Raw genomic sequence first — 283,704 nt, forward strand, 5'->3', positions numbered from 1 at the left:
AATGTTACAAGTTAAAATCAAATATAACATTAAAACACATAAACAGAATTAAACAAGTAGAGCCAAAGTAATGCAGTACAAGGTCCAGATTATGAATGGGATGATCTATGGCGTTGCCTTAAGAGACACTCTTCAGTTACAGAAATCTCTAGGCGAGCTCTAAACTCTCCCAGAGAGACAGAAGCGTTCAACCTTAATGTGCTCTGAAGGTTGTTCCATGGACAAGGTGCAAAATAAGAGAACGCTGTTCTACCAAGTTCAGAAAAAATCCTGAATACTCTGAAGAGGAGCTAAGTAAAGGACCGCAAATCATAGCAGCTATTTGAAAGTTTTAAGAGTTTACACAGGCAAAAAGGGAATTTACTCACAATAGCTTTATACATTAAAATATACCAGTTCAGTTGTCTCCTTAAACTTGATGAAGGCCAAGAAATCAAATTATTAAGTACACAGTGATGTGTACTGGACAATGAATTTGATGTGAAACATAAAGAACTATTATAAACGGAGTCTAAACAATGAAGTGAAATGGAGGCAGCATTTATTTAGATAATGTCATCATAATCAAGAACATTTAAGAATGTAGCCGGTGCCCGTTTCTTCCTAACTGATAAATTCAAACAAGCTACATTTCAGTAGTAAAAATCCAATCTAACCTTTAGCTTTTTCACTAAGTGCTCAATATGCACTCTAAAGGAAAGTCTGTCATCCAGGTAAACACTCAAATTTTTGTAAGATGATACTCTTTCAATAAAATGAATGCCAGCATTATCTAAGATGTGGGTATGATTACTGGACAAACAAGGCACCCATGAGAAATACATACACACCCATACACCCACACACAGAGACATACAAATAATGCATAGGTAAAAAATTACATAAAATCCTGTGAAATGCAAACAGAGAAATATGAAAAAAGAAACAATCTTAGAACTAAGATATGCATATTGTTTGTATTTATCAGATTACTAAATGTGGCTGAACTCAACAGGTACAGCTGTACAGTGGTATTATTAAATGGAAGCACTAGTTAGATATCAGATTAAAAGGATCGCCTTTAAGAGTATATAGAAATTATCTATAGAGTTTGCCTGCCTAATCTTTTCTGGTAGGCTGTTCCAGAGTTGCAGAGAAAGCTGCATCCCTGATTTTTCTGAAGTGAGGAGTACTGGATATCTAACAGTTTAACACTGGCAGATTTAAGAGAGCAAATCAGGACATAGAGTGACAGACTTTCAGAAATATAAGAAGGTCCAAGACCATTAATGATTTTATATACAAGTAAAAGTGTTTTAAAATCAGTTCTGTAGGATACTGGAAGCCAGAGTAGCTCTGCTAAAACTGGAGTGAAGTGTTCTTGGTTATTTGTTTTAGTAAATAATCTGGCAGCAAAGTTCTGGATGAGCCGCAGCCTGCTGATAATCTTTTTGGGAAGTCCAGAAAAAACAGCACTGCAGAGTCATGGAAGAGTTTTGGCAATATTCCTGACATGTCTTTGTAATAAAATCAATGGGGGATTAAAGCGCAAATCAGAATCTAAAATAACCTCAAGACTTTTAACTTTTGGTTTTACTCTGTCAGCTAATGTCCCCAACTTATGAGTAAGTAGGTCATGTTTGATTTTGTCTTCATTAAGTTTTAAAAAGACTGTAGTCATCCATTTGTTAATGTCAGTTAGACACAGTGCTAGAGAATTCAACACATCATTGTCCTCTGGCTCTTCAGAAACATATAGCTGTGTACCATATGTGTAACATATGTTTGATAAGGTTGCCAAGTGACAGCATGTCTGAGGAGAAAACTAAAGGACCCAGACAGATACCCTGTGGAACTCCACAGGAAAAGTCATGAGTGGTTGATACCTGACTTCAACAGGTGATAAAAACTTTTCTGTTAGTGATATGTGGTCAACCCATTGCTTGAGAAGGTAAATGAGGATTTTATTATCTATCATGTCAAAGATCATGCTTAAATTAAAAAAAAAAAAAAAGGGCGACTGTAACCTTATTAGCATTGTAAGTTAGTCTGAGATCACTAACTCTTTTGGTGAGGGCAGTTTGATGATTTGCTCTACAACCAGGTAGGAATCTTATAAAGATTCATCATAAAGATTCATTATTTTCCATGAAGAAATTATTGATTTGTGTGAATATAGCTTTTTCTAATGCCCTGGATAAACTGAAGAAAATGGATGGATGGCAGGATGGTGTTAGCGGTATTCACTATGTGGCTATTATTTGGCCACTTAGGCTAAAATGCTTTTAGCTAACTTTTGTGTAAGACTGTCATATTTTATTCAAGTTTACACTTTTGACATTTATATAAGTTACATCTGTCCTGGCTTACATTTCTTTTCACTTTACTTTTATGACTTTTGTTATGTAGAATATATGTATTTTACTGGCTATTATTAAGTCACAGCTAAATGCGTAGTGAACAGCTGACTCATTTTTTAAGTGGCAGTAACTGAACAGTCCAGTAACAAAGGAAACAATGACATCGTTCCACCAGTAGGAGGAAGCAGTGCACTAAAATCCACCTACTCCGCTGAAAAACACAGGATTGGGTTTGAGCATGCGCAGTAGCCAACTTTCGGCAAAAACGCTGTTCCAGTCGATCTAAGATCCTGACCTCAAAGAGACAGAGCGATGGGATTTTGACCAAATTGTGGAAGCACATTTTCCTTTAATGGACCAATAAGGTAAGTTATAAAACTAGTAATAAGTTTGTTTCTCACTGCAGCTGACATTGTATATTGAAGTTAGCTTGCTAACGCTAACGACTGTTAATGATAAAATTGTACTGGTTGAATGTGTTGGCGGTAAAGAGAAGTTATCCTTACTACTGTCCCTTCAGTGGCGGAAAACATGCTTTAACTGCTCCAAAAGAAAGTGAAAAGTCCACAGATTTGAACTATAGCTTTGCTGAAGTTGGCACAGTGAATGCAGTTTGGTACTCCAGGTGTTTTACGGCAGGAAAACTGCTGTAGAGGCAGCTCTAAATGAAATTTGTTACTGTAAACACTTCAGCTGATTAATTAAAGGATGCATTTGATCTTAAGGTTTGAATCCTGATTTAAAATATAATTTTGTGCTTACATCTGCATGGCTGCGTCTGTAGGTGTCTGACTTAGTTTAATTTCCATATCCTTGTAAAATATGGAATGCAATAATAAGCTGTAGTCTTTTTTTTTCAGATTTTGTATGTATTGACCAAGATCCAAAAATCTAAAATACCGATAAATACAAGCAGAAACCCTAACTCTTGTAAAACTTGTGTAATAATAACCCTGTGGATTTTAAAAGTTGCTTTTCCAAGTAACTGTTAGCTGCGCTGTCATGTATGGTTATCTGTTTATTTATTTTAAGGATGTACCAATCCAGCTTTTCCATTTCTAATGACTGATATCTTGGCTGCTGATACTGATCCAATACCTGTGTTAAATCAGTGGGTGGTTCTTAAACTTTTTCTATCATTCCCCACTTAAATATTTTTACGCCCAAACTCAACAGGGGAGGCGCTCTTGGTGACAAAGCGACCCCCTTGGTGATTTATTATGAGAGCTCTATTTACACAAGACAGTGATGGTGGAGTATTTTGCAACTGTCACCAAAAATGGCTGAATTAACTGGAGAAAGTTGTTTGATTTGTCGCTAGTCGCTGTACTAACGTAACTGACGTGAATTTCTTTGTTTCGCCATAAAAATTATTCTGATGTTTAACATTACTTCCACATGACTTGTGCCCTACCTGTCATGACCCTGCACCCCCACCAGTGGGGTGCACCACACACTTTGAGAATCTGTGTTAAATTAATAAGCTGTAAAAAAGAGAATGGTAAATTTTTTATGTGTAAGATAGTGTCAGGCTCCACTTAAACAGCTTTCCAAACTTTATAAAATAAAATTTAAAAACGAAATTGATCCAAGAGTAGAGATTTATTACATTGTTGGGCTTTATTAGTTAAATAATATTATTAAATAATAAAGGACAACGGGCCCTGGGTAATTGATGACAGCTTCAGTGAAATACCTCCAAAGTGCGACTGCTTCCTGCTTTTTTGAGTCTAGTATTGGACTGATGGCTGATCCAAATATCAGATTGGTGCACCCCGAAACTTTAACAAACTTTGGCTTTGGAAGACATTTCTTTGTCTTGTACTCTGTTTTTTCATTGTTCAATTTTACAAACCAGATGTGGCAGCAGTGTACACCCTTGTACTGTGAGGCCTCCCTGGTGATGAGCCATCCTATCAATGTCTACACCACTGGTAATTTTTTAATGGCAGCACATTAAAAGAGCACACAGAGTGTGGGGAATTTTTGTTTAGATCTTAATGAGAGTTAGATGAAGAAATTAATGCAGATTATATATTATAGACACATGAGTTCAGTGTGAAAATGGACAGCGGCTGCATACTAACGTTTATACCTCTATTGTTTCTTTGATTTCTTTCTTTTTTTTTTGTAAAGCGTTTCAAGGTTTCCATCAGGAGGAGAGACGGGAAGGAGACACCAGGGAGTGTTTTTCCAATTAGCAGCACAAAGAGGAAGTGGGAAAGCACCAAAAGGATATAGACCAATTAATGATGCAGCCTACCTCAGTTACTGGACACAATTGGATGGATAACAACTGAACTGGTAAAAAAAAGTACTAAATCACAACATTTGCTTGGCTAATTAATTCTTTTTTTAATAATAACTGAGGATGGCTACCAACATCTCCCCGTTATAATGTTGTTTGTATTTGTTTTTAAGCAGGCTTCTGACAGTGATGAGGCCTGGGAGTGCTGATTGTCACCGATGAAGCTGCGCCCGTCTCTCTAAATCGTCTTCACCTTTGTCCAGTGTCTTCTGATATCATTATTGAGGGGGGTATTTTAATGGACTCAAGAAGCCAGCTGCTTGGGCTGCTTGACACTTGGACCACCATAAAGCCACGAAGAACACAGTCAGCTTCATTCGGGGACTAATGCTTGGCTTGGGTCAGAAAACAACAGATTTCTAAGTAATCTGCAAACTTTTAGAATTCAAAGGTTTGAGAGTTACATTGTAACTAATCTTGAAATGTTTTTAAGGCAGCGCATGTTAAACTAAATTGCGCTTGTGACTTTTTATATGTAAATAATAAATAAATATGTAAATAATGCCAGCTGTTTTCAGTCCAATGGGCTTCAGCTATAAATTGTGCTGCCCAAAAATATTTTCAAGGCAATCCGTCTGCGTGCTTATTTTTTTTCTAAAATTAACTGGCCAGTTTATTACTGATGTATAAATGATCCCATAGTATGAATGCAAGATTTAGCTGTGGCTAAGTTTAAATTTAGTAACAGCTGGTGTAGCCAGTGTTTGATTAAATTTGGCAAAGCGAGGACAAATGGGTTTGTGAAGCGTTTTCAAAGATACCTTATCTTTAAATAAGGTGTCTTTTCCAAACGCCTATTATAAAAACATTTCAGAAGAGCGCCTAAGGAGAGGTGTGTATTTGTGCTCAAGTCTCTTCTGTGTGGCAAAGTGAGAGAGTGTGTGTCAGCGAGGGGAAAGGGAAATATTGTTTGTGTTTTTTTATTTTGTTTATATCTCGCTGTATTTTTATGTCCTACACTTGAGCTTTGCGAGCAGCAGAGAGGGTAAAAAAGAGGGAGAGAAAGAGAGTATTCTCAATTTCCTTCTAAAAAGAAAATTCATTTGCAGTTGCTAATGTAATGTCATCGTTGTGTTTACTGAGCGTGGATGATGTATAGGGGATGTTGCATTGAGTGAGACTGCTTAATGATGCATAGAATTAAGTCTGTGGCTTTCAGCTGAGCTCCTCTCTCTCTCTCTCTCTCTCCCTCTCTCTCTCGCTCTCTCTCTCTCTCTCTTCCTCTCTCTCAGACACTCCTCTCCCTCTTCCCCCCTCCCTCCCCTTCTCTCACACACTCTCTGCTCGCTTCCTCTTTCCTTCCCTTCCTTTCACCTCTCTTTTCATTTAATCCCCACCCTCCTCCTCCTCCTCCTCCTCACCACCACACCAGCCTCTCTCTTTCCCTCTGATGCAGGCTGTCTTGGACTGTTGGCCACACGTTGCTCTGTGTACTGTTGCCTAACTCCATCAATCACTGCGAAGGGAGGGAAAGAGAGTGTGGAGGGAGGGCGATAAAAAGAATAAAAATAAGATATGGCTGGAAAAAAATGAGCGAGATGAAAACAGACATTGGGCATAGACATTGTACCGGATCAGCTTTAGAAACCTGGAGGGGAAGTGAGTAAACGAGTGGGAAGAACACATCTATACATTTAATGATCCACTGAGAACACTGCCAGTCCAAATAACTGCCTGAAAACTGTGAGAATATATGGATGTAATTGCGTTATTTCTGGCTCTCCCTGTGATGGTCCTCTGCTGGGATCTGGGGCAATAAAGAAAATGATGATTATGATGATCTCATTTCAGCGCTTATGTTTATTACCTGAGCCAGATGACTACCTGAGTGAGAAGACTGTCGCTGTGGCTGAGCTGCAAGAAAGGGAAATAAAGACAAACTATCAGATATGAATATTGCCTTCTTGGAAATAGCTTTAGTTGACGATTGCAGATTTAACATCTTGCATATTGATCCTGCAGACGTGTGGCATTTAGAGCTTTGCTCAGATGTGTAGATAACAGGGGTCAGCAGTAGTCAGAAAAGTCACCTTTAAGATAAAATGGTGAGCTTTTTTACAACAAACAGACATTTACAGTTAATTTGTCAGAATTTTTTGTGTTTTCATTAGTTTTACATGAAAGTGAGCAAAAATTTAGACTTAAGTCCTTGAGTTGGTGGTGGAGTGGGAGGTCAAAGAGTTAAAACAACAAAGCTATGTGTGAAGAACAATCAAAGGGTATTCAAAGCCCCCGATTCACTGGATATAATGCCAAGACCAATATATTCTACATAAGGAGCACACATTTTACTGCAGGATTAAGACTGTGTTTAATCTTAGTTTTTCACACATTGAGGCACCAAAAAAAGTGAGGTAGTTGTGGAGAAACATCATTTTGGTGATTGTAGCTCATTTGAGCTTTATTTACTGAATTATTTTGTAGTTTCAGGGAGTTACACTTCAACATTATATGAACTTTTTCCTTTTACTTGGCTGTGAAAAAATTTCTTCAGTCATTTCTTTTGATATCACTGTGGCATCACTAATTATTCAGTATGCCCTGTAAAAGTGTCACTACTTGTGATCAAGTTAAAAGGGAGACAGAGACAGAGATAATATTTTCTTGGTTGTTGAAACAAAAACTCAAGTGAGAACATGTAGTAGAATCACAATAGCAGATACCGCCAGTGCTGACTCTGAGCATAACAAAAAATGACATCCCAGGTAGGTGTCAGCACATTCAAACACTCGCTGCTACAAAAAAAAATCAAATGAAAGTTTTTCATACGTCCAAGAAGCTGTGAAAATGCTGTTTGTAAAGGAGTCTGCGTTTAAGAGAAAAACTCAAATCTTATGTAGTTGAGACTCCAGACACTTTTACATAGTCCACTCTGATTGAACCAGTTTTACTGTAGAAAACTCAGCATGTACAGAGATTGGCCCGAAAAAGAGAAAATATCCCATGAGCAAGAAGGCATTTTCATCCCTCTGGGTGAAAATGCCTTCTTGCTGCCAGAGGTCAGAGGAGAATGGGCAGACTGCCTTGAGCTGATGTGAAGGTAACAGTAACGCGAACGATCACTCATTACAACCAAGGTATGCAGAAAAGCATCACTGAGTGCACACTGCATCCAAACTTAAGGCAGATTGGCTACGGCAGCAGAAGATCGCACCAGGTGCCATCAGCTGAGAAACTAAAGCTACAATTCGCCCGAGATCACCAAAATTAGACAACAAAAGATTGGAAAAATGCTACTTGGTCTGATGAGTCTCGATTTCTGCTGTCATATTTGGATGGGTTCAGCACCCTTTGGACCCCTTAGTATCAATTGTGTATCAGTTGCCTACACGATTATTATTGCTGTCCATCCCTTTATGACCACAGTGTATCCATCTTCTGATGGCTGCTTCCAGCAGGATAATGATCCATGCCATAGAGACCTTTGGGATGTAGTGGAACAGGAGATTTGCATCGTGAACGTGCAGCAACTGAATGATGCCTTCATGTCAGTATGGACAAAAATCTCTAAGAAATATTTCCAGCACCTTGTTGAATCTGTACCACGAAGAATTAAAGGCAGTTCTGAAAGGGACCCAAGGTAGTTTGTTTTAATTTTCTATTTGTTAAATCTTTGTGGCAACTTTTTGAAAGTTCTGACACTGCAGAGTCAGGTAGGGAGAGGTTTTCCCACCTTCCCATCCAGCACCTTGGGGATGAATTGAAGCTGTGACGGAGTGACAAACCTTCTCTCACCAACATCAGTGAGCAGCCCCCTTACTTACTTACCCCCCTCCCCCCCCTTTGCAAATTCTCCCCAGGAGACTGAAGGCTGTTAGCAGCACAGTCCTGAAATGCGATGTCCAGTAATCATATATGGGTATGCTGTTTGGGTCAAATGAGAATGATCTCATTTCATGTCATGTCCAAAGTTAGCTTTTTACAAAACAAAGCCATTTCAATCTGATAGGCTTTTTTGTTTGTGTTTGCTCATTGATTTTATACTTTCTTACTCACATCCTACCACTTCATCTCTCTCTTTCTCTCTTCTCTCTCTCCCTCTCTCTTTCACTCACTCCATTGCTCTACTGTGATCCAGCTGTCCACCCCATTCATCATCCCGCCACTCTCCCCCACACAGAATTATTATTTCTTTGATGTGTTACCAGTTGAAAACAAATCCATTTTTCTGGCCATCAATTTATCATTTGGAATGGGGAGTCACACTTGAGTTGTAGGGGCAGCCACATTTTCCCAGTTCCAACTTGGATTGGAAACCTATGTGTGTGTGTGTGTGTGTGTGTGTTCATAAGTCAGTGTGTATATATATTTATATATGCACATGAAATGCATGTATCCTGTTGTAATCAGAGCTGAGATGCAGGATGGGTGAAATCAGAGGTAAATAGAAATGATAGGATGAAATCGAGGAAGTAGCTGTTTGGGGGGGAAAAAAGAGAGTTCGGATGAGAGAGAGAGAGAGAAAGAGGGGGCTTCCCTCTTCCTGTCGTCCTCCTTCACCTAACGTCTGTGATAATTTATCACTCCTCCTAGCTTGGCTGACAAACTATTTGCAGGAAAATGAGTTTTTCCGCCACGGATTTGTCCTCTGGGAATAGAAAGGGGAGCTGCTGTGGTTTTATTCCATCACACACACACACACACGCATCCAGATGTAGGGTTTTTCACATGCACACATACACACACACGCACTCTGAGGTCTCCAGTATTTATTGGGGGGAGGGGGGAGGTGGTTAAGATAAATGAGGTAAATTAATAGAGTCACTGAGGGAAAAGATCTGCTTCCACACCAGCAGATCTGCCACTGACACACAAGAGATGAGCACATACACCGCCACTATCCCACCCTCATTCGCCTTCTCTCTGTCCCCCCACCCCACCCCAAAACCAGCTCTCTCTCACTTGGCTTTCCACTCCTCGTGATCCCTCGTTTGCCCTCCCACAGATGACAAATGTAACACTCAGACAAACAGCGATCAGGGCCATACAGCATAATGTCAGCTTAGATCAACAGTGGGACAAAAGCAAATATCACAGCATCAACACTGCATTACAAGCACTGTGTATGGGTGTGTGCATGTGTGTGTGTGTGTGCGTGTGCTGTTATCACAACAGCTGGCCCGGGTCACTGGATTCCAATCTCACTTTCAACCTCATCAACCAAGATATCGACAGTGTGCTTGACGGAGAATTACACGACAGTAAAGGCCTAATTACATTGCTATTACCCTGGGCTATCCATAATCGTCAAACACGACGCATCAGTGGGACATCGCAGCAGTAAATCTACAGGCACACACTCTGTCTCTCTTAATGCCTGTTAGCGTTACAGCATTCATATTCCTTTCACTTTATTGTCTACCGACAACAGAGGATATACCAAAATATACATATATACAGTACCAGTCAAAAGTTTGGAGACACTCCAAACTTTTGACTGGTACTGTGTATACATACTTAAACTACTCTCCTGTATTCTTACCATGTCCCTCTGAACCTGTTTACCATTAACCCGTCATGCCACATGGGATTTCTGTCCACCTGCGCTGACAGCACAGTTAAACCTCTTATTTTAGCTGTTCACAATCTATTCAACATGCCAGACTTTACTTGGAGTGTAATAATCTGACCTGAAGCATCCAGTCAGCAAAAGCACACGTGAATAATAATGTCATAAATTATACATAGTTGAATTTCCTTTTAGGTGAGGCGGGTTGCTGTTATGTGTACCCACTCACTAGAGAGGATAGGAGCCATTTTTGGTGTTAAGTTTTTCCTGTCATGACAAGTCAAAAATGTCTGCAGTGGGGGAAGGGGGGGGGGGGGGGGGGGGGGGGCTGCTCTCATCATTCTGTTACAAGTCTGGATGCTGCCTTTGAGTTTGAGGCGATAAACCATTCCTGCTCCACATGCCGCTGGCCAGAAGGGGATTTAAACACTGACTATTGTCTGACTAAATGAGTGTGCGTTCAAAGGTTTCTCCAGTGACCGCTGGAGGCCGCTTTAGGTTCAAGTCCCCATAGACGCCCATGTTAAAATGAAGACATAAAAATGTTCACATCCTGGTACAAAACATGTTGCTTTGAGTGACAGATGGGAGCAATTTTGTCCTGTTCGGCATTTGACTCTATTCAAGTAAGGCAACCTTTTAGTTTTTTTCTGCTGAGCACTTTTTGTTACAGGCCTGTGTTTTTCACTGGTCACAATTTGCATAACATTTAATGTCATTATAAATATAGATGATCCTAAGCAAGCTGGCTATGACCAACCTTACACCCAAACGGCAGTCCAGAAACCCTGTGAGGCTGCCCTTCTGCACAGCATCCCTTTAGTCCAAATGCTAAAGGCAGCATGCTTACAATGTACTGCTAGAAGCCTGTTTACCATGTGCATCATTTTTAGTTTAGCTTGGTAACATGCTAGTGTTTCCTAATCAGCCATAAACATGAAATTCAGCTGAGGCTGGAAGAATTTGAAATTGACACCATGATGGATGGCACTGCATGAATGAAGGAGAACAGATCGCCAGAGTTATTACAATTCATGCTGAGAGGCAGCATCACGCCTGCATCAAATCTAGTGGCAACGTCTTCAACAGTTGTCGAGACATTTTATCAAAACACACACAAAAATGGAAACCCTAAACATTCCATATAACACCCCTTCGTAATACTGTAGTTTTTTTTTTTAGACCAAAGTGATGAACCACCCAGCAGGGACATTACTGCTGCCATCTCAGTACAAAGGCAGATGACATTTGTGGAAACCAGAACTTAACTTTGTGCTCATTGATCAGGATAATCCACAGGACATGCTGTGTGTAATTTTTTTTTTACTGGAGCTATATAAACACTTTGTAAAAATACCTCATAAGGATTCTTATTGGGTTAAAAAAAAAAGAAGCATGTCGGCTCATTTAGTTTAGTTAAACTTTGTGTCTTTGGCAGTTCTGCACAACAGAAGTTCTTCTCTTAACTGACCCCAATATGCTGTGTTCCCGTTGTCAGATCTCTTTAGCACGTTCATTAGTAGCAGGGAGTGAAAAGGCACTAATCCAGAGGATGACACAAAGTGATTTGTTTTTCTTGACTTTCATTTGCTCCACATCCTTTGATATTTTTTTCCACTACAGCTACAGACCGCTCTGAGGATAATGAGGCTCTTTTGCTTTCCATTCGATCAGCTCTGTGGTCTCACTCTCTTCTTGCAAGAGGGGCACCTGAGTTCCCCTGAGGACACTCAGCTCCACACCCCTTCAAACGCTACAGCCAGCTTTGTGAAGCACATCTCCTTGGTGATCTCTTCTGTGTGACAGGTATGAAGACAAGGTCCACCAGCTGCTCTGATCAAAGTCTCCTGCTTTTTACCAGAGTGTGTTGTTGTCGGTTTGTGGCCTGTATCGCCCACCCTCCTTCTTCATGTAAATTATTAAGGAAACGACTGCACATTTTAATAAGTTCCTCCACTTTATGTTGTTTTAAGAATAAGGGGGGGGGGGGGCGGGTTTGCAAAAGAGTTGAGAAAAGAGCACCAGTGACAGACCAGTCTGGCCAGGCTCAGAGGAAATTAAGAACTTGATGGTGGTCGGTCATAAAGTTAGAGTTCTTATCCGACCACCGGTCCAAGTTGCATGTGGACTAAACACAACTAAATACAACTAAACACAACTAAACGTCACAGCCATTAGCAGCCCCTCTGCTGCTAATGGCTGTTACTGCCAGCATCCCATTGTACATCTCACAATAGCAAGCATGCTGGGATTTTGTGTGGAGCTGGCTGGCAACAGTTATTAGCCCTCCAAAAGAAACTTAAAAGGGAAAGCAGTCAAGAGAAGAACAAGAAGATTTGGGGGTCCCGGTTGTGTGGGGTGGTGATGATGATGGTGTTGGTGGAGGGGGGTCAGCAGAGTGGAAGGGGGTGAGGTCAGAGGGTAACAGCAAAGCGGAAATGGAGGGAGGGGGGCAACAGCAGAGAACAATGGACTGGGCTGGACTAAGACAGACAAAGCTTAAGGGAGGGTGGACAGTGCACAAAACACAGGAAGATGAGGAGAAAAAGATGAGACAGAATGAAGGGGAGCTACAACAGATGGTAAAGGCTGGTTGGAGAGAAAGAGAGGAGGCAGTGAAAAGCTGCTGGCAACACATGCATCATGACAGTAACAGCAAGGAAGGAAGGCCTGACACCTAAACATGTCTGGATGCCATATGGTAACATATAGGCTACACTTTAGATCACTAGAGTTCACGTTTGCAGCTTTCTGGGCAACGTGTTAATCAAAACTCCCCTTATAAACCTCATCTGAGCTGGTATGGACCCTCTAAGGCCCCAGTGACACACCCCAAGATCTTCGGAAAAGCTTAGACAGTATAAGCAACCAATTAAGGCTGACTTTGGGTGAACAAAGCATTCATTATAACAGAAATACTTCTAGTAGTAAAATTGTCAATATTTTCCAAGTAATTATCGGTGTGGGGGTAAACCCTTGTAGCTAAGATTAGGGTAGAAAATGTATGTTTTAGAAGTTGTGCAGAAAAATCGTTGCCGTAATGGGATCATCAATACTGAGATGTTTCTCCAGCTATTATGACCTCATTATGTGGCTCATCTCGACTCGCTGACCACAAAGAGACAAGCGCCCGCGCGGCTAGATTTATTAAAGTTGTCATTAAGTGGCTGCTTTTTCCGCTGGGAAGCATTTATCTTTACGGGAGCGCGCACAGGCACGGGAGGCGATTTATCGGCCCGCCGCGGGAGAAACGAACACCCGCACACCCCTGCTCAGTGAGAGAGCTGTTAAACATTTATGGAAACTTTGTTGTCGTAGGCTGTTTCCGAAGAGTATGTTCTGATTTATGATGAAAACGTCTCCTTGTGATTCTCATCCAGCAGACGCACACTGTGACCTTGGGATTCCTGGCGGCTCTTTACTCACCTGATTTACTCCGTGCTGTACTTTTGATTTTATTGTTTGGATTCCATGTGCTCTCTATTATTGTTTTTTTTTTTTTTTTTTTGGCATGCCTGCTTTTAGGATAGTGCCCCCGCAATTACCCATCCACCCGCTTTCATAGCAGATTTTAGAGTTCAAATAACAGTTCAGACCAGGTGTATTACCTGAGATCTGCAGCAGATCTTTTCCAATTCCACTTTTAGTCATAAACTGTAGGATATAAACAGGAGCACATTTAGGCATGATTTCCTATCTCTGGAGTCGGAAATGCTTGCTCTGGCTGACCTTTTACCCTCAGCTCTTGTTGCCACCTGTAGCCGCAGGTTACCTGGTTTCTTACAGAGACACAAACTTTGCTCGAGGAAATCAGTCCGGAGACACACAACAAACATGACACACCCTGAGAAAAAATAGTTATGTAACTAGCATTTTTCTTTTTTTGTCCTGAGTGTGCGTCTTAATTTGAACCTACAGAACTCAAGCTGTTCTTGAGTTTGCGCCCCTTACATATGTCCCACTGAAAGTCTTCTGCACATTTCAGAGCCATAAGTGCATTTTTTTCTAAATTGGCCACCACAGCAATCACGAGGGCAAAAACCAGGTAGCAAAGAGTGCCTTAAAGTCTGCAAACATGCATTTAGCGAATCTTTCTAAGGAACCGTTTAACATTTGCTCACTTTGGGGTGTGAGGGGTGATGTAAAATTCATAAAACTGCACATCTTGTCTGGCGAGGATTATTGCTTGATAGTATTGGAACTAACCTTCACTCGAAATGAACATAGGAAATAGAGCCTAATGCGCCAGCCTGCAGAGTTTTAGCAGTGATTGTGCGTTTTGTTTTTTTTGTTTTTTTTTTTTGTCTGCAGCTTTTACAACATTTTTAATGAGCTGTTTGTGAAGTGGCCCCGTTTTCGTCTTATACAACCAGGTGCTTCCTGTTATATTTTTCAAACTTTCATGCGCAATAATGAAAATTAAGTTTATAATTTGAGAGAAAACGTTTAATTGTATTAGATTCTCTTGGATTGCAGGGAATTTAGATCATGGCCAGTATTCAGTCTCTCCTCTTACGTCTCCCATGGGAATTTTTTTTTTAAATAATTTATTTACTTAAGTAAAATGTAAACTTTTGTTTGTATTAAATAAGTTTTAATTCGATCTTGCAGCTTCCCGTCAGACATTTGACACCTGGGAAAAATTGGGGTTAGTAAACTCGAGGAGACACGAAGAAACTTTTGACATCTTTAACATGCAGTAACTTCTTCATATCGATCTTCGTGCGTTAGGCGAGTCCGGATTTGGGGCGTGTACGAATTTCGCCCCTTGGCAAATGGACCCGTGTAATTAAAGGCTATTTTAATTCAATGATCGCGATAGATACCAATCGGTGAGTTTTAATCCCTTGTTAAACTCTCGGTAACCTCTCTGTCTCTCGCTCTCTCTCTTTTCTGCCACCTCTCCCTCCAGGCACTTGTCATTTTCTCGGCGCTCTGCTCACTTTATAGAGGACTGTGTCTGTTTCCAGCTAATGTGATTCCCTTTAATGTTTGTATTTATTCTAAAACACTCTTCCCATTGTCCAACAACAGCTCTAAACTGACCATGTGCAGAGGCAGAGATTTTCAAAGACGAGGAATGAAGGATTTCAGTCTGACACTGACGCGGACTGGAGTTGATTGTAAAGCACATTGATTCTCTCACAGTGTCTTCTTGTTTCTTTTCTAATTTGAGAGCACAAAGTTTATTATTTCTTTATTTTTTTTCACCCCTTCCATAAAAAAAAAACCCTGATCGTTTTCTTTTAAGTCCATATGGCTGAATAAACCCACTTTAATATGAGACAGACGACACGGTGCCATAGACGTCTGCCATTAGTTAGAGGTGTTGTGTTTGTTTTACAGACTCATGAGAACAAGGTTTCACAGCGTCTTAAACTCACGGGGATCCTGACACCCTGCTGTCACATCACGCACACACAGGGGCCTGATTCAGGCACGGCGCAGAAAGTAAAATCAAGACGTACTTTTAAACTTTTCAAAACCACCAAGTGCAGTTCTCCACGGATGCGATCACGCTGACGGGCATATGCGTCATTTTGGGACTGAGATCAAAATGCAGAGTTTGAACAACATCAAGAGAGCAAATAAAAGCTGGAAATAAGTCTAAAGTGCAAAGAAGCCTTCAGTTTCTTGCAGCTTTTTCATAATCCCTCTGTTTTTACTTTTTATTTTATTTCACTGTATTTAGAGGTTTATTATTATTATCATTTTACTCTAGGGTTTTATGTAGTCAATAAAAGGTTCATCTTGTATAATTTTTAAACATATATAAGTTAATATTTGAAGCAACATTTGAAGGAAAAGAGCAAAATTTAAAAAGAAAATAAATCTGTAAAGTTGATGCAACAAAAAGTCGCCTGACCCATGATTTGTTGACTTACAGGTTTTTGGTTTTTTTTTTGTCCAAGAGGCATTTTATTTTGGTAAAGAGTATTTAGTTCTTGCTTCTTCTTTTTAAAAAACAAATATTTGGATTTAAATGACCTGAAACCTCACTTTGGTGCAAATATTTATTCCTTGACCAATTTCATTTGGACATCAAAAATCTCTTCTAGTGGCCCCAGAGTATTTTTCACCTTTCATTTTGTTCTCTTTGTTCAGTAAAAAAAGTTTTGAAAAATATTTGGCAGTCAGTGACTCAGTGGGATGCTCCGGAGTCGCCTGTCAGGGAGGCATCGCAGCAAATCAAGCACTAAATTGCGTGTGGAAGTCGGGCCCAGTGTCACATGCCGGTTCACCGTCTAATCAAAGCGGGGCTGTCGCTGGAGGTGAATGGAAACAAGCCGCCTCCTGACAAGTGTTTCCGTACAGTCACTCAGGGGGTGTGATGCCATCAAAACGCGGAGTCAATAATCCTGTCCGCCTTAAAAAAAAAAAAAAAAAAAACACCTCCTCCATCGTCCTCGTCCAATGGCTGCGGTGCTTCATCCTCTGCGCAGCCCCGGTGGATAAAACCTGAGTCAGTGCTGGCTGCGCACACACGACGCAACACATCAGCGGTCCAGTCTCCTCCAACGCAGCACGGACGCACACCACAAGATCATTTGGATAATATCAGAATATTTGCTGGGGAATCTTTTATATTATTATTTTTTCGAGCTCCAGAAGGTAAGCCCTCTTCTAAAGTGAAAATCTTTTTATCTCATCTGTTACGTCTGAATGAGAATGTGAGACATCCTGACAACTCAGGGACGAAATTAAACAGAAACACTGTGCAAAATGCCGCGAGACAGAGCTCAGGGTTTAATGTTGTTGTGGCGAAGGGCAAAAAATAAGGTGTATTCTAAGAGATGTAATTGAAGTTTAAAGATGTACACACAAAAAAATAAAAATAAATTAAAAACAAACACACACACACACAAAAGACCCCGCAAATTTCCTTTTGTTTTGTTTATTTAAATGACTTAATCCAGAGTAACTGCTGCACGAAAGCAAATGAATAATTTTTTATTAATTTTCTAAAGTGCATCGATTTAAAAAAAAAAAAATCCTTCCTCCTAAAATAAAATAGCACCCTGGGCCTGTTATAACAGTCTATAGCGCGTAATTTATTAACCGAAACTGTCTTAAGTTTATGTTAAATTTGCAATTGTGTGCAAAATGGCGAGGTCTTCAATTTCTGCTTTAAATCACGTTTTCCATTTAACGCTTATAAACGTTGTTAATACACCCGATCAACAACAGCAGACAACTTGTGAAACTGATAATTACAGTTTTATTCACGACACATTTACCTCTAAACGTACAAGTTAGCCCACTCCGTGTACCTGTTGTTACCGGCTCCTTATCTGGCCTGAAAAATCCGATCGAATAAAATCAGATAAAAAACAATTTAATTTTACAGGACATTCATTTCATATACGGTTAAATTTTAAGAAGCGCCCCTGTGCTTTTAAAATGTTTCTCACCAGCTACAGCTGCTTTTAATTTCCATTATTATTAATGACCTAGAACTCCCATTTATTCTATCAGATTGCTGCAATTTTTGCAAGTTTCAAATTGTGACTCACATGTTTCTAATTGCAAACAAAAGTGGTAAATGGACTAGTTCTTATATAGCGCTTTTCTACTCTAGCTGAGCTGCTTTAAACAACATGTAAATGTAAATAAGCAAGTAAAAGTAAGTTAACGCTTACTTACCTCCTCAAAAGTAGATATTTGTCATTGTTTTGTGCAACAACATTAAAACAGTGGTTTTCAGGAAATATAAATGTAGTAAGTGCAGGTAAATTGAGCATGGGAATGCGCTATAGGTATAGTTTCTAATACCTGGGATGTAAAAGTTTTTACAAGGAAATTTGAGTCTGAATCAGGCTGTAGCCTGTCAAAGTGTCCTGCGGTAACATGGGAGACATTGGCTTTAATGACTTTAAATCCCGTTCGGCCTTTTTCCTCATTTCATAGAAATTATCAAATGTTTTTGCTCTTTTTCATGTGAATTTCACGGAGCTGAAAGTCCTTCAGTGTGCAGCAGCTGAACAGATGGAGCCTGTAAACAAGGCATATACATATGGCCAACAACAACTGCCAGCCACCACATTTGCAACAGATCTAAGAGCTAATATCCCCTCATCATTATACAGACCTGCATCTCCTTAAACTGATGGCCCATTCTTTTTTTCCCCCCTCATCTTTCTAGTCCATCATTCGGTTGTTCTTTTTCCTTTTAGCCTTTAATTGCCCAATTACTTCAACAAATCCAAGATGAAGCCCTGTCATTTAAGTTCACTCGATGTCTCGTAGAGACTGCTGTCATGATATTGAACTCGGCTTCCATTCAGCAGTAACTGCATTAAAAAAAAAAAACACTAGCTACAGTAAGTCTGGAATAAAGTTCGTTAAAACACAAATCAAATACGCAATCTTCAGATGAATATTTTCTTAGTCTTCTGCAGCCTGCTGCGTTATCGCATATAAAAAATACAGACAGGTACAGGTGACTTAATTACGTGCGATAAAGACGCAAACAGGCAGCAGCTGAGCATTTGTTCAGTATGAGTTCAAAGGCATCGCGTATGACCAGCAGCCAGTTTCACAAACACCTTGATGTCCCGCAGCTTGTGATCGGCGGTGCACGCGGGAGCACACCCATGCCAGACAAGGCAGGGCGCGGAGTATAGACACACTTTAACCGGGTCAGCGTGGAGGAGGAGGAGGAGGTGGAGGAGGAGAGCGTCACGTTCAGCTGGTGGAGCAACGAGCACAAACTCAGGGATATGACCAGTAACACCGGAAGAGGTAAATACACAACGAGAGCTGGCCTTCTCCTCTGAGACTTCTTCATCTGCTGCTGTCCAGTTTGCAAATGTACATGTGTAGCTCCTCTATGGGCATCCGTGGAGTGGAGGATGCAGGAGATAAAACGCAGCTGTAGCTGTACTGTAAAATGCTTTAATCACAGAAGCGTTTTTTTTTAATCTATCTATCTATCTATCTATCTATCTATCTATCTATCTATCTATCTATCTATCTATCTATCTATCTATCTATGCTTTCCTGTGCGCGCGCGGTGTCAGTGCACCGTGCGCGCTCCCGCGGGTTCATCACCCCCCGCCTCGGGGCCGCTCCGCTTTAATATCCTGCAGGTTGATGAAGCTTGGCAGGGAGATTTTTTTCCACACTCGGCTGGCAGCGTTAATAGAGGCTGCCCTCCCTCCATCCCTCGGCCTCGTCCGGCTGCTGTTTGATGTGGAAATGAAAGCTGGGGCAAAAAGGCTGAGAGAAATGAGTGACTCAATGGGTTAAATTAAAAGCAATGGTGTTCTTGCAGAGTCACCACCGTGCAGTCTTTAGAGAAGACATGGAGGCTACTGGTACGAAGCGGGGAGCGCTTTTGTGCGTTTAAATGCACGCAGAAAATTAGCTTCATGGTGCATTTAAAAAAGATTCAAACTCGAATATCTAAATCACAAGATACTGTAGAACACCAATTGGAAAAAAAAGGCAAGAAAATAAATATAAAGAATATTTTTAAAATGTCCCAGAGAACAGGTATTAAACTTTAATAATTCATATGGAAACATACATAAAAAATAATGAATACAAAGCAGATAATCCCCTTTTATTTTTATTTTTACTTTTGAAATGTTTATAACACATGAGAGGAGCAACGTGCGAACTATTTTCTCTGTTAAGTGACATTTTCCTCTAGAGTCTCTGAAATGTAAAATAACATTAGTCACTGCCACTGAAGCCAACTGAGCCTCAAATTAGTGGCATATAAATGAGAACTGTGAGAAAAAAGCCTGGAGGTGTTATTTCTAAGGAGGCGATTAGACCGTGGAATCATCAAATAACCATTATTTTTTAAAGAATGTGCGTTTCTGTTTGTTGGTAATGTTACGTAGGAAAACCCCAGTGTGATTTCGCATCCAGCACTTTCTGAAAATGTTTTTATTAATATCAGTTTTTTTTTTAATTGTTGTTCGTATGACCCCACAAAAATCAGAAAAGACAGACACTAAGTAGATTTAAAAGGTCACAATAATCTGTTACTCACATCTGTTTTCGTTATTTTCTCTCCTCACCTCGGTGGTCTTTTCCTGTTTCCTTTAAATGTAAAACTTTGCTTCTTCAGTGCTGCTGTTTCCAAACATAAACCTCCAGCCTGTTAAAGAAAAATTTCTTGTTTTTTGTCAAGGATGCTGGTGGAAATTAGCTACATTTCTTCTGTGTGCTTTAGATAAATAAAACCCCCAATTCTGCAAAAAATATGACAAACATTTAGTCATTTCTTGCAGTATCGAGCATGCATTTGATCCAGACAGAGACTTTGGATTTTGGATGAATGCCCACAGACAGTGTGTCTGTTTCCAAAAGAAATGTGTGTGTGTGTGTGTGTGTGTGTGTGTGTGTGTGTGTGTGTGTGTGTGTGTGTGTGTGTGTGTGTGTGCGTGCGTGCGTGCGCAGACAGGTGTACGTGAATGGTCTCGTGTTCCATGACATTTATAAGTGTTCATCCCCCCTCCTCCCCCAGGTCATGGGGGTCTTAACCAACTAGGTGGAATGTTTGTTAATGGCCGCCCACTTCCGGAGGTGATCCGGCAACGCATTGTGGACATGGCCCATCAGGGGGTTCGGCCTTGTGACATCTCACGGCAGCTTCGAGTGAGCCACGGCTGTGTCAGCAAGATCCTGGGACGGTGAGTTCAACAGCTGCCACCTTGCTCAACTTCCCGTTGCTTTTAATGAGAGTCTTGGTATTTGGTGTTTACTTGCCAATAACTAAACTTTCCAATTACAAAAATAAAAATCATCTTTCCCTTCAGCTACTATGAGACAGGCAGCATCAAGCCTGGTGTGATCGGTGGCTCCAAGCCCAAAGTGGCCACCCCTAAGGTTGTGGAGAAGATCGCTGAGTACAAGAGGCAGAATCCCACTATGTTTGCCTGGGAAATCAGAGACCGACTGTTGGCGGAGGGAGTGTGTGACAGTGACACGGTGCCCAGCGTGAGCTCCATTAACAGGTGACAAACTGAATTATGAATGAAATCATGTAAGCTGGGGTTCAGGTGGCTAAGCAGCATGTAGCTGTCTGGCTTCCTGGGCATCAGGGAGAACGTGAATGACTGAGCCTGAATGTGCTGCCTTTCTTTTCCCTTTTTGGTATGATATTATTGTGGGAATGCTCAGATTTTTTTTTTTTTTTTTTTTTTTTACAGTGAAGGCATTGCTAAATTTAAACTCACTGTGTTTGTTCCAGAATAATTCGAACGAAGGTCCAGCAGCCATTCAACCTCCCTCTGGATGGAAAAGGCCTGAGTCCGGGACAAACCTTGAGTAAGTCTGCACCGTTTCTGGGCACATGTACAATAGAGGCTCATATCGGCCTCATATCAGCATTATCAAGAGATGCTGAAAAGGATTAGGATTAAGCTCGCGACCTCATGGCATCAGCAGCAAAGAGGTGTACCGTATTGTTTCTGGTCCCTGTCTCAAATCTGTCTTTGCTGTCCTCTCTCTCATTGTCAGTCCCCAGTTCTGCGGTCACCCCTCCAGAATCTCCACAATCAGACTCTCTGGGCTCAACCTACTCCATCAGCGGCTTGCTGGGTATTCCTCAACCCAATGGCGAGGGGAAAAGGACCCACGATGACAGTAAGAAATAGATCAATTAAACAAAACACTGTAACCTGAAGCTGGTTCATAAGAAAGATAGGGTTATCACCCCCCTATACTCACAAAAACTGAGAAAACAAAGGCAAATATGACTGAAAATCATGTTTTTAGGTATTCTGACTGTCTCTCTGTAGGCATTGACTCCAAAACATCACATCACTGAAAGATGAAAACAGCTATTAATCTGAACTTGTTTCCTTTAAGAATACTTTTTTCTTTTGCAAGGGAAAACAGGCCAAAAGTTGTCCGTTAAAGGGAAATTAAGTTTTACTTCATGAAATTTTGCAAGGCCCTGTGCACAACAGAGCAAGCTTAACACCAGTCACCTTGACATGAAGGCTTTTGTCCTGTTCTTCAGCATTTAGAGTGAATAATTTTAGGTTACAGACAGTTTTTTTTAAGGTTTTCCCTTCAGTAGCATAAAACTTGCTCTGATTCAACTGTATACATTTTTATATTTCAGAGACGCAGGCAATCAAGTTGTTGATAGAACTGTAATCATTTGTAAACAGTGATTTATGGCCTGCTTTAGCTTTGTAAACTACTGATGTGTTACATAAGAATATTAATATTTGGTAGCAATATAGAGACTTAAGTGAACTGAGCCTGGGCTTGAGTTCTGAGGGACACAAAGAACTGCAAACCAGTTAATTAAGATCAGACCCGCTTGAGAACTGTGCCAGAGAGACAACACCAGCATTTGGGTCTGTCCAGGACAGATTTTGAGGCCGAACTCCTCTCAGAGGACATTTAAAGGCCTTGAAACAACAGTTTGACATGTAGATTTCCTCCTCTTCCATCCTCCTTGGGGCCTCTCTCAGGTGATCAGGAGAGCTGTCGACACAGTGTGGACTCTCAGGGCAGCGGGGGTATCCCAAGGAAGCAGATGAGAGTGGACCACTTCCCTGGAGCCTCACAACATCTGGACTGTGGCTTTGATCGTCATCCCTATCCTCCGGACTCATTCAGCTCAGCAGCAGGCAGCAAGGGAGAGCAGGTGCCAACTATTTGGACTGTAAATCTTCCTTTAGTTTTTACATATGTGCTCTGCATCCCATTAAAGCAGCCTTTAATCTGTACTTATCATCCTCAGACGTTGTACCCACTGTCCCTGATCAACAGTAGCCTAGATGAAGCCAAGACCAGCCTCTCATCATCCAGCTCTGCCATAGGGCGAAACCTGTCAGCACACCAGAGCTACACCATGGTGGCTGGTAAGACTCTTGCTAGATTATGCCCTTTGACCTCCCACAGGGCCCAGGACCCTCTGCATGCTTGGATCTATGTTTCACAACAGTGCACCACTCACTGCTCATTCTTTGTTCAGTTTTGGCATCTCTCACAATTCTTTTGGTCCTAAGTTTTTCAGTTCCACCCATGTTCACCATTTGATTTTGTTTTGTTTTTTTTATTTCCTTACCCACGTGCTGCACACTGGCTCTCACCACCTCAGAGCCTGTACAGACCCTACCACTTTGTCTAAAACAGGAAATGTCCCCAGAAGTGACCAGCACGAGCCCCTCCCCAAACATGGCAGCCTCTAACCTGGCATTTGTGGAGCTGCAGGCGCTGCAGAAACCCATTTCTGTCAGCAGCAACAACTGCAGCGGCAGCAGCTCCAACCATTTCCCCAACGCCTTCAACTCATTCTCCCATCATGCACCAGTGTATGGGCAATTCAGCAGTCAGTCTGTCATCTCAGGTAATGCAGCCATCCATCTCATTCATGATTGCATAAGATGAAAACAGACGCATTCCTGTTTGTTTTTTGTTAATTTATTTATTGGTCTGTAAATACCAAAGAAAATCAGGAGGAGCAGCAAATGTTCACATCCAAGAAGCTAAAAATCACAAAATTGTTTGAGCAATTTTGGCTTTAAAAAGGTTTAAATGATAAACAGACTAATTATTCCGGCTTCATTTCAGTCTCTGCATCTTACAACTCTGGCCTACATAAAGAAGCAATTTGAACATCCACCTTGGTGTTAAAGATGTATGGGGGATTTTTTTGTGTTTGTGTGCTTTCAGGGCGCGACATGGTGAGCTCCACCCTCCCTGGCTACCCACCTCACATCCCGTCCCCTGCTCAGACAGGATACTCTTCCTCTGCCATCACGGGCATGGTAGCAGGTAAGGGACTGACTTTAAGGATTAAAATGAAAATGCAAATACAGGTGGAAAGAAAGAGAGAGGAGGAAGGGAAGGAAGGAAGTAAAGAGAAAGAGCGGGTGGGATGGCGGCTTGTAGATTAACAGGGAGACGGGCTGAGTTAATGAGTACCCTTGCCAGGGTGGTTGGTGAGCTGTGCGTGTACGCAGGGTTGAGCCAGTGCACTTGAGCCCAGTGGGGGGTGGGGGGTGTTCCACCCTGCTGCCCACACCCCTCACCCAGACACCTCTGACCACACATCGCCATGGGAACCAGGGGGCCCAGAAGGGAGATGCAGTGGTGGTGGGCGGAGGGGGCGTAAAGCTGGGAAGAGTAGGAGGTTTTTGCAGGGTGCGTGTGTGTGTGTGTGCGTGCATCTGTGTGTGTGCATGACAAGATGCCTGCATGTGACCAGAGAGAGCGAGAGAGTGAAAGTGTGTGTGTGCATGTATGTGTGTGATCTGCCTTTTTTTTTTTTATTTGAAGTCTGCCCTCCGAAGCGCGAAATGAGAGGGTCTGATTTATTATTTTTTCTGGTGGGCTCGCTGTGAGGAAGCGTTGATACACAATTACTGAGTAAGGGGGTGGGGGGTGGGGGGGTGGGGATGGGGGTGTGGGGGTGTGGGACAGGAGGAGGAGGTGGGGAGCTCAGTGATTCATTCCAGCCAACATAATTACCAATTAGATATTGGAATGTTAAAAAAAAGGAGAAGAAGAAAAGCAAAAAAAAAGAAAGAAGAAGAAGTGTCAGACAGGCTGAAGCAGGAAGTGCAGGACAGGAGAGAGGAGCAGCAGGAGGAGAAGGAGAAGGAGGGGGCATTTCAGAGGGCAGAGGCTGCATGATGGAAGGAGCCTACTGCTGGAGAAAGAGGGCGTGAAGGCTAGCTGTGTGCATGCACCACTGGGCCGAGGGATTTTACCCTCAGCCATCCACCTGCACCACAGATTAATGGTTTACAGGCTGCACTAACTGTTGGTGAATTATGAGCTAAGGCTGAACAGATGCTGGCACTCAGACAAACAACCTACCCAGCTCTTAGCAATGCCCCAGCTTTGCATTTTAATAACAATGTCTTCTTATATATTGTATCTCAGAGTATCGGACTGTTCGCTCAACTTTTTTTTTTTTTTTTTTTTCTGCAGCAGGTGCAGACTACTCGGGTCAGTCCTACAGCCATTCACCCTACACCTCCTACGGTGAAGCCTGGAGGTTCACCAACTCCAGTTTACTGGGTGAGTAACTGAACACACACTGAGTGGTTTCACTCAGTGCCTCACCTTTGAATATTTATTAATAAGGCGGGTAATATGACCTCCTCAAGTCATATGCTTTTCAGCGCTTAAAAGAATTCACAAATGTTTTATGAGAATTTTCCCTCTGACCTTATGGTTTAATAGAATTTAATAGACAGCCTACCAGGAAGTGGAGTGCAGGCCACCTTAGGCACATGACATATAATGTAGTTTATGACCCCTGCAGGCACTATTTCTTTACTGTTAGCAGTGAACACCAAATTGCTTTAATTTTTTCTTTAACATATTTATTTATGGTTGTTTAAATTTTTCCTGTACTAAAGGCACATTTGGGCCGCAGATAAAACAATACAACATGAGGCAAGTGGTAAAACAATACCAAAAAAAAAAGATGCAGAGAATGCACTTTATTTCTATTTAAATTGACATTTACAAAAACTAAAGCGCAAAGAGGCTTCATAAAAGAGAAACATTCAAAAACTTCAACAGTTCCTTTTCTCAGCAAATAAAATTATACTGAAATGTACTGTAAAGATGTACAATAGCTTGCAGTTAATATACTTTTGACCTCAAAGACATCAGCATATACAGTATTTAACTGTTTTCACATTGTCCTGCAGAATTTCCTGTATTTTTACAGCATTTTTGTAGAGCGCAGGTTTGCATCTTGCTGGAGAAACCCGCTTTATTTTTTTTTCATCTTATCACCAAATATAAATGCTTTATTATTTGAAATAGAGGTTCTTCCTAGGTGTGATTGCTGATTTTCTGCACAGTGCCATTGTTCAAAAACCCCTGCATCACTCATGCTTTTACACGAGGTCTTGAAGGAGGTTCAGACTCAAAACACTCACAGTCTAAGCTGTTCAAACCGTCTGCTGTCAAACCTTAACGCAAGTCTGATCCAAGACCACCACCAGCATTATCCAGCTTTGACACCCTCCATCTGTGTCTCCCCCCACAGGTTCCCCCTATTACTACAGCTCGGCCTCCCGCACGGGCCCGCCATCTGCAGCCGCCTACGACCACCTCTAGTCCTGGCAGCCTCAGATTTCCACGCCAGGATGAGAACTGGACAACTTAACATCAGCTGATCTGAACGTGGACCAAGGCATGGAGCTCTAAACTGGATGGGAACTTGAGACTCTGCTGATGACCTAGCAACACTTTCTTTTTTTCTCTCATCCTCTCATGGTCAACAACACCTGATTCTATTTATTTGTCATCACAGATAACATTTCCCGGGGTGGCTGTGACTCATGCACGTTTACACACTATTAACCGCGACCTCCTCCAGGGCTTATTTCCAGAGACTCAACCGGTGCATATTTTCAGTATGAATCTATTCAGCGTTGTTTCGGCCAAAGACTTTTTTTTCCTGGTACATCTGCAACTTGACTCCACTGATCCAGTGAATATGGATATGCAACTTCTTTATACTGAACTATGCCTGCTTTGTTTACAATCTTTATTTTTGTTTGTTTTTAAGAAAAATTGAATCCTGTCCTATCATCACAAATCAACTTCTATTCTTGATCTACTTGTATGCTTGCCTGCAAATTAAGTTTGTGATTTTTTTTTTTTTTGAAGTGTAAATTCAGATTTTCTTTTGGGGAAAATCACTATTACAACAAAATGCCCACATACGCCCCTCAAATTACATATCTGTCCAGCAATATGTATATAATGTAAATGAGGAATTACTTTATGCGGAAAGTGCAGTTTCACTGAGGGGGGTGATGCTGATTTGATTACAAAAACGAACAAGGCTTGAAATACTTTTGTTTTCGCTTCAGATAAATTTAGTTTGTTGTCATGCTGATGTTCTGATGTTTGGTAAAAACTGTGACTATTTTTTCTTATACTGTTATTAATATTATTGCAAATGTAAATAATGAATTTCTAAAGAATTATTTTAATTAAAGCATGACAAATTTAGTGCTGTTTATTTTTTTTCTTGTGCCTCTAATTCCCCCGAAGTTATATATATTAGGGATATTTTAAAGTGATATTACACTATTATTACTGGTGCTGTTATTGTTGTCATCACGGCCAGACTGGCACGATTGTGGTACGCTGCAAAAACCTGAAATGTCGCTTTTTAAAATTTATTTATTTTTGCAACTCAGCATTTTTAAAAGGACACGATCAACGATCCTGAAAAACACGCGCATCTGTTTAATTTCTTTTTTTATTTTCTGCATCATGTGCTTTTATTTGCAATTATTTCGACCCTCATTGCGGCCTCATTATAGCGGCGCCGTAACGAGGCCACGGTTCGGCGGAGCCGCGGCCCACCTGGTGCCACCACCACCACCACCACCACGCGGGACACCGCGCGATTGATGGAGAGAGCCGGGGACGCGCGCTTCCACCGCGCTCACGCCGACCTTTTTCTTTTTTTTTTTCTAATTTATTATTATTATTAACTGATATGTTGATGTATGAAAATCAATGTGATTAATATTATAGTTCGGAAATCTAAATATACCTTTTTGTTAATTTTTCCAAATAAATATCGAAGCATTTATTTGGAACCTGCACTTGAACTTGGTTGCGCTTCTGTGCTGGATCTTCTCAGCTGTTCTTTAGTCTCATTAGACCACCGGGATCGTTGCGGTCGTTTTCAGTTCACGAACTTCTGCTCAGTTCATGGCCTAATTCATCTTTAAAGAACCCCTCAAGCCTAATTATGGAACTCCTCAATCAGACTGTATGAAGGTTTTCTTGGAGCCTTTAAGACAATTACCTGAAGTCCTCAGTCAGAGTGATATCTGCTGATGAGGATCAGCCCTGACATCTTTCTGTTTACAGTATGCACTCCTCTTTCTTTTTCTGTCCCTCTTCAAGTCTCCCATCTCCTCACATTTCACCATTTTCCTGACTCACCTCTTTACACCCCTTCTTATTCTCTCTCCTCCAGCCACACCACTGTACACACACGCACGCGCACGCACACTGCTCTGTAAACTTTAAACAATAGCAACACTTTAGCCCATTGTTGTCCAAGTGGCCTGGCCCACTCCAGGCAGCCCATCAACTGCCAGGACACTCATTGGTTCCAGGTCCTTGCTCAGGCATGCAGAAACATGATACACATCCATATACATTTGTACATGGAGAGGAGCTTTCACGCCCGTGTGTCCTACAGGAATGAAGAAAATCTTTTAAGCGAAACCCTTTGTCAGGTTCTTCTGCCAGCTGACGACCAGCCAGAGAAATAACAGCAGCAAGCGTTAAACATTAACAGTCCTGCTGCCAAAAGAGTGAAAAAACAAAACAAAAACCAACAACAACACACAAGCCACAGCAGAATAACTCCTCTCTGTCTCTCACTGGACCTATTAGTGAGGAGGTTTCGGGCCACAGTGCTTCTGGTAATGAGCCCGGCAGCACAATACGGGCACCGGGCCGGAACAGCTGAGAGCAGACAAAGCTGGCAGGATGGGGCGACAGGGACTTACTACATTTAAAACAGAAGCCATGCTAACACTGTGCCTGTGTGTGTGTGTGTGTGTGTGTGTGTGTGTGTGTGTGTGTGTGTGTGTGTGTGTGTGTGTGTGTGTGTGTGTGTGTGTGTGTGCGAGATGGACAGACAGAGCAAGGGTGCCTTTGTGTTTGTGTGATATAACAGTGTGTGTGTGGCAGAGAAGGCATGTGTCCCATTACCATTATTGGGACAAACTGAAAGGCAGAACTGGGGGGGGGGCTGCAGAAATAGCTGCCAAAAAGGCAACAGAGGAGTGTGTGGCAAACAGTGGGATGACGGGTCGGGGTTGTCTTGCGCCAGTCATCTGGAAAGTTCTCCACTTATCTCTGGGCCTGAGATACTGGCCCACCAGTTCAGCCTGGCAAACAAGTATTATGCAGGCTGACAGAATTTGTCCATCCAAAGGAGCTGCAGAACACGCTGTTGTTCTTAGCTGTGAATGGTGGCTCTGCTGTGTGGGCCCTGCCGGGTTCAGGCTCTTTGTGACCCTCGATCAGAGCCAGATTGTGTAAGTGAACCCATCACCTTATCCTTAATTACTTTGAATGCATCACAGCTGATTATTCTGAGCTTACAGAGATACAAACTTTAGTTTTTCCTTTATAACACAGCTAAGGAGTGTGTGTGCTTCAGCAGAAGTGCTCCTCAAATTGTGAGACATCATCTGAACCCCCCCCCCCTCCTCAACACCTTCCCAAAATTGGAATCTAGAGGGTCCATGTCCCAACATTTCAAATTTCAAATTTTCAAGTGGCAGCTTTAAGCTTAATAAGGTAAGGTAAAAACATTCTGCAGCATCACAGAATCTGAAAAATTCAGAAATCTGTATCATGTCTGCAAGTGCCTCAGCTGGCTACAGTAGCTTGCTGACATCCGTTTTTTGCAGGTAACTAGATGCTGGGTGCTAAAAAAAAAAGAAAATCCTTTGAGATTAAAATTTTCAGCCAGCTAGTGTTAGCTCTCAATTGCATATTGTGTAGCTACTGTGTTTCCCCTCCAGTGTGTTTCAGATTATTGAGGCTAATGGATGAACTGAGATTTGATGTGATCATGGCTTTTGCTCCAAGTCACCCTATGGGGAGCACAAAAATTTGCTTCAGACACACCAAAACATTTAGTCATTTTTCCATCTTCTGATACATCTCATGCCACATCATTCCATGTAAAAATCAGTCAAACATTATGAAAGTCTGTAACAATTTTCATAATATAAAGGTAAATTTTGCATGGCTTATTTAAATTTAAAGCTAGTGTAGCAAAATAAATAAAAAATCAGCTGATTCTGAGGGAATAAGGTGGGAAGCACTCATTGATTTTCCATGTAATGACCCCCTCTTCTAATCTAATTAATTAAAACACTCTGAAGATATTTCTTTCAAACCCACAAATGGCAACGTCATGATGGCATTAGCTGCAAGGTTGAAGGGATACCAAAGTCAGAGGGATTCATTTGGAATTTGGGAAGCTTTTGATAATCCTTAAGAAATAGGGGGGCGGGGAATCCAGCATAGACCTCACACAGGACTGGAGAGATGCATCCGGCACTTCATTTGATCCATCTACTGTTCCCTAAAGCCTCAGAAATGGTCAGTGGAAGGGTGGCTGTCGGGAAGCCATTCGTAAAGAGAGGAAACAAGGAGAAAAGGCTGAGGTATGCCACATTATACAAGAACTGAACTGAAAATCAGTGGCAACGGGTCTGTTGGAGGGATGAATCCATCAGATTTTGATCCACTATGCAATACCATCTAGAAATCATCTGATTGGCAACAGTTCCATTGTTCAGCATGACAATGGTCCCAAACACAGTGCAGTAAAAGCATACCTGGAAAACTATCAGTCATTGGCCTCCCACAGAGCCTGGACCTCAACATTATTGAAGCAGTGTGGGATCATCTTGACAGAGAATGGAACAAAAGGAGCCAGCATCCAAGGAGCCTGGAGAATTATTCCTGAATATGTTTTTGCCTTTTCTGTGTTTCCATGTATGTTTACACACTTTTCAATAAATAGCTGCACCCATTTCCCATTTTCCTCAAAAAAATCTAAAGTAATTAGGGGGTGGCTCAAGACTTGGAGGACCAAACCACCTGCCACAATCATCATCCAAATTTTGCTATAAGTCAGTTTGTTATCACGGGGCAAAAAAAGAGCCCTCAGAACACCTGAGCAGACTTCAAATGATAGCACCTTTCTCAAATTTCAAGAAGTTATCTAATCTCCTCCATCTTTAACCATAATGCAGCTGGAACAAATGTGCCAGTCAAACAGAGCAAAGTGCTCAAACAGAGGGTGTTTCTGTGTTGGAGAAGGCAGAGGGAGGAAACACAGGTGCCCTGTGTCATACCGACCTATTAAACAACACACAGACCCTGAAGGCAGGAAGCTACTATTGACCAGGAGACATCAAGAAAAACGCACCTTTCAAAGCACACACACACACACATACTCACATCTAGCACTATACACACACACGATGAAGGTGGATAAAATCTTCCAGGTATCAGGTACTGCCCTGAGGGAGAGAGCTGACCTGCAGAGGCCAGTGCAGTCAAACATCCGGTCGACAAACACCTCATTCAACATCACACAGACATGTTGATTGTACTGATTTATCCTCGAACTGCACACAGAAGATCAAAGATTATTAGCGAAGGAAGAACAGATGGAAATATTCCTAGAATTTCGTGGAAAGATGAAATGAGATAAAGAAGTTAAACATTCCCGATCAGCTGCGCATGCCGCACTGACCCTCCTGTTTGTCCTGCATCTAAAAAACCACTAAGTCTGTGCCCGAGGAGTGTTGTCAGAGTGTGTGTGTGTGTGTGTGTGTGTGTGTGTGTGTGTGTGTGTGTGTGTGTGTGTGTGTGTGTGGACGGTGAAGGGTAAAAAAGAGGTCATGCATTAAAATGCCCTTAAGCAAGGCACTTGGCTTAACTCTTTCAATGAGAGGCTCCTTTGCTGCTAAAAGCAAAAGGAGCTCTGCTTGTTTGGACTGGGTCTGATTGGCAAATAAAAAGAAAACGTCTGGCCGCGAGAGAAGCTACACTAATGAGTGCTGTCTGGATTAAAAGAAAAAAAATAGGATAAAAAAAAAAGGTAGATGTCTTTCTACAGCGCCTCCTGTTTCTTGTAAAAACAGATTACAGCAATAAAAGAGCTTCACTTGACAATGAAAAAGATAAACTCATGTCAAAAAATATATTGAGTGTGGACGGTGGATAAGAGCATGAGAGGATAAGAGTGGAGTTAATGTATCGGTAAAAAAGGCAAATGAGGTCTGAGTGGAGAAACTAAACTCCTGAAAGGACTGCAGAGAGACTTCAAGGGTCCTGGACGGTGAAAGCCACAGCACAACAGTGACAGTCAAGAGCAAAGGATGAAGACAGAGACGTGGGGAGGGGAGAGACAAAGAAACATTTCAATGGCCAGAGTGGGAGAAATGAAGTGTTAGTGCAAATAAAAAGTAACAAGTAGAGCGTGCAAGGCGTCAGCAGCAGATGGAGAATGTGCATCAGGAGGAGCATTGAGGGCAGAAAATAAAGGTTTGGGATTGATGTGGGTGTGATGTTTATGTTTGCTGGCAGTGTTTCCCAGCGTTTGTGGCTCATATGTAATCCAGTGTGGAGGCTGAGCAATGTTTAAGCCACCTTGTGTATGCAGGGGAGGAGAAAAGCACAAAGAAACGAGCAGAAGACGAAGAAGGGACTTTATGTGTCGGGGGTCTATTTTGGAGTCCATGCTGGATTGGCCCCTAATGATCACAACTTGAGTTCTTGCCTTTTTAATTACCCATCCAGGCCTGACTGAGACGCACAAAGCTCGAGAATGGAGTGGTGCAGATGGAACAAAAACAGGCCAGTTCCTTGGGAAGGATGCCCTCTGAACCCAGCAGCTAATGCAGCCCCTGCTGCTCCAGCCGCTCATTATTGTTCTTGGAGAGGAGGAGAGAGATGGGACTCCAAAAACAAGGCCACCACCATCACCGCTGAAGTCATGGTCCACAGGCCATGTGAGAAGAGCGCCCGCTCGAGAGCTCCTCTGTGACGCCAGCCCCAAACGAGCACCTTCGGCACAGATTGTGGCCCAGAATGTAAACCATTATTAAACATTTCTATTTGAGCCGGAGAAACAAGAGACGCTAATGGCTGCCTCTTGCTGTAACATTTTGTCACAGACTCGAGAGCATCTAGGTTAACCGCGATGGCGTCAGCCCCTCCCACCCCTCTGGAGGTGCGGTGATGGCCCCGGGCCCCTGTCACTCACTTGGCCAATCAGTCACCCTCATCTGCAGAATCTGACTTTATCTTAATGAGCTGTTGTTATTCCTGTGAATGAATGGAGACAGCTTCCATTCAGAAGACAAGTTGGGCATTATCACATGACAGAGGATCCCAAGTTTCCCTAATGTCTGTCTGTCCAGGAGGGGAAAAAGATCTAAATTCACAAAGACCAACAAACAGCTTCAGGTGTAATGAAATGTCCATTTGTTCAGTGCGTTCATCCAATTCGGACCCTCAGACAGGACGGTGTGTCCTCATCCGCATTGTCTGTGCTCTTCATTGTGGTTCCTTTTGTCACATCACATTCCTCTGTGGGAAAAGTAGGTGTGTGTGTGTGTGTGTGTGTGTGTGTGTGTGTGTGTGTGTGTGTGTGTGTGTGTGTGTGTGTGTGTGTGTGTGTGTGTGTGTGTGTGTGTGTGTGTGTTTAGATGTGGGTGTGATGGTTCTAGGCATCCTGCTCTTTTGTTGGTCACACCAGGTTGGCCACTGCTCAACATATCAGCCTGAAAGATCACAAAATAGGACCCGTGCCACTGAGAGCGATCACACACACACACACGCGCACACACACACACACACATACACACACACACACACACACCTTTAATTATTTTATTGGTTAGATTGTCCTCTGATCAGTATTTAAAAACTCTTTCCTCAGTTTCAGCCAGTCACGTCAGAAAAAAAATCTAGGCATGTAACCATGATCAAGATGACCTGCTGAAGTTCAAACTGAGCATCAGAATGGGGGGGTGGGGGGGGTGACTCTGAATGTCGTGTGGTTGTTTGGTCAGAAAAAGAGAAAATACCCAGTGAGTGACAGCTGTCTGATGCGATCATGTCAGTGTGGTCCAGAATCTCTGAGGAATGTTTCCAGCACTTTGTTGAATCTGTGCCACGAAGAATTGATGCAGATCTGAAGGTAAAAGGGGGTTCAGCCTGATATTACCAAAATGTAACTAATGAAGTGGCTGGGGAGTGCATAATGTTTTTTCATGGAGTCAAAACATTGTGTAATTTAATCGTAATTTTTAAAAAATTGAGGAGCTAAAATCTGACACGTTTTGTTTGAGAAAGTACATCTTGTCATCAAACTAACAGAATAAAGGGGGCACACTTTAGTGATCAGTGACAGAAATCCAGCCAGCAAATACACACCAGGTGTCTAGCAATGTTTAACCGTTTTAGGAGGTTACTAATAAAAATCAATTATTATTTAGTGTTAAAATCAAAAATACATTTATGAGATCTATAAGATGGCACAAAACCAGCAAATTAAATATATTACAGTCAAAGATTATTAGATTCAATTTACAGGAAAAACAAACCTCCCACATTTTTCGTTAATCAAATACGTCTGTGTAGGTTCTCAGTCATCCAGGTCATGGTATTCTCTGGAGCTTGAAAAAAGCAACTGGACTTCTTTAGGTTTCTCAAAGATGTTTCACCTCTCATCCGAAAGTATTTCTTGCCTTCATCAGTGTGAAGAACTCAGAAGAACAAAACTGTTCAGAAAATTTTCTAAACATGACGATGAAAAACGGGAGCAGAAGCCAAAAGTGTCTCCAGAATACTGAATAATAAACGTAAGTTATATTTTATTTTGGAAAAAGGACCCTTCATTTGAACAAAATATCAACAACAAATCAACATGTCATACAAATTCTTAAAAAAAAAAAAGTGCAATGAGGATTCTTTAGAAAAACAAGTTCACAACAGACAGGACGACTTTCACAGAGCGATATCCTGTGTTACAGTACCCTCTTGTGGTGTAAAGCATGGTGAAAATATCTGTGCCATTCTGAGTACTGAAAAAAAAAAAGGAACCAGATATTCAAATAAAACTAAATAAATTAGGTCCAGGAGTTTAAGTCGCTCACAAACTAAATCAGGGTCTCCCCTCGGTCCTGAGAGAGTTTGACGGTTATGGATTACCTGAGGTTTATCTTCATAAAAAAGTGCACAAGAGCAATAAGTTGCTAAGGCAGTTTTCAGATGACATTTTGGTGTTTCTTTGTTCTCTGCTTGGTGCTTTGTATCAGTGTTCAGCAGACACGTATGAATTTAAACTTTCAGAGGATAGAAACTGGACGTATCGATCTCTGAGTGAAACCGTTCTCACACCTCTTTGTTAAATCGAGGAATGATGGCCTTGCGATACGTCCGTCTCTCTGAGATGTTTCGTCTGACTTTGACCACTGTCGGAGTCGCCACCTCCAGTTCCAGAGAAGGGCTGGAGTGGGACTTTTTAAGCATGCCTTCCTCATCTTCTTCCTCTCCCAGAGAATCAGCACACACAGCTTTATCAAACAAGTTCAGGTCTGCTGGGTTTAACTCGCCTGTCTTGTTCATGCTCCTCCAGGCCTCCAGCACTTGAATGTAGGTCTCATAGCGACATATCTGTGGAAGTTTGAACCACAGACACATGCTGATCAATGGCTCATAATCATATAAAATCCTGTGTCCATCACAGCCCTCTCCGTCTTACCTCGTGTTGCAGGTACTCTGCTCTGACACGATGCTCCTCCAGATCCCGGGATTTGGCCTTTCTGCCCTCCGGTGCGTTTTGCTCCTGGTACTCGAGGTCCGACTTGAAGGTCTCCAGCATTCTTGCGTGAGACTGCAGCTGACGTTCCTGCACAGGGAACAGACGAGAGGTTTCATGCAAATATAAGCAAACACTGAGGAACAAATCAAAACAACGACAGGGAAGTATTATCAGGTAATTCCCTTTAAAAGACGCCCTAGGCATTATATCTATTGAAATACATATCTGTATGCGAAATGTCTAAAATCCAGGTTCCTTTTAAATAAACGGACTTATATCATCTCATTTTGACATTTTCAATATTCAGATAATCAAAATATTACTGGCAACCTGCATTCTACCTGAAGGCCACCAGATGGCAATAGCTGTAGTTACAAAACACTATCCTGATGAGTTTGTGGGCTCAGCCACTCCTTTTGGATCATAATGAATAAAAAAATTAGGTCTATTTTGTAAGCCTTGGTTATATTATGTTTCAAAATGGAGGATTATCTGTGGTATGCTTATTGGCTAACGACTGAACGAGTGGTTTCATAGTCTCGTACCATCGGGTGTTTTGAAACCAAGATGACAAAGGTGAAAATGCTTATCTTGAAGCTTCAAAACGGAACTTAAGAAACAAGTGGATAACACTGTAGCTACATCCACCCTTTATGCCGGCTGTGGGAGCCACCGGGTCATCCATATTTTATAAATAATTCACTCAAATACACTTTTTCAAAGTTTTAGGTTTTAAAATCTATTTTTTCTAATATTGAAAGATTGCAAGAAGTAATACAGAAGGGTTGATTAAATAAAAAGTAATAATTAAAGGAAACACAAATATAGCCATTAAAAATATCTTAAAATAAATAAAAATATCTAAAAATAAAGTCCTAAATGGTCCTACTCTGTCATTTCTAGTGGCCAGTCTAGCTCAGTCCCATGAGGGTTAATGAAGCGTATCCACAGCAGAAAGCACAAAGTCGTGGTTTGTCGTTAGTAAAAGGAAGTCTGAGTGGACAGTAGAGCTCAGGTCAATGTGTGTACCAGAGTCTGAGCCGACTGCGAGGCGGGGAGAATCGGTCTGCAGAACTTCCTCTGAGAACCGACAGCAGCGGGGAACGGAGGCGACGAGTGAAGGGCCGAGACCAAGTTGATGCGGCTGATCCATGAATTCATCTCCACTTTGGACCTGAGCAGAAAAACAAATGAGTGTTCTGACACAGGCTGCTGGACTCTTTTGCACAAACGTGCATACGCGCACTGGGCTCCGGCCGTGCTGTGACTTACGCGGCCTGTAGGAGAAAAACCCTCCAGTCGGCCGTCTGCAAACGGAAGACGTGCGGCTTCTTGGTGTAATCAGCCGCTGGTTCAGCCAGAGAGTGATGCACGCTCACCACCTCCTCGTTAGTGTGCAAATCCCGTCGATAATCATCCTGCCACACACACAAGAAGGAAAATAAAGACATAAAGAATCATAAAACACAGGAAAATGGTACTCTATTCTGTATGATACACTCTAAAACTGGCATAACTGACCTTCTGTAAGTAAAGGACCATTCCCTTCAGCACTCCATCAAAAGTCTTCCAGCCTCTCTTCCCCCAAGGGGCTGCCACACAGAAACATCCAGTGGTTAGTACCACAACTCATGCAAAGGAGAAGTTAACTTCATTAGAAGTTGCCAAACAATTATTAAAACGTACAGTTCATCTGACCCTTCCTCCTGCAACATAAAAAACATCTGACTATATCACTGAATCACAGTTTAGTTAAACACTTTATTAGTGGCACTTTATTAGTTACACTTTGCTAGTAATGGGCTTGACCCGTTTTCCATTCAGACCTGCCTTAATTCTTTATGGCACAGATTCAACAAGTTTGCTGGAAATATTCCAGCAATTTGCTCCATTCTGAGATCACAGCATTACACAGCTGCTTCGTCATGCTTGCACATCCATGCTGTGACTCTCCCATTCCACCACATCCATCTGACCATTCTCCTCTGACCCCCTGACACAGATGAGGCATTTTCACATAGAGAACTGCTGATCACCAGAGATGGTTGTGGGGGAAAATCCCAGAAGATCAGCAGCTTCTGAAATACTCAGACCACGTTCAAAGTCACATAAATCAATGCTTGGTTTGAACTTCAGCACGTCGTCTTGACCATGTCTACATGTCTAAATGCATTGAGTTGCTGCCATGTGATTGGATGATTAGATATTTGCATTAGCAGTTAACCTGCGTACCTAATAAAGTGGCCAATGACTGTAAAATCTCTACATTGCCTGTATCACTCACTTTGAACTATGAAAGGTAAGAGTTCTGCCTCCTGAGGTTAAACGGTAATTTTGGGGAATGGACTGAAATAAAATCAAATGTTTACAAAATATTCTTAATAATTGAAAATAACTGTACTCATAACTGTGTACATTTATTTCTGTGTATATGTTTGAGTCGATCAGAGTAAAGTTCAGAATTTGTTTTTAGTAGTTCTTATTTTTATTTAGTTTTACGGTTAACTTCAAATTACTTTTAGTTTTAGTTGGTTTCCTGAGCACATTTAGTCATTTCAGTTTAATTTTTATTGTTTAAAATGTTCAGTTTAATTTTTAAGATAAGGCCAGCTGAGATAAGTGTCATGGCCCTGGGCCAGTGGCCCAGTGTTTTGTGTTCTCTTGGTTCTGTTTCAGTTATTTCTCTGATTATGTTTATTAGTTCTCTTTTGTATTCCTCAGTTTATTTCTAGTCCCTTGTGTTTCGCTGTGTCAGGTCTGCGTCTCTGTCCAGTGTCTGTGTGCCAGTTTCCTGTGTCAAGTCTGCATGTACCTTGTTTAGTCACTTCCTGTTTTATTTTGACAGTCTTGTGTTCCCCGTGCTTTGTGTTTAGATTTGCTTCCCCTGGTATTAGTTTCATTTGCTTCACCTGCTGTGCCCTGCTGTTTCCGCTTGCCCTGATTACCTAATGTGTATTTAAGCCCTCAGTTTTCTTCTGTTCTTGTCATTGTCTATGACTTCTGCTACTGTGTGCATGTGTGTGCGCGCATTTAGTTCTGGCACTCGTCCATCCCAGTATAGCCCTGATCTTTTGTTTGTCCTCAATAAACACCTTTTTAGTTAAGTTCAGCCTGTGAGTCCTGCATTTTGGGGTCTTCCTGCTCCTGCCGCACAGCTCGACATGACAATAAGATATACTTTTTTCATCCCAAAAATTTGGAAATTATTGTGTTGCTGCAGCCAAAATACGGGAAACAAACTTCCTCAGTAAACTAAATATATCACAAACCAAAACAGCTCAGAAAGAAATAGCAAAAAACTGCATATTTTTTTATGTTGTAAGTGTTTTATAAAAAAATAAAATTCTATTGTTTTCATTAGTTTTGATGTTAGTCTGGTGATAGACTCCTGCCCCTACAGTGTAATATGAGTGGTATTTGTCAAAGGCAGATTTTAGAAGTACAAAGCAGGGAGGAGTCACCGAGGTGCATAGTGTGTACAAGTCACCAACACTCTGCTCACTCAATAACTGCAAAGCTCCAAACCTCCTCTGGCATTAACATCAGCACAGAAGCTGTACACCAGGAGCTTCATGGCATGGGTTTCCATGGCCGAGCAGCTCCTGTAGGTGTAATGTGTAGGTGGCCCAGTACTTTTGTCCATATAGAGTATCTAATGTTGCAGTCTGAATCTAAGCTGTGCATCTGTGCCGCACTCACTGCGTTTGCCATCGATGTCAGCGTGGAGCTTCCTCTGGAGAAATCCCTGTTTGACCACAACAGCCTTTTTGTCATGAGGAACATCCAGGAAGGGGTTAGCTTTTAAACGCAGTGGCGCATCTTCGCCCTGATCTTCATTCACCACTTTCTTCAGCTCCTCCTCATCACTTTGACATACAATGGAAGAATATGACAGTGAGATCACGTATGAAAATTGAAGATGGCTTGTTGGACGACTGTGTTTATATCGCTTTACTTACACAGCCCATTCCAGCGGTTCGTTCTTTATGGAATTATAAAGACTCTGCAGCATACAAAAAGAGAAAAATCTTCATCATTCAGGATTCAACTTTCCTTGAGGAGCTCTGGAAAAAAACAAAACTGAAAATCAAGGACAGTATTACTTTCAAGAGATCCTTGCTGAAGTTTCCTCCATCATTCATTCCATCCAGGTTTGACACAAACTTCGAAGACGACATGGATTTTCCTACATGCTGTGAACACACAAACACACATGTTTGATTAGCTAACAGAAATCCCGCAGCTTTACAGCAATATGTGAAAACAAAATTAAAAAGAACATCAATCATCTCTTTTAATGCCACAGATCTCTCCTACCTGTCCATGCAAGTCGGTGTTGAGAAGCATTAGGGCACATGTCAGCGCCAACACAGCCCCTGAGGACATAAAAAAAAAAGTGATTGTTGTATTACTGAGCATGACACAACCGCTGCATCTCTGAGCATGACAGAACAGGCTCACCTGAGGAGGAAAAAGAGTTGGGGTTGCACTGATGGAAGCGGCAGGAGAAATGCTGCAGCACGCGCTCTCTCTCCTGCGTCTCTCCTATCAGTACCACCACTTTGAGAAAAGATCTGAGAAGGAAAAACAGAGAGGATATTAAAACGATCAGGAGACCTGCTCTGAACCGCTCAATGTGTTTTAAAGAAGACGTCGGTGCAGGCAATCCAAGCTTCTGCTTTGCTATTCTTACCTCAGGGAATGATCCAGAGTCTGGCTGGTGAAGTCAAAGAATTTCAGGTATTCCTCTCCGACAGCACGGCTGAAGTCATTACTAAACCAAGAAAACAAACAAACAAACAAAAAAAACCTGCATCAACGTTGTCGCCACTTTTTTCATCCGTCACATTCAACTTTAGTTTTATTTCATGGGGAAGGATGTGGTGTGAAAAATAAAATACCAACTTCTTCAGTATGATTGCAAAGCATTAGAACCCCCTCCCCTCCCCTCCACACACACACACACACACACACACACACACACACACACACACACACACACACACACACACAGAGCTGGTATGGCAAGTCAGGTCAATTTAACCCTGTCTAGTGTGGTGTCTGTCGTTGGGGCGTGGCAGTGTTGTGTTTGTCTGTTGCATCAAATTTGGTAGAGTTGCAGTTTATAATTTTTAGTACAGCTTCAGTGACATCAGCATTTAATGACCCACTGTTATTTAAAGGTCTGAACAGGAGAAAATTCAGACCTCACAGAGTGAGTTTAATTTTGTCTCCTCTTCCTTAGAGGCCCACGTTGGACCTTTTGGTCTTATAGTTGTGAAAATGGGCTCATTTATAAAACCATGAAATTTAAAGGGTTAATGTATAAAACCTTTAAACATTGTAAGGGAGAGGATAGAATAAATCAGAAGGTCCTGAGATGGGTTGGAATAAATGAGGCAGTTGTTTCTTTTGAAATTTAAGTGAAATAATTTCAAATATCCAAAATATTCAACAGAGAAATATAAACCAGAGTTCTCACTGACCATCACCAGTCACTCCATGACAAAAAAAAACTTAGATGAAAAGTAGCTTTCTTTTCTTTACATTTTTTTTGTATTAATCATTGTTGGAATTCTTTACATTCTCTAAAAATGTGAAACCTATATACTGAATTGAAAAAATAATTTTTAATATGTGCTTCAGTGTCTACACCTGTCACCAGGTGCCTTATTATCTTAATTTTGCTGGTAGCAAGCATAGATGCATACATATACACTAGTACTGAGTCCAAAATTGAGTTGAAAGTGGCCTTTTCTTTAACTTCACTATTCTTACAGCTATTAGGCTGTTTTCTTATAACAGTAAGCTACTATTAATTTGATGAATTTGCACAAACACAGGTAGGACTCAAAGTGGCCTTTGTGTAAATCTATAAGGTCCAGACATGTTTTGCGGCTCGTTACTGATTTTTTTTGGTTAAAACTGTCTCGTTTGATAATAACACTATACTATGCTATACTATGATTTTATAGTATAAAATCATAGCATAGTGTATTTTTTGTTTATAAAAATACAACAGTGAATGCTTTTGCTTTAAAAAGATGCAAAGATCTCTTTGTCAGAATCTCATTATCTGGATATTTTCTAGTATTTGAAAATGCATGTAGGTAACCTGCAAACAGATGCATCTTGGAGCTCCCTGCAGCAGCACAACAGTTCTCTTCTGCAGCTGCTGCGCTCATAACACCACCAGTTTTGAGTTATTCCAAAAGAAGATTAAAATAATTAAAATCTATAAGTATATATATACTTACTCTTTGTCTAAGTGCTTCACCACATCTCCAGGTTGAATCTCGTCCAGCTTGAACAGCTTTTCGGCGAGAATGCGGGCCTTTTCTCTGTCCACCTCACCACCATTCATAAGAATGGTGGGCTGCTTTCCATTTGCCACTACTGTTTGTAAATCTTCATCCTCAGTAGCCCTAACATCTCCTGCTGGATCTGATGTCTCACCCTGTTTGTCCTCCTGATTTAACTCTTCCTGAGATTCCGTTGCATTCACTGACTGCTTGTCTTCTGACGGCACCGTCTGTTCTTGCTCCTCTGGCTCTCCAGGATCTGCAGCTTCAGTGCAAACAGTCTGCTCCAACTGAGGCGACTCCTCTGGCTGCTCTGCATCTTCAGGTTGGGTTAGCTGGTCTGTCAGTTCCACCTCTGGTGACTCTTCCAGATGCTGTGGTGGTTCTAAGTGGTCCAAGTCCTCAGAGTGCTCCACCTCAGTTTCATGAGACCCCTCTGCTGGCATCTGCTCTGGGTTTTCAGTCACCTCAAGCTGCTCGGACTCAGAGTGTTCAGGCTGCAGTGAAGCCTCTGTGTCCTGCAAAGTTATTTGATCACAGTCTAGTTGCACTAAAGAATTTAAATCCTCCAGTTTTTCAACCATCTCTTGTGAGTTTTCTATTCTCTCTGCATTTTCTGCCTCCTGTAACACTGCTTCTTTGTTATTGTCCACAGCCTCTGGCTGTTCAGGGTCCACTTTTTCTTCTCCATCTTCACACATTTCTAACACTTCAGTCTGACTTGTGAGATCTTCATGTAACCGTTCCAGTATGTCGTCGTCCTCTTCAGCCCTGAACTGCAGGTTTTCCTCCAAAAGCTCTGACGGTGGCAGATCTAGTAGCTTATCTAGGTCTATGGATACTCCACCGTCATCAGTTGGAAGGAGCTCTGCAGGTACCTCCCTACAAAGTGTGGACAAATTTTGAAATGGAGTTAAACACAATAAAACACAATAAAATAAAAACTGCATAAATATTTGGTATGATTAACACGATGGAAGCATCCATAATAAGCAAGGTTTGGACACGTAAAGCAACATTTTTACACCATATTTACTGAATTTTGGTTTTCATGCTAATATTTAGTGTCTCTGTGTGAACGCCGCCAACATTCATACTTTAAATAAAGCTGTTCTTCACAGTGATCCATTTATCTTGATGACTAATGATTAAATGATACAAAACAGAAACATCTAAACGTGGCGGAAATACAGTGTTTTAGCAACCATTAAATGGTATATCACAAAAACCTGGAGGAGGAGACTTTCCATCTTAGAAATATATTTAGTTATCGCCTACGTGCTTTCCCCACTGATTAAAGGAATTATGAAGAAAAATCAAACCATTACATGCGATACCCCTGTTTGATATGAGACAGTCACAGAAATGCATATGTCAGAGCCATTATCTTTATAGTTTGACTACCTAATATTGTAAATTCCCCATTTACTATTAAAAGCAGCATTGAACTATTGATAGAAATTACCATGAACTATATCGCTTCAAACTACACCCACTACATGTTATGTTGCCATGCAACTCCCTGTTGTAGTGGTTAACACATTTGACTTAGAAACAATGGGTCAATAGTTTGAGACCAGAGGAGACACAACCCCAGCCTCAGGGGGTCACAAGCTAGCATACTCCTAGTGCTGGTCCCACTCCTGGACAAATGGGAAGGTTTATGCTTCTATGTCGACTCCTTGAGAAAGACGGAAAAGCTGAAAGTATGATTATGTCAGTTTTTGTTACCTAAATGAAATACAAATGCACGTGTGAATATCAAAAGGACAATAAGCATTTAAGTCCTTCAAAAAGCAAATGTTTTGTTTTGATAAGGATGTCAGAATCCACATGAGGCAAGCAAAACACTGTGTGGCTCCCATCAATGAACAAGGTGTATGACTACACCCTCCTCCGAGGAGACGCCAGAGGAGACCTACGAACCTTTCAAAGTTATTGTGCCAAAATTAAGTCTGTGATCCTTCCAGTATGGACCTAATGCCCCCCACGCCCATATTAAAAATAATGTGATATTTATACTTGAGCTGATATACTGCAACATTCACTGTTTATGACTATCAAAATAATTAAACAACATATATATATATTTTTTATATACTTGTTTTGTTCTGCTTGTTTGTTTTTGAACAAACTCAGTTAGTTGACTAATATATTACTCCTGTGGCAGCTTTTTCCTGATATTATAGTGGAATAGGTGCCAAGGGTGGGGATGGATTGGGGTTTTGTTTACAATGACTGTTTTCTCATATATTTGTTATTTCTCTGAATTCTGATTTGCTTTGATCTTCTGTAATTTGTTATAAAATCTAATAAATAGAATTTAAAAAATAAATAAACAGTATTTTTGATTTGCTACTTTTAATACTGACAAATTCTTCTTGAACTTTATTTACATGTTGTGAACAATGTCAAGTTTGAAATATCTTGTAGAATTACAAGAATTTTTTCTTAAGGTTTTCAGTAATTAGTGTAATAACCCTAAGCTACAGAGGCAGCTTTTTAGAAAGGAACTGCTGATTCAGAGTCAGTCATGATAAAACAATTCTGGCATGCATTCAGCTTCTTCAAATGTCTTTTTGGTTTCAGGGTCAGGCGACAGTATCGATTCAGAGTTTCTGCCTGACTGTATTTCACAGATGATTTATTCATGCTTTTCTCTCTGGGTTAAATGCTAGCACACGTTTCCTGTTCCCCTTTTTTTCAAGCTCATGATACTCACACATTCATCAGACGACTGACACTTTCTTCACAGCAGGATGCATTTGCCTCACTCTGCCCTTCTTCTACCTCGCCCCGCTCCTCGTTCTCTTCCTCAGTCTCTTCCTCAGTCTCATCACCATTTGCTGAAGTTTGCTTTTCCTCTGACTCTCCTGACTGCCCAGTCAGCAGAACACTAGCCTCTTTCTGTTCCTCTTCTAGCTTTAAATTTACAAAGCTGTCCACATCTTCTTCTAAGCCTTCAATCTCCTGAGCAATCTTGATTAGTTCCTCAGTTTCAGCAGGATGTGATGTCACTGAGCGACCCTCCTCTTCTTCCGATTCCGCTCTCGATGAGTCTTCTAGAAGTGTGTGAACATGTTGAAGTTAATTTATAGAAAATATTGTGGAAAGACAAACCAAAACTCATGAATGTTTAACCTCAAACTGAGCAACAAATGGAAAAACACTGGCTATTTAACTCTGAGTGATACATACCGTTATTACTGTCTACCAGCTCATCTTCCTTCCCCCGTGTCTCCAGCTCTTGCACATCTGCAGCATCACATGGCTGGAAATTGCAACACAGGCCACTGAACATTAGTTGTTTGAGAAAAACTTGTGATTGCCAGGGGCTTTAGGAGTAGGACGGTACATGCTGAGCCTCATCTGACCAACATTACATCTACTCTATTCCACCTACCTCTGCTCAACCTACAACAGTAACCCAAAGGCTGAGATGCTGAATCTATGCTCAATGAAGAAAGCGTTAATGACACAGGAAACTGTAGCTGAATGTGCGCACGTTCACTCAGAAAAACAGCTTAACAACCTCCCACCACCTTCTATATATCCTCACCTTAAAAATAAAACTCACCTCAGTGTCACTTCCTGTCCACTCAGGTTCTGAGTTCAGAAGAGGTGAATCAAGCTCATCTTGTTCCTCTCTGTCCCGTAGTTTGAAAGGCTCAGCACTGACATCCTCTTCAGACTCATGAAATGATGGGGAAGTGCTGCCTAAATTTGTCACAGCCCTGCCATCTGTGAAGTCCAGCTCATTGGCTGAGCTGCTGTCAGTCACGAGTGGAGGCTGCTCTGCAGTGGGATCGGGCATGTCCCACTGCACTGTAGCAAAGGAAAGCGGAGGGCTGGTACAGTTGACGTGACACACTGGCCATATCATTTGCTCCCACTGTTCCGCCTCCTCAGAAGTCTCATGTCCCTCTTTTGGGGTGAGACAGACTTGGTCTGACAATATCACAGCCTCCTCTTCTCCATTAATGGACTGTTGACCTAAAGAGTTACATGAGCCATGCAGAGGCTGCTGAAGCAGTGAATCTGTAACAACTGTCAGAGAGGTGCACACGTTTTCCTCCTCCATAAGCGCCTCTCAGTCGTTATCAGTATGTTTGTGGGTTGTGGTGAAAGGTGTTGAATCTGCAGATGTACAAAATGTCTTCTTTGGCCAAATGAAAAACAGTCCCTTTTTAAGGTCCCATCAATGCAAGATACTGAACGCCAGTGTTGCCTTTTGCAGATCTGGAACAAAAAAACAAATTGAAAAAAAATCAGTTACTTTTTAAACTGGGATCTCTTTAAATGCTGCATTTTTAAAAATAAATAAATAAAAAAAAGAAGACCCTCTCCCCCCAGAGGGTGGCTGATAAGCTGACAGACAAAAGAGCCATTCATAAAACTCTGCTATATTTACTTGTAGAGCAACCACCATGATTCAAATGCAAATATTCATTAGTGAAATTACACTCACCACTTGTATGACAACATAATCCAGTTTTTGTCTGTGTTTTTTTTTTTTGTTTTTATCCCATCATGTTCACTTGGCAAGGATCTCAACCGCTTGGTGTGTGTTTGCAGTTATGCAGTGCAACAAGCTTTAAGTGAAATGTCACAGAAGCACACTTGTACTTCCTGCCCACAGAAAATCAGCCAAGCAAGAGAGAGTCAGTGGTAGCGAGAATTGAGAATCGAGGCCTAGGGTGGGGTTGAGGGGTTGTATCTGGCGAGCAGTTTAACTGTCTGCGTCCTGCATTTATCGTTTTATCGCCACATCGCACTGTGACCCTGGCTTATGGATAAAGCTGCGTCTCGACTTTAATTCGATGCATGTTATCCACACAAACAAAGGGTGTCTCTCCTGTCAACACCAAGGCCAGCGGCAGTAAAACACCAACTGTCTTTGGACTGTTGGAGGAATAGTATTATTCAACTATTATAATGTAATCTATATCTATGTCTCCCTCTCTCGCTGAAAGATGCTTTTTTCTCAGAAAGTTTCTGTCTATCTTCATTATTTTATTCACGTCATGTAACCAACATCCGGGGATAGACATTGACCACATTTCCTGTGTGGGTGCTCACTTCTCAGTTCCTGTCAGCATGCAGCAAGCACTACATTAGAGGAGGTAACAAAGAGAATAATCTCTAAATGAATCACACTATGATTGAAAACAAAATGCATAAAATCCATTTTTTAAATTTCTCTGGGCAATAAGAAAAATGAATTTCACCCCTTGAACAACAACACAGTTAATTTCAATGTCTCACTGATCCTTGACAAACTACTGTTTCATACAACAACAGTTATGCACCAGATAATCTGCAGCAGCATTGTTGATGATAAAAACCTTACCAGTAATCCCCATATGACTGTGAAGCTTTGCAGAAAGACTCCTGACTCTAATAAAAAAGAAAACAAGAATAAAACAGGACCGTTTCAGCCAAAACATTTAGATATATTCTAAGATGACTGTGCTGTGATCACAAGCAACTGCTTAGAGTGCATGGGCATATACTCAGCACATTACATGCTGAGGAGATGGTTAACACAAATTAAAGGAGAAGTATAAATGGTAGCAAAAAAAATCATGCTGGAGAGAAAAAGAAGAACATAGCCACTCTGTGTAAAGTAAAAGTTGTGAGATGGTTTAATAATAGCACTCAGAGGCATAAATATGAAACCAATCTCATTATAGGAAGAATATTTTCAAATGTGAAGCATGACTTACCCCCCTCCAGGCTCTTTAAAGCGACATCATATGATCAGCCAGCTCGTTAGGTCTTAAGTCTTGTGGAAGGAAAGGCAAACTACTGTTATACCGGGTTTATACCACTCATTCACAGAAACTGTCACACTCCACACACAAAGAAGGCTGCAAGTAACCCTCAGATGACTGTGTACAAACCAGCTGTGTATAGCAAACAACCCTCATATCCACCTGGCAGCCTCTAAGTGTAGGTTACAAGTCCAGGTCTGGACTGGCTGCTTCTTCTTCATGTTTCCTGTCCATTTTGAATAGATCAAGCTGGTGATTATGTCTCTGTCTTTTCTTGCCTCTCAACAGCAAGTCAGAGGAGGGGAAGGAGGAAAAGAGGTGGTAAATGGGAGCAACAAAGAGGAAGAAAAGGTACATTGTGATTGGCAGATGACTCAGGAACTAAAAAGACACCTGAGAGGCCCGGCCCCCGCCCACTGGCCCAAAGGCATGCATGCAAACACACACACACACACACACACACACAGGTCAGATGACGGGAGCGGCCCAACTTCATTCCTGCAAGAACAATGTGGAAAAACCAGAAGGTCTCCAGATTCATCAGCTGTATCTCTTTTGCCAACTGTGGGCATAAAAGCCTTTTTAACACATAGGAGTCCTTAAAGGCATTCCTCTCTCTAATTATTCTATTCTATTCCCACAGTAATGAATGCACCTTTTATTTCACTGGTGGGAAACATTCAGAAATACCGGTTTCACAGTAACCTTTGGTGAGGAATGACATTTGGTGACAAGAAAATTGGTCTCCCCATGTCTCACTGTGAGGTTGTAGAATCACGTGGATTTCTCCCAGCCAATCAGCAAAGAGCTGGCTATGCAACAGACATTATTCTATCTGACCCATTATCGATGGCCTGCAGCATTTCAAACTTCAGTGTTTCTGTGGAATTCAGGAAATTGTGTTTTTGCCCCTATGCTCCCACACCAAAACTAACAGTGGTAAGTTGATGAAACCCTTACATAGTTAAACAGTTGTTTGAAATGTTGAGTTGGGTGTTGTTCATGTAGGATTTCGAGAAATGTGTGGCCTAAAAAATGGAAGCACCATATTTGATCATACACCTACATTTTTTTTTTTTTTTTTTTTTTTTTGCATCATGAGGAAGTGTTACATAAGCTGCAGCTTCAACCTACACCCTTTCAGTTTGTCATCTGATTTCTTTTTTATTTTTTTGGCCATTTAATTTTTGGGGAATATAAATGAGCTGAATAAAGTATAAAAAGCACCTATTATGAACACAGGGCAGCAATAATCAACAGTATATGTTGCCACAAGTTTCTATAACAATATACAGCGACCAAGTGAGAAATTTAACCTACTTATTTCAAGCTATAAATAGAGAAATAATGCAATTTTGTTTGTTTTATGATCTTACAGCAGTTTTTAGCATACTTAAATTGCATATATTGGTGTTTATTTTTACTGAGTTTTAAAATTCATTTAGTAAGACAATATTTGAGATTTATTTAGTTTTGATTGAAAATAAGTGGCACCACCAGTATTTACAATTTCTTTGTGAATATTTTTGGTGTTCAGTAGAAGCTGCATCTCACTATTACTGTTTTTCTTCAAAGTGGGCTCGATATTGGCTCAAAAATAAAAAATATAATTTTTTTTCTTTTGCAGCTCTTTTACAGAAGCCAGCCTTATTAGGTACCATGCCAGAGAATAGACCAACCTATATTTGGGTGTGTGTACATATACTCAAATGTTTAGCCACATCAAAGCTGCCACCTGCAGCAGTTTCACCAACTTCACTGACCTCAATTTGCAACATAAAATGAGAAAAAAACACTCTACAGGGTTAATGTTTGGTATCAGCTAGAGTAAAATAATTTTCAACTGTATTTTTTTTTTGAATATGTATTAGCATTTAATACAGATACTAATTTTAGCTCTGAATATTAAAATTAGCGTTAGCACTCTGTTAGCTTAATTAGCAATAATCTGTAGGATACTAGCATAGGCATAGCCAAAATATTAGCAGCAGATAACATCCAAACCTAAAAGCTTGCAAAACTAATAAGAGATGTTTTACTGAGCTGTTACATTTTTATACTGTTAATCTAATTCAGCATCACCAGGAAATGCACTGTTATACTCTATTAGCATAATTAGCATGAAGATAACCATTACTATCATAAATATTAGCATTATCTAATATTTTATGTGATGGTCCTTGCAGCTGGGGTAAGTTGGGGTTGCTGATTTAATAGCAGTGGTGCATAAAATATTATTGCAGCTCCTATAATGTTAGTTTTAAGTTATCCTGTTGCTGGTAAATAGGCTTTATCACTGTTGTTACTGGTGTAAACCAGGACTCTTCAGTTCCAGGACTCGAGAACCCCTGTCCTGCAGGTTTTAGATGGGTCTCTGCTTCAACACACCTGAGTCGAAGTCATTAGCAGGACTGGAAAACTAGACTGCATACTGAGGAGGTAATTCAGCCATTTGATTCAGGTGTGTTGGATCAGGGACACATCTAAAACCTGCAGGACAGGGGCTCTCGAGGCCTGGAGTTGAAGAGCCCGGTGCAAACAGTAATGGTTGCCCTCCGCACCACCAGGGGCGCTACAACCCTGCGAGCCGTCCTGCAAACAGAACCGGCGTCTCCTCGCTGTCACTTTGACTGTCTCTGCTTTGTTTGTTCCGCACACGGCAGCAGGGTCGCATACACCCACTTTTTTTCCCAGAGACTTTCAGCCTCGCATGAACACGTATCTGGTGAAGTGTATGCAGTTGCTAGCGCGCAGGCTGCGATGGCTAAAACCGGGGATCTGAAAACGCTCTTGGAGTCCTCTCTGAACGAGATTTTTAAAGCAACTGTCAGCGACATCCTGGACTCGGTGGACCGGACCCTGTCCGAGTACCAGGGAACAATACAAAGGATCGAGTCTGAAAACGAGGGCCTGAAGCGGCTGCTTTTTGCACAGAAGAACACAGAGTCTGCACCTGCAGGTACGCTGGCCTGCTGGCACTCATGACCTTTTAGTTAAAGCATGCCCTGCACCATCAGCACCTTCAGCTATATTTGTATGACTGTATGATAAGCAGATGTAAACAATGCATGTGTTTAAAAAAACATGGCTGTGCAAGATGTTTTACAGCTGCAGCTTGAGTCATACATAAACAGTAGTAAACTGGATATTTTTAGGCTTTGGCTGGAAACTCAATTTGAGCAGTTTTAGAGACAAAGTTAGAGGGGCAAGGCTGAGGTTTAGATATGTGCAGAGGAGGGATAGAGGATGTTGAAGATGGAACTGCCAATCAGGAGGAAAAGAGGGAGAGCTCAAATGAGATTCATGGATGTAGTGAAGGAGGACATGCAAAGGGTTGGTGCACAGAGGAGGATGGTAGGGGTAGGGTGGAGGCAGATGACCTGCTGTGGTGATTCCTAAAGGGAGCAGCCAAAAGAAAAAGAAGAAGCTGGATGGTCTTAAAACACCCCGTATGATGTAATATTTATAGTAGCAGCACAGTGGTGCATGTGGTAGCATGCATTGCTAATTAGTATAGAAATAGCAAAACTCATGTCTTTATATTTTGCCAAAAGATATAAAGTAGGTGCAGGGATTTATTGAAACATTTGCAAACATGAAAGAAAAGACAAAATATAAGGCAAAAACTGAGTTTGTATAATTCTAGCAAGCTTGACCACCTTTAATCTGGCTCGCAGCCTGAACTCTCTCAGGCAACTTTCTTGTCATTTCTTTAAGTAGTCTTCAGGAATAGCTCTCCAGGCTTCTTGAAAGACATTCAAAGCTCTTCTTTGGATGTTGGCTGCCTTTTGTTCTGTTCTCTGTCAAGATGATCCTACACTGCTCCAATAATGTTAAGGACCATGCTCTGGGGAGGCCAGTCCGTGTTTTTCTATCCAGGCATGTTTTCACTACATTGACAGTGTGTTTGAGATCGCTGTCCTGCTGAAAAATGAAACTTTAAGTTCTATTGCATGATGGATCCAAATCTGACAGTACTTTGATCATATTTGCCATTAGGACAGGAGAAATTAACAAAGCTGATATCAACTGTTCAGCTGATATATCTGTGCAGTCCTATAACTTGTCAGAAGGGAAGTTTCAGTGTTTTCTCAGGTATCTCTAATGTCAAAAACTCATAATAGATCAGTATAAAGTGACGTGCTCAATGAAAATTCAGTTAAAGCAACATTAGGTTATAATGTGCCTACAATAGATTCAGCTAAGTGCGTTCTTTCCATAGTTTCTAATGTAAACTAAACTGTAATAAACTGTTTTGCTCAGTATTTTTGCCTTGGATTTCACAGATCTACATGAACAAGAGACCACTGAAACATTTCCAGCTCCAGAATGGAGGAATCATCTGAATGGGTCCACCCAGGGTATGTTCAAAGTGTCCATATGCAGCAGTGACAAGAAGAGCTTCAGGAGGAAAAATAAAGAAAAGATGAGGGTGGATGTGTCATCTTCACCCTTTTTTCTGCAGACCAACCACACTGTACAACATCCATGCGTGAACACATCTGATATGAAAACTGGGATATCTGTAAAACCAGAGTCAGAGGCTATTGATCTCTCTCAGGCATCAACACTTCTGAATTTGACAATGAAACCAATTAAAAATGAGAGCACAGAGGTCAGTTGTGACAGTCGTGATGAATACACACGTCTGCAGCCATCCCCAGTGCCTGGACAAGACTGTAGGGGAAATGACAGTGATGTTAAAGTCAACATTGTTTCTGACCAGTACACGCAGGATGGACAGTTCATTGAGGCAGAGGAAGAGGGGCAGAATGGGGCATTGATGTATGCTAATGGCAACAGTTTCTCTCAGCATGAATTGAAGTATGAATTGAAATATTACCCAGAACCAGAAATGGGTCAAGAAGGAGAGAGCATACAGGTGGTGGAGCCAGAAGTAGTGATGCCTAAAGAAAATGATTCACCTGCTGTTCTCGCAGATGGGTTTTTAGAAGATCGTGACAACTTTTTGCGTTGTCCCACCTGTCCCAAAACCTTTAGTCGAGCGACCTCGCTCAACAACCACATAAAGACCCACAGCAGTGAGAAGACTCACAGCTGCAGCTATTGTGGTAAATGCTTCAGCCGGGTCGACCTTCTCAAAGCCCATAAGCGTACTCACACAGGAGAAAGACCCTACAGCTGTAATATGTGCAGTAAAACCTATGCCCATCCCAGTCAACTCAGGATACACAAACGCATCCACACTGGAGAGAAGCCGTATTGTTGCTCACATTGTGGGAAGCGCTTCAATGAGCACAACCAGCTCAAAGTCCACTTGAGGACTCACACTGGGGAAAGGCCGTACAGCTGCCAAGAGTGTGGCAAAACATTCAGCAACGCAGGAAACCTGCGCATACACGAGAGGATCCACACTGGTGAGAAGCCGTATTGCTGTGCCCAGTGTGGGAAAAGGTTCAACGGCTTGGGTGACCTTAAAACACATTATAGGATTCACACCGGTGAGAGGCCATACAGCTGTGAGCTGTGTAAGAAGACCTTCAGCCAGGCGGGCCATCTCACCATCCACATGCGGATGCACACAGGAGAAAGACCGTACAGCTGCAATGAGTGTGGCAAGAAATTTACAGTGGCCAGCAGCCTTAAACTGCACCAGAGGACTCACACAGGCGAGAAGGAGTACAGCTGCTCATACTGCAGCAAGAGCTTCAGCAGGTCTGGTCACCTGAAGAGACACGAGCTGGTCCACACCAAGGAGAAGGTATTCCTATGCAGCCAGTGCGGGAAGACCTACACAGACCAGTCCTCCCTAAAAAAGCACCTGAAGATACACGTAGCAAAGGAGCAAGAGGCTCAGAGCAAAGGAAGCACATGTGAGGCTGAAAGAAACTTAGACAGTGCGGCAGCCTCAGAGACACTTTCAGACACTGTTAGAAGTTAAAATCAAACCATAGGAGGTGAGTAATTTAAAAAATGACAATGAGTATTGTATGTGATTGTACTCAATGTGATAATGGTACACTTACTAGCTTTTTAAGAGCTTTTTAAACACATCTCCCTGCCTACTTCTGCAGACAGAGTTTGAGTGAATTTTATGGTAATGGGGTGCATGAGCCATCAGTTTTTATATCACAGCTTTGGGGAATTCCAGGGAAAGGATGGGAGACAAGAGCCTGAATCATCACCGGATTTCTGAGTAAAACTATTTGACCAGATATCAGAAAACTATACCTTTGTTTGTTTGCCACACAAAAAAGAATATTCACATTAGCAATGGAGCCAGCAACAGGTGCCAAAGTCGTCCAAGACATTTAAAAAAAAATGTACACACGTACAAATAGGTGCCCTGTTATTAATATTAATGCTTATAGAACAGTAATATTGTTGTAAAATTGTTTGCAGCCAACAGGAAAAAATAAAGGAATAAAGATGCTCTTAGTATCGTTGCAGGATCGATGACACTATTTTCCAGAGAGCTGATTGGTCAGTGGGTGTTGATTTCATAGGTGTTGATCTCCAATCTGCTCTGGAGCAGGCTTTGTCTGCAGCCTAAGTTACCATGGTGATATACCCCAGTAAGGAGGGAACCACCTTCATAATACTTAACCCTGAAGTAACCTGGGTAAACCCAAACCCTGCTTTATAGCACAGGCCTCTGATGCCTCATCTTCAGGAAAAATCAATTCTAGCATAATTATTTGACACATCTCAAGTCTCAAAGCCCGGTGAAGCGGCCATATCACCATGGCAGAAAAAAAATAAAGGTTTCTGTGGTTTGTTTGTTTGTTTGTTTGTTTGTTTGTAAATGCAGCTTTTACTGTGAGCTGTGGTTGAAAGCTCTAAAAAGCCTGTAAGTGGACCTGAAGTTAACATTAATTTGTGAAACTACTGTTGTTGAGGGCGGGAATGACATTTCAGATTGGATTGTGTGTGCGTGCGTGTGTGTGTGTGCGTGTGTGTGTGGGCGCGCTTGTGGTGCAGTGCAATACACTGTTGTTTAGTCTGTGCTGTGATTAATCTATTGTGAATGGAAAAAACTCTACAGTTTCCTTTGTTGTCCCCTCTGTCATAACACACTGTAAGAGATTCTGGCTTTTTTTTTTTTTTTTTTATAATTTAGCTCTATGTTACCATAATGGTGTTGTGTTTTTAAAAATGCTTTACTTTACTTAAAAAGACAAATTATTGACTTTAAGGCACCAAATCTCTGTTACACACTTATGTTCAGTAGCTGCTACTTTAAGATCCCTCCTCAAAATAAAATCTAAATTTAAAACAGGGGGTAGTGCAAGAACAGCACTATAATTGTTACATCATGTATACACTTAATAACAAACAGTGTAGTCAAAGTTGATTAATTTAATGCTGTACATAGCTTTAATTATAGAGTTGGTACTCTGATCCATTGACCTGAGAAGAATGTATCTGTGTAATAATATCAGTGGAACAGAATGTTTCTTTAAGTATTAAGGATTGAGTGATTTTAGATGTAAATTAGTGACTGTTTGGTAAGTCATGCTGATCTTAGAGGAGTTGCTCACGGTCAGGTACAGCTGACATGCACAGTAGTAAGGTCTTATGTTCTGTTTGTTGGGAACTGCTTGATGTATATGAATTCATGTGAGACATGTGGCCGCCTACGTGGTACTTAAATTCTGTTGTGACCTTTGTGTGATTTGTGTCCAAATTAAAGAGATGCATTAATCAAAACAAAGTTTTCATGTTTTATTGACCTTTAATGGGTATATTTTATTTGAAATGAAAGGCAGTTTGCTGGAAAAAAGAAATCTTATTAAAACACTAAATACAAAAACATTCAAACACATACAATGCACCATGAAAATAAAATACAATGCAGTAGACTCCAAGTATTCAAACCCTTTGGTTTGCTGTTTTTGAAAAGTTTTCAGGAATTGGTAGAATTCTGCAGGTATCTTATGCATTTCTTAAAATAAATGTTATACATAACTATTTGTGCAGAGCACCACTTAACATCACGTACTGAAAAACCTGCCAACACAGATTAGACCGTCAGAACTGAGGGAAAGGTGAATGCTGAAGAAGATAATGAGGAAGCCCAGCAGTGACTCAAAGCACTGAGTCGTTGATGCTGCAGGGGCTTCAGGACAAGTCTCTGACTGTGCCTGAGTGGCCAAACCCTAAAGCCAGACTAAAAACTCATAAAATTTGCTAGAATCCAGGTGTGCAACGCTTGTAGGAACATGAAGACTCTAGGCTATAATTGCTGCTAGAGTGGCTTCTACAAACTGAATACGAGAAAATTAGAGATTCATTTTTTGATTTCTTAATACATTTACAAAACAAAACAGCAGCCTAAACTGTGCAGAAAATAAGAGGGTTGGATGATTGAGCTTCTGTGCAATATGGTTACATGTATCCTGTCATCCAGGTTTGAGCTCTTTCAGGTTCAGGAAACCAAAACATTGACTCAACCTCTGAAGGGTCATGTGATGTTTTCATACTGCCACAAGTGTCAAGTATTTATTTATTTATTTTTTTTATTTAAAGATGAAAGAAAGTTCATCTTTATGAAAACAATTTATTACCAGTTAGCTCATCATGGTCAGCATGCAGGTGTGAGAGGTTTGAATATGTCACATATTGCTGAAAGGCAGCGGTAAAACAAAAAACAAACTCACCTGCACGTATTCATATCTGTCTGTGATTGTTTTTGATTGGTTTCTAAACATGAAATCTTATATTAGGTGTGCCTCGAATTCATCTGTTATCTGCCACCATGTGCAATAAACTCTGTGTAGTTTATGACTCAAACTGATTGTGGACTACAAACAAAGGCAAAAAGTGCATAAGCATTTATCAGATTTATAAATCAATGCATGTGTGTGGTTTTCTTTTGTGAATCTCATTCTCAGGGAATTTTGCACACATGAGCCTCATTTGCACTCCTATCTATAGCCGTTAATGAAAAAATAACAGTGGCTCAGCCAATGATGACGACAATGGCATAGATAGAGATAAATTACATAAAGTGTCAGACTATACCTATTTATAGGTGTTAACTAACCTATAAGATATACTTATTCATACAATAATAATTTTGTTTGAAGTCCATGTCACAATTTCCCAGAACCCTTAAAGATGTATTATTTCTGTGACTATCTGTAGATCTCATCTGTCTGTTAATTAATCTTGAAAAGGACTTTCAGGGTACTTAGATCTTTTACAACCACTGATTAGTACATGTTTTATTAATCATCATTTTCAATATGTAATCAGGCAGGAGCATATCTCATACTCTTACCTTTTACAGTAACAGTACATTGATTTGAAAACATCCAATACACATCTACCCTGACTGGATTTGAGTATTGCTGCTCTGGGAGTGTTTGATGCTCCATGGCAGCTTTTCCTTGGAAAGATAGAGAATAGGCTGAATGGTGCTGCTGAAGTCCATCAAGCCGAAGGCGATGTAGTGAATGTAGCAACGAAACACATCGGGGGAAAAGTAGTCTTGGAAGGGGAAGAGTGCAACAGGTGGGAAGTAGTTGAAGACTATGATGGCCAGGATAATGAGGACCATCTTGAAGGCTTTCTTCTTCACAGGATGCATCTCATCTCTGCCAGGCCGTGACTGCCTCAGCACCCAGAGAATCGCTGAATTGCAGAACACCATAAAGGCAAAAGCGCCAAGGATCATCACTGTGAAAACCTTGTTGAAGTTAACGATGTTCCCTGCACATTTAGCAGCCGCGTAGGCGAGAATGATTAGCCAGACTACAATGGCCAGGACTTCCCTGTGTTGACGGTCCTTGAGCTTAGTGAACATGATGGGGTGGACCACGGCCATGTAGCGATCCAGACAGATGCAGGAAAGGAACAGCGGCGAGGAGTCTTTGATGCCGTAGAAGAAGCGCAGGATGTACCAGTTGCTGCTGATGCTGAAGAAGACAAGGTTTACAAGCTCCAGGGGAGGGATGAGACAGAAGAGAATGTCTAAAATCGCCAGATGGAGGATGAAGATATCAGAGGTGGAGGAGTCATGCTTGTTTTTGTGCATGAGCCACAGTACCATGACGTTGGCTGGGATGCCTAGGAGCATGTTAGTAAACTGCAGGGTCAGATACCAGATAAGAACAGCTGGCATGTTTTTACAATGTTCATAGACTGTCTCTTCAACACCAGTGGAGTTGAGAGTTCTGTGAGAGATGAAGAGCAGAGAGGAGTTGACATACAAAACCGCCATGGCCTCTTAACCAGATCAGAAAGGGACGTGTTGAGAAGATGTGCAAAGATCTGTCAGATAAGAGGTCAAAAAAGCATGTTAGAATCACCAGTCAAGCAGTAACATCATTAAAATGTCTCAGGGAGACGGTTGGTAGAGTTGAGCTAACATAGAGTTATCTCTTTCTCACTGCTGCTGTAACAGTTTCACTTTTCTAGGTCCCTTTAAGTTATTTTATGTGTGGCTAATGGATGTTAGCTGGTATATTGGGAGTATTATTTGCTGATTCAGAGTAACAGTGTTGTGCTGCATTGTGCTGTAAATGATCTGCCTAAATTGTTTTCTTAATATGGACAGTCATGGTAACCAAAAAAGTACATAGAAAAAGGTTTTACATTTCAGGACATGATAATAAATAATCCAGTCTTTAGCAGGTCTTAAAATGAGGTAAAAACAACCCGCATCTTTGCATCTTTGGCCATAGCGGCTTTTATTGGTAGTGGAGGGAGACAGGAAATGGGGGAAGGATTCAGAGGAAGACATGCGGGCAAATTGACGACAGGCCGGGTCTCGAACTTGCGCCACCCGCACGGCAACATATGCATGTGGTTGAGCCACCTGGATGATTTTTTTTTAAACAAAAATTAAGAAAAATACAGAAGCCGTGTATGAAAAAAAGTCCACCCTTACTTCTTCAATAGGAATTGTTATCATATGTCAGACATATAACGAAATTGCGTTCCAGAACACCCATCCAAGAAAAGACAATCAACAAAACATGGGGAGACAGGTGACTGCGGTCGCGCTGCCCTCTAGAGGCACTGCCTTAAAAGATGGAAAACAAGAGCAAACACACACAGATGGAAGAGGAGAAAAAAATCATCTCATACTTTGTATACATACACAGTATAAGGTTACAAAAAAAACCTCTGCAATACCGTTAGCATGTTCTCTCTGTGTTTGGGTTTTTCTCCGGGTACTCCAGTTTCCTCCCTCAGTCCAAAGACATGCACTTAGTGGGGTTTTGTTATGATGTCTGTCTCTCTGTGTCCAGGGTGTACCCAACCTTTCCCCCAGAAGAAAATGGATGGATCAGCAAGTGTGAGCACCTCTATAAAAGCAGAACTTTTGGTAGTTTGTTGTTCTGGAGCATTCAAGTGTGTGGTAACAAAATCCAACAACATCAGCAGTGACTTAAGAAAAGCAATTGTTACTGCCCATCAATCTGGCACAGGCTATAAGGCCGGTTCCAAATTATCTGAAGTCTATCATTCTATAGAGAGAAAGATTACATGCAAGTTGAAAACATTCAAGTCAGTTGGGAGGATTTGCAGGAGAAAGCCTCTTCTCTCTGAAAAGAACATTGCAACCCTAGGTCATGCTGCTATGTTACATGTCCTTTGGCACACTTGGAGAAAACCACATAAAACAGCATATCAGCACAAACACCTCATACCAGCTGTGAAGCATGGTGGTAGAGAGGTGAGGATTTGGCTTTGTTTTGTAGCCACAGGACCTGAGCAGTCATTGAGTGGACCATGAACTCCTCTGTATACCAAAGTATTCTACAGGCAAATGTGAGGCTATCTGTCCCACAGCCAAAGCCTGACCAAAACTGGGCCATGCAACAGCACAATGATCCCAAGCACAGCAGCAACTCTACAACAGAATGGCTGAAAAAAGACAAAAATCAAGGTGTTGCAATGGCCCAGTCATGGTCCAGACCTCAACCTAATGTTATAGTGGGACCGTAAGAGAGCTGTGCATCAAGGATTCTCTACAAACCCCAATGAACTGAAGTAATATTATAAAAAAGAGTGGGCCAAAGTTCCTCTACAACAATATGACAGACTCATAAAGTCATACAGAAAATCATTGTGTCAAGCTGTTGATGTTAAAAGTGGTTCTGTGACCTACTGAATTATAGGACATACTTAGTTTTTCACACACTGCTTCTGTATTTTGGCTTAGTTTCTGTTTTATAAATAATGACACTGTGTAACATGTCATGTGTTGTTGTTGTATTTACCTAATTTTAATACCTGTTAAGCACCAGATGATTTTTTTTAATGATATCTCAATACCTGAAACCTTAGAACTGGCAAAGGGTGTATTTTGTTTTCCAGCATTATACAGTGGTATGCAAAAGTTTGGGCACCCCTGATAATTTTCATGATTTTCCATTATAAATCATTGACTGTTCAGATCAGCAATTTCAGTTAAATATATCATATAGCAGATGAACACAGTGATATTTGAGAAGTGAAATGAAGTTTATAGGATTCACAGAAAGTGTGCAATAATTATTTAAACAAAATTAGGCAGGTGCATAAATTTGGACACCCCAACAGAAAAATGATATCAGTATTAAGTAGATCCTCCTTTTGCAGAAATAACAGCCTCTAAATGCTTCCTATAGCTTCCAATGAGAGTCTGGATTCCGGTTGAAGGTATTTTGGACCATTATTCTTTACAAAACGTCAGTTGAGGCAGGTTTGATGGTTTCCGAGCATGGACAGCCCGCTTTCAATAATATTCAGGTCTGGGGACTGAGATGGCTGTTCCAGAACGTTGTACTTGTTCTTCTGCATGAATGCCTTAGTAGATTTTGAGCAGTGTTTAGGGTCATTGACTTGTTGAAGTATCCAGTCCCGGTGCAACTTCAACTTTGTCACTGATTCTTGAACATTGTTCTCAAGAATCTGCTGATATTGACTGGAATCCATGCGACCCTCAACTTTAACAAGATTCCCAGTACCTGCACTGGCCACACAGCCCCACAGCATGATGGAACCACCACCAAATTTTATTGTGGGTACCAAGTGTTTGTCTTGGAATGCTGTGTTCTTTTTCTACCATGCATACCGCCCATTGTTATATCCAAATAACTCAGTTTTAGTTTCATCAGTCCACAGCACCTTATTCCAAAATGAAGCTGGCTTATCCAAATGTGCTTTAGCGTACCTCAAACGACTCAGTTTGTGGCCTGTGCACAGAAAAGGCTTCTTCTGCATTACTCTCCCATACAGCCTCTCCTTGTGCAAAGTGCACAAGGAGATGCACAGTGACACCATCTGCAGCAAGATGATGTTGTAGGTCTTTGGAGCTGCTCTGTGGGTTGACTATGACTGTTCTCACCATCCTTCGCCTCTGCCTATCTGAGATTTTTCTTGGCCTGCCACTTCAGGCCTTAACTAGAACTGTGCCTGTGGTCTTCATTTTCCTCACTACGTTCCTCACAGTGGAAACTGACAGCTGAAGTCTCTGAGAGAGCTTTTTGGATCTTTCCCCTAAACCATGATGTTGAACAATCTTTGTTTTCAGGTCATTTAAGAGTTGTTTTGAGGCTCCCATGTTGCCACTCTTCAGAGAAGATGCAAAGAGGATAAACACTTGCAGTTGGCCACCTTAACCCTTTCTCATAATTGGATTCATCTGTGTATGTAGGTCAAGGGTCAATGAGCTTACAAAACAAATTTTGTGTTCCAATAATTAGTGCTAAAGGTATTCAAATCAATAAAACGACAAGGGTGCGCAAACTTATGCACCTGCCTAATTTTGTTTAAATAATTATTGCACACTTTTTGTAAATCCTATAAACTTCATTCCATTTCTCAAATATCACTGTGTTCGTCTGCTATATGGTATATTTAACTGGACTTGCTGATCCAAACAACCAATGATTTATAACCAGCACACTTTCTAGTCTTGACACTTGAGCCTGAGTGAGATGAACAAGTGAACATTACCTTGCTAAAATTAATCTTATCAGATTTCACACCTTTTTTTCTTTTTGGCAAAACATTATTCCCCTAACAACCAGCTCTTTAAAAAGCTCTTCAGTACTCAAGTGAACATCATGATGCTGCGAGTAAAAACTGAAGTCTTATTCATGCTATATTTAAAAAAAAATCAAACGGCAAACAAAGCTGTAGCTCATTTATTCAATAATCTCACGCATCCCACCCTCTTAAAAACACAGATAAATGAAAAGCCTCTCACCTCTCAGTCTTTTAAAACACTGATCTCCTTTGCCCTTAACTGTCGAAGTATGACAGCTGCGCTCACTTTGCAGACTCCTCAGCCCACAAAACTTTTACATACACTCTACAGAGTGTATTCATTGTACCTTCATTAAATAGCTGCTGGAATTTTTTGCATGGGTTCCTGCTTATTTCCATGAACTACATTTTTACCATCATCGTATCTAAAGGTAACATGTAAATGTGCAGCCTGAGGTAAACAGAGCTCCCTCTCATGCATAAAGTCTGGAGTGCTGGCATATTACCATTGTATAAAACACAACCATGTTACTTAACAGCTCACCCAGGATACAGACATTTATGCAAAACAGTTACTATTGTAATCTAGCAATCAGGAGTTAGCAGGTACTCACCTGCTCAACTGGCTATTCTCCTAAAGCAGCTGATGTCCAAACTCTCCACACTTAGTTCCTGTGTCTCCTGTAATATGTCTTTTCCAGTATGAGAAAATGCAATATGATTAGAAAACATCTTAAGGAACATGAGCCAACACTTCAGGGATCATCCAATCACAGCGCGGAGATGAGGTGTGGAGGCTGAGGATCTCCCTCTGGATGCCATGATGTCTTGTTTGGCCCGTGTGCAACGCCTTTAAAATTAATACTTACAAAAAAAACTAACATAAGTAATGAATTGCTCAAATGGGAGAAAGGTAGTTAAAAGAGCTTGAAATGTGAAACTAAACAACAGCTGAGTTAAAAAAAAAAAAAAATCAGAGATTACCGAGGATTACTCGTCATCTTTTCACAGCGATTGGCAATGATGCAACAAACTAATGGTGCCTGACGGAAAATTGGCAGTAAACAACTGATGCAACAGTCCAGAAAATCACTTCTGATCGGTGTAATATGTGTAATATGTTACATGAGACTGTCATGTTTTACGGTGTGATGTCTGCTGGGTGGGTTATCAAACACGCCGAACAGGGACTCGTGTCTATTTCTACAGAAAAACTACACATCACCTTGTGCCATGATTCACAATTACACCATGTATTTAGGCACGTCTTGATGATCTATGGACAGTTTTGATGTGGAGGGTTACACAATTACTTCTCAGGTGACCTCTGACCTTTTCATGACTAATCATAATTAGTTCAAAAGAGTGCAGATCATAGTCGTTCTGTAGGGTGCGGTGGCTAAGGCAGCGTTAACACAGTCAGTGTGTTACAGTCTGGTAATCATTCTGTCCCTCCCTTGATGGTGTCCCGCTGGTTTATAGCATTTCAGCGGTTCAGGTTGTTTGAACAGCTTTACAAGCTGGCTGCTGAGGTTTGTTTACCTTTGTATGTGTGTGTCTGTGTTGTTGTCAGGTATACAGGAGATGTTTCTCTGTCATGTAAGGTAGACGATTTCCACAGGTTTGCGCTTATGCTCTACAACAGAACAAAACACACTGCAACAACAGCCACGGCAACACATCCGCTGGGTTTTATTTTAATCACAAACACTTGTTGTGGTTTCACATAGAAGTATATTTGAAATGAACACTAGCATTTGTCATGAAGTTCAAAGACTCTTACCTCGGTCATACTGTAGAGAATAATCCTTTATACTTGAGTTGTTCCCAATTATCTTCACACTGATGTTAGTCATCAACAGTCCGTTCTTGATATAGACGAGTGTAAATTAGACTTGGCAAGCTTCCTCATGTGCAGACAGACCTGCCCATGAACAGAATGATTTTCCCCATCTGTTGCATCATATGACCATCTGGTGATGTGAGGTCTAATGGGCACAGCAATGCAACTTTGGCATCTTTCTTCAACAGGACAAATAGCTGATTTGACAATGCTGTGCCAGTTTAGTCTGTGTTTTGCTTGGACCTCCCAGGTGTCACAGTCCATGCCAGTAAACTTCAGGTGACATTTCATAACATCTTTCTACTTTGCGGAAGTCTTGAGCCACCCTTCATTTCTTTAAGATTTTCTAGGAAATTGGGGAATAGTTGCAGAAATGCATTGAAAACATATGCAAACATACATGAAAATGCAGCATATAAGGCAAAATTCTGATGAGCTTGAAAGTCAATATTTGGTGTGAGCACCTTTATTCTAAAGCAGAGCCTGAACTCTCTCAGGCAGCTTTCCCGTAATTTCTTTAAGTAGTCTTCAGGAATCGTTCTCCAGGCTTCTTGAAAGACAGTCAAAACTCTTCTTTGGATGTTGGCTGCCTTTTGTTCTGTTCTCTGTCAAGATGATCCCACACTGCTTCAATAATGGTGACGTCCAGGCTCTGGGGAGGCCAATCCATGACTAATACTGTTCAAATGTGTGTTTTTCTATCCAGGCATGCTTTTACTGCATTGGTAATGTGTTTGGGATATATTTGTCATGCTGTTGTCAATCAGATGCTTTCCAGATGGTATTGCATGGTGGATCAAAATCTGATGGTTAAAGGTAGCGCTGCAAGTCGGCTGCATGACCCGAGGACACATATCCCCGGATGGTGTTCTGTAACTGCAATTTCCAATGTGTGAACTTGTTCACCCACATGGCAATAAACTTCATTCATTCATTCATAATTCCACTGCCTGAAATACAGCTCCAAACCACGTACTTCTCTCCTGATCTCCTCCATACATAGACAGTGATGTTCAAATTTGTATTCATCACTCCATGAGACCTGTTTTCACTGATTTTCAGTCCAGTTCTTGTGTACTTTGGCATACCTCAGCCTTTTCTCCCTGTTTCCCCTCCTTAAGAATGGCTTCTTGACAATGAGACCATTTCTGACGACGCTTCAGTGAACAGTAATGAATCAACTGAAAGGCCAGATGCATTTCTTGGATCCTCTGTCAGCTTTTTGCTGAATTTGTTCCTATTTCAGTTCTTTAAGTTGTGTTCATCTGTTATAGTCCTCCACTTGTCCATTTTCTTCAGTTTTTTTTAAATGACAAGATGCACACCATGCAAAGTTATACCAAATTTTCCACTAACAGTTCTTTAGGAATCACCTTGTTGGTGCAGAAACACTATTTTATGGAAAATCTTTGTCAATCACCATAGTTTCAACTGAAGAAATTGGAACATTTTATGTGTTACAGCATGCTGCTGCTAATGAAAAACCTAAAAATATCATTTAAAATGGCTTCGTTCTAAGATATCTGTTATGCATCATTGCAACACCAGTTGAGCCCAGGTGATATTTCCAGGAATTATGACCACAAATGATATCAGAAGTGAACAGGACAGATTATGCCTGAATATCAGTTTGAGTTTTTCTTCCGTAAAGCTCGTATAAATTGCAATTGCAGTTAATGACTGGTAAACCGCACCCAAACGTGGAAGCAGAAAAAGAGAAGCAAGACCACAGGGTTGCTCACCTTGCCTTATATAAAGAGATTAGTTGTTAAAACTCCACCAACTTTTTAAAAATAAGTGTGTGTGTGTGTCCACACTGAAAGACAACAGATATGGGGAAAAAAAACATTTAAACAAATATCAGCAGTTTCTGTTATACTTATTCTTATTTGAATATAATTTTAAACCTTTTATACTTTTATGCACGTAGGTGTTTAAATTCCACACAGCTCATGGGAAAATGCATGTCAAAGAATCACAGAACTACTGTCCTCACTGTCTGGTCATGTTTATTTCTGACATTTAACCTGAAGTTCGAGTACTCTCAATAGAAAGCAGAAGGAAAAGAGTTTCACACATCATGTAGTTTGAGCAGCAAGAAACATACAATCAAACAAGTGGGGAAACAGACACCTACATGGCATAGAAACTGTGTTATATGCAGACATCCCAGCAGTACCATACAGTTTCTATTAAATTGTTTTGATTTATTTCTATTTCCACCCACAAACTAAAGAGGTCTCCTGTAAACTTGCAGACTGCTGGTAAAAGGGGACACATACAAGGGCACAAAAGGTTTCACATCCATCCTAAAGTTTAATCTCCGTGATTTGAACTGAAATCTCTTCAGAGAATACGCTGATCAGCCACGGCATTAGAGCCACCTGCTTACTATTGTGCAGTTCCCCCACATGACTCCTAAATCCTAAAATCTGATGCACCAGGTCATGGAGGACAGGTCCTCTGGGGGTCTCCTGTGGTGTCTGGCACCGGGACCTTGACAGAGGATCTTTTGGACCTCTGTGGCTCAAGCTTGTCCTGTGTCATCCCATGGATGCTCAACAGGGATGGGGATCCAGAGAGGCTTAAAGCCAAGTCCTTGTCATGTTCCTTGAGCATCCTCAGCGGTGTTTGCAGTGTGCCAGGCCACTGCTATCATGGAGTACTTGACCTGCAGCAGGGTTTAGGTGACTGTTATATATCAGAGTAACATCAACATGAATGCTAAGGCCATAATATTTCCCAACAGAGCATTCCATTGTATCAGGATGATCTGTATTTACTTTGTTTATTTTTTTCTGATATTCACCATCTACTACGTTCATGCTCCACAGCTTTCTTCCACATGCAAACTTCCAAATTTCCCTAATCCACCTCTGCCTCTACGTCTCATTGGCTTGTAGGCTATCCTCTGATATTTTTCCCATCCTAAAAAAAAAAAAACATTCAAAAACTGAGGAACATTTAACATGCTACTATGAAATACAAACTGCTCTTTCAGTAATTCATCTGTCAGTGTTTGAAATGAAATACTGTGAAACCAGGGAAACGTGCTATCAATGATTCATTTACATCAAAGGGGAGAAATACTGAAAGTCAGTGACAAAGTGTCTCTTATACAGATTGAAATAAAGTACCAAAAATGTAATTAGGTCACAGCAAGCGGATGCAGCTAATGATTTGTTTTCGTTTTGAAGAGTATGGCATTTTATTCCATGAGAAACATCCCCTCCCCCCACTTCCACTGTCCAGTAGCTTTTCAAACCACTACTAAGGAGCTGTGGCCAACTCCCGGTGAATGTAAACGTTCATGCTTGTCTGTTTGTTGTGCAGTGGAGCAAAAGAAGCACAGTCTTTTGGGAGTGAAGATCCCTGCAAGAAATGGAGTGATAGGATCAGGAGCCCCGACTGATTTCTTGAGCGTTCCAGTCTTTTTCTTTCTGTTTTTATTTTTTTGTTTGTTTGTTTTTTACCCTAACAGGAGTGTTTTTGTAGGACTCATGAAGGAGAAGTTTAAAAAAAGGATTTAGCACTCGGGTCAGGTCAGACATGCTCACATATAGCAGCAGTGCGTGGTTTGATTTAGAGTGGGAATGCTAATGTGTTATGGCTAAAGGTGCGTCACTGCCGTGAACGGGCAGCCGGGTAAACAAGAGTCAGTTTTACCAGTATGCTGACACGACATCATGATGTCTCCTAGCTGACATTTGGTGTCAGCTAGGACACCAAATTTGTTTTTCAGATAAAGGTGGAATCCAATGTGCTAGTGTCTTGCACGCTGCGGGCTCGGGCCTCAAAAAGCTGCTTTATCAGGGCTGATTTCTCCTGCTCCAGCTGGGTGATCCGCTCACTCTTCTCCGTCACCTCCTTAAAGAAAAGGCGGAAGAGAAGTGAGTGGGCAAAAAACAATCAAAAAAAAGAACAGTATTTTTGGTTGTTTATTGGGGACATATCGCATATGTAAACCTGGGTGAGGAGACGGTTCTGGTCCTTCAGTCTCTGGATGGCTTGTGGAGGTGCTGGAGCAGGAGGCTGGGAGTTAGCTGAGAGAGCTGCTGTCTGAGCTCCGCTGGAAGGAAATGACTGCTAAGGAACAAACAGGAACCTGTTATGTATTTGCTCTACCAGAGTTAAGAACTATAAAAATTTACATGTAGATTACTGTAAACCAGGTTCCCTTTAACTGCTTTGCCTATTTCGAGTTATTTAATCACTGTTATTACAAAGGTTCCTAGTTTGAGAAATATTTACTGCCTTCAACATTTCCAAGTAGCAAAAAAGGAAGATATGCTCTGAGTGGGACTAAATAATGTTTTAAAAACATTTCCAGCTGTTTTACTTTCATTTCTTTCTTTTCAAGCCAACTAAATGATTCTAAGCATACTATTGCTCATGGGTTTTTTTGTGAGTTTCAGGTATTTTATTCTAGAAAAACCAAATCAAAATTTGAGAATGAGTTCCTGACAGAATTCTGGTTAAAAATCACACAGATTTTTAACCAGAATTCTGTCATCTGAGTAGCAAAATATTCACACCCTGTAGCCTTATGGTTGGTTTATGACCTATCATTACACAATTAGTACAGGCTGACATTGCACTTCACTTACAGAAAATAGAACAAGAAATTAATGAAACCACACATGGGGCGTTCCTCTGGAGCTGGAGACAGCCATGCTAAGCAGTACAAACAAAATGCTCCATTTAAATCCACAATCCAGGACTGTAATTAGATTACATCTATAAATCCCAAATCATTAGTAATGCCTGACTTTGCTTAAATCCAAGAACAAAGTAAAACAAAAGACAAACTCACCATTCCTGTGCAGGAAATAAGCTCATTAAGGCAGCGGTTGGCTTCTTGTAATTTGGGAATGAGAACATTCATGCGGCTCTGACTGGCTTCTGTAAAAAAATCCTGAAGAGGAGAGAGCAGGAAAAACAATCAGGATGAAACAAGGAGGGACGATGCCTTGACAAAGCTTTTGTAAGCTTAGGTGAAAAATAGTGTCTAATCAGGTGAAAGTACTTGAGAAACAGTTGCAAAAATATTAATTAAAGCTTGTTATGTATTTTATTTTGATGAGGGTCACTGATTTCCTCTTAATCTGCCTGATCTGGTTGTTAAATTAAAAGTTTCCTGCATTTCCTGCTGACACTTTAAAAGCAGTGACTGGAAAGGGCAACAGAAAGTTGTATCTAAAAGATGGCGGTGGTGCCTTAAATCAGCATTCTTCCTAATTGCCAGCAGGGGGCGACCTCTCCAGTTGCAAAAAGGACCTATTGTATAGAACAGTGGTTCTCAAACTTCAGACTGCTGCGGTTCACCTGAACCGAAATCTGCAACTCTGTGGAAAATGAAGTATTTCCTTTGTGTTTTCATTAATTATTTCTGATGATTGTTGAATTTGGTTTTCCATCAACAGCTTTAGTTTCCAAATCAAAGTTCTTTCCAGCTAATGACAAAACATAAGACAAGTTCTGGAGTAAAAATAGAACGTAAATGAAGAATAATGCTAAGTACAGTAGGTCACTTTTAAATCACAAGGTTTTTGTTTCATTAGTTCAATTTCTTTTAAAAATATAAATATTTGGTGGAAACCTTAAACTATATTACAAAAAAAAAAAAAAAAAACCTCAAGGATTCCAAAAGAAAATGTTTGATGAAAAAATATATTTAATTTTGGAACCAATTTCAAAGGATTTTATCCTATAGAATTAAATATATAATATATATAATTTGATTCATCCTGTAAAGATGCATCTTATCCTGAGTCAGTCTTATAGGATCAACCTGTATAAATGTTTGAAAGCTGCAATTTAGAACATTACAAATTCCTATCTATTTATATTCTTTAAATCTTACAAGAATTAAGGATTTCAGTTAACTGAATTAAAATGTATTTTTCGAAAATGACCCCTCTCCTCACCTCCAGTACCATCACAGCCCACCAGAGGGCTACACCACTATGAAAGTGACCTTACTTTTCACTTGATTTATGCGCTCAGTAAATATTTTCTTTCACTACTAAATTAGTGACTTCAAAATAGGACTTCACAAGCCAAAGGGCGACATCATGCCGGCTACATCTGTCCCACTAAAAATGAATATTACTGTGACAGGAGTTGAGTAAAGTTAACTTGATCTGAACCAAAGCAGAATCATATCAAAGATGTAGTAGGCAGAAATAAATAAGAAAATGAAGAGCCCATCATCATCCTCCAGCTTACTCTGAACCACTTTAATCAGATGCACAGGCACATCTTTTATACAGGGCAAAAAAAATAAAAATAAAATAATCAATGCTGAATTTTGGCTTCACAGGGGATTCCAACCCATCTCTCCCAGGTGAAAGTCTCCTCCTTAATCAGCTGCAAAACCATACTGTTTTTTCCCTTGTACTTTTTATAATGCTTTATAATATTCACCATATCTGATCTGAGAAGACCTGTGATTCTCTAAAGTCTCCCATAACAGGCTAGATTTCCTAAAGCTTGAAAACAGACCCCAGAGGAGGAGCATGGCTGTAGTTCCTTATCAGGCAACTTACAAGATGCTGCCCCAGGGTTATTATTGAGTTTTTTGGGTTTTTTTTTTTTTGGTTTTTTTTAATAAAAACATGTGGCCTACTTCACATTTAATGAACAACCTCAGGAGAACACTCAAGCTGAGTGACCTCCACTTCATACTGAATGCAAGACCATGACAAATTCATGAGGCATTCATTCATTCATTTCAAACATAAATGATTTATAATTTCATGTTTTAAATGATTCGTCTGTATTGTAGATGTTTTAGAAGAGTCTTCTCATGATGTGATACTCTCTATATGAAGTTTATTTTTAATACATATCATACTTTTTAACTGTTTCAGAGCAACATTTGAACTGACCGTGCAGTGCGAGCTTTGGCCAACCTGCCGCTGTCTCTCTGTGACATTGTGGATTTGGTCCTGGTACCATTCTCGGGCCCGCTCCACCACTTCCAGGCCCGCCAGCAGGGAATCCTTCTCCTGTTCCAGTTCTTTCATTTGCTTCAACTGCATGAGTTCAAATTGAAAAGCAGAGGTAGGAGAGTGAAAAGAAGGGGAAGAGAAAAGCTTAGTTAAAAACCTAAAACAAACTCACCTGAAGTCAATTTCTGTGCAGACTTCCCACAGAGACCCCATTGAAAGAAAACATTACATTTTTATGACATCACAAATCGCTACCAAGATTTTTTTTTTTTTTTTTTAAGCTGCCAGCACTCTGCATGGTAGACAAACTCCCATTTTTTTCACAAGAGCATCCACAGCACGCTCTTTTGTGCTGGCCGAGACAATGGCGCCACATCAGTTGTGCGGGACTCTCTCCCATCCTGAACAATGTTTAGAGGAGCAATCAGTCCAGCACTATGGCAACCGCACAGCAACCTAAGAATGGGGTAAACAGCACTTCAACTATGGCCACCCCAGTGTTTGTGAAAGAGAGACAGAGAGGGAGAGATGTGTGAGAGAAAAAGCGCGTGTGTGTGTGTGTGTGTGTGTGTGTGTGTGTGTGTAAGGCTGCAATGAGTTGTGCTGACCAGGCTGTCCATGCAGCAAGCTGCCACAGTTCAAGCCTCATTGCTGGCATTCAGCCACCTGGTGTGTCATCTCTCTATCCACCCATTGCTCCATCCATCCAACCATTCCCGTGCAGCTCCCTACATTCCACAGATCATCGTCCATACACCAGTAAATATGCAGGAAAAAAAAAACAACTACACAAATGAAAGGTTGGGGAGGTCCATGTTTAGAATGAAGTATGGCCCGGTGTCAGTTCTCCCAAAGAAGGGAGCAAAGAAGAGAAAATATGCAGAGAGGAAGCAGAGCAGCAAAAGGCTTGAAACTGTATGGAAGCTTTCCGTGCTGTCAAGGATACCCACAAAAATTCAGATTTGACACCAAACTGACACAAAGAACACAACATGCTTTCAAGCTTGATCTACAAGGAACAGTCAGATATAGGACATTCGTTCAAAAGCTGTAAAAAATCAAATAAAATTTAGGTTATTTATGAATACTTTTTCCAATTACGTGATTAATCTTTTATTCTGTTAAGTGTCCATCAGACTTTTCCTGACATATTTGATTTACCTGAATATTAAAGAAACTAACGCAAGAAATCTATACATCAGGAAATAGCATTTTGATCTGAAGGTTAAAGCTTATCATTTAGTTACTTTTTTTAAAAATAAATCACATTTCCTAGAGCCTTTTTTTGTCACAATCTAACCCAAAAAAGCTAAACTTACACTCAAAACTGTAGCATATCCTCACACTGGAGACACTGTAACCACCAAATAATTGTTACTTTCAACTGAAAAATGACTTGAACCACTGTTCTAATTTAACTTTGTTACTGTTTTGAGCACAAGGACAAACCCCACAAGTGTGGATCGTTAATTTCTACTGTCCATTTCAACTCATACACTGAGCACCTACTGGAAAAACTTTCCACCTCACTGTCACAATTGAATACAAATGCAACATCTTCAAAGCTGTGACATTTTCACTACAAAACCATCTCACAGACAACCTCTAAATGCCTCTGTCCTCTATGACTATCTCTCCCTTTCCTTCCCCATCCCTCTCTCCCTCTCAACCTACTCACCCACAGGAAAAAGTGCAGGGCCTTGCTGCTGTAGAGGCTACTGCTGAGGGGGATGAAGACTGTAGTGTAGGCGGCCCACACAGCCGTCAAGGCTGGGGCAGGCCTGCCAAGCGAGTCCTCTACTTCTACCAGGCCCCTGGGCCCGACTCGGCTCACTACCATCAGGGCAGCAGAGGGCCAAGCCGGCCTGGGGTGGGAGGGACAGAGGGGAGGGGGAGGAGGAGGAGGAGGAAGAGGAGGAGAGGGGCTGGGACAGAGGGGGAATGAAGGGAGTTGGTCAGTGAACCTCTTCAGATACAGAGGCCGAGGGGAGAAGAAAGAGACGGAGACGCCGACACAAACACAGAAAAGGAAGAGGGAGAAGAGATGAGCTGGAAAGAGTGAAAAATGGTGAGGCAGGGGGAGAGAGGAAGAGCGAGAGGAGCTATGAGCTCTGGACCGGAGGGTGGGAGGGGCAAAGTGAGGGGGGAGGCATGAGGGCAGAGTGATGGGAGGGGGATGTGTGGACCAATAGGAGGAGAAAAAGAGGAGAGGCTGAACTGGAAATGTTTTCTCAGCTTGTCAAAATAGATATTTGTCTGTGTTTTATTAAGTTTCCACACAGGCCTCTGTCTCTTTATGACAATCCAGCACAAATATAACAAGGAAAAGGCTTGCCTTCTAAACTACAAGGTGTTATATGCCCTAAGGGTCGCTGCTTATTGTGAAGCTAAAATCCGCCACCCATCAGGTTTTGTTTCTTTCACCAGGTTTTCTTCCCAAACAGGCTTAAACGTAATATTTTCCAACTGGTCTATTTATTTCTGTTTGCATGGTAACTTCATAAAAATAGTGTCTTTAAACATTAAAGAGACGTGTCTGTGGATGTGTGCATCACCAACCATTCCGTAATCCACTCCATTGGAAATGGTGTGCCTCCTCTGCTCTTCCCGGCTCCGCCCGTGTCGCCTGGAGCCTCCGGTAAATCCTGTAGCTGATTCACTCTGAGATCTCGGCAAACCTGATTTCACAACACCTAGACAAACGTGAAACAGACAGTTTCAGGGCAGCAAAGCAGTCTGGGGTGCACTCAGTTAATGACAGTGGATTAAAAACAGAACACACTGCACAATCCCTTGTAAAAACATTTGAAAAAGTGACAGCCTACTTGCAAAGAAAATTAGAAATACTCATATTTTGTGATGGAATATATAGTTCAGGACCTGCCGATCAGGGATCAATATGACCAGTGGCTCCCTCAAGTAAAAAATTATGCTGGGCAGGTTGATTGGCCCACAGTCAATCAGCTGCTGTTTAACTGTAAAGCAAATGAACCCTCATTAATTAGTGGGTTTTCTTGTCAGTATTGCCAGTATTTTCACAATAAAAGCCAATAAACGTTTTTGATCAAACCACCTGTTTGGATATTGAAGCAAAACGTCTTTTTCAGCTGCTCTAATTCACCACCAAACAGGCGCTTTTGCACAGTAACCGCACAACTAAATTAAGAAGACACTAAAATGAAAAGCGTGCAGTATTCAGACCATTTGCTTAGTTTGCCACAAGCTTTAATTTTAGCAGATTTCTTTGCTGAAGGCACCCAGCAGACCACCTGTCTCTGTCAGACACCTTGAATCATTTCAGTCCACTACATGTATTCTTAAGCTTTAGCAGCTAAATATTTACCAGATATAGATTTATAATACATAATATTCTTATAGAAATATAGAATATAGAATATTTCAATATAGAAAGTAATTAAATATTTTGTGGGCTTCTAGAACTCTCCAAGGAGGCAGCAAAGAAAGTCTGCATATAGTCCAACAAATTAAAAAAAAATTCTTGCTAATGTTTCACACCCTCAGGTGGTCCTGTCAAATCTTTATGAGAATACATTTTATTCTAACAAGTAACAAAGAGTGAGAAAAAACTTGAATTGATGCATTTGGACTGCCAGTTTTTAACCACAGGAGGGGGCTGCACTCCATAAATGTGTTCCGTATCAGCAAAGCAGTGTTTTTATTACGTGCTGCATGCACTAATCTAGCAGTATTTCTAGTTTCTATTTTATTCCAAAGCATTCAGTCAGTGTCCCTTGTGTGAATACTTGAAGGTAATATGTAAACCATCTGAGCTGTTTCCAGAGCCTTGTTGGTGCTTCTAAAGTGAAATGTGTAGCTAGCAGTGTGTGGGCCTTTAGTGTTTAACAAGTGAAGGACTGGCAGAAGACATTTATTAGGATTATTTCCCTAAGACAGAGATGTGATCTTATTTACTAAAGAGGCAAACTTGGATTTCACACATTGCAGTCAAAGCAGGAGTAAATCTGGTTCCAATTACTCCATAGATGGCATATAACAAGGTTTCTCTGTTGGGATGTAGAACTGGTTCCAGATCATCTAATACGTTACAATCATTGGCTCCAGGCTTATCACGTCCTTTTAGCGATGCTTGAATGTTTGTCTAACAGTTGCACATTGCAAAACAGTGACGTCAAACTCAAGGCAGTCAAGCCCTGTTTCTACACTCCATTCAGACTCTGAGATAATAAAACTGTTGCATCACTGACAATAAGCTTAAAGCATATGCCTGTTTATTTTTCCCACTTGGATAATAATCAGGAATCAGTGAGAGAATCAGTAAAGGACCAGACCTGTAAACTGAATCAATAACAGCACTGGTATCAGTATAATCTAATCAAAATCATCTCTGTTCTTTTGCCCACATCTCCTTTAACTCTTCTTTCAGCTCCCTATAAGTGCGGGGTTAGAAAATGTTTTCCTTTTCCTGAGATCATCCCGTCACAGCTCAGGTGCACGTAGGTCTGATTAAGTGGAGGCTATCTCCAAGCTGTTCAAACTAAGCGTGTAAAGTCTGCATGTATCATATCTCAGCTGTATTTTTCTCCCCGGTATATTCTGTGGTATTTTATCATCATCAGATTTTTAGATTTGAGTGCACAACACCACCCCCGCTTTCCCTAAACCAGCAGACAGGGAAAGACAGAGCGAGTGTCTGGAATATGTGATGAAGTTCACGGCATTGGGGAGGATTTCACTGCTGCTGTGTGCTGTAATCTGAACTAATCCAACAGGGTTTGGATGCATGTGAGAGATTACAGCATGGGCGCTGCTGGCCAGTCTGTAATATGGCCAAAAGTGTGTGGACATAAGCTGCACACTCCTTCATGATGATTTAATATTTTGGCCAGTAATATGCTGTTATATCAGCCTGCAAACTTCTGCTGATTTTGGAATCTGGCTTATAGTCAGCACCTAATTCCAGTTTAGCCACAAAGCTGGAAGAACACCACTGTCTAAAATTAAAAGATTTCCCTTGATTAAAAAAACAAAACAAAACAAAAATGCCGACAAAAGCAAACAGAAGTATGTCAGCCTTTGTGTCTGAACATTAGTAAAAGTGAGAATTCACGCTGTTCTTACTGCAAATGGTATAAGCAGTTAAAGCCCAGAGGGCTCGAAAGAGAGACTGCTAGAGTGTCACTCTTATTATAGCTCCACACAGGCCTGACTGTAGAGAGATGAGGCAAATTCAGACAGGCTCTGGTTGAGTGTATGTGACTATGTGAAAGAGCAAAAAAGGAACTGTTGGTCCATATATGACAATCTGATATTAAAGAGATAATGCTGGCAAACATCACCAGCAGGTCCTCGGATACTTCCACCACAGCAGGGTGAAACCAGACATAAATACTTGAGAATCTGCAGTTTCTAACACAATCTGTGGCCTGGCTCGGGGTTAATAACAGCAATTATTCAACTAGCCCCTGTTTAAGCCATGACATAATACTAAGGAGAGTGCTATCAAAATCCAAAAGACTGTTATTTGACTCCCTTCAATGTTCCCTTTTTGAACCACTGGAAAACTTCAGCTGAATGACAAACAGTGATTTGCAAAAAAAAAAAGACAGAAGAAAACAAAACTGCTTCAATCGTGCACTTGTGTTCAGTGGCCCCAGTTAAATTATAATAGTGGAATGAAGAAGGTAGGACTGCAGTGGACCTATCACCTTAGCCCTGGTATCCTCAATTAGGAACTATTCAGATACAGATTAGATAATGGTTGTATCTTGCATGGGCTTGAAAAAACAGTAGCCTTCAAACAATAAAAATGTATTATTTAATCCCCCCAGAATATTTGACTATAATAATAATTCGGGTTAGGCAATGGCAAAAATCTCTGTTTTATATAACTTAGATCAATCTCTGACATTCAGATCATATTGGGGTTTGGTAATTATGATTGCCGATTATTACTATGTTATTAAAATTTTAAGGGCTAAATCATAATAAAGGCTTTCGGGGATGACTTTATATGGTTATAGAAGTTCATACAACTGCATGAAAGCAACATATTGCATAGACTGAGCTAATATACTGTTTGCATCTGTGTTTAATGTGTAGTAATGATTTTGCTGTTATAAATAATAACATAAGGAGTCCTAGATAAACTCTCTGACCCCCTTATACACTTGCAGGAACGAAGTTTTCTGTCAGTGAATGGCTATCATGATGTCACTTACTTGGTCGCTGGAGCTGCGGTGACTCCAGCGCCAGCGACTCAATGGACCTGCCCCTGCTCTGCTGGGGCTGTGCCGGTTTAGTAACATGGCCCGTCTCGGTACGGTAACACCCGCCCTCTGTAGGGACGGGAATCCGCTCCAAACTACGCCCGGATCTCTCGAAGCCCGCGCTGTACCGCACAGATCCACACGCCGGGTACCCAGACCCTTCCTCCGGCCTGGCCCGGTTCTGCTGGGAGGGTGCCCGGTGCTGCTGGGTGTTCGTCACGTTACTCGGCCCTAGCGGTCGGACCTTGTTCTCGACCCGAGTCCCGACGTTGCATGTGGACAGCGGGGCGAGTTTCTGGTGCTGCTTGGGAGCCTGCTGCGGGTGCACAGCAGCCTGGGCCTTGAAGTTGGCGCTGTTCTCCGGGTTGAGCATGGAGTACCGGAGCCCCGCAACAAAGCGCTCAAAAGTGAGACAGCCATGCGGTGGTGTGACCCTCCTGAGGCAGCCCAGCACTCCGCCCGGCAGGTCCCGAGTATCTGCGCCCTGCCAGCGGCTCTCGATCTCCGAGATGTGGACATAGCCGCGGCCACCGTCATCCAAAATGTCAAACAGGGTCCTTAAACTGTGCAGGAAGGCTTTGGGCAGGCCATCTGTTGAATACTCACTTTCTTTGGGCTGCATTGTGGCCGTTTTAAAGCCGCCTGCGGGTCCCTGAAACACCTCTTTCCTCGGCCCAACTCTGCCGTAAATCACTGAGGTCCCGTTCAGCTTGCAGCCCTGGTCAGTCGCTATCAAAGCCATGAAGGTAATGATACTCTCTACAAACTAATCAATAAAAAAACCACACTAACTGTATGTAAACACAAAAGCTGAAGATACAGAGTATAAAAGAAATTCCTGACTACTTACTGAACAACAAAAAAAACATATCCTTATTAACTTTTATCCTCCCAAAAATCCCCCCCTGTACATGTCTTGTGAGGATCTACCTCCTCCGCTCTGAGATCCATACTTTCCTTTTTGTGCCCTGGACCGCCCTTCAAACGGTTGTGCGCGAGCATCCCGGGATCAGCCATTGGCCGCGGTGTGCACGAGCTGAGCGCTCATTGGCTCTGAGCTGAGGTCGGCTCCAGTTTGAGTTGTGCTTTTGTTAATACTAAAGCTGCTGAGACGTTATTCATAAAGCCTGGATATTATTATGCCCAGGGCCCTTTTAATAAAGAAAAAGACGTGCAAACTTTTCACCTCACACCCATCATAGACGATACAGAAGCCCTTTTGTTTAATATTAAATACCTTAAAATTTTAAAGTTGAATTGAATAGGCTGCTGATATGTTTTATATATCCCACTTTTATGCTATTCATTCAGGAATTTAACCCTTTGTCTGTGTTAAACTGACTAACACATAGCGGCTGTGCATAATAAAAGACTTTAGTGCAGCATAAGGCACTCTAGCAGGCAAACTATCTTACTGTAAAACCTCATAAAGCATTTCACTGCAACATTTTTTTAATTCTAAAATGCAGTAGAAGGTTGCAGGTTGCTCAACTTATCCTCTCCTCTTCATTTTGGTACTTGCATGGGCTGCAAGATATTCACTGCAGACAGCAACACTAAGTTCAGTACTGCAAAAAAGTATTTGCCCCCTTCCTGATTTCTATTTGTCACACTTAAATGTTTCAGATCATCAAACAAATTTTGATATCAGACTAATATATCCCAAGAAAAATACAAAATGCAGTTTTTAAATGATGTTTTCATTTATTAAGGAAAAAAACTATCCAAACCTGACCCTGTGTGAAAAAGTAATTGCCCCCCCCTAAACCTAAAACTGGTTGTGCCACCCTTCACAGCCAGAACTGCAACCAGCAATGTCTTTCACATCGATGAGAAGGAATTTTGCTCCACTCTTCTTTGTATGGAGGGTTTTAAAGCATGAGCAGCTTGTTTAAGGTCCTACAAAACATTTCAGTGGGACTAGGCCACTCCAAAACCTCCATTTTATTTTCTTTTTTGTTCTTTTTGTTGTTGTTTTTTTGAGTCATTCAGAGGTGGTCTTGCTGGTTTGGTTTGGATCATTGTGCAGCTGCATGTCCAGCTTCAAGTGCTCTCGATCTTCAGTGCACGAACTGATGGTCGGACATTTTCCTTCAGGATTTTCTGGTAGAGAGCAGAATTCATAATTCCATCAATTACTGCAAGTCATCCAGGTCTTGAAGCAGCAAAACAGCCTCAGACCACCACCATGTTTGACTGCTCGTATGATGTTCTTTTCATGAAATGCTGATATTTTTATACCAGAGCTAACTGGATTCAAACCGTCCAAAAGTTTAACTTTTGTCTCATCAGTTCACAGAATATTTTCCCAAAAATCTTGGGGATCATAAAGACGTCTTTTGCAAAATGTGAGACAAGCCTTTGTGTTTTCTCTCCCATAGATCCCATTTTTGCCCAGTCTCTTTCTTATTGTTGAATCATGAACTCTGACCTTAACTGAGGCAAGTGAGGTCTGCAGTTCTTTTGATGTTCTCCTGGTTTCTTTTGTGACCTCCTGGATGAGTCATCGATGGACTATTGGAATAATTTTGGTAGGCCGGCCACTCCTGGTAGAGTTCACCACTGTTTCAGGTTTTCTCTATTTGTGGATAATGGTTCTCACTGTAGTTCACAGAAGTCCCAACGCCTTAGAAATGCTTTTGAAACCCAATGGCTTTGTTTCTTATCTGTTTCTTTAGATTGTAGCATATGTTGCTTTTTGACATCTTTTAGCCTACTTCACTTCGTCAGACAGGTTCTGTTTAAGTGATTTCTTGATTCAACAGGTCTGGCTATTAATCAGACATGGGTGTAAGCTAGTGAAATTGAACTCACCTTTCCAAAAAATGACAATAAACACAGTTAATTCATCATTTAACAAAGGGAAGGGGAAATACTTTTTCACATAGAGCCAGGTAGGTTTGAATAGCATATTTCCCTTAAAAAAAGAGCTGTAAAGTCAAATAAAAAAAATCAATAAAAATAAAACAGCTAAATTCTAACAATGGTAAAAACAGTCAAATAAAAGAGCAATAGAAAACATTTACAGTGAGCTTGACCAGAGCATGGGGGAATTCAGATTTGACTAAAAGCAAGTGAAAAGCAATTGAGTCTTTAGAGCTGATTCAAAATGGTTGAACAGGTTCTTATATGAGAAGGTAAACTATTCCAGAGCCTGGGGGCACTAACAGCAAAGGCTGTTGTGATATGTTGTGGAGCTAATCCATGGAGGGCTTTAAAAGCAAATAATACAATTTTTAAATTAATTAGAAATGTCACAGGTAGGCAGTGCAGCTGAGCTACAACAGGAGTGATGTGCTGTCTTTTCTTTGTAATAAAGCATTGAAGAGCTGCATTTTGAATGATCTGCAAATGAGAGAGAGCAGAAATGGGCAATCCTATGTACAGGGAGTTACAGTACAGCTGAGTTACAGCTGAGAGGTGAGAAAGGTGTGGACAACTGTTTCTAAATCCATTAGTGACGAAACTGGCTTTAATTTAGCCATGATTCTCAGTTTGTAAAAGCTGTCCTTCACACTATTCCAGATTTGATTGTTAAAAGTCAAAGTAATATCAATGAAAAAAAAACAACACGATTTTAACTACAGTTTGGACATACCTGGATAACATAACTGGATAACTTCAGTTTTGCTATTGTTTAACTGAAGTGCCATCTAGGATTTCAGATCATTAAATAAGTCAAAGATGTTCTTCATGGAGTGGTCACTGTTTGGCATGACGAGTAGATAAAACTGGGTGTCACCCCAGTTTTAAAAAGATGGAAAGATGGAGTCAAGGGTGTAGCATATATAATGAAAATGAAAGAGGACCTAAAATGGATCCTTGAGGGATGCTGCAGTTAATGGAAGCTGGAGACGAGGAAAAGTTTCCTATTCGGACATCAAAGATTCTGTCTTTCAGATATGAGGAAAACCAACCTCGTGCTCCAAATGTTTAAAAAAATGCCATGGTCAAATGCTGAATTAATCAACAGACAAAAGGATATCGTTATACACCTTTAACAGGGCAGATCTGAACTACAAAATCCAAACTTTCTCAAATATATTAAAAGTATTTAAGAAGGAAATGGTACTAACCTGATTTAAAGTTTGAGCTTTAAATCAGTTTATTACCAATTAGAACAATAGCTATAGGTAATACATTATGAATACAGGACATGCTATGTATCTTCATGACTCCCTTAATCATACATCAACTTTCATCAAAGATTTTCTCTCAGTGAGTTGTCTCTGTCTTTGTTCAACGTTCAGAAAGTCAAACCACATCACAACCTTTTTTGACACTTTTCCTCTTGGTCCTTCTTTAGCTATGAGTCACATGGAAAAACTGTTTGCACAGAAGTATGTTTATCTTTGACCTGCCCAGACTTGAACTGTCCTTCCCATTGTCATCTGCACAGGATGAACCAGTGATTTACCTGGAACCTGCCTTGTCAAGAGGAATGTGTTGTAATTACCACCTAATGCTTACTTTACAGTTATTTTTCCTGTCAGGCCAGATTTTTAAATTGCATGCTTTCCTTGCCTCCTGTACCAAATGCACAGTCAGGACACATAATCAATAACCCCCCCCTATGGGCACACCCCTCTCCCGGTGCCAGTCAGTCACACACCAGTTGTTCTCATTAACACATTAATTTATCTGGATTGATTAGCACTGCAGGCTACAAATAAGAGCCAAATAGCAGAAGAGGCTTCGATTTTTCCGCTGTGGGGCCGGGATCTTTTTTGTTTTAGGACTTTTTGCATTTCAGGCTCAATTTTTATATAACCAGTGAAAGACAGTGAAAGAAATAAGAGAGAGACACTGGACAGCTACAGCTCTGCTCAGTGCAATCGTTCAGCTCACAGGGTCAGACAACTGAGCGCTCACTCCTGCCCTCCCTATCTCCCCCACTCATGTTGTCATGCACGTGCACTGCTATAGCTGCTGCACAAGCCAGCCAAACCCTTACACACTCACACCAACACACATTGGGTTTTGAAAATCATGCCAGTGTTGTCAAGTGTGCCCGCAAGGCCAGTCTATACTGCCATTTGCTTTTTTTTTTTTTTCCTGGTCATGTACTGATACTCTTCTCCACTGGACAGTCAGTCCTCTCGTGGAACGCACTCTTTCCCCTCATTATCTCCTGTTTGCTCTGATTCTCAAAGTCTTCCCCTTCAGCAGTATCGGTGTTCATGTGACAAAGGATTTGAGAGCTTATTCAGTACATGAAGCCTGATTTTTTATTTTTTTTTTTTGGAGAGAGACTTCAAAACCTTCAAATGCTGGAGGTGTTAAATTAAATCTGAATTACTGTGGGAGGACAAGAGCGAGAGGAATTAAGAGTGGGGGTTGACTCAAGCTGAGCAGAGGAAAAAAGGAATCTCATACCAAAGCCAAAATCTTTCATTATTCAGAATGCATTTACTATGAGAATCTCCCACATTGTCTTATTTTCGCTCTCTCTCAAACATGCTTTCCACTTATCTGGTGTGAGTTTGTGTTTTTAGCTCTCCAAATCGTTCTCTGTGAATCGAAGGTTTGGACTTTGGTCATTTCATTCACTTAAGGTGCTAACACGTTTCCTTGAAAGACTCTATTGTTTCAATGCCCTGCACTGCATGGTGCAGAATTTATGCTACTTTTGCAATCCATCCATCCATTTACTTCTGCCTATCCAAGTTGAGGGGGTGGGGGGCTGGAGCCTATCCTAGCTGCCTTATTGTACAAATAAATCTAGAGAAAGCAGAATAGAGTGAATCACATTTTTTTTTCTGCTCATGTTTGCCTCCACTATGCAATTCCATATTGACAGGATTCTTAGACTGAAAAATTATGAAAGAAGTATTATTTTGTATGTTACACTGTCTTTCTTCAGGCTCTAGATTTGAGCCAGAAAAAAAGATTAAAGTTGATCAAATCTGTCTTTCGGTTCATAATTCTGTTTGTCTTTACGGTCTTCAGGATCCTGGTTTTGTCATAAGCTTAAGATATTCAAGTTGTTAATTTACAGTAATGCAAGAATTGGGAGTATTTTTCTCAGTGTTCCATAAATAGCTCGTTAAGTGTGAGTCTATTCACATTTTTGTTTGTTTTTATACAGCGTTCAGCATGCCGATGCAAAGCTTCTCGCCTCCAGCACAGCAGATGCAAGAAGATATTTGCTTGGTGTATTTAAAATTTTTAAATACATCCAAATACATCCTAACCTGGAAGTTAGAGGTATACACTTCACCAGCCACTTTGTTAGGTACACCTTGCTATTACTGGGTCCAATTTGACGACCGCATCACGCAGTTGCTGCAGATTTTGTTGGGTGCATGAACACAGCGTTCAAGAAGCCAGTTTGAGATGATCTGAGCTTTGTGACATGGTGTGTTGCCCTGCTGGAACCAACAATCAAAAGATGGGTACACTCTGGTCATAAAGTGATAGACATGATCAGCAACAATGCTCAAGTAGGCTGTGGTTTTTAAACGATGCGCAGTTGATACTAAGGGGCCCAAAGTGTGCCAAGAACACATCCTCACACCATTACACCGGGAGCAGCAGCCTGAACTGTTGCTTTCATGTTCTTTGCACCAAATTCTGACCCTACGATCTGAATAAGGAGTGATTATTTGACCTACCGTTCTAACAGCTTGAAGCAGTCTGGTCCTTCTCTTCTGGACTCTGGCATCAACAAGGCATTTCTGCACTGAAAACTCCCACTTAAATATCTTCTCTTAAACCCTGGAGAAGGTTGTGTGGGAAAATCCCAGTAGATCAGCAGTTTCTGAAATACTCAGAAAAGCCCTTCTGACACCAACAACTATGCCACCTTCAAAGTGACTAATCACCTTTCTTCCCCATTCTGATGCTCAGTTAGAACTTCAGCAGGACGTCTTGACCATGTCTACATGCCTAAATGCATTAAGTGGCAGCCATGTAATTGGCTAATGAGATATTGGTGTTACCAAGCAGTTGAATAGGTGTACCTAACAAAATGATCAGTGTATTTGATACTGATCCTGTGTATTTGGCTTTGAGACCTGCTCCACTCTAATAGCTGTACATTACTCATCTCTTGCCCTATTTTCAAAAAAGGCAATCATGTGGGCGTCTTTGGGTGAGAGGAGGATGGTAGACTGTGTTATTTCATTGTACTACACTGATAAAATATATTGCATTCACTCCCCACATGTTTTGACATATATAAAACCCAATTTATGAAATACAGCAGGAAAATGCTGTTTTTGTTTTGGTGCTATATATTTTAAGTAGTAACTGTATAATTTACATATTTGAAAAACGAATCAGTTTTGTTTTTAACACATTATTGAAGAAAATGCCAACCAGTGGCTGGTTTTGGAGATGCACTGTTAATTCTGTGGCACGACAACCCTGCACATCCAAATAATAATAATACTGGTTCACAAGCTTAAAATCTGATTCCTACAAAAAAAAATCCTCAACTAATTCCTGACATCTGAGTCAGGAAAACCACTTTTTTTTTTTTTTTAATCCACACATTGATGCTCTTATGAAATTCAAAAGCTCATGAGGGCCACACAAAGGTGCAAAGCATCACAAAGCTTTCTCTGTACATATTTACAGCTAAACAGTCATTATATTGTAGATTATAAAGTTTGTCTGAAACTGTTTTTCATTCCATCACATCGCCATATTTTGTCTTTTGAGGTTCTTTTGGTTCCTCTGGTTGGGGTACTGAAAGAAAATAAAGAGAAAGGTAGACGTGAAGCATACAGGCTTCATTTGGTGCATCGTAAGTGAAGAAATGAGGCTTCACATATCATACGTTTTCTGCACTGTGCTCACCTGCAGGTGGTGACCTGTCTGGGACGTTGCCCGTTTCTAGCAGCAACCACAGGTCTGAACATTTCTGCGTTTCCCAGCGAGTCACTGCATAACTGCCCACTGATGACGCCACTGAGAGCACAGAGGGGAAATTACACATGGGAGAGACAGAGGCTTCAGTGGCAGCGCTGATGCAACGTCTACATTTGAAAGTTAAACATCTCTTTATGTATTTTTATTGTACCAATCAAATATTTCACTCTTCACCTATCGAAATGAGCAGGTTCCATTGAAGGGGATAAGGAAGCCTCCTCTGTAGCGCCTTCTGAATTGCAAAGAAACCTGCAAAACCTGTGCAAACAACACAACTCAGTCACATCTAAAAACAAGGAGAAACACTCACACTTTTAGTTCCACTGATTTTCTCATTGCTACTTTTTCTTTTTTTTTTTTTTTAAATCAGACTTATTTCTAGATCAAACCTAAAATGGTGAGTGGTTAGGGTTCACACCACAAACAGGTAAATGCCATCAGCAGCGGGCACTGGATTTGATTCTCAGCTGACTGGACATTTGCTGCATGTCATTCCCATGCTTTCTGAATAAAGGTGAAAATGTCAAACTAGCTTTTGTTTGGAGGACTTTTGTTGTAGCCACTGCTCTTATACTTTGTGTGTGTGTGTGTGTGTGCGCAAGTGAGAGAGAGAGAGAGTGTTGGGGGTGGGGGAAAAGCAATGAATATGAAGCACTAAAAATGTATTTCCAAAAATAGGGTTAGGGTTAGGTACCAGGTTGTACCCCCTTTTAACTTCAGAACTGCTTTCATTCTTTATGGCATAGATTGAAACAGGTGCTGGAAACATTCTTCAGAGTCTGGTCATATTGACATGATGGCGTCACAGTTTCTGCAGATTTGTCAGCTGCATGCAGCTCCTGTTCCACATTCAACATGCTGCAGAAGTCTTAGTGAAATAACGATTGCTATTATTATGAATCTTTTTATAATACAATCATCATCCCTCTGTACTGATTTCAGTGTGATGTTTGTTGATACAGTACCACAAACCTTTACGGAACACAGCTCCCTCTTGTGGTGTATCCTCGCTGTAAATGTCACCGGTCCTTTGCAGTGCTTGTCCACATATTGCAAAACTCATTATACATTACAAAGGTTTTTGTTTGTTTGTTTTTTTTCGCTTGTTTGTCTTGACGTTCAGCAGAAATTTCAGCACAAGCCAGTAAAAAAATAATAAGTGGGGCTCAGAATTACACAAAAACGAAACGGAACACAGCCAACAAGGGTTTAGAGTTAAGCATTAGGAATTTGCAAATAGAAGAAACCCCATGACGTGAACTGGGAAAGTTTCTGACATGGACTGACCCATTACTTATTTAAAGCGACAGATCTGGAAATAAAACAAACACACACACAAAAGTATTACCCAGCACAAAGGTCCCAGTCCCCTTCATGAAAGCATGAGACTGACAGGCTGCGTAGCTCTCCAAACCCTGAGAGACAACAAACAAAAACAGCTCTCACTGCACGTCCGAGCCTATTAAACATTTCTATTCAGTCTATGGAAAAGGTGTCACTGTGTGCAGCAGCTGATTTACTCCAAATGTGCAGCTGTACAGTGTCCCCCAGATTCCAGAGGTAATAACAACACAAACAAACTAAAACCCACCGGGTGTTTGGCCGCCAACGCGTCGTCCACTTTGGTAAGGCCGAGATTAACCATGCTGAATCTGGAGGTTACAGTTTTATATGAAATAGCAACTCTAGCTGACTCCCTGCCTTCTCAGTCCACAGGCTGACTTAGCTGCACTGTTAAGAAACAACAACAAACACGGAAGAAGGGGAAAAGAGCAGACTGTATAAAACTGTAGTGACATCTAATGGGAGGAAAGCAGTACTGCAGCCTCTAGCGATTTCAACTCAAGGTGTTTGAGTGTGATGATCATGGGCAGAAGGCCCGGTGTCTTGTGTACTTTTGGTTATGTTTTGTTATATCTTTGATTATGTTTATTAATTTCCTTTTTGTGTAGATTATTAGTTTGCTATAGTTTTGAGTTTAGCTTGGTTTGTTTCCCATTCTTGTCTTCCCTGTGTTTTTGTGTTTCTGACGTCTGTGTCTTCCCCATGTTATCACATGTTTAGATTCCCTTTGTCCAGTCTTCTGTGTTGTCTTGTTTTCTTGTTTGGTTATTTCCTGTTTTAGTTTGACAGTCTGGTGCTCCCTATGTGTCGTGTTAATTTTGCTTCCCTTGTTTAATTAGTTAGATTCTGTTCACCTGTGCCCTGTGTGCCCCAGCTGTTTCCTTTCTCCCATTATTACCTCCTGTGTGTATTTAGGCCCCTGTGTTTGTTCTGTTCTCTGTTGCATCCTCCCTCATGGAGGTGTGGTTTTGTGCCAGTTTTGCTGTTGTTCAATCAACCTCAGTTTTGTTAAGTTTTCCTAGTTTTTGTGTGTTTTGGATTATTTTCTGTAAACAAACCAGCATCTACATTCAGTTTTGCTGTCAGAGTTCTGCTTTTGGGGCCACCCTGCTCACCACACTGCTCGTACATGACTTAGAGAAAAACACAACATATCACATGAATAAAATAAAAAGATGCACTCACCAATCACTTTACTAGATACACCTGTTCAACTGCTCAATGCAAATATCTAATCACCCAATCACATGTCAACAACTCAGTGCATTTAGGCTTGCTGACATGGTCAAGATGACCTGCTGAAGTTCAAGCCGAGTATCAGAATGGGGAAGAAAGGTGATTTAAATGACTCTGAATGTGGCAGGGTTGTTGGTACCAGCCAGGCTAGTCTGAGAATTTCTGAAACTGCTGATCTGCTTGGATTTTCCTACACAACCATGTAGGTTTACAGAGAATGGTCAGAAAAGAGAAAATATCCAGTGAGTGGCAGTTCCCTGGACGAAAGTGCCTGGTCGAGGACAGAGAGAAATGGCCAGACTGCTTTTAGCTGATAGGAAGGCAACAGCTACAGCAGTAGAAGACCACACTGGGTGCCACTCCTGTTAGCTAAGAAGGGGAAACTGAGGCAATACAATTCACACAGGCTCTCAGAAGATTTGAAAAAATGTTACCTGGTCTAATGAATCTCAGTTTCTCCTGTGATATTCAAATGGTAGAGTTCAAAGTTGCTCAGATCATCTCACACTGACTTCTTAAACATGACAATGAGTTCACTGTACTCAAATAGTCACCAGATCTCAATCCAAGAGAGCACCATTGATATATGGTGGAATGGGAGATTGGCGTGATTGGATGTGCAGCCAGTAAAGCTGGAGCAACTGTGTGAAGCTAAAAATCTGTGAGGAATGTTTTCAGCAACTTGTTGGATCTATGCCTCGAAGAACTGAGACAGTTCTGAGGGCAGAAAGGAGGTCTGACCCAATACCAGCAAGATGAACCTAATGAAGTGGCCAGAGAGTACAGATTGTGCTGTTTAAATAAAAAGAAAAAAAAATCCAAAATATTACATTATAATATAACTTCAAAAATAAATTCAACAATAAGAAAAAACATTACAAAGAGAGTGAATCTGAGTGTGGATGTTGTCTGTCTCTCTGTATTGGCCCTGCGACAGGCTGGCGACCTGTACAGGGTGTACCCTGCCCCCCCCCCCCCCGCAACCCTGTACAGGATAAGCAGAAGTGAATGGATGGATGGAAGAAAAAACATCAGATTATGAGAGACAACAGACAATCATTCAGAAAACTGTGGCAGTCCATTAAGTGCTATGAGGAAATTTATGTTCTTTATAAAATGCATTCTTATGGAAATGAATCTTCCTATTTCCATAAGAATACAGTTTTCTCCTTTTGTCTTGTGTATATGTGCCATAACCTGACCTCGGGGTAATTCAGATATTATCTTGTCATTTAAAAAAGATGCTTCAGATGGCTTATCCAGTGCTGCCCAAACTTCTTTGCCTAGCAGACACATAACAAAGGGCCCCCTAAAGCACTACATAGAGTGGTTTCAGCAGGAAAGCTAGAAATACTCAGACATAAAATTTATTCTTCCAAGTGCCAAAAAAAGTTATAAAATCTCAATAACCTGTAAATGTCCAGATTCTCTGCTATGGCCTGCTGCCCCATTCACTTTTATGACCCATCTGTTGAACTTTGACACTGCAGTGGCCTAAAAGATGTAGAGGGCTTGCTGAGGACCTGGGAGAAGAGTCTATGCATGAAGAAAAAGAAGAGGCAGATGGAAAGAATCCAACTGCTGAGACCCAAGTAACAACACAGGGGATAAAGTTACCAGACGGTCACAGCAGAGCATCTGAACATCTGTTACTTGTTACAGAGGAGAGAAAACAAAGAGACGACGGAGAAACAAGTGATAAAAACACAGAGCTTAACAAATGAATCTCTCAAGGTGAAGACTGTGATGATGCACTTAAGGTTTAATGTATTATTCATCATACTTTTGGCTCATAATTAATTTCATGTTGACTTTTTCAAGATTAAAAGAGATGTAACAGCCTTATAAATTACAGTACGCTGTAAAAGATTCAGTCAGTCAATGACCCTGGTGCTTTCACTCTCATAAGGATCAGAGTGCTTCTTCCACTGCAGGTGACAGACATGCTGACCTGTCTTAGTTTGTACCAGAATATAGGCCCCAACCCTCCTACTGTTCATTTTCAACAGGATGTGGAAGATAAATGTGAAATGTAATTATTAACCATGAAAAGAAAGTAAGAAAAGGTATTTAATGTAATTAAGGTATTAGAAGAGTCTGAAGAAGTGGATTAATTTGCTTATTTGTTCATTGAAGGATAAAAATACCACCAAGTTTTCTCAGAGTTTACGATGCCTTTGCGCTGCATTTTTTTTTTTTTTTTTTAACAGGGCAATACAATAGAAAAGCAGCAAATCTACTAGTATGACTGGCTGGAACTGGTGACTGTAGTAATTTTTGCTTTGCAGATGACAAAATTTATACAGATGAATCACTTCAACTCAAATAATTGTTCAAGTATTTGGTGGCATTTTCAACAAGGGTTGCAGAGCGTCAAATAAACACTTGCGAAATCACAGGATGTTCTGACTGTCCTGACTTCTTCTTCTTTCGCTACTCCCTTTAAGGGCTGCCACAGTGGATCATCTGCCTCCATCTCACTCTATCCCTAACATCCTCCTCTGTCACAGCAACCCTCTGCATTTCCTCTTTTGTTAGTGGCACCGTCTCCATCCCATACATCACAGCAGGCCTCACTACCATCTTGTAAACCTTCCCTTTCACTCTTGCTGCTCTCCCTCAGTCACAAATCACCCACTCCACCCTGCCTGCGCTCTCTTGCGTACTGTCTGTTGCTTTGGATGGTCCACCTCTGGTATTTACACTCATCCACGCACGTCTCCCTTTCATTCCTCTTCTCTCCAGACCATACCTCCACCTGCTCCCTACTCTCACTACAGATCCTTGATATAATCCACCTCACCACTGTTTCACCATCCTCACATACTCTTCTGCCACTCCAGACTTCCTCACACAGCAGTAGTTTGGTTGTACTACTTTTCTTAAATTTTACTACATCGGTGTTGTTTTAATTTGCTCTTCCTATTTATCTACTAGCAAACTACTACTAATGCATAATTACCCCCATCTACATGTGACCCCCGTATTCACATCAAGCCAAACAGCAACAAATCAGGTTCATTTTTATTTATTATCATTTTACATTGGAAAAGCAACTGTCGGTTATCCCAGCTGTACTTCCATTCACATATTGTAGCTCTTTATTTCTAGGTGAATAATGCTTATATTCTTACAAAAAACAAGATTTCAGACACAATCTGTACACTCTGTCCAAATCACAATCCCACCCTTCACCCCATCTATGACAAGTACGCTAACACGGGAGCCAAATTTTAGTGCAGTTTGAAAATCTGTTCTCACACACACACATACCCAAAAACAAACAAACAAAAAAAACAAAAAAAACAAGATGCATGTACATGTGTGAAATACATGCTTATTAAGTGTTGGGAATTCTCACCTAAGAAACAAGAGGGCACGTTAAGCAGGTGTGCATTGTAGGTAATACAAGGAAGGCAGGTGATTGTGGAGAAAAGTCGACACAGAACGAGCTGACTTGGACCGTCGTGTCTTTGAAAGCCCCGAGCAGGAAATGGTTCCGTTCATCAAACCACTCGCCAAAATAAAATTCACCCAAAGCGGTGTGGGAGGGATTCAAGTTTTACACTCCAACACGTCTCTCACATGGAAGATTTTTAGTGACAACTGTGTGCAGTATCACCATGGGGGGGACTGGAAAGGCAACAGCCAGGACTCAGTCATTCAAGGATCAGGAAAGTGAAATAAGAAATCAAGTAACAGGGATGAAATCTTTCAGTCCCCCCCCCTCAGAGAGATACAACAAAGGTCCCACAATGACCGCTTTTCATAACGACTGTTATGCCTTCAAATATCACCAGGACAAAAAAAAAAAAAAAAAAAAAAGTTTCACAATCAAATGTTTTTAAATAAATATAGCTCCATTGATAGATTTTCTTCAAAAAAATAACCCTTAGCGCAAACTCTCACGCAAGAAACCGAGCACTAGCTCCTTCCCCCAATCAACGCAAACGTACACCGTAACCCTGGAGATGCAAAAATACCATTTGAAAAGGCAGGTGTCCGTTTAAAAATTTAAAAAAAACAACAACAAAAAAAAAAACAGCAAACAGACTAACTGGAGGGATTTAAACCAGCTGACAGGAGTGTTAAGCTACGGAAGGTCAGAGAAGACTTTGGTAAAGATAATTCTTACAGTTTAAGACACTTTCTCTTAAGAACTTGAAATAATTACTTTCAGATTATGCCATCAGTGCTCACTTTTATTGGAAAGAAATAGTGTCTAAGAGGATCAAAAACACTGATCTCTATGGAAGCTTGTTTCCATCACTGTCAAAATGTCAATTTACTAAATCAAACTTCTGGAAAAATAACTGAGAACTGGCACAAACAAAAATATATATGTATATATATTTGCAGAAACAAGCTTCCATAGGGACCAGATATTTTTTAAATTTTAGCTGTAAAAATTTGAAAATCCACCTACTTCCAGCACTTGAAATTTCAGAGTCTTCAACAATTTAAAGAAAAAAAAATGTTCAAATCTAGTAAAAAAAAAAAAAAAAAAAAAAAGGAAGCCTTTATTTGGCAGCTACTTTACTTTAGAACAATGATAGTACTTTTAAACCACCAGTTTATAATTAAATAGGACATTTTAAATTATGCAATATGGCCCCTTTAAGTAGAGCAGACGCCCATTAACCCGACCCATTAGAGGTGGTGACCACTTCAATGTCCTTTTGTACACGTTGGCAGCACTTACACACACATACAAGCATACCCACACTCACACACTCAATACTGGTAGTGTGACTCGGTGAAATCTCTGGTAATCTGTGTTGTGGTTTGCTGTGTGGGGAATACGACAGACAGGGAGGCGGCTAAGGTGTCGATGACCATGAACACAGCAGCCGTGTGCACAAAAGAGGTCAGAAAGGGAGCGATACAGTGAAAAGGTCCGTGTCCCATTGTACCAGCTGAACGACAGGTACTGTAGCCCCCAGGTCCCCTGTTTGCACAGATGACGTGACACCCAGCGGATGACAGCGGCCTGTATTCCGACTGTGGTCTGAAGAAGCTTGTTCAGTTCATCAACAAGACAACTTGCCCCTCCTTACATACAAAACCATAGCAGCAGGTAGTGCTCGAGGTTCTCCCTCGAGAAAAAACAAAGACACCCCCACCCCACCCCACCCCCAAAAAAATAAAAAATAAAATAAAATAACCCTTCCCCGTCATCCACATGAAAAGCAAGCTATGGAGAATTACCAGTTCTGGGAAGTGGCAGATGTCTTTTTGCTTTATTCTCCTTGCCCTCCATCTTCTGAGCCCTGAACTCCTTCAAAACACTCAACCAGCCAACATTGTCCTCTATCATTAGTCTTTTGTCAGGAATTTTCCCCATTTCGCACTTCATCCCTCCCAAATGTAACCCTGTCCCCTCCCCGATCGTCCTCCTCCTGCTCCTCCTCTTCTCCCATGCGAGGATGAAGGCGGATCACCGCTCAGGCTCAGACTCCAGGGCCAGCGCCCGCTTACGCTCACGACACTGCTTCTTGTGGGCCGGCCAGTCCCTCTGCTGGCACTGGGAGCCACAGTAGCGCGCCACCTGGCAGCGACCGCATATGTTGAACTCCCTCAGCTGTGGAAAGACAAAGAAGATCATCATCTTTGGCTCTGAGTGCACAAAGCTTTAAAACAGGGAATACTTTGCCATCCAAGTTGCTATACATACCCTCCTTTCAATGAGCGAGCAAGGAGGGTAATGACACTCATAGTAGGTGCAGGAACACTCCTCTTCCTCCACCAGCTCCCCGTTAGCATTGTAGTAGCGCGTGCGGCTGAGCTCCAGATACTGCTCCTCTACGGGGTCAGCTGGTACCTGCTGGATGGCCAGCCAGTACAGAGACTGCTCCCTGAGCAAGAGAATACAGGAAGAAATGTTAGGCACTTGTTTAGCCTAAATCTGGAATAAGTCATGACAAATCACACAAGGATTTAAGACTCATTGTCCCTTAACATCTGTCCAGTGTCCTTTCTGCATTTTCACATGTACCGAAAACCAAGAAGTCACATCAGCTTTGAGGCACAGTCCAAATGTGGTCTTACCTCTGCTTGCTGGAAATCTCCTCTGGCTTAGGGCTCCAGCCCACTGGCACCAGTCGCAGGTTGTCTAGCCGGTTGTCCACTGTCACAGAGTTGATGTGGATGACTTGAAAACTGGGGGCAATACCTCCTCTGTGCTTCTCCCTGGGTAAAGACATTAAAAGTTAGCCGGTCTGCAACCAGTGGCACAAAATCTTGTTTCTCAAGACTAGTGATGAAACTGGAAAACTGATGGTTGATGGTTTAACTGACAACTGCGACATGGCTCGTCAAGCATTATTTTTGCAATTTTAGCAGTTTTTTTTCCATGTGCATCCATACACTTTATTCATCACCTTTGAGGCTGATTAAACTGTGATGACCCGATCAAGGACACTTTCTCAACAAGAATGCTTACACAGTCTTGACTCCAGATTCTCCAGCAGTAGAAAAATAACCACAAAACCAGCTACTTTCAGCAGGTAGCGCCACATGTTTGATTGGGCAGATTTTTTTTTACAAGCAAGATTTCCTTCAAGAGATTTGTGTGTTCTCCCGGGATCAAACGGAGACCTTTCACTTGTTAAGAGAATGCGAGGAAAAACAGCCTTGATATAGCTTAAAAAGACTTACCAGAGCAGCTCGTGCAGCGGCCTTCCTGCCCAGCGGCCTTTGCCAATGTCAAAAGCATAAGCAAAGATCTTAGCTCCATTGCCATCTGCATCTACTTCCATGCGTGCCTGGAAATGGAATAATATGGTTTTATATTGTCTCTCTTCACTGTATTGGATTCCAGAAAAGTGGTAAAGATGCAGAACTGCATTTTCAAAGCTTACCTCAAAGGCATAGTTCTCCACCAGCGGTATGTCCTGCTCATCAATCAGTGTGTACTTTGTCTGAAATTCGAAAAATTCAAAGAGGGGGTTATTTCTACATTTAAAAGTACAACTGGAACAGTGATAGGCATTATAGCAGCAGCATCTTCTCAGGGGAAGCTTTATTGTTTGTAAATTTGTCCTGCCACATAAACAGGGGGACCACTTCGAGGAATCACTGGTCTTTCCAGCCCGTTTCAACATTCCAAACTGGTGCATCTCAAACTTGCATAAACCTGTCTGGACCGTTTCAGAGACACCTGAGCTCTTTGTTATTACCAACACAGCAGCCAGGCGGCACAACAACATTAAATGGAGGAAACTTTTAAATGTGACTCATTCTGTTTGCCTCACTAGTGTGTATGTGAAGTTTACACGCGTGACATCATGGTTTATAGCTGAGTGACTGCTGACCGGAACCCTATAACTCAGCAGGTGGGTAGTCGACTGGCCACGGTTCAAATATGGTTTATTCCCAGTGTGTCCTGTGACACCAGCGGCAGTAGGAGCACCAGCAGCCAGGAGCGCTTTTTGACCCCCCTCCCAGCAGCTGGAAGCCAAAGTCGATAGCACAGATGTTAGGCAAAGTGTCGTCCTGCCGGTGCGCTTTGTCACACCGCACAAAAGAATCCGTTGATGGAGCGTGGCAATGGCTTCCTCATTAGCCGACACTTCAGGGTAATCCTAACAACACGGCTAGCGTGGCGCTGCTAATTGTACCGCCGAGTCTTTTGAGTATGACACGGCCGCTACCGACCTACCAACCCTACTGACGGCGGCTGTGACAAAAACGGAGCACGTGTTTACATTTCTGGCATTATTGGGTCACTAAATGTTAGCCAGCAGCTAGCGTAACATGCTACATGCTAGCTAGCGTTAGCGGCGGAGTTTGAGAAGCCAGTCTGGCTCGGCACGGCCGGCTTTTCTAATCCGCTCATACGCGGTTAAATCGGTAAAGCCGAACTACTCTCGCATTGGCGACGGCTTCATAATCATTAAATCGGTTGACTAGAGCTGACTGACCATCGCTAACTGTGTTTTTTCTAGTGCCTTTAATGATTCCCGTGGGCCCTCCCACGGCCGCACATGGTAGCCCTGGGATCCAGCTCACCTTCCCGGCCACACGGCCGAGCCGTACAATCCCGAGCTTGAAATCCGACATCAGGAGGACGGACGGTGGCGACACGAAGAGGCGCAGGGTCCAACCTAAACCGTATTCAGGTTTAAAACTCGCCCCTCAGCCCTGCTGCGATGCCAGGTTGCGTTAACCGGTTGAGTATTTTCTCTGAGTCCGGATCTCTCCGGCAGCAGCCCACCCTCGGTGACACACCGCCGCTGGCGCAGGAAAGCCGAGCGAGCCGCTGCTGTTGCTGCGGGGAGGGGCGAGGCGCGGCGGGAGGAGCCGCCAATCAGACCGCCCAATCAAACGTGGCGTTAAGTTTTTTTTAATCCGACACGTCACCACACGCCTCCCAATAGGAAGCGACAGTTTTAAAAGCCCGCCCATTTTCAGTTATAACGTCATCGCACTCTCGTGACCACTTCCAGCCAGTTTCGCGCGAAATGTTTGATGACTGGGTGGGATTATTGCAGAGGGGTTTGACGTCATGGTGCGTCATTTGCTGCTAAATTTAGTGGGGGGCATTGAGTATGCGTTGCGCATGCCTAGAGAGAAAGTGAAGGATGATTCATAAGGTCAACGTGCAGCCTGATAGAATAGTGGTCAGAATAATGGGTAAAATATACAGAATATTCCATTTTGAATGAATACAAGAACCAACACACAGTAAAATAAGAAGATTAGCCAGATGATCGTTTACTGTTACTTTAGTAATTAAGGAACAAAGGAAAAATAGATAAACCTGATGTTCCTTCTCCCTTCATGTGTGCAGTGCTTTCTGCAAAAACAATATCCTCCTGAGACCCTGCATCCTCAAAAGAAGACATTACATTTAGGCTTTTTTGCACTTTATACTTGATTTTGCTCAATAAAGTATTTGACTTTATTGTGCTATGTTGTAAAATAAACCTACTGCCCCCCTTTGAGAGGGAAAACAGTATATAGCAACTGTATAACAAAGTAATGTTATCCAGTTCAAAGATGAAGCTTAGGTTTTATACTTATCAGGTTAAACTAATCCCAAGTAACTAGGAGAAATAAACAATTGATCTTTTGTTATGTGCTGTTATGAGCTACAGTAAACTGTATTTCTTGACAGCAGCATACAGTCTAGTACAGTCATGTGAAAGAAATTCACAGGGCTCGAATTTGTCCTGTGAAAAGCTAAGTAGACCACATGACTCAGTAGTTTGTAGAACCACCTTTAGCAGCAATAACTAGAAATACTTGTTTTCTGTATGACTTTATCAGTCTCTCTCGTTGTTGTGGAGAAACTTTGGCCCACTCTTCATTATGATGTTGCTTCAGTTCATTGAGGTTTACAGGCATTTGTTTACACAGCTCTCTTAAGGTCCCACCACAGCATTTCAATCAGGTTGAGGTCTGGACTTTGACTGGGCCATTGCAACACCTCCATTCTTTTCTTTTTTAATCATTCTGTTGTCGATGTGCTGCTGTGGTCATTATCCTGTTCAGTTTAGCCAAGCTTTAGCTGTCAGACAGACAGCTTTGATTGGCTCTAGAATACTTTGGTATACAGAAGAGTTCATGGTTGACTCAGTTATTGCAAGATGCCCAGGCGTCCATGCCTGCAACACAAAGCCAAATCTTCTACCACTGTGCTTGGTATGAAGTGTTTGTGCTGATATGTTGTGTTTGGTTTTGTCCAAACATGGTGCTGTGCGTTATGGCGAGACAACTCCACTTTGGTCTCGTCTGTCCAAAAGACATTGTTCCAGAAATCTTGTGGTTTCTCCTGGCAAACCTTCCAAACTAGCCATACTTGTTCAGTCTTTTGCTAATTGTCATGAGCTTTAATATTTAACATGCTAACTGAGGCCTGTAGAGTCTGAGATGTACCTCTTTGGGTTTTTCATTTCTCTAAGCATTGCATGTTCTGACCTTGGGGTGAATTTGATGGGGCGTCTACTCCTAGGGAGATTGGCAGCTTCGCAGCAGTAGCAGCAGGAGCTCTGAACACAAGCTTCACAGCAACAACCACAACAGTCCAGCACCCCACCCAGCTCCTCATCAACCTTTCCACCTGGGTTAGTTGACATCAGGCCCTGACCTGCTCCAAGGATGATCAGTTCCAGGTCCACACCTGTTCCAGTGCTGAGGATGAAGGCTGCTGTGTGCCAACGTCGGGCTTTCTGAAACACCTCTTGTAGTAAGAAAGACTGTTTAAGTCCCCGGTGCTCTCCATTCAGAGACTGCTGTTTGCACTCCCCAAGCAGAGACTGCACAGAGATTGCTTAGTTTTTCAGTCCGCTCAGCCTGAGACTACACACTTTCTGAAATTGTTTATTTTACAGCCTGCACCCCAGAGACTGTTTCTGGTGCATGTGTGTAGGCTGCTTCGAACACTGTTTTTGTTTCACTGCTGCACCTCCAAAGACTATAAACCGTGCACATGTGCAGATCTCCCCAGAGACTGTTGTTCTGTCAGGGGCCTCCTCAAAAACTGAACATCCTGCACCAGTTCCTGTTCCCAGGGTGAGGGTGGCCAAGGCCCAGCCTCAGATTCAGCCCCTGAAGGTGGCTGCATGCCCTCTGCAGCCCCAGTCATCAAGAGAGATCGCTGGGAGTCCTGCACAGCCCCAGCGTCCTATGCAACCTGGGAGTCCAGTGCCACCTGAGAATCCTGTGTATCCTGTGCATCCAGAGCAGCCTGAGCATCCGGGGTGTCCTGTGCAACTTAGGAATCATGAGAATCCTGTGTATTCTGAGCCTGAGCTAAACCTGCCGCTGCCTCAGTTGTCAGAGGAGACAGCTCAGCACCCTGCAGAGCAGTCTGAGTCTTCTGAGTCCCCTGCACAGCCTCAGCCAGTGCTGCAAGAGACTGCTGGGCAGCTCCAGCGTCCTGTGTGTCCAGAGCCCAATCCAGTTGGTCCTACTGAGCCTGAACCTGAGCTCAAGGGTCCCAAACTGCCTGAGTCCAAGGGTCTCAGCTTCCAATGTCGATCTCCAGCAAAGCCACCGCAGGTGTCCCATCACCTACTCTGATGTCAACCTCTAGATGGTCTCCACCACCCACAGCTTCCACCCATGCCTTCTGAGGTATCCTGTCACCTTCACTGATGTTGACATCATGCCAAGCCATCAGAGGGTCTCTGCTGCTGGCCTCCTGGTTGGCCCCCCTGAAGCGCTTCGCTTCTGCCACTGGCCACACAGCCAGCTCCTAGAGTTCCTCCATCTCTGCTATCAGCTAAATAAACAGCTTGCCTTTTGTTTACCTCCATCCATCTCTGCATGTCTGCATTTGGGTCCACGTCTCCACAGCACACCATCACATGACAGTATAAAAATCACAGAGGCACCATGGTGGGTTCTTGTTCTGTTTACATTTTGGGACAAGTCCTGACATTTATCCAGTTAACACCTGGTTAAGAAAAAGACACTGCAGACAACAACAAGCACCTGACAACACTGAGAAGGAAAAAAATCCCTTTTAACAGGAAGAAACCTCCAGCAGAACCAGGCTCAGGGAGGCGCAGCCATCTGCTGCAATCAGTTGGGGGTTAGGGGAATGCATAGAAGAAAGAAAAGCATAGAAAGACAGGACAAAATACAAAATATGGGAGAAAGAAGACATACTTTAATGAGGAGCTCCCATCTTTTCACATGGGGAGTGAAAAGATGTATGTCATGAGTCCCCTAGCAGCCTGGGACAATAGCAACATAAGTGGTTCAGAGTCACCTGATCCAGCTCTAACTTACCCTATTTTTAAGCCTAATCTTAAAAATAGAGTGGGCGTTTATCTCCCAAATCCAAACTGGGAGCTGGTTCCATAGAAGAGGGGCCTGAATTCTGAAGGTTCTCCCTCCATTTCTATTTTTAAATACCCTAGGAATCAAAATTAAGGCAGCAGTCTCAGAGCAAAGTGTTCTGTTTGGATAATATGGTATCGTGGGGTCTTTAACAGATACCAGGGTCTGATCATTCAAGAACTTGTATGTGAGGAGAAGGAATTTAAACTCAACTCTGGACTTAGGCAAGCAGCACAACGGCTCTTTGTATGCAAAAAGACAATGACGTGGACAATTTGGCTAGTTGCTATACTAACGTACCTGCTCAGGTATGCTAACGTTATTTCCTTGTCCTGCCGTGAAAATTAATCCGATGTTTAACATTTGTTCTGCATGACGTTTCTCTCAGATCGTTCACGCCCCACCTGTCATGACCCAGTGGGGCGCACCCCATAGTTTGAAAAACATTGATCTACTGTAAGTATCTGGTTAGACACCATGTTTCTGAGACATTTAGGGCCAAATATAATAACCTTAGCTTTGTCTGAATTAGAAGAACATTATAGGACATCCAGGCCTGTATACCTTCTAGCTTGACTAATTGATTAGTTGCATCTAGCGTCACAGATAAATATAACTGGGTAGCGATGAAAATGTATGCAATGTTTTCTAATATTAACTAAAGGAAGTATGTATAATTTAAAAAGTACTGGTCCTTGCACAGAACCCTGTGGAACTCCATAATTAACCTTAGTGTGTGAAGAAGACTCCTCTTTGACATGAACAAATTGGAGTCTATTAGATAGAATTTAAACCTCTGCAGCAGGGCATGCTCTAAGCTCTATAATAAAATATTATGGTCAGCAGTACTGAATGCTGCATTGAGGTCTAGCAGGGCAAACGCAGAGATGAATCCACTGTCAGAGGCCATAAGAAGATCATTTGTAACCTTCACTATTGCGGTTTCTGTGCTATGATGCACTCTAAATCCTGACTGACAATATTCAAATAAACCATTCCTCTAGAAGTGATCAGTTAGCTGTTTAACTACTAGTCTTTGAAGAATTTTAGAAATAAGAGGAAGGTTAGAAATTGGTCTATAATTAACTAAAACAGCTGGGTCAAGTAAGGGATTTTCAAGTAATGGTTTAATTACTGGCACTTTTTCAAAACTGAAGAACTAATTAACGGTAGGACTTCTTTCAGCAGTCTTGTAGGAACTGGGGTCTAACAGACATGTTGATGGTTTGGAGGAACTAACTATTGAAGGTATCTCAGAAATATCAATCTGAGAGAAAAAGTCTAAATAAGTATCAGCAGCAAATTTGTTGTACTTAATGATATATCTAAATTAGTGAGATGCCATTTCCTCTTCAGCTTACAACTTATCTGCTTTAAGCTGCACATTTGTGAGGTATACCAGGGAGTCAAAACTCTCTGATTTGCTGCTTTTTTTTTTTTTTTTTTTTTTCATGGCATTTTCCATGGAGAAGATAATAGAGGAGAAAGCACTTAAATTTCATATAAATCTAGTTACAGCACTTTCAGAGATATATCTAGTGTAATTAAATTCATCCCCCAGTGCGGCATAGTCCATTATTGTAAATTTAAAAGTTATTAAGAAATCATCAGACAAAAGAGGGTTTTCAGGAACTATTAACCCAATTCCAAAAAAGTCATGAGGCCGTGTAAAAGTAAATAAAAACCAAATATTTAATGGTTTGCAAATCTCATAAATCCATATTTCATTGACAGTAGAAAACAGAAACTGCGAAAATGTTCATTGTTAAGTATTAGTTCATTTTGAATTTGATGGCAGCAACATGTCTCAAAAAAGTTGGGACAGGGACAACAAAAGGCTGGAAAAGTGGTACTAAGAAGAAATAGCTGGAGAAACATTTTGCAACCAATTAGGTTAATTGGCAACAGAGCAGTAACATGATTGGGTATCAAAAGAGCATCTTAGAGAGGCAGTTTCTCATGAGTAAAGCTGGGTAGAGGTTCACCAATCTGCAAAAAAAAAAAAAAACTGCATCTGCAAATTGTGGAACAATTTCAGAATAATCCTCCTCAATGTGAAAATGTGAAGACTTTAAATATCTCATTATCTACAGTACATATCATCAAATGATTCAGAAAATCTGGAGAAAGGCCAAAATCAGTGCTGGAAGTCTGTGGTCTTCAGGCCCTCAGGCGGCACTGCATTTAAAACAGGCATGATTCTGTCATAGAAATCACTGCATGGACTCAGGAACACTTCTAGAAATCACTGTCTGTGAACACAGGTCACTGCATATCCACAAATGCAGGTTAAAGATCTATCATGCAAAGAAGAAGCCATATGTAGACATGAACCGGAAACACTGCCATCTCTCCTGGGCCAAAGCTCATTTAAAATGGACTGAGGCAAAGTGGAAACTGTTCTGTGGTCAGATGAATCAAAATCTGAAATTCTTTCAGGAAAACATGGACACGGTGTCCTCTGGACTAAAGAGGAGGGGGACCATCCACCTTGTCAGTGCTCAGTTTAAAAGCCTGCATCTCTCATGGTACATGGGTTCATCAGTGCCTGTTAAATTGGCAGCTTGCACATCTGGAAAGGTACTATCAATCCTGAAAGGTACTATATATACACAGGTTGTATCATGAAACAAAAAATATGACAAAGAGGACCCAGGACAGTTGATCAGCTAGAATCCTCTATCAGAGAAGAATAGGACAACACTCCTCTTCCAAAAGTCCAGCAGCTGGTCTTCTCAGTTCCCAGATGTTTATGGACTGTTGTAATAAGAAGAGGGGATGCTACACAGTGGTAAACACGGCACTGTCCCAACTTTTTTGAGACATATTGCTGGCATCAAATTCAAAATGAATATTTTTTTCATAATATGTTAACTTTTCTCAGTTCAAACACTTGATATGTTTTCTATGGTCTATTGCAAATAAAATATTAGTTTATAATTTGCCAATCATTGCAATCTGTTTTCATTGACATTTATTTGCAGCATCCTGACATTTTTCCAATTGCGGTTGTAGTATTAAATGTTCTGTTTCGATTGACACAAATGTTAATGTCACCCACTGTAATTATTTTATCTGAACTGAGCATTAAATCACATAAAAAGGTAGGGACAGGCAGAAAATAGACAACAGATAAAACTTGCAGCTAAATGAGGTCTTGGATGCCTTTTATTTCAGTCTTCAGGCTGAATGTGTAGAGCAAAACATGCAAAACTTGAACTATGAAGCCATTAAATAAGCCAATCATGTCCAGTCATCATTTTAAATCATCTTTATGGTCTCAGACAATTTAATCTGGAACCACACACTGACATGTCATGTTCACTTATAGCCCCCCATCCCATCCCACAGAATATAAGCCAGTTTTATTATTAAGTTATTCTTATTCTAAAGTTATTCTTATTTATATTCTGTGTCCCATTCCAGCACACGTTATGTTCAGTGAAGGGAGTTAGCACCCTCTGGAGATCAGGAGCTGTATTACAAGAACCCTCCAACCAAGGAACTTGAGTTAGTTATAACTGTAAACATAGAAAAATATTTAATAAGAGGAAAATGATAGCATTTCAGAATTTCAGCCCCTTTTCAGCCATTCTGCTGAAAATTTGCTGCTGTTCTTGGGTTCGCTGTCCTGTTTCATGATCCAATTTCAGCCTAGCTTTAGCTGTCAGACAGATAGCCTCACATTTGACTCTAGACCACTATGGTATACAGAGCCATGCTGTTTTTCGAGAGAAGAGGCTTTCTCCTTGCAGACCTTTTCAAACATGCCATACTTGTTCAGTCTTTTTCTAAGTGTACCATCATGAACTTTAACATGCTGACTGAGGCCTGTAGTCTGACATGTAGCTCTTGGGATTTTTAATTTCTCTGGACATTGAATGTTCTGACCTTGAGGTGAATTTGATGGGACGTCCACTCCTGGGGAGATTGGCAGTTTTCTACCTATGAATGATCTTTCTCTCTATAGAATGATGAACTTCAGATTGTTTGGAAATGCTCTTATAGCCCTTTGTAGATTGATGGGAAGTAGCAATTATTTCTTTAAGATCACTGCTGATGTCTGTCCTCCCTGGCATTGTACCTGAATGCTCCAGACTTGCAAACTGACAAAAGTTCTACTTTTATACAGGTGTTTACATTTGTTGGTGATCAATTAATCAAGCTCATTTGATTAGCAGCAGCTGGCTGCTATTTACACTCAATGGAAGCACTGAGGTGTATTTAAGGTGTACACTGCTTCTGCATTTTGTACTAACTTTTGTTAAATAAATAATGACACGGTGTGATATGTTGTGTTGTTGTTCATCTGAGGTTGTTTTTAAATTATTTTAAGACCTGCTAGGGACCAGATTTTTTATTTTGCCCTGATATTTATTTTGTCTCCCTCTAATATTGTCTTTACCTCACAATATACAGTGGACTGAGACATTTGCTGTTGTTTAAAATTAGGTTAAAATACAGGCTTATTCAGCCCAATAATTACCATTAAATAAAAAGGTAAACTCAAGCATGTAAACTGGAGCATGAAAAAAATAGACTGGTGTATTTTCTGTCAAAACAGAGTGGCATCAGACATCATTTTATTATTTTAATAGAACTCATTAGGCTGCATCAAGAGACAAAAGGGAGTGAAGCTTCTTTTTTTGTTTCACTAAGGAGCCCTAGGATCATTTAATATCTTTTTATTGTTGTTTTTTTATTTTATAATGTAATCATGTATTCATCATTCTCCCACAACAGACTCAGTGTACTGGAAACCCTTGTTCATTTCATGATATAAGCACCTCTTTGTCTTGTGTTTACTTGTTTCCCCTTTACAAAACAGCTTTTTATGTCAGTATAACAATGGTAGTCCTGTGCCTCTGCTGTTCTCAGTTCAAAGTGAGCTGAGTGGAAACCCACCTCATCTGAGCCAAAAGGCACAATGCTGCCCTGTCAGTCACTCCTATTCACCTCCTTACAGACTCTGGGAAGAGTGTGTGTGTGTGTGTGTGTGTGTGTGTGTGTGTGTGTGTGTGTGTGTGTGTGTGTGTGTGTGTGTGTGTGTGTAGGGGGGTCTCCTGGAGCTGGTTTAAATTTCTTAAGATCTGATCTGTTTCTTGACAAAACAGGTGCCATTTCTGTTTCATATAGTGCTGTGCAAAAGTCTTAAGCCACCTCTCCTTTTTTATTATATTTTGCTTCCAATGATCCAGAGTGTTCTTGTAATTTTCTGTTCTCTGTTCTTCAGGCTTTCTGAAGTTCTTTCAAAGTTTTTCTTTGGACACTGGCTGCTTTTTCAGCCCAGTCCTTGTACCTGACCATTTTCAGAGGAATGTTTTTTGAACTACCTAACACTGGCCTATGAATCAGCAAAAATGGAACCTAACTCAAGAGATGAACCAGTGTTGTGTCTACACATAACTGACAACTTAGCAAAGAACCCATTTTAAATTGAATTTTTTTTGGCACTTTGTTACCAGCAGCCTGTTGCAAAAACACATTTGTTCCCATTTCTTTGGTTGAATCTATAAAAAATCCCAAAGATAACATAGTTTGATGGGCATGAAATAGTATTTTTGCACCAACAAGGTGATTCCCAAAGAGCTATTAGCTGAAAACTTGGCATATCTCAGCATGGTGGGCAGTGTGTCCATTAAAAAATGGAGGAAAGTGGACAAGTGAAGGACAAAAGAAGTGGCAGGCCTAAAAAACTATCTACAGCAGATGAACAGTATCTGAATATCCTTAAAAAATAGGGAAAAACCTGCAAAGACCTAAAACAGGATCTGAGAGATGCATTTGGCCCTACAGTTGATCCATATACTGATCTCTGAAGCCTGTAAAGCTGTCAAGAAGCCATTCTCATAAAGAGGAGAAACAAGGAGAGCAGGCTGGACTGAAAATCTATGCCAACAGGTCTTATGGAGTATATCCACATTTGAAAGTTTTCATTCAAGTTATCAATATATATGTAGGAGGTCAGGAGAAAGGTGAGTGAGTGGCTACAGCCACCTGTAAAACACGGTGGAGGCTCTGTCACGGTTTGAGGCGACATTTCAGCCAGTGGTGTTGGGATCTTGTCAAAACTGATGGAATTATGAGCACAGAAAAGTACTGTCAGATTTTGATCCACCATGTAATACCATGGTGGAGCAAACACGCTGTCAATGAAGTTAAAGCATACATGGATAGAAAAACACACACACAATGAAAAACTATCGGTCATGGGTTGACCTCCCCAGATCCCGGACCTCAACATTACTGAAGCAGTGCAGTATGGATTCATCTTAACAGATAGCAGAACAAACGGCAGCCAATATCCAAAGAAGAGCTTTGAATGTCCTCCAAGAAGCCTGGAGAAGTGTTCCTGAAGACTACTTAAAGAAATGACAAGAAAGCTGCCTAAGAGAGTTCAGGCTGTGTTGAAGAATAAAGATGGTCACACCAAATATAATAAATCTGTTTTTGCCTTATATGCTGTATTTCCATGTGTACTTGTACTTTTTTCCTATTTTCCTGACAAAATGTAAAGAAATGAGAGGTGGCTCAAGACTTTTTCACAGTACTGTATGCCATTTCTGATTTCTGATTTAGAAATTGAAACATAGTTTTGTTTACTTATGTGTTTGCATTTTGGATGGCACACCTTACAAAGCAAGGGGCAGTGATTGCCAATAGACTCGGCTGTGATGTATGAGATGATATACGATAACAGACCATCTTCAGAATTGTACACTGGGTATTCGCAGTTCTCGCTGGATTCACGGGCCTTTCCAGAAAGTGGGCGTTGCTCACTATTGCTAAATGAGTTGTCTCGAGGTGTGGCAGCAGCACTCATCCCTGCACGCAGTCATAAACTAAACATGAGTATCTATCACACCTGTCCTTCCTGAAAAATATAATTACAGCCTGTTCACACCGGTATCTAACAGATACTCTGGTGTCCTATTGTTGTATTGATAACAGCAACAACACTCATTATAAGCTAACAAAACAGGGAATCAATGCTTTTTCTTTCACGTGAGTTTTTTCTAGTTGGAAGCATAATGAAAATCAATTTGATTACATTTTAAGATTGTTTTGCACAGAGTATATAAAATGTATAAATGTCTAAAGACACATTCTCATTAATGTTTTGAGTGTGATTTAACCCACGTCCCCTGACTGACTCCACAGTATCCCTGTCAGTGCTTACTGATATTGAATTTTAGGGACATTATTCATAGTTATCAGGGAGTTGACAAAAAATAAAATAAAATATGAATTTCTTTTGAAATGATCATAATGTAGGGTTATAAATGAAAGCTGGCCGATGGGAATGCATGGTTCAAATCCTGCCCTTTGAGCTGTGCTTTATTAAAAGACGGGTTTATTTTAAAATTGTTGATGCATTTATCTGTAAGCAGGGCTTTAATATTATCTGCATACTGAAAATCCTACTTCACTTTGGGTGACAAGACAAAATCAGGTACATCAGTGAAACAAGGAAATGAGAGAAACTATAAATGTGTAACCTCAGGCTATGAGGTCATACCACACAGGCCTTTAACACCTGTTTGTTACAGATGGCACGATTTAAAACTGTAAGCTGACGCGCATGCGAAAAACAGCAGGGCCGAAACTTTTTCTTTGAGCTCTGACCTATTATGTCCCTGTTACTTCCGCGTTCCGCTCACCTGTTACACCTGTGTTACTGCTGCGTTGTAGAAGCGACTCCGCCTCCTCTGCCGCCGGTGCACCTGTTCTGTTTTCGAGCCATGACCGAGGATTTCGAAACGTGCGAATTAACATGCTCATCTCCATCTGGTGACCCAGAGGAGACTTTAAAAACTGTGAAAAACGGGAATATGGAGTGTCCGCAGCCCATTTTCACCGCGCTTGGAGGCGGTATGAAGTCGCCGCAGGGGGTGGACGCACCGCGGCCGAGTAGCAGCGGCAGCCCCGGCGGCGTCGGCGGAAAGACTTCACCAGCTGCGGCCACCTCCGACAGCGAGTCGGGGATCTTTTCTGCTGAAAGTGAGGTCTGTGTGGACCACGAGTGTGAGCTGGACTGGTTCTGTGGCACCGAGCAGAAGCTCATCTGCTCCCAATGCACCATCGTGGGCTCATGCCAAGGACACACTGTGACCCCTCTGGCCACCAGAGTTACCGCAGTCAGGGTGAGTCCATGCAACAGCTGTTTGAGCTGATTTCACTAATATGTGACATAATAGTGATTACTCTCAGCTTAGGAAATGTGGGCTCCAATAATTAGACCTTTTACCCAGAATAGTCTGCTAGTTTTAATAATGGCTTCAGTAAGGTTTCACTTTGAGTGGAACTGTTTTTAAGGCCAACTGTTTTTTTTTTCTGATCATATTTATCAAAAAAAATTTTCTGACCAAACTGAACAACATACTTGAAAAAGACACCATCTCATTAATTTTTTATGAAAGATTTTACACATCATGAATGAGAAAATGTGGATTTTTATATTTGACCTAGTCAATATACAGTTGTATAACAATTTTCAGTTATACAGATAAGTTGTTATGAAACAAAAAGGACCGAGTGCTCCCATATTTGTCAGGTTAATATTTGTGTGCTTCATAACACTTTCTTGGGTGTGCCACATTTTGCATGTGGCTATCCTGGATGATTCGTGGTATTTGAGAAGACAGGATTTTCCTGTTGGGTTTCCAGCTGATAATTTCCACCCGGTTTTAATGTGCTTATTATTCCTAAACTGCAAACAGCGTGTATTTAGGTGTTTTTGTTGTTTGTTTGTTTTTTGTTATAAGAACAAACTGGTGGACGTGTGTGAGAAAATGCAGCTGCAGGCACTGAGGATTGAAAGATTTATCGAGCAGACACTGGCAGCCAAAGAGCAGAAGCTTCAGGTGAGATACCACTGATCCCCACCCACTCAGCCTCACTGCACTCATGATGATCACAGCACCCAAATGCTATAGAGCCTGTTTAGCAAGTACAGTGTGTTGAAATTGGCTGGATCCTCTTTCAGCTGTGCCTTCTGGCCACGTGTTGGGTTTGTGTATGATGACAGGAATTCCTATAGCCAGCAACCTGTTTCTACTGATTAGGCAATTTATTGTTTTGTATGCTAAATAACATGTCCTTTATCAACTCTCTGAGCTCAAAGCAGCATCGTTATCTGGACTGTGGTGTCCATCAAAACCCAAAGGATAAAAGCGGAGAAACAGAACCAAATACACACATTTAAAAAACTAAGTTAATAAGTGCTTCACATAGTTTAAAACAGAGACTGCAGTGAGGCAAATATAATTACTGACTTTAAATAAATGCAAAAATTAAATGGATAAAGACAATAACAATTTAGATTAAAAACAGACATTAAAGTTAATAATAACTGATGTGTGGGTAAGTCTTGCTGATTCAGTTTGTCATCACCATGCGTATAGCACAGCTATATTTATTAATCTCTATTAGTATAATGGGTGTGTGATGGGCACAGGTCCAGAAAAGTCATGCTTGTGTAGTTAGAGAGCAAATCATACTTCAAGCAAACAAAAAAAAGCATGATAGATGGAAAACTACTACTTTACCTGAACAGGAATCAAATGTTTCTGTGACAAAATGACTTAATGCGTAGAGGGTGGGGTGGGGTGGGATGGGGGGCTTTTGTGTGCTTGGTCAGTCATGCGAGTCACAAGTACCGTTAAAGAGCTCGGTGCCTTCATGGCTCCACTTCATCAAGTGTTTGTGTCACTGCTCGTGAGCAGCAGCATCTTCTATGAGATGCACAGTGTTTGATTTATGTAGCACTTTTGTGGTCTTTCTGACCACTCAAGGCACTTCAGACTAAAAATCACATTATAACTACACACTGCTTTATTCTATGCACTTTATATACTTCACATCCATGGCCAATTTACAATCATCAACTAACCTAACTTGCATGTCTTTGGGAGGAAGCTGCAGGAATCCACGCATGCACAGGGAGAACATGCAAACTCCACACAGAAAGGCCCCAGCTGGGGTTTGAACCAGAAACCTTCTTGTTGTGAGGTGCTGGTGCTTAGCACTGCTTCACCATACACCATACCATACATTTTGATGGACTGAATTTTTCTGAGAGATGTTTAGTGATAACCCAGTCAAACAAGAAATAAGTTGCTAAACTGAACCATAAAAAATTCCTGCTACAGCAGGCCAACATCTTAGATATTTGACACAGTTTTATTGGCTCATGGTGTGGCGTTTGTATATTATCATGGTAGTTAGGTAATATGAAAACTAGTTCTGGGAATATGGACTTGGTTTGTATGGCATTTTTTACACATTTTTGACCTTCAAAGAACTGTACAGATGATTATTTCTGATTACAAGAGTAAAAAACATGTGAGCCTAATTCACAAGAGATCTAAAAGGATAAATGATAAAATAACAGATTTTAGGTCTGCAGACAGTAAATGTTTTATAAAATCTAATTATTAAAGCTGTAAGCTTTCGCATCACCACACAAATTTTCCAACTCCATATTTGAAAATAAATGTGATTTTTTTTTTTTTTTTATAATGAAGTTGGATTCCAACCCAAAATGTCACCTCATACACCCCAAGTGCTCTAGTATGTCTTCTTCCCTCTTGTGCAGGCATCAGCGAGCAGGGCGAGGGAGCAGGTGCTGGCTCAGGTGAGCGCTGCACGTGAAGCCCTGGAGGAGGAGGAGCAGCGTCTTTTGGAGGAGGTGCAGAGAGAGGAGGAGCGCGTGGAGCAGTGTCTCCTCACCCAGAGAGCCCACTGGAGCCAAGCGTTGGCGAATCTGTCGCAAACACGCTCGCGACTGGTGCACACGCTAACAAACACTCCTGACACACAGCTGGTGGTGAGAGAGTTGGGACATTTTGGCAGGCGGGGGGTTAACTTGGGCATCTCTGATAACAGCATCCAGATGATAGGTATAAAGTACTGAGAGTAATCACTTGCTTTCTGTCTCATTTTTCAGACCAGTGTCCAGGAGATAGCCGAAAGGTAAAAAATTTTTTGGTCAATAAAATAAAATTATTGTGAATATATTTTGATGTATTATCAAACCTCTTTCCACTGCTTGTGTCAGGGTGGAGGAAGCAGAAGGGGTTGGGGAGCCCTGTGACACAGACCAGCTCAGCCTGAACCCGTCCTGCACTGAAAGCAAACTGCTCAGGGGCCTGTGGGCTACTGCAGTATTGCTCGGGCCAAACGGTCAGTAGATTTATACTGATTATAAATATAAATAATTTGATAATTTTATATATTTTTTTAGACCACCTGTCATAAAAACAAGAAAACACAACTATTTTAGAAATCTGTAAAAAAAAAAAAAAAAATCCTATTTGAGCCGGCGCGCTGGACTTCACAGGTAACTCAGAAATTAATCAAGCAAAACATTCAACCACTAAAATTTTTATTTTCAGGAATGCAAGTAAATGACTTTAATTTGGCATCTTAATCAAAAACGAATAATATGCCCGACTATTTTGCTATATCTGCTTTTTTGTAAAACAGTAAACTTGAAAATTCATTGATAATAACAATAACAGTTATATTTTACCTAAAAAAAAAAATCCTTTTCATTAACCAATCAACCATCAATATAAATTCAGTAGCAAGGACCCACAACCTCAAATGAAAAACCTTTACTGATAATGGTGCAACAAGCCAGGCCAGAGGCCTGCAGTTTAGGGAAGGCCTCATCGAGGATCAGTGGCAGCTCCAGGCCCTGACAGATCCCCTGATACCTTTGAAAGGCGAGGGAGGGTGGGGCATGGAAATGGGAACAAATGGGTGTGTTGCACAAATAGGCATTTATATGAGTGGAAGGAGAGTGTTTGGGGTGTGGTCCAGATTATAAAATTCAGATAAATTATCTCTAGTTAGATGTTGTTGTGGTGAAAATAAAAAAAAAAACAATGCTTTTATAAAACGTTTTAGGTGCATAAATGCTTTTGTAAAAACATTATAGGTGCATAAATGCTACAAATGGGTCATTTTTGGACATTGGTAGCTGGTTGCTAGACAACATGATGAAGTCATTGTATGTGATATAACCTAAGATGTACGTGTGTGCTTCTCCTGACTGTGTAAGAGGAGGTCACAGACAGAGATTTCATACTAAGATCATAAGAACGTCTCTGTTATTGTTAGCACAGACATATATAGAGCTTATATAGAGCTTAATTGTAGAGTACAAATTTAGCATAAAGCACATGCAGTACTTACTGTACTGTTCAGTTCTGCATCACCTTGCTGTCTTTGAACTTACAGTTCTTTCTTGTAACTGCATTAGCAATTCAAGTATATGCATGTAATTACACAAAGATTATATGCATATACTTTAAGATGATGCCCTAATGTATGTCGATTTGTTGTGCAGGGGACCTGGGTGTTTTACGGTTTTAACAAAAAGAAGAGGTGAAATGTGGGGGGGAAACACTGGTGCAAGCTAGAAATTCAGGAATTGCTGGTATGTCATGAAAATCTGGAAGATGGCCAGGCCCAGAACTGTACAGTAATGCCAGGTATTCTGTGCCTGGGGAGGAGGCCTCATATGTAAGGTCTTATCTGTTTGGCAGCACTTAGTATTTACTTGATGTCCTCATAGATGTATCGTATAGTCTCATGTTTAATGAAGAAACAATACATTTTTAAAACATGATAGTAATCCCTCCTTTCCTTCTTCTCACAGCTTATGGATCATCTCATTTAAAGTTCGATGAGCGCACAGTGAGCCCTCTTCTCACTCTCTCTGATGACTCCTGCACTTTAACCTTCCTCCACAAAAAATCACGGCAGTCTCCACTCTACGACCCAGCACGATTTAATTCTTGGCCCAACGCCCTGGGTTCACTGTCTATGTCCTCCGGCACCCACAGCTGGGTGGTAGATGTGGGCCAGAGTGGGGCCTTTAAAGTCGGGGTCTGCTACGCCTCTCTGGAGCGCAAAGGTTCTGGGAACGAGGCTCGACTGGGCCACAACAGTCAATCCTGGGTGCTGTGTCACTATGATGGAGACTACTCCTTCTGCCACGCAGGGAAGAAGGTACCGCTGCACGTGGTGAGGAGACCGGAAAGGGTCGGCCTGCTGCTGGACTGGCCGAGTCAGACGCTGTTGTTTTACGAGCCTGACTCCTGTGCTGTGCTGTACTCTGTCACGCAGACCTTCAGTGCCCCGCTGCTGCCGGCGTTTGCCGTGACTGACCGCAGTATCACCATACTGCACTGATGGACCACACACACACTGCCAAAATTGCTAAATGAGCTCAAAGATGTGTAGAAACCCCAGGGAGAGGCAACTTCCTCCAGTGTAGCTATAATCAGCAGCTCTTTCATCGGTGCAATCGTGAAAGCTCCAGACACAGCACCAGTTTCTATTTATTTAATTGTCCTGCTGTAGATACTTTTATTTTTTTACTGTTTCTGATTACTTTTAGGCTTAAATGTTCTTGTATGTTGATCACATTATACGTAGTGCTTTAATCGTAACTGTTTTACATGACATGACATGAGAACATTTTTGTTTGTTTGCTCTGTAGATAAGACCAATTATACTGGTTGATCCAGGTCTGTTTTAAATGCCATGTGGAAAAGAACCTCACTATGAAATTACTCTGAAATTATTTTGTATTGTCAAATTTTATGTTATATCCTCCTGAGACATTATGTCCTCTGTAGTGGTCACAAAAAAGAAGTTAAATTGAAAGACGCTTTTTTTCCCCTCAGTTCTCAGGAGGTTATGGTGAGTAAAGAAGTTATTAAAATTGACTTGTATTATTTGACCCGATTATTACTTTGTAACTTCCTTTAAGTTTCAGCCACTGCAGAGTTTGATATTGTTTCCATGTGGCAGCATCCACTGGGATGCAGTGAAATACAGCACAGTGTTAAAGTTGGCTTTTTGGTACAAGAAGATGTGTTTACAGAAAATATCTGTACTCTTTCTATTACATTCAAGTATTGTTGCTGTTTCTAAATGCAACATTGTTATCTGCAACTTTTAAACGTTCTTTTACTAAATTACTGATTTCATTAGGACGGGGACCGGGGTGAGCAAATGTTTTTAGATTTTGGTCCATATTGATATGATAGCGTCACACAGTTGCTGCAGATCTGTTGGCTGCACATCCATGATGGGAGTCATTCCACCACATCGCAAAGGTGTTCTGTTGGGTTGATATCTGGTGACTGTGGAGGCCGTTTGAATACTGTGAACAATTTAAAACAATTTAAGATGATTTGAGCTTTGTGACATAGTGTTTCCCTTCTGGAGCAGCCATCAGAAGATGGGTACGCTGTGGTCATGTTAACTGACAGGAGTGGCACCTGGTGTGGTCTTCTGCTGCTGCAGCCCATTTGCTTCAAGGTTCAATGTGTTGTCCGTTCAGAGGTGCTCTTCTGCATGCCTTGGTTAAAATCAGTGCTTTTTTTGAGTTAATCTTGACTTCCTATCAGCTAAAAGCAATTTAACCATTCTTCTCTGACCTATGGCAAGGCATTTCATGCTTAAATGCATTGAGTTGCTGACATGTGATTGACTGATAATACATTTGTATTAGCAAACAGTTGAGCAGGCGTGACTAACTAAGTTACCAATGAGTGTATTTCAAGGAGCAGATGATATAAATATCTCCTCTACCCCTTGCCACAACTGTGCGCCCAAGCGCCATCTGCTTTTTAACCACTAGAGGGAAGCAGTATCCAACTTCACAACTGACTTCAAAAATTTGAGAAACTGTTCTTTGTTTCCTCATCAGATCTGCACAGTGAGGAAAAAGTGAAACATCCAGAACCACAGATATATTTAGTCAGAGAAAAATTCAGGATTTTCCAAAACTGAGTGCATACTGTAAATGAGTCTGTGAAATAACTCCCCAAAATTTTAAGGAAAATTAAACTGACTTGGCTGCCCAAGAATGCTGACTCAGGCAGCATGGTGGTGCAGTGGTTAGTTAGGTTACTGTTTTCTCACAGCAAAAAAAAAAGGTGCTTGGTTTGAATCCACCAGCTGGCTGCAGCCTTTCTGTGCAGAGTTTATATGCTCTCCACATGCCTGTGTGGGCTTTCTCTGGATACTCCAGCTGCCTCACACCATCCAAAGACATGCATGTGTTGGCTTGAACGTCAGCTGAAAATTGGTCATGGGTGTGAATGGAAGCATAAATTGTCTGTCTCTCTGTGTTAGCCCTGCAACAGACTGATGACCTGCCCAAGGTGTACCCTGCCACATGACAGCTGGCATAAGCCCCTTCACAACTCTGAAATTGAAAGCAGAATAAAATTGTTGGATTAAACTCACTTGAGCATCATAGCATGACACTAAGTCAGATAAACTTCAGGGGCATCGATATGTCCAGTTAGGAAGCTTAAACCACTGTGACTATTTCACATGCTTTGGTGCAAATGCAAGTGACAAGTACTGAAGAGGAAATAAGACAACCCCAAAAAAGGAATGTTTATTGCAAGTGGTGACCACAGACCATTCCTCTTTCCTTATCCCTCCTTGCTGATTTTTCTTTCTTTTTTTTTTTACTTCTGTCCTTGCCACTGCTGGTAGTATGAGTTGGCAACTGCAGACCATTGAGGTTGCACAGGTAGTCTAACTTCTTCAGGATGGCACATCCATACATGCTGTTGCAAGAAGGTTTGTAGTGTCTCCCAGCACAGTCTCAAGACTGCGGAGGTGCTAATCATCCTTTAGTAGATCCGGCGGTCACAGTACAGCACCGTGGACCTCAACTGACATTCGCCAGAACTGGCAAGTCCACAACTGGCACCCTATTTTCTTCACAGGTAACAGCAGGTTCACACTGACCACATCTGACAGGTGTGAAAGAGTCTGGAGATTGCGTGGCAAATATCATACTGCCTATCATACATTACTAACTGTAGAAAAATATGTCAGAGGGGATAAAGGGAGAGCAATGATCTGTGGCTATAACCTGAAAAACCAGTCCCTTTTTGGGATTAACTTCTTATTGACTATTCAGTGCACCTGTTGTCCCTTTTACACCAAAGAAGATGCAATGGATTCACAATGTTTATGTTACGTAGTTGGATACTGTTGTGCCGTAATTTTAGGGTCTCCTTGTTCCTTTTGGCCAAAAATTCAAACCCAATTGAAACCAAAGTTTCCAAAAAAAAAAAAAAATCACTGGGATGAGCAGGTTCCGGTGCAGGCTATTTATTAGACATGGCTACACAAAACACAGACAACAACCAGAACACAGACAGTAACATAGTTAAGACTAGGATACACACACAGAGAGAGACAGAGAGAAGAAGAGAAGAGAGAAACAAAGAGACAAAGAAAGATGCAGAAAAAAGAAGAAGAGGACAGGAAAGGGAAGAGCAAAAGTAAGAGAGCAAGACAAAAAGCAGGCCAACATTTACAAAAACACAGGTGGGTCTGCAGAACTTCACTTTTGGAGCCTACATGTCATAAGACGTCCTAAAATACAACATGAGGTTACAATGTCATGTGAACCAGAGATGTTCCTGCATCCCACCAAGGCCTCAAACATACATGAGTAATAGATATAACAGTCTGTGTGTGTGTGTGTGTGTGTGTGTGTGTGTGTGTGTGTGTGTGTGTGTGTGTGTGTGTGTGTGTGTGTGTGTGTGTGTGTGTGTGTGTGTGTGTGTGTATGGCTAATACACTTTAATATGTGATACAGTAAATACCAATATTAAAGTGATAAAAATTCCCAACAATACCCCTGAAGTTTAACTGACTCTGTGTTACACTGTGAGGGACAAGTATTCCCTTTTTTTTTTTTTTTGCTGACAGTAAATGAACATGGTCGTCAACAAGATGTGAAACTAATGGACATTTTGAGCTCAAAGGGTGAATTTCCCAGAATGTAGCAATCAAAAGTCTCTTCTGCAACAGATAATCGGATTTATAATTACTGTGCTTTAACATATGAGACAATCGTGCATTTAATTGGCTAAGCCAAAACTTGTGATTCTGTTGGGTCGTGATTTTAGGGGTCCCCGCGTTCCTTTCAATCCTGTATAAAACTCAATTAAAACCAAAGTTTCCAAAAAAATCACTGGGATGAGCAGGCTCCAATGCAGGCTGTTTATTAGACATGTTGGTTATACAAAACACAGACAAAAACCAAAACATAGACAGTAACAGAATTAAGACTAGAATGCACACACCCAAAGAGGGAGAGAGAAGAAAGAAGAAAAGGAAACAGAAGAGAGAAACAAAGAGACAGAGAAAGATGCAGAGACAGGAAGAGCAGAGGAAGAGCAGAGGAAAAGAAAGTCAAAGAGCAGGTGCGTCATTTTATAACCTGGAGATGGTAACTGCCCACTTGCCTTTGACCCCTCTCAATTTGCAAAAAGTCTCAACCCCCTGAAACTTGAACCCCAGCCAATCACCTTTTGGGGCTCTGCTAGCTTTCTTCCCATTTGTACTAAAGAAACATACGTCACCAGAGTACCCAATGTTACACACAGCTCTGGCAGATGTCATAATGATGGATCTTCTTCAAACTACAACCTCTGCTATGAAAACACCTCTTTGACAATCTCCACTTAACTAGAATTTATGCCCTCACTAATTCATATTACACAAACACAGGTGGGTCTGCAGAACTCAACTTTTGGGGGCCCACTGTCATAAAGTTACCTAAAATACAACATGAGGTGACAATGTCATGTGAACCAAAGAAGTACCTGAATCCCACCAAGGCCTGAAGCATATATGAGAAATGGATATAACAGCCCCTCAGTTTTATCCTATTAATCTAAAGCATACAGTGTCCATTAATCCAGTGTGTGTCCCCAATATATGTACTAATGAATGATATAAAATAATAGCTGTAAATACCAATATCAAAGTGATAAAAATTCCGAACAATTCCCACCACTGAATTGTGGAGAGTGCTGAGCAGGCTTTTCCCTCCAAACTCCAAAAACCTGTCACATGAAACCATCATGTCCTCACCCTCTTAAAAATACTGGCCATTTATTTCAGGTTTTTCAGAAAAGACAAAAACTGACCCAAACTCTGAAAATGTGATGAATTAGACAAAAATAAAACTTGTTACAAAATGGCTTAGGCCATTTAAGAGGGTGATGCCATCACATTATCTGTCTGCACTGTGTCCAAAGCAAATTGTCTTGTATCTAAGAAATTAAATTAGAGAAGTTTAAAAAATATGACATTTCCTATTCATTTCATATTTTCGAGCAGTGAATTTAACTACCTGGACATTTTACCAGCATCCTTTGTGATACCACTGAAATGTATGTTTTACCAGGTAAGTGCTTTTAATGAGACCATTCCACTGTTACACCTCTACAGATGTACAGAGCTTTACTTCCTCGTAATGCCATTATTGCTGTCAAAAGGAGAGTACAGTTTGCGATAAGACAGCCAAAAGGTCAAGGAGTGCAGCTGCACTAACACACTCAAATCATGTGAATCATAAGGTGCTTTTTCCTTAATCATTTGACAGCTGCGTTAAATTTTGAAATTAGTCACATAAATGTAAGATAAGATAAGATAAGATAAGATAGTGTTTATTTGTCACATGCACAGTTATACACAGTACAATGCACAGTGAAATGTATTTTGTACCTGCAACCTAATAAACACACACATATAAATAAGAAGAATAAAAAAAAAAAAAAAAAAGTAATTCACACTATACACTATACTCTATATACTATACACTATACACACTTTTTAAATTATAATATTTACACTGTGCAATAATGGTCCAGTTAGGGCTCAGAGTTGAGCAGACGGATGGCTTGTGGGTAAAAACTCTTCTTCAACCTTTCAGTCTTAGCCCTCAGGCAGCGGTAACGCCGGCCTGATGGGAGCAGGGAGAAGAGAGAGTGTCCAGGGTGGCTGGGCTGTTTTAGGATCTTCATGGCCCTCAGCCTGCACTGCTTGGTGTAAATGTCCTGCAGGTTGGGGAGGGTGGTTCTGATGGTCCGTTCAGCTGAACGAACCACCCTTTTTAGGGCCATGAAGTCCTGCTTGGTGCAGTTTCCCATCCAGGTGGTGATGCTCCCACGCCAATGTCAATTTACCATAAAGATATTATAATAATAATAATAATATTTATGGAAACCCTTAACAACTGACAACATATACACACTAACTGGCTTCATTAGGTACTTTACTGTTCAACTGCTCATTAATGCAAATATATAATTAGCCAGCAACTCAATGCATGCCACACAGACATAGTCAAGATAACCTGCTGAAGTTCAAACTGAGCATCAGAATGAGGGGTGACTTTGAACATCCCACGGTCATTAGTGCCTGGTCTGATGAGTCATGATTTCTGCTGCGACATTCAGGGTCAGAATTTGGCGTAAACTACATGAAAGCATAGATCCATCCTGCTTTGTATCAGTGATTCAAGTTATTGTTGGTGGTGTAGTTGTGTAGGGTACATTTTCTTGGTTCACCGTGGGCCCCGTAGCACCAGCTGAGCATCTTTTAAACCCTACAGCATACTCAAGTATTGCTGCTGACCATGTCCATCCCTTTATGACCACAGCATACCCATCTTCTGGTGGCTGCGTCCGGAAGGATAACACACCTGGTCACAAAGCTCAGATCATCTCAAACAGATTTCGTTTGTACTCATATGGCCTCCAGTCTAATCAGAGCTCCTTTGGGATGTGGTGGAATGGGAGATTCGTATCATGGATGTGCAGCTGGGAAATCTGCAGCGACTCTGTGATACGATCATGTCGATATGAACTAAAATCTATCAAGAATGTTTTCAGCACCTTGTTGAATCTGTGCCATGAAGAAATGAGGCAGTTCTGAAGGTAAAAAGGGTCTAGCCCTTTGTCGGATTTATCAGTATTACTCACACACTTACATCAGGAAAATGACCAGTACCTGGATTTTTTGAACCAACTACCTTCTGATTACCTTCCTGGTGGCTGAAAATATGAGCTCTCCCCCTGTCCCAATGAAATCAGTAATTTAGTGAGAGCACATTTTTTTTTTAAAAATTGCTACATTTAGCCCTTTATGCTCTGTGAAATGTTTCTAATGAAAGTAAGACTCTTCCTGTAAAGTAACAAAAAGCCAACTTAAACCCTGTTCTGTATTTCACTGTATCCCACATACACACAATATCAAACACTGCTGTAACTAAAAGGAAATTACAAAGTAATAACAGAGTAAATTTTAATAACTCCTGTATTCACCATAACAAATTTTGTCTCACCTGGTAATAGAAAGGTGAAGTGGCCAGTGAGTGTATTTTTTTTTTTGCTTAAATTGAATTTTTACTCAGATCTTTATTCAGTTATTTATTTGCATTGTTAATACAGTTACATCCCCATCCCATTCTTAACAACAGGTTACTGAAACTGCTGAACCAGACCTGCATCTGATTAAGCAGCAGACACAAATGACAACTCATCAGCTGACATCATTAAAACCAGCAAAGCAGGAAAGGGAATTTTACACGGCCTTGCCAAGAAGGAAATTTTCCCATTTCCCCACTAGCATTACACTCTTCCTGTAAGCATTTCCACAGTATCTTCTCAGATATCTCTGGTTAAGTCTTTAGTTCCAAAATTCCTGAACCAATCATTTTCTTTGGCTTTTTCAGGTCTTCTTATTTGTAGCTCTTAGTATGACAGGAGGTGGCTCGATGTTGAGCTCTTGCCGGAGGTCCTCGAGGCTCTGCTCCCAGCGTCTCTCGTAGAAAATGCTGAGGACGCAGCGGGCGCGCCGACCGTTCTGGAGAGCCCAAGGGCCCAAAGATGTGAAGAGTGACTGTAAACGGCTACAAAAGGTAAAATACAAGGAAGTGAGTTGTGAGCGTGATACAACAATGATGAGGAAACCTGTCAAATAAACGTGTCACAGCAGAGTTCCCTGATTCTACAGAAGTTCAGGTATTAAATGAGGAAGGTTTAATGATTTACAGGTTAAAAAAACTTTATGGTTTACTTTATGGACAATGCTTAGAACCCTTTACACTGTATGCACTGGATCCAACTACAGAAGGTTTTCTGATTGTCTCGGTTATTTTCTCTGTTGTACTGAACTGAAATTTTAAGGACTTCTGTTTAGAGAAAAGTGGTGATCTGACTATGCAGGTAAATACCAGTTTGGGTTCTGGGTAACTGTTTTAAGGAACAGTGACCCATCAATTACTCCAGAAAACTCTAGATATATTTACATACAATCCAACATTCAGTTTCACCTCACTTGGAAAGGAGTCCGGGTTTTCACTTCCATCTCTGGCTCACTTTTTTTCTTTTTAATTCATTGCTCAGCTCTTTGTCACTTTTCATGCGAATAACTGATTGCAACACTGAATTCCTTCCAGTCAAGCCTGCTGTTCCCGATATTTAGAAAGATATTTACTAGAGCAGCTGGTTGCGTAATATTCAACAGTTGAGATGAGAGAAATTCTGGGTTTTCTGTTCCAGAGAGAGCTAACCAAAATTCCGGGTTAGTTGGCAGGGTAACAGCTTATCCTGAGTTTCTCTCTGACTTTTCCCCTCCTGCCGAGAACACAGGCGTGCAACAGAGCGCATCGATGTGCAGGAGTTACCATCGAAGACCCGATTAAACATTAACTTGTCACCCTTTAATTTTCATATTTGTGTCTTCACTGATTAAAACTGAGCCTCTGCTCTCTTTATTTTTTTCATGACCTACAGACGCATTGAACTCAGGCTGAATGAATTTGGAGTTTAGTGAACAAAGAGTTAAACTCAACCTGACAGAGAAATTTCAGAGAGTCAAGTGTCAGAGACTCTAAGTAACCCATTTCCTGGGCTGGTTATTTTACCTTGCATTTAACCGTAGTGGTCCCAGCACAGCTCCAAGAGCACACATGGGAAGCCCTGTCTGAGCAGCTTCAAACCATTTCACTGCAACTTCACCTGAACGGAAGATCCAGAAAAGGAAACAAACATGCATAAAGAGTAAAAGAGAAGAAAGAAGAAGAAGTCACTCAGCGGTTTATTAAAGTGCATTAAAATTGATTTCTGTGTAAAACTTGTAAAACCCCATTCCTCTCTCAGACGTTTTCTTTTATATAGAATCGATACAGCAGGAGGTTTGTCAGCAAAACTCAGTTCAATCACACACAAAATAATTCTTACTGACACTATACAATGAGACTAAGTGGCTTGACTGTGGAGTTTCTCGAAATAATAAAGTTTCACTTAGCATGTGCCAGTTTTTTCCCGGACACTGCTGCTTTAAAACTTGCCATAGAGATTTCAGATTGCATAGAGTGCAGCTCACCCAGCATGTTGGTGGGCATGCCCAGTAAGGTGTGCATCAAGTCATGGACCTCTCTGTATCTTTGCATGACATAAGCTAACTCCTCGTTGTCCACAAACTTCACGTCTGCCCTTGAGTCAGGAGTCACATCCTGAGGGAAAAATGGCAAAACAGAAAAAGGAAAACAGTGTGTTTGTACCAAACAATAAGTGTGCAAAAAAAACATATATGTATGGTGTTTAACTCACATTGTCCTCCAGAAATCGAAGGTACTCCCTCCCAAAGGAGCCGTCAGGCAGTGAAGCCATCTCTGTCAGACTGAGTGTAGACAGCCGGATCCTCGGCCTTTCTCTGCAACATCAAATAGTAACAATAAAGCACAACCCTACATGTAAAATATAAATGAAAAAAAATAAATTATATATATATATATATATATATATATATATATATATATATAAATTAAAAAAAATCAAATTCTGAGAAGGCCGTTTAAAAAAAACCTGAATGCAATGATTTATAAATCTCTCAAACCATTTGAAATGTATTAGTTTAAGAAAAAAATTAAGTAATTTTGAATTTGAAGGCAGCAACAGATCTCAAAAAAGTTGGGACAGGGCCATGTTTACCACTGTGTAGCATTCTCAACAGTCTATAAATGCCTGGAAACTGAGGAGAGCAGCTGCTGGACTTTTGGAAGAGGAACGTTGTCCCATTCTTAGCTGATAGAGGATTCTAGCTGCTCAACAGCTGCTCTGTTGTATTTTTCATTTCATGATGCACTAAATGTCTTCAGTTGGTGAAAGGTCTGGATTGCAGGCAGGCCAGTTCAGCACCCGGACTCTTCTACTATGAAGTCATGCTGCTGTAATAGATGCAGTAAGCAGTTTAGAATTGTCTTGATGAAATATGCAAGACCTTCCCTGAAAAAAAAGACATCGTCTGGATGGGAACATGTGTTGCTCTAAAACCTGTATATGTAGTACTTTTCAGGACTGATGGTTTCTTTCCAGATGCGCAGGCTCCCAATTCCATAGGCACTAATGTACCCCATACCATTAGAGATGCAGGCTTTTGAACTGAACACTTCCCACTTTGCCTCAGTCCATTTTGATGTTATGTGCTGTAGATGATAAAATATTTAAATCTGTCACAATTTAACATTAAGGGACATTATTGTGAAATTGTTCCACAATTTGCAAATGTAGTTTTTTGCAGGTTGATGAGCCTCTGCCCATCTTTACTTCAGAGAAACTCTGCCTCTATAAGTTGCTCTTTTTATGCAAAATCATGTTACTGACCTGCTGCCAAATAACGTAATTAGTTACAGCTGTTTCTTCTTAGTACCACTTACTATTCCAGTCTTTTGTTGCCCCTGGTCCAAGCTTTATTTTTTAGATGTTGCCGCAGGGAAATTTTTTTTGTTGTATTATGAATAAAATATGACTTTGTGAGATTTGCAAATCATTGCATTTTGTTTTTATTTCCATTTAAGTGTTCTGCCGGAAGCAGAAGGCACAACAACGTTCTGCTACACTGACTTACGTTAGGATAGCGTAGCCCTCAGGGTCATTTCTCATCCTGTCCCTGAGATTTATCAGAGCTAGGTGTCCAGTCGTCTCCCCCAGCACTGCGACCATGTCTGTAAAGTACCCAGAGTTTCATGGAATCCAAGGATACTAAGTATAACATCATGGCAATACAGTGAAATGTTGATACTTGATTTACAGTAAAGAAACAATGTGTTGATTCTACACACGTCACTTCTGTTCATTGATCATAAGACGCAATATTCAGAAACTTTACAAACTTTGAATTGTCTGGGAAAGACCTTTGTGCCCAATGAAAAATTATTATAAAATTCAATCCACTGAATTTATTTTTGGAAATAAACTGATACTAAGCAGTGGATGTCATGAGAAACCTGACTAAATGTCAGCTGACAGGTGTTAGTACTCTCTTCCTCCATTGGAGTTTCAGGGTAACTAATATATGGCTTTAATTTGTATTTAGTCTCATTTTTGTTTCCAAGACACAAGTCATCTACCAAAGGTCTCTAGAGAATAAATGCTTGAGAATGGGTAACTATACTTAACCAGTACGTGAGAAAAAAAAATCTAACCACTGGTATCATTTTTGAAAAATGGGAAACATTCCCATAACCAGCTGATATACACCATCAGTTAGAGACTGGCCTCAAAAGTTTGGACACACTTGAATGAGCAAGTGTGTCTTTTGACTGGTACTGTATGTGCTGGCACTATTTTTTTTTGTTTGTTTTTGTTTTGTTTTAATTAACTCGTATGGCCGCTCAGTTTGTACACAGCCATGTTTGAAGGTTCATTCATGACCTTCTAAACAGCACTTTGATTAAATATCCTCATCTCAACCTACGTGTCGATAGAAAGATCAGTGCACACAGTAATGCTTATCTGACGGTCTCACCGTGTCTGTAGGGGTTCTGTAGTGCCGCCACACCTGAACCAACGGCCAACAAAGCTTTCTGAAGGGCAGTGGTGGGAATATGTCCAGGATACAGTCCATCATAGCAGCTGTTTGCAAACTCTGTGCTGCTGCTGTGCAGCTGCTGGACACAAACTACTGAGACAAATGTGAAGTGGTATAAAACACTGAACAGAGACATCTATCCTATATAGATATATTTATTCTATTACCCTGTTCTAACAAAAACATCTCACTACTCAAAACCTTTATGGTCTGCAGAATAAACAAGTCAGAGCCTATGTTTGCAGTAACACGCAGTGTGTGGTCTCATGCCTGAGAGAAGGATGCCACAGATCTGTCTTCTGCATTTATTATAGCAAAAAAAAAAAAAATTACCTCTCATTTTTTCTTACATGCCATGAAAAAGCTGCATAAGATACCTAAGAATAAATGGCCCCAGAAGCCCACATGGCACGCAAAGATGGAAAATACTTAGATTTCTGAATTATAAATCACTGGCATCCCACACTTTTCAATTACTTAAAAGATTATCTCGGCGTTTTGTGAGTCACATTTAGGGATTAATTTTGTTCGCTTGCTACAATGTTTTCTATATTGTGTGTAAAAAGGAGTATATTCCGTGATCCAAGCTAGCTGGTACACAGCTGAATGTAGCGTATTCCTGCGCCTGGTACACACTCCCAGCAAGGCTTCCGCACCAACGTACCTCCAGGTTTGTTTTCAAAAACAGTAAGTTGTAAGGCAGAGGACGCCTCTTTAAACTCGTACCTTTAGAAACTGTAAAGCGGTGTCGCTGGTTTGTCCATCTGAAAGGTATCCGTAGCCACATATTTCTTTACGTTAGCACGTATACGTCAGTGGAGCACTCGCTTTCGGTTCCAGCGCCGCCCTACTACGATTGCAGAGCGGGGCGGGGGGATTTTTAGCGAGCAAGCCGTAAACACCACAAAGGCAACGGAAGGGCGAGTTGTCCTTCTCGTGCAATGGCGAAGTTATAGTTTCGTTTCCCCCTCATAGAGAGACCCAGTCGTGGCTCAGAGGTCAGTTAGTTTACGTGCTGTATCGCCCTTTCACATAACTTAGTTAGCAGGTAGCAGCCTGAGTAGTTAAACATACCCGCACTAATACTAGTAAAGCGTCCTCTGACTCTAGCATTAATGTTAGCTGTTTGAAGTGCTTTTTAGGTGCTCACTAAGAATAATAAAGTGTATTTTACATGCTTACGGTTTAAAAAAAAAAGAAAATAAAAGCATTCTTAAATAATTACAGGAGCTATTTAAGTAAAATGAGAGCAGAGCAGTACATGAACTGGCTGTAACCGCACAATCAGAGGTGCTTATATAGCCTTCTTGGGGTGGGGCTACACGTATGAATACTGAAATACTGTGTCACTGTGGTGGTGGCTACTAAAAGATCTTCTGACAGGCTTCGGAAACTTGGTGAGTAAACATTCAGGTTTGACTTTTGTGTGAGACAGGGTCTGTTCCTTTAAAGCCGTCACCTCGCGTTAACTTGAGAGTGAAAATGCAGGCTGGTAACATGGCGAGCGCAGAGAACGAGATTCCCAGGAAGAGACAGGCGGACAGAGGCTGTTTTTCAGACTTTCAGCAAAGCTGGGTGTACCTTTATAGAGCAGCTGTGGCATTTATTTGAGACAGAAGTCAAAATGTTGAGCTGGAAAGTTTGTGCTTTGTTGTTCTTGCTAGTGTTGCTCGTTTCGCAGAAAAGTTTGTACTGCTGTGCATGGCAAAGGTCATGTTTCAAGGTTTAGCTGCGTTTGAGCTTTTTTAAAAATATATCATATTACTTATTGTTTCTGATATTTCAGCCACACAGTTTCTTGTCTTGTTTCCCTCACAAAGAGGAGCAGTTTCCACGTGTGCCAGTGATTGCTCTCACTGGATTGTGTAATTACCACCATCCCAGGACACAAGTTTCTATGGATACACAAACTTAAACATCACTTATGTGTCTTCATCTTCACAGCACTCTTGCTTGTCTTATGAAGTGTTCCAAGAATTTGGTTGGGTTTGAACTGCTTGTGTAATACCTGCAGAGTTACAAAACACAGTTTGAAGGGTGTAACAGTGAAGTTTAATTGCTCATCATTTAATGCGAATGTAGTGAAAAACTGGCAGATGTAGAGAAATACACGCAGTATGAAAGTGGTGCCAAAGAAAAGCAGCAACTTACCTGTGTATAAACAAATTATATATTTGTGTGTTTTATAATTCATTGTAAGATAACTAACATTGCCATTTCACTCTCAAAGTAGCTGGAGTAAAGATATTAATATGAAACAGGATTTTGGATGTTTAAAAATAAGCACACATACACAGAAACAACATTTATGCCAAACTCTTTAATTTCTGTTAGAAATTATTAAAATGTCAGTAATAGTTAAGGGGTAAAATTAGTTTGAAACAGGGTTCAAATTAAACTGAATGTGCTAAAATGTGTGGGTTTTAGACTGTAAACTTATTTTGGCTGTAGTGTTATTCATTTAATTAATTGAAGGTTTGAATGTTTGTGGGTGTGTTTGTAATAAGCACACTAAATGTTTTGGGTGCTTTAGCTGTATTTGGATTTATTTATATTATTTTCATATATTGGTTTATTTATTGGGGTGTGCTTTGGAGTTGGATTTTGTGAGTTTCAGTGTTTACGCTGACACTGAAATTAAAATATAGGGGCTTTCCTTCCATTTATCTTTTGAGCCAACATCCACTTTCAGCATGGGTCTTACTTCCCATCATAGAGGTTAGTTTCTGTGTTTGAACAGGACCTAAATTGGTTTAAGGAAGAATCCACTAAAAACAGGATTCAGACTTGTTCTACTTGTAGATGATGTCAGTAAAAAGAGCTCATGATCAGCAGGACTCGTGCTGTTTTGTAGACAAAATTTGGCATTTGCCACTTCATTTCTGAGCTGGTTTGTTGGCCCTGCGCAGGTCATTGACATTTAGCTTATTATTAACATTTACTTTATGGGTGTTGATCTTTCTCCTTTTAAGACCTGCTGTGACACATGAACAGGTACGCCACGCTGTTAAGCTTGAATGGCTTTTGCACAGTTTTACCAGACTGACAACATGCTGTGCAACCTTAAACCTACAAGCAGAAACACTTCAGACACTATACCTTCAAGTCATAACGTGCAAAGCTGCACTCTGTTCACATTCTTCACGGTTTTCCTTGACATGCAGGTATATATTAGTAGATAATTTATACGCCAGTAAATGTGCAGTGGGTGTGGGGAACTTTGTCAGTAAATGATGACATCTGCTGGTTATGGTTAAACAAACATGCCCCACACATTTTTCCATAAGGGATTTTTTAAAATATATATAACAAATTATATAATAGTAACAGAATAAACACTCACAGACATTTCTATTCATATACATCAGAAGCCCCCGTGTTGTGCTTAATTCAGTGGGTGAATTTACTGGCACAACATGCTGTACTTTTAGTCTGATGTAGACAATTGTAGGAAACATGATGCTGACACTGCCACCTTATTACTGGCAATTTTAGTGATTAGGAAGCAGACAGTGTATAATATCCTGCTCTCTGTGCACCAGATTGGGGTTTTTACAACCAAGCTCCACTCTCTCAGCATCCTGTAATGGGCCACAGTGGAGTGTACTGGGTGGCATGTTATAATATAAAATATTGAAGATGAGAATTTGGGGGATTTTTATTTTTTAATTTAAGCAGATTCTGAATTTGATACCAGGAAAATGTTTTGAAAAAGTTAAAACACAAAAGACAGAAGAAGCTGTGTAATGCTAAAAAACAATATGGTGAAGCATCACACATCTAATTAGGGTAATTGGAAACCAGACGGCAATGTGACTGAGTATAAATAGAGTCTTTCAGAAGTAAAGATGGAGAGAGGTTCAGAACTCTGTGAGAGACTCTGGGCAGATTTAAGTATAACGTTTCTAACCTAAAATGGCAAAGAATTTGAGTATTTTATTATCTACTTTACAAAGATTAAAAAAAAAAAAAAAACAGGGAATCGAGGGAACGTTCAGGAGTTTGCTGCATGGGCTCAGGAATACTTGCTGAAATGAACAGTGAGCCCAGTTTGTTGCTGCAACTACAAATGCAAATTAAAATTCCACCATGCAAACAAGATCCACCATGGCAACAGGATCCAGAAATATCACCATCTTTACTGCACAAAAGCTCATTTAAAGACTGCCCTGTGTTCAGACAAGTCAAAATTTTAATTTCCTTTTGGAACTCGTGGGTTGAGCCCTGTGATAGAATGCCAAACTCTCCAGGTGTGTCCCACCTCTTGCCCTTTGAAAACTGAGCTCAGCTCCAGCCATGGCATGCGTGACTTGCACATCAGTGAAGGCACCATTAATGCTGAATCACACATGCAGATTTTGGAATGACACAACTTGTCAAATTTCTCAACAGAAGCCAAACCACTTTCTGCAAACAGCACAGCTCTTTTCTTAGAGACTATGACTGTATACTGGTCTGCCTGCAGTCCAGAAATGCCACTCATTACAAACATTTTGCACATTATGAAACTAAAAATAAAAGTGCGCTGGAATGGGAAAGCATCACACTTTTAACACTATAGCAGTGACTCTTTTTGTATTCCCAAATGCTTGTAAATTGCTGTTTAAATGAGAGGTGATGCAAAACGTTGGTAAATGTGCCCATGGTCTAACTCAGGGCTATTTGACTCAGGCGTGCTGAAGCAGAGACAAATCTAAAACCTGCAGGACACTGGTCCTTGAGACCTGGAGTTGAATACCCCTGGTCTAACTTCTGTATATGCCGCTGGCATCAAATTTAAAATCTAAGTTTTAACATTTGATATATTATCTTTTTGTACCATCCCACCGCAGTAGGTAGGGACCACCGGCCTTTCTCGTCTAATAATTGATACCACTGTCCATCATTGTGCAAACCTTTAATTCCTGTTATTACTTAAGTAAATGTACTCAAGTTAGGCACGCGGTGGTGCTGTAAACAGCGGCTCGTGGGTGTGATTCTTGTAAGAAAGGGTGGCTGAAGTGTTGTGTTAGGTTTCATGTTTTAAAGCGCGCTTGAAACGGAAACAAAGTTAACAGAAACTGTCAGTGGAGGGTGAGAAATATTGACAGGGTTGGAAAGGAAAAGTATTTAAAAGAAAGACGAAAATGCACGTGTGAAGGAAAGCTACATTGTGCGATGTCTACATCATCCTCTTTCTGTGAAGTAGAAAATAAATCAGCAGAGCACTCATTGCATGAATACCATATTTGGGCTATGCTACATTCTTTAGGCTCTAGATAAGCAGAAATATTTCTTTGGCATCAGTAGAGACTTCTCAGAAGAGACAAAATGTTCTAGGACAAAAATGTACTTTCAGCACTCAAGACCGAAGACAAGTGACTCCGTTATTTGTACGCTGGATATACAAAGAAAAATTTCAGGGGATTTTTTTGAAAACAGGCTCAGACATATGTTTGAATAGATTATCCTGAGATAAATATATCTCCCATAGTCATGCTTATTCCACCAAGAATCACAAGACTTTTTCTGGTAACTCAAAAAAAAAAAACTCCACTTATTTTCAAGACATTTGACTTGCTGATCTTGTTGCAGCCGTTGCAGCCTTAGGCAGGTTTTCCATATTTTTGAATATTATTACCATGCTTTTTAAAAATTATTATGTTTCTTTGCTTGAGGGCTGTGACGATGCTCATGCTGATCTTGTAAATAGTATAGTTTGGCAGCTGTAATTTAGTGGTATGTCAGTTTGTTTGTGGTTTCTATTTCATCTTTGCAGTGAGTTCCTGTCTGCTTGTTGATTCCTGTTTTCTATGGTGTTCATTAACAGGATATAGCTGAAGATTGATGGAGAAGAATGGCCCGTATTTCTTTGGACTGTCCCAACTCTTTACCAGGGATTCCCCTCAGTGTCCTGTCAGTGCCCATGGAAAATAAGTACAAATGTCAGCAGTGTCTCCAGGTCCTGAGGAAGCCTGTCCAGGCTCAGTGCGGCCACCGCTTCTGTGTACACTGCTTCAAGCAACTCACCAGGTAGACTGGAGGTCCTTAGACTAAACTGCTTACCTCCTAATGCTTCCTATTTTACTGGACATGCTTCAGCACATCCTTTCCTCGTCTTTAATCAACTCTGGGAATTTTGTGCAGACAAGTTATTAATGCAGACTCATTCCTCACATGATGGACCTATCACACTGATGTGAATCAGAAGGATGTGGTCATGCTGAGTCATGCTAAAGGTTTCTTTCTGGCTACTCCTTTCTAAATCATTCACACACCGGTGGATTGTTAACGCATGAGGTGCCAGTGTATTTGTAATGAATTTCTAATCCAGTGTTTTCAGTACCATATGTATTCATATTCATTACAATGTAACTGTAATGAATATTAATGAAAAATACATGAGGAGAAACACTGAATTTGTAATGAATATTCACTACAAATACAAAGAGGTGATACACCAGCATATTTGTAAAAAGTATTTAATACAGGTACGTTTTATTTGTGATGCGTATTCATTACAGATACATAAATTGACACGCCAGTAAATTTCTAGTTAATAATCATTACAGTTATGTATTAGCTTGTTTAACAAGAGTATAATTACATAATGTGACAGAAAATGTTGAACTTTACTAATATTTAATCAAATATAATCCAACTATAACAAAATAAATGAAACTGAACCTTTTGAATATGTTTATATCAGTCTCATTTTGTGAATTGCGCAAACATTTACACAACAGCAACATAAATACTCGTGAAATGTGTGTGTTTAGCACGTGAATTGTCCAAGTGCTTGTGTCTTATTTAAAAATAACCAGTTTGCGTAACATTACAAATTCACCTTGTGACAACCACACGTGCTTTTTTATTTGTTTTGTGTGTGTGTGTGTTTGTTCATTTAATCGTCTTCAAACTTGCTAAAGCAAGTAAACTTTTTTCTGTGCACCACTGATATGATGCTTACAGGCTTCTTTTCATTGCCCTTGCATTGATTAAAAATTCATCTGCTCGAGCTGTAATCCATACTGGTCAGCAGTCGCTCCAGTTTTGGATCAGCAGGAAATTGTTGCTGACTGTTGGCGTCGAGCAGCTGCTTTTACAGTAAAGTCACAAACCTGTTTTGTTTGGTAGTTCTGGCCCAAAGCCTTGTGAAGCCTGCCGTCAAGAGGAGATATATGAGGAGCCTATTTCCATTCTAAATAGCAGTGAGGTAAGTTGTTATATATTCATGTTTCAAACCCCCCATTGTTATGTTAGGAGTAATCAGCATGCTATCTGTTACTGCCCTTTAGAGGAAGAAATATGACTACAGTCTGGTGGGGGTTTCCATAAGCAAACAATGCATCAATGCATCCTACTCTGTCTGCTTGCTTTCAAAATTGAAGAAACAGGCTTTATGACTTCACTGATCTCTTTGTTCTTGTTCCCCTGCCAGGCTTTTCCAGACAATGCAGCAGGCCGAGAAATAGCAAGCCTGCCAGCCAGGTGTTTGAATCAGGGCTGCAGCTGGACTGGATCTATTAAAGAGTATGAGGTAAAGTAGAAAATTGAACTTCTCCCATGGCATTACTGCGTTCTGCCTGAGTGTAAGTTTACAGCACTGTCAGTACTTATTAATCTAAGTGATAGGGTAATCTGACACATAATCTGCATTCCTGGGTCACGGTGTTCCCTGAAAGACCTCAGCTTTCACATCACGCCCAACCATAACTGCAGCGCTGCACTGCTGTCAGCAGTGAGACAAACAGGAAGTGAAACTTAACAGGCGGCTGGAAAGTCCCAACCTCTCCTCATTTATCAACAAAGGCCCGGTGGAAAGTACCAGAGTGGAACAGGCCTATTGAGCTTAGCGTGACTCTAACTACTGCAACTAGTTACTGACCATTAAACCATAGAGGTGTTAAGGAAACTGCTTATTTAAAGTAAGCAGAAACAGAAAGAGATTTCATGTCTTTAACACAGACTGCAGTTTGTGAAATTGCAGAAAGGCTGCATAAATAAAGCCATATAGTGTGTGTGTGTGAGACTGAGGCTCTTGTGTGTGTCTGTCTACAGCTGTGTTTCTACTGTAAACATTGCAGTTTTAGCTTAGTGAGGAGATCCTGATTCTAATGCTGTGAAAATAATGTTTACAGCAATTTCTGTTTGTGGTTTTAACCAAGCATACCATGTGACCTTATCTAGATCTGGGTTTTTTTTTGTTTTTTTTTAAACCCAGGAAAATATTTAAATGATATGCTGTCAGGAAATCAGTTTAAATTCAAACACGAGGCCAGTGTTTGAGATTTGCATGCACTGCAAATGTGATTCTAAGTGCTGACGCAGCTTCCTCCTATAAAAGAAGAAGGGATCAAAGGGTGCCATCCTTTTATTGCGGTTTGTGAAACTATTATTATGCCGTGTGATACACCCACTTGCCTGCAAATATTTGCGGCCTGCCATCTTAGTCATGGTCGTCTGGAAAAAGCTACACATCTCTAGCCGTACACACCCATATCGAGACCTTCCAAAGCTGGAAAAATCGAGGTGTTGAAGTGTTGTGGTGAGGACAGGGATGCGCACAGGAATCTCCTAAATATGAGTCACGTTTATTGCTGCTATCCCGTTCAAGATTTTCAAGTTTAGCAAGCCTGGAAAGACAGCAGTCAAAGCGAAAAATGGGCTAACGTACCTGAGCTTCTGCTTCTGTGGCTGTAGCATGCCTTTGGTAGTCATTGTGAAAGCTAGCGACTTCCCTGTTGATTAACCCCACCTCAAGCGCCGCCCCCCCGTGTGATTCCCGGCAATTTTAAATGGCGAATACAGCTTAAAATTATATTTTTTAACTTGTTATACTTCTCTTCGTTTTCACTTGATTTACATTTTCTTCCACTTTTTGCCCATATTCATTTTTTTCAGATGTTTGAAGACCTCTCTTTTTATTTCATTTGGAAAGTACTCAAAGCACATCTTTTAATGGAGCTACAAGGGGGGAAAAATAATGACAACTGTAGAATCTGTTACCCCTTTCACAATCACATCAGTGTACTGTATTTTTACTTTCACCCACTTTTTTCATCTGTTGGAGCCATTTTTTTCTTTTTAAAACAAAACACAAACACCAGTTTATCCACATAGCAGCTACAACGATACACCCTGTAACTCAGTGGTAGCCCACAGCTATGCCTTCAGTTAAATAACGTTCTACAAAGCAGTCATTTACCAATGACTGAAAAGGGTTTGGCATCTTTGTGCTACCATAAAGGCCAACTGTCTGTCTGCTCTTTAGAAGATAATGAAAACTGGAGACACCTGCTTTGCGTGTAACGAACAGGCTGTTTGATAATAATAACTGTCTTTTTATTTTTAGGCTCAGCACGAAGGTCGCTGCGAATTTGAGCGGATATTGTGCGAGGCCTGCCAAAACTTAATACTTCACACGGAGAAGGACAGACACAATGAGAGAGAATGTGAGGCCAGAACGCTCAACTGCAAATACTGCAAAATGACCTTCAACTTTAAAGAGATAAAGGTGTGAAACAGAGACTACACTGAAATGCAGTTTTCCTTTGTTGACATAAATGGACAAAAAAAATTATATTCTGCTTTCCGATGCATTTTAGGCCCACGATGAGATCTGTCTGAAGTTTCCCATGCAATGCAAGGACTGTGGAAAAAAGAAGATACCAAGAGAAAAGGTTAGAGCTGTTAGCTGAAATTTCACTTTTTACCTTCCATGTAATTAGTACTCCCCACAGTCTCCTTATGATCCTCAGTTTCTTTATGACTAAGAGTCATTCTCTTCTACTTTCATGTTGATGCGCTGCTTAGAAATGGTCTCATTTGCTCCATTCTGCCTTTCAGTTCAATGATCATGTGAAGTCTTGCGCCAAGTCGAAGATCACCTGTCCATTCAGCGAAGTGGGCTGCAAGTCTGTGGTAGGTATAGTTACATAATCACATAAACTCCTATCATTGGCTTATGTTTTATTGAAGAGGGTTGACCAATGTACTGATTTAAACCATTTTTCTCAGTGTATTGTACTAGTTTGGTGTTTATTTGTGTTTTATTAAAAGTCTAAATGTACATTCTTCCTATACAGTAAATTATGAAGTTACAGTCAGGTGAAAGACTGGAAATGGCTAAACAGTTGGCTCTGCTAAAATCTGCAGCATCCAAAAGAATACATAAAAGCAAAATCACATCGCTATTTGGTGTTTTCACTGTTTGGGTTTCCTTAAACAACAGATATGATTGGCGAGCTTTAGAGATGTAAGCTTTACTTATGTGGTGATCTTGTGTAGAACGTAAATCATAGCCTACGCAGGTGGCGAACGCCCTTTCCAGTCTACCTGTTTGGGCTGCGTCCTCGGCGATGTGTAGTTACTTTTTCGCAGGTGGTGGTGTAGGGTTTCAGGAGGGTTTGCAGTTAAGCCGTACCTACAGCATTTATTTAACACAGAAGTATCAGGGTTCTAGCCAGACATGGGGCGGGGTGTGTGTGGTAGCATTAGCAAGCTAATGCTAAACACTAAATGCCAGCCCATTTGCTAACTGAGTGATAGTAAACAGATCACTGATTCTTTTTGCATATAAACCAGAAGAGTTACACTTTCATATGCATTCAGCGTGTCCCTGAGCGCTGTTTTTTCCACTAATGGGTTTTGCAGAAAACATACACAGCAAAAACATTATAATCCAGGTGTTTGATCGATCCGATCAGTTGCTAACACTATCGCGTTTTTAATGCAAGCCACTAACTACGATAATGGGAAGTGACTGTAGTTTTTTTTTTTTTTTTTTTTTTTTTTCTCCAAGGCCGGCTCCTGGTTTTTTTATAGTAACCCCAAAATTGTTCTTTGAGCTCCATTTTTCGTCTTCTTCCCCCCTCACTTTCATGCTGGTCGCCATTCTGCATATTGCAGAGCAGATTTAATGCTATTAAATATGTTTTCTCATCTCCTGCTTCATAACTTGTTCCCTGAGGTCAGTCATGCGACCCTTTCACATGACATATTTCTCATCTATTGCTTTTCTCAGTAGTTTAAAGTTGGCGGGACAAATGTGATGTGATATGATGCACTCCCAAGCACCAATCGGAGTTTAGGAGCATTTGGATAAAAACATGATGGCAGGGAGGTGTTTGCTTATATTGCCAAGATGGCCTCTAACAGATTATGTTAGGGTGTTTTTTTTTTTTTTTTCTTTTCTTTTCAGTTCTTCTAGAAGCAAGCCACACTACTCAAAGGCCACCTTAATAGGTCTCCAGCCACACACGTGAAGTTATTTTTAAGCTTTACCTAAATTGGCTTTAATTTCAGTGGATCACTGGAACAGGTAAAGACTCACAAGTGAAACCTGTTTAAAAAAAGAATCACCTGGAAATTACACTTTGCTGTTGCTGAATTCTCCCATAGAGTTCAATTCAGGATCGCCTTTTCACCCTCTTTCTCTCTCACTATGTTACTAAAACAATAATAAAAATGGATCATTTATAGTGTAGGAAATGAACACAAATCGGTCCCAGCACACATTTGAGTTACAGGGGTTGCAGTCGCTCTAAAGACAGTTAACTAAAAACAAGGTGTTTCTGGTTAATTAAAGTAATTAAAGGATTTTACTTCACACACTGGCCACCTGAATATTAAAATAAATCTTATGAGTCAAAATCTTTTATATTAGCACACTGAAACTTTTGTCATCTGCTTAGACAAGTCTGAGCATTTTGGCAGTACAGTCACAGCAGTAGGAAATTTTCACACCTTACTGAAAGTACAAACTTAGTTTGGACACAAGTACAAGATCTGGAAATGGATTAAAACTAAGTGGTTCCTCAGCAGTTTTAACTTTGTCACTGTAGTACTTAAACAAGCTCTTCTGTGTTTCATCTGCGATCTGCCAGATAGATAACCAGAAGGTCACCGAACATGAGCACAACAGCACCATGGAGCACTTGCGTATGCTGCTGCCCCTGGTACTGTCTGTGTCTCGGACTCGTGCAGAGGCTTCTGGTGTCGGAGAGTGGCAGGAGGACTCCGGTGTGGGCCTATACAGGGATCCTAATGAGGGAGCGGTAGCCATAACCTCCGTGCAGCCTGTGGACCTGGAAAAAAAAGTGAGTCTCAACAGAACTGATGCTGCTTGTTAACCACTCTGAGGTTTTTTTTGTTTTTTAAGAGGAAAACAAATGTAATTTGTTGCTTTCTTTTTGCCAACAGGTGAATGCTCTAGAAAACATTGTGTGTGTCCTGAACCGGGAGGTGGAGCGCAGTTCTGTTACGCTGGAAGCCTTCGCGCACCAACACCGTTTAGACCAAGAGAAGATTGAAAATTTATCTAATAAAGTACGACAGCTGGAAAGGACACTGAACATGAGAGACTTGCAGCTGAATGAGACCGAACAGCTTGTGCGGGAACTCCAATTCTGCACTTACGATGGAATATTTGTCTGGAAAATCTCTGACTTCTCCCGCCGAAGGCAGGATGCTGTGGCTGGTCGAGCGCCTGCAATGTTCTCACCAGGTGAGATGGAAAAAAGGTCATAATTGTATATGTGTGTCATGCTTTCATGTGGTGTTTTTGTTTTGTTTTTTTGAGTTTGCACAGATTTAACTCCTGGCATGTAGACGAGGGGAATTCCATGCTGCTACTCTTTTGTTTTTTTTCAGGGAGTGCACATATCTCTGCAGTTCTCACATGGCACTGCTATGGGCTCTGTTTGCATTCCTAACTCTGCTTTTCCTTTCCCTTCACAGCATTTTACTCCAGCAAATACGGCTACAAAATGTGTCTAAGGTTGTATTTAAATGGAGACGGGACAGGCCGGGGAACACACCTTTCGCTGTTTTTTGTTGTCATGAGGGGAAAGTGTGACGCTCTGCTCAAATGGCCATTCAGTCAGAAGGTAGGAAGCCATTTTAATAGTTATTCCATCAACGTTAATGCACAACACTCGCAATCGACAGCATAAATAAGCTCCTCTCCTCCTCCTCCCCCAGGTGACTCTAATGCTCCTGGATCAGAACAACAGGGAGCACATCATTGATGCTTTCCGACCTGACGTCACCTCCTCCTCCTTCCAGCGGCCAATCAGCGAGATGAACATCGCCAGTGGCTGCCCACTCTTCTGTCCACTGGCCAAATTGGCCGGAAAGAGCCCTTACCTCAGAGATGATACAATTTTCATTAAAGCCATTGTAGACCTTACAGGCTTATAGGGTGTACTGTGGAAGTTACACCAAAATAAATTAAAAAATAAAAAAAAATTACACAAAATTAGTGAATAATAACTTTTAATAATAATACTAGTAATAATAATAGTATTTATAATAATTATAATAGTAATAATATATAAGAAGAGCAATATATTATCACCACATAGGTGACTATGATTTTACATATCACATCGTTACATCCTGAGGGTGTGCAAAGTGACCGTCATCTACACTCATTCTGAGGATCCATCTTTAGTGAATAAGTCGATCAACAGTAAGGAGACCAGATCTGCTGAGTCAGAAGAGCTCTTCCAGGACAAAGAGGTGTGCAGTCATCTGTTACTATGAACCTTCAGATTGCATCTGTAGACGATAATCTATACATTTTATATTAGAAGTAGCTTATCATTATAATACACCTTACTTAGCTTTGTGTTATGTGTGGGTTTTTTATTTTCTCCACCTGTGTTCATTTTAACCATTCTTAGATTAGTACTGGCTACTTTTTATGTATAGGTCAGAAACCAGTAAAAACCAAACACACACTGAAGGAAATGAATGAAAAATACCAGTTTATTAGAACTCTGGTGTGGATAACGTATTACATCTAATCTCATGAAAATAAAAAATAAAGCCTATTTGAAATAATCCTGTAATACTCTAATACTGAATAATCATAACGAATTACTGGTATTTAAATATATATGTATTATATGTATACACTTTGTTGTATTATCTAATCTCAGTTCTATTAATTATAACTCCTCATATCACATCTACCTATACTGTACTCATGGATCATATAAAGCTAGTTTCTAATCTTGAATTGCATACCTTGACTGTGGTGCTAAAAGTGTTTCAGGGAACGCTAAAGTACCATTTGACTGTTTGGACTGATTTGTGTGCATCACAAAAGTGCATCATACACAGCTGAACACATGTGCTATGAGCCTTTATTTGATTAATGATTAAAATCTCATATAAAGCATAAATATCAATCATTTCCTTGTTTTTGTTTTTCCTCTTTAAGACGTGTGTTTTGAGATTTTTTTAAACCTAAACAGGGTTAATTGATGGTAAAAATAATTGTTGGATGCAATGTAATTTAGAACAACATGAGTCCTGCTCACGTGGGTGTAAGTGCCACAAATAGGCTTAAGTCAAAAATATCTTGAGAAATACTTTTTTGTGTTTGTTGGTGTTAACCAAAACTCTTCTTCCATGTGTTTGGTTTTGTTCATTTCTCTAAAGCAACCACATGTGAATGGAAAATTCCCCTCCGCTCCCCTCCACTGGCAGGTGATTCCTGTGGTGTGAAACTCGATGCCTTCTCCTAAAACACACAAGTGATGCAAACTAGCAAGAGCGTCTAAGAGGAAGGCGCTAAAGACAAAATAAAACACAAACACCGCAATGTTAAAAAAAAAAAAAAAAAAAAAACGTTGGCTGTTTGGTAACCTGGTTAATCTGTTTACTATGAATATAGACATGGTGTACTGTTCCTTTAGCTCATGTTGTCACAGGGGAACTCCAGCTATTTCACACATAAAAAGGTCGCTTTGGTTCACAAAGCACTCGTCATGCTCTGAACCCATTCTGTCCTTAACGATTCAGCTTTTTCAAGTGTGGGAAAATGCACTTTTTGCATTATGGGAAATGTATGAATTTATTTATTTATTTTTAGCTCCTTTGATGGCAGAATATGAACATGCCACCAAATTTCAGTAGCCTGTTGAGTCAAAGTTATGCTGTCCCACCTGCCTTGCAAATAAATTATGACCACAGAGCTTCCTAGCAGCAGTACCTTTGTAGAGCAGGCTAACAGTATTTAAAACGTAAATGTTGAATATGTTAACCTGTAGTATGTCAGTGTGTTGGATCACGAACAAGACCAAAACTGCACAGAAAGACACTACTGTGAAATTTCAAGTCAAAGCAGTATACCCCACTTAACCATTGCTAAACCACGTCACCATTTCAATTTCATGTTAGTCAAATCAACTTACCACATAAAACTTGTTCAAAAAAAAAGAAACCCCACCAGTGTCATGAAGACCACAAAATGACTCTTTATAAGGGCAGTGATGTTGCTGCATTAGTCATTCAAGTCATGGAGTGTTCTGTAGAGATGGTTTGCGCAGGTCGAGCCTAACCACAGTTAGCTGTTTAACCTATCTTAGCTTCTCCACTGAGGCTGTGGAAATGCATCATCATGGCTGAGATAAACCAATGAAGTTGGAAAGAACCTACTCAAGGGGACAGCACATATGTGAACAATAAGCGTGCAAGAATGAAGATCATCTTGTTCTGAAAGCCCCAAAGTTACATTCTCAAGTATTTAGACAGTGATGCAGTTTCTAATCTAATCTAATCTAATCTTCAAAGTCTGAGACTGTGGGGTCACCGGATGATATCACAACATGGTTTGGCCTTTTTTAACCCTGTTAGATTTCAAATGGGTTATTACCAGTAACTGTTTATCCACTGACTTACACACAGCTATAACTGTCCCACTTTGAGACAAAAAACTTGATGCTGTGATTCTCACTGATGTCATTTTATGAGTCATGTATACAAATGACACAAACTAGATTCTTTAAGTCACACAGGGGAAAAGTACCAAAGTAAACCCTCTTATTGATCTCAACTTCAAATCTATAAAACTAGCTGTTCTAGACCTTTGAAGCAGTCATGAGACTGAAGAAAATCACCCAAAAATAGTTGAAATTCATGTTAATTTAATCAAAAACACCCACATTTGGTCTCTTTAGTAACTTTAGGAGCAAAGGAGGTGTGCTCCTTTGCCTTATATACTGCATTTCCATGTATGTTTGCAGAGTTTCAATAAATCGTGGCACCGATTTCCCATTTTGTGTGTATGCATGTCTTGTTGTGACCTAAACAGACATTTCAGAGATGTAAGTTGTTTGTTCAAGAACAATATACATGCTTCAAGCAAAGGCAAAGGAACCTCATAGCAGCAGTGAATGGAGGTGTTGGAAACGTTATGGTTGCTTCCATGCTTTAATATCATGTGTGGTTCTGAAAGCTGAAGATGAACAGTAAGTGGACACTCTGATTATTATTCAAAACACACAAGCAGGAAAAAAAAATCCATAAAGAAGGCTTATGTCATTTGAATCCAACTGAAATAAAAGGGTATTTCAGACTGGCAGTTGATTCAAGTTAACACTCAACCGTCATTTTATTTTATTTTTAAGACTGTACAAAAATTTCAACAAACTGGCCTCAGAGACTGACGAGAAGTTACACTATATGGACACAAATATTGGGCCACACCTCCTCGTCTTTGAATTCAGGTGTTTTCAGTCCCTTTGCCACAGGTTTTCTTTCACCTGTGGCAATGGGACTGAAACCACAAGCGTCGTACTGTAATAGGAAACTGCCATTGCAACGAGTGCAATTTCTTCCCTCCTAGATGTTCCACAATTAACTGTGAGATGTATTATTGCAAAGTGGAAGCATTTAGGAACCACAGCAACTCAACCATGAAGTGGCAGACCACACAAAACGCATAGTGTGTAGAAGTCGCCAACACTCTGCTGACTCAGTAACTGCAGAGCTCCAAACCGACTCGGGCATTAACATCAGCACAAAAACTGTGTGCCGGGAGCTTCAAGGCATGAAGCAGCTCCTGCGGTTGTAATGTGCAGGAGACCCAGCACTTTTGTCTACATAGTGTATTTCTGCCTAATTGGGGAATAAAAAGCTTTAGATGCCAAGGATGTACTTGTTGAATAAAATATTTTTAAAACGCAAAATTTCCTTGCTGTGTTAGCCTGTCCAAATATGTTTAAAACAAAGACAACAGTTACCAGGGGATGTACTTATTTTATCTACATGAGTAATCAGTGACAGTGACAAGTCCAAGTTACGCAGAAACTAAAAATATGTGTATGTAATATGTGTCTATTTTCAGATTTGACTGGACAGGAGGGTGAATGGCTCTGGAGAAGATTTAAAGTGCATCAGGGTTGGTCTCTATGCAGCTACATAAGCTGTCAAAGAGTTTAAAAAGGCACTAATAAGAAGGCTCTGCATGTATCAGGCTCTCTGTCCAAAGCCTTGAATCAAAAGCTGCATGAGAAACCAAAATTGTATTAGTAGAACAGAATATCAGTCTGACACATTTTCAGTTTTCTGGACTTGCAGGGCATGCTTTTTATTAAAGGGGAGTTAAAAAAAAAAAAAAGAACACAAGCTAAAAAATGATCATGAGGACGGAACCGGAGGCAAAACAACATGACAACATGAAGAAAGATGTGAAGAGGAGCTCAGGAGAAAGTTCACGCCTTATTACACACATTTCAGAAACACAGAAAATACTATTCAGTTGAGGAAATCTGCTTGTTGAAGTGTTGAATTCACAGGGGGTTCTGAAAAGTCGACAAGCGAAACACTGCCCAATCATAATTAAAGCAGTTTTTAACAAGTCACATCCTCCTTCAGCATCTGGTGGAAATGTAAATAAGGACTGAGTAAAGTACCTGACCCTTGTGCTGGTTAAACTGTAACTGTAGTCATGCGTCACTTTTTGTTTTTTTTCTCTGAGCATTACCAGTAAAAGCACCTTGGAGGGGACTTAAAGTATGATGTAAATACACACAACCATTTCAACAAGTTTTGAACAGGCTTTCAAAATGAGTCCTTTAGTCTTTTTTACTTTCTATCTGGATCTATTAAAGTGTTCTGATCTATTGTTTCTTGTCAACTTAAATCAATCAAAACCCTAATAACCATTTTTAGTGCAACACACATGTAACACACATGTAAATTTAATTTCAATTTGAGTATCAGGCAGCATTTGTGCAACCTGAAATCTCCATGAAACTCCACCTAGTAATTTATTCTTTTATATCGCTGCTCTGCTTTGTGTAAAATTTGTCACACTGGTATATATAATGTAAGTTAACGTGAACTGCCAATCCACCAAATAGCTTCATTACAGCACATCACTATATATTTTAATGATAATTTTCTTTTTTAAACAAGTGATTTCAAAAGATAAATTCATGCTACAATAGAATAATGATTAGGCCTTCAACACCACCTTCCAATCCTTAAGGAGATTTAGCGTAAGTAAATAAATAAGTAATGTAATTGTTTGTTTAGCAGTCTATGGACAAACGAGAGGGTGGCAGGTTGGGTGATGTGTTTCATTTAAAACTAACAGCACCAGTGGAAGCTCTAGGTCCACTAACTCAAATAAAAAGGCTCTATATGAAAAGTTTCTGTCATCGGGGGCTGGGGGGGTAAAACGACTTCAATTTATGAGATTCTTAGCGAGGTGTTAAAATAAATGGTGCAGCGATGCTAATGAACGAAAAGGGTTAAATACAGTTTTTACATTATTATAGATCCAATAACAATGAGCTACACAAACAATTCTTCTTCACAGCTATGCTTCACACTAGCTGCTCCTTTTATATTAAACTGCTCAGTAATTCTACATCAATATAATAGTGACAGATCATTTCAGGGGCACAAAAACAACAGGATGTGATATCATTAAAACTAAAGTAGGCTACATTAAATGTAGCTCAAACCCCCATTTCCCTTTATGCTTGTTTTTTATATATATATATATTTAAATCTTTGAGAAAAGAGCTTATAAGGAAAATTTAACTCAAAACATCAACTGGATATACCCGCTGATAGGAAAAAACATTTTGGAACTAATTCTCAGTTGCACTCTGCCCTAAAGGAGGAGGACCTTTACATACAATTGTACATCACATCCAAGAGTCCTGGGTCCAACCTGCTTAGACACAACTTTACAGTTTAAAATAAAGAAAAAAAAATAAGGACAACAACCATCTTTCAGGGGAGCGGTTTGGGACATCTGTCTTTATGTGTCAGCTCTACACTCTCTACATCTCTATCTGCCATAACGTTGCATATCATTTCTGTCTGCAGTCATGTCCGTTGGCGCAACAGCGCTCCCTTGTGACTAAGTCTGAGCCGGCCTCTCGTTTCCTGTCGGCTCAGTCGGTCACCGCTTTCAGTCACAATACTGTGAGCTCAAGCAAAAACAACAGACTGTGCCCACGGTGTACATATACATAGAGTGTGTATATATTCATACCACAGAGGGAAAAGATCAAACTTTCCTCACCATGCTCCCACCCACTTCAAGTATTTTCAAACCTGACTCATGGTTTCCCGTTGATGCAGGAGTTCTTGCTGCGGCTCAGCCAGGACGGCAGGAGGCTGCGAGGCCTGGGCGGCCGGACGGAGGCTTGTGCGAGGCGGACCATTCGCGGTGAACGCCAAACTTTAATGGTAGAATCGTCGCTGGCGGACAGCAGCAGCTCCTGGTCCGCGGGGCTGAACGCCACCGAGTTCACCACGTCGTCGTGTGCCAGACGTGCCAGGCAGATGTTGTAGTGGCGGTCCCAGATGTAGCCGTGCTTGTCTTCTGCTCCACTACAGGTGGGAGATTAGAGGGTAAGTCGATGTAGTTATGAAAATAAATCATTTTAACACTGCTTTGGTGTGTAAAAATTTTGCACTGAATATCAATTAATCTGCTAAAAGGTTTGTTTCTAAAAAGCTACAAAAGAGCTCAAACCGACAAATACATGAATATATTTACTTTGCTATAAAATAAATCCAAGACAAGCCGCAATCACCTGTGAAACTGGAACTATTTTTTTTCAATAGTTTGTTTAATAAACTACTTAAAAAATTAATCCAAATCATCACTTAAATATTCTCACTTCATTTTGTGCTGAGTAGTTTTACCTCATCAATGTCTAAATCTAATAAACAGTAAATAGTGTGTTTAACCCTAGAACACCAACATCGGGTGATTTTCACCCACGTGAAAGTGATACAAAACTCATGTTAGTGTTCTAGGGTTAACAAAACTGTGTTATACATATTTCTTTAAAACCATTAATCCTGCAGTTTTACAAACACTCAAAGTTTAGTATTGAAGTTATTTCTCAAGACAGAAACATATTATTAGCAACCCCCAAAAACCCTTAAACAACAGGCTCTGATATTGATGACGATAGTGGCTCTGTGATGTTCACACACGTGGCTAACACACGAATGCTTGCCGATTCGAGACTGGGAGGCGGAGACACAGATCCAGTCTCAGGGGTGGGCTTCATCTGGTGTGAAATCTGAGCCAAATCAAACTTGCAGATCCATCCACTGTGGTGACCCCTTGGGAAACACAATAGCAACTAGAAGTACCCTTTATATGGCATTGATATTGGGTGTCAATGCAAGCAACATGACATCTTCTTGGCTGCTCTCTACAGCAGGTTATCTGCCTCCATCCATCCTTCTCCTCCTGCCATGAACCTCCTCTGAGGTCCTTCTCTTTTCTTCCTGCCAGGCAGCTCCATGTTCAACATCATTTGTCCAATATATCCACTATCCCTCCTCTGCACATGTCCAAACCATCTCAGCCTTGTCTCTCTAACTTTGTCTCCAAACCGCTCAATCTGAGCCATCCCTCTGATGTACTGATTTCTAATCCTGTCCCTTCTGGTCACTCTCAACTGAAATCTTAGCATCCTATGGCATGGGTGGATAATATAAAAGCTACTTTTGAAAGTGGATCATTTTTATAGTGGCACAGGTGTGGGTGGAAAATGTCTTCATGATGACACCCACCACACTGAACAGATTCTTCCTGATTTCAAAGGAACATTTTGTTTCCATCTCATTGTTTTAGTTTTGCTCAAACTCACGACTGACAAATCCTGAATGTAAACTTTGAAAACTTCAACATCATTTTTAAACTCGTGAACTCGCACACACCAGCGTGTTAGTAGAAATGAGGTCTCGTAAAATTGAGATGCATTGTGCCAGAACAAAAAAAAGGGGAATTTCTTACACAATGAGCAGTGAAATAGTGAGCAACTTTAACGACACTGTACCCTAAAGTGTCGCTTCCCTTTTGGTTTCCCAATGGAGAGTGGCTCCATCTGAGCCTGAAAAGCTGCATCTGAGGAGTCAAATATTTTTTTTTTTTGGGGGGGGGGGGGGGCAAAAACAGACGCACCTGGCAACAAAGTCTCTGCTGACATCGAGGAAGATGAAGAAGCACTCATCGTTAGGCGTGAAAGCTCGGTGAGCGCGCAGACTCCTTCTCTCCTCTCTCAAACTCTTCAGGTCAATCACGTGCAGGTCGATCTCCTCGGCGATGGGAGGCGGAGACATGGGGTCCGAGATCACACATCCGGCTGGCCAAGCCCGGCTATTCACATACAGGTATCTGATCATTGGCAGTGGAGAAGTGAAGTCAGTGTCATTATGCTACTCTACAAAGTTGATACAGGATACAGACTGATTTTGGAACCAGGTTTCAACAATTTACTCTCATTTAGACACACTGGGTCCATTTCTTTATGGACCCCACCTTAAAACAGCCACAAAAACACAACAGTATTTCAGATTTGTGTTTCCCAGTTGATTACCTGTGGTCTGGAGAAAGGCCCATGCCAATGATGTGACCGTGGATATCAATAACATGGTCCAGGGAATCAAAAAACTCATCTGAACTTCGCTCTTCACCGAGAACAGGACCCGATGTGGTCATCTGCTCAGGCTTGATTCGCTTAATGCCTGGAAACGAAGAAGCAGCTTCCATGTGAGAGAAATCTGACACAATTTTAACAATGTGTCAGTTTTTTTTTAAAATAACATCCGCAAGCTTGTGTTTTGTTTCTTACCTATCTGGTGAGGAGAGTACGTAAGGCTGCCGGTGGTGAAGAGTAAGTACGTTTTGTCTTCGTCCCCGGACTCAGAGGGCTCAATGAAGCTGGGGTCAGGGGCCTTGGTGTAGGCTCTGCCCATCATCTGAGCCACCTGAGTCTCAATCTCCAGCTCCTTCTGCCCCACATTTTTCCGGCTCTGAAAGGGAAGTTAAATGAAGAATGAAATAAGCTCAAAAAAGTGAACAAGATGCCAAATGGATTTTTATATCTAAAGCACATTACATGTATAACATGTTCCAGTCCCGAGATGGTTGGCTGAGGGAGACGAGGAGTGGGGAGGACATGACTTTTTGCTCCTCTCTGGCAGTCTTCATCTTCTTCCTGTTCCTCTTCTTCCTCGCTCCCGGATGTTCCCAGATCAAAGAAGAGAGGCTGTTGCTGCAGACCCTTCTGCCTTCTGGCCTGAGATTGAGCTTCATAGTCCAACACCAAGTCTGGGTTATCGTGACGTCGACAGTGGGCTACCATCACTGTGCGAATGGTGCTGGCATTGATGTTTTGGATCTTGAAAAGGCGCTTGACCACGTTGACGTTCTCTGATTCGATATCCTGTTGCAGGAAAGGAAAAATATGAGGAAGACAAATTGTTCTGAAAAATGTTTCTTTACTCTTACTTTTCCCTGGAAACCTACTGCTGCACAAGCTCGCACATATTCAAAACTACAAGTGGCTCAGTTTAAATGAATTCGCTGAATATGCAGTGTTTTGAAATGTGTGAATCTATGACCTAAATCAGACCACAAAAAGTCCTGTTAATTTGCACTTAATAAACTCTGAATCACATGTCCAGCTGTTACACTGGGTCTCACTCAAGCAGCAACATCTGGGCCTGAAAAATTAAGCTACCACAGAAGCTCCAAAAGCTGCAGTTCCTCCACTGGCCACTTGAGGCTGGTTCCAAAAGAAGAGCCAACCCATAAAGGACTGATATGCCCAAAATTTACAACAGAAATAAACATGTTTACAGCATGCAACAGATTTTCTGAGATTGATTGAAAGAAGCCTTTGCACAAACAGTCTTCACACAGGCATTTGAGGAAAAATAACACCTCCCTTATACTTGTGTGGATAAAATCTTTGTCTAATCAGCTGTATCGACTTTTTTTCCTCATGATCATGTAGCCACTTGCCTCATAGCACAGATGGAAAGTGCCTCATGACCTTGAACACAGCTTAAAGTTACTTGCTTTCTATCTTTGCGCAAACTCTTCATACAGGAACATTGCGTCTTACAAAAAAGTTACAATACCAACAGTACACAGAGGTTAAATCAGGTTAAACTCAAATTTTCCACTACACTACAAACAAAGGGTTTTTTTCCCGCCGCTTTTTGACAACTGCATGTCAGTTTTTAACAACAATATTAAGACTACAGTTTATGGTCTCACCTGGAAGGCTTTATTGAGCCAGAGCACAGAGCAGGACGTCATGTTGCCTATCCAGTGCAGGTTTCCAGAGATTAGGTGGGTCTCATTCAGCCAGCAGCCAAACACGTCATACGGTTTGTTCCTGACCCGCGACAGCAGCGTGTAATTTTCTGTAGCGGTGCATCGTATGGGAAGAGAGTCACAGAAATTAACACATTAATGAACAAATACAGTGACAGAAACTTGCTTTTAAATGAGGCTTCCCATCCCTGTCAGCTTGATGTGCAATTCTGAGCACAATCTCATAGTTGGATAATGAAGTTAGGTGCAAGCTCTTATATCATTAAAAGCGACCAAAATTATCATTTAACAGAGAAGTTCACCCTGAAATATAATCAATAATCACACAGTATGCGAATATCTTTTTTTTTTCTTCCTTTGAGCTTAACTATGTCATTCAAATCATGTTAAGTCTGCAGATAATTCACAGTATATACTGACGTTCAGGAGATTTCAGAAGCAACTTTTTCATGTTTCCTACCTAGACTGATGACAGCGATCTCCCCTGATGACGAGTGGTGTGGTCCCAGGTAGACACCCGAGACGAGCAGCAGGCTGTCATCAGCGTTGAACTGGGAGAATTGGGTGTAGCCCCAGTTAAACTGCCGCATGCTGGAGCTGTGCGCCAAGGAGATATTACCATCTGGACGCTCGGTGTCCCACAGCTGCACACAGGAAGAGAGAAGACAGGCTTGTAAGTAGGTGAGTGGGTCATCAAGAAGCTCGCTTATATTTAAGGGAATTCTTCATGTTCTTGCTCAACATTGGTTAAAAGGAATTGATGTTCAGGAATGGATACTGATAAGATTTTACTGATACCAATGCCAATATCATTTCAGCTCATATGACTCATTTCTTAGCAATTCCTTTGTTGATTCCTTATCGATATTTTGCGAGAAAGAAAGATCACCTACACCTGCACCATCAGTGCAACTGTTTTGGCATCTCTGACTGAACAGTGCAGAAAGTCAAAGTAGAAAAAGCACCTGGACGTGAATCAGGTGTGCAAAACTGATCCAAGTTTCACATAATTTTCTTCAATGTACAACTTTCCAGAAAAAAAGAAGTAAAAAAACACAACACACCAGTTTGATAAAAAAAGGAGTTCATGAACTTGGAGGTATGGAAGTCTAATTGGTCCCCGTGTAAATAAAAACTCGTTAGACTCAGTGAGACATCACAAGTGGTGAAACTTTATGACACTACTCGATATTTTCTTTGCACCACTGCAGTCACACGCTGAGAGTGATCACTGTTTGCTAAATAAACGAAATACCAACATGGATATTTATTATTAATACAAACTATACAACAGTATTTTCCCCAAGTAGCTAAATACAAATATTTTGTGTTAGTTGATGCTTTGATGCACTCCTCTTTTTCTGCCTTTTTCTACGCATGATGGTATAGATTGCTTGGGTAATGACATTCGGTTGTCGACGAATTTTTGTGAGGACTGCTCTGTACTTGTACTTTATAGGCTGCAGTAATACTATGTATACCTACAGTGTGAAATGACAAACTTCTGACTCAGAAAACCTCTTGGAGCTGTACCCTAAACCCCACAGCTATTTTTCACTTACTGAGTGATTTGTTTGCACTGTTTTTGCAATTTGCTGTTGTTGTTCTGAACCTCTCAGCTACTAAAGAATCAACCAGAGCAGCTTTAAAACTGGTGAGTGTCATCAGAATGTTGATTTTCAGTCATAAAACAAGAAGCTGTTGTAACACAAATGTACTTTTTTCAGTCTGCCCCAAGTTCCCCGTGCTCGACAAGAGTCCTGACCTGAACAGACTGAACCGAGTCACAGTCCAAGCATCACAAACTGGCAACAGGGTGAACACAGGAAGTGATATGCAATGCTTTAGTGCAACACGTGAATAGAGCCCAGCCTTAGAGCCCAGAAAATTCCAACACACAACTTATGAAGTACACAAATGTGTGAGGTTCCAATTAAGGTTGCTTGCTGTCCTAAATCTTGATTCTGGGTAGCATAGTTTATTCTATTAAACAATCATCCTGGTAAATCTTGTTGAAACAAAGCTCTTCTGCCTCCTATCAATCTAAGCTGGGTAGCTGAAAGTTCCTTCTGTGCATGTGAGCAGATGAAAATAGTTTTTCTTCTTTCGATTTTTAAAATCTGATCACTAGCTTTTCATATCTCTCCTGCTTCCTGACACATAGTCAATGCCAAAAAGTGAACAAGGGAGATGAGTAAAATACCTAAAATTGCCTAAAAATGTCCCCTTGTCATCCACAGACAAACAGAAACCTCAACAGTATGTCTTACCTTAACAGTGCAGTCTTTTGAGCAGGAAGAGAAGCGGTGACCCCTGTGAGAAAAAGCCAGGTGGAGGACTTGGTCGCTGTGCTCTCTCAGTGTTTGAACCTCCACACAGGGGATGCAGTCAAAAAGACGCCTGAACTCCCTGTACCATGATACGGCCGCTGCACAGAGGTAGGTTTTGGAAGTAATGAGACAAAGTTTATGTAGTAACTAAATTCCTCTCTGAAACAAATTATCAAAGATATTTACCAGGGTGCCGGGGTACTGCGCGGGGGATGCGGTAGTAGCTGTAGAACAGCTCCCTCCACAGGAACTCATCTCTGGACACAGCCAGCCATTGACGGCAGGTCAGGCCAGCTCTCAGCACAGCATCATGGGGCAGACGCAGAAAGATCTCCAACACCAGGCTGTCTGGCAGAACTGGGCCACACTCCATCCTAACATCCTGAGGAACACATACACAGTGTACAGTGTTGTGCAAAGGTTTCAGACACAGAAAGTGCAAAAGACAATCGAATGGTGCAATCATAAAATTACATTTTGAGATGTCTTGTGCATGTTTTACACACATTAAGATCTCAGCAGATATTACTGAGCCAATCACTCACATTTTAATCAGTCTTCAGCCCATACCTAAACTTTGGAAAGCTGCCTGGGTTTTCCCCATATTAAAAGATGGAGATCCATGAGTGTTGAGCAATTACAGTCCAGTCTCCAAGCTTTCAGTCCTGACTAAGATCCTTGAATCTCAGGTAAATTTTGCAGTTTAAACAATTTTTATGTGTATTTTATGTGATTTTCAGTCTGATTTTAGAACTGGATAATCTCATATACACCCTGAACAGGAAACAGCATTAATTGGTTCTGAAAGTAGCTTGTTAATGTGCTGATTCAGATAATGTAAAAACATTAATAAACTTGGTTCTAATCTGCTGCTAAGTCTCTGTTGCACTGCTGGAACGCTACTAGAACATAGAACACACATCAAGAAAACCTGTTCAATCAATAAAATTATTTCACCTTAACCTGCAGACAAACTAAAGTGATTTTCACATCTTTATTAGGCTCTGTGTCAGTAACAGTTAATGTTTAATTGCACTCAGTTTAAAGTTTCTGAGCTCTAATGTGCAGCAGTCACCTCAGAAGGAAACAGCAGCACACTCAGCAACAAAATTATTAACTTGAATGATTTTATCCCACTTGCCCCTAGATGGGAATGTGAGTGTGACTGGTTATCTGTCTCTCTGTGTTAGTCCTGCAACAGGCTGGTGACCTGTACCAGGGTGTACCCTGCCTCTCGTCCTATGACAGCTGGGATGACAGCAGCTCTGAAAAGGATAAGCGGAAGAAAAAACTGGATGGACGGATGAAATTATTTTACCGCTGTACGCTAAATCACCAGATTAACAATTTATTGTAGCATCTCTCTCCTATTTGTAAGAGTGTTGCATTTCACTGTTGTATTTATCATCATCTGATAACATCTCTGATTGGAGTAGGCTGTGCTCATGGGGCTCATTTTGTGTAGAAGACGAAGAGTCATATGACCTGTGAAATGCCCTTTTTTTATGTGAGCACCTGAAGCAGAAAGCCCTGCTTAACAGAAAGTTGATAACCACCATCGTGATACCCGTCACCTCTAACTGGGCCTTTAGGTTTTATCAAGGTAATATAAAGAAATCCTGGCTATGCTGAAATTCCTTCATAGTATACCCCTCTGGTCTCCCTTTTAAAAGAGATCTGATCTCAAACCTTACCTCCAACTCAATCAAATGGTATCTTTAAGAACTTTTGGGTCTCCACTATAATATAAAATAAAGGCCTTTAAGTTCAAACCTACTTCCACAGCACAGGTTTGTAAGGATCTGTCACCCAACAGGCTGACATTCAACAATGAATCAAAGCATATTCACTACTCTATAAAAGACACACTATATAAAATACAGAAGCTTCTATTCTGTAAACAAAAACAAATCCAGTTTCAATGTTTACCGATTTTGCATGAACAACAAACCGAATAATAAGCATCTAAACACACGTTTGACTGCTGACTTACTGATTACTCTGATCATTTCAGCTCCATCACAAAGAATAAAAACAACACTCCAGCTACACTTTTTAAAGCAAGCAACCAAAACCAGTCAGGACGCTGCATATTTTTGAGGCTTCAGCTCTAGTGAGACTATCTGAAGCCAGACAGCTGTTGACAGCTGGTTTCAGGGCACAGACAGCAGCCCATTAAGGACATCATCATCATATACCAGTGAACCTACTACTGCTCTCTTCCTCATAACCCGCATTATTTTCGGGATTTTAAAAGAAAGGGAAAAGCAATGATATATGCAGAGTCCTGCTCACTGCAGCTGGAACACGGCCATGTTAGCGTGGCATTTCCTCGCCTCAAAAAGGCGTAAAATGTAAAACTTTACGTGAACTTAGTTTTTAAAAATGTAATCGGTGCCCTCACCAACTCTTGAGCAAGCGTCCTCAGCTCTTCTGTGAGTGACCGTCGTGAGAAGATGACCTAACATGGACATTTTTCTCGAGTACTATGTTTACACTAAAAGCAAACCACTCTAGCCTTCTTCCTCACAAACTAGATATCCACATAAATATGTGATAACCAGTATATGCCTGTATTTTTGCCGGTCTATGTCAGTAAAGAGTTTAATTTACAGCTACAATAGATAACTATGAAGCTAGCTATAAGCGAGCTCACTTGTTAAGAAGACAGCTAGCTGTTAGCTGACATTTGTTTTCAACTTTTAGCTGCGCCCGGCACCACTCAATGCTGACAGAAAACTGCTAATTTTACACCTAAATGCTTGTGTCGAATAGGTTAATGAACCTCGCTTCATACAGGCTGAATGACACAAACTGGGACCCACCTGCTGGATCAAAGTATGTTGGAGAAAAAAAATCCAACAGCTAGCCAGCGCTAAAGGCTAGCCGCAGAAAATGACAACAACCCTGCAGCAGCTACGAGGCGGCGAGACGCTGCTAATGGATCACAGAATAATCGATGCATCTCTGGAGACGCTTGAACGTGTTTAGTTTGCAATCAAAGAGGATAAAGATTTAAAGGTACAAATAATGACTGGATTAAAGAATGACTGCAAGTAATCACAAGATTGTTATGTTTAAATTGGCAATGAGGTTATTTGTACTGTTTTATCAGCTTGTTGATGCTAATAGGCTTTTTTTTCACCTATATAACACACCACAAATCTAAAAAAAAAAAAAAAAAAAAAAAAAAGACAGCTATTCAAAAGCAAAGCAGTTCGAACACATTCATATTGCTATTACTAAAACAAACCTATACTATTTGACTGCATTACAAAGACATAAAAATAACTTAAAATACAGCAAAGCTAATTTAATCTGTTCAGCATTTACAGTTATTTTATGATTCATATCACTTTTCTTGTCGAATCTGCTGGAGCCACTCTCCCAATTTGGGGTCATTGCCCTGAGTGTTCCGACAGGTACATGGAGGTTACACCTGAATTCAGTGATTTGGGTGGGTGAGTGAATATTTTTGACCATATAGTGTATGCAGAGAACGTCTCCAAAGCAGACCGCGCTACACCTGCCCAGTACCTCAGTCTGTCAAGCATAATGTAATGGTCAGTAGTATCAAAGGCAGAGGTCAGGTTCTATAAGACTGATAAGAAAACTGTTTTACTGCCTATTGGACATACAATTAGGTCCATATAGCAAGGGCGATAATTATTTGATCCCCATCTGAATTTCTAAGTTCGCACACTAACAAAACAATGAATAGTCTTTAATTGTTATGGTAGTTTCATTTTAATGGAGACAGAGCAAAACCAAAAATCCAGAAAAAAACACATTATACAAAAGTTATAAATTGATTAACATGTCACTGAGTGAAATAAGCATTTGATACCCAAGCCACGTACAACTTAGCACTTGGTGGAGAAACCTTTGCTGGCAAGCACAGCGGTAAGACGTTTTTTTTGTAGCTGGGTGTAGTTGTAGTCACCAGGTTTGCACACGGCTCAGGAAGCATTTTGGCCCCCTCCTCTTTACAGAAACTCTCTAAATCCTTTAGGTTTCTTGGCTGCTGTTTGGCAACTCGAAGCTCCCTCTACAGATTTTCTATTGGATTGAGGACTGGAGACTACCTGTAGGGGATCAAATACTTATTTCACTCAATGACATGCAAATCAATTTCTAACTTTTATGTGATGTGATTTTGTTTTATATTCTGTCTGTCTACAGTAAAATGAAACTACTGTGAAAATTACAGACTGTTCATTTCTTTGTAAGTGAGTGAACCTACAAATTCAGCAGGGGATCAGTTATTTCTCACTATAAATATTTGGATGATGACACAGTTTTACCTCTGTACACCACCACAGTGGGTTTAAAATCAAACAATCAAGATGCAATTGAAGTGCTGAGTTTTAGCTTTAATTCGAGGGGTTTAACAAAAATTTTGCACTAACTGTTTAGAAATGACAGACATTTTTATACATGGGGTACTGTGTATAAAAATGTCTGTCATTTCTAAACAATTGATGCTAAATTTTTATTAAATTCTTTGAATTAAAGATAGAAGTCTGCACTTCAATCACATATTGATTATTGGGTTTTAAATCTGCTGCGGTGGTTTACAGAGACAAAACTACATTGTCCAAGTATTCATGGATCTAACACAGCCGTGTACTTACTGCTTTTGTTGTGAGGACACAAATCTGTTTAAAGTACAGACTCAGTTTACGTAGGTTAGGTTTAGGTAAGGTAAGCAGTAATTATGATTACTGTGAATCTTCAAGAAATTAGTGTTTCCCAGTGTCTTTATCTACAATGCGATGGGAACACAATAACCGCAACACACACACACACACACACACACACACACACACACACACACATTTATACACAAACAATGTGATCATTTTGATAAATTCAAACGAAAACACGAATCAGCTCTCAGATTCATGTTGACGTGATCACGATTGATTGCAGATTAAGAAAAAGCTGCTTTTATGGCTGACTGGAAAATATTCCTTCATATGAGTATAGAAAAAATTACAAGACATACACATATAAACCACCCCTATATAAAAATCATTTACATTAGCATTCTTTTCATGCCCATGAAGTAAACAGATGATGGGACAATGGAAGAACGATAACAGGAGGTTCTCGGTAAGCTGACACTCCAGTGAGTATCAGTCAGTGGAGTACTGACTGAAAAATAGCTGTGTCATTGGCTTGTGCTCTCAGTGCACATATAACACTGACTACTAACCAGCTACACCAGATCAGACACTCCCAGACTGATCGGTGAAGAAAACATCGAAGTGGAGCCATGCTGTGACTGATATTCTCTGGTAGGATTTTTAAACTTCTTCAGAATTTTAATTCTTAAATATGATTATTTTGTAACAAAGCTCTTTTTTTTAAACAAGATGAGCAATTAATTTATTTTCCTTTAGATATGCAACCTTTTTTTTCACTGATGACTTTTTTATGAATTACAGACTTAAAATAGAGATATGCATCCTGGGTTAATGCGTTAATGGTGTGTGTTACACTTGATAGAGATGGGATCAGTTTACCTGCTGCACCATTAGCTCACCAGAAGAGGCTAGACTAATACTTCAAACAGATAAGAGACTAAATAAAATTCCTGTCCTCCTTTAGCTTTGCACAATGTCGCTGCCTGGATAGTTTCTTCCTGTGGCTCCTCAGCAAAGGATGGGACATCATCAGGAGAGACATACCAGTGTAAAGGTGCTCATCAATGGTAACGTGATATTGTTTTAGAATAACAATCTACAGAGTTCTCATGAACAAGCTGTTTTGCTTGTCTTACTGTGCAGGAGATAAAGTGTGGACGGTGTCTAATGATGCAGCACCATCTACTCAAAAGCCTTCATAATTCCTCCCAGCAGTGCGGACAGGAAAGATGCCCACATTTTCTCCAACTGGTCACCCTGCAAAGTTTTTAATCTCTGCTTCGGTCTGACTCTGTGTTGCTCTGTGCTTGTTATAATGATGACTTAACTGAAAACTCCTGTTTGGGAAGTTGGCTAATGTCTGACAGCTGACAAATACAGCAGCATCTGCAGAGTCAGTCAGAACATCACGTCACATCATCGCTTATCTAAATAAAGATGATGTTTGATGTTTAAGTTTATATGTATCAAAAGTAAATAAAAAAATTAACAAAAGTGTTTCTCAGTGTGTCTCCAGTAAAGCTTCACTTTACTGGTGTTGTGCCAAAAAGTGAAGTGATTTCCGGTGTTTGCCAAAAAAAACCCCAAAATGACTGCCGGTTGTAAATAACATGTTGGCCTGTAATCTGTCTGACATCACTCATCTCACATGAATGATATCACGTCATTTTGATCCAGAAAGAAAATTCCTGTCACAAAGTAGAAGCTGCAGTTTTGGGCAAAGTAACTTTTATATATCCTTTATTTATCTGGGTAAAACGTCTCATTAGGATTAAAAATTTTCTTTTTCAAGAGAGACCAAGAGGGCAACAGCAATTACAACATATAAAATATTCTATAACGATATTTTAAGTGGCCAAAAAGGATTAATTGCACTGTAGAACACAGAATAGGTCCAATAATGCAGAGTTATGAGGATACTTTACACAATAGATTATTTATTTATCTCATATATATATATATATATAACCCCTTCGTAAATCCTGTTTACTACAGTCTTTTAAAAAAGACTGCTGAAGAACTGTGCAGAACAAATAAGTCACGTGTTTTATGATATATTTCCCATATCTTTGGAGCAGAGGAGAGTCCCCAGGCTGTGGACAGAGTCGATTTAATCCCTGTGGCTAAATGTAGCAGCTTAATGACCTCAGATCAGTAACTCTGACTTCACTGGTGATGAAGCTGAACTGTTAAATTTGGTACAGGACTCTCCAGACCTAGTGCAGCTCGCTTACATTAGCTGGGAGTACAGAGGATGCTTGCATCATTTTACTTCTTGAGGGTTTTGGGACTCACACTACACTTTTATTTGTGGACTTCTCATTTGCTTTTAATATTATTCAGCCAAATATTTTAGCCCAGAAACCTTTGAGTGATTTTGACATTGATTTTAATCTTGTACGCTGGATTGCAGACATTCCTCAGAGGGTGAGAGTGAATGGCACACTGTCCAAGTGTCGTTTCTCCTCCACTGGCCATCCTCAAGGATGTGTTCTGTCGCCTCTGCTGTACATTCTCATATGTACACCAAAACCAGTGTTTTGGTGTACATATTTCAGACTTTTCCTTTTTCAGAAAAAGTCTGAAAAAGGAGCCAGCATACAAACAGGTACATCCTTAAATTCACAGATCACACAGTCATCATTAGTCAGCTAAATACTTATAAAGATAAAGATGGGCCAATGGCGGTGGAATGGTCATTGATAATTTGACACCAGTGTGGGAACTGTGGTCAAAAAGAGCCATCGACGCCTGTACTTTTTCAGAAAGTTACAGGTTTTCACTGTGGGTAGAAAAATTCTGTCTTTTGTTCAATCAGTTTGACATCTTCTCTTATTGCTTGGTTTGGAAATGTTAGAACCAAGGACAGTATAAACATGAACGAAGTTGTGGGGGTATACAGCAAAATAATAGGCATACCACAGTCCTCACTACCTGCAGGTAGTGCAAAAAGTCCCAGCTATTGTGGAGAGCCAGACCCACCCCCTGCAGAGAGAATTTGAACTGCTTCCTTCAGGCTGCAGATGCAGAACACCATTATGATAGGATAGGACCAAAAACTCCTTTGTTCCCTGTGCAGCAGTGTTTTTAAATCAGTTTATGTAACATTTGTACCTCACTTTGTAGCTTTTTAATGTTTTTTTTGTTTTTGTTTTTTTTTTTAAATAAATTTTAATGTGATTGTGGATTAAATTTTTTGTGGTTGTTGTGCATTCTTTTTTTGTTGTTTTTACATAGTTCTTTTTCTTTCTTGAGAGTCTGTCTGTAAGCAGGTTTTTCAGTAAATGACTGAACTGAACTGAATTATTTACCAAAACAAGCACAAATGTTACACACAAAACCACGTAGAAACCGACACTTACTGGCAGACGATCGCTCCTCTCCACTTCTGCGTGTTTGGCGCCATCGTGTGGAATAAAGAAAGTAATTGCAGAAACTTGCACGGAGTTATTTGTCTTAAGCGGAAGAGAATGGGTGGATTGATGGATGGATCAAATAAAAAGGAGAAAAAGTCTGAAATCTTGCAAAAAGATTTGCGAGTGAAACTATAAACGCTGTATTAATCAAAGAACTGGACCTTGAAGACGCATTTCTATTCGTCAGTTTGATTAGAGCGACAAGTTGCCAAAATCTAACCTACATACAGTAAGCAAAAGGGAATAGATATAACCCGGTCATAAAAGTACAGCTATTACTTGTCAGTATAATTGCACTTAATATGTTAATATTATTATTAATAATAATATGTGTTTTATAAGACATGGAGAGCGCAAGCACACCAACTCTTTAGACTTTATCCATGCCAGTCAGTTCTTTAAAACTCTTTACTGCATATTAACAATTTATGGTTAAAATACAGCACCGCATCTCCTGATACCTGACCATCTAACACTTAGAATTGTTATTATGCAAAGATCATCAAAAATCCTGTCCAAAAATGATGACTTCGTGAGCTAAACAAGTATCTATATTGCTTCTATAATAAAATCCACAAAGGGAACAAAGACTTCAGGACCCTCAGACAAAGGCACAAAATGGTTTGGATCTTCCACTTAATCCTGGGTCATGTGCAGGATTTCAGAGACAGGCCTTCGATTATTAAATTCACCAGCCACATCCTTCTCCTGTGTGGTACTGGTTTAGAGGGGATCCAAGAAGCTATCATGCTGGCATGGTTAATGATGAACTAATATAATAAAATATCAGTTTGTCAGAAAATAACTGAAATCACACTGTGTGCAATATTATATCATATCGTTTATTTAGAATAGAAGAAAGCACAAATGTATTTACATTCACATGTACAGTAGCATACAATTCTTCTTTATATATATAATTACCCAACTCTCCAAAGTACCCAGTCTGTACAATGTTAAAGTGACAATTTTAGTTTACAGTGTGAAACAATGCAGCGGAAACAATGTACACCCCTTAGTTTATTATGACTGTACACATCTGTGACGGTACTTTACATCTGAGCTGGTGAGGTTTTGATGTAAAATATAATTTAATCACATATGAACTGATATTTAAGGATTACACGTAGAATCACTGATAACAAATTATTTTTAAAAAACAAAATCTGGATCGAGGTGTCTTTTTTTTTCCAGCACGTTTCAGCTTCCAAAATACAAACATTAAAGCCTGATTTCTGACCGCGTGACAAAGGAACAAATCAGGCGAGAAATGCAGATGTCTTTGTGAGATGCTTCACTATCACCTCAACGAGGAGTTGTTTCATTATTGAGCACCCTTTACTTCTCCACTACGGCTCTAATCTAAAGTGCAACGTCGTCCTGCGTGACAGTCCTTGCATGTTTCTGTCATCATAGCACCATGGTGGTGATGTGGTGCACCAGAGGCATCTGGTGGGGCACGGCTGTCATCTGTGGAGGAGGAGGAGACACTTGAGAGGGCGCATCGGCGCTAGACGCCACAGGTTTGTGCCGTGCGCTCTTCTGGTGCGCCCTGAGGCCCGCCAGTTGGGAGTATGCGCTCTGACAGACGTGGCACTTGTAGGGCCGCTCGCCGGTGTGCAGGCGGACGTGGTTGCGCAGAGTGGATGACTGGCTGAAGCGGCGATTGCAAAAGCGACAGACGAAGGGTTTGTCCAGAGTGTGGATGCGCATATGCGAGCGCAGGTTGCTACGGGAGTTGAAGCCACGGTGGCAAATGACGCAGCGCATCCGACCCGAGGAGGAGGAAGAGGAGGAGGAGGAAGAAGAGGAGGAGGAGGGGGGGGAGCACGAAGAAGGGCCGTCACAGGAGTGGCAGTCATCTGGTAAAGGTAATAACAGGAGATGTTTTAAAACCTGGTCAGCTCAAGTTTCACATGGTTACCGTGATTTTAAAAAAGTAGCCCATTTTCATCCAGTTAATTACAATGAAATAAAACTTCTGTTACCATTTCTGCCTTTCTTCTGATGTTCTTCTTCTGTTCCAGGAACTCCAGGGATTCCCAGGAACGTGTTATGAGTGTTTCCATACCAGACAAGGAGCTCTTGGTCCGGTGGGATAGTCTGAGAGGGACAGAGTGAGAGGAAGACGTCAGTTAGACATCATATGATTTCAGTTTGTTGTTCTTTGACTGATGCAAACGACAAAAAAGAAAAGAAAAGAAAAGAATTAAGTTCTTATTCTAGCCAGTAGGTGGCAATGCTCTGCAGGACATTTTGCACGATTAGTGGCCTTTAATAAGGTCCGGGAGTCCCTGGGGACATTTTACAACCTGCTATCTGGACGGAACCTAAGCGCATCCTCACCTCCACGGCCTTGTAGAAGATGCTGCTGCCGATCTGCACTACCTCCAGGTTTTGCTCCTGTTCATTCCGGGCACACTTAATGTATGTCATCCAGCTGCGCTGATCCTCCTGACTGGCATCGATGAAATAACGCACTGTGCCGTCTTCGTTGAACACCTGAGCGCACAAGGCAAAGAAAGGGAATCAGTTTATTTAAAGTCTGACTCAGGAATTTGGTTACACGGGCCTCATGGGCTGCAGGCTGAATAAATGAAGTTAGATCTCACCTCCCACATGAGATTGTTGTTCTTGAACAGGTCCACGTGTTCAGGGGACAAGAGTCTGCCTGTGAAAGGGCCCATCTCGGTGCCGGCTTTAATCCAGGTCTTTGAGAAGATGCCCAAACCTTCACCGGGGATCGAGCTCTGGGCGATGATCACTTCACTGGGCAGCACCAGGCTGGACAGCTTCTGCACCTCTGCGAATATAAAGAAGAAGAAACGTGAGAATGCAAAAATGGAGATTAAAATACTGAGAGAGACTGGTCAGTTTAGATGATAGAGGTACATACTGTGTCTCTTTATTTGGGTAAGTGAAACTGCACATCAGTTAAAGGAGATAAGAGGCAGATTTTTGTGGTCAGAGATGTTCAGCGCCAAAGCTTTGCTGGAACAGTCCTTAAAGCAGCAAATGAGCTGGATCTTATTTTAGTCACGAAATATTAAGCTACTCCTTATCCTCCGTTTAATTCGATTATCTGGCTGAATTGAAACTTTTTGTTGTGCAAAAGCCTCTCGGAAAGCATTTTCATCTGCAACAGAAAGGAGGGGAAAGAAAAAAAAATCGTGCTTCTTTAATGTCAAAATCAAAGTTTTTTTTTTGTTTTTTTTTATTTCAGGCTGCGAAAAATCCCGGCCGAATAGGGGTTAAATGGTCCTCTATTGCGCAGGGTCCAACAATTTGTCATGCTTCAGATGTGATATTCATTAAAGTTTACTGGAAAAGAAACGGCTAATTCCAAATTCATTATCCTTTTAAGAACTTTGTAGCAATAAATTTGCGCTGAATGAAACGAGGACTTGTTAAAAGCCTCAGGAATTTCTGCAACAAAAAAATGGAAAGGCGATTAGATGGTTGACATGCAATGAATAGCATTAGATTTAGCCTTCACGGTGCATTATGCGAGGAACAGCAAATCTTTTAAGGAGAGAGAAAGAGAAAGGCTCCGGAGCCCCATAGCTGCCAAGAGAGGAAAAGAGACTGTCCGGAGATTGATGAATGCGGGATAAAAACCCGGGACATCTTAAAGAAAGGAAACCTTTCTCTCCGCGAGGTTTAAGTGGAAACTTTCCCAGGTCAAGCACAAAGTTAACCAAATGAATTTAATGCTCCGCATCTTTCAATCAGCGGCAGTTACACGCCTAACACGCCTCTAACTCGAGGTCTCGGAGCTCTGAAAGGGTTAACGCGTTAAATGGGTCGAAATAAAAGCAGCAAAAATGGGAGAAAACGTGGAAACCAGCAAGGAGTCAGAGAAAGTTTAGGGCAGAAGTACCGGAGAAGGCCAGTAACAGTTCTGTAAGTTTCTTAACTCTAGTCACTAACGTGAGTTTTGTGACATTGTGACCATCACTTTCACGTGGGTGAAAATCACCCAGCGTTCGTGTTTTTGGCCTAAATTCGCTCCATATTAAGTGTGATGATACTGGTGGGAATAAATGCTCAACATTTAGCTGTGGAAAAAATAAATATAAAGTTTAGTTTTGGGCTTTGATTTATTTGAGTGGATTTGGGGCGATTGTAGATCCTCTTAAAATAAGTTCTGCAGTTATAAAGCGCAATCAATCAAGAGGAGCTTTTTGCGCACAATCGGGTGAAATGAAAACACTTAAAATGAATTCAAATCGGCAATACACGTTTCTAAACCCGCACACCAGTATGGTTAAGTAATTAGCGTTAATAAAACAGCAAAGCAGCAGCTCAGCCTACCTCCAGCGAAAGACTGGGCCAGGACTTCGGCGGTGAAGGCGGTCTTGGGACTGCTGCCGCTGGTCTGCCGCTCCTCCGCCAGGTGTTCGCCCAGCACGTTCCTCCACCTGCCGTACAGGAAACTGTGCAGGATGTCCGAGGTGATCACGTCCGACAGCGAGCGGCTGGGACACTTAAATCCAGATTTTAGAGCCAAAGCGTCGGCGGGTAGCACGGAGCCCATGTTGCAAGACGCGTAAAAAAAGAGAGAGAGAGAGAGAGAGAGAAATCCCCCAGAAATGATGAGTGAGTGCAGCTGCAACAAGCGGAGGGGAGAAGGAGAAGAAATGGACACACACGGAGCTGCTCTTCAGTCCGCCCCTCTGCTCCAAACTCTGCGCGTAAAGCTGCCCTGCCTGGTTGTGGGGGTCTCTTTATATAAGTGGCTAGTGTGACCCCTGTCTAATTACTTATTAATGACACACCCCTCACCGTGTGGACCTGCCTGCTGCACTGCAACAAACCAGCGGAGACATTAAAACAAACGGGGTAGAGGGGAAAGGGGAGGGGGTGCAAACTTTAGTTTAGCAATTATCCGCACATAAAGCCGCATATTAACCCGCTGTGAAAAGGCTGCAAATGAATTCTTGGCTATTGTAATCATAAATTTATGATCGAAAACCCACAAAATGAAAAGCGCGTCAGAACTGCTGTAAGAAGAAATAGATTAAAGCGCAACTAACTCACACCTGCGCTCCGGGGCTCCCGCGAAATTGGTCCAACTCGCTTTATTCTGTACTGACTAAAATCAGAACATATCGCGGCGCATGGGGGAGAAAAAAAAGGTGGTGGTTAAATAATGAGAAGTGAATAGAAGTGAGAGCATTTTTCTCTGCGCACAGAAGTGGGTCATTGAGTCTGGGAGTTGCTCGCCCATTTTTTTCTCATGCATTTCGTATTCATTCGATGGTAATATTAATTTTTTTTTTTTTGTGAGGGGTTAGCGCGGGAATAACAAGAATGGAAACAAGCTCGTCTTGTTTTTTCTTTTTTTTTCCTTTCTTTTTCTCTTTTTTTTTTATATCATTGTTCACATGCAAAAAATGCAAAGCTGCTTTGACGTGGTTCACTTTTTCAAGCCCTTGTTGAGGTAAGCGGTTTAATATTCATGGATGTTCGGAGCCCCCCTCCGTATTGTGGCGACGTTTAGATGAGTATATATGGCCCTTTTCTTCTCTATAGTCGCGGTCCTCTGTGTTTTCCTCTCCTGCCTATTTTTCGGGCTTGATGGACTGGGGCTAAATGGGCAGTTTTCCTTCTTTTCCAGCAGAGAGGACATCTTTATTCCATCCCTGGCTCACAGGTTTCCTATTCAGCTCCCCTCCAAGTAATGTCAGGGCCCTGAAAAGTGCTGCAAATCAATCTTTCATGGTGTTTTGAGGGCAATTTGACATCCATGCACTCTCCTTTTCACTCCAACAACTACAAGGGGATTGTCCGAAAAAAAAAAAAGGGCAACGTTGTGCTCTCTCTCTCTTTCTCTGGACGAATATGGACTATGGCAATGTAGTGGCACAGAAGATATGGCAAGTAAATACAATAGCGGAGAGGTTTTTTTCCCTTCTTTTTTTGAGCTACAGAGATAGTGAAAAGGCAAGGTGAGTGACAGGGCACGAAAAAAGATTACTGTGAAACAGCTGCTTTTTATGAGCGGGCCCCTCCTACGTTTGTCTCCTTTTCCCAGATGAAATTTCTCTGCTCTTTCAATGGGATTCTTTCTCATCTAGATTGATTTACATTTATAGCATTCATCGCACAAATCCGAGGTAAATGGCGGGGACAGGGGGGTGGGCCGCTTCTTTATTAAAGAGGAATTAAATGAATTGAATTGGGGTAACGCATGGATTTGATTTGCTTATTTATGCATTAACCTATGGCATTATCCGGAGCTGGTAAAGCCGCGGGCATGTCAGCAATAGCAAATCATCCTGCTTTAGCTGTTCCATTGTAAAACAATTTGAGCCATTATTCTGTCCATTTAAAGCTTATCAATTTAATGTGGATGATTGACAATTATTGCACAAAGAATGTGGTAATTGTTGGATTTCAAAGAGCTGCTTGGAAACCTATCAAAGGCGAGCGTTTGTTTGGGGATAAATAGCGGAGTTTTACGCGTATCGGGGGAGAAAGAGATCCCCTGAAGAAAAACACCCTCGAATTTATTTTTGCATGATTGATTTTAAACATTCAATTTTCAGCGAATAAACAGGCCTAACTGAAAAATTGATGACTAAAGTTTTGTTTGGAAAGATGCTTTTTTTTTCTTCTTTATTTTTGCTTGTTAAAAATAAGAATTTGTTTTGTGCTTCGCAGAGAAAAATGGGGAAATAAATCACTGGCACTTTATGCAAACATTCACATGAATTTAACTGAGGCCTGCTGCAGGGACACAGACACACACGCTGCACGCTGGCGGAGGGGGGTGTGGGACGGAGCGCAGAGTCTCCGGCGGGATCCTCCGCAGTGTCATTAAAAACAGATTAAGGTAGCTGCCACAGTGCGCCGGATCCTGAAGGCCGGCTTATCTGCTGCAAAGGTGAGAGGTGCAGTTCCTCCTCTCCCTAAAGAGCCTCTCTTTTTCTCCACCCCTCTCCCTCCGCTGTGGGACAGGGGCACCTGCTGGATGTGGAAGAGGTGGAGGTGCGTGTGTGTGCGCGCCTACCTTTACTTACACAGCATGGAAACGAATTATAAAAAATAAAATAAAATAAAAATTGTTTGGCTCTTCCTGCGCAATGCTGGCTGCAATATGAAATTGTAAAATTGAATCCATCCTGTTTCGCCCAGTGAGCAGAACCTAAATAGTAATTAAAGGTCATGATCTAATTTATCCCATTAGCTCGGGCTGTCTGACATTTCTAAGAGAAATTTCAAATTTAGTAACAGCTGCAAAACTGCTCACTGTGGATGTGTGGATGCGATACACTTGGAAGATTTCATTCTTTTGATTTTGCACTATAATAAATCAAATTTGACTTATTGGCTGTAAGTGTGAGCTGAAAAATTTGCATCAAATACTATTTTATTTTCGTCTAATCAAAACTGTATGTGGGGGAAAAAAGACAAAGATGAGCCATAAAACAATGAGTCACAGATTATCATTTATACTTTTATAAAAATTCTCAACTGAAACTCGATCAAATGTGATGTAAAGGAAATAAAAACAAATCCTACACCCAGTGTGTAAAACTTGGATGCGTTTTTATAACAAATAGGACCTGAACACAGCAGGGGAGAGGTTAAAGCAACCACTCCTGCCCTTTTTCCCCTTTAACACTGACACAAAAAAATTTACCTAATTATTCTGAAATGAAAAAGCTTTTTCATGCTGAACAGACCACAGTTACATTAGATACTTGAGAGTATATTTCCACTTTTTACATATTACTTGTAGTTGTACACTGTGGCATTGCTATTTTACCTAAATATAAGCTCTTTGCAAAAGAGAATTGAGAGTAATTGCACAGATGAAGCAAAGAAATCATTGAGAAAATGATTCTTTGCTGTAAAGAGGAGTTATTCAGGAATGATATGGAAGCAAAACTAGAACTATAGCAATTTTAAATGTGTTTTTAATATATATATATATGGATAATTTAACTTGTAAGCAAACACATTCCTTGCAAGGTGAGGTGAAGAAATGGGACAGTAGGGGCCTCAAAGCATAATAAAGGAGCTAAAAACTAAATTTAATGTACATCATTTGGGAATATATGTGCAGAAACTGTATTAAAGTCATTTAAAATTATTAATACTAACATTTTAGTCAAACAAAAATTGATCCAAAAGTCTTGAGACTGAAGGAAGTGGCTTTAAAAAGGCTACAGTATTATTCTACATCAGGATCAATCAACAACAGACCAACACTGTCCCAAATATTCTGCATAAATTCCCCATTATACTCTGTCGGTTTGGATAAGGAGGAAAATGCTGCAGTGTGTCTATAGATAATGAAGTGCCTCTCACACTCCACTACAAAAAAAAATTATTAGATGGACACAAAGGACCCAGCAGGTCCAGAGTGTCCACAGGGATGGCATGTTAAAGACGAACAGGATCAAAATCAAGGGCTGGATTTGGAAACAGCTGCACACCATCAAAGCAGGGGCCGCTATGGGGCCACGCAGGATCCACTGTGGCAGGAGCCTCCCTGCTGAGGGCAAAGATGTGCAGTGACAATGCTGGAGAGGGCAGCAAAGGGGGGGGAAGGGGGGTGTTCACTGGACAGGAGCTAGTGGAATGAGTCGATGCTGGCTGGAGGCCGTTAATGTGCAAGGAAATACTGCATGACTTGTTTTGGGTGCGATGAGGAATAGATGTGGAGGAAATGTGACAGAAGTGTAGCATTCAGGAAAAAAAAAAAAAAAAAGGTGGTGTTAACAGGCACTGAAGATGAAATTTGTTATACTAAAAATCCAGTTTAAACCCAGGAGAATCTGAAGATTTCATCTACAAGATGAAGCAGGGACTTATTTTAATCTTGAAGCCCCCCTATCCCCTCTTTTAGGTTTGAGGACATGCAATACATTTACAATTGTGGGTCTCTCTCTTAAACATGCAGGTATTTTCATTTCTGGTTGTGATGAAGTGGAAGTATTTGCATCTCATTGTAAAACTACAGCATTCAGCAGTGTGGCAGTGCAGCAAAGTTACCATTATGAAAACGTAATAGCATAAATCAACCACAAGAGAGGCTTGCGGAAAATTTATTTGAATTTGAGAACTGGCAATGGACTATAGAAAATAGATATTCTGCTTATAAAACATGAAAACATACATTTGGCCTATATATCCTCTATGTATCATCTGTTAGTATATATATACACACACAAACACAATAGAGCTCTCAAAGTTTCAGATGTGAAATTTAACACTTTAGTATCAGAATACAACCAAAGACATCCAAATGATTACAATATTCAAACAGAAAAATCAGCTTAACAGTACACAATAAAGGTAGTCCGGATGTTTTCAATACATGGTTAACTGTACACAAAAGGAAAAAAAATAAACACCATAATTAGACATTTTGAATTTATATCCCTTTTCATTAAGAAATGACGTTAATAATCAGAATCACTTGTTATAATGATGCATCATTTATATTAGATCACACAAGAAAATTAAAATTAAAAAAAAAATTAAAAAGGTATTAGCATTGGACTGAGTCCAACGCCCTGCTGAGTCCACAGCGAGGGTTCAGAGGGGCGCCGGTGAACTGGGAGGTACCAAATAAGACAGTTTTTGATCATAATACTTAAAACATAAAAATACATTAATTATTATTACACAGGTACGAATTACAGAGGCTTAGCAGTCTTGAATAGTTCAGGTACAGAACATACACCAAAAAAAAAAAAAAAAAAAAAAAAAAAATCCACCACGTCTTGTTTTGCTTCATAACAAGATGCAACATCAAATTTCAAATCGCACATTTACAATCTGAACATTTTCAGTGTGAAAACAGAACAGAAAAAGAGGGACAATTTTCCTGCAACTCTGATCACAGGAAAAAACAAAAAGTATTTATATATCTATAGATATGAAACAGATGTTTAAATTAACAGTCAAATATATGAGCATATATATATATACACATAGTTGTACAAGGTAGCAAAGTCAAAAAAGCTATTTGCAACATCCCCCTAAATCCTCTCATATCAGATCAGTGTAATAAATTATCCATGACATTTGCATTTGGAAAAAAAAAAATCATCTTAAAACTACAAGTTAAAAAGTCTGTCAAAATATTAGAGAACCCATCTTTGTTTCAAAAGTGAAATAAGATATTGCACCTTTTCTTTAAACCAGAGTACAATAAAATGACAATGAAACAGCATACAATGCACAACAGGAATTAAATTAGAACTATTGCCACTGGCTGACATGAATCCACTTTAAACCTTGTAACACACAAAAAAAAAAACAAAAATTACATTTCCTGTAACAAAACATCACAGTTTCATTTTATTGAATTATGTAAAAGGAAAAAACATTTTTAAACACGTTTTAAACATTTTATGACATGTGACAAAAAAAAAAAAAAAAAAAAAAAAAGCCCAAAACATGGTATTCAAGACTGCTAAGCACATAATCATGGTTTCATTTCGACAGAACTAGAAAAAATAGATCATATTGCCTTTTGAAATGTTACAACTCTGGGGTTCATTTTGGCGCAAATCCGAGTAAAGACAGGAAAATATAGAACAAATGAAAACAGCTCTCTCTCAAGTCCAAAAAAAAAAAAAAATAGGGATCCCATATACTGTATATCCAAAATAACAGTGTACATAAGCATTTAGTAACAAATAAATGTTCCTGATTTTAGAAATATTACTTTATTATATAAGTCACTCTACAGCTAGTGTTTCTCACTAAGAAAAAAAAAAAAAAAAAAAAAAAAAGTTTTCAAGGCGCTGGAAATCTAGACCCCCCCCACCCTGTTTAAAAAAAAAAAAGAAGGGTTGTTTTCATCCTCAGTGATTCAAGTCTTTAACCTGGGCGTCTTCTCTAATGATCCTGTAAAGTAAAAACAGCATCACAACATTTAGAATATTGACATTTATTTTTAAAAGGTTGTTTGGTTTTTTTTTGTCTTTTTGTTAGACAGTTCCATTAAAAGAGAGACAACTACCAACATCAGGCTAAAAATGCTGCATCAATGCAATCAGAGTTTGGTGCAGCAGCCTGTAAGGTAACTTTTTAACTGAAAATGTTGATTAAAACAAATAAGCAATTTACTCCCATTTAGGCTGAATTAATAGAACTGATAGATCACACACTCAAATCAAATCTCAAAAATAAATAAATAAATAAATTAAATTAAAAGACTGAAGAAACTGGATCAGTAAATATAAGTAAAAAAAAAAAAAATAGAAATAAAAAAGTGAATTTTTGACCCAGTTGACCCTGGCTAAACTTAATGCCTCACACGTTCATAAATATCACCACTGTCAATTGCTGTTGCATCTGTAGTCAATAAGGCCAGGTTAAAATGTGTTGCATTAAAACAAAACAAGAAAAATGCTTTACAAATCAGCAGCACCACAACTTCCTCCAAAAAATGCTCAGAAACAAAATTACAATATTTACGGGGTGGGGGGGTGGGGTGAGATCCTCCATCACCGGTACTCTCAAATAAGTTACAATACATTCAAGTTCACCCTCACCTGAAGACCTGGGGCTTGCGTCTGAGCACCCTGGCTGAAGAAGGCCATCGGCTGTCTGTAGAAGTCAACCCAGGTGCTGTAGTCAGAATTAGAGGTCTGCTGAGATCCGGGACTAGCCGTCTGGCCTGAGGAGGAGGGGGAGGAAAAAATAAATAGTGAAGAAGAAACAGGAGACCAGGAATCAAATATGTCCTTTAATCCATTTGTGTTGCACTCCTAAAAACAACACAATAAAACTACTTACCCCAACCTTTGTTGTATTCAGGAACAGTACTCTGGGCCTGGGTTTGCTGACCTATAAGCAAACAGAATTTTTTTTTCTACTTCACTGAATTTTCAGATTAAATCCTTTTAAAATCAGCCTTGTGAAAACAAACGAAGATTAACATGCACAATTGAGATCCAACTTCAATATAGAAACGACAGAAAAAAATAAAGAGCTCAAAGATAAATGTTCTTTTGTTCCTGAGTGACACTTGCCTAACTTTTTGTAATACTGCTCCCAGTCCATCTGGCCCGTCTGGGAGCCATTGTGACCTGAAACCAGACGGAGATAACAGAGTTACAGAGACTGGGTTTTATTTTTCTGCTTTCCCGTCTGCAATTCTGCTTCCTAATGATTTCCATTGACAGCAAATGTAAAATCTGTTCATACAGGAAACACGTGGTCAGCCGCAGGGAATCTGACAGCCTCATTGCAGGCTGCCAAAGACTCTGAGAACACAGCCAGTCATGCTCTACTGCTAAGTTTTCAGTTGCCATTTTCAAATTCATAGGTAATAAATCTCACTTAAAAGTGAAAATATATTTTGGTCTCTTGTTTCAAGCACTAACCACACCTGTTTCAACATGGGCAACAGTGTTTGTCCAGATAAACCAGGTTAGTTCTCGGTGTATTTACTTACTGTTATCCTGTTGGCCTTGAGGTTGCCATATCTGAAAAGTTGTCCCCCATCCTCCAGTCATGAACGTCTGAGGGCCACTTCAAACAGGAAAATTCAATTAAAAGTCTAAGAAACTTTAATCTGTTTCTACTGAAGACATATATTTATACAGGAATATATTAAAATGTGATGGGAGGAGGAAACACGAAAGAAAAAAAAAAACATGATCCTTACTGTTGGGGAGGAGTGGTTGGTCCTTGGTTGTAGGGATTCATACCGAAGGTGCTGTTCCCCCCAATTCCTGGGCCCTGGACAAGATAAAAAAAAGAAGGGGAGGTGAGTGAGAGACCACACTTGTGTTTAAAAGGAGCCAACAGGCAAGGTCAGAGGGCAGGGCCGAGCGCTGATGCACTCCATTAAGTCCATTTGATGGATTCTTCATGTTTAACCTCTGGTGACATCCTGCTGGCCACCAGGACCACAGCAGCCTAGCTCACCCCAGAAGCTCCCTGCTTTGACATATGCGCTCATGAATATCAGACCAGACAATAGCATTTTGGGGAGGGGTGTACCGTGGGGGCTGGAGCTAGACCACCTACCCCAATTCTCTCATTGATCAGCTGGCGGGCCTTTTCCAACTGTTGAGGGGTGCCTCGGATGGAAAAGATGCGCACATTGGGGTCGGTGTTGGGCGGTGGGTTTCTCTGCAGCTCCACGTGAGCACGAGACTGCTCTTTGATGTTCTTGATGGTTTCTCCACCTGAAAAAGGATGGTGTGAAATTATTAAATCATAAAAATTTGTTTTTGTATGCAGCCAATCTAAGTTTTTGGAATAGCAATTGGTGTATTTAGCACTTCTGTCATAACGGCAGGCTCGCCAAACATCCTGTTCCTCCCCAGACATTTTTTCTTCCTTGTGGGTTGAGCTGGGTCTCCAAGTTATGAACTGCTAGGGTAACAGTACTGATCAGTGTTTCATCAAAAACCATGCTCCCAATTAGCCTTAAATTTCTCATCTTTTTAGCGTAGTGGTTAATGCATTTGCCCAACATGCGAAAGAGCACCAATTCAAGACCGGGAGGCAGCTCAAACCCCTGGGAGGGCTGCGTCACGGCTTCCAGTGTAAAAATCAAGCATCCACTGTAGCAACCCTTTGTGAATACAGGAGCCGCTAAAGCAGCTCCTGTTCCTCCAGACAAGGGAACAATTTTAGGAACTTTTTACTTTTAAGATGTTGATCTGGTCTTTGAGTTGGACAACAATTCACTTTAGGTTTTACTACCAATCCATACTGCTGCTGCTAAATGAAAATCTGTGTCCACAACCTTTCTAAACAGTTGGGTTTCATATATTAATCTCTCCTTGGGCTAGTCCCCCATTATCTGTCTGCTTGAATATGTAAAAACCGCCATATATGGCAGCCTCCCTCTTGTTTGCATTTATGGTTCCAACTGTGTTTGCTGCTCTCTTGAACAGGCCACTTTTGAAAGAGATTCTTAATCTTAATTGCAGAAATAAACATTTTTGTCTCACATACATTCAAATCTTGTATCATTCAGTATGAGATTATCAAATTTGTGAGATATGGTTCACATCAACAGTCTTTCTGAGGTTTGACATCAACTCAGTGCTTTGCTTCATCCACTCCATAGGACATGCAGGAAGCACTGAGCCAAACTTCTCTTCTTACTAAATATGAGTGCTACCTTATGAAAAATCTGGCATGTGTCTTACCACTTATCTACCATTCTCTTGTAACATCCATGCAAATCAGGAAACAAAGGAAGACATCTCCTGCACACCAGCCCCTCCTCTGCATCAGATGCCAGCTTCCCGACGTGTGGGGAGAGCAATTACACCAGCAGGGAGAAGTGAAACGTAGCTGGCAGGAGAAAGGGGCCAAAATTGAAGCGTATCCTCCTTCTGGGATATCGTTTGTCTCTTTTTCCCCTTTCATTCTTGACTCGGTGTTGTCCTCTGTGATGAGAGGCGGAGGAGGGGGTGGGGTGTCTATGAGGCGGCTTCCCGGGGGGACACCGGGGCTGTCCCAACATCAATTACATATTTGTTCACTTGTGGCTGACACTCTGATGACCCTGGCTGACCCCCGAATGAAAGCGCTCATCAAAAACCTCTCCTCCTCCGGTAGCCTTATTCCTTACTGCCAAAAGACTGCACATGGGCCATTAACTCATTGTCAACCAAATGAAACTTCTGCCTTAATGAAGCCATTATGAGCTCTTCTAGTCAGACAGCAGAGAGCAATGAAGACCCTGACTATTCATTTCATGGACTGGGCTGTAGTGAGGACAGATAATACAGGCCTTATTAATGAGACTGGTTTAGCGAGCTGGAGAAAAGGAGGGGGATACAAAAGTGCAACTGGTGACAGCATTCAGGGCAAAGCCAAGGGACTGGGTTAGCTGCTGGTGGGGAAAATAAAATCTCCAACAGCATCAAGGGAAAGTAATATTAGCAGAATGGGTAACATGAAGTTTCTAATGCTGTTGTAGTCAGTTTTATGTGAAACTTCAATGGAGTATTATAGCTGAAATAAAAGCGCAAATATGATTTTTTTAAAAAACAAAGATGTATACTTAAATTGCAAGTTACGGTTTTCCACCTTTAAAGGAATAAGAATGGGTATTGCTTCATGCTATGGGAAAACACCAATGCACCATCTGGCTTGTTGACTAAGGCAGCTAATAAAACAGACAAATAACATGACATACAACGATGGCTGAGGCCGACACCCCGGCCTAGGCTAAAAGCAGCAGAGGATTTTTTTTTTTTTTTTTTTTTTTTTTTTTAAATGATGACAACCTCTTCCCCACTGGCAGAGAAGAGGAAACAAAAGACAACCCCTTTAGCCCCATTCTGAATATTAAAAAAAAAAAAAAAAAACATTTATCTCCAAAAACAATTATTCTTTTCCAGGTAAGAAAAAAGAAAAAAATATAATCCTGCAATGTGACCTGAAAATGTATGGTCATTTTACAGTTATTTAAAATTCTATTTGTTATCCAAAGTTTCACTATGATTACATAAACAAGAAATTAATTTATCAACTTTCAGATGTACTTTTATGGCTAGTTCTTTTTTTCTCTTTGGTAGGACAGAAAAAAAGCTGAAAAGTTTCCTGCACTGACTTGACAAACACCTCTAGTTACAGGCACCCCTTAAAATATTTACTCAGATTTCTCAGCTTAAATTTGCAAAACAATCACATATTAAATCACGATTCAATATATTTATTTATCAATCATCAATTCAAGGAAGCAAATTTTCACTTAATCTGGTAAGAGTTAGTAAGAGTCTACCAAGTCACCTTAAGTTTTAGGTGAGTCCGAACTTGAGTATAATTATAATTATATAATTATGTTTTTTGCACTAAATTCATGGCTGTAATAAAGTCTGAGCAGGCTGGTGGGTGGCTTGATTTGTCAAGCTTGGTGTAGCAGCGTGTATGAGGTCAGAACAGGGGGCCAATGAGCTGCATATGGCATCGTAAAGATATTAATCACTGCATCCTTTAAGGGATGCCTGACAGCACCCAGACCCACCGCCATCTCCACCATATTGGCCCACTTCATATGCTAATGTGCAGAGAGGGGGACGCAACGCCCAGGTTTATTTGTTTCCCTCGCCCCACTACATGCACAAAAGCCACTTGACATTTCTATTGCCATGTTTTTATCTTAGGTAAAGAGGCCCCCTTTGACCCGCCCATCCTTGCGTGCACACGCACGCACACACACACACACACACTACGGGAGCATGCATGCTAGCATACACAACACACACACACACACACACACACACACACACACACACACACACACACACAGAGCTCCTTCCAATGCAATGGTCAATGACTTTTAAATAGCTGGCAATAGAGTGGGCATGAATAGCCAATAAGCTAATTCCTCCTATTCATTCCCTCGCTGCACTCTATTGGGCTGAAAGACCCTCATTAGATGCCAGGCAGCCTTCCACATGATTGAGGGCTGTTATTATGCACCTTTAACAATTAATGTCACATTACACGCATTATCCCCGTCATTAAGCCCTTAGTGAAGCCAATGAATGCCACTTGTGCTGTATACATGAGCCGTGGAGGGAGAATAGGAGGGTGGTCACTCACACCCCCTCCTCTCCTCATCAGTCTCTCTCAGAGGGAGAACGCCAAATGGCAGTTATTAAAATGGAAACAATCTGGTGAGCTGGATACACTCCTATTAAGTTTGTTCATTTTAATCAGGTTGTGACAGTATGCAATGTGAGCTGGGATGGAAAACCCCCCCCCCAAAAAACAAAAAAACAAACAAACAGCATCTTGCACTTCTGTACAGATGAGTAAGTCTTAACGATACAGGACAAAAAAAACAAATGTATCTACAGTTGTCTAAACATCTTCCTTACCTTTGCCAATCACCAGGCCACACTTATCAGCTGGTACTGCATATGTCACTTCTTGCAGACCTCCAGGCCCTCCCATGTTACAGTCGCCTCGTCCTCGACGTCCCATTACACCACCAAATCCATCTCGCTCCTGTCAGGAGGGAACAGGAGAAAAGTCATAAAGAGACAAAAGAACGTAGATATTTATTTTTGGTACCATTTATGTTTCTACTCCAAAGGACCTTTTGACTTAAAAAAAGCAAATAACAGTATTTAAAACCAACTTTTCAACTTGACTAAGCAAAAGCACATACCTGAGCCGTCTGAACGAGTTCATTGATGAGGTGGACTGCATGATGACAGTGGTCGGGCTGGCCCATCACCTGAGCAACACGGTCAGGACTGATGCCATCATCTGAACAACAAAATTCACGGGAAGAAAAAATAATTTTACAGAAGCTTAAATTGCATGAAGATTTTTTTTTTGTAGACTTCTGCCTTTATATACTGCAAAATCTTGGTGATAAGTTTCTAAACTTAAGTGGCTACAATGTTTTGATTTCTATGAGTAGCTATACTCAGCTAGGGTCTTCAAAGTGATTACTGTCAATAAAATAAGATTTTTATAAAATATCCCTAATTTCCAAAGCCTTGATCATGATTTCTGTGCCCGCCCAGGTCCAACGGTCAGAAGATAAGCACAAAGGTCCATGCAGATGTCTGCATGGACATGTAGACAGGAAATTTACATTACAATACACCAACTACGCAGGCACTCAGGGCGGCGGACTAAACAAGCATAACAGGAATCACTTGGTCATCGGGTTTCCAGCCGTCCGTGCCCACAACAGAGTATGAACAAGGTTTAACAAGTTCTTCTGGATGAATGACTTAACAGTGGGGCTGATTCAGAAGGGGAATCTTTACTGTGCCTGACTGTAGAGTATAACACTGCAAGTATATTTTCTCATCTTTTACACGCAGGTGGGCTGATGATTAGGACCAAAATATATAATTCTTTATTATTAGGCTTTAAGTGATCCATCTGTATTTCTGAAAGCTTTTGAAAATACAAAAAGCAACATGTGAGATGTCACAAGCACTTAAAAACATGGCAATCAAAATAAAATACAAAAATGTAATTTCAAGCACTTTCAAGTTCACTCATTCAGGAGAGTGCGCTGTTTTCAAGCACAATACATATTACGTGTCATTAATGTCAGATTTTATTGGGCTGCTTAATCACTTACTCTATAGTCAGTACATCAACTACAGATGATGGCCAATACAACACAAAAACACCAATTTAATCTCCCAGAGCATGAGTGTTGCTGGCATACTGCCGTCACCATTGTTAATTTTGTTTTACTGAATGAAAGTTCACATAATAAAATACCAGTCACATATCGATACACCAGCAACTCCCATGTATATACATAAAAATAGCCAAAATGAGGTCTTGTTTAATCTTCTTACCTTGTTTGAACTGGATCCTGACTCCAGCATCATTCTGAATCTTCTTGATCATCTCTCCATTCCTGCCGATGATGATGCCAACAGCAAACCTAGGCACAACCACCTATACATTGATGACAGAAAGAAAAGAGAAAAAGAAAAGCGTACATTTTCTTTCAGCTGGGAAAATAAATAAAAGGGCATTTAGTTGGCTGAAAAGCAGCTGAAAAGCAGAGAACAAAGGCTAAAAAGGCTCTTACGTCCAGACTGCTTCCACCCATTTTGGATCCAAAATCTCCCCTGCCAGATCTGTAGTCTCCTTGGTCTTTGTCCCGGATGAGCTTCACCACAAGTTCACGGGCTTGCTAAAAAGAAATTTTACATATTAATTTTGAAAAAAGAATCCTACATGTGAAACAAAGCCAAGGCAGGCTTAACTGCACTCAAAAACAAAACAAAAAATGTTTTCAAATGTTTGAGTAGAAGACTGAAGGCATAAAATGTGTAAAATTGAGTGTAAACAGGAAAGAGCAGCACACACTGAGCACTTTTGAGACCGACCTGCACTTTGTGGGGATCCCCAGTGATTCTCAGGGGCTTGTCTGCTCCAGTGGGCATGGGGTCATCCTGAATCATTATCATCTGCACTCCTGTTCTCTCCTGCAGAGGGACAATCAGACAGAAGCGGAAAACCACCACCAAAGAGTTACCTGGGGCCCAAAATACCACTCAACACAAACGGTGGAAATTCTACCACATCTCAAAGAAAGCCCCCCCCCCCAAATCTCCTCATGTAATACTGGTCACTTTTACAAAGGGGTGAAAGTTAGGGTGTGGGACCCTTCACAGCACTTTGTTATTTATAGTTTATAGCTCTGTTGAAAACTGAACCCCTTTATGAGACAAGATTTTGTTATATATCGATACTAAGATGTATCAAATTCATAAATGCTAAAAAGTGTGAATCAGTTAGTGATATGACTACTTCACCCTCCTATGTTCTTGCAAAATAGGAATCTTTCCTGGTAGCTACACGTTGGACTGATGGGAAAAGCTCACCAGAAAAGAAAGCCTACACATGGTATTCCTGCAGGTAATCTGCATAACCCTTCAAAGGCCAGGATTATTCTCCCTTTCAAATGCACATACGGGCAGCTGTGGACACCATAAAGAACTACTACTTTCTATACTCTACTACGCTTAGAATTTGATCAAAGCACTCATGCAGTTGGTGGTCGTGTAGTGTAGTGCAGACAAATCAGTGCGGCCAAAACAACCTGGAGAGTATGCAGACTACCTGTGTACACTCTGACGAAATGTATCAAACTGACCAACTGACTAATGCACTGACTCAAATGTAAAAAGCCTTCGTTTCAAATCCAGTGTAGATGGTGCTTAATTTATGTTGTTTGCAGAGGCATCTGCCTACACAGAGGGGTTTTCAACCACTGCAAACATGCTCCCATGCAGCCCTCAAAATCTTAACTGCATGTTGCTTGACATGGATGACACTGTGCACTGGTTGAAAGCGGACTAGTTGAAAAGTGGGCCACAACAGGGAAGGGGAGCGACAGAGGAGTTCACCAGGTTGAGTGGGGGAAGAGGGAGAAAAAAAAAAAAAAAAAAAGAATAATACAACACAAAAAAAATAAAAAAAAATACAGACACTGGCTGCATTGGGCACTTTTCAATGTTTTAAACACAGTTTCACTTCAGCTCTTTGCATGTTAGAACTTCCTTTTTCTCTGTGGCTGGCTGATGAACCAACAGCACAAGCTAGAGTAGCCCAGAGACCGGCTGTACCACATATTTTTAATAATGCCTATGGACTACCAACAGACTGCCCAGACAATACCACTGCTGAATCATCATTTCCCCATAATACAGGCAGCTCGTTACACTGTGGACACATAGCACGAGTGTGTTGCACTGAAACATGTGTTTCTAAATAGACATCTAATTCTTACGATTCCAATTATAAGTGCTTAAAAGAGAATGCAGCTGATTTATTTGGGTCAGTTTCTACTGGACTGGTCAACATGTTACTCTTTATTGAATAATGGATGAAGGAACACAAAAACTGAGTTTGTCCTGAAAACTAAAGAAATCCATTCCAACTTAACCACTTTAGTTTGACATGCTCTAAAAAGACATAAACCTAAACATGTAGTACAGTTTATTAGTCACTGGATCATTTAGAAGTGGAGCCAGTTCTTTAATAGGCTTCCCTTTCTCAGAGGAGGACTGTATGTTTTTAGTGTCATTTTGAAGTAATCCTTCAGATAAAAGTTGCTTACAGCTCCAAGACCTATTCTCAGTTGCAGTCATGTGATTCAAACAGACTAGCAGGTAACATTGAAATCACCTTCCACAAAGAAAATAAATCCTGTGCAACAGGGTTTAAAATGCATCCCCTAAAACCGCCAACATCCCTAGTTTGACTAGAGACCTTTATTAAAACAAAACAAACCCGTTCTCTCCACGTGTTTCCGCATGTGCACAATCTTTATAGTCTTACATTCTGTAAGCAAAATGTCATAACACCAGAGTTTGAAAATAAGGTCATCACATGGTGAATTTTTACTGTAGTACATGTGTTAGTATAGCCTACTCCCTGACCTGCAGTTGTTTAATGGTCTCTCCTCCCTTGCCGATCACTAGGCCAACTTTATTTGCAGGGATCAGGATCTGTTGAATGGAACTGTTGCCGTCCATCTCATTGTGGAAGCCTGGACCATACCTACACTGCTCAACAATCTCACTCAGAAGCCGCTTTGCCTGCCTGGTGGGGGTGGAGCAAAGATCAAGAAAATGATTTGTCACCACAACTTACACAAAACCTTTCTGAATGACATTTTTCTTTTTCAGATGTGAAAGATGTGCTCAGGTGATTCATTGACTGATCAAGAGCGCAACTGAAAAGAGGCTGGAGTTCATGCCCTGCATTACAAAAGGGCACACTTTCCTAATGACATGTAAAGTTTCAGTTAATTTGTCAAAGTTAATCTGAGACTTACTCTATGTTCTCTGGGCAGCCAGTCAGTGTGCAGGGTCTGTCCAACATGCCTCCACTGTCTGCAAAACAGAAAATTAAAGAAAATCATCACTAAAATGCTTTTTTTTTTGCATACAGAAGGTGGTGCAGTCCACTTTAAAGGTTCAGTTTGAGTTAAATTATTCATGATCCTGTACTAAAATTTTTCTGATGCACCAAATTGATCTTTACTATTTTGTTTTCAGACACCAGCCGCGGCCTCTAGGGCTGGAAAATGCAGACAATGCAAACTCTAGTTCCTCTAAAATCTAAAGGCTCCTTTAAGGATGGTTCCAAAAGCGCCTCTCTGAAGACTTACATTTTAAAATGCCCAACTTTATCAAGGAAATTAGCTTTTTAGCCTTTTTTCCAGATTTTTTTTTAAAGCCTAAAGTTAGCAGTGTCAAAGGCAGCTGTCTGCTAGGCCATACCTTCAAAAACTGGAGTCACAGAAATGGACCTCTGTCACGTTTGTTTTTAATGGAAATATCTGGGAAATAATATAGCTTGTATTGCAGAACAAACGATCCCAGAAGTCTGTGCTCCAAGTTTTGTGAGTGATTCTAATTTTACTGGTCCTTTGCTTAGCACTAAATAGCAGGCATGTGTGTTGCACATATATAGTTTGTGGATGCAGCTTCCTAACCCGGTTTGTTAGCCTTAGCAGACTTTCCTGCAGGTCATCCACATAATTTCTTATTCAATTGTTCTTATAATCTTAACAGTCTTAACGGTCTGCAGCATTGTATAAGATTGCTAATACAAACTTGAATCAGACACAAACATTACAGTCAAATCTGAAATCTTAAACAGTGCGAGAAAATGTTTTATACAAAAAATACAGGATTTAATGTCTTCTTAAATTGCTCATATTCTGTAAACAAATTCAGAACCACGCGCACAGGCACACACACACACACACGATGGCTTATCTTTAAAACATTAAATATCAGTGTAAAAATATTACACTTCATCTTTAAACCGAGTTTGCTCATAGACTTTAAAGAACACAAAATATTAACTGAAAGGATGACACTTTAAATATTTCATATATAGTATTAAATGTACCTTAGTTTTCAATGCTTAGCATAATAAAACTGCACTCATTAAAAGGCTTTTATCCTTGCTCTGCGTCATCACATACACTTCTTTCTTATTAATATCCCACTCATGTGTGTCCACTAATTTTTCAACTTGGGCCTACAGATCTGGTGTTCTTTGTCCTCTGCTTCCTTCTTTATTAATCAATCTGTTCCCCCGCATCAACATTGATGTCAAACATCTGTCAAGTCAGTGGCTCAGTGGTGGAGCAGGTGACCACATGCATATGCCGCGTTGCAGGTTCAAGTCCCGTCCTGTCGATTTGCCTGCCTGTCTTCCCCCATTTCCTGTCTATCTTCACTTCCAAAAATGGGGAAAAAAACAAAAAACAAAAACAGCACCACATCTGTTACAGATGCCAGTGCCTTGTGCCCCCTTTAACCCTTGTAATGCCAAACGTGTCATCAGGGACATAGTGTACTTCAAAACTGCTGCTGTTTGTGGACGTCCGGCAATTTCTCAGCTTTCAGAAACCGTTTGACCTTTTCTGTTAGGACGAACAGTCACATATTCACGGTAATTCAAAGTTCCCTTGATCAGCCACATCGGCGGTGATAAGCTTGGCGTTAACCAGCTGTTCATGGCTAGTAGGGACAGGTAATGGGTGCTTCAGCGGGGATCGCCTGGTGTTATAGGGTTAAACCACTGCCACTGAGGAAACACTTTGGAAAACGTGCAATTTCTGGCTTCCTCTTTGTGTGCTAATGTTTCAATTTTTTCTACTTAAATTATTCATGCTTAATACAACATCCCCCCTTTCTCCATGATCCACCTCAAGATAAACTTTTTTTTTAAATCAAGGATGTAAAAGTGTGCATTGCAGATAGCAAACATGTGTATGAAATTTGACTGGGTGACTAACACAGCGGTAAGATCCTAATTTATCGAGGCACACATTTCTTGAATCTAACAGTAATTTTGTGAGTGCACTCATTTTATCTGCAGGCCAACGCTTTATACACACAGATCAGTAACAACAATGTACAGCTAAAAATGCTAGCACTGCACCTGCAAGGTCTACAAAGCCAAAGTCCTCTTCACTACTGTATATGACATGGTTTGGGCCAGGATGAGGCAGTGATCTGGACTTATGATATTTGTGTGTTGCATATGCTTGTATACATACTCCCACATATTAACACACCCAGCTCAGGAACCTGCTTAAGTTCTTTTAAGGCTTCGCAACATAATCTGTACAGCATTTTAAGATTTAGCAAAGGCCCCACTGCCACTAATTTTTGTGCTATGACTCAAGGATGTAATTTGTTCAGCTTGAGCTTACCTGACGCAATCTGGATCTTACAACCGGATTCCTGCTGAATTCTTGAGATCTGCTCGCCTCCTTTTCCAATGACTTTAAGAAAGAAGAGAAAAATTACAGTTTTCAGGCTTTTCCCAATTTTGATTGAGGCCGAGTGCTATGACCCCAAAACTGAGCAGAATGTCAATAGTGATGATTACAGGTCAAATGTTAGGCTACTTACTGAATCCCACCATCTTATCAGGCACTTTGAAGTCTTCTGTTGTAAAAGCCCTATGAGACATTAGTACATGATCAATATTTTGCCTTTCTACCACAGACATCTTATACATATCAAAAGAAATAATGCTGAAATCATTGGGGCTGCAACTAATAATCACTTTCTATACAGTCAACTGATTGAATAATTTCTCAATTATTCCATTCACTTAACCCTTCGTGCAAACAAGGTTCCACAGGGGATTTAGCCTATCACAGCTCACAAGATTTGGGGTACATCCTGCATAAGCTGTCAGTCCGTCGCAGGGCCAATATTTAATTTTCTTTTATGTCAAAGTAGTGAGGACATTATAATTTCAGTAGTTTTGGTGGACCTATTACACTCATTTTGAGTGCCCTTTTTTTTTAAATTTATTTTTACCGTATTTTCCGGAGTATAAGTCGCACTTTTTTTCATAGTTTGGCTGGGGGTGCGACCTATACTCCGGAAAATACGGTATTCAGAAAAAGACTGGAATAATTGGAACTGCAGCTGACGACGAGTCTGACTAACGCGACACAGAAGAGGAAGCGGCGCTTCGTCTACGGAGTGTACGGAATTGTTTAGAAGTGACACCGAGGATGAAGAATTCAATGGATTGATGGTTTGGTTAACTTGTTAGTATGTTCTTTATGCTATGGTTATCTGAATAACTTAATGTTACGTTAACATACTGTAGCGATTCTCTTAGTTAGAGAGCGTGTTGATGTTGTGGGATTTCGGACTGTTCGGGAGGTTCGTGAAGGCAGCATGGAGAGAGAGAAAAGACCGAGAGCTTGCCTGTGTGTGTGTGTTGCTGTTCCGCTGTTGTAGTTGTGGTTGGCGTGGCTGTGGCCTACAGCAGCCGTTTTTCTGTTAATAAAGACGACCTTTGTTGTGAATATCGCCGACTTTGGAAGTGTGTTTACAACGTTACAATACCGAACACGTGTTCGTTGTGCGTCATGTAGTTGAATGTGCTACGTTAGCATAACGTAGGTGTAACCGTGTTCGTCCTGTTCTTTAATCCATTATTATTTTAAATTGCCGTTCAAGATGGAATTTGTGCTCTGGGTCTCGTATTCTATCAACCCCCCCCCCCCCCAAAAAAGTGCGACTTATAGTCCAGTGCGCCCTATATATGTTTTTTTCTTCTTTATTATGCATTTTTTGGCTGGTGCGACCTATACTCCGGAGCGACGTATAGTCCGAAAAATACGGTAATTCTTGGACGCAAATAGCTTTGCATGAGTCACAGTTCAGCATAGTCATTACTAGCCCTTGGTGCAGCCCCAAAGTTCATCCACTATCAGAAACAAGCAGTTTTAGCTCCCTTAACCGTAGGATTTCAGCCAGCCTCCTGGTGAATGGCAGTCCCTCATAAACAGAAGGTTTGAACAGCAGGCTTCTGTGCTTACAGCCAAACGGCAGGGGGCTAAGATGACCATAATAGGAATATCTACTTACACTGATTACATACAAAGCCAAGAGTAGGAAAAAATAAATAAAAAACTGATAAGCCTGAACTTTGTACTCACTGACAATATGTGCATGATGTGAAATAAGGAAACACTTAAGTCTAATTTTAAATAGCTTTACAATTCTTAAATGTAATTTTTTGTTTTATGTCTTACTAAAATGAATATTTTGGGTTTGTAATACATGAATTCTACTTTTGTTACAAATTTTAAAAAAAACTGTCCTGACAAAAAAAAGAAAAGAAAAAAAAACTTGCAAACTAATTTAATTTATTGGCAAACAAAGTAGTTAAACAAAAAAGCAGCATATTTTTGTGCTAATTACATAAAATTTTGTTTGTATTTCTCTTTGATGCCACACCATCTTTGAAACAGACAATAATGTTAACCACAGTTGTGTGTGTGTGTGTGTGTGTGTGTGTGTGTGTGTGTGTGTGTGTGTGTGTGTGTAGGAGAAAAACTGATGTTGAAACAATTTAGCCTGGGCACAACTCAAACAGGAACTCAGGAATTCAGGCATTTTCTGCTTACCTTTGATGTACCATTGCACTGAGATGGTTCCCTACTGAGAGAAAAAGAGCAACGCACACCAATTAACGTGACAAATAATCTGAGATCATGGTTAAAAATACAGCCGATACAACATAAATATCTGCTAAAGTGATAGTCAGCGAAGCAGCAAAATGAGAAAGAGTCAGTGCTGGAGGGGATAGTCCTGCCACTCCTTCATGTTTGTGTCTGACCTGCAGCAGGGGGCTTTCACCAACATGGAAATCAGGCCTGCGAGTGTATGAGTGAGTGTTTCAATCAGAGCCGCTCAGAAAGAGAAAGGCAGCAGCCGGGTCAGTGACTGCTGGTCCTGAATTGAATTTTGACAGGTAGCACCAAGCAAGGGTCCTGCAGGGTCAGTGGAGGATGTGCTGTCATGGACGTGAACACCTGAGTTGATATCTCGTGGGTTCAATCAATTTTATGGCTGTTTGCACTGATTTCACTTCTTCTGGAAAAGCACTGGGGTTAACGCTTAAGAATGGAACAGCTATGAATATAAAAAAGGAAGGTGTGTGTGCTGCACTCACACAAGGACAAGACTGGATAATAAAGCCTGAATGCCTTGAGTATCTGTGTACTTGCTTGATAATTAAATGCAGAGCGCTAACTGCAGTGATACAGATACAATTTCTGTTATTTTCCCCATACTGTGAGACCTTGACTGAGCAAAAAACTGAGGACACACTGATGCAAGCAATAACAGAGCATCAAACGAACCTAAACCAGAAGTGCATACAATTTTCTTATCCATGCATTCAGGGTGGAACTAGTACACAAACAACTGTGACAGGATAAGACGACAGAATAAATGACTAGCGTTTCCACTTCGGGGATATGAAACAGATCAAATCTTTGTTTTGTGTACAAGGCACAGCACAATGGGATGATTTTTTTTTTTTTTTTTTTAAATCACTCCACTGCAGTGTCAGATACTTAATATTCCATGCAAACACAAAAACACTTCAAAGATTACAGCATTTCCTCCTACATAGTTCAAATGTGCACAGGCAGTTTGGCAACTTCTACACAGAATCATGAATACCAAAAAAGTGACTAAAAGAAGGCTGTTCTCAATAATGAGTTTGACAGAAAAGAAAAGTACAGTAATTCAATAGAATTCAAATTAATAACTCCTTATGTGTCACTGTGCATTTTCTAAGTGAAGCAACATAATATATACATACACACGGCTTGGGGAACATTTGCCCCCCAGGGCACTTGAATCATTACAAAGTCATTAACTGCTTCTAGCAACCACTTGGCTTTTTGCTGACTGAAAGTAATACAAAAAAAAAAAAAAAAAAAAAAAAAAGATGTCCAATTTTCTCCGTCTGATTAGATAATAAAGTTACTGCCTACTGGCTAAACTCTTCGGCGCTCAATTTAAAGGAAAAAAAAAAAAAAAAAAAAAAAAAAGGTGCATAAAGCCTTGCAAGCTAAAAAAAGGCAGAAGTAGGCATGTGTCACACCCACCATTTTTAATCAATCATTATTAACAGATACAAGATGAATTTCTGTAAGGAAAGAGCACAATAGCCACAACAAACTTCCCTACACTCAGTTTACCTTCACTGCATGTTATGCACGCCACACCTGCGGTGACTATGCCCCACATTTTGAGAATCACTGTCCAACAGTGATAAATATTTCTAGTTTTTATGAAGCAGAATAAGGTTTTTATTCAGGGTGTCCACATTGAAGTTACACATGCATTCAAAAGCTGTAGACTCAGAAAACATCTGCGATTTTTTTGTTATCACAACATGAAAAATACACTCACTGGCCACTTCGGTAGGTTCACGTGTTCAAACTGAGCATCAGAATGGGAAAGAAAGGTGATTTAAGTGACTTGATTGACATAGTTGTTGGTACTCAGACCAGATGGGCTGGTCTCATTATTTTAGAAACTGCAGATCTATTTTTCACAAACACAACCGTCTCTAGGGTTTACAGATAATGGTCTGAAAGACAGAAAATATCCAGCAAGTGTAAGTTCTCTGGGAGAAAATGACAGAATTTGGCATAAACAAAGGTTCAGGCTGGTGATGGTGTAATGTGTGGGGGATATTTTCCTTTCGTCACTCTTAGTTACAGCTGAGCATTGTTTAAATGTCAGACAACCTGAGTATTGTCGCTCATGTCTACCACTTTACACCAATCTTCTGATGGTTGCTTAATGAAAAATAGCCCTATGCACTGTGTCACAAAGCTCAGATTATCTCAAACTTGTCTCTCAAATATGGCAACGAGTATTCAAATAGCCTCCACAGTCACCTAATCTCAATCCAACACAGTACCTTTAGGATGTGGTGGAACAGGAGATTTACATGGATGTGCAGGCCAGAAATCTGCAGCAACTGTGATCCCATCTTATCAATATGGACAAAAATCTATGAGGAATGTTTCCAGCACCTTGCTGAATCTATACCATGAAGAATTAAGTCAGTTCTGAAAACAAAAGGGGATTCAACCTAGTACTAGTAAGATGTACCTAACAAAGTGGCAAGTGAGTGCATGTATAGTATAAAATGTGTGGCACAGATGCATGTATACTCTGAAGGCTCACCTCCATTATCTAGAGAACGTTTCGGGCCTCCAAAGCCATAGATGGAGGGGTCCAAAGCTGGAGATGAACTGTTCATATTGGGCATCTGGTCTCCTCCCATCTTGGCTGTCATCTGGAGACAAAAAAAGCAGATACATGATGATACACTTTCCAACATATACTTCCTTTCCAACACATAATCGTGGACAACCTTTTATAAGTGTGACACCTTGTTTTTCCTCTAGCTTGATTTAAAGCATCAGATCTGGCACAAACTTTGGTCTCTCTCTAAGGTATTATCTATTTGACAGCTTCAGCCTCTGACAACATATATTCAGACCATTGATTGATGGTGATGCTTTCTTGGGAACATCTGTCACATTCTGGTTCTCACAGACTAACGTTTTCAAGCTTTCACCAATAAATGATAACGATCACAGTACATTGCAATATCACAACTGACAAGATGTGTCGCAACATAAGTTGCCTGAGTTATTACAGCAACCTAAAACACTGACACAATAAGAAATACAAAATAAATAAATAAAATTCCAGGTTGTAAGAGAGCAGGATGTTGATCCTATTTGGTGAAGCAGTGGAAAGTTTTCCAAATATGCAAACAGTGGAGGGAAGAGAAAGCAAAATAAGGCAAAACCAAAAATCACACTTTACCATCACAATTGCAAACATTTAAAATTGCCTTAAATTATGTAACAACAAAATATGAATTTTCTATTTGCCATTTCAGAGGGACCTTTTGTTACAACTTTGAAAGAACACTGTTGTTTTTAGTCAGACAAAGCATCAAAGGGCAGGAGAGCAATGCATTAAGGACTAACTGTATTTAAAACAAATGGGGAGTAACCCAAAACACAAACAGCAGCACAATACGCTGTAATTTCATACAGTGCAGGGCTCGACTTAACCGTTTAACGCCGGGTGATCGCCGCTAAAGGGCCGGTTACCTGCCCTTACTAGCCGCGAACAGCTGGTTAAGACGCAACATATCGCCGCCGAGTTTTTACCGTAACTCTGCAACCGTTTGTCCTATCGGAAAAATTCCAAGGGTTCCTGAAAGCTCAGAAATTGCACTTCACAGCCCTGTAGGGGTATTACGGTATTTGTCCGAACGTGGCACTTTTGAAGTCACAGCCAACACCTTCGCCATTACAGGGTTAACCAGTGGCCTGATAGCCAGTATAAAGTACTGCATCTCAAGCAATTTTGGTCAGCTGCTGGCCCAACTACATTTCCAGTTACATGTTGACCTGTGATGCACATTGGCCTTGAGCCCCCGACAGATATTCTTTCCTGCAGTCAGTATTTTCACCTTGTAATCCAAATGTTTGACAAAGGAACTGTATGAGGCTAATAAACGAGAGAAGGGATTCTTATGAGCATGGAAAACATACTAGGAAAGCAGCAATAATGGTATGAATGACTTGACAGTCCAAGCCACTTGCATTTGGGCCTAAAAGTAGAAGTGTGTGAAATTTAAAAATGTATATTTTAATGTTTTCTAATGTTTATTTTATGGTACTACATTTGCCTACACAAAGGGTTATGCAACCAATGTAAAACTGTTTGCATGTAATCTTCAAGGTTTCAACAGCACAGCACTGACGCAGATGACGCCACACCTACACTGAATACCAGCTGGTTGAGAAGTGGGCCAGAACAGGGACGGGAGTGACAATAGCATTCACCACAAAAGGGAGAAGAGTGAAAAATTATTAAAAAAAAAAAAAAACAACATGAGAAGCACACATGGTGGATGCAGTGGAACCTTTTTCATTGTTTAACATTTGGATTCACTTCAGCTCTTTGTATGCTGTAACTTCCCTCTTGTCTGTGGCTTGCTGATGGACCAATAACAGCCCAAGCAACAGTAGCCCATGAACCAGTTCTTTGTAACACTGCCCCCTGGTGACAGTAAACAGCCTGTTTACTGTTTCCTTTACACAGCCTGCTGTGTATAGGACCACCGCAAAACTTTTTGGAGACCAAACAAGGTTTTTAACATCAACGGTGACAATGACTATCAAATTTAGGGTCAAGCTACAGCCTCTATCATTTGTCATATATGGCGGAAAGCACAAAGGTGGTACCGCAGTGGAAACGGTGAGCTCAGGTAAAGTCAAACGACCTTTCTAGATGTGACAACTACACTTGTTACATTTAAGTGTAATCAAAACCCATGTAAAATTCAATTAAAACAGGCTTAAGCATAAAGCCAGCTTTTTTTCTCCTCCATGGCGACAGTGCATTTTCATTAGTAACAGCTAAAATGAAAGTTGCTTGTATGCAGACAGCATGCTTGTTTAGTCTGCTACTGACCTTCAAACATGGCATACAGCTGGGGAAAACTGTTAAAGTGGACACTACAATCACACAATCACTAGCTGTCTGACTTGCACAAAAGAGCTGCTTATTCAGCTTTAATTAGACTTCATTCTGTTTCTTTAAATTTTAATATAATTCGGGGAACGCCAGCAATGTCACGACAAGTTATGCTACCCTACCAAATAAAGCCAATAAAAATATCACAGGATGTTATGTCAACAAAAACAAGATACATTAAGCTTTGACCTGCACCCATTTTTAACTTGTTGCCAAAGGCTCAGTACTCCACATCAGCCATGTAATGCGCATTTCTCCTTTTTTCTTTTCTTTTTTTTTTTTTTTTTTAAAAGAATGATTGAAAAGTGTTCAAACACATTTTTGAAGTACAAGAAGAGTGTAGTTATTTGCTTTACAGCTCAACTAAAAACTGATTTATAGCTACTTTCAACATCAGCCACTTGCGTAAATTAGATGCTTGCAGTGATCGACATTTAAATCTTCTTGTGAACACCGGCTACATCTTCCATTCCCCCATTATTTCTGCCACCTCTCCTTCAATACAAAAGTATTGCATTACAGAAAATTACACTAAATTGACATATGTGCCTGACTAGAATTTCTTCCCCAAAATGAAAATGTAGCAATGGAAATTAGAGTCTCCCATCACCTTCAGGCACAATTATCTACTTCAAGAAGTGAGAGGGCTGCAAGGGAAATAAGGACGTAAAGGGAAGCAGGTGTGCGGTTGTTGTTTCCATGATGGTACAGCATTTATGTACATGTGTAGCAGCGTTTTATGAATATATTTAAAAAAAAAAATCATTATGGTATTTCTGGACATTCTAGCACCCATTTTCCTAACAGTTTGATTCTAGCCTCCGTTGCGAAGGCAGAAGCTCACAATGAAGTAGCAATGACTGAAATGCACATCAACATTTGTTTTAATTTAAAAACATCCATTTATTTTAGCCCCCCTTTCCCCTCAGCTGATGTTTTTTATTCCCCCTTACGCAGAGGCTGAGCTTTTCCAAAAATCACCTCCACAGACATAAACTAAAATCCTAAGTTAGTATTTCAGTAACTTTCACTGCAATTATTTTAAGTGTAAACGAGGACACTAAAAGCACAGAGTTTGTCATTAAATGTACATATACTGCGCCACCTGTATGCAGGTACATGCAGACCTGCCTGGCTTACTCCGCCGCCTGGTTACTCAGCAGGTGGACCGTGAGAGAATGGCAGAAATGGGAGTGCCAGTAATTATCCTTCGACAGGTTCAGCAACAGAAATCTCGCTGTGACTTTTACTTCCTTTAAATAGTCAAGTTTGATTGCCAAACATTTTTTTCTACACACAAAACTATGCTAGATTCACCTACAGCAGTGGTATACAACCTACCAAGTGGTCGACCTCATGTCCGCATTTATGCTTGTGTAGCTGGATTATGTGTGTTCATTACCTTGTGGTCGCGTGCTGTTTTATATGCGGTGCTGACTGGGACTTTTTTGGTCCTCGCTATTTGTGGTCAGTTTTCTGGCTGCAAATATATCTGTCCTTGTTTTTTTACTTTCTTCATTCCCTCACGTCCATTCCAAAAGTTTCAGCAGTCTCCCTCCAGGAATTTGTTGACATTTGTGAGTCCTTATATTGATGCTTTGATTATTATTCCTGATTGTTATTCTCTGACTGATAAATTCAAGCAGTGCGGCGGAAAGTAGCCGGAAATGAACGCACATGCACACACAGTTGCCCAATGGTGCTCCCAGCTTAAACTCCTAGAGCGGAAAAAAATTATTTAATATCAATCCACAATGCTTTTAAATAAAATGACAAACACAAAAACAAAAGTCTATCTATAATTTCAGTTAGATTTAGTTAATTTTGTAAACTCACAATACAGTTTTGTTTTTTCCTTTTAATTATAGTTTTTATTTATTTCAGTTAACGAAAATGTTTATTCAATTTCAATTTTCATTATTTTGTTAACTATAATGACCCTGATCCTGCGAGAACATAGTTGCTCGTGCAGTTGTTGCATGAAAATGTTGAAGTTGATCACTGTGGTGAATAACCAACATGCTATATATGAACAATGTTACCAACATGCAGCTAGCTACCTTGCCTCATGATAACTGGTCACTGTTGCTATGACAAAGGATCCAGCAAAGATATCGCCTCCCAAACAGCAACACATCATGTGAATTCTCCCCAAGAATAAGTTTTAAGAAGGCTAGCACAGTGCTTGTAGTCAAAATTAAAGTGCTTAACATTAATGATCCAGGATGCACCAGTTTTGCATTTTTTAGCGTGTCATAAAAATAACGTAATATTTATCCAACACAAAATTAAGGCAAACATTGGCCACTGCCGACATTCCATTTGCAAAGAAGCTAACAGTCAATTGTGCTGATATCAACCAATATATCTCTATTAAATAAAAATTTTAGTTCTAATGCTAGTTATGTTATTTCTCTTAAGTAGAGAAGAGTCCAAAAGAGTCAAAAGGGATTGTCACAGGCAGCCCCAAAAACAGCCCAGATCACAGGCATTTGCAAAACAAAGAACCAGTTAAGAAATCACAAACAGGAAAGCTGGACAGTCCAACCGGAAATTGTCTATTCATTTAATTTCAGGTAATTTGTTTGTAATATTTCAAGGCTTCAGCGAGTGCTGCAGTGGCAGCTGAAGAAATGTTCTGCATCTAATGAAGAGAGGGATGTCAGGAACAGAGGACAGCTGTTAATCTGCAGCTGTGAGTCAAGAGAGCCAACTAGTACAGAAGACTAAGGGTTTAAAGGGCGTAGAAGAAACAGATTTAACTGTGAGCAGAAGTCTGTCTGAAAATTAGGTGTAAATGCTGGTGTGGATACATTTATCATTTTACCTCATTTTTAACTTCAGGGCCTTCTAACATGTAGCAGAACTCTAAGTCCTTCTGCAATGGGTGCAACAGGTTGATAGTCATGCAGTCTCGTGGATGCTGGCTCAGTGAAAGGGTACACACTCCATATTCATCAGTAGAAGGCCTTCTGTGTGCACTGAGGCCACAAGGCAAACACCACTGAGGCCTAGCCTGGCCTGGCCTCCAAGACAGTTTCACTTCTTGAATGCAACCTTTGCTAAGCAACTATGCAAAACAAGAAAAACTGCTGCTGTCAGTCAGGTTTCATACTTTAAGAATAAAAACCAAATCTCTTAAATATCAAAGGGTGGTTTAGGGATTAAGATGGGTTAACAACACTGAGATAATGGCAAATAGGAGGCTTAATGCAGAGGTGAATTAGACTACCACTTTAATGTGCTTTGTTTTTGTTTGCTGAAAACCATTTAATAAAAGCAGAGCAGTTAATAGGAAATGTACTGCTGAGCCATTTCAGCTCCAGTGGCTTCAAGATTTAAATGTCAGTCACTTTGAGCAGCTGCTCCCAAGCAGGGGGAAAAAAAAAATAAATAAAATCAGGAATCAGAGGGAACTAAACGGCACACAAAAGAGTAAAAACCCAAACAAGGTTAATACCACATCAATGTCACATGATGCACCAAAAAAACAAAAAAACAAAAAAAAAAAAAAAACCTGACAGGATGACTTCTCTTTTCTGTGGAGTATCTGGTGCTACTTATGGGAACTCATGTAGTGAGTCAAATCCGCAATTTAGGACCTGCCACCGACAAAACATGGCAGATACAAACAGATTACAACAGTCTGTGATTCATTTGAGTGTTTATGGCTCTGCAATTACTAACAATGCAGTCAAATCTTTTCTATCAAACCTGTTAAACTGGATGTACACTGTGTAATTTTGGGCTCTAAAAGAAAGACAGATGACAAATTAGTTTGTGGCTCCAAAATGGTGGCCCTACACTATCTATCTTGCAGTCATTATTAACATAATTCAATCAAGACTGAGCACTCCAAGGTAAACAATTATTTCCTGACAGACCTCCAGACTTCATGTGGCCTTCAGATTAGCACAAGAACAGTGCATAGAGAGCTGTGGAATGGGTTTCCATGGCCGAGCAGCTGCATTCATCACCAACCACAATGCAAAACATTGGATGCAGTGGTGTAAAGCATGCCACCACTGGACTCTAGAGCAGTGGAGACGCATTCTCTTCGTCTGGCAATCTGATGAATGAGAATGGGTTTGGCAGTTGCCAGGAGAACGGTACTTGTCTGACTGCATTGTACCAAGTGTAAAGTTTGGTGAACTGGGGATTATGGTGTGCAGTTGTTTTTCGGGAGTTGGGCTCAGACCCTTAGTACCAGTGAAAGGAACTCTTAATGCTTCAGCATACCAAGACATTTTGGGCAATTTCATTCTCCCAACTTTGTGGCAACAGTTTGGGGATGGCCCCTTCCTGTTCCAACATGACTGCACACCAGTGAACAAAGCAAGGTCTACAACAGGGATCCTCAAATCCAGGCCTCAAGGTCCAGTGTCCTGCAGGTTTTAGATGTGTCTCTGATCCAACATACCTGATTCAAATGGTTGAATTACATCCTTAGTATTCAATCAAGTTCTCCAGAGTCCTGCTAATGACTTCTATATCTGACTCAGGTGTGTTAGATCAGGGCCACATCTAAAACCTGCAGGACACCGGACCTCGAGGCCTGGATTTGAGGATCCCTGGTCTATAAAGTCCTGGATGAGCAAGTTTAGTGTGGAAGAACTTGGCTGGTCCAGAGTTCTGACCTCAACCTGATAGAATACCTTTGGTTTGAATTAAAGCGGAGACTGCAAGCCAGACCTTCTCATCCAACATCAGTGTCTGACCTCACAAATCCACTTCTGAAAGAATGGTCAAAAATTCCCATAAACACACTCCTAAACCTTGTGGAAAGCCTTCCCAGAAGAGCTGAAGTTGTTATAGCTGCAAAGGGTTTTTACAGCCAACAGTACATATAGGCCAAACAATACAGCGGCATGGGCATGTACTAAAAGCTACTTTCTGCTGCTCCCTTTTTTAAAAGATGTCACCACAGTGGGTAGCATCTCATGTTTGATTTGGCAGATGTATTTATTTATTTATACACTGGATGCCCTTCCTGATATAACCCCAAAGAGATTTGTCTTACCTCATGGGATCAAATAAGGGATCTTTCGCTTGTAAGGCGAATGTGTAAACCACTACACCAGGGGTGCCCAATACGTCGATCGCGATCTACTGGTTGATTGCAAGAGGAGTGCAGGTAGATCACACGGAACACCCAATGAAGTTGGGGGAAAAAAAAATGTTGATCGCACGGCATTAAAAGAAGTAGAAGATGGATAATAAACTATCATCCATCCGTTTCGTTACCACCCTACGCATGCGCATTTAACCACGCTAGCTTTGCTAGAAGCTCGCAAGCTGAAAAAGTGTGGGCACCCCTGCACTACACTATGGAGCCACTCAGCACAGGCATGTAATAGTAAGAATACCACCAACTAGTATTTCTGGTGTTGACTAGTAAAGGCACCAACATTTAAACATCAGGCCAGCTAGACTTTTAAATTCAGACAGTGTCAGAAAATTTGAATTACAATCTCACAATGGGCCTGCTGCTACAGTTTGCAATTAACCAACTAACATACAACAGGAATGCAACATTAACTGATGCACTGATCACAATGACACTTGCTCATTGTGAGGGGAGCCCAAAGGTGATATATGGAGGTAATGTGCAAAATGAAATGTCTGGGATTACACCAAAGAAATTCCAGTTGAGACAGCAGTTGTATGATGTAGCCTCCATCCATTATTAAGACCTCACCCTTGAGGATGCAGAATGAAGAAGAAGAAGAAACAGCCTTTATTGTCCCGCAAAGGGGAAATTTAGGCTGTGTATCATATACTGCGATTCAGCAGATCATTGTGCAGTCTACGCACATACATCAAACTTAATCTGCGTACACACTGGAAGCACTCTGCAGTAACATTGTGACCAGAAACCATAGAAAGTGAATGACACTGTGACGTCTGTGACTACAAGCAAAATAACCACAGGCGATTGGGGGGGGGGGGGGGGGGGGGGGGGGGGGACGAGCAGGACTTGAGATAAACTTCTCTCAACTTCCAGGTGAGCAACTGAAGCGACTACCAGTGACAGTGAAGAACACCGTCGACTGACATATGATCTGGTAGAGGGGTCACCTAAGCAGCTGGAACCTTGAAAGTCTGCAAGCAACTACCTAGCAAATAGCTTCCAGCATCTATGCAGCTTTAAAGCCGTAATCCCGGTTTATTTGATTTGTGTCGCACGAGGTGTTTACAATGACTCAAGCTTAAAGCACATGTGCATTTATCAAAAACAACAGGATAATGTAGAGTTCTGTCAAGCAAGGTAACAAAGACAGTGCGCCTTAAATAAATAAATGCTACTGTGTGTAGTAAGTCCCCCATTAAAAAAAACAACAACAACAACAACAACAAAAGAAAACAAAAACAAAAAAAACAAACAAGACCTGGTTATAGCCTGGAAAAACCCTCCTGATACAGTGAAATACAACTGCCATATTTGGGGCTTATTCCAAATTAGATTAACCTACATTAGAATATTTAGAGTAAATATGCACTAAGCAGCTGTGGAAGTTGTACATGCTTGAATATATAACTTTAATGGTTAAGACATTCTGGTGGGGTTATAATTCACAGGGAGGGGACGGGGAGGTAGAGTAGTAGCCATATGAGTAAAGTCCAGTTTACACACTATAATTGTTGTCACTGATATACTTGTGCTTTCAGCAAGCAAAGACCTCCATTTGATCAACTTTAATGATAGCATGTTGCAGTGACATCTCTGCAGCGGTCACAATGAGCCACCAAACACTATCTCTGACAAACTGAATTTTATTTTAAATGTTGTTTTTCAGGGGGCAATGGAAAAATCCAGTGTACTTAACAGGAGGAGTGGAGGGGGGCTTATTTCAACAGATGACGTTACGTTACATGGCCTAACTCCAACGCTGCCTGCGAGGACACACTATCACAAACGCTAGCTAGCTAACACGAGCTCTAGTTAACTTACTCGTTTGTGTTTTTGTGCTCGACACACGCCACGTGTTTCGCAAGTAAGCGTGTTATTAAATTAAAAGCGGAGCAAATTATGTGGTTTAATCGTTGGCGATGCGCGCAGTTACTCACTAAGCTCTGATGATGCCTCTTTAAAGATGTTTCACTGAAGCTAACTTAAGATTTTAAACTACGTAGAGAGAGTTTAGCTGTTTGGGCTTCAAGTCTTAACTAAATGTTAGCTTCAGTCACGTGGTGTCGAGCTGCACGGTGTCCAACTTGTGTTAGTGAGTTAGCAAGCCAAGCTAACTGCAACTTCTGAGAGTTGACAACAGGTTGCAGTGGACCGACTTAACTTCCTAAAGTAGCACAAACTTCGACACTTCAATAAGCCGTCGTGTCTTGTGTCAAACACGTCCTTTCTGGTCGTTTTCACAGCTTTGACAGTGAATAAACGCGTTTTCTGCTCTCTGTAAACTCTAATCTGTCCGCTCAGCTATGCCGTCTCGGCTATTTAGTGTTAGCTTGCCAGCTCGCAATGTGCATAAGGAGGGTTTATAGTTTAAGATCTGAGATGCCCCCGACCAAAGTCTTGGTCCACGCCGCCTGCAAACACACTCTCTCCCGAAGGGTGTTTTACCTGTCGGACCCGGCGTATCGTGTCTGCGAAGTCATCTTTCGTTCCGGGCTGAGCCACCGAGGCCTGTCCCTGAACCAGCTCCGCCATCATCATCATCCGCCTCGGCAGCTGAGAGCCGCACTTAAAAAAACAAAAAAACAAAAACGCACACGTGCCAACCCAAAGCACCGCGAGCCAGATGATCTCGCGAGTTGACCGTTGAACACATGATGTGTAGGTCATAGGTAAGAAAACACCTTCATTACAACTAAAAACGATTTTTTACAGCATGCATTTATTATGTTATATTTTATTTAAACACATATCTAGTTAAATCATATAATTTTGTGTATTTCTTTAGTCAGTCGAATAGTCCAAAATACCTGTCACGTTTTTCACAGAGGACACTGATACTTTGGAAGCATGTTTCTGCCACAAAAACAAAAAAACATGCGTAAAACAAAATGTTGGCTTAGTGCCCCAAATTTCTGTGAAAATAACTCAATCCAGAAAATTACTTGAATTTTCGAGCTGTTATGTTGAAATTTTGAGATAATAACCTGAAATTTTGACTTGTGAATGGCAAAGACATTTTTATTTTTTATAATTTTTTTCCACTGGTGGCAAATCTTAAAAAAAAAAAAAAAAAAAAAATTATTTATGTATTCAGTGGCAGAAACAAACTTCTACATGATAATGTTTGTTGGCTCAGCTAATATCTTGGACCAAAGCTGCCAAAGTAAATAGATAAATAAATAAATAAAATTATGGAAAATTAAATAGGAATGGAAAAATGTAGGAAATTATTAAAGTAATGCAGAAAATGAAATAAAAAATAAAATGAAAAAAATAAATGATCAATTTATGTCTTATTTTATATATTGTTGAACATATTCTTATATTTGTGCATTTACTGGGATTTATTTAGTCAGTATATATATATATATATATATATATATATATATATATATATATATATATATGTATATGTGTGTGTGTGTATGTATATATACATACACACACACACACACACACACTGTATATCGTTCTCTCTCTTTATCTATTTATCTGTCTGTTTGTCTGTCTGTCTGTCTATGATATTTTGGCACTTTTGGTCTTTCACAGCTTATCAGCTGTAAACACAAATGTGTTCAGTTTATAGGTATATAAATCAGGGAGAGGGAGACATTTTTGGCAACATGGAAATGTTGGCAGAACGGTAGCGCGGTGTGCAGTTCGCATGTTCTCCCAGTCTGTCTGTGTGCGTTTTCTCCAGGGACTCTGGTTTCTTCTCACAGTCCAAAGACAGTTAGTGGGGTTAGATTAACTGATTATTCTAAATTCCCCATAGGTGTGAATGGTTGTCTGCCTGTGACAGACTGGTGTCCTGTCCAGGGTGCACCCTGCCTCTCACCCTATCACAGCCCCCCCATAACCCTGAAAAGGATAAGCATAAGAAAATGGATGGATAATAAATAGATTTTCAGTTGTTGGCATCTTATTTTATGTCAGCAGAGAAATTAAGAAATCCTTCAGGCCACATAAATGCATACATTTAAACTTATAAGCATATAAATATATAGTTTTCTAAAACACCAACTTTTAATTACACAAAAGAACTTTATTTTTGGATTTAATGATGGTCCACACAATAAATTTTCAAGCTGAAAACACAAAGCCTTAACATACAGTTTACAGCTTCCTGTGCTGAGCCACATATGTTTCAGTCATATTTTTTGCTATTTATAGTCCCACTTCACTGTCTGACAGGATTTAAAAAAAAAATCCCATCTCAATCAACAAAATGAAAACCTGCACATGTGGAAACATCTATATTGTTGCACATCTGGAAAATGCCAGCGGCCATACAGAAGAGTAAAATTGCTGCAAATTTCCAAAATGTTTATGCAAAACAGTTCCTTCTCCATAAATTGTATCCAAACCTCAGCAAAGTTGACCACCGAGGACTAAGATTCAAATGCAGTTCAGCAGAGCAGACACAGTTAAGAGTTTTTGGAATTTTTTTTTCTTTTTTGGTTGCCTGATGAGTATTTTCTTCAAATCTAATCTGTCTGATCACATCTGTGGAAGTTTCTGTTAAATGAATATGAGGGGTGTCCAGAACTGATCCTCATAAATAATGTGTTAAGGTATGTGCTGGTTCTTAAACACTTAAATACGTTTTCCTCTTATATGTAGCAAGTTCATGCAGCTGCTCCAATTTGAGACATGGAGATTGGCATGCCGTGTCTTACAAATGTTACTACATGTATCGGTTTCCTTTCCTCATCAGCCCCTGGGCATGTTATCACTTCCAGAAAAGAAGCAGAGAAATTAAATGGCAGCTGAGCACTGTTCCCAGACCAGCACCTCTAAATGAAGACCTCCAATCTAGCATGACTGAAGTCTGATCTGGGTGACTAACATATTGCAGCCATGTGCTGTGCTGCCAATATATTCAAACCCGGAGGTAGCCGGGAAATCAAAGACAAAGTCAGGTGGTTTTCTTCATATACAGCCAGATGATGCATACATGAGAATGGACTCAAGCACACACACACATACACAATTTGTATAAATTCAGCTCCCATCTGGTCAAATGGTCTACTGGTAAGTAAAAGCAGTTAAGGCAGGTGTGGGTCTCTGGAGTGCTGCCAATCAAGCAGTGGGAACTGACCAAGTGTGTGTTTATGTGCGTGGAGCTGTGGTTACCGTAGCAGGCCGATCAAGTGTCACACACAGACACAGCTTCCTCCCTGTCATTGTCTGGCAGAGAATAGATGCTTGTTCCCAGGGTTCACTGTGGTAAAACTGTTGGGCCACTCGCCAGCAGAGTGCATTTGAGCACAAACTCAGCCAAGCTTTTGGTCTCTCAAGAATAAAAAAGTTGAAAAAAAAATCATCAACTGATGCTGAGTAATTGATCTTTTTTTTTTTCCTTTTCATTTTCATTTCAGTGAAGTCAAAATTTGATGCTTTTGTGGTCAGGCAAGTGGAACACATGCGGAGCTGGACAACTGAGCATTTACGAATAAGGAGCATCAATATTGGCACACTTACTCTTTTTGACTACCGAGCTTTTACCTCCTCCTCTTTTTTCTCCAATCTCAAAAGAACAGGCAATATGAGACTGTAATTGCTTTATAATTGCCATAGTTCTGCTATGGGCATAAATATCTAAAGGCAGGATGCAAGAAATGGTTTAGAGTTTCATCCAGAGGTCTCAGAGGTATCCCAGCATGGCTTTCATTCAGGAGGACATTGTTCATGCAGCAGGAAGCAGTAAATAAACCTTGCCTGTGAAACATGAATGATTTTAATATCTGAAAAAAAAATGGGGGCCACATCTTTTGAATTATTTCCACAGCCATTTCCCAAAACGTCTCTTCTTAAATTTCAAACGTAATTAATAAGTCTGCGTTATTTTGTATTATCCATAACATGCATGTACTCTAAGTTTAGTGATTTAATAATTTTTGGATGTTGTATAATCAATTTTTTTTTCAGATATTTCAATCCCTATAAGAAGTTAGCAACAAATATGATAACCCTAATCATATCCTTTCTTTATTCTGTTGAGCAGAGGTGTCAAACTCACTGTAGTTACCCATGCATATAAAATCACTGCATAAGATTTAAAAAAAAAATACCATCTCAATTTACACTTACTTTAATAAGTTTAGAAGAAAGAGGAGCTAGTAAGTAAAGTTTATTTATAGAGGACTTTTCACAAGCATGAAGCCACAAAGCACTGCACAACAAAGTAAGTAAAAATACATTGTAAAAACAGTTTTAAATTTAATGTGCCATCAGTTAAAAAGTGCAATTCTAACAGTATGTCTTAGTCTTTCCACAGTCATTGTCTGCTGTCACTATATCTACATTACATTTACGATCACATGTAGCTTTTGTACCCAAACAGCAGCTGTATTCAAGCAAAATATCTGCATCTAAAAATACTTTAAATTTCCATACATTTTATTTCCTGTGTAGTAATACTGACATTGCATTACTACAGTAGGTATAGCAATGTATATTATGAAAAAAAAAAAGTATAATTAATCAATTCATTGCAATTTTCTCACAATGCAAAGCCAGTGGGTCGAATATGCATGTGTGACACCCCGGTTGTATAGTTTTAAAATCTGGGGCCAACATTGCAACTTAACCATTGGCAGATGGGTACAAGTTTTTGTTGGGGTGAAGCATGTGGGGCTCATTATTTTTATTTTTTTAAACCTTTAGTCTACAGACTGAAATAATGCTGACTCATGTGGCATCACATGGAGCCACATAGGGCTCTCTTTTACATTATTTCTAGTTATATGACCTGTGAAAAATGTTAAGTTCACCTTTAAGCAGCCTTCCAAAACACGCTTTATAAGTAGAGCTGGAAAGTAAAGTTATTAATGAGTCTTAATGATAAATATTAATAATTCACTATGTACTATTGTGTAATTTTCTTTTTCCTATATAAGGAAGTCTAGGTATACTTCAACTCTGGTCAAGTGTGTGTGTGTATGTTTGTCACTTGGGATTTAGGTTGTGGTGTGGTGAGACCGCAAAGCACATCTAGCTCCAGACAATTCAATGAAAATGCATAATACCATATGTACTTGGTCAGTTTAAGTTTCCTAAACTAAAACCTGAGACACTTTAATTGCACTCACTAAGCAAACACTTCTTTATATTGCTCTTTGTCTTTCTTTTTTATTTGAGTTGTTGTTTACCATCACTAACTGTCTGTCCTGCTCATCACAGGTACTGCTACTCCATGCTGTGCTTTCAGAAGTACACCTCTAATCTTCATCTTAAATGCTCCTTTCAAATTTAGGAAAAACAACATATAATCCAAAAAACTCTTCAGGTTTAAAGTTGTATTTGTGTGTATTTATCTGGAAATGTGTTGTCAATAATTATACAGATTTAAGAAAATAAATATAAAGATTTGCCGCCCCCAAAATTGTTTGTGGACTAACATAAATGAGATATAGTAGCAAAGTGCAGCATTACAATCAAATTAGAAGAGATCTACCATCAATATAATAAAACACAGACTGAATGAAAAAAATGAGAGACAAAAAGTGAATTCACTACCAAAAAAATAAAAATAGATAAATAAAATAAAAATAACAGAAAACAGGAATATAATGCTGCCTGAAAGAGAATATGAGGACAAACAAAAGAAAATCTTTGACAGGTAACACAGTGTCTTGAAAGAGAAGATTGACAGATGAATAGAATAAACAGACCAGCTTTTGATAATAATAGGAGAAACACACTTTTTACCTCCTTGTTTTTACCTCCTTTCCATTTTACTTTGCAGCCCCCTCCTCCCACCACAAGCCACTTTGCTTTGATTCAGCTCTGTATCTGTATTTTAAATGACTCAATTACATGGGATCCCGCAGTGAAAATTACGGATGTTTTCCACTATTTCTCTCCACTGGGACACCATGACCCCTCCTCAGCTCCAATAACCCCCCCACCCCCTTCTCGTCTTTTCTCCACCCCTCACTCCTGGCCTCTCTCTCCACCTGTCCTATTTGCCTCCTCTCCCACAGTTGCCCATTTTTCTTGATAAACATTCGTTTTGCTGTGTCTAACGGATACTGAGAGGAAATAATAGCTAAATGGTCTTGTTTGTGAGCTTTCTGCACACTGAGCTGACAAAGAGTGTTTTGCGGGTAATTCTTCTGCTGTCACCACAAAACAAGCCGCTGAAAAGAGTTTCACAAGGATGACACGAGGCACCGTTCAAAGCCAAACACCAGGCATGACAGAAATAAAAGCATATCAGCAGGCAGAGCTGCAGAAATGGACTGAATGTTTTTTTTATTCACCCAAAGCAAAGCAGGGTTGCAATTCTTTTCGGCACTTTAAACCCACAGCTTATGGGGCCCCGAGGCATTTTAAAAGAAGTACCGACCGTTGATGTCCTCTGCTTGTGTTGAATCTACCCTCACCTACTGCTGTGTTGCTCATACTCACTGAGGTGCAAAGTGTCGCGTAATGCTCAACCAAGGCATACAGCTGGCTCGGCATCGAGGTGGCAGCACACCCGCGAGTACTGCAAAGCAAAACAAGTGTTCCTTATTTCATGCATACAAAGGTGTATATATACTGTATCTTCTAGGGCAGTCCAAAAACACTTACTACGCATAATCTATCACCATTGTGTAACTTTTATAGCACATTTTCACAACTGGTTACATGCTTTCCCCTTTTCCTCATACTTTGCAAAACATCACACAGGTCTCTTATCCAGCACAGCAATATGGTTAATACTTTCACATCAAAACCAAAACACTGCATAGATACACTCACTGGTCACTTTATTAGGCACACCTGTTCAATGCGATATCTAATCACCCAATCACATGGAAGCAACTCAATGCATTTAGGCATGTGGACATGGTAAAGGTAACTTCAAACACAGCATCAGAATGTGGGAGAAAGGTAAGAAAGGCTTCCTGCTAAATTCAGAATTTAATTTAAAATCCTTCTCATCATATACAACATCTTGAAAAAGCAGGCCCATCATATCTTAAAGACCTCATAGTTACCTGAACAGCTTTGCTCTCAGACTTCTGGCTTACTTGTGGTTCATAGAGTTTTCGAATGCAGAATGGGAGGTAGAGCCTTCAGCGATCATCCCCCTCTATTATGGAACCAGCTTCCAGTTTAGATTGAGGAGACAGACACCCTCTCTACTTTTAAGATTTGGCTTAAAACCTTTTGATGGAGCTTACAGTTAGGGTTGGATCAAGTGACCCTGAACCCTCCCTTAGTTATGCTGCAATAGGCCTAGGCTGCTGGGGGGGGGGCTTTCCATGATGCACTGAGTGATTCTTCTTCACTCACCTCTTTTCACTGCCTGTGTATTTATACAGTAATAACTCTGACTCTCTCTACCATAGTTTGTCTCTCCTGCTCTTTCCCCTCATGCCTAACCAGTTGCAACGGATGACTGCCCCTCTCTGGGTCTTCCTGTTAAAAGGGAGTTTTTTCTGCCTATTGTTGCCAAGTGGGGTTTGTGTAATTGTTTGGGTTTCTTTCTAACATTGTAGAGTCTTTACCTTACAAGATAAAGTGCACTGAGTTGACTGTTGTTGTGAATTGGCACTATACAAATAAAACTGAATTTAATTGAATTGATTTAAGTGACTTTGAATGTAGCACGGTTGTTGGTGCCAGAAGGGCTGATCTGCTGGGATTTTCCCACACAACCATCTCTAGGGTTTACAGAGAATGGTTTGAAAAACAGAAGATAACCTGCAAGCTGCAGTTCTCTGGGAGAAAATGCCTTGGTGATGCCAGTGTTCAGAAGAGAACAGCCAGACTACTTCAAGCTAATAGGAAGGCAAAAGTAACTCGAATAAGCACTAGTTGCAACTAAGATATGCAGAAGAACATTTCTAAATGCACAACAGGTGCTACTCCTCAAATATAAAGGACAGGAAACTGAACCTAGAATTTCCATGGACTTGGATGGTAAGGTCAGAAATTGGTGTAAACACCATGAAAGCATGGATCCACCCCCTCTCTCAACAACCTGAAATTTGTCACTTATGATACCTGATAACTTGCTATAAGTTCAATAATAACACTATTTTTGTTGATGTAGCTTTAACTGGCTGTTTTTTCTATTAGCCAATGAAAAATTGCACTCCTTTACTAAATCAGTCAGACCTTACAGAATTTAATTTACACAAACGAAATGCAATACTGCATGAGTAGCTTTTATACTCTTAAAAAAAAAGAATTCCTCTAATGCAGTATAAAACTGTATTGTGTAATGTAGCATAGCCTAAAGTATATACACTATATTGCCAAAAGTATTTGCTCATCTACCTTCACATGCACATGGACTTGAGTGACATTCCATTCTTAATACATCGAGTTTAATATGATGGTGGCTCACAAGGCATTCCACAAGGTTTAGGAGTGTTTATGGGAATTTTTGACCATTCTTCCAGAAGAGCATTTGACTCTGCAGACAGTTGGTAACCTCTGCGCACTATGTGCCTCAGCATCAGCTGACCTTGCTCTGTCATTTTATATGGCCTCCCACTTTGTGACTGAGTTGGTGTCATTCCCAGTCGCTTCCACTTTGTTATAATACCACAAAAAGTTGACTGTAAAATATGTAGTAGTAGGGCAGCATGGTGGCACAGTGGTTAGCACCACTGACTCACAGCAAGAAGGTCCTGGGTCTGAATTCATCATCTGGCTGGGACCTTTCTGTGTGGAGTTTGCATGCTCTCTGAGTAATCCTACTTCCTCCCACAGTCCAAAGACATGCAGTTAGTGGGGTTAGGTCAACTGGTGATTCTAAATTGCCCATAGGTGTGAATGTGAGCGTGAATGGTTGTCTGTCTCTCTGTGTTAGCCCTGCAACAGACTGGCGACCTGTCCAGGGTGCACCCTGCCTCTCGCCCTATGGCGAAAAATCACATGTAAATATGCAAAAAGAAAATGTACACAAAACTTTTGGGGGAGGTGAGTAGGAACACACTTATATGGGATCTGAAAGATGTGATCACTCAATGCATTTAGTATCAAAGCAATGTACACTAGAGTGAAGTTACTGTGTGAGGAAAGTGAACTCAAACGATGCATGTATTCAGTAGTTTAAAAAACATTAAGGCACTGTGCAAAAATGACTTAAAATGACTACTGAGGCAAAAAAAAAAAAAAAAACCTGCAACAGCTTGAACTATAATTTCAGAACATATTTTCAAAGCTCAGTAATGAAAGCCAGTTAAACACCCAGCCCAAATGGCCTGCATACCCTGTGGTGTAATTCAGGCACTATTGGAAAACATTGCATTACCATCCATCATAACACACGCTATAACAACCAAATAACCAGCGCCATTAAACATTTACATCATCCAGGGGATTTACTGAGAATGAGGCTACCAGCATGCACCTTGAACCTGATAGGCCCCCTCATCCCGTCACCTCCTCACAGAGTAACAGATCGAAGAACATAAAGAGTGTGTGCCAGCGAACAAATCTCGCCAGCAGACCCCCAGAGAGAGGAGGGGAAAAGAAAGCAACACAGGGAGATAAATCTATTGATTTGAGATCAACATGCAGCATTGGTGCTTCCTCAAGGGACCTGCAAAATTGAAGGCAGTGTAATGGTGTGTATGTGTTTTTGTGTGTATGCTTGTGTTTTTTAATAACCTTTATAGGTTTTGATTTAGGGAAAGTATGACAGAAGTTTCAAAGCAGTTTCAAAGAGTAATTCGAACACAGGAGGTTAAAGATTTTTAATGAGATTGGAAAGGCTGAGATGTTCCTTTAAGCTATAATATAGCCAATAAAAGTATACTGATGTGAAAATTTTGGTGAAAGTTTGTGGGAAATCTGCATGAGTTAATCAAATGATTAAGACATCTGCAGGTAATTCATGATGTGATGTAGATTTGTACTTTTAAATACAGATTAAGGAATTTTTTTTTTTAATATTTGAATTAAACTGACACTGAATGATCAGTGATTCCGTCACTCTCATATTAAATATGGCCCTAAAGGGCTGGGAGCCAGTTAGTCTAGGGGACACTGGCTCAGTAAAGCTATAACAAAATCCACCACAAAATGTACCAATAAACATGTTACATTTTGTTTGTTTACTCTGTGCAAAGATAAAAGTGCAAAAACCTCAGACTAGGGTGGATTTTGTTACCTCTGGACAGAGTCAGGCTTAGTGAACTGGCAGATGGTTGTGGCTTTATATTTACCAGACAGATGTGAGTCTAACTCTCAGCAAGAAAGCAAATAGGCAAGTTTTTTTTTTAATGCCATACTATTCTAATCCTTTCAAAGTTGGTAAATATCCAAAGTTTGCAAAATGCAGGTCAACAGAGTCATGGATTCAGCTACTTGAGCTATTATACCAGGACTTAATCCGGTATTGAAAAAGGTTATCGATTCTTGTTAGGCCCGGCAGACTCCAGTCAATGTTAGTGAGTAGCTGAGCTTCTTGTAAGAGGAGACAGGGAAGTCCTCACACTCATTAACCCTTTTAGATGAGCAACATTGAACAGCGGCAAAATATTTCTATTTTTCCATCAATATTTCATCACTGGCTCAGGACAAACAAAGCCAGAGGCTTTGACCATAATGGGCCCATCTGTCTATAGCTCTTCAGGACATCGTGTATGGATGTCCTTTGACACCAGAAAATAGGCTTCGACATCAAGGTAAAAAACACACACACACACACACACACACACACACACACACACACACACACACACACACACACACACACACACACACACACACACACACACACACACACACACACACACGCACAGACACAGACACAGGAGCCATGGATGTTAGCTAGCCTGGAAGGCTTTATTTTGATGGTTCCTCACAGATGGTCTCTTGATGTTGCAGCAGGAGATCAAGTTGCAGGAGCATGAATGAACCGCACATCTGAGCTATAAAGACACATCAGTTCTTTCAGACTAGCCTACATAAGTGGCACTTAAATGCAGTATGTGAGGCAGCGAATTATTTGACTAACTAATACAACAGGTGTCAGAAACTTCTACTCCCATCTCAGTTTAGTCAAAGTATTCAGTTTGATAAACTTTGGCTAAAACTGATCTTTCATACTTTTGTGTCCAAATAGAAAAAAAGGAGATAGTTATCCTCATATATTTGCTTTCAATTCTGTCCTTTTCAATTTAGTTCTTTCAGTGAATACAAAAAGTATTAATATAAATAATGTATTCATAGTGGTCCAGCAGAATTAGCACTGCATGCTGTAAATCACTTATTGTTTCTTAGCTGAGAATGACCTCATCATCTTTGCCAAACCCATAAGCTTTCTACACCAACCTCAGGGGACCAGTCCATTAACCCTTTACCTGCTAAGTAAAGCAGCATTAAGTGAAATGGTACAGCACAAAAAGCAGCTGGCAGTTTATTCAGATGTAAGTGGGTGTTATTAATCCAGGTAGGTATAAAATATGACATGATGGTGGTAGGAACACTGTGTGTATGTGGTACCCTGGAGGCAGGTGAAGGAACAGGCATAGCGGGACAGACATCACAGAGCCGTTATGCGGCTTTCTGGGCTTGGGTTACACTCAAACCATAGTGAACAAGAGCTACTTTGGCCTGTAATTGGTGGTAATTAACGGTCTGTGGTCATTGTTCCTGTCTTATTGTGACTGAAGAGGAGAGGCCAGTGAACAAGGGATCCCTCTCCACACTGACAAGCAGATGAAGAGTGCAGACTGAATGGGGAGAAAAAGAGAGCAGACATGTGCTTTGTTCTGTTAATTCCTCAACAAATTAATATCACAATTGATTTCCAGATTGGTTTTCAGTTTTAACTTTAATAAATACATGAAATATCACAACCTTTGTAAATTCAAGAAGCAAGCTGTAACATAACAACTTACAGATAGAGAATAGGAAATAAATGGAGTCCCGAGAACAGTGTCTCACTCCAGTTTGTTCAAGGCAGTGGTTTGAAGCTGGTATCAAACATACATCCATCCATTCTTTGTAATCACTCATCCAGTTCAGGCATGTGGATGGCTGGAGCCTATCCCAGCTGTCATAGGGCGAGAGGCTGGGTACACCTTGGAGAGGTCACCAGTTTATCACAGGGTAACAAACATGATCTCCTAAAAAAGGACAGGGATAGAAGCAAGTAGCCAATACACAGTCATGGAACACAAATTGCAACAAATTACTTTATTAGTGGGTAATTGGTGGTAATTGGGTACATAGGTTATTACTTTTCTGTGGCTCAGCTGTTCAGTCATTTATTGAAACTGGTTATGTTTTACCAGGTTTAAAATGCAGTTCCCAGACCACAAGCCACTTAATGTTATTTTAAAAAAAATTGCAACTGCAGTCTTGATAAAATAACATTTTAGCTGTGTACAGTAATAATGGATTAGTAACTCTAAATTTCAGCCATTTATAGGTGAAGTAATACTAGATGAAAGGAAGTTTGGGCATCATCTAAAAAGATTTTTACATTCTGGAGTGTTTCTTATGTAGCTTTTAACTGATCTATAAATTATTGGTAACTTCAAGACCATTTACAGAGGGTGTCCTCTTAGAAAGTGGCACCAAATGGTTAAATAAGAAAACACATAAACTAAACCTTCTTATTATCACCACCTTTTGAATATTTCTTTTCCAGCTTTCATTGCCAGCGGCTCTCTGCACTTCAGCTCAAAGAGGTCACGGACCGTGATCCGGAACAAGAGCCTCCTTTGTACATGTGCTGCAGGAGAGTGACAAAGAGTAGAAGGCTAGTCGACCTGGACTCCCAGGGAGACACAGTTGCACAGATATGTCCATTAGGAGTGTCCATTGGTCCTGTGACACCGCTGACTTTCATGTCACTCTATTGTTTACACAGCTCTGGCCTGAGAGATAGACACAGTGGCTAATGAGAGGTAATTGGTCTGGGGTTAAGGATGATTAATTCCCTTGGTCAGGTGTGGGCCAGTTTTCATACCTGCTTGGCTGGGCAGGCAGGTAGGAGGGAGGGGATGGTGGATGGGATATGACATGTGATACAGTAAGTAAATAGAGGCACACACACACACACGTGAAGTGTGATTAGAGCAGTACGCACTTAAATAAAGCACACATATACAATCTTGTAAAAATGCATGCAAGCTATTATATCAGTAAGAAATTCCACAGGATCATATCGTTCTAGAAACAAACCTGAAAGGTCATCACTGTCCTCCCCCTCCAACCACTGAAGCCAGATTGAGATTGATAGCTGTCCCCATCCCTCCTGCCACCTCTTCAGCTTGACTGACTAATCTGAATAACTCTCCATCCATCCCTTCATTCTATCCAGGCAATTTTGGACACTGATTATCTTACAACCTGTGTGTGCACGACAGTAAATGCAGGGGCTGGCTGGTAATTGACCAGGCAAAGACTGAGACGCCTGCCGTGTAATTGTGCTGTGGCTGAGTGGCTGCTGCAGAACTGAAAGGGTCTGAGAATTCCTCTTTGCCCATTAGACCTGGCGGGGGGTCTCCCCTGCCTGTAGACCCTAATATGAGGCCTACAGCATACCCAGCACTTCGGGACTGACACCTTTCAGTGGTGGGAACTGGGGAGAGGCAGAAAAAAACAGCTCCAGCATAGTATGGAGCATTGCAAAATTAATTTTACATCTAAACATAAAAGAAAATCTCAGACATTGTTTATAGGATTAAAAAGGTGAAAACACATCATTTGGTGTTTTCATGGTGGTGGTGGAGGCTGCTGCCTAACTAGTGGGTCTACTGGAAGAGACCATTCCCTTCGGGATAGAAATGCTTCACAGGACAGACAAGATCACTCAAGGCAAAGGTTCTCAAAGCCACTTTAGGGGGCAGAGGACTGCACGTCAAACACAATTGCACAATTTTGTGAGAATCAGGTTATTTTCCACAGTTGACTTTTTTCAGATGCGTTAACCCATCAGCACAATCCCACATGACACAGACTTTCACTGAGAAGCTGGTTGGTTAAGGACCAGCATGTCCCACCCACATTTGCAGTCTCACATGCACCTCTGTTCAGGGATTGATAGAAAGGTTTATGGCTGCAGTGCTAAAAGTGTGTTAAAATAGCTTTAGACAGTGTTTGTAATGCACCTGTTTATAGGCCGCTGGTTTATACTGGTAATGGTCTTCAAACCAGCTCTATTTATCCATGTTAAGAAGTTTAGTCAACAAGGAAGGTAAAATTCTCCACACTCCCATGTCATAGTATAACACGAACCTTGATTTAATAAAATGTACTGTCGCTGACATTTGCCCCATCTTGGTGATTGTCTCAGAGAGGTGCTTAAATCAATGCGGCAGTGATCCAGTTCATGTTTTTCCAAATGATCTTGTGAGCTTGCCTATTGTCTGTACAGTTCAGTTTAACACTGCTTCAGAATGAGTTTAAGCTCTTTGTCATGGCATCTAGAATTATTTTGCACTTGAGACTGATAAATGTGCAGTTTGTTTATATCTCCTGCCACATTTTGGTTGATTCAGAAAAGGTGCTATAACAATAACAGACCACCTAATTAGCCTACATAATTTACTCATATTTTCAGCAATATAGTTGTAGCTTTGTTCCTTTATGTTGTTATATCTTCCATGTTAAAGATTATTTTATAGAATTTCCTGTTTATCTATTTACAGATTTTCCAAATCAGCATATCAATTTTTCATCCATTTTCTTCTGCTTATCCAGTTCAGTGTTGCAGGGGAGCCTATCTCAGCTGTCATTTGGCAAAATGTGGGGTACACCCTGGACAGCTTGACAATCTGTCACAGGGATAAGACAGAAAGAATGACCAGTTAATCTAACCCCATACATGTCTTTGGATTGTGGGAGGAAGCTGGGAGCACCTAGACAAAACCCACACAAGCACGGGGAGAACATGCAAACGCCACACAAAAAGGCCCCAGATGGGATTCAAACCCAGGACCTGCGTGCTGTGAGGGAATAGTGCTAAACAAGGTACCTACTTGCCAAAAAAAGAAAAGAAAAAAAAAACAAAGCTGGAACTGAACCTTGCAATACTCCCTCCTGTCTCTGTCCTGTGTCCTGTAAGCGTGGGGACCCCATGCTTAGCAGTGAAATATACATATGTATCGTGTCCAATTGGTTTTCCTTCCGTCTGACTTGTGCTCAGAAACAGCCTCATTGCTTCCGCTCCGGTGCCTATCAGTGAACCATTATGCTCACTTCTGCAATGTGCCCGCTTCATCTGCATATTGTAAAATATGATACAGCATCCTCGGAGCAGTGAGTATAGCCCCAAGACTTAAACAGGCAGGCATTAAAAAAATACACCATCTGCCAAAGACATGAACTACTCATCCCTTCATAATGAAAGAGAAAAACAAAAGACATCTGACTCCTTTTTATTTGAATACAAACTGTTCATGGTATTGACCTTCTGAAGCCAACAATAGAGAAGAATTCCAGGGAATAAAATATAAAGAAACACATATCAATAGTTCATCTACAGTTGATATTTTAGGAGTAAGCCAATGCTTTCTGTTATGTGTGAAATGGTTGGTTCCAACTATGAAACTATTAAACACTAAAAGTCTGATGTGCCTTCAACTGTGCTAATACAACTAATACTAGACAATAAGGCATAAGACAGACACTGGAGCCAAAAAGGTTACAATTTATTGGTGTTTAAGATGTGATGGAGAGCAAAAGGAAGAAAGAAAGGTGGGTCCCAGGACTGACTCCAACTACTGCTTGGTGCTGGACAAACCCTGCAAACGGTGGTGTTCTCTTAACCTGTGAAAGAAAAATAAAGAAGAAAGAAGCATAGGAGGGGTATTTATGAGTATGTCTAGGTATGAGTTGCCTGTAATAGACAGTTTGTAAAGCTATTGGGAGCCATTCTTAAGATTCAAGGGGGAGCTAACCTGACAGCATTAATCCTGATGAATCCAGAGGCATCACATGGGTCATAGTCCCCCTGCACATCCATGCTGAAACAAAAAGAAGTCAAAAAAGAGGCAGGTGAACCACTTCAAATTTGAGATTGGAGGACAACATAGTTCAACAGGGACCAAAAAAGTTAGGGAATACTCGGGTAACAAAGTGATTGAAATGTTTGCCGTCATTGGCGTGAACATAAAGAGAAACCGAGTCTCATCAACTGCTGGGATAACCGGATCACTGATAATCTGTTCTTCGGAAATAATGCTCCGATCAATTTTCCTTTGAACACTCTTCTTTAGGATTGCTTGTCCTGAATGTAAGAAAATCAGTCCAGCAGAATGAAAACACACTCACGTACACAAGAGTACAAAAGACGTACATAACCCATTTACAAACAATCCCATCATATCAGCTGTGAGCTAAGTGTTGAGATGATTTTGTAATCTGCTGTTTGTCTTCTAGTTTATCCACTTTTCCTGGAAAAAGTAGTAAATCTATAACTTGCGGTGGTGCGTGTCCCCTGTTGTTGAGCCTGCTTGTCATCTCTTCTTAGTGTGTCTCACAAAGAGCACCCGTTTGCTGTGTAATTACAGCAGTTTCTACCTGCAGTGTTTAATACACTCCCTTACTGAGTACTCTCCTTCTATGACACCCCCAACTCCCGGTGTACAGCTTGCACTCATTCTTCAAAAGCACTTAGCAAAAGAGGAAATTGCCAACAAATGATAGGATAAACACTATAAAAAGAAAGGCCGGCAACTAAATCATCAACTCTCAATACAAGGCTTCCTACCCGGCACCTGAACACCATTATGAGTGAGTGACCACAAAGAATACAGCACTTTGTGCGTGTGTGTCTGCAAGCATGTGATTGCGTATTCCTTTAAGAAACCCTGCAGTCTAATTGAGAGTGGAGACTGCTGAGAGTGAGGAGGGTGACATTTCTGTCTCAGATGGGTGCGGCGAAGGGCTGTATTACCACTGTGTTAATGACGCCGTTTACTGTTGCCTGTGGAGAGCCAACAGGATGTCAGCAGGGGTTTCATGCTTAATCTGGTCTGTGTGTGTATGTGTGTGACTGTGACAGATTTTCATGTAGTGGCAAATAAGTGTGTGTGTGTGTGTGTGTGTGTGTGTGTGTGTGTGTGTGCGCGCTGCTTCCAGGTGTATCACCGTCAGGTACGTGCATCTGTCAGTGGCACTGAAGTCTTAATTCACAATAACCCTTTCATCAAAACTATAAATAATCATTTATGTTACTGAATATCAATGGGACCTTACCATCTGGAAAAATGTGTTGATAAGTAGTCTTACACCTTTTTAAACAGCCTGAGAAACATTTCAACAAGTCTGACATATGCTTCTATGTCACAGATACACTCACTGGCCACTTTGCTAGGTACATATACCTGTTTAACTGCTTGTTAATGTAAATATCTAATCATGTGCAGATGAGGATTTATGAACAAACAACACGTTGAACCTTGAAGTAGATGGGCTACAGCAGCATAAGACCACACAATAAAGGTATGCAGAAGAGCACCTCTAAATCCATAGCAGAAGACCACACCGGGTGCCACTCCTGTCAGCTAAAAACAGGAAACTGGTATAAATTCCCACCGGCAAACTAAAATTGGACAGCGGAAGACTGAAAAAAAAACGCCGCCTGATCTGATGAGTCTCAGGGGCAGACTGTGACAAACAACATGAAAGCATGACTCCATCCTGCCTTGTATCAACTGTTTAGTCTGGTATCAGTGTGATGCTATCATGTCAGTATGGCCCAAAATCTCTGTTTTCAACACCTCGTTGAATCTATGGCACATAAAATTAAGGCAAAGGGGGTCCAACCCAGTACTAGCAAGGTGTACCTAATAAAGTGGCCAATGAGTGTGTATTGACACATTTTTAAGGGATTTTATGCATTTTATTGTGCAATAGAAAGCACTCAGGAAATTTCTGGTTCACTGCATTATACCAAGATGGATTAAGTTTTCATTCAGTTTGTTTTACCTATTGTTCCTGATTAAAAAAATAATCCAATAAAGTTTCCTTTAAAGTGGCAATGGACAACTTCCCCCCTGCACCCTTACCCTCTGCCCCATTTCAAAAACCCCTTTTGTATTAGGCTGTTAGGCTTTGTTGTTAACTGATTTAGTAGATATAATTCCAGCTGAAACTTCTGAACCTCCTCACGTCCCGGAGCTCTTTTCAGTGTGTAAATCCCCCTCTAACTTTCACTGCTGTTTTTAGGTTCTGTCACTATCCCATTTTACCTTCCCGACCTCTTTTAATAATGTGGCTCTTTTTATTTTACTGGGTAGTTTTCACAGTTATTCTCATTGTTCCAGTGTCCAATATTTTAGCTACCTGGGGAAAGCATATTATTCTTCCTGTTTCAGTTGCATAATTGCGTCATTATTTCCTGGGGGGGTATTTGTACCTGGAGGCAGACGGACTTTCATAACGAAAGCAAAGGCTTGATATAGGCCAAATCTAAATTAAGATGGTATCTTTATTCTATATACATACCTGATATTGTGGCATCAAAAATTGACTTCTTCGCAAAATATTCTGTACCTAAATATCTTCAAATCTTTTTTTTTTTAAACTTTGAAAAAAATTACAAATTATATAATGTTGTTAAATGTTAATGTTGACACTGGTTTCAGAAAGTGTACTGGTCCTGCTCCAGTTGGCACTGCACTTAAACTACAAGTAAACACAGAGAGGTCAGAAGATTACTGATCAACATGAAATCAGTCTCTAATTACTCCCTTATTACTACAATTCTGATTATCATTTCATCTTCTTACTTATGATTTGAGTAAAATACCTAACATTTGATGGTTTCAGTTTGCCATCTTTGAAGATTTCATGCTTTTCTCTGTTGTATATGATAGCAAACTGAATATCTTTTAGTTTTTAACTGCTGAAAGGCATCTGGAAGTCAGTTTCATCTTGTAAATTCTAGCATTTTTTTCTCAGAAGCAACAGCTTGACTTTGTAGGGCAACAAGTTTGTCTATCAGAGGTGTACGGTTACATGAAAACACACCACTTTATCAAGAAAAAAACCCCTACTCTCCACAGGTAAGGAATAAAGTTGTGTGTCACTGCATGCTGCTAAATTTGAGACTAATGTGAGAGTTTTTTGGGGCTGATGTTTCCAAAGAGCCCCTTTATGTGGAACCACTCGGCCCATCTGTCAGTGGCCCCGAGGACTTTGTGATACTGCAACACAACACTGTCACACAGATGTGTCATCCCTGCTCAGAAGTGTGTTTCTATAAAACGAAGCATGATATCAAAACACGAGCCATCATCGGTTGAAGTCATAGAACAAATTGGTTGTTTGAAGGATTGAGGAGTCATATTTTATCTAGAGTGAGTTGGCAGTTTAGTGAAAACTGAATATTAGTATTAATAAAGCTGGCTGTGTGCCTGGTCTGAGTACAGTATAATCTCTGTTTATCTCCTCCTCTCTCACAGGACAAAATGTACACTCACATATTGATTTTTTCATTTTTTTTTTCCAACTGGCTGTTTCGCTTGCCAAACCAGTCTAAGGAACTGAATGGCTGACTGTGTGAGGCGCGTTTTTAGTGTCTCTCTTTCTGACCTGCTTAACTACCATGACACCCTGGTACTTTGCTCTTAAAAGCCCAGTGAAATCACCTCTCTCCTCTGGCTGAAAACACCATTAGCTCTCTGACTCTAGGGTACAACTGGAGTGTGTGTGACTGAAGTGGAGCTGGAGAGCCATATGGAGGAGGTTTTCACTTTGGTCAGTGCTGAGCCTGCCCAGAAGGCATGAGGGGTCATCCTCCTGAACAAACCCACTGTTACCACAGCTAAGAGGCCAAGGGGGGGCTTGATGGTGGGGTTGGGGTCGGGGGCTGCCCTGCAGGAACTGAGTTTGACACTTCTCTGATGTCTTTGTGAGGCAGGGTCAGTTAAGTATGCTGATGTGGAGATCATCAGAGAACTTTGGCAAACTGACCTAACAACAAGCTGACTGGTGAACATGTGGAAGCACCAGAGCACCGCCGCACACAGCTGTCACCTCTGTATTACAACCACACCCATACACACTTTTTATTTCATCCTCTGCTTACCTGACCAGCTCTTCATTGTACAGGGACTTGGATGACTCTCGTCCCATAATGTAGACCTGACCCTTGAATACAGACAGCTGCACTTTGCCCTCCACATTCTCCTGGGACTTGGATATGCACTGTCGCACAAAATCACACTCTGGACTGTACCAGAAACCTGTAACAAAAAGGTTTGTTTAAAGGCAGTTTTATAATAGTCCATTTAGACAGAGATGAGACAAAAAAGACTGGCAACATCAGGAACTGAAATAAGGACGAAAGCACAAAAACCTGCACTTCCTCAAATGACCACTTGAGGCTGGCACGAAAAGTGAGTCACTTCTCATTGATTCCCATATTAAAAAGCCCAGCTTTAGAGGAGAAATAAACATCCCATTTAAAGATAATTTAAAGCCTTATTACTGTCATAACTGGCAACTTATTAAAATACTACCCATAAACTATGTATTATAAAGCCCCATCCACAAATAAAGCAACAATATGTCATTTTTTGAGTCATTTTATTTGTATGCTACTTAGCACTAAGTAGCAGGTATTTGGATTGGTGTGATGCACCTACAGTCTGTGGACGCAACTTGCAAACGAAGCTTAGCAGATTGCTTAGCGCCATTCTCTCGTCTAAATATGGGTCACTTCAGTTTTCAAAAAAAAAAAAAAAAAAAAAAAAAGATGGCATATTAAACCAAGCTCAAGGCTTCATAATGGTTTGTAATGGAACGTTTGTTTATCACTTACCTTAATACAAAGTTAAAAATCCAACTCAAATCAAATTTGGTACATCTATCTTGTGCCTTCAAAACAGCACAGTTTCTTCACAGACTCTTGTACATGGTTTTTCCAAGATACTCGGCAGGCAGGTTGATCTAAGCAACTCGAATTACTTGTTTTTCCTGTGGATTTTGGCTGTCACCATTATTAATTTACTTTCATGTGATGCCAAACTGACTACACAATGCTGACACCGGGGATCAGGACAGCTTGTTCTGAAAGAACTTGGGACTAGCAACCCGCTGGTAATGTGAGATGGATAAGAACTTAACATCTAAAATGCCCCAAACCTTGTCACTATACTGTATATTTTCTCATTTATTAAATAAAATCAGTATTAACTGGAGAATGGCAACATGGACGTACAGACGGATCTGTCTGTGTTCTCTCTTGTATGAGAGGCAATTCTTTCTCTGCTCTGGTTTCATTTATGTCCCAGGTAAAGTTCATATACCCCTTTCTTTTCTCCCATTTTGATGAGCAGGATCATCAGTCACTAAGACAGATGGGCCAGGGATGCATCTATATATGTTCAGAGGTCAGTCACACCCCACTCAGCAGGGGTCCGTCTCTCATCAGAGGCTGACCTCCACCTCATCATCTGGCCATTTTCAAAGACAATCATTGCTTTCTTGTTTTTGATCTTCATGTAAGCTGTGTCTAGATGCCAGCGTGGTTCTGTTAAGTGGTTACTTGAGAAGATTACATGAATTATAGTTTTTATCATCAATCAAAGTAAAAATCAGTCATTTTGGTCTTTTGGTTTCAAAAAATAATGACACACAGCTTTAACATGAAAGTGAGACTTTAACATTTTTTCATTTTTAAGCCAGTAGTTTTTTTTTTAAGCTGTTCTAAACAGTTGGTGCTTTATTTAAACCAGCAAATGTTTTCTAATTAATTTTAATCAACTAAGCAATTATTTGATAATAATAGCGTAAATAGTGCAGAAAACAGATGCTGGACAGGTGGATTGTTAACATAAGCCCCACTACCAGCCGTCTGCTATCTGCAGAGTTATTAATGATTTAAACCCACAATGGGTTTAATCTCTGCCCTGCTTCTGAGTATCACCTTTGTGTGTGTGTGGGTGCGCGTGCGCGCACGCGTGTGTGTGTCTGTCTCTGGAGGGTATAACTGAAGTAACCTAGTAGTCACTCTGTAATGGCACTGATCCTATTATGTGGATGAAGGTGCAGGGGACTGAAGACTGAGCAGAAGGGAGGATTAGGACACCTGAGCCAAGAAAAGCTCAACACACACTTATAAACACACTGAACATACAGCAGCGTATGGATGCATGCAGCATGTTTGCTTCTCTCCTGCAGGAACTGCACAGGAGAATAACAGAATAAAACAATCTAATTAAGATTAGATATTTTAGGCACTTACCATTGTACACAAGTTCAGAGAACTTGATACCAAGCCCCTGTTTGATCCTCCGCACCTCTTTGTCCATGGTGAAGGTCTCAATGTCTAAGTGGGCCTTCAGTAGAACTGTACCTCCTGGGGTTTCATATATCCCTGACAAACCAAAGCAAAATCAATTAAACAAATTCAGAGCGCTACAGCAGTGTTTTAAATGAGAGTCAACAGAGCGGATGCACCTTTACCAGCCTGGCGGTTCAATAATATATCACATTTTTAGAGGCTAATGATGATTTGAATCACTTTGGAACATCTGGCATAAACACTGGAGTAGTGCACATAATTACTTCTAAGACATCATCTTCAGAGGCCATTCATAGGAACACAAACTAAAAGGTCTGTTCATTTAAACTAACTACAACCAAACACCTCTGTCAGCCATCTGACAGACAAGCCTTCACAGAGCTCACAAAACATGGATCAGCCTGTCCTGGCTAAATGACAGGTTAGGAGGCCCCTGCCAACCCAGAGTCTGGACCAGGGCTTTGACTACCCTGCAATTTACCCCCTCTGGACATGGAGAGAGGGGTGGAAGGAAGAAAAGATGAGGTAGATGACAGGAGAAATGAAGCTGTCACTTAAATGTCAGGTAAAACAAAAGGAGGGCAAGGAGGAACCTGCTACAAGACCGATCTGACTGTAGCTTTATCGATGGCATCAATTTTAGAGCAAGCTGAAGCTTTTGAGAAAGTGTGAATGCAGTTTCCCCATTCAAGACACGATTCCACACGTCATTTGTCAATTTGAACGGCAGGCACACTTTTGATTGGAGCAATGCTGCCCAGCAGATACTTCATTACAGTCTGAGTGGCGTGCTTCTGACTTCCAAACGCTTTCCTGAGATTTAACAGATGAATGCAACTTAACCTCATCTAATCTGCTGAGCAGCCAAACCCAAATCTGTACAACCCCAAATACCCCTGATCTGAGAAGCATTTATTTTGTGCTGGCGGGTGAAAACAGAGCTTTAGTGACGCTGCTAATTGTCTAAAGCCTCAAAAAGCTGCCATCTGAGCGAGAACGGCTTGTGGCTTTTTTGGAGATCCTGGACCACAGAGGGCATGTAAAGACATTTCCGTTCTAGTCTCTATCAGATAATTTAGTTAAAAACTGCCCTCCAACACAACTCAGCTTAAGCGGTCCAAAAGAAAACTAGCTTAACGGAGAGGCGCAAACAATGAAACGCTATCTGGTTAAGCTCCAGCAGTGGCAGTTTAGTTAGGCTTAAAGAAAGAAAATCCCGAGTGGCTTTTGAGGTTTTAATCTTTTATACAGTCACTGCAGGTATGCTAACCACGGCTGCAGGCCGGCAGGGGTCCAGGACAGGAATTTATTCTTCTTGAGCTGATCCTCTCTGACCCGTCAGGCAAACTGTTAGCTCAGCATAAACAGGCAGCACATGCAAGTGAATAAAGCTAAATACCTTCAATATCAAGATGAGTTAGCTAATTAATGGTGGGACACGTGGGGCGGTGGGGTATCAGATAAAGACATTAGAAAAATACTTTTTAAAACTATTTTTAGACCCACTATCTTGAAGTTTGACAGCAGTCTGACATGAGGCGGTCTGCTCATCAATAGATGAGGCCATTTCCGACCACTTTTGTGATAGGTGCACCTCTGCTAAGGCCATCATGGGTGCACTGGTCAGAGGTCTGACAGTGTTTTGACAGGTAGGAAATGTTAGGCTGGCATACAGGCTGCTGAATGTTTTGTAGCGGAGTGACAAGATTCTTGACAAACCATTTCAATCCCCGCCGCCTCCCTGACCCCACACAAATAAATATGACCCAACACAAATGACATGTCCTCATTCAATTCCTCCCATCTTCTATTGTGCTAACGCAAGTGCCGTTCCAGAGGAGAGAAACATGAACACTTGATGGTAGTTATTCAGCCACTCGGGCACCTTGTGCTCCACCTCTTCCTATCGCTTCAGTGTAGGAAACGGCTTTGATCTTTTGTTCAGTCGAGGGGAGAGAAAAGTGGGCTTCCCATTTTCCAATTTCTACCTGCCAAGTGGTGCCACAGCCACAGTTTTGTTGTCCAGTCAATTTGCCAATCATAGCACATAGTGTCGTGGAGGAAGGGGACAGTTTGTGCGTGTCCGTGTGAGCATGTCATGCAAGGCCGCGACTGCTCACTCTCCCTTTATATTTGCTGTTGTATTATTGTATATGTTGAGACCAAACAAAGGAGCTTTTCAAGTTGTCTGTTGATGCCGAAGATAAAAAGACAAAAAAAAAACCATCCCTGAGCGACTGCATGTGCAGATACGTGATCGACTGTGTATTTGTGTGTATCCAGTGGAGCATGTGCACCTTTCTCGTTCACGGTGTGTGTTTTCTGTATGCGTGCATGCATAAGTGAATGGAAGTAACTTTGGAGTCTATGATTCCAGGTGAACCACAGGAAAACATTTCTCTTAAGTGTGCTTGCCATCCAGTTCACTTTTATGGAAGTAGAATAGAAGAAGTGACACTTGAAGCATTCATGTAAAATAACTGCAAATTGGATGAAAGCTCTGGATACTGAAAGGAAGGCTTTTCAGGGCATGTAAAATTAAAACACTATGAGGTATTTCAGAGTAAGTGCAAATACATCCTGTCTTACTGTATTTGCGGTGTGTATGACTGCATGAGTAAGTGAAGACTCCTGAATGTGGCACAAAAAGAGAAAATGTCACAACCAAGACAGAGAAAAACAAAACATTTTGAAGTCTTACCTCGGGACTTCATGCCGATGAAACGGTTCTCTACGATGTCTATCCGGCCCACTCCGTGTTTTCCCCTAAGAGATTAAGACAGGTCCGGTGGACATACTCCTACATTAATTATATCATCAAACAGGAAGCTTCAAGTTTAAAAGGCAAGAACTGCTCCTTCCTAATTTATTGACCTTGAAATTCACTTACAAGTGTTAAATGGTTACATATAGTTTAAAAGAGCTACTTGTGATTTTCAAATTAAAGCTAACTTATAATTGACACTTCACAGCAGTTTTTTTAAATATATATTTAGGAATCTGGAGCATTCTAATAGAATTATATTGGGGTATAGAGGGTTAATAGAGCTCCAGGAACTATGTCTGCTTCTGGCACGTCAGTCTACTACTACTTTATCTACGAGCGCAATCTGAATACTTGTACAATGTGTGGCAATGAGGGTGTAAACCATATTAAATAAACACTAATAAGCAACTAGATGTATTCAGTTTGTAATAAGAAATAATCATTTATTGTGTCTGAAGCAAAACTCTTTTATCCAGTAATTTATAAATGACTACAAGTGAATCTTGCAGACCCTTTAGCCCACAGCTACTTAATACTGCATGAAAAACTTCCCCTTCTCTGAGAAGTGCTTTGGCAAATATGGAGAACGGTTGACGAAGTTTGACCAATTAGATTACAGGAATGCAACACACACAGAAAACTGGTCTTGACTTGTTCTGTTATTTATGTAGGAAATGTTGGATTAGAGCAGCTCATGAATCCTGTGTGCATCAGCACTTCTTTAAAAAAAAAAAATTGAAGGCAAAAGTAGCATTTCATGTTTCACTTCAATTCATTATTGTGTAAATTCAGTTGTGTCAAAGAGCAGAAAGTATTAAAATAAAACAAATGTCTTTGGTAGATGCATATCAACCACGCAGTCACAGGAACTGGAAGGACAGCAGTTTGATCCCTGCTCTTTCAGCCTGTATGATGAGCATCCTTGGGCAAGACACTGAACCCCAAGTTGCTCCTGATGCATCCATCGGAGTGTGTGTGTGAATGTTACCTTAAAAAGCGCTTGTAGTAAGAATGTATTCTGAGTGTTTAAACTGAGGAGAGCAAAAGCAGTAGAGGAAAACAGTTTGTTCTGTGGTATTGCCTGGCTCACCTTTAGTATTTTTCATTTATATTGACGGTTGGAAAGCAGAGAGAGGTAACAAGACTGGAAGAGACACAGGAGGGAAAACTGATGGAATTTGATCCTAGGCCAGCAGCAACAGGCACACATCATTCCAGAGGTGGTAAACTTAACCACTGCTCCACCTCTGGGGACAGTCTGCACGCTACTCCGATAGAGAGGTTTACTTTCACTGGACAGCTAACCAGCCATACACAGAAGGCACATGTTTTGAAGCCACAGGAAAAAATACTTACCCAATCTCATTGAGGTATGAGAAGATATCCAATGGACTGTTTCTGGAATTGCCTTTCTTCACATTGGTCACCTTGACAGGAACCCCTGCAGAAACACACACCAACATACAAATAACACTAACTTGTCACTAAAAATAGCTTTTCTTACATCTGAGATTCAAACAAAACAAAGTCATAGATAATGAAATATGTTCTATATAGGCTGATATGAAAGTTGTGTCAATCATTTACAGAATAAACTAAAATGTACTTTTGGTAAATTTATCACAACTCTTTTTTGATACAAGAAAGAGCAACTGCATCAATGCAGGCAGCTGTAAATTAAATTATCCATCACATACTGTACATTTCCGAAGAGATATTACAGTCCGTCATTTGCTCAAAAACACAAGAAACAACACCACATACGCCATGAAGATACATGAGTAAAAACATAACTTTTATACAGACCTGCCTATTGGCTTTTTGAGTAAATGGCTTCAGAAAGATAAATAAAAAGATTAATTTTAACTGAATAAATTGACAAATAAACAAACAAAAACAAAGCAGAGCTTATCAAATCTGCTGACAAGCGCTTATTATCCCAGCCAGTCAAATAAACAGTCTTCAGCTAAAAGTGAAACCCATTACAAAAGGAGATGGTGAGAAGAGCTAATAAATTCAAAGGGCCTTCTCATTTGAAAGCTGTGAAATTGTGGGCTGGCTTTAGCTAATTCAATTACACACGCAGCTTTGTTACCCGTCAGCGCTGAGATTTTTTTTTTTTTTTTTTTGGTGCCACTGAGTTTTTGTGTATTTTTGCGCATGTGCAGGAGACTAAAGCACCTGCACATGCACCACTCGTTACTCTTTAGACGCCCACGTTCTCTCCATGCACTTCTTCTCCAAAGCCACTAAAACCAAGCGCACATCAATCACTGTCACAGACCTGCTTATTCGTGGCCTTCGATAAGCAACGCAGGCCAAAGGTGGAGGTGAGGAAACAAATGCAAGTGAAGGCCCGGGGGGGGGAGAACTACACAAGGAGGAAGCAAGACGAAATCCGCTGCGCTGTCCATCCTGAGTCCTACACATACTTCAGTGTGTTTGCAGTTGTCAGTCAAGCAGCTTTGAAGAGAAGAGCAGCACTTCTCTGCTTTTCAGCTAGCATTTACTGAGCCCTAATGGGACTGACATGTGAGGGACTTGGCTAATTTTTTTAGACAAGGGCTTTGTTGATGGCCCATTCTCATATCGCGGGAATCACGGTGGCTCCCATGGAAGAATTTAAAAAAGAAAAAGTACCTCCTAGTGAAGGAGAGGGCCGTGTGGATGGTGCCTTTTCCAAACCGCAACCCCTCCTAGATATCTAATAATTAGATTAAAGGTTCAAATAAATTAAGTGTCTGAACGTGGGAGTGCAGGGGTTGGCCTTTTCGTCCTTGAGCTCTCTCCAATGTTTCGGGTTCTATCATTCACCGAGGGGTATTTTTCCACTCATGATCCCTTTCTTCAGTTTTTTTTTGCAGCCTAACAGTGCAGACAATGGGAGTGCAGACACAGTTGTAGGAAAAATTACTGCTTTACATTTTTCCTCTCTGTCTCTTTTTCCTCCTTACCTCTTTGGTAAGAAAGGAGGGAGGGATGATTTTTTTTTCTTAATAAAAAAAAAAGGGGGGGGTGGGGTGGGGGTGGGGAATGGAGCGTTTGACGGGGGAAAAGGTTCCTGTCGTTAAATATTCTTTTTTAATCAGTGAGAAAACTTTGGTGAGAAAGGCAGGGATGAAAAGGTGGGAGGGGGGATGAAATGAAACATTCTTGTGCTGATCTTGTGCTCAGAGGGAGGAGTAGGCTTGGGCCTTTGTGTGGACAACTAAAACAGCTTTTGTCATAGAGTGCTCAATAAAAGGCACAGAGAATATGTGTGAAAATGGAGCACAGGCACGCAAAACAACCCGCGAAACCAGACCGGGCTTTACTAGTGCATCACTGTTTTACAAAAGCATCTCCAGATAGCTGACACCAACCAACTTGTTTCAGAGTTAAACATTTCTTTGGGGAAACTGGTAAAGTGAGATCTGAGCACCATTTTGTTGCAGAGCCAAACTGACTACTGAAAGGCATTTTCATTTGCTCTTTAAAATCGTCCACTAAACTTTTGAACTTCCCTTAATTTACAATTAGAGCTCATAAAGCTGCCCACTAAGTCGGTTTAATCAGTGGCGCTAGTGTCTCCTCAGCCTATTGATGTTCTTGTACTTCAACCTCCACTGAGGACCACGATGATGGGACATCTGTCCCATTTGCCCCAGGCCTGGATGTATCTTGCCGTTTTCTTTTTGCACAAACATGTGACACTTTCTACTATTCATCCTGGACCTTGTAGCAGTATATCTAATGAGGGTTTCCCTTGCCCCTCGGGGCTCAGTGTATTAGCTGGAGTTAATGCTTCCGGCCTGTGTGTGTGTGTGTGCCCCTGGGCCAAGTATGGTAGCTTGGGACCAAGTAGTGCTGTGAGGGGTTAGAGATAAAACTGGGTGGTCAGAAATGGTGATAAAGTGCAGCTGGGTCAGCCTTAGATCTGTAGCCTTACAGCTATAAACATCAGTGTTAAGTAACAAGAAGAGGTATGGGCCAGAGTGGACAGTGACTGGCAAAGGACCCAACCTCTTAATGATGATTAATAGAAGCTCAGAGCTGATTCAATTTAACACATTTATTTTAAATGTTTACGCATGAAATGCAACAAAGTGCAACTGGGTTTGATGGAGTGACACAAAGTAAGCCAGAGGATTTTTTTTTTTTTAAATAAAAGAGGGAAACTTGTGCCAATTTGTTAATTGTGTTCAAATGAATCAAACACAAATTGTTTTAATATAATATAATGTACACACATGAGGCAATGACAGTCAGTCATTGCTGCACAATTATCATGCATATAAATCACGACTGTGGTGACCCCTAAACACCCTTTAGGGGTCACCACAGTGGATCATGTGCCTCCATCGCAGCCTGTCCCCAGCATCCTCTTCTGTCACACCAACCCCCTGCATCCATTCTTCAGTTATTCTTCATATAAATAACAACTGTCTGTTGTGAACTTGCATAATGAATATTTCACTTTATTGGTACAAAAAAATAAGAAACCTCACACCATCTAAAAATTCATCCATCTGATGGATGTACAGTACTGTGCAAAAGTCTTGAGCTACCTGGCATTTATTTATATTTTGTTGGGAAATAGGTGCAGGAATTTATTGAAATGTGCAAAAATACAAGGAAATTTAGTATATAAGGCTTTTTGAAGGACATTCAAAACTCTTCCTTGGATGTTGGCTGCCATTTGTTCTGTTTTCTTTGCTAAGATCCCACACTGCTTCAATAATGTTGAGGGCCGGGCTCTGGGGAGGCCAGTCTATGACTGATAGCATTCCTTTGTGTTATTTTCTATCCAGGTATGCTTTTACTGCTTTTACTTGGCCTGCCACTTCTTTTCTCCTTCACTTCTCCACTTTCCTTTTTTTTTTTAAATGACACACTGCACATCATGCCAAGATAAGCCAAGTTTTCATCTAATGGATCCTTGGGAATCACCTTGTTGGTACAAAAATAATATTTTATGTCTGTCAAACTGTTTTTTTTTTGTTATTTTTTGTAGATTCAACTAAAGAAATTGGAACAAATTGTGTTTTTGCACTATTTAAATTTAAAATCTGAAGTTACAATTTTAAATTTTTTCTTTGCCAAGTTGTCTGTTATGTATGGACAACACTGGTACCTTGTTAATGCTTGAATGATTCACAGGTCATTGGTTTAACAAACAAACAAAAAAACAAAAACTTTCCTCGGAAAATGTCGGCTACAAGAAATGGACTGAAAATGAGTGAAAAAGCAGCCAATGTCCAAAAGAAAAAAAAAAAAAAAAAAAAAAACCTTGTAAGACCTTCAGAAATCCTGGAGAGCTATCGCTCAAGACCCCTTTAAAAACATTACAAGAAAATCTGGCTTCTTGGAAGCAAAATATAAAGAAATGAGGGGTAAAAAAAGGCAAAAGACACTGACAGAAAGATCAACAGGTGATACACTCGGCAAGCACACAAACCTTTTTTGAACTGTATCTCCAGTACATCTGGGACACTGGGAGAGTCTTCTGGGTTCTTGGTCATCAGGTACAGGTCAGCTGGAGCATGGCTCTGAAAAACACAAAATCAAACACTCTCTCTCTCCATTTCACACACTTCATTCCCTGAGATGTATAACGAGGACCTTCTGAGACCTCATCCAAAAACAAACAAACAAACAAACTAAAAAGTATGTGGAGATTTTTGTGTGAGGCGATAACGAACAACTCAGGACATGGCGGGTAGAAGAACAGAGAGAATGATGCATGAAAAAGAAACTTGAAAACAACAACAGGAGTTGAGTGAAGACAAAAAAGAAAAAAAAAAGAAGAGAAAAAAAACTCAATATTTGATTCTTCTCCTCTATTTGGTTTCATTTTCCCCATGTGGCCCTTCACCACAGGGGAAGGTGAGGAAAAGCAGAACACAGTGCGAAAGAGTGGGAAAGGGCACGAGAAAGAAATTACTCACATCCCAAAGAACAGCGAATACTTGACAAGTCAAAAAAAAAAAAAAAAAAAAAAAAAAAAAAAAACACCCTGATACTATGACAGAACCTATCTGAGAGAATCTGCCGACTCTATCGTGTATCTGCCATCCTCTCCGTCTTCTCTAATCTTCCAGTTTTCCACTTTTGATTTTCTGAGTGACGTTTCCCTTCTGCTTTATTTTCAAATGAAGAATTTTCCCAAATGGGCATCACACAACAAAACCTTCAAGTCCACACCCTAAATCCACTAAAGTTGTCCTGGTTGACAGACATTTGTCGTTTTTCCAGTTGATGGGAGCCGGGAGCGATTTCAGTAAGTCACGGCTGGGACCTAAAAGAGCGTGGCGGTCTGATGTCCCTGCCCGGCGATGCACCCCTCCAACAATTACACAGCATTAGGACAAGATGATGGCCAATGTCTCCTGAGCTGAGGCAAATTGCAGGGGGACTATGCAAAATAACTACTGGGCGCATTTAAATGGAAAGCTTTACCAGACTCTAAATCATCATACAATAACTAATCGGCATCCGCTCGCTGCCTGTCAGTGAGGAGAAAACGAGCAGCGCAATCACTTTCCTTCCTTTTAACTAAACACCGAAATTGACTGGGAAGGCGCCCATCTCCCTCTCCTTTATTTTCTGCCTCAGTGCCCTGAAAGATGCCAAATGAGAGCGAACAGGAGAGGGACAAAATGACTGCCCTAAAAAGCCTTTTGATGCTTACTCTTGGAGAGGGAAGAGTGAAAAACAGAATTAATCTTTTTCTAACCTGCAAACACAAACACAGCACATGAGAGGAGCTATCTGGAAGAATATTTTGTAGGTGGCGGGATGCTAAACTGTAGGAAACCTCTCTTTGTTTATATTTTTTGCATTTATAGTTTTTTAAATTATGAATTAATTCAAAAGAAGTTCAGAATTTAGAGTTTCTGCTTTTTTTATTTTGCAGAATTTTTGAGTTTAAAATAATCCTTTTATTTCCTGTGCGAGTAACAACCAAAGGCTTGGGCGAAAGAACAATTTCCACCTGATCAACTAAAAACCTAAACTTCAAAATGCATACATTCAGTACTACTTGAAAACTCAAGCAAAAGCTGAGCTCGGACTTATATGCTGGTGGATACAAAGGAGGAAAAAAAAAAAAAAAAAAAAGAAAAGGAAACGTAAAGGAACAGGGTTGTTTCCAGTGAGCGAGAGATCAATGCATTTCAATTCAAACCCCCTGCAGGTGGACCTGTCCCAAAGCCGTGGCCCTGAAAGAGAGGAAAAGGTAGAGATGGTGAAGGCGGGGGGCGGCGGGGTATTGGTGGGAAATGGGGCGTGAAGCGCACCATCATGTAGCACAGAGCAGCTCCTTTGGCAGTCTTTGCTTCTGCGATATTGTTGTGCTAAACGTGGCCCGGGCAGCAAAGAAGAAGGCTGACGCATGAACTTAAAGCAAGTAAATTTCTATCTTTCCACTTATTAGTCGCCTCATTGGTTTTCAATCAAAGCCAAAAGGGCCAAAAGAAGCAGAGATGGCAGGAGGAGAAAGCAGAGTTGGGAGAACAGGAGAGGATGGTTTAAAAAAAAAAAAAAAAAACATCTTTGGCGCAACAGATTGGAAATGATGCTTAAATCACCATGTTTCAAGTCTGTCCTTCTCCTTAAAATGCAAACATGGCAAATTGAGACAAGAATAAAACAATATACTCATGATGTGCTGTAGAGATATTTATATTCATAGCGCCCTTGGATAATGTCAGACCCCTCGGCTGAATTTAATGAGGACAGCAGCCACTTCTCTATGAAGGCAAAGCTACAATGATGATGATGCTCAGATGGTCACAGAGAGCACTTGCTAAGTATCACAGGTCAGGCTAATCAGACCTGAGGGCAGCGAAGGCACATGACAAACGCTGACCTCTTTGCTTCAAAGCACACACTGACATGTATACATACACCTACAAGCCCACTTCCTACCCCTACAGGCAGTCTTCTAACCATCCATCTTTTCAGCAAGCAAATGCGAACAGCAGCAAACAAGTTTTCATTTCCTCTAGGTGGGCAGAGGCATGGCGTTTCGCTCCTTTACCCCTGGGTCAACAGGAGCAGCGGCCTCTCAGCTCCCTGATCAAAGAAAAAAAGCGGGCCCGGGGAAACTCACTGACAGAGGCTATAATTAAGACTGAGGTGATGTTTTAATGACTCAGGACGAGTGTCGAGCTGCCTCAGGGCGGACTCTGACTGTTCATGTGCGGAGCGATGAAGAGAGTGGGGATAGTGAGGAAGTTCGAGGATGTGGGGACATCCAAACACAAGTGCCGGATTGTTTATCACATATGATGGATGGCAGAACATAAGAGGTACTAAACACCCATTAAATCCTCAGCTGTTGTTGCCAACCAGTGGTGGTCTATAAAGTCAAAAAAAAAAATAAAAAAATTATGACAGCATATATTTTTGAAATCACTTTTCTGTCTTGTGTTTTTGTTTTAAGGAATTTAATTTGAATTAATACCCTGAATATCACTGACATAAAACAGTCCTACTTAAGAGTTCTCTAATATTGTTGCTCAATTAGAAAAGAAAAATCAGCTGCCAATACATATACTATACTGTCTTTGCCAACAAAACCAGAATCTAATAAGGGGCTAATAACTTGATAAGAGCCACTACATCAGTGCATTTACCAGATGCATACCAACAGTATGCAACAGCTCGCTACTGTTGACCTGAGTGCATGTCTTCACATAGGTTAATGCCACCATATGGAGATGAGTAAATAAAAGCCTGCGGTCCATTGTGGTGAAGGTGACCTGGTTTGGGGTTATCAGGAAGGATACAGTGTTAATCACAGAGTAACCTGAACTGCTGACTCTTATCTACAGCAGAACATATGAGCGACCATTTGGACATTTTCTAATCTGACGGTGTTGAGCAGAGAGGGACCATTGTATCACAGATACTGGGGGAGCTGGGCCGTTTGAATAGTCGTGGTCTGACCTCAGCCTTTAGGGCTGTAACTGGAGGAGAGCGACAGGCTGATACAGAGAACAAGGTGACCTCTATCAGATGACCTTCAGGTAGATCAGTATGTGACCTGTTGGTTTGAGAATTTGGAGGGGGAAGTGCCCCCCCAAGTTTAAATTGCACTGGTGTTAAATCTAGAAATCATTCTCAGATGGTGTTATAAATGAAACAGACGTGAAAAATGAACAACTTTTTGCCAGAAGGGCAAAAAAAGTTGTGGAACATTACAAACTAGCTCTTTTAAAGTTCAAAATTTAAGGCCTGGGGTAATGTATTCAAATCCTTTTACCACATCAGACCTCAATGCCATAAATATTTCATTGTATTTAATGCCATGAATCGATTCAATATTGGAGTAAATGCAACACAACCACCCCACCCCCGAATTTACTCACACACACACACACACACACACACACACACACACACACAATACCATCATCATACATCGCTATGCTATTGAGCCAGTTCGTCTCATTCTTTTCAAAACATTTCTCCACAGGACGGCCACTAAAGAGGCAGCGGAGGGGTGGGAAAGGGACAGAGAAAGAGAGTGAGAGATAGAGATCTGTGAGTTACAGTGGCCCTGCCCCTGCATCTCCACTCCAGCAGCGCAGGACCCCTCGCCTCCCTATGACACGCCGTCCATTGGGGACTCATCTGTCTGGCGCACTGTCTTTGTACTTTACTGTTACTGGTGACATTTTGGTGTCACGGTGTCATGATGAAATGGCTCCCCTCCCACGTCGCAGCCTGCGGCGGCGCAACCAGTGGAACAATGAGGTCCCGAGGAGTTGGGGTTGGAACTCAGGAGGCCCCAGCTGGGCGCAACGCCCTAACCCTTCCCCCTCCCAGGCTCCCATGAAATCGGGAATTAGTAGAAGCGTTGCTGACGACAAGTCAGTGTCTGTGTGTCCCAGGCTCTTCCCAGGGCCTGGTGAGGACCCGGGGTGAGAAGAGACAGAGGCACAGACACAACGACCAAGGGATGGGAGCTTTGGGGGGTGGGGGGGTGGGGGTGGGGTCACTGGGGGCAACCTGTATGTACTCCACTGACCTTTAACCCCAGCAGAGATCAAACCCTTGACTCACCCATGGCACTGTGGGAGAGTGAGTCATGTTTCACTCTGGCAGGGCTGGCATTGGTCAGCAGATTGAAGCGAAGGTTCGCTGATGTGTCACCCTGAGTGTATGATGCATTTAACTGTACAAATAATGCAATATTAGGTCTGTCAGCTCCGTGTGTGTGTGCTTGAGATGGATGCAAAGGAGATGACTCACTGTAGTCAACAATGGAATGTACCTGCAAATGGGTTATGCAGGTTTCTCTCTATTGTGATCTGTGTGCATAATAGTGCAAACATTTCAAGAGCAGGTAGTGATCTGAAGATGATGTCATCCTTCAGAAGTTTATGCAAAGTCTTCAACCTTTTAGGTGAACTTCAATTGCTTTAAAACCTGTGTAAACTGCCATCTTCTGATCAGCTTTTGTTTTTACAGGTTCTTGAACAGTGCCAGTGAGGAAGGTTAGAAATAAATCATTGAACACTTCACTGCACAAAACAATTCAAGACAAGGGATTTTCTTGGTATATAACCGGTGCTATTTTAGAACAGTTACAGAACAAAGTATTATACTGTAACTGTTCTGATGTAAATTCATATTTAATATAGGGACATCACACTGTGGAGTAGATTAAATATGAAAAATGATGAAGAGTGAGTTCTTATTTTTTAACCTTGTGAACTTACCTTGGGATTCTCCAGGATGCCCGACTCATAGCTGTTAAGAAATAGAATTTAAAGAATTACAGCCAGCCAAATTCTGACTGAAAAAAAACAAACAAAAAACAGTCAAAGATTCAGAAGTAAGTGCTAAAGAAGGTGTATCACACCAGTCCTGCTCACCTTATATGCATGAGATTGGCGTCCATGCTCCAAGGTGCCCGAGGGGTGACAGGCACAGGGATGCCATGTTCCTACAGTTCAACAGCAAAAAAACCTTTTACGTTACATCCTGCCAGTCTAATTTACAAAGGTATACTTCTCCACTGAGAAAGTTCTGACTACAAGAAAGAAGCAGTATTTAGCTCAGTGTGTAACCAAAAAAAATGCATACAATTCTCCACACTGCCTCTGTCTTTGTGACAGAAAAATATATTAAAAAAAAAGAACCAACAAAGAAATATATTTTGATATGTTTATAGGAAAAGTCAACAAATCAACAAGTGCTTTAAGACTGAGTAAATTTCTCAAGTATCCCACAGGCTGGTCTGAAAGGTGTTGACTGAACATCGTGACCACCCTCTAGTGGGGAAAAAACTGATCAAGGCCTTAATCTGATGGGACTATGTGGACAAACATCAACCAGAATACGAGTTTTCTACGTAATTTAATCTGAGCTAATAAATAATCAAACTGTCCAATATAAAGTAGAAATAGATTTTTAAAAGTAAAATTCAAAGGAAAAATTTCTACCTTAACTCATCAGTAATGAAAATAAAGGTTGTAAAATAATTGCTGTGTTTCTGACATTGTGCCTCTGATGGAGTCACCTTTGCATATTCCATCAAGTCGCTCCTTCCACGGAAGCGGTTGTAAAACTCCGGTATCCTCCATGGTGCAATGATCTAAAGAAGAACAAACAGAGTAAGTTTTTCCAGCTGCAGTGACATCACTTCAAGGTACAGGTAAATTACATCCATACAATAAAGAAGCAAACTCACCTTGACCTCAGGGTAGAGGGCGTAACATGTGAGCTCAAAGCGTATCTGGTCATTTCCCTAAAAAGTGCAAACAATAGGTCAGCTCTGCATTTCCTGCTGTGTGAGACTCATCAATAACCATCCTAGCTTAGATCAGCTCAGCTGTCACAGGAAGAGAAGCTGGGTACAGCTTGGAGAGGTCGCCAGTCTTAAGTCTGTACCATAATTCCATGATGTGGTTTTTGTCTCCATCTACAGGCAAAATTGGACACTGCATTTCAACTAAGGCGAAGACTGCAAAATGAAGGTGAAAGTAATAGAAGGAAGAAATATTAAAATGGTCCAGAATGATTTTGAAAGGTTTTGTTTAAATATTTAGAAGGATATCTGAAAATATATTATGAATCTTGGGCAGCATGGTGGCGCAGTGGTTAGCATATTTCTGTGTGGAGTTTGAATGAGTTTTCCCCGGGTACTCCAGTTTCCTCCCACAGTCCAAAGACATGCAGTTAGTGGGGGTAGGTTAATTGGTGATTCTAAATTGGCTGTAGGTGTGTGTGTGTGTGTGTGAATGGTTATCTGTCTCTCTGCATTAGCCCCGCGACAGTCTGGCGGCCCGTACATGGTGTACTCTACCAGCTGTCATCAGAGGTGGGAAGTAACGAAGTACAAATACTTCGTTACTGTACTTAAGTAGATTTTTCAGGTATCTGTACTTTACTTAAGTATTTAATTTTCTGACTACTTTTTACTTTTACTCCCTACATTTTTACACAAGTATCGGTACTTTCTACTTCTTACATTTTCAAACAGACTCGTTACTTTTTAACACGTCAGAAGAAGTTTGCATTTCCGGTCAGTGCGCAGTCAAACATCAAACGATCTGAGCCTAAACGGAGGAATAATAACACATAAGAGACAATCGTACTGGCGTATCCTCCATCATCGGGGCTTATCTCGTACAAAGGGATTAAATACGCAAACCCATATAATTAATGTATCATTTATAGCGCTATAATCGGGCCGGACCGAGTCCGTAAGTTGCGCTGCGGCACATAAACAGCTTAGCTAGCGCTACTGAAGAGGAGCGAGCATGAAGGGAGTAACGTGTGGCAGGTAAATGCAACGTTTCTAAATGCTCAACAAATATCAGCAAACACACAAAGTGTGTGCAGTTTGTCACACAGTGTGTCTGCGAGCTAAAAGAAGAGCTGCTGTATTTCAGGGAGAGCAAAGAGAGAGAAGTTCACTCAGAGATAGAGAAAGAGGACAGGAGAGGAAGAAGAGAGGTTAGAATTAAAGGTAAGGACTGGAAAATAAACTGAAGTATGCTGACTTTGTTTGTATTCAAAGATTCTATGAAAATACTGCAGTTTAGTGTGTAATAAATAGGTTAGCTTGTTGTACTGTATTTACAGTAAAGCTCTGTGTTGGACTGGAGCACAGTGTTTGTGTTCATGGTCAGAGTTACAGGTTACATCAGTGCAGCAGAGATGAGTTTGAATCAAAGCTGCTGATGCTGAGATTCATTCACTGAATCCAACATTTCTACAGCCTGTATGCTGTCAGTGTAGGGGATGGAGATCAGCTCAGATAGCTGTGAAATACTGGCTTACATCTTTGTGAATTCAGTTCATCCACACAGAGCAGTAAACCTCAGAGCAGCAGCAGCAGATCAGCTGATCACAGTCTGCACACCAACATCATTTACTGGAGCTCACAATAGAAAGTTGTGATTCTTCTCCCCATGCAGAGCCACTACAGCTGATCTTAGGGTTCCTCCACCTGCTGAATCCCACTGTAACCCCTGAGTATCCTCATGTTTGTGTTTAGGTGGAGGCACAGTCACCCTCTACTATGGAGGACATGGAGAATAGAGCTGTGTTTAAATTCCCTTTAACAGTTTGTGTCCTACATAACAGATTCAAGCTGAGTGCATTCATTAGGATTAAAATTTAGATTGGAATAATGTTTGCATTCTCATGTAATTTTATTTTATATTATTACAATAATATATAACGAGGTTCGGTTAGTTTTACACAAAAATAGCAGGTAGAAACGTCCTCCAAAGAACTACTTTTACTTTCTTACTTTGAGTACATTTCAGAGCCTGTACTTTTTTACTTTTAATTAAGTAGAGAAGTTGAACCAGTACTTCGACTTTTACTAAAGTATTTTTTAACATAAGTACTTGTACTTCTACTTAAGTACAGAATGTCCTCTGGCTGTCATTGCCAATGTCATGAAACCAGGAACATCAAGAACTTTCAGCTTGCTTGGGCAGAGAAACTCATTGGCATGGAGCCTGAACGCTTGAACAGCTAGATGACTAAAAGTTGTTTGGATTTATTAAATTAGTCTGACCAAATAAATCCTCTGTTGTTACTTCAGTTTCACTTTCCCCCCCTATCACGCATAAAGCCAAGTTAACATTTGAGCTCTGCACTTTTTTTAAAGAGATAAGACACTGTTATACAGCACCACCAGAGAGCATATATGGCAAAAACCTTGAAAAATGTAATTCTGCATAGATTCCAGGCTAAGAGTCAACATTTTTCACTTATTGCCCGCTCCTGCTCATCAGTTAGGAAACTGATGTGGCTTCAAAGCGTAAGACTATTTCAACATTTTAATGTGAAATGCAGGGATTTGTGTCATTTAGCTAGTGAGTCATGCGGTGCAAAAGAGTTCAGGCAACAGAACTGGTAACATCAGGTTCAAACTCACAGGAAGCCTCTATTTCCTTCAAAGGACTAAATGGAAGAAAATTACAGTTTCTGAATGAGGAGGCATATAAATGGCTTTAGGAAGGGTAGATTTCAGGCTCTTTTTTGGAGTCTTATTAACAGCAACAGTGCAAAGCTAAGGCCTAGATCCAAATGTCTAGACCTAGCTAATGATTCTGTATTTTGAAAAGGCTGGGATCAGACACCTCACTCGTAATCACAATGTCTGAGGGTTAATTTATAATGAGAAAACTGATGTTGCAACAGACTGGCGACCGATGTATCCCACCTTTCACCCTGTGGCAGCTGGTCTGGTCTGGTCTTATTTCATAACCCGCTACATCTGATTTTCTGTTCCTGCTCTACAACAAAGAAAAATGTAAGCAATTTGATTTTTGTGTAGGTTGTGGGATTCACAGCCCCATAGAAAAAAAGACTCACAGGGTGTAATCACCATGCCCAGTCTCTGAATTTACCTTTCCAGTGGCACCATGCGAGACAAACTGGGCGTCCTCCCTGCGTGCAATCTCCACCTGACGCCTGGCGATGCAGGGCCGTGCTACTGCAGTGCCCAGCAGGTATCGGTCTTCATAGACAGCATTGGCCTGAACTGCAGGCCAGATGAAGTCCTCCACGAACTCTGCACGCAGGTCTTCAATGAAAACCTTCATAGCAACAGAGGTAAGGACACAGAACAGGGCTTTGTGCTGCATCTGAATGAACTCAGAGTTGGGCTTTAATACATAATAAATGGTTTATGACACACCATTCCTTAGTTTACCACAAAAGGGCTGTGTGATAAAAATTCAACTAAGAATCAAAATAAAATGTGTACTTCTTTCTTCTCGTTATAATAAATTATGACACAGAGCAGAGCGTCATTATTACTGTTTGAAAGGAAGAGAGAACACATTAACACTAATAATCAGTTGGTTGACTGATATTACTGGGTCTATCACAGATCCACTGTGCTACTATGCATGTTGTCTGACTCTCACCTTCTTTGCCCCGAGGCTTTCAGCCTTTTTCCGGGCAGCTTCAAAATCTTCATCTTGCCCAATGTTGGCCTAGAAAGATATAAAAGTGACGCCGATGTCCACATTTTCATTCAAATCGCCAAGGGAAACAGCATAAACACAGTGAGAAAATAAAATGCGCCGCTACTTTGGTTTAGATCCTTTTATAAACTAAATGCATCGACACAGAGGCACATGCCTGTGAAAGTGTTAATTGTGACAGTTCGCCATCTTGTCATTCAGATCATGTCTGCTCAGGAGGTGCAACAACCTCATCACAGCTGACACTGAGCATGAACGCCACTTAAGGCCATGGGGGTGCAGGTGGGGGGGGGTTACATAATGCAGAAATTATGCATGAATTAGACTTGCACAGTGGCAGTTCCACTACATATTATTTAACATACAGATATTAATATTACAAGTCCATTGTTTTTGTAATTTGTGAAATATTACACTGGATCATGATTTGAATAAGAATTTTCTTTAAGCCCTCTGGAGACTCCAAGCCAAAAATATTTGAAGGGGTTAACATCCTGTGCAACAGCTGTGAACTATAGAGTGACATCCATTGCCCCCACCCCCCCGACCCACGAAACCCCTAAATGAAGTTAGACAATCGGAAAATCTGCCTACTGTGCTGTTCTGAGTTGCTGCGGGGCAAAATGTAAATCCAACCAGATTTGAGCTGTCACTATGAATCCAAACCTTTTGAACCATGCAGAGATAACCAGGACTGTAGGTCTCAGGTTAAAAAAAAAAAGCCCATAGAGAACATGTATAACCCTCTAAACAGTTAACTATACAACCATAAAGACACACAACACGTAAAAGCAGCTATTAAACTGAACCACCTGTTGTGTGCATGTCTTTAAACCTTACCAAGTACGTGATGACATCGTAGCCCTGCTCCTTGAGCCACACAAGAATGCAGGACGTGTCCAATCCACCGCTGTAAGCCAGAACCACTGTACCTTTGGACATGATGTGTGCTTTCTGTTGAAAGAGACAAAGAAGCTGCCAAGTGCCAGCAGACAGCAGGGAAATAATTACATTAATTACATGATTACATAATGATTACACAGCTATTGTCTTTTGACTTAGAAACAGGCCCTGGTGACATGGATTGTTAGTCAGTTCTTGATTAGTGATGAACTGCTTCAGTGATCGAGCTTGGAAATTTTCCAACAGCTTCTTAAATATGAGCAAAAACTGGTTCATCCCACACACAAATGACCCATATAATAAACCCAAAAAGGGTTTATTAACTGAAATTCTCCACTAGTTTTCTAGAACTGAAGAAGGCTCTTGGATGAGAGGTGAGACTCCAAAGACATGCAGTTAGTGAGGTTAGGTTGATTGTGAGTATAAATTGCCCATGGTGTGAATATAAGTATGAATGGTTGTCTGTTTCTCGGTCTTAGCCCTGCAACAGGCTGGTGACCTGTCCAGGTTGTACCCTGCCTGTGCCCTGTGATAGCTGGGATAGGCTCTAGGCAGAAGGAAATGGATGGGTGGATAACCAGCTGAAAGCTGCACATTTTGTCCTGAACCAGCTCAAAACTCAGACAAACCACACAGGTAATGAGTTAGGGGAAAAAAAAACCTCAATGTATTTAAGTAAATTAAACTAAAAAGAACTGTGGTACACCTGTGTCTGTAACAAGATGAGTGTGTGTGTGTGTGTGGTGGAGGCATCTGCAGGAAAGAAATTTAAATCAAAAGGCAGGCACGCCCAAACTAACCACAATGCTGCCTGCTCAGGAGAAAAGAGAGAATGTTAGTCCTAATTAAAACAACTAGACAAGTGTCAACAAGTTTGCTTCCTCTTAGGTCCCGCCTCTCACAACCTGCACTCCTCCTACCTCTTACACAAAACCAGAAGGGACAAGTAAGGATGGAACAGACAGAGTGGGAAGGTTCATAATACCCCCTTGCATAAGAATGAAGACCAACCAGATAACAGGCCTCGCCAGGTAGTTCTATACTAAAATGGTGGTAGAATGGGAGCACCATCATGAGCTTCAGTCACAGTGCTGGAGCAGGGAGAAGAATGATGCACTCTGACCCCATTGTCCAGGGTTGCACATGTCTCTGAACATGAAATCTCTGAAAATGACTTCATTGTGGACTTCTCAAGTACAAGATTTAGTTTGCCACTAATACCAGCAGTCACACCATTGGTGAAGATGTTTTCTGTGAGACAATGTTGACCTAAGTGTTTATAGCCTGTATGTATTTTATGTGGTGTTTTTTGTTTGTTTTTCATTCTGGAACAAGAGTCTGTAATAAAAGACAGTAAATACCTATTAATGCATGTGCTAAAAATGCAGATTCAGATCTACAAAAAAAAAAAAAATCCTTTATTTTATTTTTATTAAAAATGATACCTAACATGGTTGGATTGGCATATTACTTTTATTTGTAGATTATGGCATACATGTGGCAAATACATACTCAGGACCACAGAATTGTTGTTTACTAATATTTTACATGTTTTTAACATATGTTTGTAATGTTTGTTTTAAAATCTATAGCAACATGTTCCCAAATCAGTGCTGGCATTAGTGTTTTATCTGGACTGTGTAAGTCAAGAGAAAACACCAGTGGAGGGAGGAAACACTGAAATTAATTTGCCTTTTTTTTTTATAATAAGAATAACGGGGTTGCATTGGTGAGAGTGATACACTCAATCTACTCAGAAAAAGCTGGGAAAATGCCCATGGTTTTATCACAAGACTGGATCCTGTTACTTCCCCTTTGTCGTGCCACTCACTTTTTTCCCACTCTTTTCCAAGTGAAACAGGTTTCGATCACAGGGTGGCACATGAGCTGTGGTGCACAGCTTGCACTGTTCCTTAAAAATTATGCTGATCTTTAAAAAAAAAAAACAAACAAAAAAAAAAAAAACACTATAATAGTGTATCAACAAAATAAAGGTGGATTCATAATTAATTTTACTATCTTATTGATTCACGCTGCGGATCAACCTCCGTACAACTGGGAGCTGATCTGTAAAATTATGAAGATTTTTACAGATTTAAACTTCTGGGATCAATAAATCATAAGCGAAACGTTTTACGAAGGCAAACGTCGTGTTTGTGTTCATGCATCATAACGTGCCAGGCTAGTGGCGTCTAAATGTGTACTTATTAACGAAACGCACATACATATATTGGATATTTCTGCAGAAATTGGCTTCGCAGTTTAAGGGGTACAGAGTATTGCCCACAGGAACTGTACCGCGTGTCACACTAGTGGCGACCAGCTGACAACCCTCCAATAAAAAAAAAAAAAAAAAAAAAACGTTATGACTGCGTAACTTCTAAAACCATACAGAGAAAAATAAAGACAGATAGTTCGTACTCACGTAACAGAGGGTTTCTTTCTAACCGAAGGGACCTGAGTCTGTCGTTAAAGAGCGGAGGAAAGCGTCAGCAGCGTTGTCGGTTCACTGACTGTATGGCTGTATGGCCGTTTCCCGTTGCATCATCCACAACGCCTACTGCGCGCCCGTGTCTTTTGATCATCCTATGCCAGCCGCAGTTCCTTTTAAGAGATATACACTGCGACACAAAATGAAGGGAACACGTGATCCTCAATAGTTAAATAGTCATTTAGACTTCAGGCATCTCAATCTGCCCAGTTGGGAAGCAGAAACACTAGATATACTATACTGCCAAAAGTATTCACTCACTCATCCAAATCATTGAATCCAGGTGTTCCTGTCACTTCGATGGCCACAGGTGTATAAAATCAAGCACCTTGGCATACAGACTGCTTCTACAAACATTTGTGAAAGAATGGGTCGCTCTCAGGAGCTCAGTAAATGCCAGCGTGGTACCAATAGGTGCAACAAGCCCACTCGTGAAATTTCCTCACTACTAAATATTACACAGTTAACTGTTAGTGATATAACAAAGTGGAAGCGATTGACTGACAGCAACTCAGCCACAAAGTGGTAGGCCATGTAAAATCTCAGAGCAGGGTCAGCGGATGCTGAGGCGCATAGTGCACAGAGGTCGCCAGCTTTCTGCAGACAATCGCTACAGACCTCCAACCTTAATGTGGACTTCAGATTGGCTCAAGAACAATGCGTTGAGAGCTTCTGGGTTTCCATGGCTGAGCAGCTGCATCAAAGTCTTACATCATCAAGCACAATGCAAAGCGTTGGATGCGGTGGTGTAAAGCACGCTGCCACTGGACTCCAGAGCAGTCAAGACATGTTCTCTGGAGTGAAGAATCACGCTTCTCTGTCTGGCAATCTGATGGATGAGTTTGGGTTTGGCAGTTGCCAGGAGAATGGTAGTTGTCTGACTGCATTGTGCCAAGTGTAAAGTTTGGTGGAGAGGGGATTATGGTGTGGGGTTGTTTTTTAGGATTTGGGTTTGGCCCCTTAGTTCCAGTGAAAGGAACTCTTATTGCTTAAAGGACATTTTGGACAATTTCATGCTTTGTGGGAACAGTTTGGGGATGGTCCCTTCCTGATCCAACATGACTGCACACCACTGTACAAAGCAAGACATGGATGAACAAGTTTGATGTGGAAGAACTTGACTGGCCTGCAGAGTCCTGACCTCAACCTGACAGATCATCTTTGGGATGAATTAGAGCGGAGACTGTGAGCCAGGCCTTCTTGTCCAACATTAGTGTCTGACCTCACAAATGTACTTCTGGAAGAATGGTCAAAAATTCCCATAAAAACTCCTAAACCTTGTGGAAAACCTTTCCAGAAGAGTTGAAGCTGCTATAGCTGCAATGGGTAGGCAGACATCATATTAAAACCTATGGATTAAGCATGGCATGTCACCCAAATACATATTTGTGTGATGACAGATGAGCAAATACTTTTGTCAATATAGTGTATTTCATACTGACTCTGAAAAATTGGTCCATGCATCCATATCAGGCCAATTAGACTACAACAACACTCTATTTGCAGGACTCTCCAAATAATCAGTAGTATGACTACATGAGTCCTTACATGCACATGGAAATTTGAACATATTACCCCAATAATTAAGTCAGTAATGAAGTTGTGTGTCTATAACCCAGGGAGACTTTTCAGGTCATCAGGTGCAGATATTTTAACTGTTCCTAGAAATAGGTAACAGTGCTGTGGTCCTGCTCTTTGGAACAAGCTGCCTACTGATCTGAGATCAGTTATAACCAGAGGTGGGAAGTAACGAAGTACAAATACTTCGTTACTGTACTTAAGTAGATTTTTCAGGTATCTGTACTTTACTTAAGTATTTATTTTTCTGACTACTTTTTACTTTTACTCCCTACATTTTTACACAAGTATCGGTACTTTCTACTTCTTACATTTTCAAACAGACTCGTTACTTTTTAACACGTCAGAAGAAGTTTGCATTTCCGGTCAGTGCGCCGTCAAACATCAAACGATCTGAGCCTAAACGGAGGAATAATAACACATAAGAGACAATCGTACTGCGTATCCTCCATCACCGGGGCTTATCTCGTACAAAGGGATTAAATACGCAAACCCATATAATTAATGTATCATTTATAGCGCTATAATCGGGCCGGACCGAGTCCGTAAGTTGCGCTGCGGCACATAAACAGCTTAGCTAGCGCTACTGAAGAGGAGCGAGCATGAAGGGAGTAACGTGTGGCAGGTAAATGCAACGTTTCTAAATGCTCAACTAATATCAGCAAACACACAAAGTGTGTGCAGTTTGTCACACAGTGTGTCTGCGAGCTAAAAGAAGAGCTGCTGTATTTCAGGGAGAGCAAAGAGAGAGAAGTTCACTCAGAGATAGAGAAAGAGGACAGGAGAGGAAGAAGAGAGGTTAGAATTAAAGGTAAGGACTGGAAAATAAACTGAAGTATGCTGACTTTGTTTGTATTCAAAGATTCTATGAAAATACTGCAGTTTAGTGTGTAATAAATAGGTTAGCTTTTTGTACTGTATTTACAGTAAAGCTCTGTGTTGGACTGGAGCACAGTGTTTGTGTTCATGGTCAGAGTTACAGGTTACATCAGTGCAGCAGAGATGAGTTTGAATCAAAGCTGCTGATGCTGAGATTCATTCACTGAATCCAACATTTCTACAGCCTGTATGCTGTCAGTGTAGGGGATGGAGATCAGCTCAGATAGCTGTGAAATACTGGGTTACATCTTTGTGAATTCAGTTCATCCACACAGAGCAGTAAACCTCAGAGCAGCAGCAGCAGCAGGTCAGCTGATCACAGCCTGCACACCAACATCATTTACTGGAGCTCACAATAGAAAGTTGTGATTCTTCTCCCCATGCAGAGCCACTACAGCTGATCTTAGGGTTCCTCCACCTTCTGAATCCCACTGTAACCCCTGAGTATCCTCATGTTTGTGTTTAGGTGGAGGCACAGTCACCCTCTACTATGGAGGACATGGAGAATAGAGCTGTGTTTAAATTCCCTTTAACAGTTTGTGTCCTACATAACAGATTCAAGCTGAGTGCATTCATTAGGATTAAAATTTAGATTGGAATAATGTTTGCATTCTCATGTAATTTTATTTTATATTATTACAATAATATATAACGAGGTTCGGTTAGTTTTACACAAAAATAGCAGGTAGAAACGTCCTCCAAAGAACTACTTTTACTTTCTTACTTTGAGTAAATTTCAGAGCCTGTACTTTTTTACTTTTACTTAAGTAGAGAAGTTGAACCAGTACTTCGACTTTTACTAAAGTATTTTTTAACATAAGTACTTGTACTTCTACTTAAGTACAGAATGTCCTCTGGCTGTCATTGCCAATGTCATGAAACCAGGAACATCAAGAACTTTCAGCGTGCTTGGGCAGAGAAACTCATTGGCATGGAGCCTGAACGCTTGAACAGCTAGATGACTAAAAGTTGTTCGGATTTATTAAATTATTTTTAACATAAGTACTTGTACTTCTACTTAAGTACAGAATGTCAGTACTTTTGCCACCTCTGGTTATAACTGTGTTTCCATTCAAAAACAGACTCAAAAGCTTTTTATGCTCACAGGCCTAAGTGTGTGTGTGTGTGTGTGTGTGTGTGTGTGTGTATTGACTTGTATTTTAATTCTTTGTAATGTTTTATTTTGCTGTTTTCATTGAAAACTAAATAGTTTTTATCTTCTATGTTAAGCAATTTGAGTTTAGTATAATGAAATGTGTTACATCATTGGGGCGGCTGTAGCTCAGGAGGAGAGCGGGTCACCTACTGATCGGAAGGTCAGCGGTTCAAATCTAGGCTGCATGCCAATGTATCCTTGGGCAAAATACTTAACCCCAAGTTGCTCTCCAATGCAACCATTGGAGTATGAATGTGTGTGAATGTTAGTTAATAAAAAAGTGCTTAGCTTAGATAATCATGGAAGTGCTGGTGTGAATGGGGTAAAGCACTTTGAGTGCTCAGAAAGAGTAGAAAAGTGCTATATAAGAACTAGTCCATTTACATCATACTATAATGATCATAGTTTGTATGTTCTAGGGTTTAATCCCGGGATCCGGGATTCCCGGGAAATGCGATCAGAACCATTTCCCGTTTCCCGGGAAACGTTAGACGGGAAACCGGGAAAAAAGTCGCGCGCGTCGATTTGACTTTCAGAAAGAAAAGAAAGCTTCAGAATGTTAAATTTAAGGAAATATTGAGAGAAGGGTTCGTTTAATGCGAAAAGCATTACTCTTCATTTCAGGCACGTTCAGCCTCCGTTTAAGGCTTCAGCCTTCATCTCAAGCGTTTTAATAGAGGTATTACACAGTTGTGCTTTTTTCCTCTTTAATTTGTTGAAATCGTAGGCAATGTGTTTACCCTAAGGTATTTTGTATTATATAATTTTATATTATTATATATTGTTATATTGCATTATATAGCCTATAAAATACGCCTGCCCTGAACAATAAAGAAATATCTGTTTAACTTCGAGTGTTTCTTTTCCTCGTTTGCAGCCGCTTACTAACAATCATGAATTAGGATACGGGCCTAATGTGTGAAGAAATTATCATGAAATAGATTGCTTTAACATATTTCGCTTTTAAAATGGAGTTGAGTAAAATGTATATTTTTTAGGCTATAAGGATTGGCCAGTTTTTCAAAAGACGATTCACAGCGAACCTACTTTAACCCTCAGACACGGTGTTATAAATTTGCTGTTGCCAGAATGGCAATGACCAAGTCGTAGTGCGTTACTCAAGGCCCTGTGTTATGTCATATTATAGTGTAGTACGGTAGTTAACTTTTCAATGACTATTACAGCGTTCCACTGGTGGAGATATAGCGCAACAGATGTCGCCACGACAGCGTGGCTGAGCCATTATCAATGCTGTGGAGATGAACCGTATTGTTTTGCACCAGCAATTGTAAAATAGCTTGGTATAATTCCATGTACAATGGAGGAATATTCGAATTATATTTGTTAAGGGAGTGTTGAGGAACGATACAACACCGCATAGCTCGAGCACTCGAATCTCGAGATGTAGGTTTTATTGCGTTAATCAAGCCAACGTTACCCCCTACTGGGCATAACAGGACATAGCTGGAAAGCTACCTCTACAATATCACAATAGGTTAAGGCCGACACAGGCTACAGAAGGCCTAATTAAAATAAAAAAATAAATAAACTTTTTCCCGGGATTCCCGGGAAATGGCTCGTCATTTCCCGGGATTTGATTCATGTCATTTTCGGGAAAAATATTAAACCCTAGTATGTTCCTCATCTCCTTCTAGATGAGTGGACCAATCTTGATGAAACTTGCCTACAGCACTGTGAGCGCCTACATATAAATGACGTATACAAATCCCACAATTATATATATTTGTACACTTGACAGTACAATTGAGGACAAAATGGAATCCCACAATACAGAATGGAATTTCAGATTATAATGGTGTCATCATACAATGTATCATAGCATTATGCTATAACAATTCTAGTGTGTGTACGCATGCTTGTATGTTCCTCATCTCCCACATACTGGGAGGGTTGGGGTTGCTAATTACAAAAACCTGGGAAATGTGATGGATCATGATCCAGATGGGCTACTATGTTATATGATTATGTCTAATGCTTATAGGCCATGACGTTATGGGAGTTTCTGACACTGAATAAATTTTTATTTATTTATTACTAACTCAAACTTATGAGAAATTGAAATTTCAAGTTGAAATTCTGAAAGTTTTATTTATGGATGGCTATTTTTTTCCTACAACCTACTAAACTCTACAAAAGCAAAAACTATCCATGACCTTCAGAGAGAGAATAGAATAGAATGCCTTTATTGGTCATTATACAGAATGTACAATGAGATTGGAGATCATGAGCTTCAGCCAGAAAAGGCTTGAATGCCCACTCTGGGTTGGGAAAAAGTTGCCGCCCCAGGTGGTGGAATTGAAAGATCACCATCTGTCAGTGTCAATGTACTCTGCCTCGAAATGAGCCAGCTGAAGTTGTTCTGGCATCTGTATAACTAATACCTTTTCTGAACTTGCATCTTGTGCCTGACAAATACCACCCACAATAATATAACTATCAATAAATAACATAGTAGCCCATCTGGATCATGATCCATCGAATTTCCCAAGTTATTGTAACTAGCAAATCCCCCGCTAGTATCATTGGAGTATGATACTATGATATAGTGTATTGATACATTGCAACTTTTTACCAACCCAGAGTGGGCATTCAAACCTTTTCTGGCTGAAGCTCATGATCTCCTATAAAATAGCCAAAAATAGTAAGCAAAAAAATAAAAATTTATTCAGTGTCCGAAACAAGCTCCCATAACCTCATGGCCTATAATCATTAGACTGGCCCTTTAAAAAAAGAAAAAGAAAAAAAGCAGTCATGTCACATCTATTTCATACTGAGGATCCGTTCAGAGATAATGTGATGAACAGCTAAACGATTTGCAAACAAAAGCAACAATCGCTGTATCCTAGTGTTTAATCCATGTAGCTGAAAATAATTAAATGCTCCCTTGAAGGACTCTTACCACCACAGTCCAGTAGGTGTCAGTATTTGCCCAAAGTCTGAATTCAACAAAGACTACTGTGGATCCTGGCTGACTCCATCAATCAACGCTCACTGGTGTTTCTATTCTTGTGCCAAAATAACTTTTAATGAGGTTGAGTTTGTTTGTCAGAGGATTCATTTGACTTTATTTACCAGCTTATAAGAATGTAATGGTTAAAAACTGATTGAGCCAGTGTCTTAATATTTTTTAATATTCATTTCTTCGCCATGAAGTTTCGAAATCAAAAACAAAAAAGAAAAGGAAAAAAAAACTGACGATCAAAAATACAATATAAACTTCTGAAAATTAATACACTGAATTTTTTTTTTTTTTTTTTTCATACACAGGGCAAAAAACACTGAGCAAAGACAAAGTCTGGGTGGCTAGTGACTCTGCTCAGTCCTCTTTGCTTTCCTAGATTGCAGAATACGGTGTTTCACAAACGTTGAGTCTCCCCCCACTTTAATCCCCAATTGTATACAGTTCACTAGTTAGGCATTTGCCAAAGACTTACAGTACAAAGTGCCCATTAACAAGTCCTGGAGCTAATATCTGTGTTGAAATTTCAATCAAGCACAACTGCAATCCACCACTTAGTATACAATATGCACATCCAACCCGGATTTGACTCCCCATGAACAAGACTTATCAGTCCTTTGAGACTGACAGTGTGTAGATGGGAGAGAGACAAGGGTGGCTAGCTGGGGAAAGAAACCTGGAGAGCAAAGTTGTTTTCAATCAGTGCCAAGGTCCCAGTGGTGATGATGCAATGGTCAGGAAAGGTCAGCATCCGCGGGGAACCCAAAACTGTTGCAGTTAACCAGTTCTAACTAAATATGTAACACCTGTAAAATAAATTCTTTTCTTCTTCTGCGCACAGAATAGATAAATCTTTTCCTCCATTTACTATTCACTGTTGTCTTTGAACTATATGGGCGTTTATTGTTGCTGTCATGAAAAAGGAAGTTAAAAAAAAAAAAAAAAAAGATATTAAAAAAACCTAAATCAGCAGGTGGAAAAAATAAAAATAAACTGTCCAATGATGGCTGAGGTGGTGTCTCTGGATTTAGCAAAAAACAAACTATGTACCCTGGTGAACTGGAGGGGAAGGGTCTTTGTGTCCCAGCTGGCAGGGGAAGTTAGTGATGCTCTGCTTCCTATGCCTACCACTCTTTCTTCTTCTCATCCATGGACACTCCACCCGGACCAAGTGCCACCACCAGCAGCAGGCCTCCGATGACTGATGTGGTCTGGAAGAAGTCGTACTTAAGGAAGTCATGCATGGGCTTGTAGGCAGGGATGGTCCAGAAAGCATTGAAGTAGAAGTTGATAGCCAGAAGCCACACTACGAGGGTCAGCGCTGCCAACTTAGTTTTGAAGCCGATGGCCACCAGGATGATGAGAGCAGTCCCCACCATGTTCTGCAGGATCTGTGGAAGAAGGTGAGTTCATATGAAAGGTGTGAAGGTCTGTGCTGCAAATTGGTCAGGATGAGCCCAGACTATTAAACATTTACTTTTGATTTACAAAGTTTGAAGAACAGCAAAAAAATGGCTACAGGACACTTTTCATTTACTTACAGCAAATCATATATACCACCCCAAAACTTTTATAGTACTGCTTGGGCTATAGCAGGGGTGGGCAAACTACGGCCCATGGGCCACACCCGGCCCGTTTGTCTTTTTAATCCGGCCCGCCAAAGATTGGAACAGAATTGCCCAAATCAAATCATATTATAATTATGACTGATGTCGAGGATTCTGAGAATTGCTACAACAAAACTAACACCAGACTTTGATGCACTGGCAAAAACAACACTGTTCCCACTAAAAGTAAATGTAAGTATTAACACTGTAATGCCTTTTTTATATTTATGTTTGATATGTATGCTTCTGGTGCTGGCCTGGCTCATCTGTCAAATTTCAAAAATCAATGTGGCCCCAGAGCCAAAAAGTTTGCCCACCCCTGGGCTATAGTCAGTTAAGCCTAATTTACTGAGGCAGTGGTTAACACGTTGCTCTTACACACAAAAGACCTCCAGTTTGAGACTGGGAGAAGACACAAACTCAGCCTCGGGGTTGGTGGGGTCACAAGCTAGTGTAGTCCTAGTGCCAGTCCCCAGATAATTGAGAAGAATGCAGCAGGAATCTGGTGTAAAATCTTGACCAAATCAAACATGTATATCTGCTGTGGTGATCCCCTTGGGGAATAAAGCCTTGATTATACTCTGCTGTGGGCAGAGACACAGACAGCTGGAGACATGATTCCTGTTTTACTTCTTTGAAGTCCGCCGCCTGGGTACATGCATAGTTGAAGCATTGTAATATAAATTCTCTGCAGAGGAGGAAAAAAACAAAAAACAAACAAACAGGCTGGCACATGGACACCTGCACACCTTGCTCTCACCATCTGATAACAAAATAATTTACACCACTCAGATTCAAGCAGACCCTCGTGGACGCATAGAGTACAATCAAGGCTTAAGGGAGAAACTGGAAGTAGCAGTCTCATTGAGATGAAAATAAATAAATAAAATTTGTTCATTTAGATTAAAAAAAAAATTCTTGGAAAGAAACCATCGATTCACATTTAGTATATGATTAGAATGTAATTTAGTAAGGTATGAAACACAAACCATGGATGCTGAAAAATGTTTGCGTGTTTGACAAGGGGAGGTTCTGATCTATTGGATTACAGCTGTGATGCTTTTAGAAGGCAACTCAAATTCAGTGAGTTGATAAGCTTTAATTACCTGAACTCAAAAATGAGTCCTTCCCAGTAAATTATATCGTCATTGGCCCTTTAAGATATAAGAAAAATCTGAGATTCGAGTTAATGTTGGTGGTAACATCATATCACACCACACTTTATGGCTCCTGACTTGGGCCACAAGGTGTGGTGAGATGATTTCAGTCAACTGTTCTATAAGAATGAGACAAGATTTGATTTTAGTTATGTTACATATAAAGGATACGTTACTTCATTTACTGGGACAGTTCCTATTGTTCTGCTCATTGGGAACACATTTAACAGACTCCAATCAAGAGTCTATACCCCCTGAACAAAAAAAATATTGTGAACAGGTCATAGTGAGTATGAATGCACTGCAGATGTAAATATAAAGTCTTCTTATTCACTGCCTCTTCAATGTATTAATCATACATCAGTGATTGCTAAAGTGTGAGCTGGGGTCCCCTGGTGGGCTGCGAGGGTACTGCAGGTGGTTGCAATTCAATTACATTTGATTCAATTCCAATTCAATTCAATTCAAAAGTATGCTTCTTGTATTATTGAGAAAATGTAATTTTGACCTCCTCCTCCAGTATGACATTAGACTTAATGTACAGTTAGATAATGGCTATGGTAGTGAAACTATGTGTATGAAGCAGCTGATGAATGGGTGTTTGGTTGTGTCCGAACTCACAGAGAAGAAGCTGGAGTCGAAGTGTAACAGGGTCATGAACATGAGAACCAACAGTACTCGGCCGCCCAGCTGCATGTATTGCTTCGGTGAACTCTCTCCCATGGAGGGTACTCCAGCAAACATGCTCTTTCCTTCCGAACGAGACTCAGCCAGCAGCAGCAGCAGCCCACCTCCAAGGGCCAGATTTCTTGAGGAGAAGAGAGGACAGTTATTTTTGCAAATTGTCCTCAGATGAGCAGAAAAATATTGTCTGTGTTAACTGAGGCTACCTTGGCCAATAGTAATAAGCTGATTTCATTAACGACTGAAATGAGGCTCTATAGTAGGGTATGAAGCTAGCCATTTTTCTAACAACTACTCTGTTAACTTATTTGTACTTGTAGTGTCAGAAAGTATTCGTTTTTACTCTGAATTACTTGAATATTTCAGTGAACACAACTGAATTTAATTATTTTTTGTTAATTATAAAGCTGATCCACTACATTATACTACGACTCTCTACTAACATGAATTAAATGTCCACAAAATACATAAACAGACAGATGTGGCACTATGTTTAACAGATTTCTCCAGAGACCGATGATTCATCCAGCCTGGTGATGTTTAAATAAAATCACAGGTCTTCTCTGCAGTAATTACAGTAATCCTAAGTGTTGGTGTCTGTTTGTAAACAGTGATGCTATCTACCACTGCAAGCAGATTTAACTTTCCACTGCTGCAATAAAAACACTGAATTTTTTGTGATTTTGTTCTAATTTCTGTCAAACTGAAATTTTATCATCAGAAATGATGTGTTAGAGAAAGCTCCACAAAAAAAAGGATCTGCTTCTGACTAATCATTTGTGAACAAACTTTAACTGAAGAAATTCAGTAAAAAGCGATGGCTATTTTTGTTTGGGGTTTGATATGGTGATGCATGATACCCCTGTGAACAAAGAATTTCTGATGATTAGTAAAGTTTCTGTACTGTGAACAGTTTGTTTTCCACCCAGTGACACCTACCTCATCAAAAATTTAAGGTCCCATAAAATGCTGTATGCAACAGTCTGGTGGGAAAAAGTGGAAAACAAAAATATTCCAGATTAGACACAGTATGATAAAAAAAAAAAACAACAAAAAAAACAAAAACAAGAACAGTCGTATTATATTTCCTTACCTGTAGCGCTATGATCCCAAATAGTCCAAAGCAGGCATACTGTACAAAATTTCTACTGAGGATGAGGACACAACCACCTGTTAGGATAAGGATATGAAAGAAGAGTTAAGGTTTGAATGCTCCTCATATGTTCTGTACATTTTACATAGTAAATAGGAGAAATCACAAATCATCATTTGCAATGCTTTATCAACATGATTATATTAATTATTTTTGTCAAGGTAGAGAGGAAAGGTTGAGATGTTTTGGACACGTGCAGAGGAGGGATAGTGAATATATTCAACAAAGGATGCTCAATATGGAGATACCAGGCAGGAGGAGAAGTGGGAGACCACAGCAAAGGTTCATGGATGCAGTGAAGGAGAACATGCAGAGGGATGGTGTGACAGAGGAGGATGCTGGGCATAGAGTGAGATGGAGCCAGATGATCTGCTGTGACACTGTGGTGATATGGCAAAGAGCTGACCATGTACTTTGGCACAATGTGTGGCATGGATTTAAACAGTTTACTCCCAAGTCTGACTGTTAGCTACAGCATGTCACATCTGGAACCACATCAATCCCAGGAAAATTTCCAATATTAGAGTCTGTAGCCACTAGAGCATCCTATTCTTGTTCATGCATGACGAGGACAGAACCTGACATCTACACGCTCCAATAAAATCAGAGGAATTGTGGTCTGTGCTAATGGGAACAAAACACTTTAACATCAGCCTTCATCAGTCTAGGCTGCATAGACCCAGTAGGCTAGCAGACTGATGTTTGCACATGCAGAGTGAAAGCTGGCCTCCCTCACCAAGTCTCTGTATTCTATTAGATGGGTTATATCCCAGAAGAGAAATGTAGTATTATATTTCTAGTAAACTGCATGTAATTCTATGCTTTTTTTTAAGGGGACCTATTAAATACCTTTGCCTTATTTTCCATTTAATCTATGCCATTACAGTAATGGATCCTCATACCAAACAGGGCTGAAGGTTAGGGCATTTACAAATAATCCCTGTAAGTCGAGACCTCAGGCTTCAAAAAGTGCAGATATGCATAATTTGGACATCTCTGGATCACCACACTGCTAGCACAGAAACCCCGACCACCTGCTGTTCAGATCTTTTGTTTGCAAAGGGGTAGCCAATCAAAGGATAGCTAGTTTAAAGGGAGGTGGAAGGGAATGACCTTAATATATAGTGTCTTAAAAGCCTAACCAGTAACCAGGTCTGCAAATAAGCTGTGGCTATAAGTCCTTTATCCACTGCATCGGTTGCATTTATGTTCAAATGCAGCAATGTTAATAAGTACCATCCCCCTTGTATGAATAAATACAAATACCTGTGTAGCTGCACCAAAGACCAGTATTAGATGAATATGAATTATACTGAACTGGGAATCTTGCAAAGCTAGTAAAGTAGTCCCCAAAAGAAATAAAAATTGAGTTGGATGTTGCCAAAATCAACTGCTATCAGCTGTAATTAAGCAGGCCTAGAAACATGCGGGTACCCCCCTGAAAACCTCTGGTTGCTTGGGAAAAATGTATATTCCCTGAGCGGCTGGTGAGTAGTTGCTGGCTTTTGCCAGGTGAAATCAGTCCCAAAGTGTGGCGCACCAACCAAGAGTTTGCCAGGGGGTTGCCAGCTGGTCTCTAGGCCTACTTGACTGACACCTGAAACTAATGATGACCAAGTTATTCTATCAGGAAATAGATATCATAAAAAGATGGTTTTTTTTCTGTTTTTACTGTCACAATACTGACACTGACCCAAAAAAATAAGTGCCATACACTCAAGTCTAACTTGAACCAAAACCATCTCTAATACAACTACAACAAAAGCGAAAGGACAATTTTTTTTGCGGGAGGGTTAATTTATGCTGAATTAGCGCGGTGTACTACAGAAACTGGAAAATAACAGTTTGTGCTGAACAAATACATTGTACTGATGCTTCCTGGTTCACTCATAGTTTCAATCCACGAACTAAACTTTTTTTAAATTTATCTAATCATTAAAATGTTGCCTAGGTTTGTTTAGCACATTAAATTAGGACTGTTCCCTTTTACTCACCCAGCTGTCCGATGAGGTTAAGCAGCACAAAGCATGTAGCAAGAAAGTAGCCACAGTTCCAGGTAGCCTCAATGTAGTCTCGCTGCTCATTCCACTGGAACCACATGCGAATGCCATCTTCGAGGAAGGTGCTGATGAGACACAGACGAGCCAGGTGGGGCAGGTACTGTTTGGTTACCCGCAGGAACTGGGAAACAGAAAGGGAAAATGACTGACTGAAGATGGCTAAAAAGAGGTGATTCTGACTATGCGTGCCTACACCAATAAGCTGAAATCAGTTCTGCTGCATATTAATCTCATCTCTAACTGCTGCTTGTCAGAGTAGATGCTACAATTAGGCCCTAATTGTGGCTCCTTGGGAAAATGAACTGTCTACTCTTGCTCTAGATGATGTTCTTCCCTTACAAATTAATCATGTTGAGTATTTTATCTATATTTTTTATCTATATTTATGTATATAAATTACAAACAACTTCAAAAGTGTCAACATGCAAACGGTAGAATTATTACTAGACATTTCAAAACAGCAGGGCTTTGATCCCCTCTAAGGCATTTCTTTGAAAACAAATTATGCTGAATGCTTAAACAAATATAATAAACGAATGATAAATTAAAGCAACCAAGGCTCTTCTCTCAAACAGAATTCATGTAGACACTCCTCTGACACTACAGCCACACAAGAGCAAAAATGGCCTGCCCTCTGGCCCGCCTATTCAGCAGTCCACATCAGCACAGCCAGACCTCAGCAGCCTATCAGCATCCACCAACTCCCACTCTGACTGTTATGCGAGACATGAATGGGCCAACTTAAAGCCAATCCTAACAAGCCCAAAGGTTGCTGCAACAGCACAGAAATAGATTATTTTGAAGTGTTAAGTCTAAGTAAAATGTTGGCTCAGTACTCATTAGTGAGGGATGTGCCCCTTGCATTGAGCTTCCTAGAAAACAAATAAACCAGATGCTGTTTACTTTTCCCATGTAATCTTTCCCAACACACAACACTCGTGACAGGCACATATAAATCAATAAGATGTTATGAAATTTGGGAGCAGCAAGTGCCATAAACATACACAGAACTGGCTCCAAGTTGTTTGAACTTCATTATCTGTGCTCGGTTCTGCAAAAAGATGAGATCAGTAACCTATAGCACAGAGACTGCAACTTTTTGAATGCATAAAGAGGATATAAAGCCACATCTGTGGAGAGGACGGGGGGGTCCCAAGCTTTACAAAAGGGTCACAGGCAGCCCTGAACACTGACCTGGACATCAGCCCCTGTCAAGATGGCTTTAGTTCCACGAGAATAAATAAGGAACAAAACAGCAGATATAGAAACGCAGCTGTGCTTTTAAGTGAAAGAATAGCAACCATCCAGGTTTTTAGGTGGACTTGGATGTGTGGCAGTTTCAGGAACGCCACAAATTTAGACAAATATCAGCAATGCTAAGCACTTAGAGTGCTAATGCACCAAGACTAACGTGTTAGTGTTAGCCCACAACTTTGGAGCCTTTCTAAATGATTTCACAACAGCAATGTGGCGACGTGATAATGTTAATGACCCGAACGGCTACAAAAGCAAGCCAACTAACTTGCAATAATGAAGACATAACTAAATATGTTCCTGTCAACCAGCTCTCTCTTAGTCAAATTAGTCACCAGTTTCATTCTGGTCGGTGTGACTTCATTATGCTATCAAATCCAATCTTTAGACACATGACAGGAGGCAGGTATGTTCAACATTTGTCACCCAAATTAAAACCAGAGTAAATGAGCTGCTGGCTCGATGCACGATCAAAAAGAGTCCCCGAAAGGCTGGAGGAAACGGTTTGCTTCATTCTGCACAAACTAGTTAGCAGCTAGCGTGCTAACAGCGGCTAGCAGTACGAGCTGGCGTGCTAAAAAAAAAAAAATCAAGTTACCTGGTCTGCCACGTCTTCGGCGGTGTTCATAAGATCCTCCTGCCCCATATTCGTGTAATATTACCAGCTATAATGTTTAAGGCTCGGCGCAACACAAGTTCGGTGCGTTGGGTTTTTTCCGCAGGCTGCGCTCACACGGCTCCTGCCCCCCGTTAACGTTATTTACTTGAAGATCTCCCGACTGCCAGGACGCAGAGAAAGGCCGCCTCCGCCCCACAATGCCCCGCGATTTGACGAGCGAGACGGAGCGACCCCCCCCGCCCTACATGGCACTGCTACCGCTGTGTGCCACGTATGCTGATCCATACAGGGGGCTCCGGGCCGCCGCTGCCGCCGCCGGGCGTTATTTACGGCTGTACACATGTAAACAAACGCATCCCCACCTAATATTATAATCACCATAACCTGTTAGTTAGACACGTATATGTGCCACTTCCCTTACCCAAACATACATGTGTATTTTAAGTCAAAAATAAGTTAGCTTTTAGAGATTATGACACTGTTATGTATGTGGTGTGTAAAAAAATAAAACATTTAACATAGTACTAAAGCATACATTAAATAAAAACGTATTTCTAACAATGAGCACATCTTTCATAGAAAACTTAAATGCTTAACATAAACCTTAAAAACATCCTATACAAATTAGTAAGATTTTTAAAGAAAAATCAGTATGCAGAGTTTTTTGTTTTGTGTTCAGGCAACAGGAGCCATCTGAACAGACTATTTTAGTAGTTCTGGATATAAAATTGACACAAAAGATTACTAGTCTCATGTGTGTTTAGGTTAAATCTGGTGATTGTAACGGCCATACTTATTTTTATAGTCAGATCATTGAGTGAGTCTTCCTCTCCTGTGAGGTATTACACACTCATGATACTACAGATGTGGTCAGAAGTTAACTTACACTTGTCATGGCATTGACTGTACAGCATACATCTTTAATAACTTTATAAAAGCAAGAATTAGGTGCACAAATTTGAATTTTTGGATTTTCTCTAATCCACACAGGGTCAAATATATACATACAACCCCACTAATATTTGGTTAAATGACCCTTGGCAAGTTGCACCGCGACCCAACACTTTGGTAGCCATCAACAAGCTTCAATACATTCTTCTAATGTGACCACTCTTCTTGGCAGAAATTGGTAAACTGGTTAGTTTTACGGCACAGACCCGGCTTTTAAGCGTAGTCAACAAATTTTCAATAGAGTTGAGGTCGAGGCTTCGGAAAGGTCATTCCACCAGGCTAATGTTAGCCTGCTTTATCCATTACAAACCCAGCTTTGATGTTTGTTGTGGATCATTGTTCTGTTGGAACACTCAGTTGTGTCCAAGTTTCGACCATCTAGCTGTTGATTTGAGGTGAAGTTTACAAATTTGGAGGTAGTCCCCTTCTTCACTGTTCTATCCACTTTGTGCAATGTACCAGTACCACTGGCAGCAAAACAGCCCCAAAGCATGATGCTATGGCCACCACTGTACCATTGTTACAGTGTTTCTGAGGTTTGAAAGCCTCCTCCAAACATACCTCTCGTCATTGTGGCTAAACATAGCTCAATCTCAATAACTATATCTCGTCTGACCATAAAAATTTTCTCCAGACAGCATTTGGCTCGTCCATGTGGGCACCTGCAAATTTCAGTAGAGCTTGAAGGTGCCGATTTTGGACTTCTTTCTTGGTTGTCACCCTCTCTGTCCATGGTTATGTAAAACTCAGTTCACTGTGGACAGTGAGGATGGTGTTCCAGCAGTGTCTAGCTTATGGCAGGCTTGAGCCTTGGTGCTTCCTGGGTTGTTCCCAAACATCCTATCCAATTTCTTCTCATCTGAGGGTGACAGTTCGGGTCTTCCTCTAGACCTCGGCAAAGTGCTGACACATCCGAATAACTTGGAACAACTGATCTTAGTATTGAATAAGACCCCTGATGGCTGACAATGAAAAACTGCAGGATGGACTGTTTAACTGTAAAACTGACTCAGAGGAGTTTCTAATATGGCAGAAGGTATTAAGGTGCTGTTACACTAAATATTTCTTAACCTACACATTACATGAGACAGATTCATGAGCAATAACCTGTTGTAGTGCTCCACATAGAGCTACAACTGCCCACCCTTGTTTAAATTTGCCGTGGCACTGGACCAAGAACTGGTCTTGCTTCTTGAAAAGTCATATGAAAAACTGTAACCGGCAATTTTTCATGCTCTATCATTAGCAGCAAATCTGTGCGTGATCTGCATTGAGAAAAGTTTGCACCCTCACTGCAACCAATAAAATCGAGATCATGATTGCCAGACTAAAAGGTTTGTCTTTGTGGAAAAGATACATCTAATTAATTGAACATAAATGTGTGCACTTGCTGAAGTTTGTAGAAGTATCAAGATGGAAACACGAATGTTCAAAAAAGACAGACAATGTTTGCAAATTCCAATAGAGTTGTAATTTACACTAGTGCAGTTGAATGCAAACAGGAAAACACACCTTATCTCGTCCAAAGGATCCGTTAGCACATTTTCTATGCAATCTAAATCAGCCTTTGCTGGACCAGTGGAACATCCCAACTCAGGAACCAGAAAAATCCTTGGTAACAGATGTGGAAGGGTCAGGCTGACTTTGACACGGGAATAACACTCCAAACTGAATGTCTCTTGTGTTGGGACCGCTTATATAAAAATACTCTTCAGATGGGAATTTGGATTTTATTTTCCATTTCGCGCTTTTGTCTTCTTCTTTTTCGCTTTGCTTGATCTCCAGTTGTTATTTTTGGGTTTCTTATTAAATCCACCAGACTGAACCTGAAAGACAAAAGAAAGAAAAAAGAAAGAAAGAAAGAAAAACAGCGTTAATATCTGCGGAGGAAAAATTCCAGTCTAACACTGCAAAATCATTTTTCATTTATGGCAGCTGATTTAAAACATAAACTACATAGACACACTCATCAGACACTTTGTTAGGTAAACTTGTTCAACAGATTGGTAATGTGAATTTCTAATCATCTATTTATATGGTAGTTACTCAATGCATTTAGGCACGTAGACATGGTCAAGACAACCCGCTGAAGTTCAAATTGAGCATCAGAATGGGGAAGAAAGGTGATTTAAGTGGCTTTGAATACATCATGGTTGTTGGTGCCAGAGGGGCTGGTCTGAGCATTTCAGAAAAGCAGCTCTGCTGGGATTTTCCCACACAACCATCTCTCGAGTTTACAGAGAATTGTTGGAAAAAGGAAAAATATTCAGTGAACAGCACCTGTCTAGACAAAATATCCGTCCTGCCTTGTATCAACAGTTCAGACTGCTGGTGGTGTAATGATGTAGGGAATACTTTCTCGGCACACTTTGGGCCTCATGGGACCAATTAGGAACCACAGCCTTTATGACTGCAGTGTACACATCTACTGATGTTAGCTTTGATGTCACAAAGCTTGAATCATCTCAAACTGGTTTCTTGATCATGCAAATGAGAGTTCACTGTACTCAAATGGCCTCCAGTCACCAGATCTCAATCCAATAGAGCACCTTGGGGATGTGGTTGAACAGGAGATTCACATCATAGATGAACAAATCTGCAGGAATTGTGAGATGCTGTCATGTCAATATGGAACAAAATCTTTGAGGAATATTTCCAGCACCTTGTTGAATTTATGCCATGAAAAATGAAGGGAGTTCTGAAGGCAAAAAGAGGGTCCAACCCAGTACTAAAAAGCTGTACCTAATAAAATAGGTGAGTACATGTTAAGCCACAGACCTTCTTGCGTTTCTGCACCACCTGCTTTTCCACCTCCATTTCTTCATCCTCATCTGTCTGAAAGTCATCTTCCTCCTCATCCCTTCCATCCTCTATGCTTTCTTCTGCTGGGTTTTTCAAAGTGAATATGGAGGCTGTGGGAGCACGCACAATGTTACAGCACAGTAAAACAGACACACTGCAAGTGTTTTAATAATCTGTGTCGCATGGGGGACACTGACGGGGGTAAAGGTCACTCATGCTGTCCTCTGAGTCACTGTGATCGTCTTCACTGGATGAGGGTTCCCATGCGCTGTTTGAATGTCTGGAAGGCTTTCCTCGACCGACCTCTTCGGTGTCTCTGGGCCTTTTCTGGGTCAATCGGGCTGGAACAAATTCAATCCCTTGCCTCACACACTCTTCATCTAAAGAGGGTATAAGGCAGTTGTGTTAGTAATCAAGCTCATAGGGTAACTATCCAACAACCCATACCCACAGTGCTTTAGGCACACTCATCTTTCAAGTCAGTACTGACTGACATTTTTTCAGCTTTTGATAAATTTTTCACATAACAAATGACAGACTTTAGTAGCTTTTCCTGTTCATTATGCAGTTAATTTTTTTTTGACTAGTTCTGCCATTTCTAATTCACCCCAATCTCACTATTGTGAGCCTGGCAAAATTATGTCAGAGTATGTTGGTCTGAGCAGATTAAGATTGACTGGGATCAGCAGAAAAGTGCTTACAAATTAATCAGACAGCTTTGATTTGCTTCCTGAAAGATCACTATTAAGACAAGTCTGTGTCAAGAAGTTTGAAATGTATAACATCCTTAGTGCTTAAATTACAACAGAGCTGGGCATGGAGAAATATGTGATGCACTGACATTTAGACAAGGCCTTCTTGAAGCGTTTTCCATTGACATGTTTTAAGACGTGGTGCGGCTGCCGGTTGAGATGTCTCAGGGTCAGCTTACAGAAGAGCTGATTGCTAGAAAACACACAAAATACACATATTAGAAAGTGCAGTTTGATCTATGAAATATCGGATAATTACTCAGCTGAAGTGACTAAATGACTTGTTGGGCAAGCAATCGTCTCCTTACGGCTGCTTTGTGCTTGGCACAATGTGTGGCTCATACTGGCTGTAGTTGAACTCTGCTGCAGCACTCAGTTTCTCATATTTCTTCCCCTGGGTAAAGTTCTGCAGCTCCGTCAGGTTGCAGGGAAACTCGTGGCCATTTAGAGTACATCTGATCTGAAAATTTAGAAATGGGAAGGCACAGGTAGGGTGTTTTGGTCTAGTTAATGGTTTTGGTCAGCACTCATAGCTATCACAGCATTACAGCTTAGCAAGACCGCTAGCATCACGTTGCACGTTCGACACGTGTATTTCGTGTAATGTGGATAAACTTGTTCGCTAACCTTTTTACCATCTGTGAGCTCAAGAAAGGGGTGATTCAGAAGAAACGCTCTGAGGTCCGCAGGTAACTCATCCATAGTTTAGAAACACTTCAAAACAACTCGCTCAGTGTGTCGATCAGGACAACCCCCTCAAAAACAAGGAAGCTGCCCACACGTGGGTTGGCTGCGCAGACTCTGTTGTGTGATATTGGCGCCACCCAGCGATCAAAGCACGAAAAGTCACCTTAGACAAAGATAAACGAATAAAGCTCTCATTATGTCACCAATCACACGCGAGCCTTTTATTGAACGAATGTGATTAAACAAAAGCAGAGTTTTCCAGCTGCTTCTTCTTCTTGTGGTTTTAATGGCGCTTGGCAAACCAGCTTAGAGGTGGATTACCGCCACCGTTTTCCAGCCTTGTTGCAAGAAATGAGATAAATGCACACGTGCTTCTTTTTTTTTTTTTTTTTTCCTGCCACAGTGCAAAAATAAACCTTAAGACTCAAGTCAGGTGACGGCAGATTCCAGTCAGCTGACTGCCACCATCTGACAGCTCTGAGAGAGCTCAGAGAGCGTGGGAAAATCAGGATAGCCCACTCTGCTTGGATTTCATGAAACCACAGGTGTAGCCGACATGTGAGCGCATGCACGAACTTTGTATTATACCCACCGAAACAGGCACCAGTTACAGTAGCGTAAAGCTGTTTGTAACTCTGTCAAGAGCGGCGATTTTAGCGCAGTTTCTTTTTGCTCAACTATTCACGGGATACCGTGCACAGAGTGAGCCATCTCGCTTCGGACTAAAACCCCGCGCGTATTTCTCCCACAATTCATTGGTTCCGTAAACAGCTATCAGAAGCTAGCTGGTTTGATATGTGCTGCAGACCGTGAATGAAAATCTGAAAACAGCTGAAAATACCGGTAGAGACTAGACAGCGCTCTTGTTGTTGATTAGAATTTCATTAAGGGCCTTTAGTAATATTACTGTGCTAGTTGGCGAGTTTAACGGCACAACTGACGGTGTTTAAGCTCCCTACTGTTTCTGTAGTAAAGTAATACACGCGAGTATATAAATAAAAATGTCTGGACCAAATGGAGATCCAGACATCTCTGCTGACGATGGTATTATCAGCGACGAAGATGATTTCGGCGACGAAGGTAAAAAGATAGCTTTCATTTTAATGTACTCAGCGGGCTGCTCCAGTTAATTAAAATGCATAAAATACAAGTCTTTACCGAAGTAGTCACACTGAATGAGAGCTTTAAACTCACGGTCTGATGTTAGTTTTTGGTTAATTTGAATTACCATTGGGGGATATTTGTGGGGGTGATTTATGTGATTCATGTAAAAAAAAGAAAATTAAGTCCACCCTTACTACTTATAGAGGAATTAAAAGGGTAAGTAGCAGCCAAGTGGTGATAATCAAATGCACTTAACTGATCATCAGCGAGTGTGAGCACCTCTGTAAAAGTTTTTGTCAGTTTGCTGGTCTGGAGCATTCAGGTGTGTGTTAATGCTGTGCTGAGGAGGAAAGAATTCATCAGTGATGTCAGAGAAGTAACTGATGCTGGCCATCAGTCTGCAAAGGATTTTAAGGCCATCCTTCTACAGTGAGAGAAATTATTCACAAGTGGAAAACATTCAAGGCAGTAGCTCAGAGAAATTGTGAAAGAGAAAAAAAAAACGCAAGAGCTACATCTTAGACTCTGAAGGCCTCAACAAACTAATCTCTGCTGCTTATCCACAGAGTACGTTGCCATCAACTCCATGCTAGATCAGATCAACTCATATCTTGATGACCTGGAAGAGCGGAATGACGCACTTAATGGCAAACTGCACGAACTGATGGAGTCAAATCGGCAAGCTCGGCTGGAATTCAGAGCCCAGTTGTTTGGCTCCCAGACGCAGGAGGAGCAGCAGCAGCACTGTCATGCAGCAGGTGGAGAGACTTCTTCAACCAGCCAGGAGGACATAAACAAGGATAATGAAGGCTCACAGATGACTGACAAGAACATCTAGATCAAGAAGAATAGAAAAGGGAGGGATAGAAATATTATGAAAGATGACAATTCTTGAAAGCTGTCTGACAGACTAGTGGTCCTTTATCTTTATAGTCGATACCTGTCTGATTCTGGCAGTTTACACTAACATCAGCAGATGTGTAGGACAGTGATAGCTTGCATCTCTTCCATCGCAGAAATCAATCCAGTCTTTCTGTTGGCGACATGCTGATGTTTGGTTTATTGACCTAAAACAGCTTCTTGCGCAAGCGGGGCATTACAGTGTATTTAATTCCACTGCAGACTTGTGAAATCTGAAGTCAGTGCTGCATTGTATTGGGAAAAAAAGGCATCTGCCCACGTAGAGATTTGTACAGGATTATGTGGGAGGACACGACAGTTCCTAAAGGAAGAAACACCCTAAATATATATATTTTTAAACTGGTAATAAAACCTTGTCTTTCATAAACAAGCATCAAAATACAAGATTATGCTTAGATCTTTCCAGATCCTATTCCTAAATATTCTTTGATATAGATTTCAGTACTAAAACCTCAATTTTTATGTATGTAGTGATACGACCTGTACTGCCAACACCTTAGAGATCAACAGATTCTCAAGCACTCGAGTCATTTCTTGTTAAACAATAAGGTTATAGTCAAACTTCCTAAAGTATTTTGACCCATTAATAGCTGTGTAATTACTTTTTTCTCCCACAAGGTAAACACAAAGCATTCCACATTTACTTATATTGCAATGCTTGTTCTGCCTGCTGACTGTAAACCCTGCGCTGTGCTGTATAAGTGTCTGTCAAGTGTCAGCTAAAAAAAAATTAAAAGATATGTTGGAATTATGACATTTTTTAATATAAATTAAGATGACTCCCAAACAGAAAACAAACATCCAAAAATACAATAAACTTCCAGCAGTTAGAAAACATCACCAGTTTGTTCATCTCAATTTGTCAGTAGCTGAATAAAAATACAATAAGAAACATACAGCTTTGTTTGAATTCATCCTTTCCATGCCCTTTTTTTTCTGTCTCTCTCTTCTACTCCATTCTGTTTCAGAGCTTAAAAGCACAGATTAAATCACATCTCCTTCCTTCAGAAAGGATACAATACTAATCATGTGACGGTCGCCACCATGACTACAAGTGTTGCTACATGAGTCAGTCAGTCCTCTGCGGTTAATCTCTCGCTAACATGGAGGGTGAAGTCTTTCCAGAGCAGCGCAAGGAAGTTGTACTTCCTAATACACACCAAGTGGTGATCTGTGAGTGCTGAGCTCCACAAAGTAATACATTTGGATAACCTGTAGGTGCTTCAAAGTTGAATATCTGCAAGGACTCTGCTACATTTTTAACTGATAATTCTGGACCATTAATTCAAATGTGTGTTCTGTCTGGTGTACAGCAATTAAAAACAAAACAAAGCAATGAAAAAACTGGAGTCAAGCAACAACTAAAACCAACAAAGTTGGGGTGTGAATGCTTTTTAAAAAGCTTGGGTGGAAAATTAAGTGGTTCTTCTGTAATTGTAGCCAGACAGACATTCATGGGAACGTGACACCCGATGCGATGGCGGAGCATTCAAACTTAAACAACATGCAGACAAAGTGCATGCAGCCTTATATGAACATGAAGAGTCCTGGGCAGCAGGACAAGAATCACAATATAGATTTAGTGCCTGACTGATAGCAGAAGCCTTTTCTTTCTGGCCGCTGACACGTTGATGAAGCTGTCTGCTGCTGCTAACGGTCTTTTGCTGACAGGGGTCTATTACCACATTCAGCTCCCACAAACTGAGAAGGACGCAGCTGCAGACTATTTTTTTTTTTTTTTTTTTTGCCACAAACTCCATCAGCAAGATCAACTTAAAACCAAAATGTCATTGATTCATAAAAAAGATGAAATGCTCCAAACCAGGCTATGATCAGATGCAAGATTCAGCTTCTTTTTCAACACTCAAGCCATGTACCACTAAGACTTTTTTTTATGTTGATACCTGCTAAGTATGTAATGTAGTTACATTCTACATTTCAGCGTGTGCTATGTGATTAGCCCATGTCTCCACAATCTCTTATACTGGTAGGTTATACTAACCCTCAATCACATAGCTAGCTAGAGAATTAGCAAAAAATAAAAGCTGATAGTGAGCCATCTACAACTCCCAATCCTCAAGGGCAACAGGGTGGAAAATTAGCACTTTGATGAGCAGCCAAAAGTTTAAATCTTGCTGGAGAAATTTAGTTTAGAAGAAAAAAAAAAAAAAAATCAACTATTTTTTTAAAAAATTCCTCATCTCCCACATCTGCAAATTTGAATATATATTAAACTCGCATTTATCTTTCATTTGCAATCAAGCAGCATGTCCTAATTCCAAACTACACTACTTGCACACAGTGAAAGTACTGTAGTAAACTGCAAACAATGAGTCTGTGAGGGTTTTACTTCAGCACAGCAGTGCTTTGAGCTAAATGCTACAATATTCAGTTCTAATGATAAAATGCCTGCACCAGTGCATGGACTTGAAACGATACAGCCAGTCAAATTTCACAATGAGACAACAGGGCATTACATCCAAGCAGATAATAGTTTTATTCTGTCACCTGGGAGCTTTAAACGCTGTCTGAAGCAATAGCCTGCCTATGAACTTTTGCAGTAATGTGACTGCACTAAATAAGCCCAATCTGCTTAGGTGTAGCTTGCAGCATGGGATTAAGGTATGTGAATCCGTTTTCAAGAGGGTATTTAATACAAGGATGTTTTCCTTGTTAAAAAGAAAAACATTTAATTCAGGCAGCATAATGGAAAGTTGTCGTGATTGTACTGATACTAAACAGAAAAGCTTAAAGTTCAGTATTTGCTGCATTTTTCTTTTGACTCGATGACTTTATAATGATCTGTAATCTTCCAATTGGAAGCCAAAATTAAGAGCGTCGCCCACAATTGTGTTAATTTCACACCCTGGGAAAGCAATTCACATGAGAAGTCCTGTTCTTCTGTGCATTTAATTCTGACTTTCCAGCATGCTGAGAAGCTCGGCTGCTAACTTCTTGGTCTCTTTTCCATGAAAGCACCTCTTTAGTGACATCCTGTCAGTGGTTGTGATGGTACCAGTTACTTTTCTGTCCACATCCTGTCCTCATCGTCTGTTTGTGGCCCTTCCCGACCTGCGTCTGGCTGTAGTTTTTGCTTTTCCTGTCCCATTCTTTTTCCCCTGGGTCACAGGAGCTTCTTTCTCATCCACCTCTTCAATAGCATTCTCACCAGAGGCTGATGGCTCAGAGTCTGCCTCCACACTGCTGCTGGCAGTCAACTCAACCAGGGATGTGTCTGTGTTGCTACTGCTGGTTGCTGAGACGGTAGATAAGTCCTCTGAGGTTGCCTCAGGTTCTGCTAGTTTCTCCTTTTGTGGTCTTCGTGTCTGCATTTTCAGTTGGGTGAGTGTGACGACGGGCTGCAAGGATTTACGGTTTGTCGCTAAACCTGTGTCATCGGAGAGCAGATTTTTATCTGAACAGTCTGAGGTGGTTTCTTTTACATGCATGAGATCGTCTGCAGCTTGGACAGCTTCTCCGGAGGATTCCACTTTTTCACCTTTTCGACTCATCAACATGCTGTACCTCTGTGGAGGATGAAGAGCATAAAAATACTGGATTATGCCTCTAAAGAATTTTCAAAGATGCCCTTTTATGCAGGAAGTTTTCCCAGCAGATTAATGTACACACTGGCCCTTTAAGAGCTCATGAATTGCTGGATTAAAGCTGGAGCTATGCAATAATAATAATAATTTTAAAACATGTAATGAAGAACACAACTGAATGCAAATATTAATACTGTTAACTTTGAGCTAAATTCCTCAATTTTGACAGCTTAAAAGTTAAACCAACTACGCCTCTATTTAGTAATGAAGTCAAACTCACCTTAAGATTCTCAAAGTGCTGCAGTGATTTGCAGTGGGTGTGCAGGGCAGAAGACTCAAAGTTGTAAAACTTGTTGCAAAGCCTGCAGATAAAACCTGCGACTGGAACTAAAAAACTCGACCCTGTGACGAAGGAAATGAGAAACTAAACTTCACAAAAATAATCTCAGAGAAAGCAGTGGAAAAAAAAATGTAGTGACTCACTAACCGTAGACTGTATCAGGGTCATACTGCTCATCACTGGCCATGTCATTTAGAGTCATTTCTTCAACAGACGACCAGCCATCCTATACCAGTAAAAGTTTGTTACTGCAGAGATTATCTCAAAGTGCCTCTGAACATGGATTATACATATTGCCGATCATCTCACTGGAGGAAATTACCAACAATAACTTGTATGCAGCTCACCTGTCCATCTCCTTGATTCCTTAATCCTTCTATGCCTCCTTCCTCCTCCTCAGTTCCCTCCTCCGCTTCTAATGAAAAACCTTCTGTGTCCACAGAAGTCAGCTTGGCGAAGGCCTCACAATCCTTTTCCTGGAGCTTGGAAAACAGCAACAAGAAAACTGAAGTTAGTGTTAAATTCTAAAACTAACTTGCTGACATCTAAAGGAATATAAACATTTCTTTTCCACCTTCTGTCTGTGCTCTTGAGACTGCAAGTGCTCTAAAAACATCTGGGAGTTCTTGAAGTGTTTCTTGCAGATTGCACAGGAGGACATGTCCGTTTTACTGGCCAGCTGAGGGGAGACAGAAGGGAAACAGAGTATAACTGGAGATTCTCACTAGAGCGAGAAGTTTCAACAGTATTTAAAATATTTCATAACTTTTCTTCAACTCTGCTTGTGCACTGTGTAGATGTAATGGTAAATGGTAAATGGACTAGTTCTTATATAGCGCTTTTCTACTCAGTATGAGCACTCAAAGCGCTTATACAACCTGTTTGCATTCACCCATGCACTCCCATTCATACAAGCACTTCCATTTTTATGAAGCTAAGTGCTTTTAATTAACTAACATTCACTCACATTCATACTCCGACAGAACGGTCGGAGAGCAACTTGGGGTTAAGTATCTTGCCCAAGGATACATTGGCATGTAGCCCGGAGTAGCCAGGATTCGAACCGCTGACCTTCCGATCAGTAGGTGACCTGCTCTACCTACTGAGCTACAGCCACCCCGTACAAATCTCTAAAGTGATAATTTGATATACTCTGTGCTCCTCTGTGCGACGATGGTCGGCGATGCTACTGGTAAAGTGTGTGAGACAAGTGGCACACCAACGCTTCAAGTCCGCTTTCTTCTCTCTGCAAAGAACACAGAACATTACTTAAAAGGGCCATCTTCTCTTTTCAAACTTCATAATACACAGGAAGGAGGAGATCAGGCTCTTAGGGGCTTTTAATAAAAGGATGCGCAAATACGTCACACCTTTTAACCCTGCTATGCTTTTCAGAAACAATATTCATATAACTGACCCATCTTTGTTTGCTCCCTGTAGAGACTCCTGCACTCGTGGCAGCAGGGTGACGAGGCAGGCGTTGCTCATGTGTTGGATCTCCATCATCCGCTGCTGGTGGGACATGCTGTTCATATGACTCCTGAAGTTCTACCACACAAAGGGAAGAACATTAATGACAGAACAATACAGTTAGAACCTTAGTGGTAACGCTCAACATTCAACCTACTTGCTGGTTGTGGCAGGTGATGCTGCAAAGGTAGCAGTAGAACTTGTTGGAGCCCTCTGCTACACCCTCCTCTTCATCCTGGTTCTCAGGCAAAGCCTCAGGGACATCTTTGCTCTGTGAAGTGTCTTCTGCTGGTAAATTAGCCTGCTGGTCACCTTCACTAGGCCTGCCAGAGGGAGACGGGGCTGACAAACAGCTCTGCACCTACAAAGGAGAACAACAAGTGTTGTGGTTTTATTGAACATATAAAAAGCAACATATTATCACGTTGTTTCTTTTATTCTTTAGTTTACTCAAAACCATCTTTCAGTGATAGTTTACAATATTTGGTCTAGGACCTTAACATCACAAACAAAAGGATCCTCTCACCTCACCAACTTTGATCTCCTCAAGTGCCTCAATGTCTGATCCTGTTCTGGAGCCTCCTTCTTCCAGAGCGATGCATTCTAGTGAAAAGACATCCAGCAGGAGTTCATCTCAAATGACCCCAACAATAATACATGCAGCACTGTGTTTGGGATCATTGTCATGCTGAAAGATTAAGCCACTGCCAATCAGACGCCACTGATTTTCAATCCAGTTCTCATGTACGTTGGCGCATCTCAGTCTTTACTCCCTGTTTCCCTTCCTTAAGACAGGGTTCTTGGCAGCCACCCTTTCACTGATACCAGTTCTGATGAGGCTTCAGAAAACCATAGACTGCTCAACTGAAGGGCCAGATGGATCTCTCAGGTTCTGTGTCTGTGTCACTCCATGCTGAGCTATGCCAAGTTTTCGGCTCATAGCTCTTTGGAAATCACCTTCTAGGTGTAAAAATACTATTTTATGCCTGTCAAACATTTATCTCTGTAAAGAAAAACTTTGAAAGACTTTCAGAAACCCTGGAGAAAAAAAATTAAAAGGAAGTCTGGCTCCTCAGAAGCAAATTATAAAGAAAGGAAGGCTCGCTCAGACCGTTGTACAGTACTGTATGGATGTAATAGGGAGTTAAATATATCAATTTTACAAAGTGATCATTTACCTTCAGGCTGGATGTCCTCTGTGTTGTTGCTACATGCTGAGGAAAGAGCTTCCTCATCTGTGTTTGCAGTAGTTACAGCCTCAACGACTCCCTGTTCTGGGGGTTTCTCTGACCTGAGAAGACAAGAAAAAAAGCATTTCTGTTTAGCAAGGTTTCCACCATGCCTTCTTTAATACTTAGAATTTAAAATAATTGAGTAAGAACATTTCTATAACCTTAATTTTTGCATTTCAAAACTGGTGGAAAAAAATTAAAATAAATTGAACTACAGCAGACCAACTCTTTTTCCTTTCTGGTCGAATACCAGAGATCAAATTTTCCACAGATGGACAATTTTCTAACACAGCTAGTAGCAATAAAATGGGTTTCCCTACCCCTCAGTCCTCTTCTTCTTCACTGCAGGCTCTTCAAGTTGCTCCTCAGAGATCTGTGTTGGCCCATCCACTCCTCCCACAGCGCCATCTGTGGGTGGAAATTGCAAATCCAAAAGTTTTTTGGTTTTTTTTGTTTTTTAAACACTGATATTCTTTAAAATATTTTGCATAAAAGCTAAAATTCACAAGGCATTCAGCTCACACTATACCTTAGCTCTCATCCTAAATAATCATCATATTTCTGTGGTGGATGAATTGCAGCTCTACCTGCTTGAGTCTTGCCATTAGCTCCATCAGTACTGCTAGCTGCTGCTGGTTGGTCATCTGAGCTCCCTGCTGCCATCTGCTCGCTGTCCCGCTTCCTGTCAACCTGTCGAGTTGCAGCATCCTGCTCACAGAGACATATCACACAATTACAAATATGACATCTATAGAGACCTAGCTAGTTTTTTATAATGTAGCATCAACAGTGTTATTAACTGGTATTAACCTTTGAAAGTGAACTAAAGATGCATTTACTAGAGTTTTTATTTACTTTCTAAAGCAAATTGAGTATTTTTAAAGACCTGGATACAATTTTAACACTGCATTTAAAACAAACAATAAAAAAAATATTGCATTTGGATAGATGAAGGCTGTGAAAGAAGTGATAACTGCATGAAATCTGTCCAATAATTGAACACCCTTTTCACTCTGTCCTAGGACAGATTTCAGATTCATGCTAATCAACATCTCTGTAAAAACCAAGTTAACAATTAACATATCCTACTATCAAGCAGGGCTGTGGTTTTCAATGATGACTAATCCAGCTGTTTTATCCATTAACTGTCAAGTCATAAAATGTCCATCTCAAACCACAATTCCACATATTCAAATTGCTTGTTTCAGGAAACCAACTGCCCCAAACCTAAAGATCCAAGAACACAGAAAGGCAAGAAAACCAGAAAATGAGAACATGCAGGAACTCAACAGTTTTGGTATATAATAATGATCCACTGTTGTCCAAAAGCTTTATTCATGCAGTTTTTTTGAGCGATACATTCCTGAAACCATAGGTCAATGTGTGAAAATATACTATACTGCACTTTGTCAAGCATAAAGTGGAAATCCTGATTATTGTATTATATTCACATTACTTACAATCACATTAATTACACTTACACTAATCATCTAAAACATGTTCAGTACTTCTATTAAGCCTATTGCCAAATCTTAATGGTTCTGTTAATCACTCAGTTTATTAGCTCGACCAAAAACTCACATGAACAGAGTAACTATAATATTGCTGTTATAAATACCGTGGAAGAAGAGGCAGAGGATGCTGTGGAGGTGGCGGTGTTGTTGAAGTAGCGAGGATGTGGGTGGAAGGGTCGTGCAGCTGGGAAACCCATGATGGGAGACTTAATAGCCATGCCCATGGGAACCGGCCCAAGCAGGGACGACCTGTTCCCCGTTGTGAAGAACTGTCGAAACTGCTGCCCACCCATCCCAAAGCCCCGCATGTTACCTGCACAAAAGTGCAACATAGGAGGAGACAAATAAGCAAAGGGAAAGGAAAGTAATTATTATAAGCCTTTGCTTTTACCAACTATATTTATGAAAATGTTACACGACAAGTTCTACTGCTCTTTGGGATTTCCAGGTGTTGCTGTCTTTACGCTATAACTCACACCATACCCTGCATTTGCTGCATGAGTAAAGCACCCTGCAGCATGGGATTGGGGGCGATGATGGTCGTCTGCGACGCATGGCTCAAGTTGACCATCCGGGGAGGGGGTGCTGTCTGGGTAGGAACAGGAATGGCTCTGGGCAAGAAATACACAAGAGAAAATAAACACATCTCATTAATCCAAAATACATACCCTTACTCAAGTCTGACGCTAAAGAAGAATGACAAATCCCTCAGAGCCATAAAAATGTTTTCTGCCTTCTTAAAAACCTGATAATTTGTTTGACATACATCCATTATACTTCAGCTGGCTTGACAGAATTAACTTTGCTGACACCTTTGCTCATCCTCAGAATTAGGAGAAGAAAACATACAACCCAAGCTTAAATGAAGATTAAAAATAGAAAAAAAAAAAAAGCTGACAGATAAGGTGACACAAGCTCACACGATGCCACCCTGCTTCCAAAAAAGGTTTGGGACACAGAAAATTTTTAAATAAAAACCAGATACAATAATGTGCTAATCATTTAAAATCTACATCTTATTGAACAGCACAAAGACAACATAATGTTGAGACTGAGAAATTGTTTTCTGAAAACTACATGCTTTGAATTTGATGCTGTATACTGCTAAAAACCATGTGGTGAAACATCTAATAAATAATTACATTAACCAGCAGCACGTCTGGGTATAAAAATAATACCCCAGAGATTCATCACTCTGTCTTAAACATAAATCAGGGCAGGACGGTGGTTAGCACTGGACCCTCACAGCAAGAAGATCCAGGGTTTGAATCCAGTCTGGGGCCTTTCTGTGTAGCGTGTGCATGTTTTCCCCATGTCTGTGTGGGTTCTCTCCAGGTACTCTGGATTCCTCCCATACTCCATGGTGGGAGTGTTAATTGGTGATTCTAAATTGACCGTAGGTGTGAACATAAGCATGAATGGTTGTCTGTCTCTTTGTGTTAGCCCTGCAACAGAGTGGGGACCTGTCCAGGGTGTACCCTGCCTCTTGCCCTATGACAGCTGGGATAGGCTCCAGTGCCCCTGGAAGAAAATGTAGAAACAAGATCTCTAAGAAATCGCCATTCGCAAGGGAAAAATGCTGAAAACCCATATTTAATGTCTATAATCTTCAGAGTCTGGACTCTAGCAAGATTCTGTAGTGGAAATCACTGCATGAGCTCAGGAACACTTCTGAAAACCACTGCCAGTGAGAAAAGTCTGCCGCTGAATTGACCAAATGCAATTTAAAACTTCAAAATTCAAAGAAAGAATACATATCAAAGCAAGATCCCGAAACATTGCTGTCTTCTCTGGGCTCCAGCTCATTTAAAGACAGATTCTTTTAAATTTTAAAACATTTTTGTAAATCATAGATGCGTCCTCTGGGCTAAACAGGAAAGGGAGCATACAGTTAGTCATTGGAGACCAAGTAATTTGCATACTAATACAATATCTGCCAACCAGACAAGGTGTTTTTCAGACAAACACTTTATTTGAGGAAAAATATTTACTTAAGTCCAACAGTGGCTCTGTAGTAAGACAGTCTGGATAAGAAGCTAAGCTGACACATATAGAGTGACAGACACGCGCACACACAGAAGAACGTCACACTGCCCCAAATTCTTTAAAAACCTCAGAATTCAAAATAAGCAAATATATCTTATGGTTATATGACAAGGTTATATTCTTTATGCGGTTTGCAAATCTTTGCACTGCATTACAAAAAAAAGCAGGCGATTAGATTATGATAAGACTTTGTATAGATTGGTTGCCAGTGCGAGAGGCCATAATAAATGTTTTGTGATTATGTGTTACTGCACTGAGGCCAGAAATCTTGCAGCAGTGCTTTAGATAATGTGCAAAACAGTGTTTATAATGCACCACCTTTGAATAGGCTAGATAATAATGAAAGGCAGCAGTCAGAATAAACAAAGAATACTGTCTGACCACTAATTGAATATCTGAAACCACAAATGTAGCCCTGACAGGTGCTGGGACGAGCAGTTAGCACACATGTCATCCGAAGGGCCTTACGTAATCCCCGGTCTCGAGTTAACAGGCTTACCGGGGCGTCTGGTGGTGGTGATGGGCCACATGGTGTCCGGGAGGCGGCTGCGGCGGAGGAGGCGGAGGCTGCTGCTGCTGGAAAAGTTGCTGTAGTTGCCGCAGTTGCTGATGAAACTGTTGCTGTTGCTGCTGATGGATGTGAGGATTGAACATTACGGGCTCTAATTTCGTCCGCCGCGTCGCACTGAGTTGTCAGAGCCGCCGCCGATGTGCGACACCTCTCGGGACAGGAGACCCCTTCATTGGAGAAAGAAAAATGTGGTTAAGTGCCACGTTATCAGAGCAACCGTTTGGTGTTAAGGCACACTTAATAACAGTGCGCACCTCCTGAGACAACAGGTTGCTCTCATATTTCATTATAACTGGCTACTGTTAGCAAGTGAGCTAACAATAATGAACTTTTTGGTTTGCTGAGTTTACTTTATTTACCTACATCAACCAGCTTTATACAGATAACCGCATGTTAGCCGCTTGTCTGCGGAAGAAAGCGGAAAGACGGATAATATTCCCAAAGTATCGACCCTGTGTTAATAACTGAACTGCAGCTACACCTTCTATAAAACGAGCGAAGCTAACGATACGTTAGCCACCGCCGTTGCTCACTCTCTGAACCCAACAAGTTAGCTTAGCATAGCATTCCAACTAAATCAAAAATAAACCTCCTCCTCCTCAGGAGCTGCTCTTTCATTTTTACCTTCCTGCAGCTGTCTCCAGAGATGAAAGCCGCGCTGGGTGTTAATTGTCTAACTAGAACCAAAGCAAAGAATTAAACACTCGCAGTTTGCAGCAGCGGTACAACTTGCATAAAAGCAGAAACCATAAACCTCAGGTGAAACCTGCGGGCCGTGTCGCCCCCTAGTGGCTATCTGTAGAACTGAAAAAGTCTGACATCTACATAATGAACCGAGAAATGAAATAATGTAGTGATTTTAATGTGTTTATATCTTTGGTTTTTATGGTTATACAGTTCATATTTATTATTTTATGTTTTAGTTAACAACAATAAAAGTGAAACATAATTGTTGGAGGCACCTTCGGTGGATATTAAATAGTGAAATACTTGTACAAATTATAGTAGTACCTGCACTGTTTACGTTCTGTGTATGTAAGACATGTATTTCATGTTAGTGTATTGTCATTTTATACTTTGAGCCAATGATGTTTGTCAGTGTATTTATGTTGCAAATGGCACAAACATACAAATAGTTATGGACTATATTATATAGATGGCATGTGAGTTGTAAGCCAGATAAATAAAAAATATGGGGGCAAGAGTGAAGGGTTGTATACTCCTATTCTTGTTTCCCTTCACGAGCTTCGAGTGAAATTCAAAATTTTTATTAAAAACATATAAAGAACTACACAGACAGGTTCCTGTGTAAATAGCAGAGGTGAGACCTTAGTCGGCCCTCACATTGGCTTCTAATGTGTGTATGGGAGTGTGTATGCAGGAATGAATGTAAAACCATGTGCTTGAATTTAGAGATTTAAACTGAGTATAAAGTCATAAATTTAAACATAAGTATAATATGTGTTAAAAACTTTTACTTTACTTTAATATAAAAGTTTTTATCACAAAGTTATGACTTCATAATCTCATGAAACATTCGAGTAGTTTATGTTAAATTGTGAGTTTCTTGTAAATTTACCATTTTAAGAGAGATTACCAGAGCTTAATTCCTATAAATTTAGCAGTTTAATCTCAGATCAATCTTATATATTTATGGCTTTACTCCCGTAATATTTTTTCTTAGTTTTCCCCATGTGTTATAGTATTTTTCTCCACACACACACACAAAATCCCAGGAAAAATGTCTGTGTAGGTTCTCAGTCATCCAGGTCATAGTCACCTCTCATTCGAAAGGCTTCAGGACTGAAGAAGCCTTTCGGACGAGAGGTGAAACGTCTTAAAGCAACTAAAAGAAGTCCTGTCGCCTTTTTTTTCAAGCTCTAGAAACTAATCCCAGGAAAACGTCTCGCATAAGGGAAATTCGCCAGTGTCACCATCTAGCGGTGCGTGTGCAGTACTGCAGGGATCTCGTGGTAAAATACAAGAGCTCATCCTCCTCCTCTCCTCCTCCTCCTCCCCCCCTGCGGCGCTCGGAGAGAGTGTTGGAGAGAGTCCTGGCTGAGGTGATCTGACGCACCGAAGAGGTACCGTCAATGAGGAAGCAAACCGAGAAGTGAACCGGTGTGCGCGCAGACCAGAACTCCCTCTGAACGCAAAGGTGGCAAGGAGGGAAGCAGAGAAAGATAAGACATAGATCCGTCCCTGTTCTGTCAAGGAAGGCAGCCCTTCCTCCTCTCGCACCGCAAAGATGGGGAACCGGGGAATGGAGGATTTGATTCCTCTGGTGAACCGCATGCAGGATGCTTTCGCGGCCATCGGACAAAATGCGAACCTGGACCTGCCTCAGATCGCCGTGGTGGGCGGACAGAGCGCCGGGAAGAGCTCGGTGCTGGAGAACTTCGTCGGGAAGTAAGTAGCGTTTCCAGGCTTTAGTTGTTGTTGGTGCGCCCCTGGTGCACCGCGCAAGGAGCTCTTACATCCCAGTCCCCATCCCCCTCACAGGCAGGTTTAAATACATCACAAAGGCTTCACTTAGACTTGAAAGCATCAAGTTGAACGCACATTAAATCACTTTGTGTCGTTTTAAACCCCCGAGCACGCAGTGAAGCAGATTATTTTGTCAGGTCTTCATAAATCCCCGGAGAAGTTTATCTAACTACCTTACGATGCATTCAAGAACTATATATTCAAGTTAAAATTACTTAGGCGCTGCTATTTATGATCCCTGTGCTCGGTGTAAATTTACAAACCTCCCTTATTTATTGCTGAACGACTTCAATTAAAGGAATATCATGGTTCTCGTTCTAAATCCCCTGACGTCTGTGGCTCAGTTTGGATGGTGACTTCCTGTGCAACATTTAGTGTTTCAGGGTGCTTGGTGGATGTGTTGTTTCTGTAGCATGGCTCCCATTTTGTAGCCCACAGGCTATTTAATCCTGAGCAGGGAAGGGTGCAGAATGATGCCTGCCCTGTGTGTGTGTGTGTGTGTGTGTGTGTGTGTGTGTGTGTGTGTGTGTGTGTGTGTGTGTGTGTGTGTGTGTGTGTGTGTGTGTGTGTGTGAAGAGGCATTAGTCTTGCAAACATGCAGTTTTTTGTTCTGCCACAGCTGCTGTGCTGATGATACAAAACTCAGCAAGGGAACAAAATCTGATGTATGTTAGGCTGCTGTATGACCTTGCACAGAGAGAGGGAGAGAATGAGAGTCCACCTGAGCTTTGAGCCCTTCCAGCTCAGCTCATCCGTCTGTCTGCCTGTGCTTATAATACTGTAAGTGAAGCTTACTGCATGCAGGCAGCAGCGTTGGTGCCACTAACTGTCAGGCCAGGCCTGGTTTCTTGTATTTTGCTTCATCTGAGGATTTTTTTTTTTTATGGGTTCAAAGATGTGAATCCCCTGTGCACACACTGTGTGATTCAGCAGTATTTCCTGCTTAAGCAAGGGCAGAGTGTATGCAAACTGTGGCTCCAAGCCAGCTCACCCCAACACTCAACAAGGCCTGGTTATTCTAAGACAATAAGCAATCTATCCCACTGGACACAGAAGGAAAGGATCCATCTGTCAGGCACAGCTCTGTAGGTCTACCTAGCTCACCACATGGCCACTGTAATCCCCATCTTAACTGGTAGTAGGTGAGGCTCGCCTACTGTTTTCCTGTCAGTGTAATCTACACTGTAACAAACTAAATTCAACCTGAACCACTACATTAGCTCAAAAATCAAAACCCTGCAATTAAAAGCAAACTCATTTGAAGCAAGCTTAACATTCATACCTGCTACTAGTATCTTATTACTTATGGCGTCCTCCTCCTCCTCGATCACATGGCAGGAACTCCTCGCTTTTGAGCCTCATTATTATTATTATTATTATTTGAGTAATTACTATTAAATTGAACTCTTTACCCTCATGAGTGCTGCACTCACCCAGCTGTTGTCATAGAAACAGCTTGTGCCTCATTATGGTGTCTTACCCAAGGGAGCTGTGGTTTAGGTAAACTGAGATTTAAACTTCATTACAAGAAGGCGGTGAATTTAAGTGTCAAGCAGGTGATTTTGTAGGAGCTGCAGTCCTTGCCGCCTGGGGAACAGAATAGTGTCCTGCTGCATTGAGAGGGTGAGGTTTCCTTGTCCAGCTGCAGTGACGTTGCTCAGGCTCTCCCACCCTCCTGATCGTCCTCTGCTTCACCTCCCCCCACTGACCCATTCTGTTATCTGACTAAACACACACTTCCAGTGTGCTGCGTTTACACGTCCCATAGCCCCCCCGTCTCTAATAGTGAATCACGTTGGTGCCTCACAGAAAGTCCATTAATCAGCGTGGCTACCATTAAGCTGCTTGTATTTCATCATTTTTTAAATGTCAATCAAAACAAACAATGCAAATATTGATTTTATTCCCCTTTCATACTGCTGGCCTCGTCCACCCTCTGTGCCTTTTAAGGTTAGCCCAGCCAGCCAATAATGATGTATAGAAAACTGCTGCAGCTGTTTTATAAGCTGTTTACAGCTTGTCTGGTACTCAGCTACACTGAATGGCATTTTGTGGGAGATTCCTTCATGATTCAACAAACCATTGTTTCTATGTAGGTGTTAAAGGATTTTGGCTAAAAAAGGGTTTAAGAGGCACCTTTCCTCTCTGGAGGATTAGATTTTGATTGGGTGTTGCTGTAGGTGTGACTCAGGGACAAAGACAGCTAAAAGCTGTCAAGATATGTCGTGCCAGCCTCATGAGAGAACAAACATACTACTCAAATGTATCTGTTTTACCTTTATCGTCTGTCCTTTACTCTTATTACTCACTGCGCTTCTTGCAGAGAGCTGTTGTTGTTGTTTCAGTTTCACAGTTTCACTGCTCAGTTCAATGTGCCTCCTCCCCGCCTTACATATCTCGAAATTTAAATTCTACTCAGGTGGTGCTTTATTGTCTTAGGATACAACAGGGCTTATTTTGCCATGACAAAAGAAGATGTAATTGGCTGCATTTGGGGACTTTTTCTTTTTTCTTTTCCTTTTCAAAAAAATAAATAGAGAAATTATACAGATATCTCTGTATGACTGCAAGCAATAATTAATTTTATTATTCTTTAAGCTTGTGAATATTTTTTCAATAATCTGATTGTTTAGTCTACAGCCTGCCAGATGAATACGATAAACAACAGCTCAGTTTCATCAAGCCCAGATATCCAAAGGTATTTGATTTGCAATATAAAAATCTTTGATTGTTTGGCATTTGTCTCAAGAAATGAGCTATCTGACCTTTTGCAGCTTTATTTCTCTCTGTGTTAACTCTGCAGAGTCATTGGCTTGCCTGCTTGGCAATAAACAAGACAGTTCATGAATATGAATTTGAGCACAACTGCTGTTTCTCATTTGTGGCTGTCTCCCAGTCAGTAATTGCAGCTCCCACAGGTCTAATTATCTCAGACAAAGCGGGGAGCTCTACTCATCTCTGCTGCCAAACCCTTGCAGTGCCATCTGAATGAGAGCTGTTAGTACACAGTAGCCGTGAAGGTGGGGCTAAATCCATTATTATTAAATGTCTCGCCACGTAACATGGTGTAAAAAGATGTTACAGAAAATAATAACTGGGATGCTTGGTAGGCATTTTGATATGCTGCTTACCAGAGTGCAGAGCTCAGTCAGTATGAGGCTCAGCTGCAGGGTTTGCTCAGTTTCAGCACCACGGACAGCTCTCTGACTGATTCATGTACCAAATGCTGATGAAATCATTGGAAGTGAGGGTTGCTCTTCATGCTTTACAGTCATATCACTTTGGAAGATTAAAAAGTGTCAGTGGATTGTAGAAACAATAGCTTTGTTTTATTTAATACTATAAGTATTCATGCTTGTATTAAAACAGTGATTGAAAGTTGAGCAAATAGGAAAAAAAATAGGAAAAAAGAGCATAAATCTTATAATGTTTTCCTGGGATGATTGAAGTCCAAAGATTATTATTGCTGAGCTGTGTCTGAGTGAAGCATTTTGCTATCAGTGAATGTTGTGGGCACTGGCATAACCTAGTAACATCAAACTGCAACATAATTTTTTTTTCTCTCCCTGTTGCTCTCACTGGTTTAACCTTGGCACAGGGATTAAAATACATAACTGATTTCATGTGTTACATAACACGGAGAGGGTGTGAAGTAGCAGCAGGAACATTATCCTGTAGCTAGATTAAAGCCTTTACTTTGTTCAAATCAAACCCCAGGATGGTGGGAGCGATATAGAAGCCTAACTTAATTAGAACTTAATTGCTTACGAAGAATAATGTGGGAGTCTCATGTCTAAAACGTGACTCTTTTTCTTTGATTCCCTTGGAAGTGATAACGGGTCTAATTAATCATGTGGCAACACTTTACTTTCCTCACAGGTTTTCCAGTAAGTTCCTAGACACACTCTTCTTAGTGAAAGGGAATAGTAAAGAAGATGGAGCGTGTTCAAGAAAGACTTTTATTTTTTCCTGCAGGTTACTTGAACCTGCAGTTCTACAGTTGAACAAATTCATATTTTATAATAAACAAGATTATGTTTCTTGGTTTAATACAGATGTCTGATAGTTTTCCATCTATTTACGCTCACCGGGCACTTTATTAGATACTGCTCATCAACACAAAGGTCTAATCAGCCAATCACATGGCAGAAACTCAGTGCATTTCGACATGTAGACATGCTCAAGACAACTTACTGAAGTTCAACCTGAGCATCAGAATGGTGAAGAACAGGAATTTGGTGTTAGATGGGCTGGTCTGAGTATTTCAGAAACTGCTGATCTGCTGGGATTTTCCTGCACAACCATCTCTAGGGTTTACAGAGAATGGTCTGAAAAAGGGAAAATATCCAGCCGTTCTCTGGGTGAAAATGCCTCATTGATGCCAGAAGTCAGATGAAGATGGCCAGACGGTTACTCAACTAGCCACTCAAAACCAAGGTATGCAGAAGAGATCATCTCTGAAAGCACAACAAACCTTGAAATGGAAGGAGCAGCAGAAAACCACACCAGGTGCCACTCCTGTCAGCTAGGAACAGGAAACTGAGGATACAATTCAAACAGATTCACCAAAATTGGACAACAGAAGAATGGAAAAATGTTGCCTGGTCTGATGAGTCTTGATTTCTGCTGTGACATTCAGGTGGTAGGGTCAGAATAAAAGCATGGATCCATCTTGCCTTGTATCAGCAGTTCAGGCCGCTGCTGCTGCTGCTGCTGGTGTGATGGTGTGGGCTAGTTTCTAGGCACATTTTGGCCCCCTTAGTACCAACTAAGCATTGTTTAAACACCACAGCCTACATGATTGCCTACCTGAACAATGAGTTCACTGCACTCAAATGGCCTCCATAGTTACTAGATATCAATCCAACAGAGCACCTTTGGGATGTGGTGAAAGAAGAGATTTCCATCATGGATCTGCAGCAACTGTGTGATGCTGTCATGTCAACATGGACCAAAATCTCTGAGGAATGTTTCCAGCACCTTGTTGAATCTGTGCCTATGAAGAATGAAGGCAACTCTGAAGACAAAACGAGGTCTAAACCAGGTAAGGTGTACCTAATCGAGTGCCCGGTGAGCGTATATTTCAGCTCTTCTTTCAAGGAAGTTCTTATGTTAGAAGAGTGATTCACAATTCCCTTGATAGTTCTTAAAAATAAACAATATGCAGGAGTAAGTAAATAAATAACTCAAGGCTTTCCAAAGTATTTTTTCCCCAGTGGTTAACATGTCACAACATTTTTGATTAACTGATTAATTGTTTGGTCAGAAATTAGGCCTAAGTGACAAAAATAAATGGCTTGTTTTGTCTGATCAACATTTCCGATAAAGGACACAAAAGTGGGAAATCCTCACAGATGAGAAGCTAGAAATAGATAGCATTTGGTAGATTAATGATACTTCATCTCCAATTAGTACCAAATAATAATGTTCTTTTAAGAAAACTTCTCAGGAAATCATAAGGCATGGGACCTGTAAAATAAAATGTTCCTGGTGTTGCAACAGTAATAAAATACTCTTTAAAGAGTGAGTTAAAGTATAAAAACAGATGACAGTGTGGGAGCAGTAAGAGTGAGGAAGCAGTTGGTGAGAGACGGAGGAAGAGAGGACATCATTTGTTCTCATACTGCTACAGAGGATTACCGCTAATCTCTGTTTGGGCCGCAGCTCTCCTCCAACACATTCTCCCATTGGCTCTGATCTAATCTCGATGCCCAAATATCCAGCAATCGGCACTTTCATTGGCTCCGCCTTCCACTGTGGTTTATATATGAATATGCGGGTGTGTGTGTGTCCGCTATTTGTCAGTAAAAGCAGTGCACTTCCACTAAAACCCAAACATTGCTGGGAAGGAAAAATGCCTGTCTGTGCTGGTTCACTGCTGTCAGGGCTCATAATGCTCCACGCATTAGAGCGGGATTAGATGAGGCTCAGTGTCTGACTGTGTCTGGGAATCGGAAGTGAGGTGACGCACTTACTGAGAGCAACAGAGCGGCATATTGAGCTGAAGTTACTGGAAATGTTACAGTGAATTTTAGAGAGGATCTATAACATATAGGAGACACAGAAAAACAACAAGAAAAATGTGAGAAAAGAAAAAATAAACCCACTTTGAATAAATACCACATGCTCCCTCTTGAGAGCTGTAGTTGCTGACGTATTGTTAGGAAAACAGGTATGTTATTATATATTATGTAATTTTTTTTTTTTAAGTGGATCTTTTTTTTTTTAAGTGTAGATCCGACTGATAAACAGTCGGGTCTACACGTGGGAATAGACCATCTGTGTGCATGTGTGCACTCATCCTTGCATCTATTTGTACACCACTGAAAGTGTAGATTTTATTACAAAAAAAGCAATGAGTCACTACTCCACAGCAGCTGGCGCTTACTAGCTGTGTGTGGGTAGGCTTATTTGTGTGTGTTTGCGCACAGCATCAAATGATGGAACCCGAATGCCTCCAAAAGTTGAATAAATAAGTCCCCTTCCTATGAGTTTCTTTGAATCTAAAAATACATTCAGTCTGATTGATTTGCTGCATGCTGCTCAGCTGTAACAGACACACTCAGTGTGACCTCCTTTGACCTCCTCCTGAGCCAGCGGCTTGCATGAGTGCAGTCCTCATCTTCACGCATGCTCACACGCCTTCCTCCTCCTGTATCTGCTCACAGTGATTCGTTTTGATGGTTTTAGAGCATTGTATAATATATATATACTGGTTAATGAAACAGGACAATGATCTGAAGCACAGCAGCAAATCTACAACAGAATGGCTGAAAAAGAAAAGAATGGAAGTGTTGCAGTGGCTCAAAGTCCAGACAAAACTTCCTGCACAACAATGAGAGAGACTGATGAAGTCTCTCAGCTTCAAGCTGAAGGTGCTTCTACAAGATATTGAATCTACACACACAGATAGTTAGACAGGTCCATCTATCAATCCACTGAACTGAAGAATATTACCTAATAATGAACTGTTCTTCCCAGATACACTGTTAGGACTCAGAGTCCTCAGTGCACTTGTAGTGTAGGTGAGTGCTTGCTGAAGATATTTTCCTGTAACTTAATACAGATGATGTATCTGTCTGTATCCTACCTCTCTTCCTGTCGTAAAAAACAAATTCTAAGCGTCAGCTTGATTTCTTTTAAAAAACAAATTGTGGTGAGGCGATTATGTCAGTACATTTGGCAGTCACAACTGTTTTCATCCCCCACCTCACTGTGGGGGATAAAAGAGAAGAGGGTTGGGGCAGGTGGGGCTGATGTCCTCTCTGAAGAGGAGTTAGATGATGAGTGAATTTAGAAATGGGGATGTACATAGTGTTTCCAGGGATGTGACCGTTTCCTTGGCAATGTAGAGTAAATGTGGGTGTCTGGGAGTGAGTGGGAGAGAGAGGAAGGCCTGCAGTTAAGACCATCTGTCTGGTAGGCAGGTAGAACAAAGGACAGACACACTTACAGTGGAGGATAACAGATAGAGCGATCAGGGTTTGCTTTGTTCTACAAGGCACTGACAGAACAGCAGACACTGAAGCAGCACTCAGAATGAAGCTCCCTGCTGCTGCTGTGCTCACAGTAGCAGCTGCTGCTAATAAGCAAGCAGCTTTCCATGTCTTTGTTGACAGTTGCACAGTCAAAGCTTGCTGATCATAGTCTGCCCCCCATGCATTAGGAAACATGCTGGGTTAAGACAGACCGATCTGCAGAACTCAGCACCCTTCAAGAGATTATCACACACACTTCAGTCTTTCAGATAGGTGCACTTTCATGGAAGATAAAAAATATTGCACCATTTTAAACAATTTCTTGTTTTTCTTGTTTCTTGTTTTTGATCAATTTGAGGGCACTTTGGTATTAATTCTTTGCTTATTGTCGTAAAATGTTATGTTGCTATGTGCCAGACTGTTTGTTGGCCAGTTACCAGTCATAAGAGAACAACAAGTGTTGTTTTCTTTCTTTTTTTTATTTAATTAGTGATCTTAAAGGTGATGGTAGGCACAGTTTTAGCACAGAGACATCAGACTAATGTTTTTCTGTAGCATCCCTACATTTTATTTGTCCTTTCCTTTTAAAGTATAATGCACATATTGCAACATATTGTTCACTGTGTCCAAGTGATTGTTGAATTTTTTAATAAATGCAGCTCAGATCTGATTAACTGTCATCTCATGACTCCAAACTGCCTCAGGCTTTGCCTCAGGTTCAAACAGAGGCCTCATCTATTTCTTATGAATGTTATTCAGTTGCCTAATGCTGACCTCTCATCAGAGCTGCATCTTGTAATTTGAAAACCTTTTGTAGTTTTTCAGCTGAATGCATAATTGCATATCTGTCATTAAGCTGCAGTAAATTCAAATACCTCTCAGCTCAAACTGTTGGATAGAAAACTAGTGCGCCTGTCCTTAACAGCCTCTTGCTATCACTCACCTCGCATCACTGAGAAATTAGTGTCACATCAGCTGAGGCGCACAGTGTCAGAGGCGAATTGATGCTGATGTTGCATCTGAATAGCTCCAGAAAAAAAAGGATTTTGTGCAAAGGAAAGCACAACTGGCTGACAGGCAGTCATCTGGATGAGCTGTTGTATGCACACAATCAGATACACATGATCAATGTCAGTAACTGCATGTAAAACCCCTTAATTTGAATGGGCTCATACAATTCATACGTCAGTTCAATTATCAGAAATATAAACAGGCATATCAAACTGTTTCATTTTTTCCTTTGTCTCCAGTTCTATAAGCCATGTTTGGAGGTGTTTGGTTAAAATAGATTGATCCTTAAAAAATATAAAACATCAAAACACACAAAACTAAATCAGTGTCAATTTGTGGAGCACATTTTCACTGTCACTTGTTGTTCCATGTAGTAAATATTTGTCACAATAGTAATCCAACTCTTGAAAATCAGTATTGCCAAAGGACTGTTAAAATTATCCATCCATCCATCCATCCATCCATTCTATCTGATGGCCACCAGATGGCGATATCTGTGGTTGCAAAAAGACTTCCAGT

The 283,704-nt window shown here is 40.7% G+C and overlaps 20 protein-coding genes and 2 long non-coding RNA genes across 44 annotated transcripts in view; 9 read left to right on the forward strand and 13 right to left on the reverse strand.

Moving 5' to 3' along the window:
- Nucleotides 1–2,569: 2,569 nt before the first annotated feature.
- Nucleotides 2,570–6,408, forward strand: LOC115789714 (uncharacterized). The gene is made up of 3 exons (XR_004020718.1): nt 2,570–2,704; nt 4,476–4,643; nt 4,775–6,408. It is a non-coding gene; the product is annotated as an uncharacterized LOC115789714 (long non-coding RNA).
- Nucleotides 6,409–16,635: 10,227 nt separating this feature from the next.
- Nucleotides 16,636–27,023, forward strand: pax8 (paired box 8). Of its 3 annotated transcripts, none has more exons than XM_030742553.1 (12): nt 16,636–16,768; nt 18,718–18,898; nt 20,637–20,802; nt 20,929–21,126; nt 21,363–21,439; nt 21,632–21,757; nt 22,600–22,775; nt 22,872–22,992; nt 23,232–23,480; nt 23,807–23,908; nt 25,070–25,159; nt 26,145–27,023. In XM_030742553.1, the coding sequence occupies exons 2-12, from the start codon at nt 18,877–18,879 to the stop codon at nt 26,213–26,215; spliced, it is 1,398 nt and encodes a 465-aa protein (XP_030598413.1). In that variant the 5' UTR covers nt 16,636–16,768; nt 18,718–18,876; the 3' UTR covers nt 26,216–27,023. The 3 variants fall into 3 exon arrangements, with proteins under 3 accessions (XP_030598413.1, XP_030598414.1, XP_030598415.1); XM_030742554.1 differs by having other exon boundaries at nt 20,661–20,802; XM_030742555.1 differs by lacking the exon at nt 23,232–23,480.
- Nucleotides 27,024–34,501: 7,478 nt separating this feature from the next.
- LOC115789296 (PH and SEC7 domain-containing protein 4) lies at nt 34,502–47,841 on the reverse strand. 3 transcript variants are annotated; one of them, XM_030742650.1, is made up of 18 exons: nt 47,740–47,841; nt 47,530–47,588; nt 47,154–47,200; nt 45,381–46,042; nt 45,002–45,074; nt 44,526–44,865; nt 41,759–42,685; nt 40,195–40,275; nt 39,963–40,075; nt 39,819–39,877; nt 39,605–39,694; nt 39,461–39,504; nt 39,201–39,367; nt 37,023–37,093; nt 36,774–36,919; nt 36,531–36,675; nt 35,442–35,588; nt 34,502–35,353 (listed from the first exon to the last, which is right to left on the reverse strand). In XM_030742650.1, the coding sequence occupies exons 4-18, from the start codon at nt 45,882–45,884 to the stop codon at nt 35,072–35,074; spliced, it is 3,189 nt and encodes a 1,062-aa protein (XP_030598510.1). In that variant the 5' UTR covers nt 45,885–46,042; nt 47,154–47,200; nt 47,530–47,588; nt 47,740–47,841; the 3' UTR covers nt 34,502–35,071. The 3 variants fall into 3 exon arrangements, with proteins under 3 accessions (XP_030598510.1, XP_030598511.1, XP_030598509.1); XM_030742651.1 differs by lacking the exons at nt 47,154–47,200; nt 47,530–47,588; nt 47,740–47,841 and adding an exon at nt 46,272–46,388 and having other exon boundaries at nt 44,526–44,862; XM_030742649.1 differs by lacking the exons at nt 47,154–47,200; nt 47,530–47,588; nt 47,740–47,841 and adding an exon at nt 46,272–46,388.
- A 2,425-nt stretch (nt 47,842–50,266) lies between these two features.
- Nucleotides 50,267–55,199, forward strand: LOC115789437 (zinc finger protein 260). The gene is made up of 2 exons (XM_030742848.1): nt 50,267–50,536; nt 51,864–55,199. The coding sequence occupies exons 1-2, from the start codon at nt 50,338–50,340 to the stop codon at nt 53,477–53,479; spliced, it is 1,815 nt and encodes a 604-aa protein (XP_030598708.1). The 5' UTR covers nt 50,267–50,337; the 3' UTR covers nt 53,480–55,199.
- Nucleotides 55,200–56,866: 1,667 nt separating this feature from the next.
- On the reverse strand, nt 56,867–57,763 carry hcar2 (hydroxycarboxylic acid receptor 2-). The gene has a single exon (XM_030743247.1). The coding sequence runs from the start codon at nt 57,761–57,763 to the stop codon at nt 56,867–56,869; it is 897 nt and encodes a 298-aa protein (XP_030599107.1).
- Nucleotides 57,764–66,824: 9,061 nt separating this feature from the next.
- On the reverse strand, nt 66,825–77,514 carry sapcd2 (suppressor APC domain containing 2). 2 transcript variants are annotated; one of them, XM_030743203.1, is made up of 6 exons: nt 76,521–77,514; nt 72,880–73,013; nt 70,258–70,404; nt 68,181–68,282; nt 67,334–67,450; nt 66,825–67,234 (listed from the first exon to the last, which is right to left on the reverse strand). In XM_030743203.1, exons 1-6 carry the CDS (start codon nt 77,308–77,310, stop codon nt 67,106–67,108), a joined length of 1,419 nt encoding a protein of 472 aa, XP_030599063.1. In that variant the 5' UTR covers nt 77,311–77,514; the 3' UTR covers nt 66,825–67,105. The 2 variants fall into 2 exon arrangements, with proteins under 2 accessions (XP_030599063.1, XP_030599062.1); XM_030743202.1 differs by having other exon boundaries at nt 67,334–67,453.
- Nucleotides 77,515–83,452: 5,938 nt separating this feature from the next.
- On the reverse strand, nt 83,453–86,180 carry tmem141 (transmembrane protein 141). Its single transcript, XM_030742882.1, has 5 exons — nt 86,035–86,180; nt 85,792–85,858; nt 84,618–84,701; nt 84,372–84,482; nt 83,453–84,260 (listed from the first exon to the last, which is right to left on the reverse strand). Exons 1-5 carry the CDS (start codon nt 86,086–86,088, stop codon nt 84,199–84,201), a joined length of 378 nt encoding a protein of 125 aa, XP_030598742.1. The 5' UTR covers nt 86,089–86,180; the 3' UTR covers nt 83,453–84,198.
- Nucleotides 86,181–92,193: 6,013 nt separating this feature from the next.
- zmynd19 (zinc finger, MYND-type containing 19) lies at nt 92,194–95,269 on the reverse strand. The gene is made up of 6 exons (XM_030743060.1): nt 95,034–95,269; nt 93,884–93,943; nt 93,681–93,787; nt 93,072–93,212; nt 92,698–92,878; nt 92,194–92,604 (listed from the first exon to the last, which is right to left on the reverse strand). Exons 1-6 carry the CDS (start codon nt 95,082–95,084, stop codon nt 92,461–92,463), a joined length of 684 nt encoding a protein of 227 aa, XP_030598920.1. The 5' UTR covers nt 95,085–95,269; the 3' UTR covers nt 92,194–92,460.
- A 1,358-nt stretch (nt 95,270–96,627) lies between these two features.
- LOC115789738 (mediator of DNA damage checkpoint protein 1-like) lies at nt 96,628–98,048 on the forward strand. The gene is made up of 3 exons (XM_030743248.1): nt 96,628–96,668; nt 96,979–97,090; nt 97,464–98,048. The coding sequence occupies exons 1-3, from the start codon at nt 96,628–96,630 to the stop codon at nt 98,046–98,048; spliced, it is 738 nt and encodes a 245-aa protein (XP_030599108.1).
- Nucleotides 98,049–106,517: 8,469 nt separating this feature from the next.
- On the forward strand, nt 106,518–112,567 carry bspry (B-box and SPRY domain containing). Its single transcript, XM_030743097.1, has 6 exons — nt 106,518–106,957; nt 107,579–107,677; nt 109,411–109,641; nt 109,762–109,787; nt 109,873–109,997; nt 111,481–112,567. The coding sequence occupies exons 1-6, from the start codon at nt 106,556–106,558 to the stop codon at nt 112,014–112,016; spliced, it is 1,419 nt and encodes a 472-aa protein (XP_030598957.1). The 5' UTR covers nt 106,518–106,555; the 3' UTR covers nt 112,017–112,567.
- Nucleotides 112,568–119,057: 6,490 nt separating this feature from the next.
- coq4 (coenzyme Q4 homolog (S. cerevisiae)) lies at nt 119,058–124,622 on the reverse strand. 2 transcript variants are annotated; one of them, XM_030743351.1, is made up of 7 exons: nt 124,263–124,622; nt 123,474–123,626; nt 122,574–122,670; nt 121,277–121,379; nt 121,050–121,179; nt 120,589–120,682; nt 119,058–119,571 (listed from the first exon to the last, which is right to left on the reverse strand). In XM_030743351.1, the coding sequence occupies exons 1-7, from the start codon at nt 124,321–124,323 to the stop codon at nt 119,391–119,393; spliced, it is 819 nt and encodes a 272-aa protein (XP_030599211.1). In that variant the 5' UTR covers nt 124,324–124,622; the 3' UTR covers nt 119,058–119,390. The 2 variants fall into 2 exon arrangements, with proteins under 2 accessions (XP_030599211.1, XP_030599210.1); XM_030743350.1 differs by having other exon boundaries at nt 123,474–123,629.
- Nucleotides 124,411–137,713, forward strand: traf2b (Tnf receptor-associated factor 2b). 3 transcript variants are annotated; one of them, XM_030743348.1, is made up of 11 exons: nt 124,411–124,534; nt 129,346–129,548; nt 130,653–130,731; nt 130,957–131,055; nt 132,871–133,032; nt 133,124–133,198; nt 133,365–133,439; nt 135,404–135,616; nt 135,720–136,023; nt 136,257–136,405; nt 136,500–137,713. In XM_030743348.1, the coding sequence occupies exons 2-11, from the start codon at nt 129,373–129,375 to the stop codon at nt 136,716–136,718; spliced, it is 1,551 nt and encodes a 516-aa protein (XP_030599208.1). In that variant the 5' UTR covers nt 124,411–124,534; nt 129,346–129,372; the 3' UTR covers nt 136,719–137,713. The 3 variants fall into 3 exon arrangements, with proteins under 3 accessions (XP_030599208.1, XP_030599207.1, XP_030599209.1); XM_030743347.1 differs by lacking the exon at nt 124,411–124,534 and adding an exon at nt 124,788–124,933; XM_030743349.1 differs by lacking the exon at nt 124,411–124,534 and adding an exon at nt 127,505–129,047.
- A 3,169-nt stretch (nt 137,714–140,882) lies between these two features.
- fbxw5 (F-box and WD repeat domain containing 5) lies at nt 140,883–152,178 on the reverse strand. Of its 2 annotated transcripts, XM_030743345.1 has the most exons (10): nt 152,075–152,178; nt 149,436–149,631; nt 149,190–149,347; nt 147,380–147,563; nt 146,860–147,008; nt 145,694–146,020; nt 145,427–145,607; nt 145,172–145,319; nt 144,757–144,969; nt 142,889–143,162 (listed from the first exon to the last, which is right to left on the reverse strand). In XM_030743345.1, the coding sequence occupies exons 2-10, from the start codon at nt 149,620–149,622 to the stop codon at nt 142,889–142,891; spliced, it is 1,821 nt and encodes a 606-aa protein (XP_030599205.1). In that variant the 5' UTR covers nt 149,623–149,631; nt 152,075–152,178. The 2 variants fall into 2 exon arrangements, with proteins under 2 accessions (XP_030599206.1, XP_030599205.1); XM_030743346.1 differs by lacking the exon at nt 152,075–152,178 and having other exon boundaries at nt 140,883–143,162; nt 149,436–149,622.
- A 2,228-nt stretch (nt 152,179–154,406) lies between these two features.
- On the forward strand, nt 154,407–155,181 carry LOC115788999 (uncharacterized). Its single transcript, XR_004020662.1, has 3 exons — nt 154,407–154,549; nt 154,863–154,952; nt 155,042–155,181. It is a non-coding gene; the product is annotated as an uncharacterized LOC115788999 (long non-coding RNA).
- Nucleotides 155,182–158,213: 3,032 nt separating this feature from the next.
- prdm12a (PR domain containing 12a) lies at nt 158,214–162,001 on the reverse strand. Its single transcript, XM_030743149.1, has 5 exons — nt 161,629–162,001; nt 159,927–160,117; nt 159,661–159,816; nt 159,303–159,417; nt 158,214–159,176 (listed from the first exon to the last, which is right to left on the reverse strand). The coding sequence occupies exons 1-5, from the start codon at nt 161,849–161,851 to the stop codon at nt 158,725–158,727; spliced, it is 1,137 nt and encodes a 378-aa protein (XP_030599009.1). The 5' UTR covers nt 161,852–162,001; the 3' UTR covers nt 158,214–158,724.
- A 5,023-nt stretch (nt 162,002–167,024) lies between these two features.
- fubp3 (far upstream element (FUSE) binding protein 3) lies at nt 167,025–195,869 on the reverse strand. The gene is made up of 19 exons (XM_030742501.1): nt 195,763–195,869; nt 185,808–185,919; nt 183,221–183,254; nt 181,197–181,246; nt 180,995–181,066; nt 178,595–178,652; nt 178,197–178,359; nt 176,139–176,237; nt 175,838–175,942; nt 175,599–175,701; nt 174,437–174,537; nt 174,144–174,273; nt 170,320–170,480; nt 169,955–170,028; nt 169,742–169,818; nt 169,317–169,373; nt 169,081–169,131; nt 168,837–168,961; nt 167,025–168,186 (listed from the first exon to the last, which is right to left on the reverse strand). The coding sequence occupies exons 1-19, from the start codon at nt 195,856–195,858 to the stop codon at nt 168,178–168,180; spliced, it is 1,677 nt and encodes a 558-aa protein (XP_030598361.1). The 5' UTR covers nt 195,859–195,869; the 3' UTR covers nt 167,025–168,177.
- Nucleotides 195,870–210,663: 14,794 nt separating this feature from the next.
- Nucleotides 210,664–239,292, reverse strand: ass1 (argininosuccinate synthase 1). 2 transcript variants are annotated; one of them, XM_030742599.1, is made up of 15 exons: nt 239,082–239,292; nt 236,594–236,707; nt 235,694–235,762; nt 235,172–235,360; nt 231,991–232,047; nt 231,820–231,894; nt 231,173–231,243; nt 231,017–231,047; nt 225,745–225,835; nt 221,664–221,748; nt 220,242–220,306; nt 217,481–217,612; nt 215,321–215,477; nt 211,185–211,250; nt 210,664–211,053 (listed from the first exon to the last, which is right to left on the reverse strand). In XM_030742599.1, exons 2-15 carry the CDS (start codon nt 236,693–236,695, stop codon nt 211,005–211,007), a joined length of 1,239 nt encoding a protein of 412 aa, XP_030598459.1. In that variant the 5' UTR covers nt 236,696–236,707; nt 239,082–239,292; the 3' UTR covers nt 210,664–211,004. The 2 variants fall into 2 exon arrangements, with proteins under 2 accessions (XP_030598459.1, XP_030598458.1); XM_030742598.1 differs by having other exon boundaries at nt 236,594–236,728; nt 239,082–239,291.
- Nucleotides 239,293–245,885: 6,593 nt separating this feature from the next.
- Nucleotides 245,886–254,301, reverse strand: surf4 (surfeit 4). The gene is made up of 6 exons (XM_030743040.1): nt 254,254–254,301; nt 252,336–252,522; nt 250,282–250,358; nt 250,128–250,171; nt 249,126–249,312; nt 245,886–247,131 (listed from the first exon to the last, which is right to left on the reverse strand). The coding sequence occupies exons 1-6, from the start codon at nt 254,299–254,301 to the stop codon at nt 246,865–246,867; spliced, it is 810 nt and encodes a 269-aa protein (XP_030598900.1). The 3' UTR covers nt 245,886–246,864.
- Nucleotides 254,302–256,673: 2,372 nt separating this feature from the next.
- surf2 (surfeit 2) lies at nt 256,674–259,578 on the reverse strand. Its single transcript, XM_030743030.1, has 6 exons — nt 259,407–259,578; nt 259,088–259,239; nt 258,869–258,972; nt 258,225–258,407; nt 258,004–258,137; nt 256,674–257,051 (listed from the first exon to the last, which is right to left on the reverse strand). The coding sequence occupies exons 1-6, from the start codon at nt 259,479–259,481 to the stop codon at nt 256,956–256,958; spliced, it is 744 nt and encodes a 247-aa protein (XP_030598890.1). The 5' UTR covers nt 259,482–259,578; the 3' UTR covers nt 256,674–256,955.
- A 471-nt stretch (nt 259,579–260,049) lies between these two features.
- Nucleotides 260,050–262,379, forward strand: bbln (bublin coiled coil protein). The gene is made up of 2 exons (XM_030742302.1): nt 260,050–260,546; nt 261,137–262,379. The coding sequence occupies exons 1-2, from the start codon at nt 260,468–260,470 to the stop codon at nt 261,406–261,408; spliced, it is 351 nt and encodes a 116-aa protein (XP_030598162.1). The 5' UTR covers nt 260,050–260,467; the 3' UTR covers nt 261,409–262,379.
- On the reverse strand, nt 262,250–272,983 carry ciz1a (cdkn1a interacting zinc finger protein 1a). The gene is made up of 16 exons (XM_030742301.1): nt 272,834–272,983; nt 272,138–272,376; nt 270,076–270,203; nt 269,697–269,905; nt 268,666–268,786; nt 268,399–268,486; nt 268,025–268,137; nt 267,373–267,449; nt 267,004–267,207; nt 266,794–266,924; nt 266,529–266,622; nt 265,951–266,055; nt 265,724–265,858; nt 265,524–265,602; nt 265,317–265,438; nt 262,250–265,018 (listed from the first exon to the last, which is right to left on the reverse strand). Exons 2-16 carry the CDS (start codon nt 272,290–272,292, stop codon nt 264,536–264,538), a joined length of 2,244 nt encoding a protein of 747 aa, XP_030598161.1. The 5' UTR covers nt 272,293–272,376; nt 272,834–272,983; the 3' UTR covers nt 262,250–264,535.
- Nucleotides 272,984–274,224: 1,241 nt separating this feature from the next.
- The window catches only part of dnm1a (dynamin 1a), a 63,799-nt gene continuing 54,319 nt past the window's right edge, over nt 274,225–283,704 (forward strand). For 10 of the 13 annotated variants that reach the window (XR_004020722.1, XR_004020721.1, XM_030743312.1 and 7 more), the window contains exon 1: nt 274,225–274,618. Coding sequence is in view for 11 of the 13 variants with exons in the window: in XM_030743312.1 (XP_030599172.1) it covers nt 274,458–274,618 (161 nt within the window). In the remaining 2 variants the exon portion in view is untranslated. The remainder of the gene's footprint in view (nt 274,619–283,704) is intronic. The other 3 variants (XM_030743308.1, XM_030743314.1, XM_030743316.1) reach the window with 2 other exon arrangements.

This window comes from Archocentrus centrarchus, chromosome 12 (assembly GCF_007364275.1).
Source record: "Archocentrus centrarchus isolate MPI-CPG fArcCen1 chromosome 12, fArcCen1, whole genome shotgun sequence".
In the NCBI taxonomy this organism is placed as follows: Eukaryota; Metazoa; Chordata; class Actinopteri; order Cichliformes; family Cichlidae; genus Archocentrus; species Archocentrus centrarchus.

Excerpts from the sequence above, each read along its gene's own strand:
- ass1 (XM_030742599.1), bottom strand. The coding sequence starts at position 236,695 with ATGTCCAAAGGTACAGTGGTTCTGGCTTACAGCGGTGGATTGGACACG. Across the intron at positions 215,478-217,480 it reads CTCTGAACTTGTGTACAATG|GTTTCTGGTACAGTCCAGAG; the intron begins GTAAGTGCCTAA and ends TTTTTGTTACAG. Across the intron at positions 211,251-215,320 it reads TACAATGAAGAGCTGGTCAG|CATGGATGTGCAGGGGGACT; the intron begins GTAAGCAGAGGA and ends TTTTTGTTTCAG.
- bbln (XM_030742302.1), top strand. The coding sequence starts at position 260,468 with ATGTCTGGACCAAATGGAGATCCAGACATCTCTGCTGACGATGGTATT. Across the intron at positions 260,547-261,136 it reads AGATGATTTCGGCGACGAAG|AGTACGTTGCCATCAACTCC; the intron begins GTAAAAAGATAG and ends GCTTATCCACAG.
- fbxw5 (XM_030743346.1), bottom strand. The coding sequence starts at position 149,622 with ATGGAGTGTGGCCCAGTTCTGCCAGACAGCCTGGTGTTGGAGATCTTT. Across the intron at positions 145,608-145,693 it reads GACTGGAACATGTTATACAT|AGCCGGAAAAATGTGGGGCA; the intron begins GTAATGTGCTTT and ends CTTCCCTTTCAG. Across the intron at positions 144,970-145,171 it reads GGCCTTTCTCCAGACCACAG|ATACCTGTATGTGAATAGCC; the intron begins GTAATCAACTGG and ends GCCAATGATCAG.
- coq4 (XM_030743350.1), bottom strand. The coding sequence starts at position 124,323 with ATGTGGCTACGGATACCTTTCAGATGGACAAACCAGCGACACCGCTTT. Across the intron at positions 123,630-124,262 it reads CCGCTTTACAGTTTCTAAAG|TAGTTTGTGTCCAGCAGCTG; the intron begins GTACGAGTTTAA and ends CATTTGTCTCAG. Across the intron at positions 119,572-120,588 it reads CCACTACGGTTAAATGCAAG|CCGTTTACAGTCACTCTTCA; the intron begins GTAAAATAACCA and ends TACCTTTTGTAG.
- surf4 (XM_030743040.1), bottom strand. The coding sequence starts at position 254,301 with ATGGGGCAGGAGGATCTTATGAACACCGCCGAAGACGTGGCAGACCAG. Across the intron at positions 249,313-250,127 it reads GACCTTAAATTTTTGATGAG|AAATCTGGCCCTTGGAGGTG; the intron begins GTAGGTGTCACT and ends CTTCTCCTCAAG. Across the intron at positions 247,132-249,125 it reads TCGACTCCAGCTTCTTCTCT|ATCCTGCAGAACATGGTGGG; the intron begins GTGAGTTCGGAC and ends CTTCTTCCACAG.
- LOC115789437 (XM_030742848.1), top strand. The coding sequence starts at position 50,338 with ATGGCTAAAACCGGGGATCTGAAAACGCTCTTGGAGTCCTCTCTGAAC. Across the intron at positions 50,537-51,863 it reads CACAGAGTCTGCACCTGCAG|ATCTACATGAACAAGAGACC; the intron begins GTACGCTGGCCT and ends TGGATTTCACAG.
- traf2b (XM_030743348.1), top strand. The coding sequence starts at position 129,373 with ATGGCCCGTATTTCTTTGGACTGTCCCAACTCTTTACCAGGGATTCCC. Across the intron at positions 133,033-133,123 it reads TCAACTTTAAAGAGATAAAG|GCCCACGATGAGATCTGTCT; the intron begins GTGTGAAACAGA and ends GATGCATTTTAG. Across the intron at positions 133,440-135,403 it reads AAGTGGGCTGCAAGTCTGTG|ATAGATAACCAGAAGGTCAC; the intron begins GTAGGTATAGTT and ends GCGATCTGCCAG.
- hcar2 (XM_030743247.1), bottom strand. The coding sequence starts at position 57,763 with ATGGCGGTTTTGTATGTCAACTCCTCTCTGCTCTTCATCTCTCACAGA.
- surf2 (XM_030743030.1), bottom strand. The coding sequence starts at position 259,481 with ATGGATGAGTTACCTGCGGACCTCAGAGCGTTTCTTCTGAATCACCCC. Across the intron at positions 259,240-259,406 it reads AGCTCACAGATGGTAAAAAG|ATCAGATGTACTCTAAATGG; the intron begins GTTAGCGAACAA and ends CTAAATTTTCAG. Across the intron at positions 258,408-258,868 it reads CAAGAAGGCCTTGTCTAAAT|ATGAAGAGTGTGTGAGGCAA; the intron begins GTCAGTGCATCA and ends TACCCTCTTTAG.
- ciz1a (XM_030742301.1), bottom strand. The coding sequence starts at position 272,292 with ATGTTCAATCCTCACATCCATCAGCAGCAACAGCAACAGTTTCATCAG. Across the intron at positions 268,487-268,665 it reads TAATGGCAAGACTCAAGCAG|ATGGCGCTGTGGGAGGAGTG; the intron begins GTAGAGCTGCAA and ends TTCCACCCACAG. Across the intron at positions 266,925-267,003 it reads TCACCTGCCACAACCAGCAA|AACTTCAGGAGTCATATGAA; the intron begins GTAGGTTGAATG and ends TTTGTGTGGTAG.
- sapcd2 (XM_030743202.1), bottom strand. The coding sequence starts at position 77,310 with ATGGCTTTGATAGCGACTGACCAGGGCTGCAAGCTGAACGGGACCTCA. Across the intron at positions 73,014-76,520 it reads ACCGCAGCTCCAGCGACCAA|GTGTTGTGAAATCAGGTTTG; the intron begins GTAAGTGACATC and ends ACGTTTGTCTAG. Across the intron at positions 67,454-68,180 it reads TTATTTCCTGCACAGGAATG|CAGTCATTTCCTTCCAGCGG; the intron begins GTGAGTTTGTCT and ends TTTGTTCCTTAG.
- prdm12a (XM_030743149.1), bottom strand. The coding sequence starts at position 161,851 with ATGGGCTCCGTGCTACCCGCCGACGCTTTGGCTCTAAAATCTGGATTT. Across the intron at positions 159,418-159,660 it reads TCTTCTACAAGGCCGTGGAG|ACTATCCCACCGGACCAAGA; the intron begins GTGAGGATGCGC and ends TGTCCCTCTCAG. Across the intron at positions 159,177-159,302 it reads TCAGAAGAAAGGCAGAAATG|ATGACTGCCACTCCTGTGAC; the intron begins GTAACAGAAGTT and ends TACCTTTACCAG.
- LOC115789738 (XM_030743248.1), top strand. The coding sequence starts at position 96,628 with ATGCCTGCAACACAAAGCCAAATCTTCTACCACTGTGCTTG. Across the intron at positions 96,669-96,978 it reads ATCTTCTACCACTGTGCTTG|GGAGATTGGCAGCTTCGCAG; the intron begins GTATGAAGTGTT and ends GTCTACTCCTAG. Across the intron at positions 97,091-97,463 it reads TCATCAACCTTTCCACCTGG|ATCTCCCCAGAGACTGTTGT; the intron begins GTTAGTTGACAT and ends GCACATGTGCAG.
- tmem141 (XM_030742882.1), bottom strand. The coding sequence starts at position 86,088 with ATGGTTAATCTCGGCCTTACCAAAGTGGACGACGCGTTGGCGGCCAAA. Across the intron at positions 84,483-84,617 it reads GAACCTGCTCATTTCGATAG|TGGCGTCATCAGTGGGCAGT; the intron begins GTGAAGAGTGAA and ends CTGTGCTCTCAG. Across the intron at positions 84,261-84,371 it reads AGACAGGTCACCACCTGCAG|TACCCCAACCAGAGGAACCA; the intron begins GTGAGCACAGTG and ends ATTTTCTTTCAG.
- bspry (XM_030743097.1), top strand. The coding sequence starts at position 106,556 with ATGACCGAGGATTTCGAAACGTGCGAATTAACATGCTCATCTCCATCT. Across the intron at positions 109,788-109,872 it reads GTCCAGGAGATAGCCGAAAG|GGTGGAGGAAGCAGAAGGGG; the intron begins GTAAAAAATTTT and ends TGCTTGTGTCAG. Across the intron at positions 109,998-111,480 it reads AGTATTGCTCGGGCCAAACG|CTTATGGATCATCTCATTTA; the intron begins GTCAGTAGATTT and ends TTCTTCTCACAG.
- LOC115789296 (XM_030742650.1), bottom strand. The coding sequence starts at position 45,884 with ATGGAGGAGGAAAACGTGTGCACCTCTCTGACAGTTGTTACAGATTCA. Across the intron at positions 39,878-39,962 it reads CAACTCTTTTTCCTCCTCAG|GGGCTGTGTTGGCGCTGACA; the intron begins GTGAGCCTGTTC and ends TTATGTCCTCAG. Across the intron at positions 35,589-36,530 it reads CGCAGTCGGCTCAGACTCTG|GAACGTCAGCTGCAGTCTCA; the intron begins GTACACACATTG and ends TTCCCTGTGCAG.
- zmynd19 (XM_030743060.1), bottom strand. The coding sequence starts at position 95,084 with ATGTCGGATTTCAAGCTCGGGATTGTACGGCTCGGCCGTGTGGCCGGG. Across the intron at positions 92,879-93,071 it reads GAGATTTCCAGCAAGCAGAG|GGAGCAGTCTCTGTACTGGC; the intron begins GTAAGACCACAT and ends TCTCTTGCTCAG. Across the intron at positions 92,605-92,697 it reads GCTCGCTCATTGAAAGGAGG|CTGAGGGAGTTCAACATATG; the intron begins GTATGTATAGCA and ends GTCTTTCCACAG.
- pax8 (XM_030742553.1), top strand. The coding sequence starts at position 18,877 with ATGACCAGTAACACCGGAAGAG. Across the intron at positions 21,758-22,599 it reads GAAAAGGACCCACGATGACA|GTGATCAGGAGAGCTGTCGA; the intron begins GTAAGAAATAGA and ends GGCCTCTCTCAG. Across the intron at positions 22,993-23,231 it reads GAGCTACACCATGGTGGCTG|AGCCTGTACAGACCCTACCA; the intron begins GTAAGACTCTTG and ends TCACCACCTCAG.
- fubp3 (XM_030742501.1), bottom strand. The coding sequence starts at position 195,858 with ATGATGATGATGGCGGAGCTGGTTCAGGGACAGGCCTCGGTGGCTCAG. Across the intron at positions 176,238-178,196 it reads AGACCATTAAACAACTGCAG|GAGAGAACAGGAGTGCAGAT; the intron begins GTCAGGGAGTAG and ends GTCCCTCTGCAG. Across the intron at positions 174,538-175,598 it reads CAGGATCCAGTTCAAACAAG|ATGATGGCATCAGTCCTGAC; the intron begins GTAAGAAGATTA and ends TTTGTTGTTCAG.